Source organism: Python bivittatus, unplaced genomic scaffold, assembly GCF_059951505.1.
Source record: "Python bivittatus isolate LINGU-HERP-01145 unplaced genomic scaffold, Pbiv_v1 ctg000480_np1212, whole genome shotgun sequence".
Classification (NCBI taxonomy): Eukaryota; Metazoa; Chordata; class Lepidosauria; order Squamata; family Pythonidae; genus Python; species Python bivittatus.
In genome coordinates, this window is record NW_028277075.1 from 19,757,426 (window position 1) to 20,045,783 (window position 288,358).

Sequence of the window (288,358 nt, forward strand, 5' to 3'; positions counted from 1 at the left end):
AAAATGGTTGCGAATACTACATTAAAAAAAAAAAAAAACCTTAATGTTTTCATTCCTCATCTGAAGTACAGACACTTGAAGTAATGGAGCTGTCTCTAAATAATTATATGAATGGCAGGATCTCAACCCCAAGAAAGCTTTTTGTCTACACTGGGGATTGTGCTGTGAAAGAGTCACAACTTGCACTGTTGAAACTAAACACCAGTGATAGGTAGCTACTTTTGCTATTGAAATATGTGTCTACATATGCATACACCTTGAGACTACATTCTTGGGTTTCAAAGGCACTGTGCTTTATTCCTGTATCAAAGAAAGGGATTCTGTCATAGATTTCTTTTAGAGATTGCCATGCTGCTGTTAATGATCTAATTTAATCTGGTCTTTTATCTAGTAAACCAATCAACATTACTAAAACAGTTTTTGGAAAGTAGGAAATCCTCCAGTGAGGAGTTTGAGGTATCTTTCATTACTTCCATTTATTATGAATACACACACATTTCCATATATTCCTTGAGATTGTTTTAAACTAAAGTAGACTTGAGTTACCTGGAAACTACTCAAAAGTATTCAGCTAGCAAGCATGGGTTCCCTGTGCTTAAGATGTGAAAAGTGAATCAATCAGAGAAGGAACTGAAAGAAAAGGGGGAAAGAGGAAGCCATGTACACCACCACAGTAAGCATAAGTTATTCGTCTGGAGCAGGGAGATTTACTAAAGTTGACACAGAGTGTGTTGGCCCCAGACACACAATTGACAGACTGTCAGTTGGCTCCACAAAAGCCCTTCTGTGAATAAGGACCTCCTTCTCATGCTATCTCAGAAGATCTAACATTCTGGAGATCAACAGAAAGCCCAGGAAATTGCAAAGGGAAGTAATAGTAATTGGGAAAGATCACTTCTTTTTTGAATGAGGATCTAATAGTTGGTTCAACTTAGACCATGATACTTTTTTCATATAACAAACGTATAAAACTGAATCAAACTGAAACAACCCGTAAACTCATTCTTAAATATGAAGCTTCCCATACATTTGGGAACAGGGTGGAAACATCCGGTGCTGTTACAGAGGGAACCTGGGACCTTAGTGCTCTACAGCATGGGAGGTTAAACATCCATTCAGAGAGTAAACTTGTGATGGGGGCAGCACCTAGCATGGGCATTGAAGTTGATGTTATTCATTACTACAGCCTTTTTTATTTTTAAAAGAAAATGGGGTAACAGTATTGTAAATTAATAAAAGCTTATAGAAATGTCGCAGGCTGGATTGGTGTAGCTTACAGATGTTGTTCTATTTTACTAGTTAAAACTCCTTTTCTGTTACAAAACAGCTTGTATTCCCATTTTATTTCAGTAATCATGATGTTACAGTTTAAGTTAAAATACTTAACTTTCTCACAGTCTTTCTTTCTCACAGTCAGCAAATGCTCTCCCCCCCCCCCCCCCAATAAAGCATGTAATGATAGTTGTGGGCAACGACAGGGGGACAGGTAGAGGAATAAATGCTAGTCGTGTTCTTCACAAATGAGAAATGCACAAGGTTATCTCAAGGAAGCCCCTTAGGATGATTAAAGTCCAGAATCTGAAATTATCTAGTTTCACCACTGAAAATATCTAGTCTAAAGGATTGTTCCATCTGTACAATGGTGGCCTATTTGATATCTAAAAACAGGTAAATGACCGTCACATTCATTTAAAATGTCATTAATCTGCTTAGAGTTACTTGGATTGAGATGGGCAGCTATAGAAATCACATAAATAAATAAATAAAAATGTTGTTGTTGTTATTATTTTATTCCGCCTTTTTTAGATATAACTCAAGGCAGTGAACATACCTAATACTTCTGCCTCCTACTTTCCCCACAGCAACAACCGTGTGAGGTGGGTTGGGCTGAGAGTGACTGGCCCAAAACCCCCCAGCCAGCTTTTCATGCCTAAGGGAGGCCTAGAAGTCAGTCTCCTGGGTTCCTAGTCAGCACTTTCACCACTATACCAAACCGGCTCTCTTAAATATCTTAATCCTATGAAATCTTGAATTTAAGCAATGTTTAAATGGTAGATTATAAGGAACAGGAAGGGAAACAAATGAAAAGCAATACTGGCAAAGGAATGACAAAAACAAGATCTCAACCCCATTGGTCAAACGGAAGGTATGAGTGGGTACATGTATGTGTGTGTGCGTGTATAATATATGATATACAGTACAGATATATAATATTATACACAGATAGTGTGTATTAACATACTCTGGTACTATGGTCATTACTGAAAAAGATCTTTACATGAAAATACTACGGAATTGCCCATTATGTATTTAGGTATAGAAGAAATGGCTCTCAAAAAGCTAACTAAAAAGAAGAAAGAATGGCATGAAACAGACAATAAACATCCATCCACACACACAGACAGGGGAGGGAGCGATCATTCAGAGGAGTGTGTGATTAAAAACGGGGCATTTGCAACTAACAGAAGGGCTCATTTCTCAGGTATTTGGTTTGTTTTTGTAAATTAAATTTTAAAATATGTCAAAAATATTCAGTGTTCAGATGAAAAAAAAAGTTTTCTATAAAAGCTTTCAAGAGCTCAGTCTGTAGTTTGAATGCTTAAGCAATACATCAACACTGGCTAGCCTGCCAAAAACCACTAAAATATAAGGAAAGACAACATAAATTAGTAAATTGTCAACTCTTCTTAATATGAATTCCAAGTGTCAGACATAGTTACAATGGTAAGAATAGGTTACCTAAAAATAAATGCCAAATTCTTATCAGAAAGTGCAGAACTGTTTCCATTTAACTAAGTTTATGGAAGTAACCTCAGTCTGAGAGAGCAGGCCATTGGACACTAGAACATCTTCCACCTCTCAAAATGCCAGCATTCATCCAGAGAATGATAACATTGCAAAGTAGAAGCCTTTATTAAATTAGTGGGTTCATTTATTTGAGAGAAAAAGATGTATTCAGTCATGACATTTTGATAGATTCTGGCACACCACCGAAATAGTGGTGTGTCAGATCCTTGAGCTTGCTTCAGATCACCTCTCCCACCCAGGAGATAGTCTCCTGTGGGACCTATAAGCCAGTGTTGTCCAAACTTGGCCACTTTAAGATGAGTGGACTTCAACTCCGAGAATTGCCCAGCCAGCCATGCTGGCTGGGGAATTCTGGGAGTTGAAGTCCACTCATCTGAAAGTGGCCAAGTTTGGACAACACTGCTATAAGCCATCCAAAGCTTGGAAAGAAAGATGCTTCAGTGATATCTGGTACAGCAAATCAGATTTTGATGTGCTTCCCCAAAAATCTGGAGGGGAGGCAGGAGATAAACAAATCTTTGCTCCAAATACTATGGTGATATCTTTTATCCTATATAGGAATACCGGCTATGACGGCTTCACAGCATCATAGGCATGTGGACTTTATAGGGTTTGGTGGCACAGAAGCTACCACGGTGGCCAAATGAGCAAAACATGAAGTTAAATCCTCTTAACTTTTCTTGTTTTATTTAACCTCCTTTGTTGCAATTAGACATTTATTCTGCTGACTTATGTGTGCTTAATTAGAAGTCATTTTCACAGAGTTCCATGGGATTTACTGCCAGCTAAGCATGCACAGGAATGTAGGTTTAAATACCTTGAGAGAACACTTCAAAGTTAAAGGGAGTTTATTTGGGCCTGTTGATTATTACATTAATTCATCCCCACATAGCATTAAGATGATCTTTACTTAATTTCCCTCTCTTGAGACACTGCAAAATGAAAGGAGAGAAGAACACAGGCTGAAAAAATAAATCAAGTTACAAACTACTCTTTCCTCATGCTTGCAGTGCAACCTGGAAATCTTTGCTGCATACTGGGTAGCTCCTGATATGAACTACTATAAATTTTCCTGAGGGTTTATAAAATCAAAGAAACTGGAAAAAAACTTTCTTTGTATTATTTATTTTAAAAAGTACTGTATTTAGAACTCAAGTCATATTGTGGCATAGGTATTTACACTCCTCAGATTAAAACCTCTCTATAGATAAATTCTATTTTACTGCTTTCTATTTATTGCTTTCTATTTCTATTTCTATTTTGGGGGGGGGAGGGTCCAAAAAATTCAAAATATTTCAGATATTAAACTTTTATCACTTACTTTTTTTTAACATCACTATACACACAGCTGGTTACAAAGAAACTGAAAAAGCGGCTGGTAAACTTTTCTACAACAGGCCCCTGTAATGAAAGTTTCCTCAAAAGAAATGTTAAATTATTTCCTTCTGTTATGTAAGACTTGGATCTCTCTGTGAAGCTGTACCTACTTTTATAACACTATTGAACAAATTGCTTGTTTCTATTTAAAAACTCAGTAAGCCTGGCTGATATATTACAGGGAACATCTGTGAAAAGTTTCAAAGAGAAACATAGTGTTATGAGCTTTTCAGAAAAAATAGTTGAAAGATATATTCTTTCAACTACTTAAGGGAGTGGTAGGTAAAAGCAGTGAAATTATGCAAATCCATGTATACTTATTCAGAACTAAAATCAGTCAGACTCACTTGCATGGAAGTGTGTATAGGCTTGTAGTCTAACACAACTGTTCTTTTCTTGGACCACTGTATTGATGTTTATTATTTCTGAGCCAGTGGAACATACTAGTGTACAATAAAAAATTCTTAGAGGAGGCTGAAACTTAAATGGTAGACAACACACACAGGTTTGCAAAGAAACCCATTTTTGCCATATCCAAATTTACCTATGAACTACATACTAATACATATAATAGCAGGCCAACATTGCAATACTGGCTGACACCTTTACAAGTAAAATCACTCATATTAATTCTTTGGATGTCATGGCTTGAGGAAGTTGGAAGCAGCTTGATAGTGTCACATCTACTTCAGTGTTATGTTCCAATAGTCTCAGATGAAGAGGGGATTCTACAAACACCTCCTTGTATGGTGGATCCCTGAGATGGTGAATCCCTGAGAAATCTCTTCTGCTCAGCTATCTATCAGAAAAACGGATTCCAGCTCTGAAGGCAGGATTTCCCTGACTAACTGGCCTTACCGGCTTGAGGACTCCATAAAGGTGATACTGTACCAATAGAAGAGAACGTGTGTGGCTTAGGGCTGAACTGTGGAGCCCTTGCTCAGAGAAACCCAAGGACTCCACAGATGACACTGTATGCAAACCTTAGTCCCCTCTAGGCCTTTCTTGGATTAACAATTCTCTCTCTCACATGCCCACAACTCAGTTTGTGTAGTCTGGGGATGTAGGCAATCTTCATGTTGATTGGAGCCCACTGTCACCCCTACGAGGCAGACCAGATGAAGAAATAGACTCCATGGAAGGTTGACTACCACTTTTACTTAGACTGGCTATAGTAACATAATCTTGCAAGTCTGATTGTGCTTTCCTTCCTCCTTCTTTCATATTCATGGGAATTAGGGAGGTGTCTGAGACATTTTCGTAATCCTCCCCCATCATTTGGACTCAAGCAATATTTTCCTTTTTGTTGCTTTGGTAACAGATCTAACCTATCTCCATCAAGAATTTCCTGTTTACTCTCTACAGCCACCTCCTGCTCTTTCTTATTGTTGGAATCATAAAATGGTAGTTTCTTAACTTTAAATGGTCTCATATGACTGGTTTGGGACAAGAACAGCCTGGGTTGTTTTAAATAGCTTACAGCTGGAATGGAGAGTGGTGATCTGCAACTCTGTTTTTTAGGGGGTTGGATTAGGAGAGCAACATGATGAAGCAGTGCTTCCAGGCTGGTGGAGGAGGATTTTTGTTCCATCTCATGACCTGGGACTACAAGGATTTCATCTGGTCCTTTATGCTTTTCAACAACTAAATAAGTCAGTGGGAAAAATTATCCTCAGTATTCAAACAGCACATAATCTGACTCATTTTTATCTGTGAATCACAGGGAGCTTTGGAGACCCAGAACAATTGTCTTGAGACTATCTAGCTGAGGTTTAACCTAATATGCTGGGATAGGCAGATATACTTGCCTGCCTAATACACTTGGACATTTCTATCTTTCACCTGCATGCATGTAACAGGAAACTCTTTATAACTCACTATGCCCCCACTTCAATAGTGCACTATTGCTTAAGGATGCTGCGACAGGAGTTCATTTCACATCCTCAGAGTAATATCAGAAATCCCAGATACAACTCTTCTACCTCTGCAGTGATCTAGTCTTGAGAGAAGCAATGCTGTGATAAAAAGTAGCTATGTATTTCTGATATTTCCCTCAATGTTAGTAGAATTTTGTGCTGTCTGTATAGTCTCCAGATGCAGAGAGTTTCTCATGAAACTGTTTCTCATTATAGAAATAAGTATGCTTGTATACTGAATCCTGGATTTTCTCAAGAACATCTGTGAGCCAATGCACTCAACTTAAGTCTAACCTTCATTTCATTTTTAAATGGTAACTCGTTGGTGGACAATTTTTGGCAACAAATGTGAGATTACAACAAATAATAATCCTATATCATTCTGAGAACCATTTTACTACCCAAAAGATATGAAGCCAGAGAAAGAGTAATAAGATTAAAAAGTCTTAATTTAAGTAGTTCAGCCACAAATATAAATTTGTTATAAAAAACGACGGTGTTTAAATAAGCATTCTGAGTGTCCTAAACTGCATGGGCTGATTAGTTGGTGGGATGCAGGGAGGAGTAGATGGGCTTGCAAGGTAGTTTTTGGCTTAGAAATCCATAGAATAATGTGAACATAATCAGTCTTGCAAGATTCTGTCATTATAGCCAATCTCAATACAAGTAGTTTTAGCCTTCTTCTGGTCTGCCTAGAATGGCTGAAAGCAATCTTGCAAGTCTGATTATGCTGTACCTCCTTCTACAACTATAGTTGAGTGAATTAGGGAGGTGTCTGTCTCAGTCTCTTCCAAACATTATCTGTCTGCTGTGGTCTTAAAATATGTTTTACCCCTCATTGTTCTGGCAATGAAGCTTGAATATTTCCATCAGGTCATAACAGGCATAATACTCAAAAGCATTATGCAAAAGACTTGATTGACCAAAGCTGTGATGGGCAGTAGTGTCAGTATCTATGGGCTTGTCTGATTATACTTTTTCTGTGCTTTGTATAATGTTGCTTACTCTAAGAGAGAATAGCATAATGGATATGCATGAAACATTAAAATATATACTACTAAGCATTAGTGTTGATTATGTAACATCAAGCTGATGTCAACTGTTAGTGACCGTATAGACAGACTTTCTCCAGAATGATCTATCCTTAACCTTGGCCTTCAGATCTTTCAATAGTGCACTCATCACCACTGTAATTAAGTCTATCCATCTTGCTGTTGGTCCTCCTTTTCTTTTTCTTTTCTTTCCATCTCTCCCAGCATTATAGACTTCTCAAAAGAGCTAGGTCTTCACATAATGTGTCCAAAATACAATAATTTGAGCCTGGTCATTTGTATCTTGAGTGAAAACTCCAGATTTGTTCTGATCCATTTGTTTGCTTTCTTGGCTATCCATGGCTTTCTCAGGAATCTTTTTTAACACCAAAATTCAAAAGCATCAATACACTTTCTATCCTGCTTTTTCAAAGTCTAATTTTCACTTCCATAGAGTGTGACAGGGAAAACCATTGTCTGCATTATCCCAGTCTTTGTAGGTATAGCTACATCATGGCATCTGAATAACTTTCCAAAAGTCTTCATTGTTACCTTACTGAGTACTACTCTGCAGTATATTTATTTACTGCTAGTCCATTTATGTTGATAGTCAATCCTAAAAAACAGAAACTATCTACCACTTCAGTATCATCATTCTCAATTCTAAGGCTGGTTGCTGTATGTACTTGCCATTTCCAATGGTGTAAAGCAGGGTTGTGTGCCAGCCTCAGTCCTGTTCAATCTGTTCTCTGCTTACATGTTGTCACATGCTGTCCAGGTCTAAAGGAGGGAGTGTACATCAGGTACCGATTGGATGGGTCTCTTTTTGAATTTCACTGCTTGAACGCATGGACGAAGTGCCTCCATACAGTCATTCAAGAAACCTAAAACCCTCTTTGCTGATGACTGTGTGCTTCTGGTGCACAAAGACAGTGATCTATAGTTGATGCTGAACAAATTCTCAGATGCTGCTATGCTCTTCAGCCTATCAGCCTGAACAAGACTGAAGTACTTTATCAGCCTGTGCCAAATACTAACCCTGCAGAACCAAAAATCACTGTTGATGACACCCAGAAGACAAATGTAAACAGCTTCAAATACTTGGGAAGCATCATCTCAAGCGATGGGTCTCTTGACAAAGAAATTGACTCCAGGATCAGCAAGGCCAGCCAGGCACTGAAGTGGCTGTGTACTAGAGTTCTCAATCAATACAACATCCGTATTTCCATAAAGCTGAAAGTCTACAGAGCTGTAGACTTCTCTCTCCTATATCGATGTGAATCCTGGACTCTGTACAACTGGAGAAATTTCATATGCGTGCTCTCTGCTCCATCCTTGGCATTCGTTAGCAAGACCGTGTCTCCAACCTGGAGGTCTTAGATTGTGCAGAGTCCACCAGCACTGAGTCCCTGATTATCAGAGCCCAATGTGGTGGGTGGGACGTGTCATCAGAATGACCACCATATTCCTCGCCAGTTGCTCTATGGTGTATTGGAGTCTGGGAAGAGACCTTGAGGTCGGCTATGCAAATGCTACAAAGACACTGTGAAAGAAACCCTACAGCACTGTGACATCCAGCCAAGGGCACTAGAAGTTGTGATTGCTAACAGAACCCGCTGGTGAGCCCTGTGCTACGAAGCCTCCATCAGCTTTGAAGACAGGCACTGCCGAAAACTGATAGAAAACCATGAGCAGCATCACAGAAGAATACCCACAGTTAGTGCAACAATGGACTTCCAGTGCCTCCATTGTGCTAGACTCTGCAATTCCAGACTGGGACTGCAGAGCCACCTCCATGTTCACAGATGAACTGCACAACAGCATGACTTCTTTGAACCTGAAAGACTACCACACACTGTTGTCATTTGTCTATTTCATTAGTAACTAAAGCTATCTTGTCCCTATTTTAAGCAGTCTCCAATCTTCCCCTTCAACAAATTAATCTAACTAATGGTTTAATCTGCTTCCTGAAGGGACATATTTTCTTTTTACAAAGAGACATTACCATTATCAATTGCTTATATTGGTACATATGTGTCATGTGGTAGGAAAGACCAAACTCTTTTTACATGTCCAAGCCACATCATATTAAAGCAGGTTTTGGCAGGAGCCAAGTTTATGTGCAAAGGTCTTCCAAACAGGAGTGTAACCCAAGTATGCATGAGGAAAAGGTACTTGTAGAGCAGAAAGTTTGGTGATGCATACTTTGAAGCTGAGTTCCAAAAATTACAAAATAAGTCTTTAATTTGACAAACATTTGCAGACGTTGATTAAAAAACAAGAGAGAGAGTCTCTTTGAAACAAATACATAGAATCCTGCCCAGGATAATTCACTGTAAGTGCCAAAAGGATAATGATGGCCTAAGCCACAACTCACTTATATTTGATTCATTACATGGAAGGTGATTTTAAGAAAATACTTTATTTCATGGAATTATTAAATTTTTTTTATAATTTTCAGCCACATATTGGAAATATATTGAGCATTTGCCCTGAATTACTACAATATATAAGTAAATAAAACACTTTTTATTGGACAAGTTATCTGTGAAAGCCAGATTAAAACAATGAAGCACAATTCTGATTTTAATATGAAAAATACAAGAATTCTAGAGGATTCTGGAATTATGAACATTATTTTTGAATTCTCTGTCAGAAGCCAGGTAGGAAAAAGAAATTAATTGCTGACAAATATTCCAGGTTTAAATGTGCTTATTAATATCAGATATTAGATACAGATAAGTACAGATAACATACTTAATAATAACAAGATATTTTCTTGTTCATGATGGATATTTTCTTGTTCATGATGGAATATATGCTGAAATAATGGGTCCTTAGCTACTGGCTGAACCAACATGCTATGTGAATAATTTTGTTTCCAGGCAAGTCCACCACAGGTACCATAATTAAAGCTGGTGCTTTTTTGTCCATTTGTTCTTCAAGGTGTCCTTGGAGTCCTATAATATAAAGAAAGAGATGCAATGATACTTTCTATTCATTCAAGCTTTCAATATTTCACTATTATTAAAAAAAAATTATAAAGGAACGTATTTTCCTGAAAGAAATGAAAAATAATCTGATTAAATAATCTACTCAATATATTAACCCCCACAACAGAATTTCAAGTAATTAAGACTGCAGCTCTATGCATGAATACAATCCATCCAATACAGTGAGACCTGGTTGTGACTAAACAGGCATACGTTCAGAAAGCAGGTAAGTTAACCCATGTAATAAATGGTGACAAGATAGATGTTTATGAAGATAAGCTTAGTAGTTCAGGATATAGGAGGGTGGCTCATGCTTTTGGAAATACCTCTGGGTCTTGAGCTATTCCTAGATATTCCCAATTGTGGGGTTATTTGCTGCCTCTGAATATAAATGGTTGGGGAACAATAGGCAGGTAGGCCAGTGCTTCTCAAACTCAGCAACTTTAAGATGTGTGGACTTCAGCAACCAGGATTTCCCAGACAGTCATGCTGGCTGGGGAATTCTGGGAGCTGAAGTCCACACATCTTAAAGTTGCTGAGCTTGAGAAACTCCGAGATAGGCTATTGTCCTCTGCTCTTGCTTCTGCCCTCTGACAGGCAGAATGCAAAGAAAGAAAATGATAATCAAATTTTTGTCTTTCTGCAAGTGTTTCATATTGTCAGCTGAAGACATGGAAGACTGTAATGTCATATATGATTTGTTCACTTCAGGACTTATTAATTTGATTTCTATGGAAATGCCCTGATCAGTGATTAGAGAATGGGAGACAGCATATTTTTCAATAATTTCAGTAAAATAAAATAAACTGCAGCTAGAACTCAATTCATTTATGTCATTAATGCATAAATAATTGATTATGTGCCATCAAGTCATTGTTGACTCTTAGCGAACACACAGATAGATTTTCTCCATGATGATCTGCCCCTAACCTATTTTCAAGTCTTCCAAGGGTGTACCCATCACCACTGTAACTGAGTTAATTCACCTTGCTGCAGGTCATTATCCTCTTCTTCTCTTTACTTCCAAATGTCTTCAATAATGGCGGTCAGACTTGCAAGAGTCTGTTATTATAGTCTATCTCAATAAAGCATAGTTCTTGTCTTCCTGTGGAGGTGGTATTATTATTTATTTATCTAAGTTTATTGGCTGCCCAACTCCAGTGGACTCTGGGTGGTGAGATGATTTTCTGTCTGTCCTACCTATGTAGATATCAATCTTGCAAATCTGATTAGGCTTTGCCTACTCTCCTTCTTATAACCTGCTGCATCAGGGAGAAGCCTGCCTGAGTTTCCTACGAATACTGTCTTGCTTCTTAGGGCTTAAATAAAGTTTCAGCCCCTTTTGCCTAGGTCAGTGTTGGGGAATTCTGGGAGTTGAAGTCCACTCATCTTCAATGAGTTTGGACAACACTGGCCTAGGTGATGGTTCTTGCACATATTTCTGTCAAGGTTATTTCCCTGACTCTCTACAATAGGTCCCACAAGTGACATTATCCTTATACAGAGACCCCTGTGCCAATTCCTCTTCAGTGGTTCTGAGTCACATTGGACCATGCCTGTCTACAGCAGCCTGACACTCCTTTTTCCCCCCTAGCCATTATCCTTTGTTCTCTTTCTGTCCAATTCTTTTGTACAACTCCTTCCTGCCAACTTCAACTTTCCCCCTCTGCGTGACTGTCTCTGTGAAAAATTCTCTGCGTGACTGTCTCTGTGAAAAATTCTCATCCGATTCTCTTCTCAAACCCTAATTTGATCACCTAGAAGCGCATTTCGCATGTTTTCAAGATCATATGACAGGATGGAAGACAATGTTTCACTTGTCCATTCTGTTACAGAGACAAAGTCGAATTTTGGATGCTATAGATCAATAGCTATAGTGTTGAACAGGGATCCCAAGGTTACGGTTTTTTTGGGGGGGGGAGGGGAGGCATTATTTGGTTGTTTCTATTTATCAACTTAATATTAATTCATATGAAGCAAAAGAAAAGCTTCTGTTTGATAATATGGGAGATATGTATACGTATATCTTAACAATCTTCAGGGAGGGTGCCTAATTGATGAAGCCAAAAGAGCAATATCCACAATCAAGAGGAAGTTATTGGGGAATTCTGGAGAACCTCGTGATTTGTGAAATTTGGAAACATTTGAAGAAGAAGAAAAAAAAGAAGGCTGAGAACCTTCTTCATCTTCCTCAAACTTTCCAGTAAATAGCAAAGTAACTTTAAACTGTGTAACTATTTATTATATTTGCATTTTGCTTTTCTGCACTGAGATGTTTTGTGGGTATTGATTGAGATTACAGGTAGTCCTCATTTAGTGACCACAACTGGAACTGGCAATGTGGTCATTAAATGAAGCAGTCGCTAAGTGAAACCACAACTGTGCTTACAATCTTACTTAGCTTTCCTTTGCTTTACAGACCTGCAAAGATTTAAATGCAAGGATTGGTCACAAAGGTACTTTTTCATCACTGTCATAACTGCTAATGGTTGCTGTATGAGGCAGTTACTAAACAAGGGCTACCTGTATATCCATGGTGCGTTAGTTTTGCATCTTTACAGCAAATCCTATCGTCACCTACTCAGATGCCCCATTGAGTTCAATGGGGCTTTTTCTCAAATAAGAACTACTGTATATGCAGGAGTGGATAACCTTTTGTGGTCAAGAGGCTGCAGCAGGTGGAGCAGTGACTCTGTGTTGATAGGGCCATATCACTCATGTCCTACTTTTGGGAATTTCCTTTGTCTGTTTGAACTAAGTTAATATATTTTAGTATTTACACTACGGTATTTATTTATTTAGTTAGTTTTATATCCTGCCTTTCATTCAGGAGCTCATGGCAGTATACAGAGTGCTCCCTCCTCACATATTTCCCCATCACAACTATCCTGTGAAGAAGGTTAGGCTGAGAAAGAGAGTAGTCCAAAGTCACCTACTGTAACTGATGACAGATTTGGTCTTCCCAAGGCCAGTCCAACAGCTTAATCACTACAGCACACTGGGTTTTTATGTGTTTCCCCCATCCCAAAGGCAGAGAGGCTTCCAGGGACACAGTAACAGGACCTGAAGTGGCAAAAATGGGACTTGGGGGCCAGAGATTGACTACTTTGGGCTACATGTCACTCTCAGAGTGCTGACTAGTCTTGTAAGACTGTAAATTTAAGCAGTTTTAAGTTAAAAAGAAGACAGACAACATTCAAACATTTTCCTCTCCTGTTTTTCACAATGCTATCAAGACAGGTCTGCTTTGAAATAAGTACCACTGGATTCAAGAGGCAAAAGGATGATTTTCTCCCATTATCTATAGGTTGTGAACAATTTATGCAGACTCTTCACACTGATTTTAGCTTTGTAAATAATAGAGCAGTCAGATCATTGTCCAATGTCTTGCCATGCAGATGTCACAAGGCTAGAAAGCTGTTAACAGATGGAAATGGTTGATGGCAGAGGTGAATATTGACAAAGCTAGACCCAAGATCAATAATCACCACAGAGGTCAAAAGGACTTCATGTTCCATGTTCAAAGCAACTACTCATTTTATGTATTCCATCAATATTCTCATTAACTAAGCAGTATTGCAACGATGAGGTAACTGGAAATGTACCTGCACTTACAATCCTTATATATTTGTTAAATGATTATGAGGCAGAAAGGCCACATTTAGCAAAAATTGCCTTCATTTCAGTGAAATTCCTTGTACTTCCCCTATATATTTTCATTGGATCTTGGCCATAACTGTCAGTGGATGGGAGCTATTCACTAACATGCATTATACACATCAAATTTTCTAAAGGACTGCTATTTTGCTCCTCAAATTATTTAAGAAGGTTTCTTAAACATATAATGAAGCAAATAACAAAATCACAGCATAGAAATGGTAACACATCTTATTTTCAAAGAGAACAGCTATCAAAGAGAATGAAACATTTAAAGTGGAATTTTGTGGTAGGTAATGTGGCATTTAAATTTTAAACTTTGAACTTGTCTATTAAATCACAAAAATAGCTACACTGAGTGTTCCATACTTGAAAGGAAAATCAATGAACATATTTGACTTGATCAGATTGTTTAACTGAAGTGTGCAAAAATTATAGAAAACCTATACATACTTTAGGAATAAGGCTCTTATTTCCCAGACAGAGCAGAGAATAACAGCAACAACAACATTTTTATCCCGCTTTTTAAAATATAGACAGTATTTGGTCAGCTCAAGGCAGCAAACATATCTAATACTCCTGTCTCTTATTTTCCCCACAACCACCACCCAAGGACTAGTTGCAACAATATCCTCTTAGCTGGGGAAGAAAATATTTAATTGTTGCAGCAAGAGAGCACAATTGTTGATAGAATATGTGGGCTTTTCCCCCCACATGGTATCACTATGCTCCTTTCTCTGATATATCTTCTGCATTTAAACCAAATGTACTGTAATGTCATTTAGCACATGTTTTTAAATCCCAGAGCTAATAAAGCTTCGTTGCTGCATGCGCTTTAAAGGGAAGCTTCACAGCGGATCAAGTTCCTAACAGTCAACTAAGAGTTCCAGTCCCAAAAGAGATGCCCCTGGTGTGCTGAGCACTTAACCCTTCGACCAGTACCAACATGACTGTTCACAAATTATTGATGTTTCTAAATCCCTGGCAGATTGCAGTCAGGTCTTGTCTCCCTTGAAGCCCAAGCATATGGCCTCTAATGGGACGGATTAAAGGGGGGGGGGACCCTACAACCACGCACATATTCAGCCTTTGCCACATGAACGTAAAGCCACAGAAACAGGAGAAGGTGATTGAACTGGACTGAACACTGCTAAATACATGATTAGCCCCTTGTTATGGATCATTTCCATTGATCTATATCTGGTTTTGCAATACAGTTTAATTAAAGCTGTCTGGAACAAGCCTGTTCCCTAAATGATCAGCTACACAGTGAAAACGTGAAACCTGAGGAAGGCTTGGGGCCCTTTAAAGAAAAAAAAAATCCAAAACAAAGCACCTAACTGGCTTAGTGGTTAATAACAGTAGCAGGAAGGAGAGTATGTCCTGGAAAATTAACTATTCTTTTGCAGTATATCAGGGTCATAAAACCAGATATATCTATATCTATATCATCTTTCTTCTTTGAAATTTGTTTGGAAGTTGAGTTGTTTAAGGAAGCCAAAAGATTTATCTCTACATTAACTGTTTAAGAGTAAAAAAGGTTTTAACAGTGCAATCTTGTTAATGGTTGCCCAGAAGTATGTCCATTTGTGTTCAAACTTACTTTCAGATTTGAGGGAGTTTGCAGTGCAAAGGCAGCATGGACCAAGACTCTGCCTATATTCATGGAAGCAAGTTTATTTCTCATTCCTTTCCTTTATTTTATTCCTTTGTTTCCTTTATTTCGCTCACTCATACCATATTCCACACTATTTTTAAGGGGTCCCTTAACTGCCAAGAGATTTTCAGGAGGCTGCTGAGAGAAGCAGGACACAGGAAAATTCTGTTCTGTGAACATGAACCATTTCATTCACATCAGGGAAGTTGGGATCTCATCGAAGTCTGCACTTCACGACTACACATTAGAGAATAAGAGAAGCTGATGAAATCGACTTCATAGCTGCTCCACCTGAACTGTAGTAAGTTTACTAGCATATTATATATTGCCTTCTTCTGATTTCATTACTGTATTTTCATTTTACCTGAAGATACCTTGAGAAGATTTGCATTCTAAAAAATGGGATATAAATGAGGAAATAATAATTGTAGGTAATAGAATAGGCTGACTCTTAAGTAAAATGTTTTAGAAGCGATCCTTTCAGATACCAATGTATCATTATATTATGATGCTCAAAAGTCATAGAAATGGTGCCTCAAGGGAACAGAGCTGACCAGCTTTGAACCATACAGCCACTGCATACAGAAGGCACTGTAAATTGAAAAATAGAGAGCAGGCCTTCTTGAATTCTTTCCAATTCGTTTACCAGCCGTGATCACTGGATCTATGTGTGTGTAGCTTCTTCCCAGAGGTTAATCAGGCAGTGTCAGTGACTGCTTATGTATTGCTGTGATGGTCAGGTCCCAGACTGATAAAGTTTTACAAGAGTTTTATAAAAATCCACTTACAAGCTCCTTCATCAGTGAAGAGACCTGCTGGTTTGCTGGTTCACAGGGTGCCTCTGTGCTACATAAGTGTTTGTGGTTCTGCTCTCCCCTTGTGTTACATCTAAGTGTGTTTGAGTGTGTGGGTGCATTGGGAAGCACAAGGTAAGCTGCATACTGTCCAGGAGGTGGAAAGGGGCTTAGAATGGTGGAGTCAGCAACACAGGGGAGGAAGATCAACTGGGCCTCCATATTGCATCCTTCTGCATGTGTGGATTCTATTGTAAAACTGAAAAAAGACACAAACTCTATGATTACCTAGACTCAGCTCACTTTTAACCACTATTATCCCAATTTTTAATAAAATCTTGTTTGGCCCAGAAATGAGGGGTCTTAGAAGAGAGCTTGGAAAGCACAACAGAAGACAAATAGGAGACTTAGAATTTGAAGAATGAATTAGGATAAGAGAAGACTGTGAGGAGAGAAGGATTAGGACCTGATGGAGGCATCTCTTCTGCCATTATGAACATGTTCTACCATTAAGATCTTCAGGAGAGACCCTTCTCAAGATGCTTCTCCCTTCTGTGTCTATATGTCTAGTGGTCAGAGAGAGACTTCTCCTGTGATTTTCCCAGGCTTCAGAATGCTGTCCCTCAGAAGTTGCATCTGCCCCAACTGTCTTCTTGCTTTTAGAAAATCAGTACAGATACTTTGTTGATTTTAGTATTAAATTTAACGTAGGTTTTTAACCTTCTGATATTCTATATTTCAATCATTGTTGTCTTGGGTATCTGTGCAGAAAGGCAGGATAAAATACTGAATGAATGAATGAATGAATGAATGAATGAATGAATGAATGAACAGACATGTTGGGCAGAGGGAATAGAGATATGTGATCACAATTATGCAAGGAAGTTGGAAGAAATAATATTTGAAGTTCATAGAGAAAACAAGATGCAATTTGGAAAATGATACTACAAGTGGAGACAACTGCAACATGCCCTACTGGAGGATGCTTTTAAAAACCGTCCAGAAGTTTCAGCTGGTTCAAATTGCAGCAACCCAGATTGTCACTGGCAGTTCTATTGGGGGCATGTGACACCCATACTGCAGGTCCTGTACTGGCTGCCTGTTGGATTCTGGATGCAATTTAAAGTGTTGTTGTTAACCTATAAAGTCCTTTATGGCTAGGCACAAGGTTACCTACAGGACTGTATCTCTCCACTGGAACTGGGCTATTGCTGTTGTATTGGAATAAATAGCTGATTGTTCCCCATTTCTGGATATTAAGGAAGCTGATTGAGCATGAAACTGAGCAAACTCAGGGAGGCAGTGAAGGACAGGAAGGCCTGGCGCAATATGGTTCATGGGGTCACGAAGAGTCGGACACGACTTAACGACTGAACAACAAAAGGAAGCTGATGTCCAGTGATACTGCTTTTCAGTGGCAACCCTGGCCCTCTGGAATGGTATTCTACCTGAGATGAGATTAGCTGCTCCCTTGGCTATCTTCAGAAGAAGCTGAAGACAAATTCCAGAGGGCATTTGGGTTGCAATGCCAGATTATTTGAGTTTATATGTTTTATGTTCTTTGGTTATATTTTCAAACTTTTGTTTTCAATGTATTGTTTTATCATTTGTAAACTGTGAAGAATCTAGTTAGATCACAATGGGTGGAAATCTAATCAATCCATCAGTCAATCATGACACATAAGAGACAGTCCCTCAACCTTCTCTTTGCATTTTATACACCAATTGTTAACTTTTTCTGGAAATAAAGACAGCATCCTCTTACTCTTTGTAGGAAGAGAAACTTCATGTTCTTGCTTTTTCTGCGGAATCTGAATTCTGTTCACAGCTTTGCCTGTCTTCTATAACATCAGTAATCATTTGAAAAAAAATTGCAGAACACTTGAAAATTTCTTGGAATCTTGGTGGGTCACTTAATAAAACTATTTTTATCGCACAAATAAAAGCCTATGCATAACGTGCATAAAATCCTTACAATCAGCTGGCAAGCTCTAGCCAATAAAAACAACATATATAGGCTAGCTGAATTATGTCCAATCAAAACTGTGCATATAAGCTGGCTAATGTGAAAAAGATATACACAGAGCTGACCAAACTGCAGCCAATTCTAATAACTCAAGTGGTGAAGTAGAATGGTGCTAAGTTAGAGAAGAAAAATGTCTTTCATTTCTGTATTCAGTGTGAAGGACTATACAATGATTCCCACCCACCCCTGTTAGCATGGGCATAGTTTCAAAAACCAGAGCTGTACTGCCGAAACCAGGGGGGGGGGGGGGGGCAGCTAGGCCAGGCTGTTGAGAAATGCTCTTTGGCTGCTCCATTCTGGGGGCAACAAAGACATTCAATCATTTTATCACCATATTATAAACATTACAAGCTTGACATCAAGGTGCTGTTGGCATCTAAGCTATAACGACGGTGAACGGAAATCTCCTGGGGGGGGGGTATTGTTTTTCCTCTAGTCATCACTCATCTAATTCTGATGGAGAAATGCCCCCAGAGAAGGGCCTGCAAAGCTGATCTTAACTGGCAGGCAAGTTTCTATGGGAGGTGAACAGGAGGCAAAGGGCACTACAGCAAGCAAAGAAGAAACCAGTACATCTGGCATGATGCTTTCTGAGAGTCAAGTCATTTATTCAGGAAGTGAAAATCTCTTGAATTTCTCTTAAAGCAAAGTATATAGTTAATTATTAATATATTTTTCAAGGCCTGGGTGGGGGGGAAGGTAAAGGCACATATGTTATTTTTAGAGTTAGTTCAATTATGGGCCTGTCAGCCTTGGCAGTATATCCCTTCATCAGACCACCAAGCTAACATGTTTTTTTCTACAGCAAAGTGTGCTTAATGACCAGTTTAACAAAAGATATTTCACTGTGGGTGTTAATTAGAGCTTTGTGGACTCTATAGGATTTGTGCGCACCAAACCCTGTAATTCAAAGCAAAAGGAGTAGGAACACACCAGCCCTTCTTTCCACAAAGACTCGGTTCTGACTAAATCAGAAACAACTCAGGAACAACTCCTTCTCTTTTTTGGATATCCAAAAATCATATCATACCACTTAGGAACAGCAACCATCATTGTAGAGGATGTGTTTTCAGAGAGTTCTATACGTTGAAAGGACAAAAATAAATAAATGCTGGACTATCAGGACAGTCTGGGATAGAGTTGATGCAGAAAACTGCGGTCTCCCCATGATTCTTGTGAAAAATGTATCTCTTTAATAGGCATCCTTGTGCAGTAAATCAGATCTAAATGTCATCAAACTTATCCAAATGAAATAGGCCATAAGTGCATTATATCTGTCCTTCAATTAATGAGTGTTCACACATTTCTGTTGTGGCAAAAAAATGATCCACACGCTGCCCCCCCAAATGATGTCCTATAAATGGCATAGCAGAGACATGAACCAATGGTTTACAATGCATTCTCCTTACATGTCAACCATAATATACTTAATGAGGCATCCTCATTATCTGTTTAATTCACCTTAGACATACTGTACTGCAATTGTCCTGAATTCCACTGAACAGATTTTACTGTAATGTGCTCAAACATTATATGTTCCATCATATCCTGGTAGGTATACATTGTCACAAATGCCTCATTGTGTTGGTTTATGCCTGGAATTAATTATGCAGTGCTGCAATGCAGATTTTTTTTCCTCTAATGAACTTGTGCAAAGCCATGCTATAATTGTATCATCTTGAGCCACACAGGTAGAGGAGCCACAAACCATTGATGTGAAAGATGTCTAACTATTGACAACTGTACATAGTCCCACTCCTGGCTAGTACTGAGATCACCTAAGCACAATTTGCAAAATTTGAAAGGTGGGAAGTAACGCTTTTAGATGAGAGCTGGGAACTTTGCTAGAGCAATGTTTAGAAAGCTCCTTCTGTGCCCCCAATAAATCATTGTTTTTACTCTAAGGTAAGGCCATCAATCTGGTACCCCTCCTAAGTGTTGAATTCACTTTCTTTCCTTTTTTCCCCCAGAAATAGCTGCCACGAGACATACCGAAGCAAATATGTCCTTTAGTGGATACACATGGACTCTGCTGTAATAGTGCCTATTATGTGATATAATATCCCAGGATGGTTTTAAAAAAAAGTAATAAATTTAACATTTGCTAGGTTTCATTATACTCTTGGCCAAGTAGTTTCAAAGCTGAAAATTCCTGGCATACAGATATACAGGTATCCTACATTTACAGAGATGCTGTTAACAAGGCTAACTTAAGGCTAGTGCTGAATGTCAAGAACATCCCCCCTCCCCCAATATATGACAGGCCCCAGTTCTGCTTGCCTTTAGAAAATGGTGGCAACCTGGATTTCCCCCCAGATGTTTGGGTCCAGTTGAGTGGAATGCCTTTTTAGTTGTTTTAATTGTCTTGTTCATTTCACCATGTATTGGGTTATTTTTAATTATGTATGGCTACCTTCATGTTATCTGACCAACGGCACCATATTTTTAATTAAATATAGAAAAAAAAATCCTTACCCAATACATGGAACGAAGTTGTCCCAAGTGCAATACAGCATAATAATACTGGTCTATTTTCCAGAGTGGTTTGGATGATTATTGAGATAATATATGCAAAGTACTTTGAACATTCAAGATAATGTATGCAAAGTACTTTGAACACTCAAGAAAACACAATATAAATGCTCAGATTATTGTCTCATTCTTCTTATATATGACCCATTTTCAGAAGAAAAACAGAATTTCTGGCTCAGAGCCGTTGAGGGCAACAGCACATGACATTTGTTGCAGGTTTTTGGGTTTTTTAAATACATAAAGAGTATCAGCTGGGATGAGTGTTAGTTAAAAGGATTCCAAGATACATGGAGGACAATTTCTTACCATTTTTATGGTTATGAAGAAAATGTGTCCTCCGAAGTAAGAATTTTCTCTGAGACATGATATCCCATTTAGCTAAAGCAAATATTAACTTCAGAAAGATTTTTCTTAGAATATCAGTAGGGGAGGAAATAAATTCCCTTTTACAGCTTCTGTATCCCAGTCTACTAATTCTTCCAACAAATGATATTTTTAGAAAGTTACATATCAAAGCCCAATTGAAGGCAGTACTACAATATACATTTGATCTCACTCCAGCCTCTAGAAATACACTGTGAATGATAAAGAAGCATGGTGGGAAAGCTATTGCAATATGGAAAATTGATTAAACAGTGTTGCAAATTATTTGAAAAAGAAAAAGAAAAGAAAATGTTTTGAATGCAGGAAGGATAATAGACTGATCATACATTGGGAATGACATTATATGCCTCTAAAGATATGTAAGAATTGCAGTTTAGAGAGAAATACACAAGATCCCAGAATGGATGCCAAATTCATTTGGACATTGGTTATGGTTCTCAGACATGCCCAGTAATTACTGATAAACACTGAAGTCACTTTAATGGTACCCCTGAAAATAAGCACTACAGAGCCCATTTTGATTTCTATTTTGTTGAACACATTATGGTTTTATTCTTCTTGTTAACTTTGTGGGTTTCCAAAAAAAGATGAACCATTTCATAATGTGTTTTATTGCTCTCTAAGTCAAATGGATATTATTATTATTATTATTATTATTATTATTATTAATAATAATAATAATAATAATAATAATAATAATAAAGTGAATATCTGACTTGCCAAAAAAACTGTCATTAATCTAAATGACAACTTGTCAACAACAGTATTAGAAGCAGACTACTAGCCTTTCATATTCTGCATTTCATATTCATGATATTGCCAATGCATTATAGCAAGATTAAAACTCTAGGTTTTAAATTAAGTCTTCACCAAACCTGTAAGCCACAATCAGTGACAAAAGCAGCAATCACCACACTGAGCACAATAACTATATGATTCTTTCATTGTAGATCATTTCTATTGATCCAGTGTTGACTCCTCAGAACATTTTAATCATGACTGCCTGGAAGAGGGTAAGAGATAGCTCTGGGGTTTGCTTGTGGAATACACAGCAACCCATTTTTAGGTCACTGGTTTAATCCAATAACCAGTTTCGCAATTATTAGAAGCTGTCATTGCTGTATCTGGTGACTTATGTGAAAAAAATGAGAGAAATTTCATCCCAATCACCTGTGAGAGACGGTACACATGAGTGTATATACACAATCCCTAAATAACGTAGAAATAATTGGTATTAAAGGCATGATAAACTACTGCATCCAAATATGCTCAGCAAATATGTTTGTGGGTCAAACAGAAGATTACTAGGTAGAACAGACATCTTCTAATACAGTTGCGTCAACATCTGGCAAAGATTGAAGAAGAAATCAGATATCCCTTAGTTAAACAATCATGTTTTTGTTTGTTTTTGACAGAACATACCTAGAATGAAAAAAAAATGCCTCATAAGCTAGCCAAGAGTTAGTTATATACTCTACAAGGTGTCTGGGGAACTAGCATTGATTTCTTAAGCCACATCTTTGTAAGTTTCCAATGGGCAGTTTCCAAAGGTACAATGTGGGTAGAACATCATATTTAAATTCTGTGCAATATAGGACTCATCAGTGATAAACACCCAAAACAAAATCTCCTGGGAACACTAAAGAAATGTTTCTTTAGCAGAGTAGGAGAGTAAGTGGCAGTCAGGCAAGGAATGCAGTAATACTTGTGAGACAGATTAAGGCAAACGATTAAACAAAGAAACAGAGGCACCTGCTTAATGTTGAGTCAGATTACTGACCCATCTAACCATTACAGCTGATATTGACTGGAACCGGCTCCTTGGAGTTTTGCTAGGCATTTCTCTTGCCCTATCTGGAGATGCCAGAGGTTGTCTCCCCTCTCAGCCCTCAGGTTATTTCTGATCATATTTCATGGTTTGGCATCTGTGACACAACTTGCATAAGAATCAATAACTATTTAGCCTGATACAATCAGCTTTTTTGTTCACCATGGGAGATAGCAGTTCAGATTCCTGAAGCTTTCAACCACATTTCTGGTAAAGGCTAAAAGGGAATGTTGGCTCTAGTCAATACTGGATTTATGAAACAAAAGATGCTGAGAATGGAAACTAATATGACATTCTAATCACTTTTGGGAAGCATGCAGGCTAGTGATGAAGAGCTGACCTTTATCTTGCAAGGAAGCTTTCACCATAAATAGAAGGCCAAGATGCAAGGCAGAGTGGAACAATATTTTGATTTATTCTTGTACCTGTTTCAGGAGGTAAAAACAACAACAACCATGACCCATGACCAGAGAATCAAGTTTTAATAATGTGGCAGCACTGCTGGAGGGAAATAAAACATCCAATAAGAGATGTCAGTTTCAAAATGAAGCAAAATGCCCATTTTCCACACCAATCTGTGGTAATCACTGATATTTTAAGCCACAGGCACTAATTTGTCAATGAATATCATGATAAATGTTTCTTCCTTCAAGAATAAATCAATAAGGGCAGCAAGAGCCTATTGGAGGTTCCAAAATCTCTTCTGGGAAGATCATGAATTTCACTGGACCAATTTAAAAAAACAGAGTAATTTGTAATTTGATTAAAACCTCTTTTAGGGTGCATCAAAACTGTTAGGATTCTTAACAGACCTTAGTGGTACCAGCTTTCAGAAATGGACACATGGGAAGAAAAAAATAATTATTTTCTGACAATAAATCAAACAAGGAAATTGCTTGACATTTATTTCCTCAATATTTAATTCTATTTTACCTAAAATTACACTCTAATACTGCAGTTCTATATACATTTGCCATGAGTAAACACCTTGGAACTCAACTTTTGAAACCCTTGCAAATACAACTGAGAAATAATCCTCCTGGTCCATCCTACAGGGCTGTAGGTACTTGAGATCACAAATACAATATAGGTTAAACCTATAAATATGTTATATGAATGCTAAGTATTATTTAAAATAATTACCAAACTAAATCAGTTCAAATATTTCCTTAATGAAAATATGCTTAGTTTGGTATCCTATTGTTCAAGAACTGGAGAGAGACAAAGAAAACCATATGGCTATAATATGTAATGTTTAAACTGAATTTGTGAAGAATAAGCCTCTGTTTTAATGTCTTGTTTAAAGTTTAGCAACTAATTTAAGTAAAAGCTGTATTTCCAAATAGTTCTGAGCTCTGTGTCTTATTTCAAATTATTGCTTTCTTGTGCTATGAACTATAAAGCAAAATATTAAAGCAGTAAACTTTTTATTGAAAATACGGCGTTCAGTTATTTATTTTCTTATACTCCATTTCTCTCCAGGGAAATCTTCAAGTTTTAAATCCATTGATCCTTCATACTTTTAGTATCTGCCTTCTTCTTAGCCTCCAATATAGTTTTTTTGCCAGTCAAATACTGAAGATTTGTTTGGAAATTATAAATTGTATTGTAGGCTCATCCTTAACAAGGACCAGTATTTTATTTAAAGGAGTCCTTTCTCATCAAATGTTTTATTCTGAAGGTAAGCTAAAGATTTATAATATGCTAAACCAGGAAAAAATGCTCTAGTAATCAGCAACAATACATTTTACACTTTATCATAATAATTTTTTTCTGCCGCCAAGTCAATAAAACTTTCTCTCCTTTTTACAATGGTTTACAACTTAAATAATTTAATACAACAGTTGTTATATTTTTATTGCAGGCTTATAAAACTTGTGCTATAAGTCTCTTCCATGCAGTATATTAACCAAAAAATGACAGAGGAGCTGGGTAGCTACTGATTACTAAAACTATAATTCAGGCTAGAAGTTCTGAAGACATTATAAATGGCTTTTGCTTCACTTGCACACTCTAGATGGGTCTTCCAAATGAACTGCCTGCTCCTTGGTGTTCAGTTCACATCCATTACTTCTGTAAGTACATATTATAAACAAAAAGGTATTCATATTTCAGACAGCTCATAATGTAGCACAGTAGGCTACTCTAGTCAAGAAGAATAAAAAGGTCGGTACCAGGGACCTAGCATACAAGCCAGCAGGAACCTTTCTTGAGCAAGCCTTATTAAAACATATGGGAATTGCTTCTTAGACAAACCCTATACAAATTATACCCATAGTCAAGCACTGAGGTCCCACAGCCACCTGCAGGAGGACTATGTACCCAACCAAAGAAAGTGTTAAGATCAGAATTGTAGCTCCAGTGTTGTAAATGCAGAATGCAATCCACCTGCAAATGACCAGCCCTTCTCAAGACACCAAGATTATAATTCTATGTACCTTTATCTGGAAATAAAAACTTTTGAACTGCCTTGCAGCTGCAATGGCATCTCAAGAAAAGATGCAGTCTCTTTAAAGAGATGCAGACAGGTGCTAGGTTCATGCCCCCAATGATCTGCACCATCATTTTGAGAGGGCTACATAGCCTTATTTAGTTCTCTGTTGAGAATCAGGTTCACAGAGTAAAGGAGAGAGGCTAAATAACAATAAAGGAATAGATTCCTCTGAAACTAAATTTAAGGAGTGCAAAGATGTACCAGTAAAAAATGGCATTACTTATACACTACTTATATCTGAGAAACAAGGGCTTTGTACAGCTGCTTCTTCAAGCCCTCCAGATGTCTAACATGCCCTTCTATCATAGTGATGCTGATTCTGAATGACGGAGGACACCTGGTAATTAAATATATCTGTGTACCAAAACATCTGGAGGACACCTGGTTGGGGATGGCTATGGAAAGTATAAGTATTAAGTCACCTTCTTGATGGTAGATTCTACTGGTGGAAGATTTGTGCTGAAATTTGCCTTATGCTTTTTCAAAAGCTCATTTTTGTCCTGTCCCCAACCCCAAAATAAAGAAATCAATAGTAAATAAAATTTCTACCTTATACTCATTGTGTTTGAAAAGCTCCTTTGAATTTTTTTTGATGGCATTTTAAAGCTTATTTTATTACTGGAGATGTAAAGCATTCTATTGCTGATGTTGCCACACAGCTTTCCATTATTCTGCAGTTTCCCTGGCTGTGCAGACATCCCAATCTGGGGGAAAAAAATAGTAGGAGGCATGACTTCATCATACCAGCCCTGGGATTTAATGGGAAGTCAGGGAAGCTGCAGGCTGCTGGAGAGATAATTGTACTATTAAAAAGAAATATTCACACACATATACACCTTGGCTACTCCAATTTCACTACAACCATTTATCTTTAATTGTAAGATCTGGCAGGAAAAATGCAGACATTTTTGGCCACCTACTTGGTCTTCAGATCAGCATCTGATGGAAGTGGTGCTAACAATGACCTGTCAACGGCACCTAGTGTGTTCTTTCCATAATTGTGTATATTTAATATTTGGGTTATATGTCTTTTTTGGTCCACTTTCAAATATTGAAAGTTTGCAATAGGAACAACAGGCATGGCAAGAGGTTGTCCTGGTTTATTAAATGTACCTCCTAACAGGTGAATAAGAACTGCTATCTTTATGCAGTCTTTCTGTGGAATTTCATGGAGGGAAAAAAAAAAGAGAGAGAGATAATATTAAATGCACCAGCAAAAGGATGTGCTCCATTTGCTCTGCGATGATAATCTTTTACAAGAGAGGATTTTTATTATTAATTCTTTACCTTCTGGGGATATTATAATTTCTGAATGTAGAAATGCCTTAAGCAGAAGCAATTTGCTGAGCTAGACTGAATTTCAGAATGTTTCAAACAAGCTGATAAACAACTGCATAATTAGCTATTATTAGATTAAGACTGCACAATACATATATCCAACTGAGAAAGCCAATGGATAGGGAAATTGAGGATATTGTTTTAGTTTTTTGTTTTGTTTTTAAACAGTGTTCTAGTTTTGCTTCTTATATTTTCCTTAGAAATGTAGATTATTCTATCAGGTAAACCCTTGGGGTCTTAATCATTAAACACATGCTTCCTGTCTGAATAATGAGGAGTTTATGGGCTGAATAGAACCCATACACTAACGTTATTAGATTGCAACCCTTTTCTTTCACTTGCAATATAGATTCACTGCACAGGCATATGTGCAGACAGAGATTCTCATTACAGCCAATAGACTTTCTACCTTTTGACCTATATTTGCTTACCATCTCTTAATTTTAAGTCCTATTTCTAAAATAATTTGCTACATATTTTATTGTAATTCCGAGAAGAGGGAAAGAAAGCAAACAATTGTTAAAAATGAAATCCTAAATTTTGTTATTAAAAAAACTTGGGGCATTTTAGGCATGGTATATAATAGCATTAATTTGGTATAAGAAACTGCAGTTGAAGAATAATCAAAGTCTCTCTCCCTCTTTCAAACACAGACATTTTTCCTCTTTCTACTCTTTCCAGGTACCTCAAAAATATGGTACCTCCTGATCTTGAATACATTCCAAAGTCCACAGCCAGATGAAGTGAAACTTGCCAATGGCTTGAGAGAGCTTCTAACTTTTGAGAAATCCTGAAGAATAGGTAAAACGCCAGATGAGTGGAAGACAGTAAAAGGTTGATTCTTTATCCACTTTACTGAAAAGTAGTTAAGGGTGGATCCAGGAATTATCAAACCAGTTAATCGGACATCAATATCTGGGAAGATTCCACAGCAGATGACAAAGTGACCAATTTGTAAGGATCTTGAAAACTATGCAGTGATTAGAAAGGAATCAGTATGGATTTATTAAGAACAAATCTTATCAAATCTTATTTCATGTTTTGATTGAAAAACTTCTTTAATAAATTGAGTGTGAAAATGCTCTGGACATAAATGTATCTTGATTTAGCAAAGCATTTGATAAAGTACTGCATGATGTTCTGATTAGCAAGCTAGTTAAATATGGGCGGAATCACAGCTGCACTGTAAACTGTATTCAGAGACTGATTTTTAATTTTAATAGTTCATCAAATTAGAGTGATATATCAATTGGGGAGAGGATAAAGGGTTCAATCCTGAGACTGGCACTCTTCAAAATGTTTATTAATGATTTTGAAAAGACATGGGAGTGAATGCTTCACAAATCTACAGATTAAAATACAAGGACAGAAGCAAGATTCAAAAAAACTTGATAGGTCACAGAATTTGGTTGAAAGGAAATTTAATAGTTAGGAGGACATTTAATCAATAGAAATGAAAAAAAAATCCCTCAGAAAAAAATAAAATGCAGAAGATCAGATTAAGGGATACCTAGTTGGTGAAAAGGAACTTGGAATTGCTGAGTATAAATCAGAAGTGTGATGTCGCTGCCAAATAGCAAACACAACTTTGTTGTTGTTTAGTCGTTAAGTCGTGTCCGACTCTTCGTGACCCCATGAACCATATTGTGCCAGGCCTTCCTGTCCTTCACTGCCTCCGAGTTTGCTCAGTTTCATGCTCAAACACAACTTTAGTTTGTATTGATAGAAGTTTTCAAATCTTGAGGGGTAAGTTTTACTATATTTTGCATTGATCAAACAATTACTTTAAGTACTCTTTCCTGTACTTTGAAAAAAAAGATGCAGAGAAACAAACAGGTACAAAGAAAGGTAATGAGAATGATCAGGGAACTGGGTATATTCAGCCTTGAGAAACAATGACTGAGGAACATTAATGACAGCCATTCTGAAGTACCTGAAGGGGTATTACATACAAAGATGTTCCCTATCATCCAAGATTGCAGGATACTGACTAATAGTTTTAAGTTTCTAGAAGGCCCATTCTGATTAAAGGTTAGGGAAAAGCCTTTTGATGGTAACAGGCATTCAACAATGGTCTGAATTAGCAAAAAAAAAAAAAAAAGGTGAGTGATGCCTTCAGGCAGAAGCTGAACAGCCATCTGTCAGAGATGTTTTAAACTGGATTCTTGCATTGGGCAGTAGATTGGACTTGATGGCTTTAATGGCTCCTTTCAGTTCTAGGACTGTATGAAGTACTTCCATTGATTTTAATGTTTTTCATTGATTAAATATGGAACATACACAAATAAAACTGCAGGCTTACTAGAATCCAATCCTAACAGAATTACTCAGAAATAGATACCATTTGTGCGAGATTATTACTTTACTTTGCCATTGTAAGCATCTCTGCAGAATGGAACATTGTGATGTGAAAGGTTCTACTCACAGAATTACAATGTAAATAGACCAGCATGTCATTCAGGCAGACAAAAAGCTAACTAGATGAAATCACAGAAAGGTGAATAATGAAAGATTTCGGAAGTTTTATCTTAACTGGAAAAAGAAACTTCCTAGTTAAGCTAGAAGGCTCTTTTGTGGAAGAAATATCTTAAGTCTTGCCCCTTAGTAGTAATTTGGAGCCTTAGAGCTCTTGCAGTTATATACCACTTTTTTGTAGTTCTAGGGTTTTCCTAAGCCTATTAATAATTTTCTTCCTGTCCATGGATAATACCACTTTGGCCACAAGAATATCAGCTGTGACCTGTCAGGACCAGCTGGACACATCATCTTTCTCACAGGATTAATAAATTGATAAATTTGGTAATTCAGAAACTAAGGAGCATACTGGTTATCTGTGGACATCTATGTCTGCAAGTGTTCTGTTCTGACATTAGACCAGAGCAATTGGTCACCTGTGAGCCCATCCCAGATGGGGAGAGAATGCCATGCACACCTGAGAGAGAGAGAGAGAAGAAAAGCTTTCCATGGCATCTTACAAGCCAAAGTTGATCTGGAATAGATCATTTTTATAAGGAAATACCCCTGGAATTGGTTTTTCTATGGCAAATTTTTAGATAAAAGAACAAACAATAGAAGCACATAAAGAATACTTATTTATAGCAGTTACGGTTGACCTAGTTATGGGTCAAATGATGACATTTACATAGAATCATATAAAACTGCAAATTCAGGTTACAGGATCAGTAGGACTACTCCAAAGAAATCCCAAACGGAGTACAGTAGCACTGTATAGTACTTGGTTAAGGCAAATTTTGACTAAGTTTACCAATCAAGGGATTAAAACTTGTAGTCTTTTGAATGGGATTGTCTTGCCTTTAGAGTATTTTATGTTAAAAGGGGGAAAAATACATTAAAGCAATGTTATCACCCATCACCTGTTGCCTGAAATAGTTAAAATCACAGTGTAGAACACCGTTTCATTATAACAGACATTGCTTCAGTTATAATAATACCATCTGGCAGCCAATTAGTCCCTAATACAATTTTATTCTTCATGGAATTTTGTAAGTAGAACGTAAAACAGTCAAAATAGTTAATTGGCCTATGGGGGAAAGAGCTGCATGGCTGATCTCTTTAAGTTTGGAAAAAATGACTCTATGAAAGTAATGCAACATTTTTCATAGAGTTAGTTTTCTTACACCCAGTATAAGTTTAAATGTTTATTCTGTATATAAAATGCAAAAGGCTACCTGTAATGTGATGTGGAAAACTTAGAAAGTTTTGGACTTAAATAACCTAGGTTAATTAAAACAAAACAATAAACATTAATGTCCAAATTGATGAATAATATACCTCAATTATTATTCTGAATAATACACAGCTGTAATTCTCAGGTGGAGTCTCCAGTAGGATAGCTGCCCACCGGATCCCTGTTGAACATTAAAAGTAACATTTCCCTTGAGCCAAGCTTGATGGTCACATTCATATCATTTTCTTGACAACAGTTTGGAAGTAATTTGTTAGTTTCTTCTTCCAGGATTTTAGTTTTATTTCCCAGTGTAGTCTACAGTGCTGAGATCTTTATAGTCTCCCATCCAAGTACAACCCGGTCCTAATTACCATGTTTAGCCTTTTCAAGATCAGATAAAGTGTGTTTATTACTCAACAGAGACTAAGGATCAGTTCATGTAATGCAGCCATACTCAAAGGAATATAACACTTCAGAATGACCTAAGGGTATATGAAACGATTGCATTGTTAAATCGAAACATATTTCAGATTGATGGGATATTGTTTGGGAGTCTGAAATATAATCTTAGAGCTTCTTGAAGAAGATAAGTAAGTAACTAACCAAGCTTCCCAGGAAAGCACGCTTGGTTACCTATTCTGTTGTCTTTTCAGCATAAAGCATGATAACATAGTAACAAGAGAATAGCTAGCATTCCATCTCTTACAGTGGTCCACAGAAAGCTCAGAAATAGGAGATTAAGGCAATCCTCTTTTCCCCTTGTTGTTCCTGTGCACCTAATATGTAGAGGTGGACTACCCCCATGCCTGCAGATAGTACTGATATACCTTTCCTCTAGGAATTTGTAGTGGGCCCCTTTTAAAGCCATCTGAACTAGCAACCAATATCAGTAGGATCACCTCCATCCAGGTGTTTTGGATACCTTCGAAGAACTGAAACAGATCAGTAAGGCAGGAACTTTCTCTGAAGAATCAATGATGCTCTTTCTCAATAACACATGCTAATTTACATGGTTCACAATTTTATCCTTGATTATGGTGTCAGTTTACCTGGTACAAACTTTAACCAGGATGCCCCTGAATCTCTTTTTATAAATTAGAGTTACATTGGCTACCTTCCAGTCCTGAGGCAGAATGCCAGATTTTAAAGACAAGTTACATGTTTTTGCAAGGAAATCAACAATCACATTCCTTAGGGATCTTTAAACAGATACCATCTGGCCCAGGTGATTGTCCCCCCCCCCCATTTTTTCAATATGTTCTAGAACATTTTCTCTTGTTACATCTTTTTGCCTCAACTGCCCAGATTCCCTCCCTGAAAACACTGGTGCAGGCATCTACATTTGTCTTGTGTCCTCCAAAAGCAGGTACAAAGAGCTCATACAGTTTATCCACTATTTCCATATCCTCTTTGAATGTCCCTTTCACTCCCCCATCATCTAGTGGTCCAATAGTTTCTTTGGCTGGTTTTCTTCTAATGTAGCTAAAGACCTCTATTGTTGGCTTATATGCTTCTAGCCAGGTTCTTCAAACCCTTTTTCTTCCTTTATTACTCCCTTACTTTTGAGGGGGGGGGGCAGTCCAGTGCTTATGTTTGCTTTTGGCCTTCTCAGTTTGTCAATCCTTTTATTTCCTGAAGAAATTCTTTTGTCTTAACAGCCTCTTTGTCAGCTATGTGAGTATCATCCAGGAATGTTTCTCTCTTCTGTGCTGAGGTATACATTTTGCCTAGGCTTCCAGTGCTGTTATTTTCAAAAGCTTCCATGCAATTTGAAACAATCAGATCTTGTTAGCTTCTGTCCTCCTTGATTTTGGAAAGCTTCACTTCCTGAAGACTAGAATTTCAGTACTGGACTTCACTGGGAATGTTCCGTTTGCATATAAATTGTGTATCGCTGAACAGTGGTTACTTTTTCCTGTGAAGTCTACCATACTCACAATGCTTATGAGGTCCTGGGCATTATTCACATTGTGCCCTTCCCCAAGTGTCTTTTGCTAGCTCTACCTATTATTCTCTTGATAATGGTCATTACTGATTGTTCTGTCTCATATAAGACCCTCCTGAAAAACCTCCCTTGATCACAAATGGATGAATGTTCCTGCACTACCGGATGTCCATCTCTTGTTGGCTTTCTCCATGGGGTCACTTTAAAAGCTTCCCTGTGATTTTTCTTTTTCTTTTTTTTAATGTTAAGTGCCAGCAGCCTGGGTTCCACTGCTGTTCAAGTTCCTCCTGTACAGGCCTGGTTGGTCCCAGAATTTATCCTAATAAATCTGAACCATTCCTCCTACTATCACTGTCTCATTTATACACCGAAATCCCTGAACGCTGCCTATCTGACTATCTCTGCATGTGAACAGGTAGCATTTTTGAGAATGGTACCTTTTCATTCTCCCAGGCTTTTAAACCAGAGTTTTAATTCTCTGCACTTTTACTGCAATATGCTTCCGTTAAATCTATTTTTAAAGTTTTAGCTGTTTTAACATGATTGCTTCTTTTGAAATGATTGTTGTAGGGTGATCAGTATATTTCATAACTGTATTTTATTTTTACATATAGAAACCTCGGTATTGTACTCTACTCCAAAGATTATTATCATCAGATAATAAACTGGCTAACATAAGATAATAAAAACATAAAAACTGTTGATTAGGGTAATAATAATATCAGCTCAAATATATCATTGCAAAAATAAGGATTTTAAATCAACCCTGTGCATTGCTTTTAGACTCCAAAGACCTCTCAAGAATCAGGTCTCAGTTTCTCTGTGAAATTAGAGGAGTATTGAGGCCTTACAGATCTCCAGGGGCAGCTATGGAAAAGGCCTACTTCTGGCCCCAGCTCCCCTTAACCTGCAAGAGGGTAATAAATTAAATAATACATAAACATCTCCCTCTTGCAAGACCACAACTTCCAAGGGTGCTCTGTTGGAGTGGAGTGGAATTCAGCTGTGAATTATTTTAATTACCTCACATTTATTAAATATTTTCTGAGCAGAGAGTGCAGCTTTTAGTCCATAAGTACCTAACACTTATTTTGCAACACAGCATGCTCTGTACATGTTATATTCAGCATACCCAGGATGACAAAATCATAAAATATCTTCATAGTCTAATTTCTTGCTTTATTTACTCTTAATGGACAACTTAATGGACAATTTCGATCTAACATATTCATTAAATGCCAAAGTTAATTCTAATTTAGTTGAAGAACAACAATTCTCATTTAAAGTATTCAAGAGATGTACAATCTTAAGGAGATTGCATATTTTTACATATTACCCTTTGACAAGAGACACTAATTGAGACTTTAAAACAGTAGGTGGATCTTCCTGTGTCAAAGACATGGGAAAATAAACACAATTAAACGTAGCTATACTGAGAAAATTCAGTGCAGTTTTGTTCAAGATACAGATAAATTTGTAAGGTTGTTTGTTCTGACCAAAATAATCTGGCCTCGCTGTATCTTATTATGCAAGAGCTCCTTAAACCAGTGCTTGGTAATCTTTTTGCAACCAATGAATGGATTTAATGTTTGTTTGGAAGACTGCAGGCCACAGTGAGTGGAATAATGATGAGTGGGGATATGTTTTTGTCCCTTGGTTCTTCAGAAATGTAGTTGTATAGTAGTTGACCCTACAGTTTTCATGTGTTTCCTGCCTCAAACTAATCCAAATTTATGCCATCTGTTTTCAGCAAGGTTTGTGGGATTGTATTAATAGGCTCTTCAGCATTTATAGGGCAACCGTAGCTCAGTAGTGGAGCATAGGCTTTGCATGTAGGATATCTAGTTTCAATCCAAGCCATCTCCAGGTAGAGCTGGAAAAAGTTCTGCCTAAAACCCTAGAGTTCTTCTGTCAATCTGGGACAGCAATTCTGGTCTAAGGCAGTTTTTGGCAGTTTCTGATTTTCCTAACATAGATGAACTGGATTTTTCTGTTACGATAAACTTTCTCATTAGTTCTCATCCTAACACACTGGAAAAGAAAATCAAAATGGGACATGTTATAAATGGCCAAACATATCAAGCAAAACAAACAAACAAACAAAAAACTTTTATTATTTGTCATACTCAGCTCCAACATTTCCAAATTTGCTGGACTGACTCTCAACTCCTCTAAGCCCATCATTTTGAAGGTATACAAAGATTGAACTGTACTGGGCAAACATACACGAACTAACTAAAAGGATCACCTTCTTAAATGTATAGATGTAGTTCAACTAATACAGAAAAAAAAAAAAAAAAAAAATCAGCTGGCAAAAGTTGTACTGTTTATTTCAAATCAATATTCTGCATGCATCTCCTCTCTCTCTTTGATTCCCAGCACTTTTACCTTTCTAGCCCATCCACCTCTTTTTTCCATACTCTTTTGTAGGTATCAGGACATAATAACCCCCTTGAATTTATGTGAAAATTCTTCTTCTCCCAACTGTTCACACACAATGGTGCACGGAACTGGACAGTATACATTAGGCTCATTCCAAACTATTACTCTTCTTTCATTTTATTTTCTTTCCCACACGCTGAACATAATCTGTGCTTCTCCATACGTATTTCTTATTCCCCATGCCCTTGCCAGTCCGGATTCTCTCATGTATTTTTTGCAGCAGCCGGATGGAACCACGTCTGCTAAAAGCAGCAGCAAGACTTCGGTGAAGCTGAGTGACTGAAATGCTTGGCAAGCAGATGGCTTTGGAAAATGATTAATTTAGAAAAGCAATTGCCCTTGTGAGCTTCGTTATGCAATATATTACCAATATACAGTAAAGGGGGGATGACATTTGTGAAGCTGCATGGCAAATTTGCTCTGTGGAATTTTCTTAACTCTGTCCTCAGCTAATTTGAGCAATTAAAACATACCAGTAGAGCATTTTTAACTACTAACATGTAATTTTAAAATGAACAATTGGTTGCCATTTGATACAGATTGTCTCATCTCATCACCCACATTTCCTTTTTGTGTTCTACGTTTCACTGCATTCTCATCTCCCATTTCTACAGGCTATTAAGCAGTGGAAGGGAAGCTCAGTTTAAGCGCAAAGGTAATGAAACAGGTAAAATCATACAAAAGAAAAGTTAAATGGTTTCAGGCCCTATTGCAAACCTTGCTGTGGGGAATTTGCCACATTTCACCATTATGAGGCCAATTATGCACGTTTTACACATCTAAGGGGCACTGAGAGAAGTATCCAAAAGTTTTTTGTTTTTGTTTTTTAAATTAATTTTAAATTAAAATTTTAAATTAAGGTGTGAAGATTTCATTTGTTATAGAGACCTGCCATAATTTGATTTTTCAACATATCTTCTGTAAAGTAAGCAAGCAAGCAAACAGCTTTAAAGTTGTGCAAAATTCTGGTTTATAACCATGAGATGGACCTGGAGATTTAACTAAAAACGTACCTTTAAAATTGGGTTAAGCAACAACAATCTAGTTGCCTGCAGGCCTTATGAAAAATTAATGAAATACATGCAATTAATATCAAATAAACAGAACATGTAGCCCTTAGATAGGTATAACTGTTCAACTCTACTGGGATATCATGTTTCTTAAAGACACTCACTCTTCTGAAAATATTTCACCTCTTAAAATTGCTTGTTAAAAATTGCTTGCCTGTTCTCTTGGATTGCTTTTATTATCATGAATAAAATCATGTTATTTATTTAGATTAAAGGTTACCAAGTATGCTTATATATTGTTTCAAAAAGTTCAGTCCAACAAGATCATTTCCATTGTGATTATCACATGCATTGATTTCATGATCCTTCTCTGTCCCTGTCATTACAATGGATGAATGTAAAACCTTATGTGACATAATTCCAATATTAGATTGGCAGGCACATATGCACACATTGCAGGGATGTGTATGAAAGATGCAAGTGAAGGATCGCTTTGTAATAGATTCTGATTTCCTGTAGATATTATACATCACTCATGAACCAGATGATGTTAATATTTAACCCGCATGATCTGAGAAAAGCCTTTAAATTCTATTTACATCTAAGGGAAGATTGGTCTCCGGGAGGAGCTCCCCTACTTCAGTGATTACATATTACAAATTGTGATGGTTGAAGGATTAGATAGCATGATCTTTTGAATAAAGGAGGCCCTTATGCAATCCAAAGAATGAAGTCTCAACATAAGTCAAATTTTACAGAATATCATCTATGCAGAAGTCGTAAGTAACATCAAAAGGCTGGAATAAAAAAAAATACGGAAGGAAAAGAAAATTGACAGAGACAGGAAAAGCTTGATTATAAAGGTAAGAAAAAAGTAAAAAGGAATAAAAACCTAAAGATTGTACTAAACAGAGAAAATCATTAACAGTATCAAAAGGTGAACAAACAGTAGAGTCTGAATTGATTTTGTGTTTCACATGACCCTGAAATCAAAGATGTACAAAGACATATTAATAAGCAGAAAAATGATGTGTACTGTTAGAAAAGAGAAATATCTTGATAGTAATATAATTTTTGAATAATAATTTTGCAAATCAGTTTGATAAGGATAAGGAAATGAGCAACTTTTGGAGAGTGAGCACAGAAAGCACTATGTATGCCTGTATATGTATAGTTTGAAGTATACATTTAAGTTTGATATATATATATATATATATATATGTGTGTGTGTGTGTGTGTGTGTGTGTGTGTGTGTAGAGAGAGAGAGAGGGAGGGAGAGAGGGAGGGAGGGAGAGAGTTATAGCTGCAGATGAAAGTAGGAATCCTTTCATTGCTAAGAGTTGCATGTTACACACCAATGAATGGTGATAATGGAAGAACGAGAACCTGTGCAACATTCTGAATGAATGCAATCTAGGGGAAAAGTTATTCTTCTAAGTCAGTGTTTTTCAATCTTGGCAATTTTAAGATGTGTGGACTTCGACTCCCAGAATTCCCCTGCCAGTATGACAGAATTGGAAAACACTGTTCTAGGTAATCTGAATGGAGGGAAGGGAATGGGACAAGAGAGTCCTGAAAAAGTGATTGGTGCACTGGAGATCCTAGAGTGAGTAAGAATGGTGACTGATGAATAGGCAGTAGAAAATGATCTGTTTGTCTCAAATACATGGTTTAAGTAAAGCCTATTCATATGTACACATGGCAGAGGAGTGAATATAAATGTGAAAACATGACTGATTTCATTGTTTATGATGAAAGACTGAGAAAAGTAGTAAAGGATACCAGGGTGACAAGCCCCTAAGAGCAGCACACAACGAAGGAAGCTAGATTCACCCAGAGTCTAATCTATCAAATTAATTTCAGAAAAAAAGGATTTAGATTACTGTATTTTATTTATATATTTGTTTAAAAGACTTATATGGCTGCCCATCATAGCAATAATAAAATCAAAAACAAGAAAACTAGGCATCTGATCCACCATCTCCAATCCATAAAGTTCTTGGCTCCAATTTTACCCTGTCTCAGCCCTTGGGGGAAAACTCAGCCCTTTACAGCTTTCCAAAAGGCTAAAAGGGTGAAGCTCTACTGGATCCTGGGGAAGGGTGTTCCACAGGGCAGGGCCTCTATGGAAAAGGCATGCTTCCTTCCCACTAGATGACAGCCCCTAAGAAACAGGGCCTGCACACCCTATCTAGCCTAGTGGAGTGGGTAGCTATCCTTAGGGAGAGGCAGTCTTGCAAATGGGGCTGCCCTTGAAGAGTATCTGGAAGCTTCAGCTGGTGCAAAATGCAGTGGCGCAGGCAGTTATGTGTGCTAGAACTGCACATGTTGCACCTATGCTCTGTGAACTGCACTGGTTGCAGTTGACTTCTGGGTCCAATATAAGATGCTGGTTATAACCTTGAAAGCCCTACATGGCACGGTGCTGGGTTATCTGAGGGACTATTAAATCTACCCATCCCATCAGGTCTGGTAGGAGGGGCATGTTGCGGGTCCTGTCAGGCAAGCAGCTTTGTTTGGCAAGATCCAGGAGGAGAGCCTTTTATGCCATGGCACCCACCCTCTGGAACTTCATCCCCCCCGAAGTGAGATTGGCTTTAACCTTATTAGCCTTCCGGAGACCCTTAATACCTGGTTCTGCCATTGGGTCTGGGGATCCCATGGAAGTGTGGAGCTTGTTAAATGGTTATATTGTGTGTAAGCTCAGAATGCACTCTCCCATGTGTGTGTGTTTTGTTGTTATTGCTTTAAATGTTTTAATTGTATTTCTAATGGTTTTGCTTTAAACTATTTTGATTGTTTGGTTTTTCTTCTTTTAATTGTGTGTGCCACCCAGGGTTACAAGCATGAGATGGGTGGCAATATAAATGTAATAAATAAATAACCTGTCCCTTTCCTTGTAGGGTTTAAAAGATGACAACCAACACTTTGAATTGCAGCCAGAAAGAAAAAGGGAGCCAGTGAAGCTCATGCAGCAGTAGGATAAGATGGGCAAACTGAGGTGTGCCCAGCACTGCATGACTTGCCACATTCTGGACTAGCTGTAACTTCAAGGTGGTCTCCAAAGGCAGGCTGCATATAGATCACATTGCTATAGTCTAACCAGGAAGTGTCCAAAGTGTGAGTGATCATGGGCAAGGCCTCCCAATCCAGGAGTGGGTGTAATTGTCACACAAGACATATCTGTGTAAAGGCCCCCCTAGTCATGGCTGTCATCTGCTCCTTGAGCAGGAGCCAGAGTCCAGAAGGACCCCCAAATTGTGTATCAGCTCTGTTCTGGGAATGCTACCCCTTTGAGAGTCAAAGGTCATGCATCAACAGACCCAGGGAGACAAGAAACCCAAAGTCACACCATTTTAAAAGTATCTCCTAACAGAATGAATGCAATTTGTGTGTTAAGAAAGAGGATGTGGAAGCTGCTTGAAATAGAGTGAAAATAATTATATTATAGAGTGTTACCTGTGTGTGGAGTTATACTAATGGAGAGAATGAAAATATATGATTGGGAGAATGATGAAGGAAAAAGACCTCACAACATGGGGAATGGGAATGGTGATTTGCAAAATACTGCAGGGTGGCATATCTGTACATTTCTTCTGTATCAAGCAAACAGGTAACAACATTTCCCCTGCATCAAGAGGCAGTTAGAAGGAAGATCAGAGGGATCAAAGAGACTTTGCCTTAATGTATTTACAGATAAATCAGATGCTAAAGTACACATATCCAGTTTTCAAGATTGTATGACCCAACCTTTCCTTTTAATAAATCTGACTCATGAGACTCTCTGAAAATCTAGCTTTCTTGGTTGTAAGTGGATATTAGGGGCTTGACATAAGCTAAACCCAAATCAACTACATTATGTTTTAGTGGTATTTATTTATTTATTAAATTCATAACATGCTCCAATCTCAAAGGACTCTGGGTAGAAAACAACATATTAAATATATATTGATATGAACCTTGTCAATGTGTTTACCAGCTTCTGGCCATGCTGGGTTCCTGATCTTCCCTGAAATATTAATTCTTGACTCTTGAATTGGCTCTGGACTCTGTTTTTGACTGTTTTAGATTTCGGTGCTTGAGTTACTGATGTACTGTTACTAGCATTGATGCTCAATTGCTTACACACACGTAAGATAGAACATCTTATATATCTCTTTAGCATTTGGTAAAGACATTCATGCTTTCTATGCTAATTACTAAAACAATAACAATAACAATAATTAATAGTAGTTTGTGCATGATTCTGGAAAAGAAAAATATATTTTCTAAATGTTTGCTTTGAAAGTTAGTCATCTGGAATAATAGGCATCGTGTCAAAACAGATTCCCAGCAGACTATAATTAAGGAAATTCACATTCCATCAACAATCATGAACCCCCCCTCCCAATTATGTTAATAATTCAGGATTACACTTGCAATCAGATGCATTAATATGGTGTATTCCACAAAGACCACAAATTTAGAGTGTTTTAGAAGCAGACAGTGGGGGCTTTTGCCTAGCACTCAAACAGAGAGTCAATGCTTAAGAAAATCAGTTTTTGAAACTTAATCTGAGAAATGTTTTTCCATGAAAAAAGAATAAGGTATAAAAAAAGAGTTCTTTGGAACATGCTTAGTAAATTAAATTATTTCATGATTTTTTAAAATTAAATCTAGATACAAAACTAGCACTAATTATTAAAAGTATTATATGGGGATTCAGTGGCAAGCAAAAAATTCTAAGCCACTTTAAACATTAGCAAATTAATAAAGCAAGAATAGAAATAAGATAAATTTAAGATAACTGATCAGTTCCAAATGTTAATAGTTATTATATTACTTATAGTTCAAATACATAGTATAGATAAAAATATTTCATCAGTATTTTTATTTTTAAGAATTTGTAGTCCAATCACTCCTGAAACATCCATTATTCTCAGTTACTGGTTCTGGTGTCTGATGTGTGTGGGTGTGTTTTAAAACACTTTAAATGGCACAGGACAGCTAACTTTCCAATTCCAGTAATTATAACACAAGCATATTTCATTTAAAAGGGAAATACTAAAAAAACACTGATACACAATGATTCCATTAAGAAGCAAAGTACACTGAAATACGACATACTCACGTGTGCACACAATAGCAACTAAGGTATCAATAAAAGAAAGTCATACTTTTGTGGCACTATTTATTAGATTTCTAGTGAATGAAAGCCTCAAAGGTCCAAGAGATGTTAGCATCTCTTGCTGAGCCAACTGACTATGTTTTAGAGCCTCACCAGGTGCTCTGCCTTTGTTCATTGCAAGGCTGCCTTTCCCCACAGAAGTAACTGCTTACTTTCCTGTTGAGAGCCACTTAGATGTGTTAATCTTTGCTTGTTCAGATAAGTGTTGACAAATATACTATCTTTATCAGGACATATTTCTCCAGTGAGGGTGTCTGGAAGATTTTCAGTGCCAGAAAGACTGCTTGGAGTACTGTTTGTTTTCTTTCCAGCATTATTCTCCCTAAGCCATCATGGTCTTAAGATGGGCTATCCACAAACTATCTTCTGTGATTATGGAAATACCATCTAATACTCCACATTGACCCCTTTCAATAGCCTGTCTGTCATTAGCTTCTGATCCAATTCTATTAAGACTGATTCTGACACTAGAATCTCTCTGTGTGTCTGGAGGTCAGTGAAGTCTTGAAAGGGCAAGAACAGCCTCTAGAACCTCCCAGAACAGAATAAGGCCAGGCACCAAATTCTAACAGAAAATTAGCATAGCTAGCAGGCTGGCAAGTTCCATTATGGCAGAATATTCAAGAACCATTATCCAGGCAAAGGGGGCTGAAAGTTCTTTAAGTCCTGGAAAATAATATTTGGACACAACTCAGGCAAATGCCTCCCTAATTTTCTGGGTCAGGTCTACCTATTGGGGCTGATAGTGGATGACCAAGACCTATACTTTCTTCCCAATACTTTCCTGGGTCAGAAAAATTCTGCATGGACTAGAATTACTCCCAAGTATTCCAAGTATTGAGGTGACCTCAAGGCACTGGTTTTGTAGTTCACCAGGTTCTCTTCTATTAACCCTGGCTAATCTGGATGCTGATTAAGCATTGTTAACACATTCATATTAAATAAGAAAGAGGAAAAGAAATCCTTGACTTGTGAGTCATTAGTATCAATAGAGGCAAATATATATAATGAGTCATTAGTACTACTAATATTTTTGTGAAGACTTAAGGGGCCAAAGGCATCGCACATAAAAGATTCCATGCTATGATTTTCATAGCAGAACCTTCAGAATTTTTTGTGCCTTTTCCATATTAGAACATGGTAGCCTAGCTTGCTGATACATGTCAAAACTGACTTCAGCTCCCCCCTTTCTTTCTTTCTTTCTTTCTTTCTTTCTTTCTTTCTTTCTTTCTTTCTTTCTTTCTTTCTTTCTTTGTATCCTTTGGTCAAAGATCTGCTGAGCCACCTCAAATCCCCATTTTGGGAGAGGAGAGCCACCAAAAGTAAGAGGAGAGTAGGGCAAGTTCTGGCATAAATGTGCATTTCTTGTAATCAGAATTCTCTAATACTTTTTCTGAAAGATCCCCTCCCTCTAACTCTCAAGATTATAAGGGATATATGAACTACTAAGAGATAGTCCTTGAACATGGCCTATCATAATCATAATAATAATGTGTCCAAAATTATCAACACATTATTTACATACATTTTGGCCTGAATGCCTGAGAGACCTCCATTACTTCAGTCTCTTCTACTGACAGAAACTGTGGCAAGGCAATCTATGAAGGGGGTTTTAATGGAAATCCTTATGCAAATAATGTTACAGTGAAATTAAAATCTCATGTCATACTTTGGTGTGGAAGGGATAAAACAAGAATACTAAAGAACAGCAAGAGAGGGAACAGTAGGATTCAAAAAGTCTTGAGTAAGAATTTTTATCAACAGTCAAAATCCTTATTGCTCACTCATGTAGGCTAAATCCATTAAGAGACTGAAAGGTCCACTTTAGCAATAATAAATGTTCAGACCATTTGGGGATTTTAAAAAATGTGTTCATTTTTCAATTTCAATTATTTCAGTTTGGAAATTAAGTAAACAGATGTCTTAGAACCTATCAAGGTGGTGTTTTTTACATTGTCCAACCATTACTTAACTTTCCAGAATAATGTGAAAAAAACACAGCTGACACTAAAAATTATTGGAAAATTTATTTCAAACAATCATAGAATCCTAGAGTTGAAAGGTACCTCAGAGGTCAACTAGTCCAACTCTGTCTACTCAGTTCAGATATTGTTTTTAAGCAGAGTTAAAGATTGGAGTGAGATCTAAACCGAATCATAGTCCAAGTAGTTGCCAGCACTAAGCATGATCACCAACAGTGCACTAGAATGCCTTATGAACTTTTCTATCTATTCATTCAGTTGAGATAGCAAATGCAGAAACTTTGCTAGTGGCTGCCCTTTAATTATGGAATGTTTCTGGAACCCCTCCAAGCTATGAATTTAGTCATCTTTTTATTATGTGACATTCTCTCTATGGATAGGATTAAAGTTTTCTTGCTTCAATTTTAATTTGTTATACCACCTTATGGAATTGTTTGTTTTGCTCCTGGTAACACAGTTTGTCCCGCAGAAGATTTCACAGCAGTTCAGAGATACAAACCACATCAGAGATTAAGCAAGTATTTTATCATTGCCTCCTGTTCTATTGATTTCTGTACAAAGAATAGGATTAGTAATTTATATTTTTCTATATTTTTGTATAACGCATATGAACAAGGCTTGCCAAAGTCTTAATAGCAAGAAGGTACACATGCTGAGAAATAACCTAATTTGCCTGGATGGCATAGGGAAATAATTTTGATTTATATTAATGAACTTGTAAATGAGAATATGGAAATAAATAGTCATAATTTATGCTAAAGCCTTCTAGAGGTATTAGAGTATCGTACTAAGTATATATGTCAGCTTAATCTAATCCCCCAGCATTTAACATACCCTGTGCTTTCAACACAAAGCCTATAATGCCCTCATTTGGTAGGTGGGATTGTTACAGAGAAGTTCACCATCAGGGCCACGCTTGTTTCAATAAAACTTTACATTTTATCTTTGGCTGACAGAAGGCTATCTTTCTCATGTTTGCAGCACAAATCTTTCCCTTTTCTGACATCAGTAACATTAGCTAAAATGTAATCTGTTGCAACACAGAGAATCCATATTTTCAGTTTTTGTCTTTGTCAGTTGCAATGGGCTGTTCTGATTTACTCACTCTTGGCTCAATGAACACTGAAATCCTTTTTGACAAAAGAGGGAAAATACATGCTTTTAATTAGCAACTCATTTGAGATTTGCAACAGCATTTCTTTTTTCTTACATCCTCAATAACTTCCAGTTCTACTTAGCAAACCGTATTTTTCTCCCAGTTTATGTATGCACTGAAAAGAACAGACTGCTGGAATTAAGCATTAATCTGGTTCAAAGGACAAATGAAGACATATTTTTATATGCTCATTCCCATATTAAAACAAATCTAATGTAAATCACAGACCTTTCAATAAATGATCATCAGATATTTTACTGTAAGGAAGCTTTCAATGGATATATTTAATAAATATATTAAATATCAATTGAAATTCACATTTAAATATTTGAAATGCCATCTCTCTATTTAAGAAAATGTTTTGTTTATAACATTCATCTCACTTGCCCCATGTTTCTTCCTCTGTCTGTGGGACCAAATCAGTTGCTATAATTCCGATCAAGTATGGTGAGTTACTCAAATGCTTGTTCTTGTTTATCAGCCAGCTGAAGCTAGGTGCAAATTAGTGGCTCAGGAAGATTTACAAGATTTTGTTGTCACTATTGTTAAATTATTATGAAGCAGGAACCCTTTCTGATCTACACCAAACATCTAAAGATCTACTGGTTATGTTCTTAAGATTTTCTGAAACTACTAAATGATCAGATATTGAACAACTGATATGGATTTTTTTGTTTTGCTATGAATGGCTTTAGCTGTTGTAACATTTGACCTGCTAACTGTTAAACATATTTTTGACTCTTTTAAATCACCCTCTCTGTTAATCAAAAAAGACTAAAATATAACATGAATGCAACACAACAGAATTGTAAGATACACTCATAAAAATAAATGAGAGGGAGAACAGTAGAACAGATTATAAATCAGCTTTAACACTATTAAATGCCTGGGTAAATAAACAAGTTTTAATTTGGCACCAATACCATGGTCACATAAATGAAGGCACAATTGCTACAAAGACTTTCTTCCATGTTCCTTTCCAACAAACTGCTCAAATTCTCCTTTGAAAAAGTTAAGGCATGTACAGGTTAGGATATGGAAAGGTATTCCTTCAGGCTGGAAAAAAATAAGTAGCCAATAAATCCAATTGTCAGTGCCAATTAGAATTGTGGCAACTGCATTTGCATCCATTGAAGTTGCTGGTTATCTTCAAGGCTAGCCCCATATACAGCAGCCTACAGTACTGAAAGATGATCAAGGCATGCATCACTGTGACAGAACAATCCCTGTGCTGGAACAATCATAAAATGGTGAACCAAAAAAACTGGTTGAAGGCCCTCTGTGTTGTTTGTTTTGTTTATTTATTTAACACATTTCTACCCCTTTGCAAAGGGGGACGTGGTGGCGCAGCGGCTTAATGACGCTGAAAGTTGCCGGCCAGAAATGGTCGACGCTTCAGCGGTTCGAGTCCAGCCTTCACGTTAACAGGGTGAGCTCCTGTTTCCTCCCCAGTTCCTGTCAACCCAACAGTTCGAAAACTCACGTGAGTAGATAAATGGGGACTCTCACTCCGGTGGGAGGAAAAATGCCGGTGGCGCCTTGCAAAAGGAGTCGGGAGCAGTTGCCGGTAAGCGCGAAACTGCGCGCACCCGAAAAGGGTGCAAAGGAACGGAAACCCCGCCTCCTGTGCTCGCCAGCTCGGCTTTGCTCTAGGAAGGAGGCTCTGGCAAACCACTTCTGAAACACCTTGCCTTGAAAACTGCAAGGACTCGTCCAAGCAGTCACTGCAGAGTCGGTAACGACTGAGCGCAGATTAAAAAAAAAAAAACCCTTTGCAATAAAAAAAATGACTTTTGGTGGCTGACAGAGAATTATGTGGGCTTTAATTGACAATGCTGGATATAGAAATTCCCCCAAATTTTCTTGCTTCTAAGACTCAGATATATAAAATTAGTGGACCAAAGCTTGTAGAGCTACTGTAAACATAAATCAAATCATAAGAACTCTTGTACACCTCTTCAAAGACTCAGAAGAAGAGAATAAACAAATTTATTTATTTTTATTTATTTATATTTCAAATTTAGATACCACCCATCTCATGAAAAGTGACTCTGGGTGGTTAATGCAATCTAATGCAATCTAAAAGCACATTCTATTAATTTTTAAAACATTATTGTGCAATAAATAATGCCCTGTCAGGTATATTTTAATCCCTTCTTTCATGCACCAGCTGTGTTTTTTCCATGTCACAAGTTTATTCCATCCTGTTTTTATATTTTGAATCTATTAAGCAACTTCAACTTGAATTTCCCCTGAGTAACGCTGCAGGTTAGATATAAAAATAGGACAGCACAATATTTGAGGGGTAACATTTATGCCAGTTAATTAATATGGATAGTTGAGCTTTATATCTATCTCTTTTTCATGTTTGCACATTTGGGAGTTATCAGTGCCTGAACTATACCCACACAGTCATAACACTCTATAGACAAGAGAGTGAAAGCTGCAATTCTTTTTCTGCATAGAACTTGGGTACAAGAGGATTCCCAGAGCATATATTCAACATACAGTAGGTCTGTGCTATATTATATTCTAGATTTCCCAAGCCTGCAGTTATAGGTTCATTCAGTTCCAAAGATGCTTTCCATACAAAAGCACGTGTCCGTACAATCTATTGTAATGGATGTGTATTATATTCTGAAGTAAAGATAACTTTAAAGGACTCTGTCTACATCGGCCTGGGTACCTTCCAGTTATATGGACAACTTCCAAAATTATCAGCAATGGCCCGACTGGCTGGGAAATCTAGGAACTGAAGTCCACACATTTGAAGGATGCCCAAGTTGGGAAAGGCTGGTAAACTTTCACAAATTCTACACACAGAAGTAGGTTCTTTGGCCCACCAGAAGCTCTTTTTACTTAGTAGTATAATACACATAACATCAATTCCTATTCTTTCTATTTTTTTTTTCATTTGTCACACAAAGCCATGAAAATCAATTATTATGATCCAATGAGATGTTGCATGTGAACACATGAAACAACACACTGACATTACTGACTTGTGCTGACTTCTGGGAACTAAGCAGAACCCCCCTCTTTGCTGAAGACAAATATGCTGGAAATTATGCTTTATTTGAATCATGTCTAATTATTATATAGGTAAAATGAATTTATAGCACCTAAAGATCTTACCGAATATCTCTATTATTAACCAGAATTTGGAGTTACATAAACCCTATTTAGATATTATAAAATGAACAGCAGTAACATATTACTCCCATTAAGCACTGTCCCCATCAATTCATTTGAACCACATTCAGTGCAGATGTCTGCAAAGGAAAGCCTTCATATATACATGTGCTGGATTCCACCGAGCAAGAATCTTGTTGCATAAGGATACTGGCTCATATGGAAGTCAGTACAATATTATTGTACATGCAAAGTCTTTCCTCTGAGACATACTTATCCAGAGCATGCAGAATCTGTCAGGATGCTAACATTCTTTGAGCAACATGGATGGGAAAGTGAAGATTATTGAGACTGCTCATATGGTAAATGCTAACCTGAATAGGGCAACAATCTCAATCTTTTGACACACTACATTTTAGCAACATCTAAAAGAACCTGTTGTTACATGTGGTATTTGAAGAACTTGGAAATTAAACATTTGGCTTTTAAAGTGCAGTTTAAGTAGGATGTTTTCTCATTCCCTGACACTGAATGCAGTTCTGGAACTAAAGAAGTCTAGTTCAACATTTGAGTTTAGATTCTCTAGAGTTTAATGTTCTGTGGGAAATGACTGGGATTATTGGGAAGTCCCAGGTAGACCACACTGCCAAACAAAGGCAAAGCCACTTCATTATTTGGTGAACCTTGACATTTTTCCAGGGTACTTAAAAATACATACAACAGACTTACCTGTTTTCAGTGCTTCCCTTTCAACAATATTTGTTCGGAAGAATGTTCTAAAACTTAATGGAGTTATATCGCCATATTTTGACATCTTCTCTGCAACTTCCTTAAACATTTCCACCATACTATGCAGGACTTCATCTAAATTGATTGTAGAAGCTGATGATGAAGTCAGAGTTAAAGATATGGTAACAGCTGTAGTACATGTTGGATAGGACTGCACAGCTTCACATCTAATTTGGCAGCTCTCCAGTGATCTCATCTGTGTAAGTTTTTGTCTTTGCTGTTGTTTGTCTACTACTGCAATGACATGCCACTCAATGGAAGCAGCTCTTGGAAGAAAAGGTACCACAGCCACAACTAGTTCTCCATGTACTTCAGGCAAATCATTATTCGTGTCTTCATCTTCTGCCTGGAAATTAAGTGGACCACTCTGAATATTAGCAAACATTATTTTTTAAAGGTATATATACATATAAATGCACATATGTGTATGTATGTGTATACATGTTTTTACAGTTGATTTTTAATGGATTAATTTTAATTATTTATGGGGTATTTTTAATTGTTTATGGGTTTTTGATTTTAATTGTGAGCCGCCCAGAGTCACCCGTTGGGGGCGATGGGCAGCATACAAATTTAATAATAAATAAATAAATAGTACATACTCATATGTAGAGGAAAAAGTGATAAAGATTTAACACACAAGGACAAGCAAGCCACACATTTCATCCTATATATCAAATAACACACAATGTTACATAAAACTTTGTTTTTCAAATAGAAGTTTTTCAAGTAAAACAATTGGAATTCTCAGGTTCCTTGTTTCACACAATCTATTTCAAGCAGAAAGGGAGGCTAGTGATGTTCAAATATACATGGGAAAAACAAGGCATACAGCTAAAGAAAAACTAATATTAGAAATGGTACAAAATATTTATGAACAAGGGAATTATAGAACTGCAATATCAAAGAAAATAAAGCCAATGTAATGTTTACATGGCTAGTTCAGAGAAGATGGACATTCTGAATATCAAAATTCTATATAATATATAGAATTAATTGTATTTTTTGTTCTGTTTTTATATTGATTTTTGTATTGTTATTATTCACTTAGGTTAGATGGCCATATAAATTTCCTAAATAAATAAATGTTATACATTTTAGAATTTGTTTTAAAAATAATTTTATTAAATATTATAATTACAATAGTAAAAACTAATACAGGTGTCCCAGAGGAAGAAATGGCAGTGAGCAGACTGACTCTTTGAACCTCCCTTGATAAAGGAGAGGACCAGAGATTGCCCACACATGCTCCAGACAGTTGCTCCCTGCTCTTTGCCACAGCTGTTGGCTTCACTTTTCATGGAGCCATCTTCAGTCCACTATTCCTTCCAGATAGTCTTCAAAGGCAGCCTCATATAGAGTGCACTGCAATAGTCCAATCATTTTAGAATGTCAAACTTTATGTTAGTTTATTATAAAGCTTACACATGGGGTTGAGATTTTGGTGGGATGAAAATGTACTAATGCTTACTTGGAATATGTACAACATTTCTCTTTTACTCTTTATGTAATGTTCCAAAAAAAAACCCCTACTCCCTCAAAGTGAAACTGGAATTTTCTAAGCTCTTCCCTTTCCAAGCTATGCACAAAACTGAGTGAAGTTAGGATTTCTTTTTATTTTCTTATGATTTACTATAAAAAAAAGGAGGAAAAAGGAAGAGAAAAAAAGTAAAAAAATAAAAAAAGGAAACAACAAAAAACAATTTCATAAGGAGAAAATAATTCAGCATTATTTTTAAATGTTGTCCATGTGGAATAATATTGATCTGTCTGTTTATTACATTGATAAAGAGTTCATGAACAGAAAACTTATGAAAAGCAAGAAATGAACCACGGATCAGAGAGGACCACTTTCTAAACCCAGGCTGGGCAATGTGAGAAATGGCCTCATGCAGTTCATTACAACAAAAGGGCAAAGAATGAAACTCAGAAACTTAAAAAACTTAAATCCTGGAGCAGACATACATAGAAAACCATATTCCTAACCTTTGTAGAAGCCAATTTTCATCCTAATTAAAGTTGCTTGTATCTGAGATACAGCCCATGACTTCCCTTGAAAGTGTTGAGTTTCTAGAAAAAAGAGTGGTTGCAGTGGTCTGGGGACACATATTATAGATACAAGGCTGTAAATCTGGGATTGCAAAAATAGAATTTATGCAAGATGCTAGTGATGTAAGTTAGCCTTTTCACAGGAACAGTAGCACAGAGATATGGAAACTGTTTCTTCTTTTCAAAGCCACCAGATTCCTCTTTGAAAAATGAAAAAAGAAAAGGAGAAAAGGCGGGTGTGTGTGTGTGTTTCAGTCCTGGCCAAATGAGCCAAAGCAAAGCCTTGAGAAAAATTAAGAATTGATGACTTGGGTCCAGACCCAGAGTTCATGCCAGTAACTGTAGAAGATTTACTTGTCTTAAACCACCACCTTGAACCTCTGGTTATTTATAAGATGGTTCAGTTTACGAGGTAAAGAAAGAAGCAAAAAATATAATGGATGGGATGTGCCTGCTTCTCTCCCTCTGCAAGAATTTTTTTTGCTGAATCAACAGAGAAGTAGCTAAAAAAATAATACTCTGCTTTTTCAGGCTGATCTTATGGCATCATATCAACGTCTTATTGCTGACATAGATTCCCTGGTATATTTAAATCTAAATGCCATCAATGGAAAATTGGATTCTCTTCCACATCTTTTACTATTCCCCAAGAGGCATTCCAGTAAATAGGAAAATTAGTTGAATTCACTCCACTGAGATAAATTAAGCTGTGTCATGATATATTTTACAACTCAAATTATGCTTGTTATCCAAAACAATGCAACAAACATCTACAAATGTTACTCTTCTAAAAAAACAGCAATTTCTTTGGGCTAGCTGCTATGCATTCCAATTTCTCCAGTGGATTTAGTAGCGGTGGAGTGGCTTCCAAACTCCAGAGACGTCTGTAGAATTATACTTATATTTAATACCTGCATAATCCCATCTACGCTAATGAAAATGAGGAACAACCTGGCTTCTCTTCAAATTTCTCCTAGCCAAGTTTCCAAAGACCTGACAACTAAGCCTTTGTTAGTGCCTTCTGATGTTGGGCTCATTGCCAAGAGCAGAGCTGGAGAAAAAGATATAGATAAGAACCTGGCTGCTATCCCAGAGAGGCTGACCATGGGAAGGCAAAAACAGAATCCTCGCCAGGATGAATTAATCACCTTCCGCTCTCCTACTCTTAGAGACAGAAGTCAGGAACTCTTTTGTCTTGCTACCCAGGAATAGGTAAGTTTTTGTTTTTCAGATGTTACAGAGCTTAAGGCAGAATTTAGCTACTTACTTCCCAATGGCTTTACAACTATTGTCCAAAAGACCCAAACCTGTCTTCCAATAAGTTCAAAGGGGGACTTGTTTTAAACAGCAATCATGATGACAACACAGCTGTTCCTATCTGTGATTTATCAAGAGCAACATATCTTCCTTCCTATTGGCATGCATCTCCTTCATCCTGTCTATACCAGATGGAAGACCTCTTTAGTCCTATCACTTGCTTTCCAACACCTATCACTAAATAGCTCAGATTCTGTTACAGTGGACATCTTTGTGCAGACTTCTGCTTCTCTATCTCAGAATGCCACCCTAAAACAACAGATAAGCCCATGGACAAATAAGCCCATGGACAAAAATCATCACATGTCCTTGTTCCCCATCAGCTCAGATGTCCCGACTTCCTGGATTCAGTGCATACAAATGTTCAACTTCTGTCATATATGTTGTCTCTCTCAAATTACTATTATCCTCTACCCCTGCCATGTACCTTTTGTTTTAGAACACTGTGGAATAGTGCTCTAAACTATCCAACCCAACATTTGTAGACTATTTAGGACACTTTGCAATTTTATTTTTATAAGAGACCTGCTGTTAATGGGATTCTTTGCTTTTGAGACAATTAAGCAAAATCAACCACCACAAGTTAAGGATCCCTCTTCTACTGATTGGTATCTCAGGTCTGTATGATCCTGTAAGCTGTCTATGGTCTCAAACCAATTTTTTGATGTCCGATGGTTAATTTCCTGAAACAATCTATAAACATAGTCAGTGATACCCACAAAACAATCTCTATACAGTAATACCTCTGTTCATGAACGCTTCTGTTCACGAACAATTTGGTTCACGAACAGCAGCATTCGCAAAAGTTTGCTTACGTTCATGAACTTGCATCGGGGGACGAACATGACCCACGGCCATCTTCCCTGCTCTGACACGTGGTCGTGGCTTCCTCTAGGTGAGATCGCCTGTACTTTGTTTCATATTTTTGTGGTTAAAAAAAAAATACATATGGTTCAGAACGGATTAACCTTATTTACACTGAACCTTATGGGAAAATTTGATTAGGTTGGCGACCAATTCGGTTCACGACCACGTTTGTAGGGGTCAGAATGGATTAACCTTATTTACACTGAACCTTATGAGGAAATTTGATTCGGTTCACGACCAATTTGGTTCGCGACCAGAATTGTAGAATGAATTAAGTTCGTGAACCGAGGTACCACTGTATTTCTGTAACTCATCAGCTTTGCTCAAGAACACTTACTTTCTAATCACCTTCCTCTTTCTTACCATCCCAATAAGTGATCCAAATCTTAGTTTTATACAAAGTTTGTCTCAGAGTACAGGTAAGCCTAGCTTATAAAAATGTCCATAGCTATAACAATAATTCTTCATGTGAAACCTTCTATTTACTTAAAAAAGAGGCTACTAAAGGAGAAGAAGCAAAGTTACACACTACAGAACTGGGCCATGCTTCGCAGGCTTTGTTATGTAAAGATGGTTGCCTGTTTTGATACCTAGTCACTTAGCTCCCAGCTAGATTTAATTCTACTAGTATTAACAACTCAATTCCCAATTCCTGGGACAAACACTTCCATGACTTACTGAAGACACATCTAGGTGATGATTTGTATACTTGCTAATGTATGATCTCCTTCTTGAATGGCCCTCAGTTTCACTCCTAGGAATCCAAAAATTAGCAATTCAGTTGAAAACAGCAAAGCTCCTGGCAAAGACTTAATTTTACCAGAATTCCTAAAAACAAATCATGTTTGGTGGGCATCCGCATTAGCACTTCTTTTCACCCCTATAAATAATTCCTTGCATATCCTAAAATATTGGGTTAGTTCTATTACTGTCCCAATACAGTGGGGCAACAAAGTATTTAGTCAGCCACCAATTGTGCAAGTTCTCCCACTTAAAAAGATGAGAGAGGCCTGTAATTTTCATCATAGGTATACCTCAACTATGAGAGACAAAATGGGGGAAAAAATCCAGAAAATCACATTGTCTGATTTTTAAAGAATTTATTTGCAAATCATGGTGGAAAATAAGTATTTGGTCAATATCAAAAGTTCATCTCAATACTTTGTTATATATCCTTTGTTGGCAATGACAGAGGTCAAACATTTTCTGTAAGTCTTCACAAGGTTTTCACACACTGTTGCTGGTATTTTGGCCCATTCCTCCATGCAGATCTCCTCTAGAGCAGTGATGTTTTGGGGCTGTCGCTGGGCAACACGGACTTTCAACTCCCTCCAAAGGTTTTCCATGGGGTTGAGATCTGGAGACTGGCTAGGCCACTCCAGGACCTTGAAATGCGTCTTACGAAGCCACTCCTTCGTTGCCCGGGCGGTGTGTTTGGGATCATTGTCATGCTGAAAGACCCAGCCACGTTTCATCTTCAATGCCCTTGCTGATGGAAGGAGGTGTTCACTCAAAATCTCACGATACATGGCCCCATTCATTCTTTCCTTTACACGGATCAGTCGTCCTGGTCCCTTTGCAGAAAAACAGCCCCAAAGCATGATGTTTCCACCCCCATGCTTCACAGTAGGTATGGTGTTCTTTGGATGCAACTCAGCATTCTCTCTCCTCCAAACATGACAAGTTGAGTTTAGACCAAAACATTCTACTTTGGTTTCATCTGACCATATGACATTGTCCCAATCCTCTTCTGGATCATCCAAATGCTCTCTAGCAAACTTCAGATGGGCCCAGACATGTACTGGGTTAAGCAGGGGGACACGTCTGGCACTGCAGGATTTGAGTCCCTGGCAGCATAGTGTGTTACTGATGGTAGCCTTTGTTACTTTGGTCCCAGCTCTCTGCAGGTCATTCACTAGGTCCCCCTGTGTGGTTCTGGGATTTTTGCTCACCATTCTTGTGATCATTTTGACCCCACAGGGTGAGATCTTGCAATCTTGAGCCCCAGATTGAGGGAGATTATCAGTGGTCTTGTATGTCTTCCATTTTCTAATTATTGCTCCCACAGTTGATGTCTTCACACCAAGCTGCTTGCCTATTGCAGATTCAGTCTTCCCAGCCTGGTGCAGGTCTACAATTTTGTTTCTGGTGTCCTTCAACAGCTCTTTGGTCTTGGCCATAGTGGAGTTTGGAGTGTGACTGTTTGAGGTTGTGGACAGGTGTCTTTTATACTGATAACAAGGTCAAACAGGTGCCATTACTACAGGTAACGAGTGGAGGACAGAGAAGCCTCTTAAAGAAGTAGTTACAGGTCTGTGAGAGCCAGACATCTTGCTTGTTTGTAGGTGACCAAATACTTATTTTCCACCATGATTTGCAAATAAATTCTTTAAAAATCAGACAATGTGATTTTCTGGATTTTTTTTCTCATTTTGTCTCTCATAGTTGAGGTATACCTATGATGAAAATTACAGGCCTCTCTCATCTTTTTAAGTGGGAGAACTTGCACAATTGGTGGCTGACTAAATACTTTTTTGCCCCACTGTATATAAAAAAGTTACAAGTGTGACTGTGCTAATTATCAAGCAGTCAGTCATTTATCTCTAATAAGAAAACTATATGCTAGATTCTTTTGCTATAAATTATTGGATTAGATGCTATCAGAGATGGATTAAAAAAAAAACCAACAGTAAAACTTCTTAAAGGAATCTCAGACACAATTTCAGTGGAAAACAGCTGAATTACAGGTCATCAAGATTTTCAACAATGTCTTCTTTGCCTTAAACAGGGACATTAAAAAAAATAACTTAATATATTCATCTGCTGAGTAATTTAGGGGTGTCTTTGTAATTGTTTTATGGGTGGCAATTACTACTAAAGCACTTATCAGCATCTATACTTGCTATATTTCATTTCTGTCAACTTAATAATTTCCAGTTCATTATACATTTGCAATTCACAATCAATATTCCATAAATCTAATGAAGTAGACATCAATATGATTTGACCTAATATCAAATCATTATATTAGATAGCCCAGAGGAGATATTTCAAAACCTAGACTGTCCTAACCTAGAACCACTGAAGAATGATGCATATTTTTTTTTCTAGAATTAGATACAGGATGCCATTCTTTTCAGTGCTTTTCTCAAGAGATGAGATATACTAGGTTCATAATTAATAGTTACCTGAAAAAGTGTGTCAGGAAGTCAAACAGCTGTTTGTTTGTTTTTTTAAAGACTTGTGACCACTCACATGTTCATCTTCAGGATTTAAGAAAATAATCTCTAACAATGAACCTTCATGTAAATATACAGTACAATATCTTTCAGCTAAGTATTTTATTTCAAAATATTCCCTTCTCCTGCTTCTTGATAAACCACATAATAAGCAATGCTAGTATTAGTGACTGAAGCTTTCTTTGCCTGTCTCTCTACTGGTAACAACTTTTTATATAGCAATTTGCTTATACTGCACTTCAAAATAGTAAATACTATATGCTGGCTGAATAGAAAAATAATTACAAATTAAAATAGTAATTTTATCTGAGGTCGATAAGGCCATAACATTCTCTCTGCCTTCAGTTCATATGCTATGTTTTCATCCACTCTGTCTTGACTTCAAGAGAAAATAATGACAGGTTATGGGCACTTTATTTCAAAATTCTTTTTTTATATAATGATTTTATTAAAAATTACAATTAAAAAGATAAAAACTAATACAAACTTAAAAAAGAAAAAAAAACAGTGCAGAAAAAAATAGAAAGAAAAACAGAAAAGAAAAAATAAAAGTATAGTAAAAAGAAAAGAAACATAATGAATTCCCCCTTTATTGCAACAAGTATAAATAATTTTAGTAACTTATCACCTTCTCTTAAAATACAACAAATGACCTCTTCTTCCCATATCCCATCTCTTATCTATAAACAAATCCTTATAGCTTTATGGTGCAGTCCTGATCAGCAAAATCCATTAAGGGTTACCAGAAATAACAACATATCTATTTTAACCTTGATCAAATAAACCAACTTTATATTCCTTCCTTTTAACAATCTTGATCTTTAGTCCCTTCAAATAGTCCTAAACTTGATTTCTTTCCATTTTTCTTTGTCCCTTCTCACAAAATTCTTCAAAGCTTTAAAAAGTCTGTTTTGTAAATCCAATATAGGAAAGTTATCCAGGTCACCCTCTTGGTTTGTTATTTGTATATCCTTTTTAATTATTAAGATATCAGCCGGTTTCTTTTGTATGTCCAGTTTAGCATCTTTTTCCATACCATTCTGGTAGCATCTTTTTCCATATCATTCTGGTAGCCTGTCATTTTTAAATCAACTTTCAGATCAGTCTCAGTCTGCTCCAGTAAAACTTGTTCCTCTTCCATAACATCTTCTAAACACAGTCTATCTATAGAGGCAGACACTCTTAAAATTAACCTCCAGGCCTATTGTTCAAAAATATCCTTCAGTATGTCCAATGTTAAAATATTTTGCTTCATTCTGTATTAGTACGTCAAATTTAAGTGTTCTTCTCCTTTAATCTTTCGAATCCATCCAGACCCTTAGTCCATTTGTAACTTTCCAAAATCAAAGTTCTAATAATCCTTTTGCTGTTTATTTCAAAAGAAATAAAAATTTAAGTACTTAAACTTGTACAGGTAGTCAGTCCCCAGTTAAAGAATGAGTTCTGTCCCCAAAGTCTGTCCTTAAGTCAGATTTGTATGTAAGCTGGAACAGTATTATTGTATAATACTGTAGAAGTAGTATTGTGTAATGAACTCTAACCATTGTGTATTTAACTTGAATCAATGTGTATTTAACTTGAATTTTGCTACAATAGGTTCCTTTCTTAACTATGAATCATCTGTAAACCGGGTGTTCTTAACCTGGTGGCTACTTGTATTTAAAACTTCTTTTGCTAAGGATTGAAGGAAACCTACCCAGTGATATAAAATTTGTCCATCCAAAGGTTCCTAATAGCTGAAAAGCAGTTAACAAGCAATTTTCAAAGGTGGTTAGAAAAGTATGTGAACCCTGTGCCCATAAAGGTGCCAACCTTCATTTGGGTTAAGATGTCGATTCCTCGTCTCCCAGAGCTCCAAACCGGCTGGAGACTGCTTTCTAGCTTCACACAAAAAATGTCTCTGCTGCTTGACCCTTGTGAGCTGTTTACATGGAAAATGCACTTACATCTATGTTAACAATAGTGAAGTCTAATTCTACATCAAAACTTACAGCGCTTTCTTTAGCATGTCTGTGCTTGATATTAGAACAAAAATAGGGATAATTTGCCTCAAATTGCAGTCACTTCAGTCATAATAAAATCTCACTGAGTACTGTTTGCTTTCATTATTTTCATTAGGCAAGCTGGGGCTGTTATTAAGGTACCACCACAAACTGTTATATTAGCACTTAAAGTATAGCATAATAGTCCCCCTCCAGGAGATGAATTCTAACCTTGTCAATATAATTCTGTTTCCAATGCTACAAAACAGTTTGAAAAACTGAATACTGAAGCTTTATGGTAGAAAAAAAGTCATGCTCATTCAGGCTTAAAGGCCACTTGGTTGGCCCAAGGTGCTGAGGTAAGGTTGGAAAAAAGCTGCCTCAGATCAAGTCAAGCATTGAGACCAAACTCTCCTATTTTCTTGTACTTGTCTTAGGCTGTTAAATCAATTACTTTGTATTTCTGCCTGCCTTCAACTCCCATTTAGAATAAGGGAAAGAATAAAAGGCCAAGACAAAATTACAATTTCAAAGTTAACAAATGATCATTATTCCAAGTGAAAGACTATGCACCATGCAGCCACAGATTCACATAACCTCACATTTTAGAGGCTTCAACCTTTAAAAGATGTGTTTGTATGACGAAGCTTCCAGGATTCCGCACCCCTCCCCCTGAAACTTAGTCAGAGAAATTTTAAAAAACAGAGACCAAGAAGCCTGCTTTTCAGAAGAGAGAAATGCTTGACCATTTTGAAAGGGAAAAAGATTGTTAAAGGTTATTCATTTTTCTTTAAAGTTGAATACTTTTGCTTCAACATATGAGGGATTCAAGCCATTCCATAGGAGGATATTACTGAGAAAATGTTCAATTAATGTTACTAATGTTACTCTTGTAAGTACCAGACCTATTTGTTGTACCTGAGAATACTATTGGAAGACAGGGACATCTATCAGGAGATCTAAGATCTCCCTGGTGGCTATCTTAGAATTAGAATCTTCTCCTTTTTTCCTGTTCAAAGTATACATGATGTTACTGGATAGAGTTGCTTTCCTTGGGCTGGTATCCTTCAGGTGTGTTGAACTACACGCTCCATAAATGCAGCCACAGTTTTAATAGAGAATGCTTAAAATGCAGGAAAATGTTAGGGTTATGGTATTCAATTCAAACATGTGTCTCCTTGACACATGTGATAAGTTTCTCATATCAGTTTGTAAATGTCCATTATCAATTGATTCTTTTGAACATATAATGAAATGTCATTTTTACAGATTCCCCTGATTTTCTAATCTGATTTCCCCCCCCCCCCCCAATTACTTAGCCTTTCTACAGACATAAGTCTAAGTCACAGTGATCTGAAGGGCCAAGAAATGCTACCATTATTTCTTTTTCTTACTTGTTTCTTTGCTTCAATTACTCAGTTGGTATAGGAAGGCTTTTCAATTAATTAGCAGAAAAGCCCAAATTGCATCACCAGCTAAGACTTATTTCAACAAACAACCTCAGAATATAATAGTTAGACATGGAACTTAAAAATAAAATAAAATAAAATAAGGAAACAAGCTGGATGTTTACAAACTGAACTAAAGAAAGTTTCATGGAATACTTGTTTTTTAGGATCCGGTGCAATAAGTGCAAATCACTGTGTTTTTTTTAAAAATTGAAAACATCTGCATAAAGATAACATATAGTAATTTATAGAAAATCTGTCAAAAGTATAAAGCAAATAACAAAAATACTATCTCCATCTCTTCCATGTTATTTGTTTTGCCCTATTCAGCTGCTGAATCCAGAAGGTATCAGTGAAATCAGTTTAAAAATGCTCAGACTATTGCTTTTTAAATTTGCAATTGGAATTTGATATAAAAATAGAACTTCTGAACTCAGTTGTTCATGTTAATAACAACACGGCATCTGATTTTAAAGGCTACGAACTTCCAGAATTCTTTTGAATGGAATACGTATTGCAGACAGTATGTAACAATCATGAGATAATATTTTATGCCACTCACAGTATAAGCTTGGCAGCTGCTACTATCAGACAGATTCATCCTCTCAAGAGATTTATATGGCCCATTGATATAACTATGAAGACCCTCTGTTCTCTTGTGAGAGACCGACCTGTTCTCTATAGTTTTCCTAATGGAATTTCCATATAGTAAGTAACAAAGTTTTTGTTGGTAGACTACTTTGTTCTGAAGCTTAAACTGATGCACTCGTTTATGCAGACAGCATGAGGAAGCCTTCAAATGTATAATTTATAAGATCATTAATCCTGACAATTTCATAATCAAACCTGCCACAAAAGATGCTCAAAACTACAACTCCTTTGGGAGTGTTCTTTTTTCTTTCATGAGCCCATATATACAGCAATTCAACAATCATTTTCTTTAATTTGGAAGAAATAAAGGATCAGGAATCCCCAATTTTTTTTGGATTGCAAAAGAGACAGGAAAGCTATACAAAAATCCTGCAGTAATGGGAATAATAATTTCAAAATTAAATAGCTCTAAGTGAAATGCAATTATGCCTTTATGTCTGCCAGAAAAAAATCTCAGGACCATTTTTATAAAAAGTCTGAGAAACTTTAAATATTCCCTATACTGTCATTATAAGCAGCACCTTACAGTACAGACTTCTCCCCACTGCTAACATCAGGTTATTACTGCATACTAGAAACTTGGCGTAATAACACACACAGAACTCAGGCTGGAGCTTCTAACACATTGCTAAAGCTGCATTGCAAGGACTGCACAATAATGGAGAAAAAATAGGAATATGCATACAAGATGATCTAAATATCTTCAAACTAATCTCTATCAAAACCAACCAGACCCAGGTTAGAGCCTTTATTAGGAACTACCTTGTGGTAATACAAAGTTATTTCTTTGCTTTTATTGTATCCACCAAGTACCATCTGGTGGCTCTGTTTAATAAAACCTAATCCCTACAGGGTCAGGAAGGGCTGGAGGAGCACATGCAGTGTCACTGTGAAGATTATTCTTGACACCTGTTGAATAAAATCGCTCTTATTTGATCCAATTTGATCCATAGGACTTACTCCAGCTGGGTAAGTCCTAGGAAGTTGACTGGGGCTTGCTCCTGTGATGTTACCTGGGATGAGTTTGATCCTGTTCTGAGGAAGTGGACAGGGTCCTTGGTGCTGTGGGTGTATCCATGTGTATGAGATCCATGCCCCTCCTGGTTGGTCAAGGCCTCCAGAGAGGGTGTGTGTGGGTGGATCCATGAGGTAGTGAATGCCTCATTGAGCACTGGGGTAGTTCTCCTGGTTCTGAAAGAGGTGGTGGTCCACCCCCTCTTCAATAAACTATTACTGGGTCCTATAGATCTGGATAATTTTCAGCCTCCAATGGATTTCTGGGGAAGGTTGTTGAAAAGGCAGTTGGCCTATAGTTCCTAAGAATCCTGGAGGAAGCAGATTATCTGTACCCCTTCCAGTCAGGTTCCAGGCTAGGACACTGTACCAAAGAACTTTAGTTGTGGGTTTTTGCCCCCGGTGGATTCAGGAACCAGACATCTTTCATCTTTAATTCTGAGCAGAGTTGCACTGCCCCATTTGGACTCAGTGAACAATTTAGGAGTCTTCCTGGACTCACAGCTCCTACAGGCAGCAGCTGTGGTCAAGGGGGTCTTTGTACAACTTTGTCTTGTGTGCCAATTGCATCTGTTCCTGGACCAGGGGGCCCTGCTCATGGTCACTCACACCCTACTCACACCCTGATTGGATTATTGCAATGCACTTTACTTGGGAGACCCTTAAAGACCATCCAGAAGCTTCAACTGATCCACAATGCAGCAGTGAGAGTAGCTATGGACATTCCTTGCTATGCCTATGTGACATCACTACTTTGTGAGCTGCACTGGCTTCAAATAAACTTCTGGGTGCAATTCAAGGTGCTGATTATCCCTATAAAGCCCTACCTGGCATAGGATTGGGTTATTTGTGAGACTGTTTGCTCCCTAGGGCATCTGACCATCCCATGTGCTCCAATAGGGAGAGCTCACTCCAGAGCTCCTCATTGAGATAGTGCCACCTTATGAGATCTTGCAGACATCCCTTTTCAGTGGTGCCCCACGACTTTTGGAATAATCTCTCCTCCAGTATGGCTGGCCCCAGCCCTGTAGGCCTTTACAAAGGAAGTTAAGACCCGGCTTCTTCCCCAGACCTTTGGGTGTGGATGACTGGTTGAGTCTTAATTGGTTGAGTTGCATTAAATTTTAGTCTGGTTGTCATTTTATTGTTTTAATTGGTTTTTAATGTATTGTTTTGCTTTTGGGGGCTATATGCATTACTGAGTTTTTGTATGCCACCCAGAGTCACTATGAGTTGGATAGTGTGATGGAAGGCATGAGCGAGGAGGATCCTGGAATGGAGCTTCAAGGTTACAGGAGGGGGAGAGGCATTCCAAGCATCTCCTTAGCCCCCAGCTGGAGCGTGTGAAAGTTAAAAGAAGGGGTTCAGGGTTATAGTTGCTGTTGTTGTGGGGATTAGAGTTAGTCTGGCGAGATTCTGTCTAATAGTTGTAAGCTAATAAAGTAACTGAACTGTTCCTGGATTTGTCTCACTGCGGTTCTTGGACTGAACCTGACAGATAGCCATATAAATGTTATAAATAAATAAATGATTGATTGATTAATAGAGCTGCAACTGAATCTCAGTTTACCTTAGTTTATTCATATGCTACATATGCTACAGTTTATTCATATCCGCTACATGATATTCAAGAGGTATTTCATATTTTAAGGGATATTTTAAAGAATGCACAGTGACTTTGGACAATCTGGCTTAATAGTGAAAACTAGATCAGAATATAGATTTTGCTCCCTGTGGTTTAGCTTTATAAAATATCTCCTATGGCATAATCTGAGTTTCAGCCAATGAACACATCTCTCTATATAAAACCTTAATTAAAGTAGGGCATGTTTCTACCTCCAAAGTACTAACATGTAAAGGAATAACTGCATTATATTTTATATAATGTAAAATATTATGGAAGGGGGTTCGAAAATGTTGACATGGTGGTACAGTCAAAGCCCAGCCACCTTTTTACATGCGTTGCATACACAACACATGTAAGAAGGGATAGAGATTTGATGCTATGGCTGCCATCTTGATTCTCTTTAACACACCCCCTCTCAACACTCCTGATTATTCTCAGCCTCTTTGAAGCTCTAGTGCGTGAACACAAGCATAAGATGCCATCTTACCCATTAAGGGCTACAATCTCAATTGTTGAAAGTCCTTCATATTTAAACAACCATGTCACAAAACATTTTACATGTACTAAAAGCTAGAGAAATCATTGTGAAAGCCAAATAACCTAAAGAGTAGGCATAATTAAAATGAAACAAGTTATAGTTTATTAGCAGCAGGGAGCAGATGTGGTAAAACTCTTGCCAGCTCCCCCACATTTCTTCCCCAGCAGGAACTTTCTATCAGATCTTGAATATAATGTAAGCTGCTGTTACAGCAATTGTACCTTCTGCACTGCACTATTATACCGAGAATTCTCTTGGAGTTCCTACTTCTTTCTTTGTAATAATAATGTTTAAAATATATCCTGCAGAGGTAAATGTAAAGGCAAGTATTATATGCCAGCTAAAAACAAGATAGGAAAATATGAAATTGATCAGAAAATAATTCAATATTGAAAGGCTATTTTTTCTTGCCAAACGATAGGTTCCTATGACAAGATAAGAATAATGATTAAAGTTAAGATTCCTTGAAGTACCTTTCAAACATACATAATTCAATACATCTGTTACAATGTGAAAGAAAAGATAACTGTTTAAGGAACAAGGTCTTAAACTGATAGTAATATAAAATAGATGCAAATCAAATCTGTCACACAGAATACGCTCTCTAAAATGTTTATTCTATGTGATGCCAAAAATAAGCCCTTTTGGAAGGAGAGGTAGCTAAGCAGAGTTAAAGAGGATTTAAGGGTAGAAAAAAATCTAAATGATAAAATGTAAGTAAACTTTGTGACTTACATTGTGATTCAGAGCAGAAATTTGTTAAGAGTATCTCTGAAAGCTTCCTTTGCCTTTGAGTTCATCTAAAAAGCTGAAAGTTGGGTTTCTTTAATAATTTTTATACTGCAATTTCAAGCTTCTGATGGAAACCAAAAATGTAATTAACATGTGCTAATTGGAATGCTACTCCAGGATAAAATAGGCCATATAACGTAAGTCCCCCCCCCCCTTTTAAGATGTGTTTATGTTGTGACAAAACAATCCTCAAAGTGGCATTAATCTATACTTTGTATTATAGTATAAAGTGTCTCTTGCACACGTGGAACTTGAAAAATAAAATAAACATTGATCCAAAGAGGTTGGGGGGGGGGGGGAATTACACTTCCAATCTTCAATAGTTTTTCAAAGCCAGTATGTCTGATAAGGGGAAAATAAAACTATGTTTGGGAACTAGTATAATTAAAACCAAAGAGAAACTCACAAGAGATCATGTGCTTAACAATTATTAGAGCAGGTGATAGGTGACAGGTGGCAGGTGTGGCCAGTCATCCAACTGCACCCTTTCCTTGATCAAGGGCCTCCAGACAAGTTATGCCCTAGTCACCTCATTATTGGACTACTGCAATGCACTCTACATGAGGTTGAAGACTACCTTGAAGCTACAGCTGGTCCAAAATGCAGCAGTGCTGGCAGTAACCGCTACTTCTCGTTATGCCCATATGCCATTGCTGCTGCATGAGTAACACTGGTTAGCAGATGGCTTCCAGGTGCTGACTGTTACCCATAAAGCCTTCATGGTATAGGGCCTGGTTATCTGAGTGACCACCTGTCTCCAGTTGCTTTTGCTCATCTGATATGCTTAGACGGAGAGGGTACACTCCGGGTCTCCTCCATTAAATTTTGTTATTTTGTGGGACTGAAGAAGCATGCCTTCTCTGTAATGGCCCCTGCCCTCTGGAACAACATCCCTCCAGAGATATGCAGGGCTCCCACTCTCTAAAGGTTCTAGAAATCTCTTAACACCTGGATCTGTTCCCGGGCCTGGGGTTATTGTTTGTGGAACCCCTTTCAAGTCTTCTTTTGAATGTTATTAGCGTGGTTTTCTCTGGGCAACCATGCTCCTTCAATTATGTATTTTTAAATATTGTAAGCTGCCCAGAGTCTTTTTGGAGTTGGGCAGCCTCAAAATCCAATACATTAAATTAAATTAAGGGAAGGAATGCCAAAATTCAAGTTAAGAACAGCATGTATGTTGTTACAGTTATGTTACATTTTCAAATCCCAATTTTCCCAGATGTTGAATCACATTGCCAATTACTGTTCCCCTTCCTCAGATCACCAGCTGTGATAACTATCACAATCTTGTCTATTGCACTGAGCATGAATTGACTCATCTGGAAGAGGAAAAAGTAATATGAAATCTACAGTTAGAAGAGCGACTATAGTGGTAGATCACATACAGTTACATGTTCTAGACTCAATCCTGTCATCCTTAAGGAGTGGGAAAATTTGTTTATTCCACATGTTTAAAGGAATCATCTTAATCTGTGATCTGTGCATTAATATGTCATCAGAGTATTAGGAGTGTTTTGTTAAGATTGATAACTTATCCAAACGTTCTCTCATCTGAACATGTATTTGCAAAAACAAGTATTTTTGGGAAAATGTACATGTTAGGCAAAATCATATAGACACAAAAACACAGGTGCGCATGCTCTTAACAAAATACAGAAATTGGACAGAAAGACAATGAAGCTTGAATAAATTTGAAGTCAACGTGCAACAGAAACAGTGATTTGCTTCTCCTCCTACAACTTCAGTAAGGGAAGATGACAGGAAAAAGCCTCTGCCTGAAAGAGCATCTATAATTAAGAGCAGACAGTATTAGGTTCAATGGAAAAACAGCTTATCCTGGCATAAAGCAGCTTCTTGAACTCCACAGAGGGAAGAGCCTTGGGAGATTACATCAGCTTCTCATCGTTACCAGTTTCCTAGCGGGAAAGAATGGAAGACTTATCAGGAGAGCCAAGAATGCCTGCCTGGTCCAGTGGCTATGATCAACACCCCATGGTATCAAAGGCTGCTGAAAGAGCTAATAGGCTCAACAGTTTCCCATGTCAATCTCCAACAATTAAATGTTGGCTTCTATTGCAAGCCAACATTTTAATTGTTCAATCTTAGTATAAACAGAAATTTCCATGACCTGATGACTAACTGCCACAGTGCTAAGCTCCGTACAGTTCAGTATAAATTCTTATTAAATAGGCAACAAAGGGCTCACTTCCACCATAATTAAGCTATCTGAACATCATGGTATATTGGAGGTCTATAAAATCCCTAAATAGATAATCCTATATCTATTTACCAGTGAGTTAGCCCCAATGAACTAAAGCAGACCTACTTTTAAGGAGATGTACTATAAGCCAGGTTTATGGATAAATCCATGCACATGAGAAGATTTTAAAAAATCACAGAGATCCAACAGAATGCTATTTGGATGCCTTATAACAGCCAAAAGCATTTATTCTGCTTCATAGATGAAGAAGAAAAACACAAAGTAAAGTGATTATTCACTGCTGAGCTGGCAGGCATGTTGCTGGGTCAGTAGCTGGCACACACTGTGCTGTGTGAAAGTTGAAAGCAGCATTAAAATAGGACTAGTTCACATTCAAGTCACTTTTTGCATCCACATCTGAATGAAGGCAAAATAAAAGTATAAGAAATGCATCCAAACAAAAAAATAGAAAACATATAAAAGATTAAATAAAACACTACTTTGCTTCTCTGATTTAAATTCAATTACTTGGAAGTAAATTCTGCAAAAGTCAATGTGCCAAAAATTTAGGTAGAAGTGTTTTAGGATCAGAATGCATGTCATTTAGAAGTAATGGACACTATTATATTTAAAAATACATTTAATTAATAAAACTGTATTATAGACATAAATTTCCCCCCTTCCCCAAATGTTTTTGAACAGATATTTTGGGGGGATCTTTTCCCTTTTGGTTTTCCACAAAGCGGTTTGTCTATATAATAGTTGGGGTCAGTTGGGATATTTCTCTTGGGAAAAATGCACAGCATAAATGGATGGGAATTTCAGATGTGCTGCACAGGAATATCCTATCTCCCCTTGACAAATACTCAGCAAATGCATTCTTTGTTTCTACCTATTGATTTAGTAGCTGCAGTGCTACTATTTCCTTCTTTGAAGCCTGCGCAACAGTTCATTTCCGACAAAAGTGCATTCACGTGATGAGTGCTGTAGAAGTAGAGCAAAAACAGAGCTATGGAAATAAGAAGGAAGCATCAGCATGCTAATGGGAGCTTTAAAGATTGAAATACAACATTAAATTAAGCTAAAGTAAAGCTCCCAGACGTATTCTTATAAAATGACAGCATATTGGGCTTGAGGCTCTTTTACAGCTGTTTGTAAGGGAGGACAAGATGGTGGTTTCCTGGTAGAGAGAGATAAGGCTAGGGAATTATGGGGACTGCCAAGGATGCAGTGTGGCCTATAAGCATTGTCTTGATCCCAATGATGCCGTATGTTCTAAGAAGCCTTTCCGACTTAAAATGGGCTGAATTTAAAGGGATCTACTTTAAATAAGAGAACTATTTAGTGTTCTATGTACCTGCTCCTTTCTAAGGGAAGAGATTAAATTGGTACTTTCAAGAAAGTCAGTGATACTTTGTTTACATGCAGACTTGGAGGTACATAACAATCAGGCCTATAATGGTTAGAAAAATCATGATACTAAAATCCCTTCACGACATTTTACTGTGTAGGTGCACAATCCACTTCAGCAAAAGGGCCTCTCAGTAGTACATCAACAGTTATTCTGAAGGATAAAGAAGTGAAAGGGGCCAGGGTAAAAACGGAACTATATGCAATAATTACCACTTTTGCATCCTTTATCTGATTTATATACCACCTCAAGGTGGCGTAAATAATGATTCCTCCTCCTATTTTCCCCACAACAATCACTTTGTGAGATGGATGGGCTGAGAGAGAGGGACTGGCCCAGAGTCACCCAGCTGGCTTTTGTTCCTAAAGGATGACTAAAACCCATGGTCTTCCAGGTTCTGGCCCAGCACCTTAAGCAATGCACCATTATGACTCTGGAGCTGCTATGGGCAACCTTGGGGCTATGGGTTGTACATTCCTGTGATAATATTTTTGGATTAATCTGTGCAATATAAAAGCCAAACACTTAAGAGCAGTGTGTTCTTCACGACTATGAGTTTTTATTATCCTAATGTATTTTAAGCCATTTTTTTTATTCCTATCAGATTCTGCAAATAAGACTTTTTTTAAAAAAAATGACAATGAAATTTTAAAATAACCGAAAATCTTCAAGGGGGAGAGCTGGAAATAGGACCCATTTTAAATTAAAACAGTTCATAGCTAGATAGGAGTGGGTGGCAACACATAAGCTGAAATATCCAGGAAAAGGGGAAGACAAATATTCCTTTAGCCACTCTTTTTCTTGTTAATGCTATTTTTATATGTATTAGTCTTCCCCAGCTGATGCCATCCAATGGGCTGGGGCAACAAGTTTCACCATCCCTACATAGAACATCCCCCCCCCCGCCCCGGAGATGTATCCCTAAATATCAAACAATATAGGGCTGGGCAAAACTGATGTACATTTTTGCAAACTTTTCTATTAAGGTTACAGTTAAAGTCATGCATAATATTTTGTATTATTTTACTCTTCTCTCATACGCTATGTCCAATAATCAAATTTGCCATCTGTGCAGTTTTCTTAAAGCCACATAGCTATATTTTATTCCCAGACAATTTTTGTTTGTTTTAAAAAAGCACAATGGAATCTTCATATTCCATTGTGGGCTGCAATCAAAGGACATAATAATTCTGAAAACATATAGAGCTCAACCATCTAGGCATGACCTTTGTTAAACCATCTAGGCATGACCTTTGTTAAATATTTACATTATAATTACCTCATAAGAATGCAAAATGCTTATTTAAATTAATCTTAACTTAAGGGAAATGAAATTTGCCAGGCATAAGATGAAAGTTGCACCATTACTGTGCTGTTTTGGACATGCAGAATATTCTCCTTCAAAGGCAATCTTGCTTTAACAGGTAAAATCAATCCACTTTCACAATTTTTCAATATGCCATACAGCTGATGTGGCAGATCTGACAAAAAAATTGCTTTGAGTTGTAATTTTATAGAATTCCAAGATGGATTTTCTATGACTAGTCTATTTGACTCTTGTCATTGCTTAGTTCTACTAGTTCAAAATCTACCCTGTAGATAGCTATCCTGTCTCTTAGTGCTTCAGGTCAGAAAGTTTAAAATGGGCTAATAACCCCAATCAACAGATACACACACACACACACACACACACACACACACACACACTGATCATTTCCATGAAAACCAAGGCAATCTGGGTGAATCATGCTATGCAGTTCAGGGGCTTAGCAGGTATCCAGGTTTAGGAAAAGTGGTTTATACTGTTAGTTGGGCACAGGAATTATAAACCACTGAACTTAAAGCCAAAAGGAATTAATAATCACACTGGTTCCTCCCATTCAAAGACATAGAATTTTTGGTTAGTGAGATAACATCCACTATTGTGTTTATAAACATAGTGCCATTAACTCTGAGATAAACTAGACTAATACTAAAGCTGCCAGTATTATCAGGCAGACCACTATAAAGGCTTACAGATGAAGTTTGGCCTGGCCAATTAAGCAATACAAGTATCAGACTCCTCAAGGACAAAAGAATAGACATTTTAAAAAAGAAAACAGACCACGGGTGGCACCTAATCTGCCAATCTACTTTGAAGATACTTAAGGGTTTTGGACATATTTCCCAATTTTGTAGATTATCTCACAGGATGCCTGACAAAATAAGCTTATGGTCAAGGATGTATGAATCATGAACTTTACTTACAACAAATGTAGTCAGCTTCAACAACTTTTTTTTTCAATGTACCTTTTTTTCCTGAAAAAAGTACATTTTTGACAGAAAGGTACTACTGTCATATTTACAAAATACAGTGGAAAAGCTATCATAGCAGAGCTCCTCAATAATACGAAGAGAGTGTTCCAACCTATTTTTCATTTTGTCATGCTTTTTGTCTTCTCCCTGCCATCCATCCATCCATCCATCCATCCATCCTCTTTCTTCCTTTCTCTCTTTTTCTGGCCTTTTCCCCTCTTATCCTTTCTCCACCATTACCTATCACAAAAAGGTGTAAGTGATATAAATGGCTGTTTGATGCTTCTATCATTTTGCCCCCACCCTCCCAATTCTTGTTTGAAAGTGATGAAATGTTGACAAAAAATAACTCCCTGGCACTGAAACTGCCATTGGAAATGGTTCCAGAGAAATAATGTACAGACATGGTATTTTCTTCTCCCCTGAAGATTGTTTTAGAGTTAGGGAGGATAGGAAAATTGGATTCACACACACAATTGTTGGGGAAAGACAAGTCACTTTTATTCATTCCTCTCACCCACATTATATTCAGTTGTGAAGGAAATAGATTTCATCTCCAAAATTTATCCAAGTCCCTATATTCCTGTGTTTGGTCATATCCAATGCACTGGAAACTGGCTTTTTAATAGAGAGGTGACTGGTAAAGCAGAATACATTGTGCTTTACACCCATACTCCAACTGATACCTATAACAAACTTAGCACTAGAACAAAGAGGGGGAACCTGGGGTCCTTCAAGCATTCCTGACCACTAGTGTCCTGAGTGGGGTGGCAGGCAGTTATAGTTCAATAACTTCTGAAGGACTATGTTTCCTATTTCTCTGCTACAAGATAATTTGGTGACTTGTGCATTGTTCATTATTTGAAAAGAGCTTCCATGTCCAAACATACAGTAGTACGGCATATACAGTATAAAGAAGAAATGATGCTAAGCCTTAGGCTGTGTGATACTAAATATAACACTGATGTTTTTCATTATCTTTATCTCCTGTATTTAGTTTGTATCAATAACACGATAACATCACACTCTGAATGTACCCTTATTTCACTTCACTGGCTCTCTCTACTCATTGGCAGATGAGTAGACAATTAGTCTAAGCTAAGTGATGCTGGCCACAAATCTGTTGTGATGCTGGAAATCCTGCAGGGCGTTTTTCAAAGAGCTGTCTTTTGTGCAACATAGCTGTGTAGGGCCACTGGAGACTTGTTAATGAATTTAAAAGGAACTCTTGCAACCACTTATTATTACTTCATTATACTAGAAATATTTGGAATACTTCTAGCCATCAATAATGCCATCTGTTCCATACAAAAGATATGAATTATAGTCCACACAGTTTATTTTCTTCCTATTGATTATTTCAATGAATGAATTAGCAAAAATTATTCATAAATCTGGCTAGATTATCACTAAAATTGTCACTAAATTTGGTGACACTATATTGTCACTAAAAACATGAAAAGAATTAAAAAGCAAAGCAAAGCAAAACTCACCCACAAGATAAGATGAACTGTCTGCAAAATTTATAGAATTTGATTATTTCAACCCATATTGCAGTAGTTCTACAACTGTAATCAGACTCTGAAATGTAGAAGATTTTACAGCATACCACTTATGCTGAAAAGGATAGTGTCATCATGATTGCATTTGCAAAATAGGCTCTAACAAGCTGGAAAAAAAGGAAAAGTTTCAAGAAATAATAACTTTATCACTGCATTTTTTATCTGCTTAATTTGCGTAGTTGTTCATGGCACAGAGTCTCTGTCAAAAAATTGCTGACAGCTACAGAAAGAACACGATATATACATAGGTACAGTATTGGGCAGTTTGGTGATATACAATATGATGGCTATTCTCAAGTATTTCAAAGGTTGTCACATAAATGGATCAAATTGACTTTCTGCTGTTCCAGAAAGCAGGAATCACAGGAAAAAAGGGAATTTTAGTTAAACACTAGGAAGAATTTCCTAAGTGTGCAAGGGGTGAAACAGTCTTGGAAAGTGATGGACTTTCCTTGACTAAAAAGTAGTGAACAGAACACAGAAGTTGGTAGAGAAGACTTTGAATTTTGTCAGAGGCTGCATTACATTACTTTCTGAGGTCCCTTCCATTTTTATCATTCCATAGGTGAAAAGCTTATAATAAGAGTTTGATGTTCTGTTCTTAGGCAGAGGGATTGATTCATTATGCTATAAACTTCATTATGCTATAAACTATAGTCACAAGGGTATAACGAAATAGTAAAAATAAACTAGCATTTAGTGAGCCTAGAAACCTGCTTTCCTTCTATCTTCTCTTCAATGAATATGAATCTATACATATCTATCTGTGTTTTTTTAATTAAAAGAGTTAGCTATCTCAATTTTCTATGGGGCTATGTATACTAAGACCATATGTGAAATATATTACATACAAATCAGCAAATTGGAGTTTAGTTTTGTGAATCTATGGTACCATTTATCTGAAACTTCAAAGTTCCAATTTCTTATTAAAATCTCTACTTTAAAAAAAAAAAAACAGACATGAGTTTTCTAAATTCCACTCATATGCTTAAACTTTCTTTTCAATAGATACAGCTATCACACAGGAAAACTGGAGTATTACACACAATATTACTAAAAAGTGTCTCATTTTTTATTCTATTTATACAGTTTCTTATCAAGGAACAGCAACCAGACTCCTTTACAAACTATTGAACACACACATGTATTGAATCTTCCTAATTTCTTTCCAATTACTGATTTACATTAATAAGAAAGAATACAATTACAGGATAAAAGATTGGGAAATTTCAAGTAATGTGAAACAAATAATTTATTTCCATATAGATGTTCCCTCTCTCAACCTTGAGTAATTATAATACAGGAAATACTGGCAGAAATAAAGAGGAAAAGAATTGGCATGGAAACATCTCATTGAGAAACGTTTGGATACTATGGCAGAGCAGCGAGAATTTCTGAGCGCAAAACTGTAACAAATCAGGTCCCATTACAGCAAAAACATGGCTGTTCATGGGAGAAGGCGAAGAGGAACAAATGGCAAAATACGTGTGGTGCATGTAAATGCTGCATTTTATGCCCTTATTATAGACATCGAGACATAAGTATGTAATGGCAGCATTTGGACAATGACATCACTGGGCAGGTGTTATCATTTTGGTATCATCCCAGTTTACTGCAGATGCCACTGACTACCGTTTAAATTTAACTGGGATCTCTCGTAATCTGGATTTTTCTTTAAAGACACAGACACAATTGTGTGTTAGGGTCCAACTCTCTTCCCATTCAGACCTTGTGAGCAACTTTCTTCACACACTGTCAGCTATTCCTGGTCTTCTCAAAATTGACTGACTTCAGCTCTGGTGCTTCTCTCTGTCTCTGTACCCCCAGCTGTTTTTCTCCTGACATTCCACATGGGATTTCTTACTCTCAGCTGTTATTTAACAGGGGTGATTTTAATCTGAATCACAGTAATGGGCTGCTACATAAAATAATGTAGTCTACTGCTTTAACCATCAAAATAGGGCTTTCACTGTTTCTGCAAAGGTAGATACGATAACTTGTCAAGGTCATTTCACCTGAAGGTGAAATCCTATTTTTCTGCTTCTTCCCATTCCTCTCATTCTTTGTTCTACTATTACTGGCCTGCACCTGATCTAATATGCCAGAAGACTAGATAACTGAAATGCATTGCAGAGTGTTTCATTCTACTCTGTGCCCATAAAAAAAATAAAAAAAATACAGTAACTGGTCTCAGTCACCATTCCTTTCACTGCAATATAGATGTGACAATGATGGATTTCATCTGCATTCACTGGAAAGGAAATTTTAAAAAATTGTGCTTTTTTCCTGGAATTTTGCTCCCATGGAATGTCAAAGCATCTGATATTGTTTTTTTTTAATATAATTTTATTATGAATTTAAATTACAATAATAAAAACTAATACAAACTAAACTTAGAGAAAGAGAAGAGAATTGAAAGAAAGAATAAAAAGTGCAGAAAAAAAGAAAAAGAAGAAAAAGAGAAGAGAGAATATAATAATAAAAAAGAGAAATATATAAAGAAATGACTTCCAACCTTCATCACAAGTATAAACAAATTTAATAACTCTTCATCCCCATAAGGTTAAACAGATATGTTTTCATCCCATATCCCATCCCTTATCTATAAACAAACTGATAAAACATCAACTTTTCAATCCTGGTGTCAGCAAAAAGTCCATAAAAGCTTGCCAGAACACTGGGGAAAAAAAAAAAAAATCTTATTTTAACCTTGATCAAATAAACCAACCTTATATTCCTTCCTTTTACTTCTAACAGTCTCAATCTTTAATTCAATCAAATGTTGTAGGATTTGGTTTCTCTTCAATTCTTGTTTATCCAATTGCACAGATTACTTCAAGACTTTAACAAGCATATTTTGTAGATCCAATAAGAAAACATTTTCCAGGTCATTCTCTTGGTTCATCATTTGTATTTCCCCTTTAATTTTTAAAATTTCAGCCAGTTTCTTTTGTATATCCAATAAAGTGCCCTTTTCCGAATCCTTCTTTCTCTATCTTATCAGATGAAATTTGTTCCACATCTGTCATTCCTTCTTTTTTTTATAAGAACTTTATTATATTATATTGCAAAGTACAATTAAAATACAAAACAGAAATTACAGCAAAGAAAGAAGATAGAACTAAAAGAAAAAAAATAAAAACTAAAATAGTGAGGATAGAAAGAAAATTGAAACAGAAAGTGACTTCCGACTATCTCTAATACAGATATAAATACAAATTTAAAAAGTTAATCTCTTACCACTAATCCAAATTCACATTATTTCTATCAACACAAACCATCTAATCATTAAAGCCCACAATCAAAACCTCCTTTTTTTCCTACACAAGCATGTAATCTAAGAAGGGTTGCCACAAGGAGACAAACACATCTGTCATTTCTTCATTAACATCTTTAAGACATAGCCTATCCATAGAAGCAGACATCATTACTGACAGTGCTGATATTGTAGTTAACTTCTGGCTTCATTCTTCAAAGATCTCCTTTAATATTTCTGATGTTATAACATTTTATATCATTTTGTAAGTTCCGGTATTAATTGACATTAGGGTTGTATTTTTTTTTCTTCTCTTAAAATCTTTAGTTCCCTCTAGTGTCTAGTTTCTAAAATCATCACTTACCTTTTGTTATGACGTGCAATTGCCAGAACAACCAAAATAAGTCTGTTTTCCATGAAAAGTTGTTTATTTTTTATAGTTAATTCCAAAATCTTATAGTAAGAGTCAATATTCCAAATTTATCTGGACCCTTAATCTGTTTATAACTTTCTTATATCAAAATCTTACTTAGCTTTTTGCTGTTTATTTCAAATTCTTTAAGTTCTTAAGCTTGTAATCAATTTTTCTTTTGTTCAGAGTTGAAGATAAACTCATCCGATGAAGACTTTTCAAACCTGTCATTCCAAAGGTCTCTAATAGCTTTAGAATAGTCAATAGGCAATTTCTGAAAGTGATTAGAAAGTGAGGTTTGTGAACTTAGTGTTCTTTAAAAGGCTCTGCTAGGGTTGTGAGCAAGATGGCTGATCTCGTTGTTCCAGGCACTCAAACCTGTGGAAAACCACTGTCCTGTGGTCTCCTTGCAAGAAGCAGTCATCCAGAGCACATGTGGGCAATACCCTGTCCTCTCCTTATCTGGAGAGATTCCAAGCAACTGGTCTATTCACCGGTTCTTTGATCTTTGTCATGGTCGTTAGCGCTGCTTTTGCAGAGCCATCTTCAGTTTGCCGTACTTCCCCCGGAAGCTTCTCTGATCTCATTGTTAAATGATATTAAACTTTTGATACTGGCCTCAGCACAAACACTTTAAAATGTCATCTTCAATAGTACATCCTGTACAATTTGAGTTTATCAAGCAGCTCCAAGTATCATGCAATATTAGATTATTTGATATATTAAATATACAATCAGATGAACTGGGTTTAGCAGTGGTGGTACAGCTAGATACAGAGAAGGCCTTGAGTATGCTGTTGTTTAAATTTTTATGAGATATCTTGACTAAACATAGTTTTTCTATAATTTTTATTAATTGGATAAAAATGTGATATTCTAACCTATCAGACAAGGTTATCACCAATGGAATTATTTCTCATGAAATAATGAATTAACTTTAGATCAGCTTATTCCTAAGCAGTCTTCTTAAATCTCTGTGGTGACTCAGAAAGAATTTGATTTGTCTAAATCTGCTAAATGGCACTATATTCAATTAAAACATCTCTAGACAATACAAGTTCGACTTGACGTGTTGGCAACATCCAAAGCACCTGAATTTTCCTTCCTCAGACAGTGGATAGATGTCAATGTCTTTTATGTTTGTATTGACTTAAAACAATAAATGTAGAAGTTTTGACAAACTAAATGGGCAGAAATTTCCCTTCAGTCTTACGTTCTGCAATAATTACATAAGTCAGCCTTTGGAAGTGATTCTTTTCTCAGTAAATGTGATTGTTATTGATCATTATTAAACAGATTCCCCAGTCTTTTCAAAAGAATAAAAGCAATGTTGGTTACCCTCAACTTCCTTCATTTCTCTTTTCCTCCTTTCCTTGCAAAGCTTCTATACAAGGAGATCCTCTTGCATGATACCAACATTATCATAGGTCTTTAGTGGCAGAAGAGAATGACCCCAAATCAGGTGATGACACAAGGTTCTTTTCCTAAATTTTGGGCAATAATTCGTCATACCAAATGGCACACATATTTTAAGAGAAATATATGTTTCTGTGGCAGGGTTATGCTTAAGGTATGGTACAAATCACAGACCAGGATGCTGAATTCATCTCCTCTTATATTTACAAGAGATAGGTTTATACAGTCCTAGTGTATTGAGCCTATTATATACGCACTAATCTACCTATCTGTGGTTAGTAAGTGACAAGAATAATATTTACAATGCTGAACAAGGTTACAAATTTCCCTGTGTTCTTAATTGCCACCTAGTAGCACAGTTCTTTCTCTAGCCCACTCTTGTAGGGATTGAGAATCCTATTCTTTTTACCAAAGTTTAATGTTTTTTTAGCTTCTACTGTACTTGGCTCCATCTTTGTTTCCATCCCCCAGCTCCCCATTCTTCAGTAAGTCCTGCTTGTAGGTTGGAGTAGCCTAGTAGTTGTTTCCTTTTATCAAGTTGCTTCTCATTCTCTCAGTCCTTTTCAGTTTGTAGAAGGGAGGGGGAACAATTACTCGCTGCTGGCTGGTTGCAGCTGGTCTTCATCTCTGGAAGGCTTGAGGTTGTTACTTCTCACTTCAGCTGTGGCAGCTTCAGAGCCTCATTGTTCATTCAACCAAAATGTTTAGATTCAATTTCACCTCTTCCATGCATTACTAGCTTCTCTGTCAGCTACACTACTCTACTCAACTCCCTTTCCCTCTTCCACTGACACATTGTGCCTCCAGCATTTCTCTTTTATCTCTCTGCAGTACAGGTGTGGTCCTCTACTCTCTTAAAAGTCCCAGAAGACACAAAACCATAAGAAAGGAAAAGTCACACTAGCAGTTTCAAGTTTTTCCTTTCCACACCATACTCTGTCCCTCTTTTATTGAGGCTCCCTATACCTTCCAACCTTTTGTCCTTGTTTGACAAGGGTGCTGAGGTTCTGTACTCACTCCAAACCATGATAAAAATCCACCAGCATATTTTGCTTTCCAGCTTGATGTTGAATGTTAAACCTGTATGGTTGTAACACAAGGTACCATATTGGGTTATTATGCTTCATTTGGTGGATCCAAGTGAGTGGCTGATGTCAGTAATGACTTAGAAGGTTCATCCCCATAGATAAACTTTAAGCATTTCAATAGCTCCTTATAGTGCCAAGGCCTCTTTTTTCAAAAGCACTGCATGCTTGCTTTTATGGTGCCAGTTTCTTGGCCAAGTACAGGGCAGGATAATCATAGGCATGTCTTAGGGTTGCTCCTAGTTCCACATGAGATGCATCTATGCGTAACATGAATGGTCAATCAAAGTCAACTCTGTGTAGGATAGGTTTGCTGCACAATGCTTTCTTCAAGTCCCCAAACATTTGTTCACATAGAGGAGTTCAATGTACCTTATTGGGTTCTGTCTTCCATGTAAGGTATGTAAGAGCTTGAGTGAAATGGGAGATGAACATAAATGACTGACTGACATAAATAACAGCATACCAAACCTAAAAATGATGTGACTTGCTTTTTGGTTTTAGGTCAGTCTATTTTCTCTAGGGCTGCTAACTTTTCTATGTTTGGCTTTATCTTCCTATTTCCTACTGTGTATCCTAAATAGCTAACCTCTGTAAAGTCTAATTGGTATTCTTCTGAGCTGTAGTCAGACCTGCTTCTTTTAATCATGTTATGACTTTCTCTAAATGTTGTAAATGTTCCTCCCAGCTGTTGAGTTATATGACTATGTCATCTAAATACACTTTGCACCAACTACCTCGATCCTATTCATAAGCCTTTGGAAGGCTGCTGATGCCCCATGCATCATTTTTGTAGATTGATAAAGACCCTAACTCTGAGGGGTAGTAAATGTGTTTTTCCCCCACCCCCCTCTGGATTAATTTTCTAATGGAATCTGTCAATAACCTTTGGTCAAATCACATGCTGTAGAGAGTAAAGAGGATGACTTGGACAGAGAGAGAGGAGATTGGTTACCAAAGCAACAAGGATGGAAACATTGCTTAAACCCAAATAATGAAGAAGGTATGCACAAACATTTCAGACAGGTACCCCCCCCCCAATTCACATGAGTATAAGAAAGGGAGGAGGTAAAGCATAATCAGACTTCCAAGATTCAATTACTATAGGCAATCTTAATAAAAGTAGCCTTAGTCTTAATGTGGAGTTGATTTCTTGGTCTGATCTACATCTTGGGGCTGACAACTGTTGAAAGATACCTGACATTGCCCAGTTGGTCTATTAACTCATAAGTGAACAGCACGGGGTAACTATTAAATTTAGCTACTCTATTTACCCTACTTTCACAATATCCCAGGTCATCACAGAAACTTTTTGAAAGGGCACAGGGTATTACAAAAGGGAAGGAGAAAGATTGGTTATGATGGGGCTATGTATAACAATATGATTGCAAACTATGATTTCTGTTGGTTTTTATTTAGCTCTTCCACATTTAAAGGAGGCCACACTAATCATTTTGAAAGTGTCTCAAGCAGCAAATTTTGAACTTGAAAGAGCTCTTCTGACTGAGAGAAAGGGTGTTCCAAATTCAAAAAGGTTCAATTTCAAAATATTTTGGATAGCTCTAGTTACTCAAGTGATTCACGAAAATCTATTGACTGAATAGCTCCTCCTGAAAGGTGTTATGAATATCATACTTAATCTTAATAATTATCATCTTAATTTTATGTATTTATTAGATTTGTATCCCACCTTTCTTGTTCAGATGCTCAAGATGGCATACAGAGTGCTTCTTCGCCCTTTCTTAATATTATAAATAATTGTAAGCTTTGCTACTTTGTAATTGATTCAGAATAAAATGGAAGTTACCCCACAAAAGATGAACCCCACAGATCTGTAAAGTTAAGTGCAGAATTGATGCAGTGAAAAGCAAAGTTAACCTACCCTCCTGAAATGTAAAAAAAGAAAAAGCATATATGCACATTTAGTTCAGACACTAAATACTCTTTTAAAATGTCCACATGGAATTGGTTGCTCTTTCAGACTTCTTTAGCTTTTGCTTTATGGAATTAAGAGAAACTTGCTGATGAATGTAACATTCTGTTAGGCAGTTTGATGTTTCAGTAGTTGTTCATAGTCATGTAGGAGCCCAAACATAATAGCTGAATCAAACCTTATTCTATCAATTGTTTTGAACCTCAGCAAAACAGACTGAGAATATTCTGATTTTACTTTGAGTCATGGAAAAATGCATTTTAGAAACTGTTGTTCTGAAAGCAGTAAAAAGAACATTGATATTATACATACCTTTCTAAGTTCTTCTAACTTCCTCTGCCATACAGCTTCAGCAACAGAAATGAACTTGCTGTCAGTTATGTAACAATTTGCCATAAGTACATGATGGAGTTCCGCCTTCAGGTTCATGGCTTTCAGGACTCTTTCAACATGGTTTAAAGACATCAGGGCTTCTGCTTCTATGCCACCACTTGTAAGTTGCATAGTGCAGGGCACTAATGCAATCTGCCCAGCACAATACAGAATATCTTCAACCTAGAAGAAAGTAATGAAGAAAACCATTTTTAAAAGGGTGGAATTGTTCCATATTTGCTGTATAAGAAGTTACCATCTTTAACTTTAGTAAAAAGGGAACAAGTATACCAGTCTGAAGATAATTTCTGGCAGCGATTTAGTTGCGTTGCAAGAAAGATAACATTGCATTACTTGAAAGTTAATATGCAGATATTCACATATTCAGAACCATCCTCAGACAAATCACCAATGATCAGACCAATCTAGAAATATGTAGACTAACATAGTGTCATAATATTTCCAAGGTATCAGTATGAAGACTTGTGTCATGTTTCAAGTACATTTGTTTACAACCTGTCAACTAGGAAAGAACAAAAAGGGGGAGAGGAAGCTTTAAATGTTCTAATTTACAAGAATTCACTTTAATTTAAAGCAGAGATCATTCCCAATACTTCATGAGCCCCCAATAGCATGTTTCCCTCTATGAATAAGATAATCTTACAAATATTCTAAAGAGCCAATAAAAATTCTGCAGTTATTTATGTACACTAATATACAAAAAAAATGTATGATATACAATTAAGCATTAGCTTTAAATAAATTAATTTACATAACATTTCATGTAAATTGTTAACAGTGCATTATGCTTTTTCTTACTTTGCTATCTTATATAAAATGTTTAAGGGAGTTACAGTACATCTCATCTTTGTTCTTGAATGTCCAAGATAACGGTAGAGGCCAAGAATGTTTTCTGTCAGCTTATCATACACGCTAATGGAGCAATTTCAAGAATAAAGAGATTTGGCCTCAATCATTTATACAATGGTTACATCAAGGCTTGATTCTTTCAATGCACGTTATGTTGGCTTGTCCTTAGAGACTGTCTAGAAGCTTCTGTTTCAGAATGTGACTGACTGCCAGGATTTTGACCACAGCCACAAAAACACATTGCATTACACCATTGATTACTTGCTTTGCTGTTATCAAATTCTTTTCAGATGAATCCATGTTTCTTGTTTGGACTTGAAAACCAGATAATCTGGAGCTCCCTCTCCGTCAATCCCAAATACTGCTATGCTGTCTCGTTATGGGAGAGTGGGGAGGAGGTGCTCCTAGGAGGCTGAGGAGGGTATCTCAAGAGTATATACTCCCAGCAGAGTCAGCTTTTATTAAGCTTTGTGATTGTTTTAATATGAAACTTTCTGTTTTTAAGTCATGTTAATCATTTGAAAGCAGGATAAAAGTGTTTAAAGCTAACAAAAAGAAGCATTTTTTTTTCATTCCTGACATCTATCCACTCCATGGCTTAGAATCTTATGCGTTCTGATATGAAATATTTGAAATACATCTTCCTTAATGATTAAGGATCACCAAAAAGTTTATCACAAAAGCAAACTAATATCACAAAGGAAGTGGGTTGCCAGTCAAAAAGTTTTTTGTTCTCACTGGAAAGGGAAAGATGTGGGATTGCCATTTCCAGTAGCAGTCTCATATTGTTCATCACATCTGTAACTCATCGTAGCTCCTGCAATGCAAAAGCTGGCCCTGGGTTTGACAGCTGAATCCCTTGCAAAGATTTGCTAAATAGAATCTGTTCCAACTCCTACAGATTTTATTCTCATCAAGCCTGCTACTAAACTTCTCAAGTATAAGGGGGCTCATAGGGACAAACTCTCCTTTTCCACTGATGCAATAAGGCCCAAGATGTACTTCTAGCTATGAACAAACAACTGTATTGTTTGGCACTCAGAACCAAAACACTGTGAATAGCTCTACTTTGCTCTTTGCATTAAAACTGTAACCATATAGAACTACATATTCTACTCAGATAACTTTACATAACATTAACTACTGAACTCAGTGGGCTGGAATCTTGATGTGTGGAAGCTTGCTCAGCCTCATATATCCCAATAGCTTCCTTATGGGAGAATGCATTTTCAACTGTAAATACAGACACACCCCAATAGTACATATGTAACACAGTGCAACTCTTACAGTCATCACCCTGGCAAGGATGCTCAACCACAGTTCCCTTGCAGAAAAGTCTCAATTCTGGTCATCAGTACTGTTTTGCACATCCCTCTTATTGGCTCCTCAAGGTCAGCTCCTGATCATATGGCTCCTCCAGATCTCGGTCCACTCCCCCAACTGTTAAACATTGGGCACTAATTTATTTATTACACTTATATTCCACTGAAACCAAACAATTACTGGTGGCTTGTATGATATTAGAATATCCCCAGTGCACTTAAAAAACAGAATAATGTCATAAAAGCCCTTGATGGAAACCACAAGGAAAATAGAAAAGGAGTAAAAGAATAAAATAAGATGCAGTTCTTAAATTACAAGAATGCCCTGTCTTTAGCATTTCCCTGAGGAGTAACAGAGAGAGGGCTAGCCTGATCCCCATAGGGAGGCTGTTCCAAAGAATCGGCACTGCCACAGAGAAGCAATGTCTTCTAGCTTCAGATGCTCTTACTTCTCAGAAATGTGGGACAATAAGCAGCTTTTTTTCGTACAGGATTTAATGGGCTGGTTTGATTCCAGTTGGAGGAGGCAGTCCTGCAAGTACAGAGCTTTATAGGTCTACACCAGCACCTTAAATTGTACCCGGAAACCAACAAGCAACCAATATAGGGCACACAGAATCAGTGTTATATGCTGCCAGTGCTGGGAACCACTAAGTACACAGGTTGCTGTATTTTGGACGAGTTGTAGTTTCCAAGTAGTGTTTAAAGGCAGCCCCATGTAAAACACATTGCAGTAATCTATCTGGGAAGGAACAAGGGTGTGAGTTACTGTAGCCAAGTCCTCCTGCACTAGGTAAGGTTATACTTGATGCATCAGTCAAAGCTGGGCAAAAGCTATCTAGCCACAGCCTCACCTGCTCTTCAAGCAGAAGCCATGAGTCCAAATCATGAACAGCACACAGAGTTGAGAACCAGAGTCAAAGGAAGAATCTTGTCATTCCTTACATGGCTGGGGTGTCAGAGAAGATAGAACGGATTTTTGGAAAAGACCACATACCTATGTTTTTCAAACCCACTAACACACTGAGACAGAGGCTTGTACACCTTAAAGATCAAACACCAAAACATAAGAGCGATGTAGTATATGCAATTCAGTGCAGTGAAGAATGTTCAGAGCTCTACATTGAGGAAACCAAACAGCCTTTACACAAGAGGATGGCCCAGCACAGGAGGAGCAACAACACAGGACCAGAATCAGCAGTTTACTTTAATCTAAAAGAAAAAGGACACTCATTTGAGGACAATAATGTTCACATTTTGGATAGAGAAGATAGGTGGTTTGAGAGAGGAGTGAAGGAATCCATTTATGCCAAAGTGGAAAATCCTTCCCTCAATAGAGGTGGAGGCCTCAGACACAACTTGTTCCCCATTTTCCAGGCTGTCCTTTCAACAGTCTCCAAGAAAATTAAGAACAGTTCAAAAGTTCACCAGGAAGGCAACAATTAACATCCCGCTGGGGATGAGTGAGGGATTAGGAGTAGACATCTACATCTCAAAGATTCTACAAATCACATCTCCTATTGTCCCTCAAGGAGCCTATCATGCTAGTAAGAAACAGAGCTACCCTGAAAGACTTTTATGGGGTCCCCCTAACCAACTTTTTAGACTGAAGAAGCTGCTTGGACAAGTAGCGAAATGTCTCTACCAAAAAGAAAAGAAGTCCAGTTGCCATGACTCAACCTCGAGACAATTCCACCTGGATGACTGAGAATCTTCATAAACATAAATCATGAACCTACTCTTTTACTCATAATGCTTGCCCATCCAGAAATGACAGAGGATCTGCAATGGAAGGCATAGGCGAGGAGGAGACTGGTATGAGAGATCAAGGCTATCAGGAGGGAGGGGTGCATTCCAGAGCAAGGGGCAAGGCAAGCACTTTCTCAGCCCGCAGCAGGACTGTGAGAAGAAGAGGAGGCTGAGGCTAGCCCTTCCCTAGACTCTCATGGGGCATATCCGTTAGTAGCTTTAGGATAGGTTTAGTCTGGCAAGATTCTATCTATAGTGTGTAAGCAAATAAAGGAACTATACTGGACTGGACTGCTTCATTGTTGTTCTTGGGCTGAACCTGACAGGACCCTAATGTACAAATTGCGATGGGCCAGGACTTAGATTCTGATTCTGACTCTGAAAAAACTGCTCCAGCTGAACCAGCAGAACGTCAGCCTCAGGAGACACCAAGCCAGGAATCACCTGAGACTGATCAAATACAGGCACCATCAGAACAGCTGGACCAGTCAGATACAGGTAGTTGTCACTTAACAACTGTTCATTTAACGATGGTCTGGAGTTATGACAGCTTTGGGAAAAGTGCTTTATGAGTCCTGAGAACACATGATCATGATTTGTGACCTATTTTACAATGGTTGTTAAGTGAATCACCACAGTCATTAAGTAAATCACATAGTCATTAAGCAAAACACATGGTCGTTAAGCAAATTCTGGCAAAAATGTCCATTGGGGAAGCTGGATTCACTTAATGACCATGTGATTTGCTCAACAACCACAGTGATTCACTTAACAACTGTCATAAAAAAGGTAACGAAATCAGCTCCAATTTGCTTAACGACCAAATTGCTTAGCGACCTAAATTCCTGTCCCTATTGTGGTCGGATAGCGAGGGCCACCTGTAATGAGATATGGCCTCCAAGTCCTCAGACTCAGCGAATGGAGCAGAGAACAGAGCAAAGACACTCAGTGAGGCTCCTTGCCAAGCAAAGGAGTAATTATCTTGATTGAAGATAGCTGGCTCCAGCCTGAGACAATCCTGACCTGTGTTTCTCCATTGGAAACAACTGTCTGATCTCCTGCTCTGGAGTGTCAATCCTGTGAATTCTGCTTGTGAACCCTGAAACTCAGACCTTTGGACTAGCTGACAAACCTGACATGGCTCTCTGAACTTTGACTGGATTTTGACTTCTCTTCTGCACATTCTTCTTGAAAGTGAAACTACCTAGGTAAGCTTTCTTTCCCAGAGATTCTGTTTTGATATGTTCCTTTCCTTGTCTGCCAGTTATCTACTCAGCCTTGAGTAAATTGCTATTCTCACCTAGCAACCGTGTATGAGAGTTTGAAACCTGAAACAGGACACAAATAGCCACTCTACCTTACTAGGATTCAACTTCAACCTTTTCAAGTTTTCTTCCATCCAGAACTTTACAACATCCATGTACCGGGACAGGAGATTGACGGCATCTCCCCAACAGCCAAAGGTGGCAAAATAAAGTTGGCTATCATCAGCATACTAATATTACATCTCAAAATATCAGATGAACTCTCCCAATAGTCTCATATAGATGTTGAAGAGCAAGGGAGAGAGGAGTGATACCTGGAGCACCCCCAGGTATCAGGGGTTACCAGGCCTCTCTCTCCCCTTGAAATCACCCACTGTGGAAGGAACAGAACCACTGCAAGAAAATGCCTTCTTAACCCAGCCTCCATAAGCAGGCCAGTAAGATACATGGTTGATGGCATCAAAAGCTGCTATGAAACCCAGTAAGACCAGGAAGGGTGCATTTTCTCCACCCAGGTCCCAACAGAACTCATCCAAGGGAGCAACCATGCCATCTCTGACCCATACTTGGGCCTGAACCTAGTCTGAAAAGGGCCAAAATAATCTGCTTTATTTAGGATGCTGCAAAGTTGGTCTGACTCAACAACTTTCTCCCAAAAATGGATGTTGGAGAGATGATAGAAATGAAAACCCCTGAATGTATGGATGGCCTATTCAGAAGTCACACCTTGACCTCTGTGACAGTGCCTCGATGTAACTGTGGAATTAATTGATGAAACGACGATCAATTTCTGAGACTGATTTTTTATATTTGTTACATTTTTTGCCAGAGTTTCTCTTGAAATGTAGAATCAAAGTCTGCCTGAAAGTAAAACAGAGGGCTCTGTCTAGGAGATTATAGTATTTCTCTGCTAAATGGTACAGAATTATATACTGGTTCATTGTAGACTGCCCAAACTTGAAACCAGCCTGCTCAGGCACTATGATACTCTCAGAGTACAACCACCCCAAAGGTTTATGACATAAAAGCCTGGAATATAGTTAGCTAATTAGTGAAAAAAAGACTGGTTGGGCAATAATTAGTGGGGTTGCACCTCTTTCCTTTTTTATAAATGGGGAGAGTAATGGAATTAAGCCATTCTATGGGTACATTCAAAATTATTTATTGTGCTGAAAAGAGGAGCTGACACCGATGCTCACCATGCTGGTTTTAGTTTTAAAAATTCAAGTGGGATTAAATATTTGTCAGGAGCTTTATTAGTTTTTTGTTGGACAATTCACTTTGGAATCTCAGAAGGAGATACTGGCAGCCACTTGGAGGGGGGTCATCTAACGACTGAATATGGGGGATACTGTCTTACAGACTTTGGAAGTGCCTGCCCGGATATCAAGAAGAATTAAAGTGTTAAGGTTACGCCTGTGTAATATTTCTGTCTCACTTGTCTTCTTTTTATCTCCCCATGTTGTATTCCTAAGCTAATCACTTTCTTTTCTTCTTCCTAGCCATCTCCACCAAGTTTGTTTTTTCTGGGTTAAGCTGTCTGCCTCAACCAGTGTCCCTAGGTCTTTGTTCTTGCCCTGAGGTCTGTGTGTCCTTGTACCCACCACTCCATGCTTTTTATATCTTTTCCAAATTCTAAGTTTCCTTTCTCTGTCTCACTTTCCTCTCTTCTCTCTACTTTCCTCCTTCTCTCCAAAGGACCCACATTCTTTCCTTCCAGGCTCCACTTTGTCTACTAAGCATTCCCTTTTTGCATCCTGTAATCCAAATGCCTTATTTCCCTATGTTTACCCTACTGTTTTCACTAGCTTCACTCATTTCTCCAACTTTACTGCAGCCCTCCCCCCATCTACAACTGTTATATTCTGCTCTGCCTTATAGTTCAAGGTGATAATGTCATATAATGTCAGAAATAGACAATTATAATAAAAATATTTTTAAAAACTACATAAAATATTATTCTTCAAACATTAGGCTGCTAATCATAAATCATTAGCACCAGTCATGGTGTAAAACTATTAAATTAAAAAGATTCAAATTTGAAAGTCAAAAGGTAAAAAGCTTCTGAAAAAATGGTCTTCACTATTTGGTAGAAGGACTTTAATGGTTAGAATTAATGCTTTGAATTATATCCTAATACAGATTAGTTTAGCATAAATTCTCTTCTGGGAAATTATTTGCAGAACATTATGTTTATGTAAAAAAAAAACAACCAACCCTGATGTCCTCAAAGATATGACAATCAAACCATGTGAACACCCATATGCAACTCCAAATCTGTCCTTATAAAATTGCCTGCAATTCACAGAACACTCACACATGTAACTATTGGAAGAGTATGTTAAACTATTTGGCAATCAAAATTTATGATTAGCAGCTGAAGAGGGGGAGGAAGAAATGAAGAAAATATAATAGATCAACAGACATTCATCAACTGTATTTTTAAATTGTTTAAGACGTCTAAAATATTGCTTTGCCATGCTATATATAACCAAAAAATTGGAAGAAAAAGAATGCAATTAATATTTTTGTTTAAAAGAACAAATGGTTTTTGTAAGGGAAGAAAAAGATGTGTGCTATTTAAAAATATGTGCCACTGAACAAGGGAGTCCAGCCAGCTATCAAGTGCCATATTGACAAGATGAGCAACAAATTCAAAAAGAAATTATTCAGAAGGGTGATATTTTATTTTTTATAGGTTTATCCAAAGTTAAACTTGTAGTCAAGGCAAAGCCCTAGTGTAAGTCATTTACTTTATTTCACTAAAAATAACTTCCTGTTTGACCTCAATTTTGCATGCACATCGACCCCCACCCCATACATTAATTATCGGATAGGAAGAGCTGTTCAACCAGTTCATTTCCCTTATTCTTGAACAGATTGTTTGAGACATAATATGAATACTAATTACTGATAAAATAACTGTCAGTATTTTGAAATATGTACCAGATAACACTGCATTGAAAGTCTCCTGGATACTTCTCGTAAAATTAACCCATGTAGTCATTGTATTTTAAAAGTTCAAAAAAGATCTTGGATCACTTTGAAGAAAACTACTCAGGCTTTAGACTCAAATTCTGTGCTAGCTGTTCTCAGCCTATATCTTCAAATGTTATAAAAAAGCACTGGAATAGATAACAGAAAACACATAACTGAGCTAGGTGTTTGTTTATACTTATATAGAAGAGTTAATGACAATCACATATAATACTTTGCAGGACTGTTCAAATGGTTTGTAACACCGAATGAGAAAATTAACATTTGGTAACAACACCCTTTTTACAGAGAAGCCATTTAGAGAATCGATGCATTTCTCTTCTTTCAATTGTATACTAATCACAAATCAGCCATCATCTAGATATAAACAAAGGCTCTAGGCATGATGTTTCTAAAATCTATGTAATATTCATCTTTCCTCCAATGGGTTCTGATTGATCCATATGATGCAAGCCCACCCCCTTTATCCTCATAACCTTTACATTAGATTAATTTGATTAAGCAGATGGCTGCATTAACTTCATTTGATCAGGTTAGTCCTTGAGCAAGGATTTAATCTGTGTTTCTACAGTTCTAGTCTGATGCTTTTAACTGCTATACAGCCATGGTATATGCAACTGAAATCTGCCTGGAATAGTTAACAGGAGTTTATCCATTCCAAACATGTTCCTTCAGATAATCATTTCAACATGAGAACAAACTTAGGGATCAGAAGGGGACACTGCCAAGGCCTTCAAGAATTCTTTCTCCCATTTTTCCAGGCTGGACCTAATACAACTTCTAGTGATGAAAAGACAGACAGGAATCCTGGTTAGTGCACTCACTATCATACTATCCAAGAAGAGCCCTATCTGAGCTGAAGTACTCTTGGAAATGGAGATCCATCTGATTTGCCTCAGGTAGCATCAAATTTTATGTTGAAGCTAGCAGAACACACTGGGTTGAAGTTGCTGTGGTTGAGGTCTTAGTGGCTTAGCGAGTCTGCCACTGTGTTCTGGACTGCTTGGATATACTGCCATACAGACATTTTTCTTAGCCCAGCTGCCTTAATTGCTGCCTCCATTTCTCCGGATGTAAGCTTTGGCAGTGGTGTCTGTTAGGAGGAGGATGTGATGGTGACGGAGACTGCTTAGAATTAGTTGTACTGTGCATATTTCCAGGTGGTTTATATTGCCTTAGGATTCCCTTTTTGTCCAGATTCCTTGTGCTACTTTGTCTAAGTAGTGTTTCCCCCATGTATTCAGGCTGACATCTGTGGTGAACTGGACCTGGTAAGATGGCCACACATCCCTGGCCTTGGATAGGGCTTCCAAGAGCCATCATTTGAAGGAGCTTCTCACCTGCACTGGATCAATAGGCTTCTGGAATCTGAATTATTAATTTCTGGCAAAGGAAAACATCCAGTGCAGGGAACAGGAGTAGAATTTCACCTTTGGTACTGAATTTATGCAAGGGAACATCTGGTCCTGGAGGCAGCTGAGGATCATAAGGTCCAGGCATCTGGTCTGAAGCATGGACACAATTAGCTGCTGGATGGTATTCTTTCCTTTTCAGGGAGATCAGACCGATGATGCCCAGCTTCCCTATATCAGCATCACATTTTAGCCATGCACATATTGCCAGAATTGACAGTCCACTACTTCCATGATAGGAGTAAAGCTAAAAGACCCCACTTCCATCACAGGAGTGGGCTCCTGATGTTTAACAATAATATGATAAAGCAATCAGAAGCATGTGTGAGTTTTGTCACTGAAACACTGCATCATAGGGAAATTGGAAGCATGGCAAAAGTGAAGGGTTGCTTTAAATTTCCATTTGATTCCTATTCAACACACTTTCAAACTTTTGCATGCTACGTTTATTAGGAAGAGGCCATGCCCTTATTACGCATTAATATAGCTGCCAAGTTTGGCTTTTTATTCTCAGCCTATGGTTGGAAGTAGTGTTTTCTGCTTTTTTTTTTTTTTCTGTTCCAGTGGAACTCTTCCAGGCAAGCTTTCTTTCACACATTCAGCTACCAAATAGCTAAAAACAACCATTTTGACCTCTCAGCATGGTAACATTCCTTAAATTGCAACTAATTCCTGGGAGGAATATTGAACATTACTAATATTACATTAGCAACATCAGCCTCCTGTACTATCCCTAACCCCCAAATCTCAACCCAATATTGAATATATGTACTCAACCCAGAGCTCAAGAGGAGGGGAAAAGGACTATTTGCTACCATCTTGCATCAGTGACTGAGAATAGGAGAAGAAATCAAGATTCTTCCTTCTTTCTTTCTTTGCTATAGCACAGTGCAAGGAACTGTTTTCACCCAGTCAGAGTGCTCGTTCAGGCTTCATGACAATAAATCTCTCTTTAGGAATACAAACTCCTGAACTTAACACTGGAATATTCGAGGGTAATTCTCAGATGAGTTGCTTTTACTGAAGATAGTATTAGTAATTATCATTGTTTTTTGGTATGTACTTCTATCTAAGTGCAGTATAAGACCTATTTTTCTTTACAACAACCCTGTGAGCTGGGTTGGGCTAAGAGTCAGTGATTGGACCTGTCACCTGGTGAGAGGATTGACTCAACCTAGACTCAACCTGTAGTCAAACAGCTTAACTATTATACTACACTGGCTCTCAGATGTGAGAGAAACTCTTATAACAATGAAGATCAGCCAAAGCAGAATTTAGGAATTCAGATATATTTTGACACCAGCTCAAGGGTGTATCTTTCCTGCCCTTACATAGTAATGGACATTTTGCTGCCCATTTCTCAGCCCTGAATTTTGGGGATACCTGCACAGTTTTTTCATAACTATGCTACTTGGTCAGATTTTTTCAGCCCTCACAGTACCCAGATCAAGAGCAGGACAGTGGCAATCAAAAGTAATGGCTAGTTTCTAAGTTTAATAGACTGTTAAGATAGGCCAGTTCTTCCATGGAAAGCAGAATTTCAAATGATTTTAAGAAAACTCAACTATTACACTACATAGGAAAAAAAGAGAAGACAACAATTTCATGCTCAAAATAACATTTAGAACTTCCTAGCTACCTTTACAGAATATGGGTCATGTAAAAATAATTAATAAATTCTGATTAGTAGATGCATTAATCTCTTCTACAGTCCATGGAAGGAAACAAATTATCTGATATTCAGTTATTCAGTACTTCATGTCCAAAAAACTGACATATGCTTAGTGTATAATTTTTTGCATTGTATACCTGGAATTTGTTTACACAAAACAAGTTACACTTTTTTATTATAAAGAAATTGCTGTTTCAGTAATTTTGGTTACAGCTGGTAATCTCACATTTCCTGCTTCTTGATGAAACAACGATGGATCCATAATTCAAGTTAATCCCATATAGAAGGTCAGTGCCAACCTCAAAATACTGCTTTAGAAATCATGAAGAATAATTATATGATTAAAGGGCAGGAATGTATATATGGACTGACAGAACTGATCAGACTTGTTTGGAAGAATCTTTTTTGCCTTTCATACTAGAAGATTCAAGCCTGCAGACTTATTAATTTTATTAATTTATTTATTGGATATGTATGCAGGTATGTACGTAAGTAATACTGTTTATTAAGTGAATCCATTACCTGGGGTCAGTATTTATGAACAGTGCTCTGTGACCTCCTTTGTTAATATACAGTCTTCCTCCTTCCTTCCACCACAATCCAACAATGTTCATATCTGTTCTTTATTGCAAGTCTGATCATACAAGCATTATTTTTAGCTTATTATTTACAATGTGTCAGTAAAAGTAAAGGTTTTCTGTAGAATTGTTTAGCAATATCATGATCTGGACTTATCTAAAAGGGTCCAAGACTACCTAAGTGACAATAAGAAAAAAAATTTGATAAGATATTCATATGATTGCAAAATGGATATGATATTTTGAGAATCACCAGGGGCTCACCATTATCAGCCTATAAAACCATGGAATTCTCTTTAGAAACATTTTAAAATGACAATGCAAGTTATTTGCTCAGGAGTAGTAAATTCACCTGTTTCTAAAAAAAGAGCCAATACACAATAAACTTAGAGTCTTTGTTCTAAATGGATTGATATCTGAATGATTGCTGCCCTCTAAGAGGTTAGTTCACTAAGATTCAGTAGCACCCATTCTTGCTCCCCCAAGTCAAATAAGCCACCATTTGTTCAATCAAGGTAAATAAGCACATCTGACAATGTGTTAATTGGCTGCCTCTGGTCAGCCATGTGCACCTCTGACCTTATTGAAGGTTTAAATCAATTTAAACTTCAGGCAATAAAGACTTTTGCTGATTAAGTTAGAGAAAAATTATCTTTTCTAAACGGATTACAGTTTTAATGTGATGAATCTTTAATTTAATATATGGTAATTCTTTCTTCTTATGTCCCTTGTTTTTAGCTAATGATAATAAAATTGCATTTGGCAACATTAATCTTTTTTCTAGAGCAAACCAAGTTTTCAGAAACTTTTCCCTGAAACAACTAATGTATGTAAAATAATTTATAAATTATACAAATGCATTTTACCTTACTGCTCTACTTTGTTCAGGCAGATTTAGAGACTCTTGAAATATGCAGTTTTTTTCCCCCCTTAAAATATTGGAGATGAATAGTAGCATTGCAGAGGATCAAACTAATGACAATAGGTACAACAACCAGTCTTAGAACTGACAATGAAGATACTGAAGTGGTAGATAGCTTCTGGTTTTTAGGATAAACCATCAACAGTAAAGGAATCAGCAGTCAAAAAATATGCTGCAGATTAGCACTTGGTAGAGCAGCCATGAAGGCCTTGGAAAAGATGTTCAGATGTTGTGATGTATCTATACCTACAAAGATCAGAATAGTGTGAATAATGACATTCCCTGTAACACTCTATGGAAGCAAAAGTTGGATTTTGAATCAGCAGGATAGGAAGAGCAATAATGCTTTTGAACTTTGGTTTTGGAGAAGACTCCTGACAATACCATGGACAGCCAAAAAAAATCAGACAAATGGACCATCAAACAAATCCAGAGTTCTCACTTAAGGCACAAATGACCAGGTTCAAATGATCCTACTTTGGGCACATTATTCCAAGACCTAGCTCTCCAGAGAAGGCTCTAATGTTGGCAAAGAAGGAAAGAAAAAGAAAAGGATGACCAGCAGCAAGGCAGATGGATTCAGTTACAGAGGGAATGGGTACACATTGGAAGACCTAAAGGATCAAGTTAGGGACAGATCATCATGGAGAAAATCTATGTGGTCGCTAAAAATGGACACTGACTTGATGGCAGAAATCAATCAAGCAGTAGCACTTTTTTTTATGCTGCAAAATGATTACATCAATCCCATATTAGGAAAATAAAAATATTTCTAGCTTTGGCTGGTGTGGGTCTTCCGGGCTGTGTGGCCATGTTCTGGAAGTTTCAGGGTCACATCATCCTGGGCACAGAGAGAAGTGCTCCTGTCTGTGCTCCTGCCCTCTGAAGATGCCGGTCACAGATGCTGGCGAAACGTTAGGAAACAAAACTTCCAGAACACGGCCACACAGCCCAGAAGACCCACACCAGTCATCGTATTACGGCTGTGAAAGCCTTTGGCAATACATTTCTAGCTTTCTTTTGTAAAGTCAACTAAAAAAATAAGACATTTTCTGTTAAATATTTTTATTCATAATTTAACGGTAAGTCAGTAACATCCAGTAATCCTAAAATCAAAAATTCGAATTTTCTTCCTATCCAAACCTAATCAAGCATCAGTAAGTAAGGGGCATTATTATAGGCCTGTAAAACCCATATAAGCTAGGGTTGGGCAGATTCTTGGAAGAGGTGCTTCATTCACAACCAAAGTGCCCCTTTGCATCCACTACATAAAGCTGTGAAACAATCAGTCAGTAATTCAGTGCATGCGTGCCCAGGAGTCTAGACATTTCAAGGTCATTCAAGTTGGGAATAGCTGTCCAAGTCTATAATTAGCTCAATTTGCTGATTTTTTCCCCAAATTCAAATGTATGACTGTCTTCTGTAGGATACTTACTTTCTTTCTCCTAATATTTCAGAGTGATTATGAATCTTGCATAACTGAATCACTGGACCCTTATGCCAATCACAGACCAAACAGTAAGGAAAGATATGTAATCCCTCTAAGCCTCTTCTTCGGTCTTTCCCTTGACCTCTAAAATCATTCTTTGCCATCACATCTCTTATTCCAAATCCTGCTAAATGAATCAAGTTTTTCACAGTGGCTAAAAGAATTTAGAACAATATAGCAATAGAAAGCATTTAAGAAAATGCTTTTGATAAAGTATTTGATAAAGTAGACCATAGCCTATTTCCTGGTAAGATAGAACGATATGGGATAGACAGTACCACTACCAGATGGATTTGCAGTTGGCTGACCAACCCATTCAGTGAGTGGTCCTTAATGGAACTATATGTATGTGGAGGGAAGTATGCAGTGGGGTACCTCAGGGTTTTGTCTTGGACCCAGTGATCTTCAACATCTTCATAAATCAGCTAAATGAGGGGATTGAAGGGGCTGCTCATCAAATTTGCAGATGACACAAAGCTGGGGGGAATTGCTAACACTTTGAAAGATAAAAATTCAGAAGGATCTTGACAGACTTCAGCATTGGGCCCTATCCAACAAGATGCATTTCAGCAGAGAAATAAGTAAGGCCCTGCACTTAGGCAGGAAAAACCAAATGCACAGGTATAGGATAGGCAGCACCTGGCTCAACAGTAGTGCCTATGAGAGGGATCAAGGTGTCCTGGTGGACCACTGCTTAAGTATGAGTCAGCAGTGTGCTGCAACTGCCAAAAAAGCCAACGGAGTCCTGGGCTGCATCAACAGAGGGACAGTATCAAGATCAAGGGAAGTGATAGTACCACTCTACACTGTGTGCTGGTAAGCCCACATTTGGAATACTGCGTCCAGTTCTGGTCACCACAATACAAAAAAGATGCTGAGGCCCTAGAAAGAGTGCAGAGAACAGCAACAAAGATGATAAGGAGTCTGGAGGCTAAATCCTGTGAAGAATGGCTAAAGGAACTAGGTATGTTTAGCTTAATGTAGAGAAGACTAAGGGGAGACATGATAGCAGTCTTCCAATACTTGAAGGGCTGCCACAGGGAAGAGGGTGTCAATTTATTCTCCATAGCACCTGAGGGTAGGACAAGAAGCAATGGGTGGAAGCTCGTCAGAGGGAGATCCAACCTGGAAATAAGGAGGAATTTCCTGATAGTGAGATCTATTAAGCAGTGGGATACCTTGCCTTCCAGAGTTGTGGGTGCTCCATTGCTGGAGATTTCAAGAAAAGATTGGACAACTGTTTGTCTGAGATGGTATGAGGACTCCTGCCTTGGGCAGGGAGTTGGACTAGAGAACCTCTGAGGTCCCTTCCAACCATATGATTCTATGAAATACATCAAAGTCAATTCTACATATCTCTGGTTTATCAAAAGCCTGAGAAATTTTTTAAAAGCCTTCCATGGCAGAGGCAATAACTCCAATAAGGCTGTCTTAATATCATTCTTTGAAGGCACTCTGAAAAAAAATCTGAGAAGCAACTGAGGTTATAAACAGGTTAATGTAAAGGTGTCATTGCATCTAGAACCATTTGTTAACTTTACTAACACTAGTATTATTGTCAACTTCATAGTAAAGACATTAACAAAATAATGTATATATTTATGCTTGGTGTCTAGTCCATCTAGAATCCTGGTGAGTACATGGTCTAGTCCCTGCAGTTTTCTTGGCAACAATTTCAGAAGCATTTTTTTTGCTTTCTTTCTAGGGCTGAGAGAGAGTGAATGGCCCAAAGTCACCCAGTTAGCTTTGTGCCTAAGGCAGGACTAGACTTCACAGTCTCCTCTAACCATTGCATCAAACTGGGTATCTATATTAATGTACGTTTTGCCCATTTTCTTTTTTCTTTTATCACTTTTTGAATTTCTTATATTAAAATATAACAACATTATTAAACTAATCTTTTTGCACAGATATAGCAAAAGAAAACCTGTATAAGTGAACAGATAATTATTTTTTACATGGTTCCTAAGTTCACACAGGGATCTTCTAAATCTGTTCTGAAGATTTAAATACAAAAAAATGCACATAACAGAACTCTGGTGTTATTTGTTTTTCTGGAAGAAACAATATGGAATGGAGAAGTATACAACAAATGGGGCATTTGGTTCTCTGTCAGCTCTTTCACTATTATGAATTGCTCTCCCCTACCATTTTCTTTCTTTACTACCACTGGGAACTTCCTTGAATGGAACATATTTTTAATGGGAGGAACATCCAGCCAGGATGAGGTTAAACAATCTCCACCCATTTCTGCTTCTCTATTCAAAGCTACTTGATATAAAAGTGTTTTTAATTTTAAAAAAATTGTCAAGGTTCTATTACATATATTTGCTTGCATAATATCATAGTTGTTTGGCTACAGTGTACTGAAACTCCTATTTCACTGTCAAATCACAGAAATGTTACAACATGTAATATGACAAAAAGACCTCATGTTGTTCCCCATTTGAAATTAAATTAAGATTACTCTATAAATTAAATGATGAAAATAGTCCTATTCAAGTCAGAGAGACCTGCCTCAGAGGAGCCTAAGGATTCCTCTATAATTATCTTAGACTTAGTACAGAATCAAGTAAAACAGAAATACAAGTCATCTGAAGATCGAAAGCATAGGGATTTCTGTGTTTGTGTGCACGTGTATATCAAAGCCACTAAGAGATAAAGAACTTAGTCTGCTATACTCAGAGCCAGCCCTACATATTAAGATAAATCTTTGGCACCAAAGAACTGGGAAAAAACATAGAAGCTTCTCTGTTTAGATACATTCATTGAAGAAAATAATTTAAATCAGTATTAATATAAAAAAAAATTTAAACTAGCCAGGAAAATGCAAGAAGTTTAAATAAAAAAATCCCACTACATTAACTTGGGAGAGGATGCCATAGGGATTGATGCTAAGTCTTATTTTACTTAACATCTTCATAAATGCAATGCAAGACAGGATTAGCAGCATACTAATGAAATCCACAGCACACCCTAAGTTATAGGGTCTTATTAATATAAATGAGAATAGATAAATAATACCAAAAGCTCCACACAGGTTAGAACGACCAGGTAGAAACAGAAATGAGATTTGACAGGTGAATGGAAAGAAATCCTGCAGCATATATTCCATGAAATGTCCAAAATATATTGAAGGAGAAGAAAGCAATAGGATGGCACAATTACTTACTACAGTGAACTGTTTGTTTTATATCTTATGACAACAAAGTAAACAGCTAAGATGTACTAGATTATTGACTACAGTCCTGGAGACCTCAGAAACAGAATAATTTTGGAGAAGATTAATTGCAGAGGGAAAAGGCAGCATTTGAATGTGTAGTGACTGAGAGGGGTTTTAAGAGAAAGCTAATGGCAAAGAGAAAGTGATAATGGCAATCATATTTTGAGGATGAAAAAGAAACCTCTGAGACAAAGAGAAGTAGCAAAGTCTTTAGGACAAGTCATTATTTACTGAACACTTGTTTTCTAACAGAAGAATACAGATGACTTGGGTCTTTGCCCTAAGGAAATGCATATCATACGGAGTGTATATACAGCAGACCTTGTGCGACTTCTGCCAGAATGAGTGATAGTTCATTTTAAGATAGATAAATGATTTCTTGCAAATCCCAAAGTATTAGAAAACATAAAATTGGGAAGCTTGCATCCTTTACTGGACCAATTTGTATTGATACAAGAATATACAAACTGCTTAGATTTTACATAAGGAAAATAAAAGCATATTTATCTGCAGATTAATAGGAAAAGATTTAGAAAGCAACATTTTTTTCCCAATAAATTTAAACATCTTTGTATATCACTAGACCTTTTTGTGTAGCATTATATTATTTAGTGTAGACATTACATTTGCAAAGTATTCAATTTTTGATGCTTTCTGCTTTATAGTCCTCCTTCTGAATTGCTGCAGGAAATCCAAAAACCAAACCAAACCAAAAACCAAACACCAGAACTTTTAATAATAAAAACAGTGCCTGTGTTATTGGAGCCCATTGGAGTTGAGCGGCTAATAAATTCAAAAAGTCTCATCTAACATGTAGTGAAGATTACAATCCTCTTCATTCATTTCATATGAGCAAGGGTAAACTATGTAGAAAGGACAATAAAAGCTGTCCTAAACCCACATTCACATGGACATGAGGCAGGGCAACATTCATCCACAGGTGAACACGGATGAAGTGTCTAGGTTTCCACAATTTAGGAAAGTCTATTCATGCAGTGGTCTACAAAGTAGGCGTGTCTAATTCAGATGCCTATTTTGAGTGGAAGGCAGACATGGAGAACTCTGCATCATCTGGGATAGGAACTTGGGAATGAACCTGCAACCTCTAACTACATTTCGTTCTTCATGCACATAACATATAAAAGAAGGCTTCTCTTAACACCCACTGCAACTTGAAAACTTTCATTTTTCCAAAGTTTCCAGCAATCTCAATTACAGAAAGATGCCCAGGGTGGGGAATTCCTTTGGGAAAAAACAGTGAAACCAATGCAGACCACTCGTTCAGCAACCGTTTGAATTTGGACAGTAGTTGAACAAGTGGTACTTACGACTGGTCCTCAAAGTTCCAGCCGCCGCAGCGTCCTTGCAAGCGACTGCAATCCGGGCACTCAGCATCCAGCTCATGATTATGTTATGGCAATCTGCAGTCATGCATTCACCATTTGCGACCTTCTTTGCCAGCTTCCCACAAGCAAAGTCAATGGGGAAGCCAGCAAGAGGTCACAAATGGTGACCACGTGACGTCCATCTTAACAACCTGTGGTGATTCACTTAATGACAACTGGGAAGTGCCAGAATTGCTGTTGCTAAGTGACACAGTCACATGACGTTGCACTTTGCGACTGTGTCACTTACCGATGGAAATTCCCATCCCAATTGCTGTAATTAACCAAGGACCACCTGTACTACTAGCATCCTTTCCTGTTCAGCTGTTCCATCATCTCTAATTCTTCTTCATCTGTGTACTTAAATTTCATTCATATAACAATTTTGATGCAGTAAAGTTGACATGGTCTGTCATATAGCAAGACTGCTACTTGATGTGTCTGCATGCTTACTGTGCTTGTATGCTTTGATTGCATGTATAATTTAAGAATCTCCAAAATAGTTTTTGATGAAAAACAAATACTGGAAATTTATATCCTTTCCCCTATTATGTTGTTACGTTGAAGGAAGCTATGGAAAATCTAAACAAGGAGTTCATCATCTTTTCATACCAAGAACAAAGGAAGAAATATATAATTGATCAAGGCAGGAAAAAATGCTATATTATTTTTATACTGAATAATATACTCTCTGAAGAGAGGCCTATCTACCTAACCATGATTTCTGTCAGCCTTTCTCATTGATATATCTCATTTTTATAATCTCATGAAAGGGTAGCACTTAAACAGAAAAAAACAGCTTCTAAGAGCACATCCAATTCTTGAAACATATACTAAGCTACTACTTCAGTACTGTTATAATAAAATGTCCAGGGACAGTTGACCAAAAATTTCTATATTCAAGTTTCCATTGACACTTCCATTCAAGGCTGTGACTTGCTAAAAAATTGGCATTCAAAGAGACTGGAGGTTGAAGTTGTAAAATATATTTGGTTTGATACAGAATATATTACTCTCAGCCAATTGCTTTAGATACAGTATATTACAAACAGGGAACCAAGTGACATTTTAGCATGTTCTTTTAGCACCAGTTATATTTTTCCCCTTACTTTTTAAATTAAATATGTTATTGTTCACTGTATACCATTTCAAGATTTCTAATAGGAGAAAACAGTACGTAACTATATTATATTATATAATAGAGCAATACAACTACTTTTTTGTGCAAGGATAATGACAATATCAGTCTCAAAGAGGAAATATAACATTGTATAATCATGGATATGTTTAGGTGGTGAATGCTATCCTTATTCTGCATATCCATAAAATCTACTTCAGGAATAATTCAAATTAATATCATTGTAAGCTAAGTTAATATACAGAGCTATATTAGAAGCAAACTTGGATTTTGATAAAAGTGTTTGGTAATAATATATCATTAACAAAACTTTGAAGATTCATACCACCTAGAAATCTGGCTTCCTCTATACTCTGTAAAGTGGTAAATCCCCTTTAGGATATATCAGTTGAATTTGATTCTTGGTGACCATATGGACAATTCCATGCAGTCTTCTTGGCAGGATTAATAGTTATTTTAGGATTTATTTATTTTTATTTCCTAGTCTAGCCAAAAGCCCTGAATCCCCATCAAACTACTAACCAGGGGCATTTCTGCTAAGCTTCCATGATCAGCCAAAGTCATATAGTTGCTGTCATCTGCATCCCTGTGGAAGTATGAGCATGACAGTGATCATACTGTCTCAGTTTAAAGAAGTGCAATAGTTCTTTTCTTAGTGAAAGGTGGAGGAGGGGGCAGATTGTTTAAGCAGAAAATATTGTGAACAAATGAAAGTAGTGTTCCTACTTTATGCTTACCATTAAAATTAGCTCAGGAACTACCCATAAAACTATGGAAAGAATCTACTTCCTGCTAGGACAGAGCATTGAGGCAAGAACATGTTTACTGTGTTGGACAATAAAGAGACAACAATCAGTTATTGCAATAAACCACTTCAGGACCTTATTTACTTATTTTGAGGAGAGGAATTTATATTTCTCTCCTCAAAATATATTATATTTCTCAGGTGAGAGGGAGGTACCTGAGGCTTACATAAGGCTTTCAGGACCAATTTCTTCACAGCAAATGGCAAAGAGATACATTTTACTGCAATCCATTAAAATATAGCTTTATCTCTTCTGTCCTCTGCAAGAGTAAGTGGTTGGGACTGACCTTAGAACAGACTGCAGAGATTTTAATACCAAAGTGTCAGACAACATACTGGAAAAATAAGACATCAGCTTCTGACACCTTAAACTCTAAACACCTTTATTACAGAGCACATCACTATATATCTACAGTATATGTTACAAATTTAACAAACATATACCTGTTTATAAAGTGGCGCAACTTACTTGGTACTTTTTCCCTTGACAGAGTAATATGATTATCCTTCTTGAATCTGAGGGAAAAATGCTTTAAGTAACATTTCTTCAATACAATCTATCTGTTCTGAGAACTCTAAAAATCTGGCTTTCTGCAAAGTGCTCTAAAAAGTTAGTTTTATTGTACAGGTAGTCCCCGGGTTAAGAACACCTGGTTTACGGATGATCCCTAGTTAAGAATGGAGCCTACTCTAGCAAAATTCAAGTTAAATATACAATGATTCAAGTTAAATGGTTCGAGTTCATTACACAATACTACTCATACAGTATTATATAATAATATTGTTCTGGGTTACGTACAAATTCAACTTAAGGACAGACCTTGGGAATGGAACTCATTCTTAAACTGGGGACTACCTGTATTTGAAAAACAAACTAGGTAAATTATTTCAAGTTTCTTGCTTTCCTTCATTTTGACAGAGTATTTTACTTTTGTATTTTTCAAGAGAGCAGGTTATCTTTTTTTACCCATAAACTTTCTCTTTATGGATATCACCATAAAAAGACCTGAAAAGTTTTAGATCCTAAAAATAGAATCAGTTTCCCATAGTATTTATGGAGTCTTTTTTCTCTTAATGTGAGAATGAGGACCCATATGTGCCATCATAAAACACACTGATCAGGGGGAAAGTCCATATGAACTCAGAGGAACTTCTTTGCTATTAAACATGCACTGCCTGTGTTGATGCTTTTGTTAAAAATGGCTAAGTACAATGATACATCAAGAAGTATAAAATTCTGACACTTGCTAGGTCTGTAGGTTTTTACATTATACTACCTTCTATTAAATGTGTGAATGAACATTTCCTACGGTACATGATTCTATAGCATTAAGCACACATCACAGACTACAGTCAACAGTTGTATTGGCCCAATTTTCCCTGTACAGCCATACACATTAGGGAAGGCACGCAGAGCACGGCTTTTGGAATTTTCTTTTCTGTAACAAAACAATGCATTGTGTCTGTCTATACGTATACGAGCACTGGTTGCAGATGTTCTGCACTGGATCAAATGACCCGGAAAAGGGGAGGGGCTTAGAATGAAGCAGTCAGCAGAATTCTAACTGCCTGTTCCCTAGGAATGCACTGGAGAAATGTTTGCTGTAGCATTTTTCTTTGAAGCCCCACAACAGATCCAGCCCATTTTTGCATTTAATATGGTCGCACTATGTTCAGTTTCTGGAGAGCTGTCCTACTAATGGAGAGCCCATTTAGGTAATCATTTTTCCAGCATTCCATTGGGTTGGGAAGAAAAAGGAGGAAGGAGGAAAGAAAATGTGGCTAGCAGAGAAATGCAGAGTCTAGAGCACTGTTTTTCAAACTTGGCAACTTTAAGACATGTGGACTTCAACTCCCAGAATTCCTCAGCCAGCATGAGAAAAAAATGGACGAACAGAGAGAGACCCATCTGAGCCCATTTAGGTAATATTTCTTCCAGCATTCCATTGGGTTAGAAAGAAAAAGGAGGTAGGAGGAAAGAAAATGGGGTTAGAAGAGAATTCAGAGTCTAGATGGCCATAATGACATGCTAAGTAGAAATTAAATCTAATGATTTAAGTATAAAAAAACCAGAAACCTAATTTTTCACAGAATTACAAATGTTATTCAGTAGCAAAACATTGTGATTTATATTATGACCTACTCATTCTAATTCTATAACTCAATTGCTAAACATATTCAAAGGAAGAGGCTTGACTGATTTCTTCATTTAACTATAGTATAAAGTTTCTTTATAGGCAATTTATTAGGAGCTGAGTGAGTAAATGCTGTTGACATGAAATGTAGTATATAAAACACTGGCATGTAACATATTTATGTCAATAATTCAGAAACTTCCTGGAAAATAGTGAGTTAACCTGTGTACTCCATATATTTTTAAAAGGTGGACATAAATCTGCTCTGGGGAACTGGTTTGATACTTCTTTGAAGGTCTTCAAAACACCTGGTAATATGTTATTCACTAAAAAATATTCCCACAATTCTCCCATCTCCCATCATTCCTTGCCTTGAGATTCAACTGTCAACTTTGATGTGTCTTTTAGAACTAGCCCTCCAAGCCTGAAAAACCATGATTACCTACCACAGAAGAGAACTCTGCTTTGAAACTATCTAATAATCCAGAAGATCATTTACCTGCAAGCATTATTTGGCAAAACTAATGGCAGATCATCAAATGGGAGCATCTAAAGGCTGAGGCAGCAAAACATCAACAACAAATTGTCATTGGCATTACATTTATGAACCTTCAAACAGCATCAGATCTTTTCCATGGGAAACCAGATCAGGTCAGACTGGAGCTGAATATTTCTTAACAAGCTAACCATCAAAAGAACTTACGTTTTGAATAAAAAAGCTATCATTTATTGATTTGAATATCAAAGGAATACATTGCAAACTCCCAGTCTAGGAAAAAAATTCCTAAGCTACACCAGACAGGTGTTTAATAATCTATTATTAAGGCACTATTTTAGGTTACTCAGAATTATTAAAAAATAGCTGTAACTGTGAAGCTGCAAATGGGACTGCACAAAGAAATGAATGCTATTAACATACTATTAACAATTCAAAAGAATGAGTTGACATACCAATCAAACTTGTTAATTGACTGTCAATGGCCTGTCCCTGAATATACAACATGACTGCATTATATATTTCAAATGCTGACAGGAAGACAGTTTCATTTGCATTAACTTCATAAACTGATCAACAACCAAACTGCCACATACATTTATAATGGGAAGCTGAATCATTTCAATATTCATGGAGCTCTGTAATTGTAAATTAGGTACTGAGAAATAATATAATACTGTACATTCTTTAAAATATCCTAAATTTTTCTGACCTAGTTCCTTTGTTATTCTAAAAAGAGCAGGGGGAAACGTTGGGTATCTTAGAAATCATTATTACTTTAATTTTTGGCCTTATGCAAAATTTATTTGCTATCTAATTTGCAGCCAAGGTTTCCATTCTTGCTTATCTAAACTACAAAGGATCAAACAAGGTGGTATAAATTTTTCTGGCCTTAGTTCCTGTAAACATTATTAAAAATAAGCCAAAATGGAAAATAGGCTAGTTCATGTTTCTTATGTTTTAATAATCAAACACATACTTCTGACAAACAAATAGAGATAAGATGGGATACATTTACACAAAAAAGTTTAAAAATGCATGCTATTGCTTACCCTTCAAAATATTTGAGGCATTTGAAGCAATTGTCTTGAAAAATCTACAGAACAGCTAATATAATCAGCACAAGAAGTATCTGCTGATACGATTCATGCATGGCAGGATCAGTAGAGGCATCAAAGCCCAGCTTTTCCTTAAAGACAACAGTATAACAATGGTGTGTCTACCATTCGGAATAACCATTCAGTATGGATGATGAATGAGAGATCTATCATCCAACTATTACTCTCAACAGACTAATCAACATGGCCAGCAGTGATGAATGCTGGGGACTACAGTTCCACAATATCCAGACATTACAAGCAGCTAATATTAACCAAAAACAACCTTTAGCCATGGAGTATGGACAAGTTGTGGGAATACAGGTTAACAAGAATTTAAATCAGAATATTCTTTAAATGGCTGAATTAATTATCACTGTATCTCAGTGCATGGTGTATGTGTGTATTTAAATTAGGAAATTGGGAATTTTCCTTAAATTCTGACAAACAGCTTTAATAAGAGACACCTTGACTTATAATAAAATGTTAACATTTAAAATCTTAAGTCTTCTTTCTTTCAACCTACTAATCCAAGAACCAATTCTGAAGCTTTAACATAACTATAAGTTCAATCTAATTCTGGACAGTGGCATAGCTGAACTAATACCACTCTGCTATCTGTAATAGAAATGTAATACTAACACAGAGAAGTAATCACTTTTATTGTTGTCAATTAATATGTAGAGTGAAAAACACTGACAAACATTATAAGTCCTTTGCAAAAATCCAATCAGAAAAAAATTATTGGGATGACGGCGATTCAAAATCATCTTGAAAAATCATTTTGCGACAATTACATGATAGAAATCAGAGAATCTCATTCTTAATAGCTTCTCAGTAGATGGCATGTCATGTGAAGGCCACCAGCCATCTCTCAGAGAAACACTGAGATTCTAGCTGTTGTATATGTGTGAATTGTAAAGCCCAATTCAGATGAGAGTAAAAATTCATCCTGATTTTATTTACATAAAAACAAAACTGTAGACCATGCTAGAGTACCAGTGTCTTTGTATACCTTTCAATTTTGCTGTAGATAATTAAAATCCTATACTCAAATAATCCAACCTATCATGTCAATTGGCTGTTAGAAAAGAGCACTGACTAACGAAGGAGAGGGTCCTTCAATCTGTTTGGGTCCGTTTGGAAAGTTCCATTACTAGAAAATGATTACCGGAAAAAGGAGATCAATTTTGTTGCTCCATAGGTCTCAGCAGTGGTGTCCATTTCTTTTCTTCCCCTCTAGCTAGTTTTTAGCAGGGCACCTTGTTCCCAGATATTCAAATGAAAGAAGAAACCACTCCATGCAGCTAAATAGGGTAAAAACTCTGCCTGCCCCAAAATGCTTTGGTGGGAGGTTTCCTTTTTCCTTCTCTGTTTGTCTTCTTAGCAAAAGAACTGATAAAAGTCACTCTGTCATCTGAAGTCTCTTGCTAATCTTACAAGCAACAATAGTAACTCCCAGTCAAATGCTACTGGGCACCATAGCATTAAAAAAAGCACTGTATAAATATCAAGGGTATACTGGAACTAAAGATGAGTACTTTAAAAAAAACAACACCACCATTTTAACAAGAGAAATTTAAGCACTTTCCATTTAATTGCTCAGTTTTGATTCAATGATTCATGTCATCTTACTTAATAAAGTACCACCACTTGTTTAGCTTGTTATCACATGGCACTTTCATATTACAGATACCCTAATTTATTTCAAAATATTTTTTTAAAAATGGTTAATTTTGTTTTTTGTAGAAAATTATTATATAAGTATTTGTTATCAGAGGTGTTGATGGATGTGACCATTTTGTAGTTATGCACAATAGGCTTTCATTTTAGTGCCATCTACTGTCTGTAATAGTCTCTTCCTGAAGTTCATGAGGTATCTTTTGTTACATCTTTTAAGCTTCATTTCAACCTGACCATCTTTGTATAAATGTTGGCTAAATGTCTGATTTAGTTTTCTTTCTCCTTTCCTCCCTCATGTTCTTGTTTGTTTTATATTACACTTTGAATTTATGCAGGAAACAGTATAAATATATATTTAACAACAACAAGAAGTACATCAAGTGACTAGTTTCTGTGCTTAATTATAGCAATACTGAATTATAGTGATACTGAAATACAGGCCTCACTTTCACCTGATCTGTGTGTATACACAGACAGAACGGGGGAGATGTGCCTACGTCTCAGTACAACAATTGTTGCAACTGTGCCACAAATCCATTTCAGATGGCCAAATTCATAGCTGTTATTCCAGGTATACTTAACAACTATCTTGAATATATGAACAACATTATTATATCAATGGTAAGGAACCTCCTCCCTGAATACAAAGTCGAGATGCTGATTTGAACAGTGGACTTCATAGCTAACTCTTTTTAATTAACTCTATTGAAAATAATAACAATTACGTATAATAAAATACACTTGATGAACTTTCATTCTTGGAAGAGAGAGAGAGAGAGAGATATCACATCAGTAGCATCAACTATAGCATCTCTAGCATCAACTCGTATGGACTAAGATTAGGTTATTATGGAGATAATCAGATGAGAGAGGCCTAAGCACATTGCTTTGAGGTCAAGGATTAATGTAACAAATAAATAAATAATCTGCACAATTATTCTACATTTGTTTTTAATTCAGAGAGTGTCTTAAATATGTTGCATTTTTATATAGTATCTCAATGGAGCATAGAAATTATTAAAGGGGATTTGGACTTTGCAACATACACTGCTCTGTGTTTCCCAATGTACACATATACATAAACATATGGGCATTGCTGGTAAGGAATTGGTAAGAAATCTAGAAGCCCAGCTCTCTATTCTTTCCCTACCTTGTTTAAAATTTAACTTAATGATGTGCGTAATATGTTGTAAGTAAATTTCAAAGGGCCAGAAAAAGTGTATATGTATATTTGTGTGCATGTGTGCATACAAAAATAGACTGGCATACAATATGTTCTCATATCCACAGAATTTAAAAAAAAAAAAAGCAAACAAAACTGAGTCTTGGAATTCTTGTTAACTTTCCCTTGTAAATGACACTTTTCAAAATTTCCCTAAGAAGGTTACAGGATTCTTTAGGCTTCAGCTACTAGAGAAACAAATTATTCCTTTATCCTTGGTTCAGAAAAAAGTGTTGTTGAATGTTAGAGCATAAAAGAATTATATAGCACTGTATGGTATCAATTTTTAAAAATAACACAGCTTCATTAGATTGCAGCCACATGAACACATATTATCTGCTATTAAATTTCTTTCATTTTAAGTATTTTGATGAAGCTGTAGTTAATATACATATCATTTGCATATATTGCAAAACATGAGATTCTATGCTAATATGTTTATTAGAGAATGAAGATAAATTGATTTAAAATAATTATCCACAGGATCTTGACAGAAACATTAAAAAAAAAACTTTATTTAGTTATTCAGATAATTTCAGTGCCCAGAAAATTTGAGACAGAATACCAGCTTTTTAATGATCCAAAACCATTACCTGGTACTTAATGTAACTACATATTTTAACAATTACAGAAAACGAAGCAAAACTGTTTGAATGAGAAAATCCAACAGGAAAAATGGATAGAACTTCATTAAAAGTTATAACTTGATAGTTATATAAAATAACACAGTTCAGGCACCAATTATGAATAAACATAGAAATTTCATTGCTACTAATTTTCTTGATCAAATTTTGGCTGATTCAAAAATCAATTTTGGGACAAATAAACATCCAGTTGTATGGTTTCATGAAAACCATGGCTTCTGTGGGAATCATTGATGAATATTTTGTCTTTATAACAGAACGGAGTTCATACCCCCAAACCTGACATTCACTAAGTTGGCTTTAAAGAAAAAAATGCTGCATGCAAACACCTTCAATATAAGAGTTTATTTTAAATAGAAAAATGTATGATGAAACTAGCAATATCATTGTGCTGGGGCTAAGGCTAATATAAATATCGGAACTTGCACAGGATTGTCTTGTTTTAATTTTGCATGATTTCCTTTCTCAGTAACAAATGTATAGGCACTTAATTCTAATACTTGCAGTTCTTCAGATCTGGAAATTCCAACCAATTCTTTCATTATTATTTTTTTTTAATCCTAGGGAAGTACTTTTTTCTGGATTTTGGAAGGAAGGAAGGAAAAGAAAAAAGAAAAAGAAAAGAAACTGAAGCCGTTTCACTTCCGTCAAACATGAATGGCCGTCTTTCAGCAGTTATTAAAACATAAAGAGATGTTCTGACAGAAATTGTTGCATTAGAGAAATGGCAAGTCAGAACATGGTCTGAAAATGGGTATGGAGAAAGAACTGTGAAATGTTCACACCAGACAACATAAAGCACCCCCTTCTTTTTCAAAAGGAAGACATGACTGCCAAATCAGAAAAAGAAAAAAAAAGTTTACACCAAATAAAACACATTATATACTTCTCTCTTTCTATCCGTGTACATTTTTCACCCAGCAACCAAGTTCAATCTATCATCTCAGAGCACATGCAGTTGTCAGAGTTCAATTTGGCACAACTAAAATTTGTTTCTTTACTGAGAATATATGAAACAAAGAGAAAAACCCAACTGGCAAGAAATAAAGCTTTCTTCTGAGTGTCAGAAAATAATTGATACTGATAAACCATATTAAATTAAAGATCCCCAAAATAACTTCAGAAACAGATTCCAGTGCTACATTCTGGACATCTACGCTGTTGTCATACATTCTAATAGCAAAAGTATTAACATCCTGAATGTGGGAGAAGTTTTTATAACAACCAGATTGAATTAAGGTAGAGGAGTTTCAAGGAGCTGTACTTCTTGTGCATTCAATACAATACCTGATTAATATGAAACTAAGTGAATTTGAGCATATTCTGTCAGCAATATGTGACATGCATGAACGTTATGAGGTCAGCAAATTTTGCCCACGAAGTGTAATATGCCTATGCTGATTTACAGAAAATGTATCAGTATATTTTGACATACAGATAGTCTTTGCTTAACGACCATTCGTTCAGCAACCATTCAAAGTTATGACAGCACTAAATGAATGGTACTTACGCCAGTACTCAAAGTTACGGTCGTTGGAGTGCCCCTGCAGTCAAGTGATAAAACATCAGGTGCTTGGCAGCCCACTGGCATTTCTGACCACAGGATATGCTTCAACGACCCCCACCTGGTTATCTCCTCCCCATCTCTGCCCTTTGGGTCTCCTGAGCAACACTGCCCCCAGCTGATCTTTGCTGTCTTCTTGCTCCCGCTGCTGATGAAGTGTGCCCAGCCTGGCCCTTTGCGAGGCAGCTGCTGGACACACAAGGCCTTCTTCTCAAGGTTGCATGTGGCAGTTTCCTCATGAAACCTCAGGAAGAAGGCCTTGCATGGCCAGCAGCTACCTCATGAAGGGCCAGGCCAGGTGTGCCTTGTCAGCAGCAGGAGGAAAAAGATGGCAAAGGTCAGCTAGGGGTCGGAGAACATGATGGCGAGGGCAGCTGTGGCTTCATGCTATGGTGCTGGGCTGGGTGGCTGGGGCTTTGCACTGTGGTGCACTGCCAGGCTGGGGTGGCTGGGTCTTCATGCTGGGCTACTAGGATTGGTGTGGCTGGGTCTTCTTGGACTTAGGACCTCCTTGCAACTTCCTACTGGCTTCCTCATTGACTTTGCTTGTTGGAAACCGGCAAGAAGACATGAGGAGCTCCTCGTTTACCGACCCACAATTCTCACTTAATGATGACGACAGGGACTGCTGAGATTGCCATCGCTAAAAGATGTGGTCACACTTTATGACACTGCTTAGTGATGGACATTCCAGTCCCAATTACCGACATTAACAGAGGATTACCTGTATATGACGTCTAAATTAGTCTTTCCCAGTCCAGCACCATGCAAATTTGGGAGAGTGGGAGGTGTGGCAATTCTCACAATGTCCAGTTGATATGCCTGGTGGGAATTCCATAAGCTTTAGTCCTAATACATTCTGCAAGAACAGACTATAGCAGATCTGTTTTTTATTTTTAGAGCAAATTCTGCTGTATGATTTTATTACATGTTTGCAAACTGTTTCTTAAACCTTAATGTACTAAAATCATTTTGAGGATTTCCTTCATTTTAAACTAAAGCTTGAAGAAACACATTTACAAGGCAATAAAGACTCTTGAAGCAACTTAGAGATTTACACATTTATTACCATAAACATTGGGGGACCCTGAAAAACTGTAGTGCACAAAAACTTGTGCGGTCATGTTGCTTTTGTTCCCACAGACTAACATGGTGGCTACCCAAATCACACTAGCGCCAGTGCATTTGCGAGTCTGGGAGGCCTTAGCATGCTTAGGGTAGCCACCATGTTAGTCTAGATGGGTTGTGGAAGACTGATTGGGGGAAGTTATTGGGTTTGCATGTATGGAGCACCAACATGAGTACCTGTGCCATATTACAGAGTCCCTGTTGTATGATTAATGTGTGGTCATGGTAAGGGAGGCAGATATGCCTAGTTGTGGTGGATTAAGAGAGGTATGATGGGAAAAACTAGGCTTGTCATTCCAAGGAAAGAGAAACTGTCAGTTTGGTGGCTTCTGGTCGAACAATCTTATTCCTGGGTTGGGGAAGAAGAATTGTTGGTGACCTTGACCTCAGCTTTTGATGGTAAACACCAGGTCTGCTTCTAATATGACCCTGTTCATCTGCAGTCTGATAGTGAATGAGCACGCAGACCAGGTGTTTACTACCAAAACTTAGTTGGGTGAGGGCAGAGATGTTGCCATTTCAGAGATCTGCCCTAGGTTTCAAATCCCATCAGCTTTTATACCAGGGCCAGATGGGGAAGGTGGTACTAATCTTTAAAGGCATTTCTGCTCCTCAGATAGTAGGGTGTAAATGCCTGTATGTTAAATTGGACATTTGGGCCTGCTGCTGATATACCAGCTGCCTGGGAAGATCCCTCAAGATTCCCTGATCTGGTTTTGAGATTAGTGTTGGAGTCCCCTTACTTTCTGGTGTTGGATGAGTTCAACTTCCATGTTTTTGAGCAAATTCAAGTAGAGCTTGCAAGTCCATGGCTTATAAGATGACCATGGGCTTGCCCCCAAGTAAACTATGAATGTTGCCAACTATTTATTAGTTGAATTTTTTAGTCTTGTTTTGTGATTTTTAAACTACTGTTTAAGCTTAAGATTATTTAAGCTACTTGGAATTTTAATAATTATTTTGATTTGACTATTGTTTGTACTGTGGATGTTGTAGCATAATCTGATGAGAATGTAAACTGCTGAGAATCTTTTGATTGAGGGAAGAAATCAAATAAATATAATTTAATTTGAACTACAATACTTTAATGCTGAAATCTCTATTGCTGATTCTGAAATGCTCCTTGGTTCAATTATTAATTAATTAGGATAAATAATCTAGTTTTCAAAATGCCCACAATATCCTGTGATATTATAACAGGATGACTTAACCAAAATCAGTTTATAATTGATTTAAAATCTATTAATGGTTTTTGAGCTTGTAAAAACTACCAGCTTGCTTTTATAATGACAATGAGAACTAAGTCATTAATATATTTGCTAATCAATCATTTCTGCAGGGTTGCTAGTTTTAGTCTATATATTTATATAGCTGTTCTGTGGATATTAAAAAAGTGATACTTTCATTTCCTTTTCATACTGGAAAAAAGTTCGTAAATGTATAGTATGCATGCAATATATGTCCACTTAAAAACAAGCTCTAGTGAATCCAACAGAACTTACTCCAAGGTAATTAAGTACTAGTTTGCAATGTTAATTTCACTCATTGATGCACCATGAGTAACATACATTCATTTTTTTTTCTTTTCCAGTTTAAATCTGACAAGCCAAGAAGCTTTAAACATTATACCAATTGCCTTATTTCAGCTGAAGGATGACTATTTTAAATGAACAAAAATGAAAAAGAAAAGGATTGGCAGAACAATACTAAACTGTCCAATTGCAATCTGAAATGAGGTAGGGTGTAGTGGGACTTTCACTTAGTACCAGGCATTATCTGCTCTGGAAATTGCAGGTTCATCTGAAGAAGGATCCATGGCTGTAAAACTACGGACAGTAGTGGGATAGAAAGCCATGAAATACCATATTTCAGAGGCGAAGTAGGGATAAAACAAAGGCTCCTTGTGTCCAAGGTCTCTTTTTCTATTGAGAGGTTAGAGTTGATTAAACCAAAAGGAGTGTTATGAAAGGTAATATGTCTCTACAGCACTCATCTCCTGGGTGGCACAGCCGCATGGCTTTAGTAATAGTTTGCCAGTTGACCCATGTCCCTTGTATTTTGAAGAAACAATCAATCAAAGGGATTGTGATATTGTTTAGATTGATTCCCCACTAATACTGAACCTGGAAATGTGGTATTTGCTAAGGAACTTCCTTTTTCAAATTTTCTCAGAGAACTACTAATTATTGATTATGTGCAACAAAGCAGGACTTGGGGTGGGGGTAGAGAAAACTGAAATTTGAACTCAGGTAAGCCTAGGATATTGTAATACCAAATTGTGAAAGAAAAATATATGCTACTTTTTCCTGGGAAATGGGTGGATAATGTATTTCAAAATAATGATGACACTTTGAGGGTAATAGAAATCTAAAAACATAGTCCAATGTACATTAACTAGTAAGGAACAAATTTGACATCTAATAACTTAAAGTAAAAGGTTTATTCTGCCTGGTTGAATGCTGAATTGTTTCTCTATAGTTTGATGTCTAGTTTTATCATAATGTTCAACAGGTCTAATAAGCCCCATCTGCAAAACAATATCTCTATTATTATTAGTGCTTACCACTACATATCTCATAGGAGAGATTATGTGCCATCAAGTCGGTGTTGACTCTTCACGACCACATAGATAGATTTTCTGTATGATGATCTGTCCCTAAGCTGGTCTTTCAGATCTTCCAATGGTGCACTCATAGCCACCATAACTGAGTCCATCTGCCTTTGCTGGTTGTCCTCTTCTTCTCTTTCCTTCCACCTTTCCAAGCATTAGAACCTTTTCCAGAGAGCTGGGTCTTCGCATAATGTGTCCTAAGTAGGATAATTTGAGCCTGGCCATTTGTGCCTTGAGTGAGAACTCTGGGTTGATTTGTTTGATGATCCATTGGTTTGCTTTCTTGGCTGTCCATGGTATTCTCAGGAGTCTTCTCCGACACCAAAGTTCAAAAGTGTCAATATTCTTCCTATCCTGTTTCTTCAAAGTCCAACTTTCACTTCCATAAAGTGTCACAGGGAATACCATGGCCTGCAAAATTCTGATCTTTGTAGGTATAGACACATCACAGCATTTGAACATCTTATCCAAGGCCATAATGTCTGCTCTACCAAGTGCTAGTCTGTGGTGTATTTCTTGGCTGCTTGTTCCTTTACTTTTGATGGTTGATCCTAAAAGGCAGAAGCTATCTACCACTTCAAAATCTTCATTATCAATTCTAAGGCTGGTTGTTGTTTTCATTGGTTTGGTCTTCTTCATATTTAATTCTAGACCCATTTTTTCACTATGCTCCTTGGCTTTCATTACCAGACCTTGCAGATCCTTTGCATTTTCAGCTATTAGTGTAGTGTCACATAGGAGAGAACAGTTTTATTATAAGGAACAAACATAACTCTACTCATTTTTTCCAAAGGAGAAAAGCTCCAGCAGCTAAAAACACAATTGTCACCAAAGGCTGAAATGAAACATGCAAAATTAAAGATTCACAACATCAGTCTTTGATACAACAAGAAGTGCTCTCTGTAGTGGTTTTAATACATTTTAAAACATCCATATCCCCGAGATATCTCTGATAGTTTGGGGCAAAATAAACAGGGATCTCTTCATAATTATTTTACAAACCCTTAATTATCTGTTTCCAAGCTTTTAACTAGAATTATGTTGCTTAGAACCTAAAAGAATTTCAAGGAGGTTTAAAAGCTTTGTTTACTTTGTAACTTGACTTGACTGAACCAAGTAGAAATCCCCAAAGGAGAACTTTCTGTTGAAGAAGTTGGAGGAGCAGGATTCTTAGCAAATCCAATATACACAATGATCAAGTGAAGCTGAAAACATAATGAAAACTTTAACCATGTTTATTCCTACACTACTGAAAAATACTCAAACATCCTTAATATGGAGTTTAACATGTCATTCTCAAAGGAAAGGACATGAAGCAGGAAGGTCAGTTCATGTTTTCAGAAGACTTTGGTTCAGAAATATGGCATAGATACAGTAACTACACAGATTCCATAATCACTATTACATACAAAACATAATCTTGGTCAGCAAATAAATCACTAAATAATAATAGGCCAGGCTGCAAAAGATTATCAGATGATCTGTCTATGCTGATGAGCTTCATGCTATACTTGGATTTGGTTAAGTTTCCTCACTGTCTTTTTTAATCATTTGGATCTGTCTACCTTCAATATTTTTGAGTCTTTGAAATCAATAACTATTATGAGAAACCTTGACTGGTCTTAGATGAGATAATTGAAGATTTAGCCGTTTTTCCCATAATTCTACTTTAGATGTAACTGAAGACCTTAATATGCATGTGCTTTTAAAAAAATGCTTCTATTCTGTGAAATATTCATTATAAAGCATTTTGAGGATCATCAACCTACAGAAGAACTAGTGAGATTTCTTAAGTCAGTTCAGTGACATGTAAAACTAAATTTCTAACACAAAAAAGTAATATGGAATTGGTTACATTAATTTATCAATTTAAAAGAACTGAAAAGGATCCTACTGTATATCTCATTTCAAGGAGTATGGACACTATTCCATTTATCCCTCACTTTCATAGATGCTCTAATGGTAGATAAGAATTGCATTTTTCTTTTAAGCTGCTGGGAGTGGTGGAGAATAATTGCTTGGATGTGTTATGGAGCTTGGTTTATAATATAGTCACACTTTATGAATGCTGAAATAGTTTATTCTGAACTCAGTAATTATGAAATTTCCATTCATACTAAGCCCCCTTCCCAAACAGGATTTGAGAAAATGCCCAGCTCAGAATATCCAATTTATCTGTCATCCCCTGACATTCACATGCTTGACTTTACTTTCTTTCTCAAATGTTGGACCATCCCACCTAAAGGATCTTGTTCCACAATGATACTTTTTTTGTTACCAGAACTTTCAAGATATAGGTACCTCCATTACCATATTCTTAGGTAATCTAAAATAACTATCTAATTTTAAGGATAATTTATTAGTAGGGTGGAGGAATCTCTATTTTCCTTTTAGCTAAATCCAGAGATGTGGTTGACAGGTATTTCAGAATGCTAGACATGTTTAGATTTCTATCTTTTAAAACGATTTCTACTGATGCTATAAGCAAGCATTTTAATTGCTCTGTTATTGTGCATTTATTTTAATCTTAACTATAAGCACACTTTTCAGTGCCAATTGCTGTAAAAGACTAAAAAGAAGGCTCAGAAGAAGCAAGAAGCACTATAGGTCAAACTAACGAGGTTAGAAGAGACATACAGGACCACAAATGGGAAGAAGAAAAGAAAAAGAAAACTTGCATGAGATAGAGATTTCCCAACTGTAGTACTTAACACTTAAAATCTAGATTTCTCTAGACAAAATGCAAATTATTTATACAGCTTGTTTGTTTTCTGCCATCTCTTCTGCAACACCTAGGAATATCTCGTAACCTTGAGTGAAATTAGGTGAGAGTACCATGAGAAATATTACAAAATAATAATGGGGAGTGAACAAGTAACCTTAAAATGAATGATGGACCAAAACTGTGCTGAAGTGCACCCCTGAATAAAGCTGCCATAATTACAAGAAATTAAATATCAACTTTTTCTTTTCTTTTACTTTATACTTTATTTTTAGGAGATTACTAAACATCAACTTTTTCTTCCTTGCCAACTAGTTGCCTAACGTTAGATGATACAATATTGTTTGGACAAAGCATGCTTTCAAGAAAAGCCTAAGCATGTTATGAAATAGAACACTTGCATCTTTGCATACTGAACAATTAGACATCCAGCTATATGAAAAGTAGGAAGAGAGACCTTCTACATCATCTTAACTTTACTATTTATGTAACTATTCCTGAAATCTCACTGGCAGTAAATTGTGGATAACTAATTATTTCACCATCAAACCTCCTCTGCTCTTTTGAGCTCACTGGTTTAGATATACGTCCAACTAAACTGGTTAAAAGCAGAATGAAGTTTACAAAGAAAGGTCACGCTGTACTGAAACTGGACTACAGGATTTTTCTTCTTAACTGATTTTATTTAACATTTAAGACAATCAAAACTCCTACTTTATTGCTATATTAACAGGCATGCCATTCAAGGCAAATGCAGGTATAAAAAAGAAAGCAAAAACAAATGGAATAAATCCAGGTTAACCACTTTCCCAAGGTCTATTCAGTACATTTATATAAAACATGGAAATAGCCGCAACAGCCGCAATCTTATTTCTATTTCATCTATAAATCAAAATCATCACTATCTAAAGCAACATGGTAATAAGGATTATCATTTGAGCACACATAAAAGGAAAAAAAAAAACCACAGGGTTTTATAGTCTTTTAGCTGATAAAAAAAGAGGTTGGGATAACTAATAAAGTAGGTTTAAGGTATTTAAGATAATCAAAGACATGGTACTTGATTATCCCCCACCACAATTAGCAATCCTTGCCACTGGGATTCTGTTCCTGGAAAACTTTTACTTTATAAACATAGAGCTCTTATTACGCTGATCAAATTCATGAGATTTCAAACTCCAGCATTTAGAACATGTAAATCATGCTTGCTTGGAACAGCGAAGTGCATGTGGTTCTGATATGCAAGATACTATTCTTCTACTTCCTTATAAAACAAACAACACCTCTGTCTGAGAACAGAGACTATGATTTAGAAAAGCAAATCTGTCTATCATGCCACTTTTGACTTGCCTCTTCTGGCAGGAGGCCCATGGAACCTGCTGTACCAAACACTTGGTCAATCACATCATCGCCTGGACAGATCCATCTGTAAGAACACAAGTGGCTGCTTTTCTGCTCTCTCTTCTGCAACACCTAGGAAAATCTCACAGAAAAGTTGTGGAGCCTGGTATGAAGAAGAAGTAGACTAGGCACTTTTTCAATAAAACTATTCTGGCAAAGAAAGATTTCCTTCATGCTCAGACTAAAACAGGGCATCTTTCTTGGAAACAGATCTAATAAGATGAAACTCACTCAGCCTGCAAAAAGAAATGTAAGGTTGTGCAGTTTTACTACAAGTACACTGTACTGTTTCCACAGCAAGACACATGTGGGTCCACCTGACTGGTTAGTTTCCATTTGGAGTATGCAGATACCTTCCCTGTATATGTACAGCAAATGAAGTGAAACTCTTAACATGTTAGAATGTCGTGAGTTTTGTCCTTTTTATTTTGGCCAAGATCCAATTTATGCATTATGGTAAATGTGTTAATAATGTTATTTGTTATATTATTAATAATAATGTTTTTAAATGTTAAAATAGCAGTCACAGGATAAGCACAGAGTGCTCAGATATGGAAAATGTAAACCTTTTTCAAAGTTTCATTCTCCCCACTTTCAATAACCCTCTTTCCGAAGCTGCTGTTTGTCCCGAGAAAGGAACATCTTCCTTTGTGCCAAATGAAGCTTCCCTCCAAAAAATAATTTTTAAAATACAAATGCACGCATATACAAATGCACACACACACCTTGTCACAGTAGGCACGAAGGTGTGATGGGAAGACAGAGAACACAGTAGAAGAACTCTAGTTAAGCATCTGGCCATAAGAAATCACAGCTTGAAGAATTCAATTGTGAAATATAAATCGGGGAGGGGGGAGGAACTTTCAGAAGTATTCAGAAACTGTCAAACACACAGATGTAAAGTTTTAGCAAAAGCGCAAGCAGATGTAGTATCTTTTACTCAAAAATACAAGTGTTTTTAGTCTCAGTTAATGCAGTTCTAATCAAGTAAAGAAAGATAATTATCCTGAGTTAAGATACAAAATGAAACAAATCCTTCATGGAAACATTAACAATTCAGTTATCCAAAATATAGTAATGTGATTATAACACGGAAGCAAATTTATTTTGGTGTCAGACTGAGGTAATCAAAATACAATGATTTTCATTCAGAGATTTATAGGCCACGTCATTGAACCAAAGTCCATCTGTAATTTTGGCTATGATGAGCAAATTCAGTTATAGAGAATCCTGATATAAAAATTTTCCCTATAGAAGGAAACTGATAGCTATTGGATTTAAGTCTCTGTGGACTTTTTGGATTATTTTCCTGGAATATTCTTGAGTTTTCATTGGAATAAATAAATTTTTGTGACATAAATAGCATTTTTATTATGCAACAGTTGCATAATCATTTAATTCCTCAATACCTCTACATTGCATATTTATATTATACCAATTTTATGAAGCAGAATGACGGGGAAATCCATAATTCTTGTTATTTTTCTCTGCTGAAAGTCCAGTGTCCCACTTCTGCAGGGAAAACTATATTTTAGAATAAAATAAAATAGAATAAAATGGCAAAACAATGGTGAAATTCGACAGTTACATAAATGCACTTCAGTTCTTCATTACTGATCAGCCTGGTAACACAGCATTCCTTAACTTAAAGTACCTCAACCTCCTCCTACAACTTCAGTGTGAGAAAGCAGCATTGGAATGTGAACAGATCAGAGTTTGCATTTTTTGTCAACATTATTAAAAAAAAAAAAACTCTAAAAATTCAACAGGTCTTAAAAACTAAATTCCATGTGAAAAAATTGTCCATATTATTCTAAGGGAAGGAAAAATCTGTGTCATACTTAATTTAAAATAAACTATTTTGAGGCACACAGCACACTGCTAGTGTGTGTGTGTCTGTGTATGAATGATTAAAAATAGAAGATGGGTTATTACTTAATTAAAAGTTTCACATAGATGTTAAAACATGTGCTCTAGAGTGTTACTAAATATACACATTCTTAAACACAATTCCATAAATTTCATCCCCAAACCTACACAGATTTTTCTTCCAACACAGCTGAAAAAAATGTACTGTTGGTAAAGATACAATCAATTAAAATTTTATAAAATGTACTAAGGCTACTATTCTGCAAAACTAAAAACTAGTTTCTTATACTGTAGGGGTCAGCATAATTAAACTATGTCTTTGTTACAAAAACAGTCTTAACAAACTTTACAAAGTTCTTCTTGATTTACTCTTAATGGCACAGCATTATTAGTTCCACGTGTATCATGTTTTCAGATCAAGAGTGTAGAAAGATTTATTCATCCTGAGTTATGTCCTAAATTAAGCTAGTTTTTAACTAGTCTGGATTCTTACAATTAAAGCCATAAAAAAGACAGGACAATCAGTCTTTTCAATGGAAGTTGAATGCAGAAATCCAATAGTTAAGAAATTCATCTTTTAAAAAACAGTCTCCCTATTAGCCTTTTTATGTCTATATTAGCCCCTCAAATTACAAAGGCTCACCTGTCAGAAATGATCAGTATTAGTGAACCACCAAAATTAATGTTTTGTCTGAAGAGCATGAAGACAGATAAATAAAGGAAACATCCTGAAAAATCCACCAGCATTGAACTCTGACTATTAGTTACAATGCTGTTGGAAAGTAGAAACTTCTAATACAATATCATCATTTTTAGGTGGTCTGCAATGAATGGTAGTTAATTGATGACACTGGATCTTTTCTTCCTCCTACACAACTGTAAGGAACTGTTTCCTTTGCTGTGTGAATTCTACATGCCTATTTCCAGAAATGCCGCAGCAGATAAATAACACTGTCATGTCTGTCTTGTCATGTCAACTACATGCTGATGATCCTTTCTGATCTGCAGTTTGGAAACACTATCAAGGTCAGGAGCAATCACTTAGAAAACTCCTTGTGACACGCGTGTATTTAGTAATTTCTGCAGCAAGTGGAAACAAATAACATTGCAAAATAAATGAAAGGCTTCTTTCATACAGGTTAAAGCCACAATTCTCAGTAAAAGGGCACATTTCACAAGGAAGGGACATTTAAGGTCTCCACTGAAGTGCAAGGGTTTTATGAGCCTATATTAATTACAAACACTCTAACTAAAATTGCTTTCTAACACCTCTGTTCTGATTTATCATCTCGAAGCCAAGCCTTACTATACGTTGGGCAAATGGCCACCTCTTTCAATTCCTCTGACCTACACTTGTGTGTGTGCGTGTGAGAGAGAGAGAGAGAGAAAAGGGGGGGGGGAATGGTTATGAGGCATTTACAACTGATGCACATATCACAAAATTATTTCTGCCAAGCTTGCTCCATGACCTGCCCGTGGGACATGACGTGTTCTGAGATGCATTGCTCTATCAAACTGAATCTTTCCAGGACAATGCAAATTATGACAAATTCCATCATCCTGCATTATGCACTTCATGCTAATCTTCCTAATGCAAGAGAATAGGGAGGGTTTGCTCTTCTGCTGAAGGGCATGTTGTCTGATTGAATGATGTTGAAAGAATGTTCACAATCCCCCACCCCACACACACAATCTTATCACAGCTGTAGCTACCTCTGCTTACAACTACCATGCTATTTTTTCTGCTGTAGACTTTCCGTTCAACATTAATTGGCAATCTGTGTGGATCTACTTTTTAAAAATATAACAATCATTTAAAAAAAAAGAGAGAGAGTTCAGAATAAATAGTAACCTTATACAAATGCTGTCCACTGCATCAGCCTGCTGACTTTTCCTAAGCTTGAAACACGGGTATGCAGACCTCTATGCAGTTAAAACATCTCTTACTGCAGCTTTTGAAGAAATCATTTCAGTGATAGAATTTTGGCAATTTCCAGCCTCCAGCACTTTTGACTTTTGAATGTTTTGCCACAGAGTCAAAAGAAACAGTCAACTTGTAAAGCTTTCTTGAAAGTTTTCAGGGAAGATAACTCTTGGACAATACCTCAATGAATCAGAAGGTGGCAGTGTTACTGCACAAAAGAAATGTGTCAGATTTGATATTCTAACTTTATGTTCAGAAACATTTTAGAGATAAGCGTATTTTATTCTGTGCCATTATTTACTTATAACATTAAAACTTAAACATGAAACCATTTGCAGCAGTAACCATGATTATGGTGTTACTGGTTGAAAGGCTAGTTGTTGGACTGTTCTTGTCCAGTTTACACTAAAAGGAATTTTGCACAGAAGAACATCGGTGTATCTTTTGAAATCGTATTAATCAGCAGGACTGCCGTGCCTTGCATTCTTTGAAACCATCTGAAATAAGAAAGAGGAAGACCTTGGGCCTGGAAGACTGACATAGTGTAGTATTTGTGAGAAGATTTTAAAAACTTGCATATATTTCACTTAGCTATACTGTAAAAGAAGCTATCCGAGCAGCTTTGATGATTAGAAATGTTACTCTGGTGGCAAAAGCCTCATTTTTTAAGGAAAAAAAAATTTGGTGGCCGAAACAGCACCACCATCACAGTCATAAAGAAGTGGATTTTGCAACATTACTTCATCTTTTTAATTGTCAATCTTATTTCAAAACATTTCTATTTTCTAGGAATCTATGGATGTCAGACACATATTAATGCAAAGATACAGAACCCCTCAGGATTTCTGTCCTAAGGAAATAAATATTTTCATCTACTAACCAGTGCAACTGATGCTCTAAGCCTGCTCTTAGCGCTATAGTTTTATTTTCTTGGCAACTGCTATTTCAAAGCAGAACACAAAGACGTTTTTGAAAGAGGAAACATACTTCATTGTTTTCTAGGTGAGCATTTTCCCCCCTTTTTTCCCAGAAAATACCAGATCAAACATGGGCAACTTCTTCTTTAGCAGTTGCATGGCAGGCTTGAAAAGAAATCTCACATAGATGGTTTGATGTGTTACTGTGCCTTTATACGTGCCTAATAAATACAGAGCAGTCATTCACACTAGAGTATTAGTAAGAAGAGATGAAAAGATATTTAGCTTTGTATTCAATTCCCGGTGAGGCTCAAAGCCTCAAAGGTAAACGACGATGTGAGCACCCTTTTAGAAAAGAATTGGGTACCCTCTGCACACGCTGCTGCTTGTTGACATGAACCGGGGCAGGCAGACACCAATAATACATGAAGTGTGGTTCAGAGGCAATTAGCATCAGTTGTCAAGGCCAGGCCATTAATGAAAGAACATGTCAGAGGAGCTGGAGACTTCAATGGTTGAGGGCAAGAAGGCGATTTAGTGTGACAGATCGAGTCCTTCCAATGTCCTCAGTGGTACATGCTAATACCAGCCTTAACAACCTTTTTGTGGCAGTGTATAATGTGACTAACATGGACTTTGATTCAGCAAAATGACTGCTGCCACTGCTAGTCTGTCTCATTCCAACAACAGTAAATGCACTGCTTCAAATAATTACCTACTTCCTTCGCTGTCCCCCCCCCCCCCCTCCACTTTTCTTGTCTAATGCAGTGGGCTTTTATGCATGCCATACAGTTCATCGCTGGAAGGTCACAACACTTATCCTGCTGTTTGCTATTTGTTTATGTAGTGTTCATTCCATTTATAAATCCCTGAAATAATGAATACCTCCCTACCACTAACTCCTGAGTAAAATGAAATTAAGAGCCCAGCACCAATGGCTACATACAAAGCCAAATATAGGAAGTCAATGCAAGAAACACTGTTCCTGTGTGCAAATTCCATGGGATGCAGAACAAAACATTAGGAAACACTGCTGGTCACTGGCCAAGTATTCGGTGATTCCAGGGAATTAAAGGCAGGAGGGGAAAAATATTTTAAAGGGGAATGTCTGATTCCTACCTCAGTAGTATTTTACATTCTTACTTAACATAATCAACATTGAAACATTTGTAAAGAGATTTGCATTTGTGAAAAATATTTGATAAAAGTGTTTGAAAATACCGTAAGGACCTCCAGTTTTTAAAAAAGATACTATGAAAAGTTTATTGTGCTGGATAATTAAATGCAACTGAAACATTTCTGGTTAACATCATACTAGCAGCCTCGTTGCTCTATAGAGTTTCAGGGTATATGGTTACAAATATGAGGGACTATTCAGTGCCCAAATATGTCTCACTTATGCCTTCTTGCTTAGCTTATCTCAAATCTTAATTACTTACAATACACTGTAAGGCAGGAGGTAGGTGATGAAGAAACATATGTGACATATGAACTCTGTTTATTGAAATGGCCATTCAATAGCAGGAACGCATTCAGAATAGAGGGAGAGGGAGAGGGGGAGAGAGAGAGAAGACAAGAATACTGCTAGATATTTTATTCTGTTCTTACTCTTTCTTTTTTCATACACTCAGTCAGATGATGTGGATCCACGCCTATCGCTTTTACTACTTAGCAATGCCTGGAGTGACCATTCTAGAGGCAATGCTTAGTTATGACTGACAGGAAAGGCTTTTTCTGCTGCAATGGATTTGTTCCCCTCTGGATATTGTCACAATGCCCTGCCTTCTTCAATTCTACCGCCTCCCCCCACCATGTAATTTTTTCCCCTTCCTTTAAAAAAATGTGTACTCGGGGAAGTTTTCTGATTATCAGCTTATGGACCAAATCAAAATGTCATATGAAACTGTTTCGAGTTGGAGGTAAGTGATGTTAACTTACCTAAAGCTCAAAATACATCTTTTGGATAGGCTACTGTACGCAATGAAATGAATGCCGACATCTTAAAAAGACCTGTCTTACCTAAAAAGGTGAACCTAATCCATAATAGCCATCAAAAAAGTGAAGCATTAACTGCTAGAATTTTCATATTCACTTCACTGAGGAACAAGTTTGCATTATCTTGAACTCTCATATGGTACAAGTAGAATATCCTAGAGCAAATGACATCATATTGACTAATAGGCAGATCAAGCAAAATGATAACCCATAAACTGATTTCTACTTTGTTTGGGGAAAGTAAGTCCCCTACTTCAACTCCATAAGTATATAGATTTGTAAATGAAACAAAAAGGTGGCTATGTAGGTGGGCCAATAATTTTAAGCTGTCTGCAGAATTAACAGAATGGAAAGTAGAAAAGAAAAGAAGAAAGAAGCATTTAGCAACTTTTGCAGGAGTAGGCCATGATCATCCATCTGGTTTCCTGGATATCTGAAAAGAATGCACAAGTTCTGGAAAGAACAACATCCAGAATTGGAAATAACAGAACAGAGGCTAGCAGATCAATGTTGATTTATAATATGAAATAAAGTATTCACAGAAGTAGAATTGGAAGAGTTGCAAAGATCTACCCAGGGCAAAGAAACCAAAGCCTTGCCAGACGTAGCTCAGACAGTAGAGTCTTCTCCTCAGAAAGAACAAAGCCCTCTAACTAAAACAAGAGGAATTGAAACAAAGAATAACTGAGCATCTAGAACAGCGCAAAAACAACGGAATAAGGTTGCCTGCATTGAAGCTTGTTACAATGAAACAGCACAAGTATTAAAAGATGCCAATACTGTAATATCAAATATAAGCACCAGCTCACTGCAAGAAACAAACCAACTAATGTACAACATAGCTGGAATTATAACTGAAGACCTTGGATACAAAATAAACAAACAAGAAAAAAAGCCAAACAGTGCACCACCAAAATGGAAGATCAGGTTGGAAAATACGATCAGCATGGTAAGATCAGATGCAAGCAAGCTAGAACAGATGATACAAAAGAAGCTGAAGAACAAGACCAAAGAATACCTGATCAAGAAACATCACCTAGAAACAAGGAAGATCAAGGAAGTATTGGAAATAATAAAGCAGCAAACAATAGCCATAGCCAAGAAGATCAGCAGATATGAAGCTCGAATTGCACATTACAGGCAGAACCTCCAATTTCAGTTGAATCACAAATTTTCTACAAATCCATCAATGGAGATACTGCAATGAATAAGTCAACATTGACAAAAAAAGAAACAGTGCAGTTCTGGGTGTAATGATAGGACAATCCAAAGAAATACAACAAGAATGAAGCTTGGATAAAAGAGGTGGATAAGAATAAAAAAGAAGCTGAAATATGATGTAATAACATCAGAAATCGTGGAGAAAAGGGAAAGGAAGATCAAGAACTGATTAGTATCAGGTGAAGATGAGCTGCATGGTTTTTGGTAGAAACATCTGACTGGTCTGCACCCACTCATTGCAAAGCAGTTTAACAACATATTGCAAGGAGATGAAAATTGGTTAACATCTGGCAAAACTTACCTAATAATGAAAGATCCAACAAAAGGGGCAGCATCAGGCAACTACAGGTCAATTACTTGTTTACCAACAACTTTCAAATTGCTAACTAGTGTTATAGCTGATGCAGTCCAACAGCATTTGAAAACAAGCTCTTTCCACCTGAGCAGAAAGGAAATTGCTCAAACAGCAGAGGAACAAAAGATCAGCTCCTAACTGACAACATGATTTTAGAAAACTGCAAGAGAAGGAAGACCAACTTGAATGTAGTTTGAATTGATTGCAAGAAGGCATTTGACTCCCTGCCACATGACTGGATAATCAAGTGCCTAGAAATCACAGGAATCAGTAGAAATATTTGTGCAAAAATCTATGGCACAATGAGACACAATTGCTGGTCAATGGTGATAGACTGGGAGAGGTTAATATCAAGAGAGAAGCTTTCAAGGAGATTCACTATCACCACCAATGTTTGTCATTGTATTGATTCCTCTGTCAACAATATTGAAGTCAGGCCATGGCTATCAAACATCAAAAACATCTGCCAGGCTATCCCACCTCCTTTACATGGACAATCTGAAGTTGTCTGGAAAAAACACCATCTGAAATAGAATCACTGCTCAACACTGTCCACGTATACGGCCAAGATATTGCAATGGAGTTTGGACTGGACAAATGTGCCACCCTTACCATCAATAGGAGAAAAATAGTGAAAACTGAAGGAATCAAGATGCCCTATGGAAATAACACCAAGAATCTGGATGAAGAAGATCACTACAAATACCTGGGCATCCTTCAGGCTGACAACATCAAGCACATTGAAGTCAAGAATAAAATTAGTAATTAATACATCATAAGAGTAAAGAAGATCTTAAAGTCCAAACTCAGTGGAGGAAATACCATCAAGGCGATTAACACCTGGGCAATTCCAGTCATTAGATACACAGCTGGAACAGTGGACTGGACTCAAGCAGAACTAAAAGCCCTAGATAGGAAGATCAGAAAAATAATGACAATGAATCATGCCCTTCATTCACACAGCAATGTTGACAGACTCTACTTACATAGGTGGGCATGGAATGTTACAAGTACACCAGACAGTTGAAGAAAAAAAAGGGGGGGCATTGGAAGAATATCTGAAGGACACTGAAGAAGATGCGCTGAAACTAGTACATGATGAAGGCTTACTGAATACTGAAGAGACCAACCTGGCTTACAAGAAAGACCAAATGAAAAATAGAAAAGAGACATGGCATGGCAAAGGATTGCCTGGCCAGTACAGAAAAAAACTACCAGGCAAAGCAGATAACAAGACCTGGCAATGGCTAAGAGCAGGAAAGTTGAAGAATGATACAGAGTGGCTAATTCTGGCTGTACAAGACAAAGCCTTAAGAACAAATTCATACAAGCCAGAATTGAGAAGACAGCAACAGACAGCAAATGCCACCTCTGCAAAGAAGCTGAAGAAACAGTGGACCACCTAATTAGTTGCTGCAAGGAGATTGCAAAGGCTGAATACAAACAATGGAATGACAAAGTAGCAACAATGGTGTATTGCAACATTTTCAAGAAATACCATTTGCTTGCAAGTAAGAACCGGTGGGACCACAAAACAGACAAAGGAATACAAAATAAAGAAGCTAAAGTCTCTGGGACTTTAAAATCAAACAGACAAGGACCTGCCACATAACACCCCAGACTTAACAACTGTTGATAAGAAAGACAAAAAAGTCTAGATAGTGGACACTGCAATAGCTGGTTAGACAGCAGAATAGAAGAGAGAGAACTGGAGAAAATAACAAAATACAAAGACCTGAAAATAGAAGTAGAACAACTGTGGCAAAAGAAAGCAAAGATAGTACCGATAGTAATAGGTCCCTTGGGTACAATCTCAAAACATCTGGAGCATCACTTGAACACCTTCGGCATTGACAAAATCACCATCAGTCAATTGCAAAAGACAGCTTTACTTGGAACAGTTTACATCGTGCCATGATACTTTTAACACCATCAAACAATATCATCTGCCTATCCCAGGTCCTTGGGAAGGACTCAATAGGTGGATAAAAATGCCAAATCCAGTCTAAACTTCTGGCTGACTATACAAACCACCATAATAATAACCATCAAGTTGACCATCAAGTTGAGAAGGTTTTGGAAAATCAGCAGGTTAAGATCTTATGGGACTTAAAGATCCAAACAGACAGGCATCTTGTTTATAAAATGCCCTGATACAACGGTCATTGAAAAGAAGAAAGTCTGGTTCATTGATGTTGCTTTACTGGGTAATGCTAGGATTCAGGAAAAGCAAATGGAAAAAAATCACGAAATACCGGGACTTGCAGATCGAAGTTGAATGCTTATGGAAAAAGAAATCTGCTGTTATACCAATCGTAATTGGAGGCCTTGGAGCAATACCTAAAGGACTCCCTCGATATTTCGACATTTTGAATTTACTGGACCTAAGCACCTTAATTTTACGAAAAAATGTACCCTGCTTAGAACTACCTATATTCTCAGATGCTACCTTAATAATTCTTATGTCCTTGGTTAGGACTCAAATTTTTAAGTTTCTAACTGTAGATGATGATGATGATGATGACGACGACTCTTTCTTCTTCTTCTTCTTCTTCTTCTTCTTCTTCTTCTTCTTCTTCTTCTTCTCCTCCTCCTCCTCCTCCTCCTCCATCATCATCATCATCATCATCATCCATCATCATCATCATCATCATCATCATCATCATCCATCATCATCATCATCATCATCATCATCATCATCATCATCATCCTATCCCAGGTCCTTGGGAAGGACTTGATAGGTGGATAAAAATGTCAAATACAGACTAAACATCTGGCTGACTGTGTAATCAACCACAATTTACTAAATCTATATGCCACCCAACTCCCAGCAAAAAGATAATGGAAGATGATATTTTATGGTAAATTTTACTTGTTCTTGTATTTGGGGAATTTGTTCCTATTTAACATGGGTCAAGCCACTTCTCAGTTTGATATTCTGCATGCTTACATGCAGCTTCATTATCCACATCATATATGTGCAATGTAAGAAAATCCCTCCTTGCTGCATTTATACAGAACTTGCCAACTTAGATTGTACATAGCTATCTCAAGTCCTGTGCTATTTCTGTTTGATACAAAATATTCCCAGAAAACATAAGCAATATTATTCATTATAATAGTGACATAGGTACAATTATTTACTCTTGTAACTGCATAGTTACTAAAATGTATTCTGCCTCAAGAAAGTCAGGCTTAAAATAGAGCTTCTTCATTTATTAATTCATGCTTTAATGATACACTGCCATGCAGATATGGCAATAAATATAATCAAAAGTCTTGGGCTAAAATACCCTTGAATATCTAGATGGCAGCCACAATTCATAGAAAGCCTCCTATTTGACTAAATGTGCATGTTACTTTAGAAACAGTTGTTTCTAATGAGACATCTTTCCTTGTAATTATCTTTTCCCACAAAAATGAGCTTTCTTTAATAATAAATGAGTACCTTTTTCAACGGTAGTACATAACTGACTTAAAAAAAAATAGAAATAACACCCTCTTTAGCATTTGAGAATGAAAAGAAATAAAGAAAAAATATATTCATTAGTTTGGACTCTGAAGAAGCAGGATAGAAAAAGTATTGATGTTTTTGAACTTTGATGCTGAAGAAGACTCCTGAGAATGCTATTGATAGCCAAGAAAACAAACAAACAGATCTTCAAAAAAAAATCAAGGCCCTAATGACCAGGCCAAAATTATCATATTTTGAACACATTATTCAAGACCCAGCTGTAGAGACTAAGGAAGATGACTTTTAAGGAAATATACAAAAAGTGTTATCTAGGCAAAAAGGACTGAAATATTTTTTTATGCCCTGAGAAATGAGATAATGTTTGCAAGCCACTCAAGCAGGCACCTCTCTGATTCACTGGATTATAAGAAGGAGGAGGAGGTACAGTACAATCAGACTTGCAAGATTCTCTTATTATAGACAATCTCCAAAAAGGTAGTTTTAGGCTTCTTGTGGAGTTTGATTCCTGGTTTGGTCTACCTAGTAGAGCTGATGCTGCCTCCCTTGAGAAGTCCATGTTCTTGGAAAGGTGGAAGGAAAGACAAGAGAATGATAAGCCACAAGGTGGGTGGACTCCATTACAATGGCGATGGATACACTGTTGGAAGATGGGAAGGGTGAGGCTGGGACAGATCATCCTGGAAAAGGTCTATCTATCTGGTTGCTAAGAGGTGACACTTGATTGATGGGACATAATCAAATAATAATCAAATATCTGTTTCTAACAGACACATAACCCATCATGTCAACTAAACTCATTTTTAAAAAAACACAGCATCATATATAATGTACAGCCTCCCTTATGCTATTGGAGTTGGAACAATCATGGCAACCAAAAAGGCTTGGCAACTTTTAACTGTACCTGGATTTCAAATCTCTGAATTCCCAGCAAGCTGGGAGAGTACAAGTAGTCCTGGAGTTATGACCACTCATTCAGGGACCATTCAAAATTACGATGGCACTGAATGATGGGGACATACGACTGGCCCACAAAGTTGCAGCCACTGCAGTGTCCCCATGATCATGTGATCACCATTTGCAACCTTTGCTGCCAGCTTCCCACAAGCAAAGTCAATGGAGAAGCCAATAGGGAAGATCACAAGTTGCTCCCATAAGTCAATCTCACGGCTTTTTCTCCTGAGGAGCCCCACTACCTCTCACCTGCACTCTGTACTGTGCACCTGCCCGCGGCACCCCCGCACCCATGCTCCATACTGTGCAACAGCCCACGGCCCCCGCCAGCCCACCCACACTCCCCAGACCCCACCTGCACTCCCTATAATAAAAAATAATAAATTATTCGAAACCCCATTTCTCTACCATTTAGTTTAAAAAAATTCTAATTCAAAGGTTGACCTCCCAAGAAAAGAAAACTTCATTGCTGTATATTAAGTGTAGATTAATTACACTTAATATCTTAGACTTCACATTATACGCTCTTGTAAACGTCAGCTCTTCAGACACTTAACCCTTATTCAAGATTAATTTACTTGGCAGACAGCTCACAAACACAACTGGGCAAAAATAGTCTTGTTATTGCAGACATGAAAGAAATCATATATATATATACACAAGATTTATCCACTGCAGTATATAGAAATCAAAGCCCTAATAAAGGTATAAATTCTAATTGCATTTTTTGGGATCAGTTTTTCCACTGGAGTGATTTTCCAGCATTTTTGCAACCACATGGAAATACTCAAAGCCATTCCTCCACTACCTGTCTGGCTGAAACTAGTTTCAAAATGTAATTTGGATTATCAAAAAATAAGTTAGTAAGGCCAACCTAGAATCTGACTTGAGTTATGATTTCAGTTAAACACTGAACACCTTTATAATAGTACTGCATATGATAATATGAATCTATTTCTTTACCTTTTCTCCAACACATGGGGATTATACTAAAATTTTGTTTCCTTGGTGTTAAGTACCATCTATAAAATACTTCCACTGAGTTTTCTCTAATTTGTATTGAAATCAGTTTCAGTGGTTCTCTGTGCCAAACAGATACCATAAAATCAAAAGTAATGGAGTTTCTATATCTGATTCCACATTGCTTTTAACCCATTCAGAAATGGGTCTTTGCTTCTAATAGAATGTTGTAAATTTTTGAAATTCCCCCTTTGTCCCTATTAGCTTAATTTCAAATTCAGTCATGGCTTTAGTTGCTGGTGTTCTAACTTCTGAACTGGCAAACTAAAGCCACATTAACAGCCCTAGGGATTTCAACCCAAATTGTAGTGATGATAACACAAGACTAGCTCATATGTTTTAATGTTCCAACCTCTGACTTGCATTTCCAGTAACAAGACAACCTTGCCATTTACCCTTATTAGTCTCTGAGATGTTCAGATACCTTAACTAAAAAGGTTCTAGTATATTAATGTTAAGATCAGAAGAAATTAGTTTTCACCTTTTCACTAGTTTGGGTTAGGAGTCGTAAATGATTCCTCCAAACTTCCAATTGTAGAATTTCAGAAGCACCAATAAAATTGGGACCAAACAGTCTTAAAATAAAAGTGCATAAGCTAAATAAACTTCCAAGAAACATTATTTTGTAAGTGAACCCAGATATAAATTATAGAAAATTTTTAAAATCAGCTTCAAAATATGTTGATCCAAAGTAATAATATTAAGAGAGGTCTAGTTTGGTCCCTAAAATAGGTTTCCCAGCTCATTTTAACTTGAAGTTATCCTATATTGTAAACTTTTCATGGGTTGAAATTAACATCTACAATATGCAGTTTTCCATATGTATCTTAATGGCAATGTTAGATTTATACTCAAATGTACATGGCTGTTAATACTTGCAAGAATTTCAGTAGGATCAGGTAAGAAATTTAGGATTTCACATTAGGCCTAAAGAGAAGCAACCTACTGAATGGTGTTTCTGGCAGTTTTATGGTTTAGCATCACCAAGGACCGTAAGTTCTTCACCAATGCAATAAGACACAATTAGGGCAGAATGCAGAAAGAGATATAACATCTCAGTGAAAGCAATGCAATACAGATAAATGTAATTTGCATCCAGGTTATTTCTATATGTGCATGTATTCTCCACATAGAATTCAGAACACAAAGTAAGAAGAGGATTTGGTTTACTCTCAATAATGTCACCACACAGCAAAGCCTGACCAGGTATATGGCACTCCAATGCGTTGTCATTCATATTCACTATCTGATCAATTGGAAAAAAAAAATCAAATCAAAAGAAGAACTGGTGGCAGAGGGATATAGTTGTCAATGGTTTTCTTATTTACAGTTATTGGAAACATTTAAAATTGACAAGAGTTTATGATTTTGAACACTGTAAGACTGAGTTTGAAATGGAACTATGTACAAATGATGAACATGTAATTGCTAAAATGTATAAATTTTTATTGACATTTGAAACAGAAGAACAAGTAAAAGAATGTATGATAAAGTGGGCTAAAATAATATAGAACAATGGGAAAATATGTAGTTGAAAGGACTGAAATTTACACTATGTTATAATCTTAAAGAGATTTTTATAAAATGATGTACCATTGGTATATACCACCAGAGAAATTGTCCAGAATGTATAAAGGCACTTCAAATTTATGTTGGAAATGTGAAAACAAGAAGGGACATTTTATCATGTTTGGTGGATGTGTAAAAAAGCTAGAAAATTTTGGATTCAAATACATACAAAGATTCAGAGGATTTTAAAGATTAATATACAATTGAAACCAGAGGTTTTTTTGGGGGGGATTGATGGACAAACGGTTGGAAAAAAGTCATGGAACTTTGGTTTTATAACTGCAGTGAGATTATTGTATGCACAAAGATGGAAAGATTTGGCACTACCCACTATGGAGGAATGGTTGATGAAGATATGGAATAGGCTGAGATAGCAAGTTGACTTCTTTGATCAGAGAAAAGACAATATCTATGTTTATTGCTGACTGGAAACCCCTTATGGACTTTTTGTGTAAAACAGAAAAAAAAAATGAACTTATGATTTATGGTTTTGATGAGTAGACAGGATAGATTATAGAAAGAAGAGAGTCATGTTGTAATCATAGAGAGAGAGGTAAATTTATAATTGTACTTACAACTGCTGTAAGGATGATCGGAAGCTACTTCTTTGTATCTTTTTTCTTTCTTTTCTATTTGTCTATTACTTTTTTTCCCCTTTCTTGCACTTTTAGCTTTCTCTTTGATTTCTTTCTTTTTCTTTTTTTCCCTTACTTTATATTAGTTTGTATTAGTTTTTATATTCCATTTTAATTTTTTAAAATAAATTTATATATAAAAAAAGGAAAAAAAAATTTCCACCCCATCCCCCACCCTTGCAAATTATGAAAGAGAAGCAGGACAAGCTTTTGCTAGGCATGAAAAAGATATAAAATTGCATGTACAGATTTAAAAGCTTCTTATATCTCATGACATCTCACTTTTCTCTGCCAAATAAAGCTCAGGCAAGAATTGTAATTGATGAATAGCCAAGAGCAAAACAACGTATTAGTATGGTTAGCCATATATTTACACATGGGTAGAAATAGTTTTCTTGCTCATCTATAGATGTTTACAAGTGATATTCTGTCATATGTGCATGCATGAAGGTCTGAGTATGTATAATATGAAAATTACTGCAATCCATCCAAACCAAAAGAAACAGGTTAAAAACATTATAAAATATATATATTCAATGATGTTTGCTTTCTGTTGTTCTAAAATATGCTGTTTCCCAAGTAGCCAATTTTTCATAAGCCCAATTACTTGCAATCTTTTTCTCCCACTATCAAGAATATCATTTGTTTCTTTATTGTAGTAGATAAAACATCCTTTCATTGTTTCAGATCACAAGCTGTGCAGATACTACCCACTGTTCTTGCCTCCAGCACTTCACATTATTGGTGTATTATTTCATGCATGCCCTACTCTTTTATCAATTGCTTTTGAAGTAATGTTAATAGACTAGAAAATTGAGACATTTATGAAGTATAGGCAGTGTTTATGAAAAAATCCATAAAATATGACACAGGCAAGACAAGATAAAAGCAGCATTTTAATAGATTATGGCAAAGAGATCCTGTCACAAGTTGACAACTGACTCCTCCGAGATCGCTAATTTTTATGGGATTAATTTTGTGGTATTAAAAAAGAAGCTAAATGTCCTAATTAACCTGTAAATAGCACATACACCAAATTAAACCTTGTGGCCTCTCGTTAGATTTTTTGGCTTCAGTACCTTATGCAGAATTACTGCAAATGGATATAACACAGTATTGGAGGGAAGCATTCTGCATGGAGTTAACTAAAAATCTCATCCAAATTATACTTTAAATACATTCACACTAGTATGTAAGTGGTGAAAGTTTCCAAAGTGCAGTTACATGTTCTGCTTGTCAAATTAATGTGAATGGGCTCTTAAATGGCTCATTAAGTGGCCAACAGTACAGAGGAATTAAATGAAAATCCCATAATTAGGCTGAATTCTACCACTTTGCACCAAAACCCCTGTACCTATTGCCAGCGTTTGAAAGAGCACCGTGCCACACTTTGACGGCTAAAACACCAACTCAGGTTCAGCTACAGTCTGGTAAATTATGAAGCATGAACCACAGAATCTATTTCTAGCAGCTGAGACAGAAATATGTTGGTGGTGTTGGTAGGAATTGTATTTTTGGTTCTAGCAAGGTACTAAGTGAATTTAGTGTCAAGGTTTCATCCTTATGTGACAGAATTTTAGCAACCTGTTCAAGTGACAGGGGCCCATATTCTGCTCTCTCCTCTCCACACACTTGTATAAAGGAGAAGCATAAGTGCCAAACCAAAACTTGATTTTCATTATACTGGGGACCATTTTTTAGATAAATCTTTATTTTGAACTAATAACTTCAACTTATTATTAACAAGAGAAAAAACTGCATATGAAAAGAGATTAGTTTGTGCACGTTCATTGCCTCAAACTGTAGAGGAGGAAAAACACACATTTATTTTCTGCTGAGAGGCTAAAGTGCTATTGAACAGAATTTTCTATCAAATGTGTAATAGTAAAGATTTTTTTCCCAGTTTTTTTTCTTGAATTGCACACCAAAAATGAATTTTATGTACTAATCACATATTATCTAATAACACTTTTAGATGTTGACCTAGATTATAATTTTAATCCTGTCTGTATTCTAATCTGTCAATATTTTACAGACACGTTGATTTATAGTGATATATAGACATACACATTGTCTGTCGGACACAAAAGTGTATGCTAACAAAGAGTCTCAGCAAGTAAATAAATGGAGTATTCGCTCTAACAAACCAAATTTCTTTTGTCTTATACAATGTGTTATATCATATTCACTATTATAGTCTAAGGCTCTGGGACAACGGCACATGTGGTTTGAAAAGATGGCATCTCCTCTTTCATTTTATATGAATTATAATAAGCATACTGCTTCCCTTTGGGAGTCAGAAAGCAATTTTTTGTACATTGCAAATTGTAGCATTTACAAATTCTCTCTGCTATTTTAGTGTCAGTATTCAATTTTGGCCTAAGAATAATATTCAAGTATAATGCCTGCTAAAGAAAGGTATTTTCTGCTTGGTTGCCTTTAAAAACTGTCCATACTCCATATATATTTTGAAGTCAGCTTTCTTACACCTCCAGCTAAAAACATCCACACATTTTTTTTAAAAAATCACATTTTTTTGACAATATCCAAAAAGGAAAATGGAAAAACCAAGATACTACAATTAGAAATGAATTTATGAACAGTTTAAGATCCGTGAAACTTCACTGACAATATGCACAGTATTTATCACAGGTCTGCTTCATTTTAAGCTGCCGAATATTCATACTATGAATTTACTCTGGTATAGCAAATAGCTTTTGGGGGCAAGAGCTAACAATGACACCACCTTCCACCACAGACAGAGACTTAATACAGGACTACTTATCTGTTCCCACTTAATATAATGAATGTATCTGTTAATGATAAGTAAGTAAAGTACTTTATTATAGACTTAGGCCGAAATACACCAAAGACACTAATTATAAAAGTAAATAAAGTGCCATAAAGTTTTCAGTGTTATAATTCTATATTCAGAAACATTCAGAAATAGCTGTTATTCTGAAGATGGGACACTAAAATTAATGTCCATCAACACTGTAAAGTTATGCTGGTATTTGCAATAATTTTAATGGGTTGAAAGCAGCTTTTGAGATGAGGAAAGTAAATATCTCTCAACTGCTGAAAACAGTCAACTGCTCTAGATGGCTTATAAACAGAATTATGTATAACATTTTACAATAAAACATCATAACATAAAATCAAATATTTAAAAAATTCATATAAGCAGCTATAAATTAGGATGTACATAAGGAGAAAAAAAAAGCTTTAGAAGAGGTTAAATAAAATTCTGAGTGTTTTTGCAGTTAGAGAAACATTTGTCACTCAGGTTTCTATTCATGTTTTTGTGATTATTCAGAATGCACAAGCATTAAAAGCCATTCTACTGTGTTTTCTCTAGAACTCTGCCTTGCTCTTTAATCTCTTGTATGGCTCCTCAAATTCAATTTTATTCCTGCTCTCGCAGAAATGAGAACATACAAGTTCTGTTTCAGTTAAGTTCTCATTCCAAAATCTTGAGTAAGTTTCCAAACCTACTGCATTTTATCTCCCACCGACTTAATGCAGTTGTGTTCTTACCCCTCATTAGTTGTTTGTTACTGTGTAATTAGGATTGATAATGAAGCTCAAGCTCAGATACTTTGGTCACCTAATGCAAAGAGAGGACTCTTTGGAAAAGACCCTGATGCTGGGAAAGATTGAAGGCAAAAGATTGAAGGCAGAGGATGAGATGGTTAGATAGCATCACTGAAGCAATGAGGATGAAACTGAGCAAACTCAGGGAGGCAGTGAAGGCCTGGAAGGCCTGGTGCGATATGGTTCATGGGGTCACGAAGAGTCAGACACGACTTAATGACTGAACAAGAACAACAACTGTGTAATTCTGGGAACACAGTGCAAGCTACTCAGCCACCAATACTTTTCATGGTTCTGGATAACATTAAAAATATTCTCTACCTCTTGGCCACCTAACCTATGATAATCCTATTCCTTTCTCTCTTATATATGTTGTTTTCACTATTTAATACTACCTCTTTTATCAGCTTATTCAGTCTAACTACAAAATTATCCATTATGCACAAACTTGTTTTATAAAAGGTCACAAAGGATCTAATAATATTAGATTATAATTAATGCCACTCACAGTCATGTATGTGAGATGAGCAGCTATGCAAATTTGCCAAATAAATATACATAAATAAAAAATAATTGACATTCAAGAATAAAATTACATCTGCAGTGGTAGCCTCACTAAATGTGGAAAAGGCCTTTGATATGGTTCAGTGGAAATTTTAAAAACATGTTTTGTTTATATATATATTTCCTCTTTTCTTGATTAATTGGATTGACTAATTGTATCAATGTATGGTAAACATCTTATTGGTATTGTCCTCCTGATAATTAATATCTTATTGATACTATGTTTTATTATTAATTTCTTTGTACGAAATGTATTGATGTTGTACAATTTGATAATTTATCAAATCATTCAGTTCACTGGAATAAAGCTCATATACTTTCTATAGGCTTTAATGTTTCTATGGAAATTGGTAAAAACTGGGTTTTTATTTGTTGTTGAATTCTTGTAAATATTTGGAAATAATTATTCCAAGAAAATTTTCTTCCATAGTTGAGAATATATGTAGTTCAGAGTTCAACTGTTGGATTCTTGGTGTTTTTCTGAGCATGGTGTTTTCTCGCAGATATTTCATTACCAGACTAGGTAATATCATCAGTGTTGTTGTGTATTTGTGAATGTAAAACTTCAGATATTTACATTCACAAATACAGAATGTACATTCTGCATTTGTGAATGTAAATATCTGAAGTTTTAAAAAATATAGGGCTCAAAACCCAATTGAATTTATGGGGAAAGATAAATTTGGTAAAATATTACTTCAAGATTGATATATGTATTAGAAGTATACCTATATTATTACCTTTAAGTTATTTTAAGCAGATAGCTAAGATGCTAAAACATTTTCAATGAAGGACAAAGCTGTAAATTTTCTTTATCAAAATTATTGTCTTTTATATGATAACAGGATTTTCAATTTTCCCATCTTTCAACTTTATCTCTGGGAATATTACTTTAATTTCAATTCCTCTATATATTTTGGATAATTATAATATTTTATAAGCAAATAAAGAATATCAAATGGATATTATTTGCAATCACTCTGGAATAAAGATAAATATCCCACATTAACAAAACAATGGCTGAGAGTCTTCAAGAATATTAAATACGTTTCTTATGATCTTAAGATGAGACTAATGTAGATGAGACTATATCATGTTTTTCATGCTTACTGGACACTCCAGAGAATGTTTACAATGGACTGTTAATCTATGTTAAAAATGTAAAATGGGTGAGTTACTCATATGATATAGCTGTGTGACACTATTGCCCATTTTTGGTTTAAAATGCATGTGTTATGAAGATCAATATGTTTAAAGGATGTGAATGCCCTCTTGAATTATATGCCAAAAACTTGGAACTTATCACTATATCAAGCATTATAGATTTATGGAATTCATGTGTGTGCGTGTGTCACAAAAATATTACTCTTGTTGGAAAGGCAGTGCAACTCCACTTTTACAATCTTGGATTGACAGTGTGTGCTAACCTTCCGTTTATGAACTGGTTATCTATCGATATAATGAAGGCACAATCAATATTATTTCTCGTTGTCAATGTTTGTTTATTTATTTATTTGTCTTTTTTCTGGGCCGCCTGGCTCCCAAATGACTCTGGGCAGCTTCACAAACTAAAAGCCCAATAAAATGTAATGATAGTTTTAAAAATTGGGCTGTTTTTTTTTAATACGTAATATACTTTCTATTGTTCCCCTTTTAATTTTTTTATGCTTGTTTTTGTGTTTTCTCTCTGTGTGTTTTTTTTTCTTACTTTATTCCTTTTTAACTTTCTAATCCAGCGGAATAGTGGAAGGATACCATAAAGTATTCTGACTCCATCTGAATACATCTGAGATTAATTTGGTGTGTGTGTGGGGTGGGGGAAACCTGCTAAAAAAAGATTTCCACAACTTGGGGTTCTGGAGAAAAAAAATCGAGAAAATAATTCCCAATGGATTCCTATGAAAAAAGCCATTGGCTAGCTGCTCAGAATGTTGCTGACTGGTGACTTCCGGTGAGTAATGGCCATGTGCTAGGCTCTCCATTTCAAGCAGAGAGTCGTCTTCACAGACTTTTTTAGGCTCAGGCAGGCTCCTGGAGCCTGAAGAATTCTCCGGATCCAAGGAGAATCCTAGAAATTGTTTCATGTGACCTCCAGACATCCTTTCACAGCCAGAAGACCTCGAAATGGAGACTTTCAGGATCAACTGGTGAGTGATCAGCTGGGAGGTGGGGTTACCAGCAAGTTCCAAGCTGTGAAGAAGCCGGGGGCGGGGGGGATGGACACTTGCGGTGACCTTCCCATTTCCAAAATCACCTTTTTGTTTTGTTTTGTTTTTTACTTCTATAGGGTTAAAGAGAGGCTTTCTTTAGTTACAGTGTATTTTTTCCTGTTGGCTACTATAGGTGCTTCATGGAAAGATTAACATTCTTTTTTTTATTAGGATAAATAGTTTTGCATACTCAGCAAAAAAGGCAAAGGCTTGGACTTTTTATTAATTTTTAAAAAACAAGAGTAAAGGATTTTTATTTTTTTTTGGTGAATCTGAGCTTGGGTTTCTGATATTGGAATGTGGATATGGGAACTGTGTGAATTCTGTTTTGTTTTCTTACTTAATTGGTCCTGATTGGAGAGGAATTTTAAGCAAGATAAAGAGACTTTCTCCCTTTCACTATTTACTTTGGATAGAATGTAATTTGTATTTTTGACACTAGAGAGCACTATTGACCGTGGCTATTAAGAGAGCAAACTGCAGGGATGAGTGTTTCAAGATTATGTTTCAAAACTTTGCAGAAAAAATGATTCAGTCACTGGAGGATAAATTTGCTAATTTGAACATGAAAATCGATGCTAAATTAAATGAGCCTGCTATTGATATGAGACAAGTTCAACACAAGTTGGATATTTTGGAGAATGATGTGGATAATAAAGATATGGAAGAAGAAAGGGAGATGGATATCTTACTGGATCTTAAAGAAAAAGAATCTTATTTTGGACTTACAGTTACTTTGGAACAGCCTAATGATGATATTGCTTTGGATTTACAAAAATAATGTTTTAAATCACTGAGAGACAAAGAGAACTTATTGAAATGGTTCCTGAAAGAAGAAGATAAGGAGAAAATAAAACAGATTCAACTTGTGGGGCACTGTTTGCTAGGTTTAAAGAACAAACTCTCTAAAAGTAAACAGAACTCGGATCAATCTAATGGTAACACTATTCTGGACCTACAAAAAGAAGGTCTTAAACCACTAAAAGATAAAGATAATGTACTGAAGTTGCTCCTGAAAGAAGACAAGGAGAAAATAATAAAGACTCAATATGTGAAGTACTATCTGTTAGGATGAAACAATGAACCTTTTAAAAGTAAACAGAAAGTGTATAAAGTAAATCTGTTTGACTATGGTTAAAACATAGGCTGTGGTTTCTGATAGATTAATGGTAATTTTTTGGGAGCAGAACAGTATGACAATGTTATTAAGATTACTGTTGCTTAATAGTAGTAAAAATGAATATAGGTTGTGACTTCTGATAGTTATTAGAGGGGTTTCTTGTTGATTAGGACTGAATGGGGAAGTTACTAGGACTATATAAGGGAATGTTGGGAAAATATGAGTGATATGAAAGTGCTTTCTATTATTTTGGGGAATGGATGATGGTATATGATGATACTAATGAGATTTTTATACGCACATACTGTAGATGACAAAAACACACAGATATTTAGGACTGGACATTAATGATAGTGGCAAGAGACAGTGACATAATGTACTGAAATTTAAAAAGGCGGGGTTTAGCCTTGCTTCTGTTTGGAAATTGCTTTTGTTTTTCTTTTTTTCATTTTACTTGGGATTGTAAAATGCCATGTTGACTTGGGGTTTTGATAATTATTAGATTTTAGGATTAGAGAAGTATTTTGTATTAGTTATATTTTTAGAGTAAAAGATGTATATATTCTATATTTGTATCTGCAACAAAGAAAGTCGGAAGTCACCTATTCTTTCCTTCTCTTCTCTTTTTATTTTTCTTTTCTGAACTTTCTTTCTCTTTGTTTTTTCTGTTTCCTTGTATTTTATTCTTTATTGAAAATTAATCAAGTTTCTTTAAAAAAAAGAAAGAATGTTGCTAACTGGCCTAATTGAAGCCCTCCTCCCATTTCCTTCCCAGTCAGATAATTCAGAGTAAAGCTATTATTCAGGGACTAGAAAGAATTCTAGTAGCCATGCTTTGCATATCTTCCCTACCTTTTTTATATATTAAATCTATCTATCTATCTAGAAAAACAAGCTACAAGAAATTCCAAATACCCTGACATAAATATTATAATGATGTTTACACTAATAAATGTGGTTATCTATATGGGTTTTTAAATTTTTTTTAATAGTATGTTTCACTCCAACTGGATTCACTTAGCCAGCTATTTCTTTGGTTACTGAGCTAATTTACCCAAGAACTGTACATAAAAAGAGGCATTCATTCATTCATTCATTCATTCATTCATTCATTCATTCATTCATTCATTCAGTCCAGTATCCTCCAGGCAGATCATAAACATTTTTAAAAATGTATTTTCTGAAGACATGATTAGAATGATTTTTACATATTAATCCATATACATACCCCTACTGCGCTTAGCCTAAGTAGAGGTGAATCCCAATTTAGCCCTACTGTGGGAGTAATTTCTAAGAGCACAGATTTAAAATAATTTAGAATAATTATTTCCACAGTTTGTTTTGTGCACAAAATATACATTTTATGTCATAACCTACTCCATATTAGAGAATCTTTCTCTTGCTTTCCCAATTGCTTTGTAAACTTAAGCATTTATATGTTTTCATATGCTGAATATTAAAATAGGGAAAGGTGTACGACAAGGCTGTATACTGTCACCCTGCTTATTTAACCTATATGCAGAGTACATCATGAGAAATGCCAGGCTGGAAGAATCACAAGCCGGAATTAAGATTGTAGGGAGAATCATCAACAACCTCAGATATGCAGACGATACCACCCTAATGGCAGAAAGTGAAGAAGAACTAAAGAGCCTCTTGATGAGGGTGAAAGAGGAGAGTGCGAAAGCTGGCTTGAAATTCAACATTAAAAAAACTAAGATCATGGCATCTGGACCCATCAATTCCTGGCAAATAGAAGGGGTAGAAATGGAAGCAGTAACAGACTTCATTTATTTGGGCTCCAAGATCACCACAGACGGAGACTGCAGCCATGAAATTAAAAGACACTTGCTCCTTGGGAGGAAAGCCATGGCAAGCCTAGATAGCATATTAAAAAGTAGAGACGTCACCTTGCCGACAAAGATCCGCATAGTCAAAGCTATGGTTTTTCCAGTAGTAATGTATGGCTGTGAGAGCTGGACCATAAAGAAGGCGGAGCGCCGAAGAATTGATGCCTTTGAACTGTGGTGCTGGAGAAGACTCTTGAGAGTCCCCTGGACTGCTAGGAGGTCAAACCAGTCAATCTTAAAGGAAATCAACCCTGATTGCTCATTGGAAGGATCGATAATGAAGCTCAAGCTCAGATACTTTGGTCACCTAATGCGAAGAGAGATCTCTTTGGAGAAGACCCTGATGCTGGGAAAAATTGAAGGCAAAAGGAGAAGAGGATGGCAGAGGATGAGATGGTTAGATAGCATCACTGAAGCAATGAGCATGAAACTGAGCCAACTCAGGGAGGCAGTGAAGGACCGGAAGGCCTGGCGCAATATGGTTCATGGGGTCACAAAGAGTCAGACACGACTTAACAAGTAAACAACAACAACAAATATGCTGAATGTTACATTACCAAATGCCTTCTTCCATCTTGCTCTGCTTTAAGCTATAAAGTTTATGTTGTCTTCAAAGGAAAGTAACATAAACAGCCAATATTAATTTATGTTTAAAATGGATGGCCTAATATTACAATATGCAGATTCAAGGAGCTTCCTGAATGGGGAAATATTGCATAGAATTTATATCCAATAAAGAACTGAAGACTTCTTACCTGTATGCACTGACTATAAGGACCAATATTGGCAGGAGCCCAATGAGAAATGCTCTGTACATGCATCACCTTCTTCTGGGAACAAGGTTCATCAGAGATCATCTTATCATACTTTAGTGCAAGGCAGTCCATCTGAAATAGCAGGTCTTCCGTCAAGGGAGTTTCTACACAAACCCTGACATAACAAAATAAAAATGTATTGACAGCATTTTAATGACTTTACAGAGTTCTGGTTGCTTATGCTATTAATATTCCTAGCATTGATACCAACAGGGCGGGGGTGGGGGACTGAGAATGAACAAGAATTCTTGAGACCTCAGCAAGGAGTCTCACTTGGTCCTCGCTACTTTCCCAGTTTCCCTTCAATCTAATCTCTGCTATTACCGAGAGAAAGAACAGACAAATGGAGAATGTTGTACCTTTGCCTTGCTTTTGGTACTATGGTTAGCTTAGGAAAAAACAAATGAACAGGCAGGGACAATAAAATACAGCAGAGCTAGGAGGTTGTAGCAGATCACAAATAGGGATGGTAGACTTGGTAGATATCAAATGTTGACAAGTGCTGATGCTAACTGGTTCAGACATTAACTTCTCTCCACATCCAAGTACCTTTGTGTAGCAAAACTCACAATGGGTTGGATCTAGATTTATTCCTTCCATTTATAGAAGCAGATGGGATTCAGCCAAAGTTCCTTATTGGGTGAGAGTCACAATGTCTCTAATTTCTTCTTCCTCTGCAGCCCTCAGTTCTGCTTTCCCTGATATTCCTGAGAATCCCCTAATTTTCTAGAGAAGCTTTTCATGGAGCACAGAGAGCCACAAAAAGAATAGGGGATTTGGCAAAAGCTGCCTACAGAACATCCAATTTGTAACGTTGGTCCGTGTAATTCTGGAGCTTATTTATTATGAACCTAGTGTTTGCCATTATTCCCAGAGTCCTTTTCAATATGCTGTGTTTTTTTAAGTCTTTCATAGTTAGATAAGGCCTTGCTAAACTCCACCAACTGAACGCTTTTCTCTTTGTCTTGCATCCTTTATAATATGTCTCAGTTGAGAAACAGTATTTTAGGAAGGCCAGAATGAGGATCCAAAGAAAGTCCTTCTCAACTGTTCTTTCACAATACAACACCAAGTCTATCAGGTCATATTGAAATGTATGCTTTTTATAGGTTTAAGCTCTATAAATGGAGGTTTAAAGCTTAACTTCATATTTTTCTGGCTTCTTCTCAGCCAATTATACATTAGGATAACACATGGATTTTGTATAAATTATGGGGCATGATATTAATAAGAAGCATGGATATTTATCTCAAAGAAATCTACAATGCAATGAGTTTCACAAAGATCCAATTACTAGAAAAGCTATTACTAAGTAAAGGGAAATATATCTTACTAAATGGAATAAGTAATAAAGCCCTCATCTGGAAAAAAACATCCCAAAGAGCTTCCTTCTTAAAAAAGATTTTATGTAGCATTAAAAATATTTTAATTGTACAGTCCTTATTTCATTATCTTTATATATTAAAATGCTTATTAAGAAGGCAGAAATGAAATATATTTGAAGATGGTTTTAAATTAAGAGAAATAAGAGCACTGCTGTGCTGAATTCCCTGTTAAAGTTCAAGATTGCAAGTTCAGTAGAATGGTATGCCTAAGAGTATTTTCCAAACCATATAAAAAGTATATTGGCTTTGAGGGGAAAAAAAAATCTAATGCATGTTAGGGAGATAGTATTATTTTCTAGCTAAAAGTTTACAAAACAGAGTGCAATATTTGATTTTAAGAGTCCTTCAGACACAAAATAGAAAAAGAAGAAACAGAAGGAAAAGAGAAGTAGGGAGGAAAAATTAGGCTAGTATTTAAATTATAGATCTTAGAAGGAATGGAAAATATAAACTAAAACCACTCCATAATGGCCACAAACTACTTCTATATTCTAAGACTGTTAGCTACTACAGACACAGCTTAAAATACTAGCAACTCCCCCCCCCCCCCCAATCCTTATATCCTAGTTTTTAAGCAATCTTTCCTGAGGAAAACATCTTGAATCTTCGAAGGGTTGAACACCAATTTGTAAACCCTGAGTTAGCTTAATCAAGGTATTGTGTTAAAACAGCTCTAGAAAAAGTAGTAAGAAATTTATTCTAAGGGTGATCTCCAAAATATTGTAATGATATAAATTAAGTCATTTGTTATTTTAATTGCATCATTTTCAAGGTTTTCTATTCTGTGTTTTTTAAGTTGTTGTAAACTGTCTTGAGTATTTCCAAAAAAAGAAATGCAGGGTATAAATTGTATAAAGTAAATAACAATACATTTAAACAGAACAGAACATTGTACAGGGCTCTTGCTGTACAGCAAAGCTAAAAAAGTGTGTAAAAGCTATTTGTTAATAGCACTGCATAAAGAACTGCAGGGGAAGAGTGGAGCCTTTCTCGTGCAATGAAGAGCATTCTTGTACTAATAAAATGTACTCTGCTTTTTCCTAATCACAGAAAGTGATATAACATTAAAGGAGCTGATGTTCAAAAGAAAGCGCCTCACTGCACATTCATTCTTTAAGAGAACACATTTTTTTAGCATCCATGTTTGCTTACCAAAGATCAAGGAAAGGTACAGATAGATGAGTTTGTTCAATTTGTTAATGAAATGATCCCATTGTAACAGAATTATCTGATAGTGGCAGGTTATAAGAGTAGTCTATTACAACGGAAACCTTTCAATCTTAATAAAATCAGGGAGGGACAAAGAGGGAGTACTTTCAGAGATAGCTAAGGATTGGCAGAGAACAAAATGGTTTCCAAGTTGGCCTCTATCATTCACACACAGACTCAGTTGTCCCATTGATAGTGTTATTATTTAGAACTGTAATCTTTCACTGAGTATTAGCTTTCTCTTTTGCTCTTAATTTTCAATCTGCATACCCTATGTTCTCACCTGTAATTAAATAAGCCTACTTTATTATTTTTGCAAATTCTGTGCTTGATTCTTATCATGTCAGTCTCTTCCATGCTGCCTTGCTTACTGTATTTGAAGGGACAAAAAATAAGGGAGCTTATACCCAAGTTAGAATGCAAAAGGAGTAGGAACAGAAAAATTCATAGGGAGGAGATGACAGACCATTTTGCCTGAATTTTTTAGCACAAGTTACTGTTAGATCCCACATGTTCACTAGCTAACTGATAATTATTTCAGAATTATGCTTCTATGAAGTAGGACAATTGGTTTGGGGAACATAATTCAATGGTGAAGAGCATGGACTCATTATGAACCAAGATACTACATTAAGAGACATGTATGATGAATGTAGAATAAGAGCATTAGGCTCAGCGCCTAAAAAGTGTTGTGTTTTTTTTTTAATTAGATATTCATATGCACTTCTGATGCAGTTGTTACAATAGAGAATAAAAGATCATGCCTTTGAAGAGAGATATACACAGAGGTGAAAGGAAGCCCAATCCAAACAGAGAGAAACCAAGTCTGAGGAAAAGTCATAAATAAAGCATTAGTAGCAATGAAGTATATTCCAGTGTACCATAAATATAAGGCAGCAGTAGTATGAACCTACCTCGCTGGAGGACACAAATCAAATGCTGTCATATAGACTGAATTTATCACAGCAAAATCGGTCATGCTCTTCATATACAGATGGACCAAAATAATATCTGTCAATGCCAATCCTTTTAAATTCATATGAGCTGCATGTGGAAAAATAATGCAGCTGTTAAAGACAGGAAATATTAGATTTGTACTAAATGATACCAAGAATATTTTTTTTGCAAAGCACTCCCCTTGCACCAAAGCATAACTGAACCTGAGGAACTTAGACAAATAGAAACTATTCTGGTCAGTATAAAAATTCAGTGCCAATTCCTGATATGGGTAGATACATTGAGTTTACTTCCTAAAGCATCTTGATTTTGTTTGATCTTGTACAGTAAATTAGTAAGAAGGAAGAGATGTTAAATTAAAGTGCAGCTGCCTCAAAGCAGGTGAAGCTATCGGTCATACCCAATTGTACTTTATGTAATATACAAACTACTAAGCACTTACTAAGAAGTCATCAAGTTACCATATAATTTTAATATCTGATTTTGTATCATTAGATATATCTTCTAAAGTTGTTTGTTGCTGAAGGTCAACTACAAGTCAAAATACCTATTTTCTCACATGGCAACATTTCTTTCTCTCCTGATTAAGGCTTTAAATCTTGTGGAATATTTTGTTAATTAAATAGACTTTGGAACAATTATCTTTTAAATTAAACTTTCCCTCAAAAAGTACTTCAGAAAGTTGCGGGGGGGGGGGGGCGGTGGTTGGCTATAATAATAATAATATGCTGGATGCAATGATTCCATCAGTAGAATTCCACTCATGGGTGAGGTATTCCCACCATTTTCCATTGGATGAGAGAGGCCTTACTGGCTGACTACTCTTCACCCATCAACCTTTCTAAAAATTATTCCAGAAGACTGAGAAATCCTCCACAAAATATGCCATGTTTTGTTGGGGATTTCTGAAAAGACAGAATCAGCAGAAATCATCCTCCTTCTGTTAATGTAGATATTCATCAGACTGAAGGCTCTTCAATCTTGAAGGCAGTTCTTCAAGGATTAATGAAGGATTAAGGCCCATTATTTCTCAGTCAGGAACTTGAATATTCAAGAGCTGTATGTTCATCATAAAGACCGATCAGAAAATATGACTATTTTACCTAGCTCACGGCAGAGAATTGGAGAGAAAGTTGCTTGCTTCTGTCTACTTGACAGATTACTTCTTTGAATGTTGGAAGAACTTTATGAATAAACGTGCTTTAAAAACTAGAAGGCAGACTAGCAGGGAACAAGTTACAACCTAAAAGTCTTGTGGTCTTATGTTTTGCAGTTCATTAACTGATTTCCATTTTACAAAGCTTTTTCAAAGGCCATTAAAACAATTAACCTTGCAACAAGGCTTTTGTTACCTCCATCTTCATAACACAGTATGTAGCAAAACAGGAATAAAGACAGCCAGCCAATCTGACTTTTGTAAGGAAAGGTTTTAATACATACTTGAAGAGTTTCAACCAAGTTTGGCAAAGAAACCTGGGGTGATACTTTTAGATTGTTAGGACCATAACTCATTTCTTTTTGAGAAGGCAAAATAAATATCCACAGGAAATGCAAGTATTCCCTGAGATCAAAATGCACTAGTTCACCAGAAATGGGAAAGAATACTTTAAATGTAATTCATCTGCCAAAGCCACCAGGCTTCTTAGCCTCCAGTCAAAAATACAATGACTGTTTTGGTTTAATTCTAATAAAAAAAGAAAAAAATCAGGCAATGATGTCTATTATTTGGACTGGCTAGGGTCATGAAAATATTACAAAAATCAAGTAAGTATTTGAGAGCTCCAGTTTTTCAATTTACATATTATGCCCAAAAGATTTATGCAGAACATTGCTGCCTTTACCTACAAGCCTGATTACAACCTCCGTGCTGATTTCTAGGCTGTTAGGAACTAGCTTAAGGGCCCTTTAGGAAGCCTGCTGCCTTTTTGCTTTGCAAAATTGCTCATGCTTCCTTATCATTCTGTATTCAGTCATGAACTCAGCTGCACAAGCCAAATGTTAAGATTTTATGAGCCAATACATCAAAAGTATGCATGAACAAGAATACCAGCCTGCCCACTGCAGCCTCTGAGAGCAATTTCCATTTTTATGAATGAAAAAGATTCCTGCATAAACATTTATTTATTTAAAAGTGCAAAAATGTGGAGGGATTCAGAAGAAAATAGAAGCATTTTGTTTTATATGTCAATATCTTGTAAGGGTTTGATAGTAAGAAATCCAGCTACCACAATTCCCAAGACATCAATTCTTTCCTTGCATTAAGTACATAAATGAGATTTAGAGCTACTGACCTAATCCTAGATGCCAAAATCAACCACAGCAACAGCTTTCTAGAGAACTTAATTTAAAATTATGATAAAGGCAGTTTAGCTAACAGAAAGCGAACACAATGGGGAATGCATACACAAAAAGATAAAAGGAATGAAAACAAACTCAGCTGCCTTGTATAACCAGCACAAGGGAGAACATAAAGGAATTCAGTCTAATTACAAAGGTAAAAATGGATGGGTTTAGACTGCAAATTTCTGTGGCCAAATGTAGCAATTTTTGTATCATAATCTTCCAAGCTACCGCCCTACGATGGACAATCTAAGCATACTCCACCAATTGTTCTTGGCACTTGGTAGAGCATTAAAAATTAAAGTCTGCACTCTTATGCTCAGAATAGGAAAGGACAGGGCTGAGCGCTGCCCAGGAAGCCAACTGCCCATGGTGGCTGCCTAAATTCTCAAAAGAAACAAGATGCTCTCCACCAGCTGGGGAGCAACATGAGGAAAGGGAAATTGCCTGGTGATATTTCAACTCATAGCAAGTCACATAATTTATTCTCCAGAGCATTTTAGCCTTCTTTACTTCATGCAAACTAAAAATAATTAGTGCTTTTAAAATTGCACTAAACACATTTAATTGATTAAAGGACACTAATTACTGATTATAAATTGAGTCCTAATTAAAACATATCTCTTCTACATCTTATACTACATTTTAAAATGCCCAATAAACCACCTTGGAGCGAGGAAAGGACATCGTTTGCCAATTCTTGTATGCTTTTTCCTTCTGATGGATGAAAGTAAGCAATGACGCCTGTTATCCACTGGTAACCCTTCGGAGACTTCGCAGACAATTCAAGTGCCTTACCTATAAAGATTGAAAAACAAAGAGGGCAAAATGAGAGAGCCAGTTTGGTGTAGCGGTAAAGGCACCAGGCTAGAAACCAGGAGACGGTGAGTTCTAGTCCCACCTTAGGCACAAAGCCAGCTGGGAGACCTTGGGCCAGTCACTCTCTCTCAGCCCCATGAAGAAGAAGGCAATGTCAAACCACTTCCAAAATATTGCTAAGAAAACTGCAAGAACTTGTCCCGGCAGTTGCCAGGAGTTAACACTGACTCGAAGGCACGCATGCACGATGTCGTTTTCCTCTTAGTTTTACCTACGAAAAAACTTAAATGTCTGTTCTATGAATTATAATCTCCTAAAAGAAAAAGATCATTCTATAATATGCAACAATGTATAAAACAAACTGGCAAATTTATGGCTGAACTTAAAAGTCCATTAGAAGGAATTAATGCCCTCCAATATACCTATATTTATTGCAAGGATTCTGATTTATAAACACATTATTTTCTTTTTCTTTTCCAAATCAAAAGGATTGTACAAATCATAAATATCGGATCTAGGCTTCTATTTGATGAGTGGGTATATCCCTAAATGATCTCAATATGCTCTCACAAAAAACAAACACAGAGTGAAGGCCATTTCTATTTCTCTTGTCCCTTCCAGACCCTCACTGCAACCTCCCCAGCTATTCTAGAGAGCCTATAAATCCTCCAGAAAACAGTCCAGAAAGATAATGTCCTTCCCATTGAGCTAATAAAAATGTTCCACTAACAGGAGGAGATTTTCTCTTCACAATAGAATTTGTTGGATCTCACCATTATTTTATAACTTTGTCACTTCTTGAACAATACTATTATATTAATTACATGGTATATATCTCCATGTCCCAATGCAACAACTTGATGTAATGGGTAAATGCAGCCTTGGACACTGAAGGATACATAAAATGGGAAGTGATTTTATGAAGCAAAAGAAATGCTCCAGTTATGGATTTGGATTCAGTTATGCCCTAATTTGAATGGAAAAGGTTTCTATTTGTTCCGAGTAGGTCCGATTGCCTTCTTCATCTCCGATATTATTCTATTCAGACTGGGATAACCTAACCCTGACTAACAGATTTGGGGGGGGGGGAGAGAGAAGTAATAAGGAAGGCTCACCTAAAGCTGATTTGATCCCATCCACAGTGTAAGTGCATTGTGCTTACACGTTGCTTCAAACTATGATATATGCTGATCATATTAATGAGTGGAAATTTGCATGATTAATATAAACTGGTAGTTCAAGGAAGTGAAAATATTGTTTAAATTATAGAACATAGATTATGATATGCCAAGAAGAGCTTTGCATAATTCTACTGACTACATGTTACCTATTTTGGCATGGATGGATGGATGGATGGATGGATGGATGGATGGATGGAAGGAAGGAAGGAAGGAAGGAAGGAAGGAAGGAAGGAAGGAAGGAAATTTCTCTTCTTTGCAGTTCTTCATTTAAATGAATGGGAATTTTAAGAAAGAACAGCATGAATTTTTTTGGAATGTGATTCACACAGATATATACCACCACTTTACAGTTCAAATTTAAGGAGGCATGATCCACATCAATCAGAAGATCAATAATGGAATACTGTAACTTTTTAATTCTAATGGGAATATATGTATACATTTTCTATCCATATCTTTAGTCAATGGGGAGAATAGTGAACATATCTTTGAAGTAAGCAACTTACTTACTTACTTACTTACTTACTTACTTACTCATTCATTCATTCATTCATTCATTCATTCATTCATTCATTCATTCATTTGATTTAGGCACCACCCAACTTCTGGAACACCATAAGAATGGGAGACACACAGATCTCAGGGGAACCTCATACTCTAATTAAATCAGGAAGGAAGGAAGGAAGAAAAGATAATAAACATAAAGAGAGATCTACTACAAATCCCATCTAAGGGATGAGCTATGTTTCAAATACAAAGTTATTGAGAATATTAAATATTGAATGTTATGTTGGCATTGTTAAAAATAGTAAAATTTTCCTCTCCATTGGCTTATCTTAAGAAAATCATACAATCAAAAATCAGAAAATTGTTTCCAAATGTCCACGGTGATTGAGGCAAGCAGAAAACTCACTTTCTTGTGCAAAGTTTGGCCTTAAAAACTGCCAAGTAATGCAAGGGGTTTCCTTTTGCTCATCTGATGGTGGCCAGGCACTGCCTTCAATTTGTTTTGCATCACAAGAACATTTTCCAAGCTGAATTGGAAACTCATCCCCAAACTGCACCTGATTAAAAGAAATATTGCAACATGGGTTACCAGCAAATTCTAATTCTTGGACAAGAAGCTCATCTGTAATCAAAGAGGGTAGGCCCCTGTTGTTTTAGCAAGAAAGCAAGAAGTTACTACTTATTACTGAGAATGTGTTTCCAAGCAGAGTACCTGCATACTTTCTGGGAGATCAATGCGACTTACAAACATAAAACTGAATTGCAACCTAAGTGAACAGCACTATGTAATGATTTAATTTACTTAGTACAATTAAAAGGGAATCATTATATAGATAAAACAATGCAAATCAATAGTACGCATGGGAACATTCATCATGTTAATGGTAATGGAGACAAGAAAGTGCTTTAAATGCAACCTTAAACTTTCAACAATGCATATCTATTTAACTTAAAAAAAAACAAACGAAAATTGTTTTCAAAGTGAATTAAAAAGGTCCTGCCACTGTCTGCTGCCCTCTTCTGGTGTGGATCAGATATTTCTCTCTCCATCTTTCTGGTAGGAAAGCATTTTTAGTTTATTACTAGTACTACAGTATTAGTATTTCACTCACAAAAAACATTTAACATAATTCACAGCATTAGTAGACAAAAGACAGATCACTGGAAGATCACTGGAAAGCTTCTGGTGAGCTATGTATTGTCTGCCACAGGGCATTTCCTTTGGAAAGTATATTGATCTTGACGAATCCTTGTCTGATCGAAAAAACACAGATTAACCTTTTTTTGGACAAAAGACAGCTCGAGCACACACTTTACTTTGAAATTATATGTAGTTCACAGAAGTTCTGTATGAAAAATGTGGTGGATATTAGCATTTTCTCAAACAGATATTCAAGGTCCACAATACCATATCTTTTTACATATGAAAAAAAAATATATTTTTTTCAAAATCAGTTATCTGATCCTAAAATTAGGATCCTAAGAAAAGCACTTATGAATACTTTTAACCATTAGGCATTGAATATTGGGCATTATCTCAAGCTCTTGTGAATTTAGGTTAATCTGTGATTATTAAAGCAACTTATACTAACTATTGTACTAGGTTAGAGAAAGCCTTTTTGGGGTGTGAATGGATGTATGGAATAAAATGGGATGAAACAAGGCCAGAGGAAAGACTGAAAGAATGCAAAAACATGGGCTATAGGCAACAAAGAAGGGAGAGAAGAACCTAATGGTCCGGAATATACCTGCAAAAGTAATGGACAGCTTGTGGGCAAGAAAAGGGAGCCAATCAGAAACAAAGCAACTTGCATGATATAGCACTGTCTCCTCATGACAGATACCAGCCAATGGAATGGGCCAGGTAACAGGACCAGATGAGGGAATGTAAACAAAGGCATTATCAGTACAGTTGTATGAAAAGGCAACAGAAAACGATTAATAATAATAACTTGTAGAAGCTATGCAGGTATGACTTTCAGATAGACAGACAGACATACACATGCGCATATACACTCATGCTAGAGAGTTATGTGATTCTTATTAGTTTAGGCCTCATGGCTATATGACTGTTTTTGTCCATATTGGGACTCTTCAGGTATAGGTATCCTCCATCTATGCCTGAAGAGTCCTAATAAGGTTGAAAACAGTCATGTTGTGCCTCCTACTGGTCAGTAGTTAATTTAACATCTAATAATTACTTGCCCCAGACAATCCAAGCAGTTAGTAAGGGCAGAACAAGTTATCCTAGGCATGTAATTAGATCATTTCTTTCCATGCATGAAAATATATAAAAAGGACAGAGAAATAACAAATATTTAGGAGCTTTCCAAACCAAGGGAGAAGAAACTCCCATATGGGGCAGGTTTACATCAACCCATGTTCTCTATTATGCATCACATCTCTTTGAGTTAGCTACTAAAATTTGGTGATATACGTATGAATGATTGACTGAATTAATGAACTTATTATTTAAATTTAAACTTTGCTAATGCTCCAGATTTTGTACCATCTGACTCACTTACGTTCTTTACATATGTATTTATCGTCCATAAGTGTTGTATCATACTTGGATGTTGGTCTGATATGTGGGGCAATTTTCTTCTCTCCTGATCCCTTAGAGCAGACTGGATTTTTGAGGACAAAAAGAAATAAATAAAGTTTCAAGCTTTCCTAAGGTTTACAATAGTTCTGGTACTAGAATATACATCTGTGTTTGCTTGCAAGTGATCCTCATTCTCACACTTGTTCTATCTACACAGAATGATAGATCTTCATTCCAAAGAATAAGATGCATGCATCCCATTCACTCTTATGCACTTCTTTCTATTTGTGTGATGTCTAAGCAAACTGGAGGTGCTGGTTCCTTATGTCCTTTATAAGGTTACAACTATCTGGGTTATAAACAGCATTTGTTAGCTGGGGGGAGGGGCAAAGAAAAGGGGGGTCAGGTGGCATAGTAGCATGGGTTTATGCTTTAAGCTTAAGTTTCTTGAGACCTAGGTCTATTTAGTGGTAATTTAGAGCCTGACCTGGAGGGTGGGTGAATGATAGAACACTCTAGGTCCTTTGACTCAGATAACAGATACTTTGGTAATAATAATAATACATTAAATTTATATGGCACCCAACTCCCAGTGATTCTTTGTTAAAAACATTTAAAACCAAGGAAACAACATAAAACATAAATAAAAAAGGTGACAGAGATGACAACCCCAGATGGGAAGAAAAAGAAGAAAAGGGGGATTCATTCACTCTTCCCAAAGGCCTGGGAGAAGACCCAGGTCTTCAGGACCCTTTGAAACACTAGTAGGGTAGGGGCCATTTAACTCTTGGGGCAAACTTCATTCCAGAAGCCAGACACTGCTACAGAGAAGGCGTGCTCCCACAGTCCCAAAAGATGGCATTATTTAATAGAAGAAACCCAGAGCATGCCAACCCTGCCAGATCAAATCAGCCAGGCAGATACGATGGGAGATAAGTGGCTCTCAACTAACCAGGCCCTATGCCATGTAGGGGTTAATACCTAATCTGGCCCTGCACCAGTTCTTGCTAAATCCACATAAAATGTCAACAACAACAACAACAAAAGACATATACTACTGCTTATTTTTACCCTGGATAAATAGACCAGTTAACTAGCAACTGGATTATGGAACTTTGGACAAGTTTCTCTTCTTTGAATCCCTTCTCATCACCTAGCCATTCCAACTTAACTATGCTTAGGAGAAATACTGGAAATATGTTTATCTCCATCACTGATAATTCTAAACAAGTTTCTTTTTTAACCACTCCTATATTAAGATGTCCAGTTCAGTCAGTGTTTCGATATCCATTAAGCACAATTACTTTGTAGTTATCTTAGACTGGAGAGGCCAGAAAAACTCTTCAGCTTCACCTCTTCCATGTTGAATCAACCTGTCCTTTATGCTCTGCATAGAGTTTCTCAGTAGTCCCTATGTTAGGGTGATGAGGGGAATGGTGACCTGGGAGCAATCTTTTTGAGCAATGGCTCCTATTATCTGGAATAGTCTCCCCCAGAGACCAAATTGAAGCCGACCCTGACATATACCAGAAACTGATAAAACAGAATTGTTTTGGAGAACCTTGGGGTAATAAGGGAATGGGCATCTGTGCCAGACTGGCTAGGCTGTCATTTTTATTAGGAGTTTTAATATATTTTACTTATTCTGTTTTATTCAGGTTTTATGTTCTATTTTGTTAAACACTGGGAGCCTAGTATATAATTACAGCAGTAGGCAAATCAGTAAATAAAAAAATAAATTCATATTCCTGAAGCTAGCATCCCATTTTTTTTTTTTAAATTGGGATTAAGAGAAAATCAATCACTCTGAAGAAGGTCAATACATTCACCCATTAGCTCTGTAACTTGGTCAGTTGTTCACATTCAACTGAATAACCGTTGTTTTATCTTGACATCACACTAGCTATGAGATATTCAATTGGCTGGGATGAAATTACTAGTAAGAAGCAGTTAAAGTGTGTGCAACCATTCTTGGGTACATTTGCTATAGCCAGTATGGTGTAGTGAAGTGTTTCTCAACTTTGGCAACTTTAAGATGTGTGGACTTTAAATCCCAGAATTCCCCAACCAGCCAGAAACACTGGTATAGTGGCTACACTGTTGGACTAGGACTGGGAAAACATAAATCTAGAAAGTATGAGTTTTAGTAGAGCCATATATGTTTCATAATATCATCATACAAGCTAATATAACTACAGTGGTACCTCGGGATACGAATGCCTCTACTAATGAACTTTTCGGGTTACGACCAGCTCCGGCCGCAAAAATTTACCTCGATGTGCGAACTCCGCCTCGGGGTACGGTCATTTTTCCGCCCTGACATGTGGTCCGCGGCCGTTTTCCCGCCGCACCGCGCCCGGCCGTTCTCCCGCCCTGCCGTGCCGCGCCCGGCGTTCTCCCGCCCCGCCCGTTCTCCCGCCTCGCCCCGCCACGCTGTGCCCGGCCGCTCTCCCGCTGCGCCGCACCGCACCCGGCCGCTCTCCTGCCGCGCCATGCTGCGCCCGGCCGTTCTCCCACCCCTGACGCGTGGTCTGCGGATGCCAGAAGCCAGAACGGATTAACGGTAATTACACTGAACCTTATGGGAAAATTTGCTTTGGGGTGCAACCAAATTCGGAGGGCGGAATGGATTAACCGGATTTACATTGAATCCTATGGGGAAATTTGCGTCGGGTTACGACCAACTCGGGATATGCCCAGAGTCACGGAACGCATTAAGTTCGTATCCCGAGGTACCACTGTATATGGGTTTTGGCCTAAGGCTGAGAAAATGGCAGTGTTTCTTTCATAAGGAGTTAAACAGCAACTTGCCCCACTAATACTGGAAGTCTACTGAAAAAGCATAAGCTTTAGAATTTCTTTTACAGAAAGCATACAGCTGTGTACATACTAAAATTTTTAAGCTCACTAATGAAGCTAATTTAATTCTCCTTTTGAGATCTATACCATATAATGTATAGGACACTCACTAAAAAAAACTATTTTGTTTTCAAATAAAATCTCTATAGTTTTATTCATACAGAACCAACTGAAAAAAATAACTCCCTGATAATATTCAGGCACCTTGGATTTTTTCTTCTTAGATTCTACAACATATCTAGGAAGCATTTTGACTTTAGGGCTTATGCTGTTTTATTTGCTGATAGGACAGAAGACACATCTGTGCAGAGGCAATCCCCAACTTTCTACACTTCTCACCGCATACAGAGATTCCTACTTTACCCGTCCAACCTCTACACACACCTCTTGACCTAACTCTGACACATACTTCAAAATGTCTGTGAAGGAGGAGAACATCTGATTTCCTTTTCTTCCAGGAATCCTACTTTGGATCAGTAAAGCACTGAGAGAAGCAGCGGGAGGGGAAGCTATAAAACGATTATGATTTGCCACTTATTTCTCCTCTTTAACCAGAAACGCAGAGGTAAACTGAGAGAGCTCTCTTAATTTTCAGGCCTGTTCCATCAAAACAGAAAAAGTTGCTCAACATGTAATCAGGCATGGTTTCAAGACAGGTCAGAATTGAGCCCCTGTAAACTTGCTACGTCTCAAATTTCAAGCATGCTTCAAAAAGAGCAAGCATAATTAGCAGCCTCTGTGTCTGTTTAAAATTTTCATTTCTCAGCACAAGAAACTTGCTCTTATAAACAACTAAAAGTGACAGCAATTCTCAAACTGGAATAGAGCATGAAACTCTAAAATTGGAAGGAAAAGGCTCTGCTAATCTCTTCTTGCTTTTTGCTGTGATCATCTTTCTCATCTGAACAATGTTTTGCAGGAGACTACATGCAGCTTGTATCGTGAGTGCATTCATACATAGGGTTGGAAAGACCCTTCCCTTATGAACAGTGAATAGGTAACATCTGTACCTATACATTGCCATTCATAGAAAGAAAGAAATGGAAGGGGAACTATTGAATATGTGAAGCTGAATTTCTTAAATAGGAGAAATAGTGGATATATCTGTACCCTTGCCCCACAAAAATTTATGATGTTGTTGATATATATTTTAAAGACAGTAAAAAAATAATAATTACACATTATTGAAAGATAAAAGACCCAACTGGCACACAAACATGCCTTCGTCTACAAACATTTCAACAAAAATGGATTTCATATGCAAATGGAAATGGAAACATGCAACATGTCAACATTTCAGTGGTGATAAATAGCTTCTAAACAGTGCTACTTTTCTGTACTGCCCAGCAACTCCCAAGGACAATTACTGAATCCAAAATGGAAAGGGATTATGACTCAGTAGTCTTTTAAACTACCTTCTAAAAATAGAAACAAATCTTTCTTCCTTTCTTTTACGTTTTACAAAATAGCGTTTAAATGTTTTTAAGCTACTTTAATCCTATGGAGATTAACAGAAGATTTTATGCTCTAAGAAGCTGGATAGGAATTATTTGTTTTAAAAAGCAATGAATAAAATCTTACCTGTCAGATTCTGATCCTCTCATACATAAGATTTGATCTTGTTTGCTAGACACATTTTCTCATTTTACCATTAAATTAATCAGTGACTTTATTTATATGAAATATTTGCTTTGTCCCTTATATAGGAATAAATGTGGCTAAATAACAGTCCTCACTTCCAACCTGAAAAATGTAAGCAGGGCAATTCTGTACACACACACAACATGCCCTGATAATCCATCTGCTCATTTCTCTTACAGTATGAATGAAACATCAGAACTACTTTCTTAATGACCCAAATTTTGAGCTCTAGTTCTCCGTGCTTCACCACAGACTTTATATTTTGGAGCATAACCAAGTGAGTTAAAGATGAAAGATTTGTGAGCTGTGTGTGTGTGTGTGTGTGTGTGTGTGGTGTGTGGAGAGAACTATTCAAATAGACCAAAAATTAGCATAGAAAGTTTGATTTACTACTTGGGCATTTTTGGGGGCCTGTTTATTCAACTTAAGGAGGGAGGTACTGTATAAGTGCTTCAATCTAAAGCCAAAAGGGTGCTTCAGTGTTTGTGCACATGCACGCTTCATCTGTTGGCCCCTCCTGTGTCTCTTCCTAGGGTCTCACAGAAGGTGAATGATCTGTGGGAAATACATGTTAGAGTGAAGGAGGGGCAACCAAGATGAAGCGAGGTGCTTTGGAGCAAGCATGAATGTGCTATCAGTGCCTCCTTAACTCAAATGTCTAGTTTACTCAGCTCGTGTGGCTACCATGCAAGCTCAGGAAAGACAAATCTTCTTTAAGGAGATGCTGACAGATATGCCATAGGCACCCACACCTGTTCTGAAATAGCTTGGATCTAAAGTGCTGCACTTTGTATCCCTAAACTATATAATTCAGTCTATTTGGTCTAGATCAGGTCTGTGCAATTTGTAGAGGGGTAAGGGCCACGCTAATTAAAAATGATTGCAGGCCACAAAGAATAGCTAGTGCACCAATCAGCTGTTTGGTACACAGCGGTGTAGTGGCAGCAGTGATGGAACTGGTGGTGTTGATGAGACCTGGAGGCACTAAAGGAGCTTGGCAGCCCATCTTTCAGGATGGCAGTAGCAGATCCTTCTTGGTGGCGGTGACGTTTGACAACAGAGGATATACTGAGTTTTTTTTAAAAATGCCAGCAAGCTGCACAAGGCTGCTTGATGGCCAAATGGGGCCCACGGCTGTATGCTGTGCAGGCCTGGTCTGAATGCTCTTGCTGTTTCTGAAGATCCACAGTGGTTGGCGATTTGGGAAGAAGTAACTGTGGCTCCTAACCCAAGTAACCATTTTTAAATGCACTGATGAAATCAATTTTACTTTTAGGCTTCCTCTGGCACAATAAGTTAAAATGCCTTCTTCAGTAATCCGGTGGAGGGTCACTTTGGAGAACATGAAATTAGTTTCCTATGATCTTCAAATGAGGCTAATACATCAAAACATTTTACTTCATGTATATTAGACACCTTAGTAAATGTTTAATAAGGGAAGGTTACAATCATCTTGCTGCTGGGGGTGCAACTCAGGAGTTGAAACATTTAACTCAGATGGTTTGGACCTACAGTATGTTAAATATGCAAATCATCTTCTTGGCTATATTTCTAGGCTTTGGAATCTATTAAGATAGAAAGAAGTGAGGATTTTTCAGGAACTGCAGTTAGTGAAAAGAATGATCATACATCACCGGAAGGAGAATTATACACCTGATTTGGAGCAATGAATTGTGAATAACAAAGAAAGAAATATACTGTAGTCTGGTGGAAGGGCAGGAAGAGATAAGGAAGAAAGCAATATAGTTTTTGGGGGAGTGGGAGTGGCAGAACATAATTTTGCAGGTCTTCCCTCCCTCTTTTTTTTATATTATCATGAATTTTGAGGTTATATTATATTGTTAATATTGTTATATGAATCTATACTTTTCTTCTATTAATTAGTCTAAACTAATAGACTGCTTAAAAATAGCATACAAAGAATTACTTTATCACTGTGTTCATTATGCAACTCTCTGATTTTCTGAAGTCACTCGGGGAAGCAATCTCCTAGGTGAAACTAATGTAAAAACAGCAAGCATTAGAGGAAAATAATTGCTACAAACTGCTCTAGAAAACAAAAAGAATAATCACAACTGTGGAGTCCTTGGTGCTCTCTGAGCTTGGTTGTTCGCTTGCAGACGTTTCATTACCCAGCTAGGTAACATCATCAGTGCTAGTTGGGTAATGAAATGTCTGCAAGCAAACAACCAAGCTCAGAGAGCACCAAGGGCTCCACAGTTCAACCATGAACTACATATATTCTCTTCTATTGGAATCACAACATTTTTTGAACATTTTTCAAATGGTGTGTGTGTGTGGGGGGGGTATCCTACCAAAACCTGAAGACTGGATTCAGACTGGTTGACAGTATAACCAGTCCCACCCACCCTCCCCCCAGATTAAAAGAAAAGTTATATTAAAAATAACTACAATGTTAAGGCAAAAACAGGCAAGCTTGTTCTCATTCTATTTAAGTATTTCTTTAAAAAAAAAACTTGGTTTTTCCTTATTTTTTGTATCAAAATTAAGCATTTTCAGTATGAACATTATACTAATATTCTTTCAGCACTAACAGCTTCTTCCCAAGAAAGAAAAGGAGAATCCATCTGTGATTAAGGCCTACAGAGATATCAGCATCATAAGGTGTGAAAAGCAGCAATGACATAATACAAAATGATTATGAGTCAAAAGCTTCCTAAATGCAAAATTCATGTCACTTTCAAACAGTGGATTTTGGTATGGCTTTTTCCCAACTAATACAACAGAACTTTTTGAAAAACAAACCTTAGTTCAACACATGATGAAAATACAATTTATTTATATCAAAATGATCCGCAGATAATTTTTCATTACCAAATGATACAGCAGAAAACAGAAATGCATATTAAAAATAATCAGATAGGTGGAATTTATTTTTAGTGACATAAAGCTGCAAAACTCCTTTCCTACAGAAATCCACTCAGAGCAGCTTCTAAAGAGGTAATAATATTATCATGGATCAGAGCTACTTTTTGTTTTATTAGAGCTCAATCTTAGTCTGTCTTTCAAAATGTCCTATAGGCCTTGACCTTATATAAAAAAACAGCTCCCCTGTCAGAAGAGAGATCCCATAGAAAAGCATATTTTTAGATACAATTTCTAAATATGATCTTTTCCCCTTTCTTTAGCTCTTTAGCCCATACATATAGATAAAAAGCAGAATTGTTTTTCCTTTCTTTGTTACTCCCCTCCATATCAAAACATCATTTTTTTCATCCTTTCTCCCTAATCAAAATGAATTTTGCCTCATTTGTGTTCCAGCAACTTGGTTTCTGTTTCATGTTATGATTATGCAGCAACAATTGTAAGGTCCATCAGAAGTTATACGCTTATTAGACAACAATGAAGCTTTGATGGAGTGGACTTCTTCCAAACTGGTGAGCATGTCAGGAGGAAAAAGAGGTAAAGCAGTTTCTTGGTGTTGGCAAAATCCTAGGTTCATCATGCAACTCATTTTATCTTGAGTTATGCCAATTTCTACTTGTTGCAATAAACGTTTAACCATGAGTCAAACTCAGTGGGGTCCAAAAATATTCCATTTTACATAGCAATCAGCCATAAGGGTTTGTGTGTTACTCACATACACATACAGCTTTTTCACTTAATCTGATGGGACTTCAAAGTATTTAATGAGGCTGGATATTAACTCAGTGGGTTGTTTAGTGAAAATAGAACTGAGCATGCTTAGCCTTCAGAAGCAGTAACAGAAAACATTGGTATAGTAACATCCTTCATATATACGAAGAACAAATATTTATTTTCAATTACACCTGAAGGCATGGTTAATTCTAACAGGTTGAAGTTACAGGAGGGTATTATTTGACAGAACATTTGGAGAAACTTCTTAATGGTAAAAGGAGATTAACAGCATAACTAATTGGAATCAGACATAACTTTGTCCCTGCTAGAAGTCTTCCTGCAGAGATTGGAGAGCTGTTAGGGATGATCTAAATCAGGATTTCTTACGTTAAGGACTGGGTTGGACTAAATGGACTACAATACCTTCACTACTGAATTATTTTATTTATTTATTTTTATTTATTTATTTAGTCAATTTATATAGCCACCCATCTCAGCAAATGACTCTGGGTGGCAAACAACATTTTAAATCAAATAAAAACAATAAAAACTATTACAATTGTGACTACAAAAATTAAAATACATAGCAGCTGAAAAAAATATAGCAGTTACTTCACACACTCAGGACCCCAGGCCTGGGCACAAAGCCAGGTCTTTAGGGCCTTACAAGAACCCTAAATCTCCAGAGGAGAATATTCCAGAGGGTGGGCTTCAGCAGAAAAGGCTTGCCTTCTGGGCCCCACCAGCCAACATTCCTGGAGCATGCCCCTCCTGTCAGACTGGATAGGACAGACAGAAACAACTGGGGAGAGATAGTCCCTTAAGTCAGTCAGTCCCAAGTCATGAAGGGCTTTAAAGGTGATAAGCAGCACTTGAATTGCACCCAGAACAACTGGCAGCCAATGCACCTCACAAATATTGGTGTTACATGTGCCAAATAGTTTGAATCATTTACTACTCATGCAGCCATATTCTGTACCAACTGAAGCTTCCAAATGCTGGGCAGCCCCATATACAGCACATTGAATTGTCCAGATGGGAGGTCATGAGGGCATGAGTGATTGTAAGGCTTCCCTGTCCAGGAACACACACAACTGGTATGCAAAGACCCTCCCAGCCATGGCTGCCACCTGCTCATTGTGCAGGAGCTGAGTCCAAGAGGACTCCAAAATTGCGTCCAAGTCTGAGGCAATGCCACGTCATCCAGAACCAAAGATGGAAGATCCCCGGCATCAGAAGGTCCAAAAGCCAAAAACCACTAAGTCTTGCTTGGGTTAAGCCTATTGCACCCCATCCAAGCCCCCAAAGCCTCTAGCACATTGACAGTATCACTCATGCAGCCTGGTGTGGAGATGTAAAGCCAGGTATCATCAGCATTCTGGTGGTAACTCACCCCAAATTGTCAGATGATCTCCCCCAGCCGCTTCAGGTAGATCAGTGTTTTTCAACCTTGGCAACTTTAAGATATGTGGACTTCAACTCCCAGAATTCCTTAGCCTGTCATGCTGGCTAGGAAATTCTGGGAGTTGAAGTCCACATATCTTAAAGTTGCCACGGTTGAGAAACACTGATGCAGATGTTAAAGAAGGGAGAGAGAACCAAGCTCTGTGGCACCATACAAAATAAAGGCTCCAGGCTGAACCTCTTCCCCCATCAACAACGACTGGCACCGGACCCGGAGGAAGAACGACAACCAGCACAACACAGTGATGAATAATATTATTAAAGATGTATAAGAAATATAGAAAAAAGTATGATATTCAATAACCATACTTTTAAGAAGTTTTTTATACATATAAAATCTGTAGGTAAAATCATCTTTTTATGTTATAATGAAAAAGGCAAGAGGAATCTTTCCAATTGTTATGCAAAAATGCATCTTGAAGTCCTAAGATAATGTATTAAACCATAACAGGGAATCAAATGTTATTCTCCCTGAGGCACAAGGGCTCATTGTGCTGCCAGAACCAATCTAAAACAAATTTCCAATGAGCCTTTGTAGTTAAACATGAAGAGATTTATCTAAAGAAAATGCAATACTGAACAGCAGAAGAGAGCACAGGTGTATTATTAAACTAATGCAGGCTAGCCAGAATTGTCAAATGATTATAAAATATTCAATTGAGAGAATATAAAATTAACACCTGTGAAACATAACTAAGAAAGATGACATGTACACTGAACTCAACATGACTGAGTTCAACACCGAACTCAACATGCAATACACTCAACAAGTACCATTCTTGTTTAATCTGGACCACTCAGACAGGATTTCTATTACAATTATCATGAATTATAAGTAGGGATTCAAGTGAACTGTTTTCTATGCTATCTACTTTTTTATATGCTCAGCCTTACTTGTAATACCTCTCTACCCTAACTGTGATTGAGTTTCAAGATTTTAAAAAACAATTACCCATAAGCTGGATAGATCTCTGATATTATTTTTAAAATTGTATAATGTGAGATTTACTTATTATCACCATGACAAACATCTTTTGATACAAATAAAATATTCTATGTGCATAAAATACAAACTCACATTATCCTTCTTCAACATCCAGAAAAATGGAAGAAGGAATACTATAATACTTAATTATAAATCTAAATCAGTGTTTCTCAACCTTGGCAACTTTAAGATGTGTTGAATTAAACTCCCAGAATCCCCCAGCCAGCACTGAGCCCAAATTACTAATTCTACTCTCCTGCAGAAAGAGAATCAATCCAGGCTGCAGAAATAATTGCAAAGCATCTTGAAGTGCCATATATATCCAGAAGATAAATGTTCACTGGGAGAAGCAGCAACATGTTCCAGATTTGGGCTGGGACAGATATGGCATTTACAAAAAAACTCTCACCCTAAACCTCTCATTTCTAAAAGTTATAAGATGCTACATAGGAAAGCACAGACAGAACAGGTGAACATTTTCTCCTTTCTCTTTCTGTCCTCTCCTTCTTCTCCTCCTCTTCCCTTTGAACTAGTATTAGCTAAAATGCCTTTCATTCATGCAATCATTCTTGCTATGTAAGCCAATGATTGTATATCACAAGAATCCAGAGTTTACCCCTCAGGGTATATGCAATGTACAAGCAGTTTTTAAAAAAAATTTTAAGTATAATACTCTGATGTTACAGAGGATGTTGCAGGCACATGTGTAAACAGGTGCATTTCCATTATTTCTACTATGTGTACATCTGCCTTAAAAACAAGCATCAGAAATCACTGTGTATATTTGTCAGGCATGAAGCTGACATTAAAAAAAAAAAAAAAAGACCTACCAATTTTCTCCTTGCTTTCCCATGTGCAGTTTTGACAAGAAGCTATGAAAACAGTTCTCAAGCCATAAGACTTGGTGGCAATCAACCATATTTTGCAAATTCCAGACTTTATGTGAGCTGGTAACTTGACAAGAATAATTAAATGGCTAAGGCTGCACTCCTATTGTAACTGAAGAGTGAGTTAGGAATGATTGACAGCAGTGGAGTGGAATGGTTAGTAGAGTCCGGGTGAGTGACAAGTGAAGAATGTCAGTGGAGAAATGATAGATAAGGGATGGAGAGACACAAACATGTTGGGGAGAAGAAAAAGAGAAAGAGAGAAGGCATAGGTAAAAGACTAACAATTAGATTAGACTATTATTTGTTATTTACATGACCTTATTTATTTGACACGGGTAAACATATTTGTGCATTTTAACAGTCATGAATGTGTTTTTGTCTTGGAGAATTCTAAGTATGCACATCTCATTGTACATGCTATGTGTGTATATTTTTACACAAGAGGGAGGGAGGGAGGGGGAGGGGGAGAGACAGACAGACAGACAGACACCTAGCACCCTCAGAATTTGGTAATGGCAGATTCCTTGTGACTAAGCCTCGTGATTTATCCAGTGACTTCAGGGGAAGTAGGATTTTAGGATTCTTAGAATATCACACTTACTTAGATATAAATCCTACTGAAGTTAGTGTGGCTTATTCCTGTAAATTAAACCATAAATAATAAATTATTCTATTAGGGCAACACAAATTACAAATGCTAAATTGATAGCATCTTGCTCCATTTGGCTTGGAAGCTAAGTAGACGTAGGCCTGATTAGAAGTTGGATAGGAGACTCCCAGAGAATGCCAAGCCTGAAGGTCAGGCTGGAAACTCAGAGCATTCTTGGGAAAAGAACAGACCAACAGCAAACTAGTGGGGTCACGAAAACCATATACAGTACTGTGCAAAAGTTTTAGGTAGGTGTGAAAAAATGTTGTAAAGTAAGAATGCTTTCAAAAATATATATTGTAATTGTTTATGTTTATCAATTTACAAAATGCAAAGTGAGAGAACAGAAGAGAAATCCAAATCAAATCAATATTTGGTGCGACCACCCTTTGCCTTCAAAACAGTATAAATTCTTCTAGGTACACTTGCACACAGTTTTTGAAGGAACTCAGCAGGTAGGTTGTTCCAAACATCTTGGAGAACTAACCACAGATCTCCTTGGATGTAGGCTGCCTCAAATCCTTCTGTCCCTTCACGTAATCCCAGACAGACTCGATGATGTTGAGATCAGGGCTCTGTGGGGGCCAAACCATCACTTCCAGGACTCCTTGTTCTTCTTTACACTGAAGATAGTTCTTAATGACATTGGCTGTATGTTTGGGGTCGCTGTACTGCTGCAGAATAAATTTGGGGCCAATCACATGCCTCCCTGATGGTATGGCATAATGGAGAAGTATCTGCCTGTATTTCTCAGCACTGAGGATACCACTGATCCTGACCAAATCTCCAACTCCATTTGCAGAAATGCAGCCCCAAACTTGCAAGGAACCTCCACCATGCTTCACTGTTGCCTGCAGACACTCATTATCGTACTGCTCTCCAGCCCTTCGGCAAACACACTGCCTCCTGCTATAGCCAAATATTTCAAATTTGGACTCATCAATCCAGAGCACCTGCTGCCATTTTTCTGCACCCCAGTTCCTATGTTTTTGTGCATAGTTGAGTCTCTTAGCCTTGTTTCCATGTCAGAGGTATGGCTTTTTGGCTGCAATTCTTCCATGAAGACCGCTTCTGGCCAGACTTCTCCAGACAGTAGACAGGTGTGCCTGGGTCCCACTGGTTTCCACCAGTTCTGTGCTGATGGCACTGCTGGACATCTTCCAATGTTGAAGGGAAGTAAACATGATATGTCTTTCATCTGCTGCATTAAGTTTCCTTGGCCAACCACTGTGTCTACAGTCTTCAACGTTGCCTGTTTCTTTGTGCTTCTTCAAAAGAGCTTGAAGAGCACATCCTGAAAGCCCAGTCTGCTTTGAAATTGTTGCCTGGGAGAGACCTTGCTGATGCAGTATAACTACCTTGTGTCTTTTGCTGTGCTCAGTCTTGCCATGGTGTATGACCTGTGAAATGAAACTGTCTTCCACAACCTCACCTTAGTAGCAGAGTTTGGCTGTTCCTCACCCAGTTTTAAGCCTCCTACTCAGCTGTTTCTGTTTCAGTTACTGACTGTGTTTCAACCTACATATGAAATTGATGAGCATTAGTACCTGCTAATCATACAGCTGACTCTAATCCTACAAGATCCCTGACTTTGTGCAAATGTACAAAGTGTGCAAGTGTAAGAATCAGTGCCGGTTTGAAGCCAAAGGGTAGTCACACCAAATATTGATTTGATTTAGATTTCCCTTCTGTTCGCTCATTTTGCATTTTGTAAATTGATAAACATAAAGAATTACAATATATATGTTTGAAAGCATTCTTACTTTACAGTATGTTTTCACACCTGCCTAAAACTTTTGCACAGTACTGCATATTATGTCTATGAGTTCACCAGGATCTGAGCTTTTAAATCTATACAGACTGTAATGTTCACATTTTGGGATATATGCATATGTGTATGTGCATACAGACACACAGATACAACACGTATACAAATATAATACCTATGAGTATTCCCTAATGCTCTGGAATGTTAAGAATTCCATTAAGCACAGTAAATATACTGTTAGGCTTTAAGATTCTATTTTTCCCCTTTTATTACAGGATTAAATAGTTAAGCAGTTCTTAACATCTGCCTTAAACTGGTGCACAATTAAGTCTGTTTAAATTCCAATGAGTGAACTGTCTTAAACATGCTTAACCATGTTCTTAGCTTGAAAGCATGGAATATTTTACATAAAACGAGTTAATGCATTTTAATAAGTTAAAAAAACTTTTACACTGCCCACTCCTGTTTTAGAAGAATAGAGAGAGAAAAAAGTCAAGACAAAATGTGCATCTTGTCAACCTGAACAACTCTTTGGTCTTAAGTGATCAAACTTTTAAATGGGGGGGGGGAGATCATTTTAATCTTTAAAAAGTGGGGTCTTGAGTTACAATTTACTGAATTTATATAGAATAAATAATATAGGACTCATTCATAACATGACAGAAAATAAATTAATCTGAAAATTGTAATAGCTTTTGCCATGATTCCATCAAAGCACAAAATAAACAATTTTCCTCCTTAATTCTACAAGACATTAACTGTATATACCAAAATCTACACCGGAATTCCATAATGCTGGCTCTTTAAGAATGTGACAGCTTTGTCTACAATGAATTTGAAATATGATTTGCTATAAAACGGCTTGAAACTGTGGGGCTTTAACAAAATCTTAAATATCTACTAAGAAGAGGGAAAGAGCTTCTGAATAGATAAAAGTAAAATCTTGATTCTTATATAAAATATTATGCATTTTAATAAGATTTTTGCCTGATTTATGTAAAGCTTTGTGTTTTTCATTTTCCCTAGCCTGTCACATTGTAGTGATGTATGGAGCATTTTAGCATCAAGTTTGCCATGAGCAATAAAGCCAGTGCCCCTAAGAAATATTAATATATTTCCACTTTTTTATCCCCTCTCCAGGAGTGTTCTTATTCAGCTTATTTGGTTTCACTTCACATAGTCGGCTAGCATAATTTTTAGTCTCACAGTAATATTTTAAGGCTTTGCAGAGCTAAAAAAAAATCCTTGTCAAACAAGATACTGTATGTACTAAAAGGGCATATTTGAAAATGAGGAACATGGTCTTGGGACAAAGAAAATATTTCTATGAAGAAACTGAATTTTAAAGAAGATGCTAGAGGCAAACACAAAGAAAAGTTCCAGTAATAACCATTTTTTCTGGTTCAGACTGCTCCATAAAGTTTTGTGGCTCACACCAGAAAGGTTTTTAATCAAGAGTTACTCATGGAAAGTCAGAGACAATGAAAGTTTGGGGATCAGTGGGCACATCTGGAGTTTTCTACAAACACAGAATGGTTGATATGCTGGTCATAGCCAATCACAAAACCTCACTTAGTAGAAGGCAACAGGGTGAGTTAGCTCCTTATAACCCTCGCCTCTAAGCTCTCAGGATGCTTTTTACCACCTTCGCATTTTTTTCCCTAGGCAGATGTATCATTATGTATCTTTTCTTTTTCTTCTTTCTTTTTTCCTGCACTTTTTATTCTTTCTTTCCAATCTCTTCTCTTTTTCTAAGCTTAGATTGTAATTGGTTTTTACTATTGTAATTAAAATTCTTAATAACAATTATATTTAAAAAAATAAATAATGCATTTTGATGGAATAGACTTCTCTTAGTTCCAGCATTCTTATATATCCAATGCTGGATACCTTAACTGGATTGCTGGGCCACCTCAGCATCACAGATGGTATCTTGATCATTCATTCAAATCTAGTAGTTATCCTTTTTTGTGACTGTTCCATGAGAATTTTATCAAACTGATGTTTTCAAGAATTCTCTTATCCCTTCAAAACTTGACATGGAACATCTCATATCTTGATACAATATTGCACATGCAGACTTTTCAGATTTCCTCTCCAGTTTTGCCAACTATCCTATAATGAGTGCTTTATAAAGGAGGACCCGGAGGAGTATGTGGCAGCCCTACAATTGTCTTCCAAGGGGCACTGTGTCAAGGCTAGCTGAGGTAGCTGCACCTCTAGCTGAGTTAGCCACAGTTTGAACGAGAGTCAGCATAGGAGTTTAAGTCCCTTCATCAGCTGCCTCCTTGTTTTGATGTGGATTTTGGTGGTTACACTTTCTGTTAAGAGGAGGATGTGCTGGCCTTTAACAGAATCTGCTTCTGTCCAGACTCCCTAGGCTTCTTAGCCTAGATAGTGTCCTCCCACCCCAAGGAGTTGCTACTGTCTGTGATGAGCTGGTCTTGGAGGAGGGCCACATGGCCTTAATTTTGCATAAGGCATCTTATAGCCATCAGCTGAGGGAACACTTCACTTTCACCTTCACTGGGGTCATCTGGTGTCTCTTGGATTTTTGGGCTACACAGGTTCTCTGGGTAGGATGGTCTCCTGTAAATCAAGAAAAACCAGGGCATTTTGTTCTGGAGACATTCTATGATGGATCTCAGAGTTTTCATCTGGAACCTGTGGTATCAGATGTATCAGCTTACTCACTTCAGGTCCAAGGTGGTGTCCTATTCCTTATTCCTCTTGGGAACAATAAAGAAAAGGGAAAACAACCCTGAGAATCTCTTGCCTCAGAGGAACTCATGACCTTTTTTTGGCCTTTAGGACCATGTGATATTTGGTTGTCTTGCTTGACTTGGGGAATGAGGTAAAGTAAACTCAGGAGGGAAGACTGGTGAATTCCTCCTGATCATCAAAATATTCACTGTGTTACACTATAAAAACAGTACTAGTAGCATATTCATGTATTAACTCAGAAAGTGCTACTAAGTAGAATATGTTAAAAAAAAAACAACTGAAGAAACACTCCCATTTACCAAAAATGAAGACAATCCTAAATTATCAATCAGTTCCAAGTCAGCAGAAAACTATACTAGCATTTATTTATTTACTTACATGCTGCCCTCTTGAACAACTCTAGGCTTATAATGTGTGTGTGTGTGCGTGTGTGTATACACATATACATACATCTTTGAAATGAACATCACAGTAATATCTTAGTATGCTGCCCCTATTGCTGATTCCTATCCTGCCTCTACTGAGTCTGTTCCAAGTCATGCTGAATGGCACTGTCCTAATTATCCATATACAGCCCATAATAAACCAAATGAATGATTGCTGACCCTGGTTTTGCTGCCTTCCTTCTTCAGTGCTTCACTAGCTGGTGGTGAAAAATCATAGCACCACATCAGAAATGGGGTGGGCCTAACTGCAGGTCTCTGTGCATTATCTCTACTCCTTTCCATGACCCTCCTTTCTACATCCCATTCTGCATCGTTTGAATTGAATAACTTAAAAAGCAAACACATACAAATTACAGTTACAAAAGACACTGATTACAACCAGTGCTTTTATTTAGGATTTATTTCTCTTTCCTTTCTTTTCTTTATACAGACAGCAAATGCTGACTTCTATAATCACCCCTATTCTTGTCAGCCCTACTGGCTGGACCAGACCAGGAAATCAACTCCACAGGAAGGCTAAAACTACTTTTATTGAGATTGGCTGTAATAACAGAATCTTGCAAGTCTGATTATGCTGTACCTCCTCCTCCTTCTCATAGTTCCGTGAATTAGGGAAGCATCTTTCTGAACCACTTCCAAATGGTTCTAGATGTTCTGGACTTAAGAAATGCTTCAACCGCTTTTGCCTAGGCAATGGCTCCTGCATAACTGTGTCAAGGACCTCTTCCGTACTCTCTATAGTTCTGTTAGGAGAGATTGGTGAATTGATCCTGTCATTTCACTATTATGCTACTTCAGACTTGCACTAAAACTATGATCAAATCACATTCTTTTTCTAATGAACAAATACTGACTAAAATTAATTTATTCCCAACTGTCTCTACCAACCGTGTTTCTCTCACCCAAACATGCAAGTACACATATGCGCACATGCACACACACAGAGTTACAATCCAACATTCTCAAATGATACTTCTGCTTCAAAGACATTCATGTTCAGCAGGAATTTCTGCAATCACTTGTACCTCCAATATATTTTTGTTTCCAGATCTCTTCTCGGTAAATGTAAAACAACACTCCCTCAGTCCAATTCATAACTAATTATTTGGAGGAAAAAAACCCTCATTTTCCTACCAGTAAATATGGCATCTTTCCTGAGATTCTAAATGACAATGTGAATAAAAATAAAGTTAACTGGAATGCTGGACTTGCCTTATCTTCTAAATGCAACTTTAACAGGCGGAGATAAGCCACAGGGGCAAATGCATCGGCTGAATGTACAACCACTTCTGATGAATCCCTGTAACACAGAATTTAAAAAGTGTACTGGAAAAAATAGCATTTTATTTTCATATTCAGTTTTGAAAGCACTCTACAAAAAAAGAAGAAAAAAGTATGCAGAACTATGTACAGTAGATGTATAGTATGACAACTATATTACCACTTATGGCACTTAAATCAGTCTGAATCTGTGGTTGTTTTTTATAAGGAACAGCTGCAGATAACTACAATCTTTGCTCCAGGAATGTGAATGGGATTCAATTTAATTTACTTAATACAACTGAGGACAGATTGAATTTCTGTTGGGAATACAAAGGAAATGGGGGTGGGGACGTGAGATCTGGAGTCCAAAGGAAAGGTATTGGGAATCACCACAAAGAACCATGTCTTTATGGAAGCTATCTGCTTTACCTGAGAAGGCAGCTCATACCCACTAGAAGTTCTCACTGAAGAACTGTAGCACTACACGCTAAATGGAATCCTTGAAAAACAAATAGATCACATCCTTTATTCATTTAGAATAAAATAGGAGTGAAGCTGAGCTCACAGAGTTTGTACTCAAGTACTGATTCAAAGGAATTTCTGGGCAGGATATTAAAATAATTTTGTACAAAAGATCTGGGAAATTTGAAGATAATCATAATGTAGCTAAGGGTAAGACTTAGGGAATTAACATATTTTAAGGCTCAACTTTCCCTAACTTGGTGACCTACAGATGAGCTGGACCATACATTTCATAATCCCCAAACCTTGTTGCTTACAACTGTACTAGCTGGCATTATAATTATAATCCAACACATCTGGAGGTCATCAGATTGGAGAAGGTTGCTGGTCCATTGCATTCTATGTTCTTCAAAGTATGATTTATTTATATATATATATTCTTTCTGGGAATATATACTTGACACATTCATCCAACAACATTTCCTACATTTATTTGGAAGATAATTTTCATCTTGAACTTCTCTAACTCAGATAATTTTGTCAAAGTGTATCTACCTGGGGTTACTCCCAAGTGAGATATTTGAGGTCTGTAAACAAATTATCATTCTTCACTGCAGTTATTGATCTGAACATGGGATAAAGCAGACACACTGTAAATTCAGATGAAATAGATTTCATCAAAATATCTTCCTGAATACATGCAGGCTAAATTCTTTACCATAATTATAATGACAAATCTACATAGGTATAAGAAATTCCCCCATACATCTACACATACATTTTAAGAATGCATGGCAAAGAAATAACCTACTCAGGGCAAGCTGGACAGGTTCAAAACATTAGCCTTCAAAAACATCCTTTAATGATTCAAACAAAATGTTTAGCATTATCATTCTAAGTTGCTAATGTTAAAACGGAAAAAAGGGGGAGGGAGGGAGATTGAGGGAGAGAAAAGGGAAACAGAGTTAATGGAACCTACAGGCTACTGATGTGGCAGTTTATCAAATGTAGCTGTAATGAAAGATAAATATTACTGGCAATTCGCACTTCATGAAAGGATAAAAGTGTCAGTGTGTAGGTACCAGTTTTACTGCAGGCCATAATCAGCAAGTAAACGAAAGTGCAAATGTCTAAAAAGTTTATAGCTTTCTATGAAGGCCCCGTCTTGTCAGGCATTGATTTAGGTTAGTGGAGGACTTTGCCAGTGTTAAACAAAGTGGGTGTTTGTGAACTTAGAGGACATGTTCTTCTGCTGCCAAGAAAAGTGGCCTAAAGCTAAACATTAGTACATTCCCAGTGCTAACATTTAAAGAAAAGAGAAGACATGGGTCCTTACACAACTATTTTCTTCTTAAACAGAGGACAATCCAATGTGAATGTTTCATATTCTCCCCCTTCTCCACAAATATGGACTCCATACTTCTGAGAAAGCTGGAAAATCGACAAAATGCTATCAGGGATGTTACAGAGAGTACTTATAAATTGAGTTTAAATTAACTCACAACACAGCAAAGAAAACACAATACAATTTAAAAAGACAAAACCAACAAAAATAAATATAATATGGACAAAGTAAAGAACAAGATGGCAAGTGCAGCCAACAACACAAACAACTACAGCCAACAGCACAAAGAAGATATATCGACCAAGCTTGCAAGGGGCTCTAACCACCCTAAGGCAAGGCCTGGGAGAACAGCCAGGTCTATAAGGCCCTCTGGAAGTGCTGTCGTGGGTGGTGGGAGCCCTCCAGATTTCAGGAGGAACTTCATTCCAGAGGCAGGGGTTGTGAAAAATAAAGTGAGAAATATGCAAGAAATGGGCAGTATTCAAAGCTATGTTATATGCTAACAGCAGATCAAGGTTTGTACAGGTCAAATCTACACATCTTTATGTGAAAGTAATGTAAGTCCTTCTGTGTTAAGTGAAACTTACTCCCAGATAAAGTGTAAGGTGGCAACTTATGTTGTTCCTAAGACAGGCTGCTGATTCTATTTTCAGTTCAATCCTCATCTAGGTATGATAAATGTTTTCAGTTAAAGAGTAGCAAAGAGTGGGGTTCAAGATGCTGTACTTATTTTTTTAGAGCTACATCAGGTAAGGAAGTTGAGTGAGAGGTCTCAAGATGGCAGAAAACTATAGCAAATGTGGCAGCCCTATTTATTCACTTTCAAGGTTTGTTGATGCAAGTACCATGTCTCAATTGCAGGTCTTTAGAACTCTTGATCTTTACAGTACTACCAGCAGGCTACTGCCATCAGCTTGTCCAAATCCTTATTCAACACACAGTTCAGTTACATCACTTCAAGTACAGTTATATACCAATGCAAGATTGAGGGTTTATTATGGGTACAGAACCTTGGGTTTTCATATAGTTGTCTGAGGCTGCTAGTATCAAGAATGTCTCTCTAAGCTGAAACATACCTGTGATTTTCCCTCTGGATTGAACACACAGCTGTGCCCTTCTGCCACTCTATTCTTGCTGTATTAATGCTAAAATACAATGTTATGTTACTGATGCCAGTGTTTTTTTTGTTTTGTTTTTGCGTTCATGAATTTATTTTATAACAGAAACAAACCAGCACTGTGTGACTAATCAAAAAGCAAACAAACTCACAATCTCAATAAATTGTATTATTGTGGGGAAAGATGATATATATAACTCTCCAGGTACACTAGACCAGGTAGAACAGAGATACAAAATTGAGGAAAAAACCCCACATAATGTTCAGATTATAATTATTGCAGAAAATATAAACAGTAATCCCCGAGTTTGTTTATGGTTCATCTATAATATAGACAAGGGAAACTAGCTAATTTGAGCTGTTTGATATACATTTCTATCAAATCTAATCTTTTATAGCCTTCAGAGGATTCTTGACACTGCTAGCATCAACAAAGGACTAGCTGACTGATGTGGGATAAAAATATTAAATTATTAAAGGAGAGCTAATACAGATGGCCAATGGAAAGCCGCCACAGTGGATTATTTATTGGGTTCTTGGTTGTCTCTGAGTCTGGCTTTCTTCTTGCAGATATTTAATTGCAGACTAGGTAACGTCATCACCAGATGTTATGTTAAGAAACCCACATTTTGGATGTGATTCAAGGCCATATATGCTCCATAAATAGGGTTTATTTTTAGTTTGTCAGAGTGCCAAGCTTCTACAGTGCCAAGCTTGCATTCTTAGCCTTAGTTTGATCTAAAATCTAGCTGACATTGAACTGAATTTACCTATGTCCTGTGAAATTAATTAATTTTCATTCATGTCTTCTGGCAGCCAGTTGATGCTTATGGATGCATTCTGCCAATCTTTTATCTGCTTGTCTTACTGGTTCTCTCAGTCATTACACGGTATGTTGTAACTGACTTCCAGATTAATAATAGTTCCTACTTGAAATATTTCATAGGTCTGGCTTTTCTGCATGTTGGAATCTGATTTTTCAGCACTCGTCCGCTGGTTCCTAGCTCAGCGTGACAACTTAGCCAAGAGAGAACTAAAGCCTCCTTAGACTTTTTGTTTATTTATTCAACTTGTAGGACAAATGACTCTGGGTGGCGAACAATCTTAAAGTAAATTAAAAAACAAACTGCTTTCATAAATACAAAAATTAAAATACACAGTAGCCAAGGAGGATGTCACAATCAATAGTTGTCAACACAACCAGAAGATGGGACCTTTCACACACTTGAGGCCCCGGGCCCAGGCACAGATAGTTACTATTTTCAATGTCTTTTTAAAGGACAGCAGGGTGCTTCCTTTTTTTATAGTAGGTCATTATTATACATCTACCTAAGAAGCCTGCCCTGCACCCCTCAGAGATAGGAAATTATAGGCCAGTCTCCTGTCTCCTATTGTTAGGTAAGGTGACTGACAGAGTAGTGAATTTTAAATTGTACAAAGTCCTGGTGAAAAGTAGATTATCCTTACCCATTTTCAAACTCGAGACTGAAAGATCATGGATGATGTGGCACTGCTGGACACCAGTATAACATGACATTTAATTGCAAGAAAAAATACACCCAAACATAATTCTTGTATTTCTTTTTAATCAAACAGGTTGATTAAATGAAGGAATATTTAAGAAGGTTCTTTTCCTTTCTTTCTTTTTTAATATTTTATTTTGGGAAAATATATATAGCTCAAAGGAAGATATCTGTCAGATAATTAAATCATGTCTGTTTACCCATTTTGGATGACAAATTGAAATATGTATATATTTTCAAATAAAGATCAAATTATCTTTTCAGGACCTGTGTTATCAGACATTTTCCTTTTAATGAGTAAATATCTCTTTGTCTAAAAATAACCAACATTCACTTAAGCTTTCACTTCCAAAGCTTACACTGCTGGCATAAAAGATAGCTCCACCTGTCAGAAGCTGCTGTAAGTTTCTTGTAGGACAAATCCATCAAGAATAATTAATGCTGATGCAGCAAGAATGGGCAACTTACAAAGCAGTTAGTCAAAACAACTTATTCTTCCTCCTTCCAAAATTACTGCTGGAAAACTGCTGGAAATGGAAACCAGGCCAGGCATAAGTGGCTACAAAATGTAGCTTTATTTGGAACAAAATATATGATTGTTCTTCCTCACTGAAACATCCACTAAGCACTTCCCAATAAGAAGAAACAATATTTACAAGTCTCCTAAAATTATTTGTTCTAATAACGCCTCTTTGATGCCACAAATCCTTCCTGGACATCAAGTTCAAACACTTTAGAGTTCCCACTGGTGTGATAACTGTTTGGGCTGGAATATCTCAGCTTCCTGTTGCTGCAAGCTCTTCCCAATTAAATGCAGGCAACACACCCGTATAATAAGATGCACATGCACTTAATAAGGTAGGGTGAGTGAAGTATTTGAGTTCCAGACAAATCTCCAGTAACTGATCAGGAAAGGAATCTAGGCACTTCTGACCTCTAAGAGAGGCTGATTGTGCTTCTTCCACAAGAAATACATTCTTCAAGTTTTTAGTAAAGATAATCAACTACAGTTAACATACTAACCACAGTTTAAGATTCTGACAACACACAAACTTGTAGTCACTCTAGAACAAAAACAAAAGCTTCCAATCTCCTTTTGGACATTCAGTCAGCCTTGTCAAGATAAAGAATGGGGAGGGTGGGTGGGTGTGGGTGTAGATATAGATATAGATATATAGAATCTACCCATTATAACTACGGCACAATTACTTGTTCAAGAATCCTTTTTTTTTAATTGTTTTGTGTGAATGCACCTATATCTTAAGAACATTCGTGTGCTCTGGCTATCATTAGAAGAATCTCAGACCAAGTAAGTCTTTTTGTCTGCTTATTAATGGTCAGGCAGATAAATAATCTGTTATGGACAAAGTTGAGAAACTACAATATGGATTCAAAAGAAATATATGGCATTTATATAAATGTAGATTATATGCGTTTCCAGTTGCTCATATTTTAGTTGTGGGCTACTGAATTGCAAATGTGGGGCTCAGGTTTCTAGTCAACACACCTACAGCTATGGGCTGTAACAGTATGACAGTATAACTGTATTAAGTAGGTTGATAAACTCATCTTCCTACTCCTCCAGTGTGGCCACAACGAATCTGAAAGTTTTTGCCTCTGCTTTTTTTTTAAGCATTTTTGTTTTGTCTGAACCCAACAAATTATGATCTGATCTATAGTTTGTCTGAAATAATTCAATTTCAGATCATAGGTTATAAAGTTAACATGATTCAAATAAACAACAGCTAAGATCAATTTGAGTGCTGTGGCATGAAGTAAAAAATGACACAAAAGCTTCCAATCTCTTTTGTATAACCACAATGGAGGAAAAAAGAAAAAACAGAGAGAATATATACCTGCAGTTGAAATATAACTCACTCTAGGTACAAATAGTAACGGTTTATCATGCCATACATACAGTATGTGGCCACTAGGAGTCAAAAATGACTTGATGGTACCTAATCAATCAACCAATCAATGACATACAAACTGGTAATCTGGGAGGTAACAAAAGACTAGAGGGTTTACATCTGTCAAGCTATTTAAGACACTTGTTAAGCAGAAGACAATGAGGGTCTATATAGATACTGTAAATACTGGTTAAGCATGGTTATAGCAACTTTCCTCAGGGGAAGGGCAGCTGTAAACTACAGCTGAAGCTCCAAAACTCATATTTCCCAGTGTTGGCAATTTGCAGATGGACATACTTCAGAATTCTCAGCCACAGCAATTCTGGCTAAGGAATTCTGGGAGTTGAAGTCCACACATCTGGAAAGTGACAAATTTGGGAAACACTGTTCTAAACAATGCAGTACAGTAGTTTAACCTTGTGAAAGCTGACCTCAGAAATCTCTAATTTTACATCTCAAAGGCTGTAGATGGCCTTTAGATATAATGTTGTCATCTAGAATTTTCTAGATTCAAGTTGGCAAAAATCTGAAGACAGGAATATGCAAGTTTATATATAATTATTTGTGTTAGATTGTTTTAACTAAAAAGGGGACTAAGGTATTAGGGCAACTACAGCTTGCTTAAGAATAAGAACTTTATAAAGTGACAAATGTCTAAAAGAGCATTTCTGAAGTTGGCCAATTTCCTTCTGATACTGCTATCTGTCTCCCCCTCACAATCTCTCTCTCACACACACACAAACCACCCCCTGACAGAATTCAAAGGAAATATTTTTAGAACTGTAGCCTCTACTTTCTCTGCAGCTGGCGTTTATGCTTCAGTTTCACTAAGTTATAAAGTTAGCTAAATATCTAGTAAAATATTTATGTATGCTGACATTTACTGGAAAACACAAACCCAACTAAAACGAGCATTTATTGAGCAACATTCTTTTATACTGCTGTAGTTTTCGGCTACAACTGTCATGGTTCAACCATGACAAAATGCATGAAAAACTATCTCATTTGAGGGGGAAAAACATTACATTACAAGGTTGTAAGAATAGGTGACTTTAAAAGTTCACATAGATCTGATCTCAGCTTTCATGTCTTTGCATACGTATATATGTTTGTGTTTGTGAAGATAGTGCAACAGCTTTCTGTAATGTATGTGATAAAACTGCTCCAGTGACAAATCACTGAAAAGGGATTAATATAATTATAACATATAATCAAAGGTCACAAATGCTAATATAGGTTGTCCTTGTTTAGCAACTGCCTCGTTTAGCGACCATTTACAGTTACGACTGTGATAAAAAAGTATCTTTACAACCAATCCTCGCACTTATAACCTTCGTATGTCTATAAAGCAAAGGAAAGCTAAAGTAAGATCACAAGCACAGTCACAGTTTCACTTAGCAACCACTTTGCTTAACAATCAAGTTGGGATAACAACCAAGACCCAATTGTGGTTGCTAAATGAGGATTACCTTTACAGGAAGAAAAAAAGGGTGCTTTCTGATGAAACCCCCAAATACATAAAAAAACTAAACTGGAAATGACAACTAAAAGTATCTCTCTCTAGCAACTGCTTAGACTTTTCAAGCAAATTTCTAAAGAAAAGTTAATTCCAAAGCTAATATTATCAAAGCACTCCTTAATCATAGAGATGTGAAAATGTAGGAAAAGAAAAAATCAAGAAAACTTCTGAGACAATACTTTCCCCCCTTTAAAAAAAATATATATTTTACATTTTTTGGGCTTCCCTCCACCCAAAATATTTAGGAAACATTTTCTAATGTTTTAGTGATTAAAATATGAAAGAAACTGGCCTATGCAGGGAAAACACACCAAATCAAAAAGTAAATGAACACATAAAAGGGTAAAGAAGTTTGTCTCAATACAAGGAAATCTTCAGTTTTCAGAAATCTATAATAATAAAATATTAAAGGCTCAGAAGAAGTAGAATCAACTCATAGCAGTAATATGTCAGATTCAAGAAATGAGACTTATTAGAGAATATTTCATGTAGCAAAGTTTGTATTCTGAACTTTGCTGCTCCTCCTCATTCCTGAAAAGTAGTGCTTTTTGTATTTGTTTGATACATTGGAAGATCAAATCCAGAATACATGACATTCTTTGTTTTCTCACAATGTTAAGCCTGGGGAAAAAAGTTACAGCTGCTTTAAGATCATATTAAATTTAATGGGGTAACTCCATAAAGCCCAAGAATCTTTTTCCAGGCTTATGCAAAAGCTGTACAGAAATAATGTTTCAATGGATAAAGCAGGCTGCATTTGAATGAGGTCTGAGACATTTCTTCCAAATCATTCCAGAAGCATGTGGAGCCCTAGTATTTTCTCATTAAAAGGTTATGTAAAAATTTCTCTCAAGTCCAACTTGATTCTTGGTGATTCCTTCCAATTCATGCATTCCTTTTAGATTTTTTTTCCCATCATAAAGAAAAAAAGTAAGCTGCATCAAAACATTCTCACATTAAGGATATGAAAGCAAGGGGCTGCCCTCATGCTACACCTTACTAATTAAAGCTTCATTAACTTCAGTGGGTCTATTTTGAGCACGATTCCTGGAGAAAATCTATGTGATTGCTAAGAGGTGACATTGACTTGATGGCACATAATCAATCAATTTTTAGTATGATATCCAAACTTTATTTTTAATCAACTGTTCTCAAAGAAATAGGACACATATGTTTTGTTGATTAGGAAAACTATACATATGGATTATATAAAGTATTTATTTTCAGTTTACTAAATTATGTTCTAATGTTTTCTTTTTAAACTTACATGCTTTAAGAACTAAGTGTGACTAGTTTTATCCACAGGAAATTTATTATTTTGAAGTACCATATATTTAATGTATACTTTCAATAATACTTACTTCCAAAAGATAAGGTTCCATTTCATCCAATGTTTTTCCTAGATGTTTATCTGGATCTAAACCTGCCAAAAGATGTTAAAATGTATTTTAGAGAACAAAGTACTGCTTGAATGTCACAGATTACTCTTTCTTTTTTATCATTTTTAAAAGAAACTATTTTAAAAAAGAAAAGAAAACCAATTCCTGTTTATCAAAAATAACACTGGGGGAAACATAGTTGTCCTTAGCCAGAACTTACTCTCTTATTTTCTTTGAACTGCTGATTTTTATCTTGAGCAAAAATAAGTTCATTTCCTTTGCCCTGTACACCAAGTGGAAAGTATATTGTTTTAGTGCTTGCTTTCAAATAAATGTTATAAAATAGAAAGCAAATCATAATGTACGTATGATAATGAAACACTCAACTGAACTTGACAACTCTGTAACATGTATTAAAGGTATCACCCTACATAGTTTTCCATATTCTATTATGCTAAGTTGGATCATTGGTTTATATAAACTTACTATTATGACTAAAGCTACTTTTCTTCTCAGCCTAGCCATTTCTTGAACAATCTCTTAGGCCCAAGCTAAATATAATGCTATTTGTGTGGATGAAATTCATATGCATATTTTTTGTCACATAAATACTGTAACAGCATCAGAAAATCTTGATCAGACTCTAGACTATGAAAGACTTCTCATTGTCATGGGAGAAATATTAAAATTCACCTCTCTAAACCTATTTGCTTTCAAGGGTAGCCTCTATTGATACTTCTACAAGTTTCTCATAAAAAGCAAACAGAAATATATGTACCATTTCTACTGTTACAAAATTGCTCATTGTGCCTATAGGATTTATACTGCAATACATTCCAGATGAATTCTGGGCTTCCAGATGTGTTGGACTTCAACTGCCATTAATCAACTTGGCTGGGGCCAATGAGAAATGGAGTCCAGTATCTTTTGGGAAGTCATAGGTTTCCAATCCCAATTATAAAGTTGCAGACTAAACCTACACTTGACTTTCACACGGAGTTGAAGCATCTGCTCACCTCTTCTGCAATGAATGTTCCAAAGCCCATCTTTCTTATTCAGCATTTATTTCTTCTAATGGCAAAATGCCAAATATTTCTTGAGCACATATAAGTAGAGTACAGAATCAAAGTTCCTTTTGTTTTTGTTGCCACTTTCTGGTACTTAGCGACAGTCTGTTCCACCTTCCTTTATCTTTTCTGGTTCTTTGATATACTTCAAGGATATCCTCTCATTTTTTTCCCCCTCAGTGGGATTAATTTTAGATTAAAAAGGATGATGTATTTTTACCTCTCTCTTCTAAAACAATGTATTGGGAGATGATATTATTTGCAGAGTAAAGTCTACAAACAACACATAGCTCTATTATTGGATACTGATTCTGTCCTTTAAATGATAATTATTCAAGCATAAAATTTAATTTTGTTCATTTTGCCCAACTGTTTGGAAACAAGTGTTTCCAAAAAGAACTATGAACAATTATTGACCATTGATTAAATGCTGACAAGTATTCCCTTAATCAGGATCTTAATTCATATATTTACACCACAAAGGAAAAAAAAGTGCAAAAGATCATAATATAATACTAAACCAAGATCACATTGCATTTTCCAAATGTGAAATCACTAGGGATGGGGAAAAGACAACCTGGATGGGTGGATAAACCTACAACAAGCCCAGGCTGTAGAAAACTCCATGCAGAATTAAGAAATTAATTAGGAGGAAGAATCATAATTTGCTGTGCTGACATCTATTTTACTTGACTTGCATGTATCTTGAAGAAGCAATTATGATTCAATTAAAATATTCAGTTTTATTACTTTAGTGACTGACCTTGAAGTTAATGCCTATTTTATTTAATTGCATCATCTATGAATAAATGTTAACCCTAGCATGTTATGCCCCATTATTTTTAGTGCATTTTTCAACTCTCTGACTGAATTATATCAGTCAATTAATATCTACTGTCAAGAAAGCAACCAACGCTTTATTTCTTAGAGAGTACTCTAGCAAATGATAGGAAAAGCATCTTGAGAGGCTTGGAAATACCATTTCATAATGCCAAGTAAAACGAACTGGACTAACTTCACAACTTCTATGCTCTGGAGTTTTACTGCAAAATCAGTATGTGCAGGAACAAGTTGCATAACAAGTCTAAAAATCATTTTTATATTTGTATAGTACAGTCTAAAAAATCCTAGATTCTGATGTTTTAATTGGAACTGTATTGCTACCTGCTGGCAGCATCATTGATAAAGAATATTTCACTGTTCTCCATGACAAAAAATATCAGTAAGTTCATACATATTTTAGTAATACTGTTGAAATTGTATATGTGTCTAGATATTTTGGATGCTATGGACAAACACATGAGAAATAGAGAAAGAATTATACAATCAACTACAAGTATACCATTGCATAATCATAAAATTAAGCATGTTAAAAATATTTTATAGTAAACAAAATTATTTGTGTTATATTTTTGTGTTTATATTTTTCTTTCAAGGAGCTTGCATCCATGGTACAGCACACACAGAGAAATAACATACTTTTTTCCCTTCATTAATTGTTTTAAAAGTTATAAATTATCTTGAGATGAAGGCCAGACATAAAATATTTGTATGTCCATATGGCACCAGATACAGCAATATACCCCACATCTAACTATGACAACATTCCAGCTTAACTAAGGTGGAGTGAGTAGAGGAAGAGACTGGAGACCCAAGCTTGTCTAACAGTGGGAGATTGTCTTATGTTCTATATCAAAAATTTCCATAGATCTTAGACTACAGTTAATTCAACAAAAAGTATTTTGCAATTATTGCTCCCCATTGTATATGAATGGGAGGAGAAAAGGGATGAGCAAACATTGTTTCATTGGAGATACAATGAGAAGTATGCTTTAAGCATATTCTGTGATGTCCTAAAACTGCTGCATTCTTGCAGGAAGTCATTGCATACACTAGCTTGACTTTGAGACAGATTTTAATATTTTCAGATGTTTACATTCTACCTAGTGCATAGAAATTGGTGGATGGACAATAGAAATGACTTCTCTGTGCCTCTCTTATTGCTAATAGACTTGTTCATCAATATTCTAAGATAAAAGTATGGCCCCAGTTATTCAATGGACTGAAGACCTGGCATTACTTGTGACTTATGAACAAGCTACTTTCAAATATAGCCCATGTATGTATGATTACGAGAAATGATCATTTTATTTTTTTAATTTATATTTCAAATTTGTCACCACCCATCTCGCTGCAGAGGGACTCATCCTTTACTAAAACCTTTGCATAAAGGTGTGTGTGTGTGTATTCATTCAAAATTTGTCTATAAATACACAGTTTTCCTTTCACCTTATCTGTTTTTTCTCTTTAATTAAATAAAGGCAACTCTCCAAACTTAGATTAAATTAAATTGATCACATCAAAGTTGAGCCATTTAACACAAGCTTCAGCTCCTTAATGGAAGCATTAAGAGAATTTGTATTTTAGAAATCTCAGTCCTAAGGATCTAGCTGCTTCATGAAAGCAAGTCCTGAAAAGTTTACAAGTGTACTTTATTCCATGGCTAGAATCAAATGTAAATTGGACTCATTATAGCAAAATAAAGCTATGGACAGTGGTTCCAATCCTACATACATTATTTGGAGATCTCAAGAACCCAAAAGAGAGAAAGAAGTAACCCAAAAGAAAGTAAGATTTTCTTACAAAAGAAGATCACAATTATGATTCCTCTGGAAGATATTCTCTCTTCATATATCAGATATATCAGATATTCCCTCTTCGTCATTATTTTATTCCAATGGAGGTTGCAAAATACTCTCATATGCAGAGACAGGCACAGAGACAACAAGGTGTCAATATTCTCCTACAGTACTCTTGAAGGTTGAATAATCTCAGCGAAAGCCAAGGACCCTGGACATTTTTCCAACCTTGTGATATTTATGCTCAGGGAAGGAGGCAACAAGAGCTATGCAAGTATGAATTTGCTCTGAATGCCAAGTCCAACTGCAGTAATTGCAGATGACAAGCAACAGCTCACCTGAGTAAAGGAAAATCTATTCTAGAAGTGACTGAATTATTTCGCATTCAAACCATTTTTGCAGTACTTGTAAACTATGCAATGCTTGTTTCATCTCCTATCACTGATTAGGAAGAATGTATAATTCTGAGGACTGAAATTTTGCAGAATTTTGCATTAGCTACCAAGAAGCATCTTGAGAAACAGTTGCTGGCTACTTGATAATCTTGTTTTAAGTGGCAAATACTGTTCTCTGACCAAATTCCCTATATAGTAGATATTCATAATGAATACACATATTGTAGGTCTGGTTTCATTTTTCTATTTAGAACTAGTATAAAAATGAATTATTGCCTTAAGTTGAACCGCTAAGTAACTTTGAAGAGGAACTGCAGGTAAAAAAAGAACTATCATGATTGTTTCTATACTATAAAGGGCAAAAATCAGTTTCATTAGGAGATCTTGGTCCTGTGTAGGTGGTGAACAACAAAAAAAGCAGAGATTTTTAAAAAAATTATCTAATGATAGGTTGTGAAAACACCATGGAGAATTGTGTGGGTGGATGATAAGCTGGTATGACAGATAGAAGGATTGTGACAGAAGGCATCAAAAAGTCGTGATATTTCAGGCTGCAGAGAATATCCTTAGAGGATGCAAGAGGAAAGAAACATTTGAAAATCACTTAAGCTGAAGATACTTGCCATTTAAAACAGTAATACAATTTGGTAGATTATCAGGATTTTACTAGGCCAAGTATTTGCATCAAAATTGAGTAGGATGGATCCTAAAATTGCATGGACCACTATGTTACTAATGCAGAAATGGAAGACTGTTGCTTTTGATTACTTCTCAGAGAAAAAAATCTGTGATGGAGGCAGCTTCGAGGTAGTCATACTTCAGTATCTGAATAGATGGGTAGGAAATAAAATTGTCCAATCAATTGATAAATTGGGGCACACCATCAGCAAGTTCTGAATTTTTAAACTCACTAAACAGTTATTTGCAGACTACAGTATGTTTCTATCACTCTCAAGCTTCAATTTTGTCCCTTCATCATGATCTTCATAATGTTTTATTGTCTAAAGTCAAGCATTCTTTAAACCAATACAGATGGATGGATGGATGGATGGACGGACGGACGGATGGATGGATGGACGGATAGATAGATAGACAGACAGGGAGGGGAGGGGAGGGGAGGGGAGGGAAAGGAAGAATACTTTTTGTAAAAGACTGCACCAGTATAGAAGCAGCTAAGGCTCTTGTTACCTTTTAACATCAAATAATTCATATACTGATTTTTCCCTCTTTGCTTTTTTTAAACATTTCTCAAGACTTTTTGTTTTTCTTACCTTAGAACACAAAGCTTAACTCATTCTGCACTTCAGCCTTTCTACAATTCCAGCTTATTTCTGTGTACTCTTCCTTAGTGACATGCCCTCATTCCATCCCTTATATTTGTTCTTTTTGTTGTCATTTTTGGATCTTTCCAAGCTTTTTGTAAAGACACGTTGGCTTCTTTTGCTGTTCTCCATTTCTTTTTCCTTATTGAAATCACCTGGAGTTCTGCTACTATATGAAGCAGAAAGCTACCATCCAGACAGAAGTTTGCTTCAAGGACATTTGTCTCCCAAAAATGTTGCTGTAACTGTAGCTCCCCATCACTACAACTTCACATTTCTTTGAGAGATCTGTAAGTTCCTTTTGGAAAACATCAACCACATCTTATGGACTGGGCAGGTGATAACAGACACCAACAACAGTACTAATATTATTCATTACTTTTTCAATCCTTAAGTTTTCTATAACATCACCAAAGTCCCTTGGATTTCAGAACAGGTATGACTTTTTTGTAACATAATACAACTCTTCCTCCCTTTCTCTTGCTTCTATTCCTTTTGAAAATTTATATCCTTTGACTGCTGTTTTCCAAACAAGGGAGTTACCCTACCCTGTACTAATAGCCAACTTATTTTTATTTATTTTCCCTATCCATACTGTACAGACAAAGGCCATAAACTTTACGAGTTAATATTCTTTCTGATTTTTCATTAAAATATAGGCCTCACTTCCTCTTCCTTCTATAGCACCTGAGTCATTTTGACCAAATGCATTTTTACCAGTCCTTGTGAAGAGCAATCCATATCATTCCCGTAATTCATCATTCAGGTAACATTTTCCCAGAAATCAAATGTGTGTTTTTGACACAATGCGCCAATATATTATTTCCTTTTCCAGTCCTTTCCTATGGACTCAAGAGATGGATGAGACTACCAGACGTCCAGGTTGTTGAGTATCCTTCCTATATCTCCATGCTGATATGGCTATAATTGCTCTTGGCAGTATCATTTGTCCCCACATGGATGAGCACAAAGAGATAATTGTCAGTGGATTTGCTATATCTTAGAAGTTGTTCTTTCACATCCTAATCCATACTTCAGGAAGGCAGCAGACTTCATGAGCCAATGGGTCCAGCCAGCATGTTTGTTTCTCTTCCTCATAACAATGAGTTGCTAATTACCACAAATCTTCCCCCCCCCTTCTTGAAAAGAGCAGCTGCATTCCTTCTGTTCTTCAGAGATCTATATTCCTGCCTCCTGATTAGCAGTACTGCTTTTTCTACCATTGAAGGTTCAGAGCCTTTTTCTCCTATGAGGATATCCAAGCTTATTCTGAGTTCTAGTATTGTAGAATACCTTTCACAATTCTTGCTCCTCTTGTCACTGTCACCCACTGGTCTAGCTCTTTGGCTAATTCTCTTTCTTTGATTGCTTTTTCTGATTCACTTCCTCTATCAGTCCTTTAGTTGAACGAATTCATTTCCCTCCTCTTTTATGAGCTAAAGTATCTCTACTCTCTCCTCCAATACTTCCACTCTTTCTTTGAGCATTACTTCAAAGCACTGACTTGCTACTAATATATGTCAGGTAGTTTTCAGGCACAAACACACAAGCATTACAAGTAATGATAACAGTCATGCTCTTTTATTTTCGCTTCTGTTTCTCAAGGCACCCCAAATAAAAAGTTTTTATTCTTGCTCCTTTTTGAGGCTCACAGGTTAGTTGAGATCTTACTGTCCACTTAAATTGAAAATTCTTTAGGACTCCCTCTTGTGCAGGAATCCCCCACTAAGGCATACTAACAGATGGCCATCCAGGCTTTGTTTAAACATCTCCAGCAAAAGAGAATCTATCCTCATGAGGCAGTTTGTTCTATAGTTGAATAGCTTTTACTGTAAATATTTTTTTTCAGATAGCCAAATTAAATATATTTCCTTATAATTTATACCTACTGTATTTATTCTTATCCTATCTTTTGAAACAACTCTGAAAAATTTTGCCTGTCTTCTATACTACATAACAGACCTTCAGAAACGTGAAGATACGTAACTATCATGATCCACTTGGGTCTGTCAATATCCTTCCTAAAATGTGATGCCAAGAACTGGATGCAGTACTCTAGATACACTCCAACTAATGTAGAATACAGAGGAGCAATGAATTCATTCAAAGTTGATATTATACTTCTGTTGACACAGCCTAGGCCTACACTTGGGTTGTTCTTTTTTTGTTGGTTCTTGAAGCTGCATCATAATCTTGGCTAATGTTCAATTTGTGATCCATTAAGACATCCACAAAATGTTCACATGCATTGCTGCCAGTATGGTTCTCATCATCCTATACTCATGGCTTCATTTTTTCCTACATGACTTTCTAATCATTGGAAGGAAAAAGAATCCTATGCAAATGTAGGACTTTGCATGAGTTTCTGCTGAAATACCGTTTGCTGGTCTCTGCCTAATGTCTCAGCTTGTCAAGCTCCTGCTGGATCTTGGTACTCTCCTCTAAAGCGTTTGCTATTCCTTATTTTTCTGTGGTCTGCAAATTTGATTTTCATATTCTTTTAACCCTTCATCCAAGTCATTTACAAATATGTTGAATAGCACAGGGCTTAGACGGAGACCTGTGAGGTGCCACTCAACACTTCCTTACAGGAAGTTATATTTTCTGAATTCCAACCTATTCTTGCCTTTGCATTAAGGTGCTGCCTCTTCTAATAGATTTCTTTACTATATTGCTAACAGTCTGCCAGTTCATCTTACTTTTGGGGAGTTCCAAAAAAACAGCAGTTCCCTGAATCCTTCAGTGAAGTGGACTTCCATACTATACAGAGGAAAAAGAGGTTACAGCAGGATTATTAAGGAAAAGTATGGAGGAAACCACTGCCCTCTTCAGAAAGTCACCATCAGCAGATATTAATTTGTAAGTGCCAACTGAAAAGAGTGTTCTGAAATTAATGTGTATTTACTTGTATAATTATATGTTGCCTATAATCTTACACCTTTCTACCAATGTCATTAAACTAATGGAAAACAGAGCTATAGGAGCACGCCAGGGTTGATAAATGTCAAGCTCAAGTTACATATTCACTGATTCTTTTCACATCAGCGCAACACGCCATCTAATGTGTATTACTACTCAGCCTTTTAAATGCGTTATTCCAAACACATTTACTGCAATTTAGCTTAAAAGCAGCTTTGATTATTCATCTAAAAGTAAAATGGTAACCCATACCTTAACTTCTCTGCCATTCGATACGTTAAACAGCCATAATTCCTTAAACCTCCTTTAATAAAGCACACTGTTATTAAAGCACTGCGGTGTGCCCTCTGGAGCAAAGAAGCTCCATTAAATTTGCTTATGTCTAATTATTCCTACCCTAGGCAGGTGAGAAATTTAGTCTGATAAGATCTTTCTTTCTACCTGTAGCCAAAAAAGAAAAAAGAGGCAGCTGTTTTCTATCTAATTACTATCTAAAACTATTTATGGTATTTGTGCTCTGAAGAAAAATGCCACAGAGGGTTCTTTGTGTATCAGTAAGCACATTCTAACTTGTTCCAGGCTGATGAGATACAAAGACAAGTTTATCTTACTTAAGGGATGACACAGGTCGCTGGCAAAATCACCCCTGCAGTCATTTCCTCTGTCACTCAGAATTTACCCATTTCTTCCCCCCTTTTTTTTTTTTGAAAGGATTTTGGATTGTATACAGAGACATAACTTACTTTTATAGAAATTGGGCTCAATCATAAGCCCATTCTAGATACATTAATAGCCAGGCCAACACTAAAAACCCAACTGATCATCATGGAGCACAATTTGGAGGAGAAAAATTAATTAATTTAAATATAATTTCTTTTAAAATATTTTTAAGACACTCTTTCCTGAGTGGACCAGTGTGTACAATCAGAACTGTCATACAGTGCTAAATACAAGAGAAACAATAAAATAATGAAGCAAGTTTTAGAAGGTAATAAGAATGCAACAGCATAATCTAAATGTTTTCTCTTTGCACCAAAGGCTGCCAATTCAGAACTAGTTGCACTTTCACAGAATATTTCCAAAAGGGGTACCAAAATAGGCACAGACATATTCCTAATTTTGGGAAAAAATACATAGAAGTTGGGCATGGAAACGAAAAGGCAAAAACATTGTTCCCTTGTACCTGACGTAATGTGATCCCACCCAGCCATGCATATTAACATTCTGCCAGCTCTGTCCTTTACTTGAGGCTTTCAGCTCATTTTCAAGGGCCAAATTACACTTGAGCATAGAGCAGCAGTAGCTGTTTATGCAGCAAAAGCTTTATAAATTTATGAATGAAGGCTGCAAGTCTCAAAAGGAGATTCAGGAGCATCACAAAATATGCAGCTGATCTCCCATAGAAGTTGCAACCCTTCCACAGCCGTTTCTGGAACATAAGAAACACCTATTCACAAGGTTGCCACCATCTTGTGACTCTGGTTAACTAACCAACCATAATCTGGTTATGCTTTGCAACCATATACCTAGTTGTATAATGACTCTATTCCAAGATACTTTAAAATAAAATATTTTCTGTTTCTGGACCCCAAGCTATTGTTACTTGCTTGCCCTCTTCAAAGATAGTAGATTTATTATTAAATAAAAAGCTAGAAGTTTGCTGTAGAAACTGACATAGATAAGTTTTAACAGGATACCAAATCCTGCCAACTAAATGAATTATCTTGTAATTTGTGATCAAAGACAGATTTTAAAAATTATTTCTCATCCTTTGTATAAATGTTAAGAAAACACTAAATGAAGTTGGGATGATCTTATTTTACTGTTCTTATCAGAAGTGATATAAAATAAAATGATTCTGGTGAAACATCACACCTGAAGAATTAATATTTCTCCTACCAATGTTACTCCCAATAAATGAATTCCCATTTTAAACAAGGCAAATTCTTATAAAAACAGTTCACCTCATAGTTGACTATATGATTTAATTCACACCAAGATTATACTGTGCACTTTATCAGAAATTTATTTTTAGCCACTCATGTAGAACAGCTTCTTTCCTATTATACTGGCCATTCTTTGGTCTAATGGGCCACAAACCCCCACTGACCCAAAAGGAAAATCATCTTTTTATCAAATTTTACACCCAAGATCTCATCTAACACTTTTATGTGAAATACTACAGAGAGGACTGTAATTCTGAAATGATGTATTGGCCTATTAATGTATTTCTCATCAGTTTGTGTAGTTAGAGAACCACATACCATTCAGTAAGTCTGAATTTATAATACTCTGCTCGGACAGATCTTAGTGGCCAAAGTATTTTCTGTAGTAGGTCAGTTCAATGTGAAAATCACAATTTTGCCAATGAAAGTCAATGTGTTGATTCTGAACTCCACTGAAATTCTCTTCTTCTACACACACATACAATTATCTTTTAAACTGCAAGAGTTTTGCTCAATTATCTGGAGCAAAACCCAACTGTCCTTAAAAAATTTCCCAAGTGGTAAACTAACTTTGCTGAATGCTACAATGGAGCCATGCACATGAGCAAAGTAACAGAACAACATGTACAACTAAATCTGGACAGCACAGAGTAGCTTGAATACACAAAGGACAAACTAGGACAGTAATAAGTATCTTTTCTTTCTAATTTAGGAACAGATTATCTTAAGACTGAACAGGAAAATACCTCTTTTGTCTTGCAAAGTCATTTACTGATTGCTGCTAGTAAAGTTTTTACTTAACTCTTTACATTAGAAGTTCCTATAATTTATTGTAATAATGGTCCAATTTCTAGCATTTGCATAACTCTTACAAGCAAACTGAAAATGGTTACTTTATAAATGAACATCTCTTGAAAAAACATTCTCCCCGTGCAAATGTAATGAGGAAAGTTAAAATGATTATACACTTTTTTCCACTATCTGGCATTAAAAATATTTATTGACTAGATCCATTAATTGTTTAGACATAACACTGTGCAACTGAAATTCCATTCCTCATATTTATATTCCATACTTCACTTTCTCCTGGTGCAGTTTTCTGCCCTTGAGTACATTTTAATTACAAAACAGATTAATACATTCCTGTGGCTATTTTATGGTATTGATTGCTTATTGACAAAGTAGATGCACCACAGTTACTAGAGATAGTTTGAATTCTTACCGAAAGCTGCTACTTTTATTATTATAGCTTGAACTTTCAAGGATATAATTTCTTTCAGCAGTGTGTCTTGATTCTGACGCCACAGGTATGCTAGAGGCTGCAGAGCAAGCCTTTTACAACTGTTTTCAGAAAGAAAAGATGGATGTGTTAGTACAACTAAACACAGATCATTTAACTTTCTAAGCAACTTTATTTAATTTATCAAATTACAATAGGTATAATTAGTAAGGATGAAGACAAACTGGGCTAAATGTAACAGTAAATCCATACATTTCCACTTGCAATGAAATTTCCCGCTCTACACCTCCTACCCAATCTGTTGCTCAAGCCCCAGTCTGTTCTGGAGTATCTCCAAACTTGCATAGCAGATGTAGAGGGCAACCATATAGATATTAAGAATCTCCTCTTGCATCCACAAATGGAATGGCATTATGGGATCCCATTTAAATAGTGACTATCCAGTGACAGCACGCATCACCAATGCTTTAAGGTCATTATAGCTCTTCACTTAAATAAATTTTCACTGGCTTTTTCAGTCCCCTCCCCCTTCCTTCTATCAGGGGCATCAGTATGAGATTAACAGAAAGACACTGCCTTCCCTTCCTGTTGAAAGAAAGAAAAACACAAACTAAAACCCAGCACCTGGTATTCAATTTGGAGAGGCCAAGACCATGTGAGATATATTACCAGGCATAAACTGGCACCAAATCAGCCTGTTTAAAATATTAGCTTATTAAAATTGAAAACAGCAAAAAAGAAAAGAGACAGAGAGACAGAGAGAAAAAAAAAAGAAGAGGAAGAGAGGAGATGATGTTGGTGGCGATGAAGCAGCAGGAGCAACATGAATGGATTGTGAGAGTGGGAACACTAATTGAAAGAACAAGCAGAAGCAAAGGCAAACTCAGACAAAACAAATACTGAGTTTCAGTGGAAAATAACTGTGAAAGGAGTCAGACAAAGCTTTGAACACGTGCACTTTAAAACGAAATGACACATTCAATCTGATACTTCTGCACCTAGAAATCTGGTTGTAATTCTTTCCTTCTTAAAAGATAGACTTTATCCTTTCTCTTCCCTGTAGCCCCATATTTCACTAGACTGACAAAGAAAAAAAAGCCTCCAGCAAGCTCCTTCCTTGCTAGCTAACCTCAGTGGGGTGAGGGGAAATGTATTTATTTAAGAATTTAGCCAAATCTCCCTCTGGGAATTTTTTTCTAAAGGTAAAGATACTGGGTAAATGTATGTGCATTCTGACTGACAGGAACCTCTGGAGGTTTACTTGACTAGGAATGCTCATTACATATTTGATTAATTCAAGCCATGCTACCTCAGTAATATGTAATAAGGTAACTACCTGGAATTTGGAGTGTCAATGGCTAGCCATTGATTGGATTTTTTTTTTTAATCAACTTTATTTGCTACATTGTGTGTTGTCCTGAAAGAGCAGGTATACAATAGTATTCTAAGGCAAGCAGAAAGATCAGTTTGCACCATTCCAAAACATTGGTTAGCTACATACTCAGCTATGTTTTCATGATAAAATACAGCCTCTGTAGTTCATCTGAACAATAGAATTATACATTTTATCTTCCATTATACTACTCCATCACCTTCATTTTTCACAACCTTCAAGTCTCCTAAGATGACATAGACTAGGTTTTTTACATACATCCAGAACATCCACACAATGCACCAGACGAGTGATATTATTTTTGGACATATCCTCTATACAAGTACTATTGGTAGACTCTCTTTTTTGAGTCAGCAAAATATATGGACAAACCAGAATACCAAAGAAATATCAGAATGTCATGCAATTAGTTCCCAAATTTCCAAAGCAAAAGAAAAAAAGAAAAAAAACATTGTAGCATGTCAGTACTATGTCAAGGTAAGTTTCATATGTTCTTTCCAAATAATAAAAAGTTTCTCCAAATAAATATTTATCAAGTAATTCACATATATTCAAAGTATCACTGAACAGAAAGTATCATTTGGGACCACATAGCAACATTATTTGCACAGGTTTAACTTGAACATCTAAGGGTTGAATGAATGAAACGTAATGCCTCCAATGTTATAAGTTGCTAACAAATGGCAGTAGAAGCCCTGTGTTTAGCATTTGTTCTTTCATTTCTATTGGTGGAAAGTTGCTGTAAGAAAAGGTTATATTGCTACTGTTTGTGAAATGGAAGCCTGCAGTAAATACCCACCAGTGTGCTTTAAGCAACATAGTGTACTATGATTGAAGTTTTGACTACCTAAGGAGTATCTCCAACTCATCACTGAATGCAGGTTGTTTATGGTGATGACTATGTTGGTGTGAGTATTGTGCACTGCTGGGCCAAAAAAATGCAAAGATGGTGAACCAGGAAGAGCTGATCAAGAATGAAGAAGGTAACCTGTGACAGCAACAGAACAGTTTCACATGAGAAAGGTTGATGAACTGAATAAGGACAATTGACAGACCACTCAAAAGGAAATTGCTGTGAACTGTTCTTCAGTATTGGAAGTTTTGTGCAAGATGGGTTCCACATAAGCTGACAGCATGACTGAAAGCTTCAAGAGTTGAAATTTGCAGCAATTGTTGTCATACTACAAGAATGAATTTTTTCACAGCATCATGATAGCTGATGAAACATGGGCTCATCATTGTGAGACAGAAATGTAGTCCATGGAATATAATCACAAAACTGCAAAACAAAGTAAATTCAAAACTGAGGCTTTGACTGGAAAACTCATGGTATAGATGATGTTATTTACATGGATGTTATTAAACCAGGCACCACTATCAATTCAGAGTGTTACATTACAACACTTGAAACTTTGAAACAATGATTAAGCAGAGTTTGGAATCAGAAGAAGGAAATTTTGCTGCAACATGACAATGCTAGGCTTTATACTTTACAAGCCACCCAAGTGGCAATTGCAAAGACGTGTGTAGCAAATGGTAGTGATTATGTGAAGACGTAAATACAGATAACAATAGATCTCATTTCCAGGATTATTTTCCTGTTTCTTTTTATTAAAATACCCCTATTTAAATTAAAGTTATGGAGATGGGGGCAATAGTTTTCATTCAACCCTTATATGTTTAGATAATTCACTGCAAGGCTGAACAGGAAAAGATGGGTTTTAGTTCATGAAATCTATATAGTTAGAAGACAAAACTACATTTAAGACATTCAAGACTCTGTTTCTAAGAGTTCAGTCTTTTTTATTTTATCCATTGTAAATTTGATTTTATCCATTGTACACCCCTACAATTATATATTTAGCATCATACAAATATTGAATGAAATGTATAATGAAACTTTATACTCTGCTACCTTAGTTGATAGGCATGCTTTTCAGTTAGAAGCAATCACATTTCTGATCTAGCCCACACCACTGAAATCTATAGCTGTGTTGCCATGTACGACATGTTCACCTTACACTGCAAGCAATGTCTCATTTTACTTACACATTTTCCACACGGACTCGTTGATAATCTGAAAGAATGGCCCCTACTGAAACAGCTTCCACATTTTCTTTATCCTGAAAAATATGTATGTGTATAGACAAATTTAAAATAAATCTGCAGGAGTAATAGTAATTTCTTCACTACATAAATTAGTAGTCCATTAACAGGAGCTGCATTTAATTTCATTCAGGTGGTTTATAGTGTGTTTAGATTTATACAAACATATTTTAATTTCTTGGGAATTGGTTACTATTTTATATATTTAAATTGCAGTTTTATCATGTTACATACCATAGGGAATAATTTGAGGATTACAGTATACCCACTGGAAATTCTATTTTATATAAGCAACATACTGCAAATTGAGATCATTTTTAAACATCTTTCAATAGGCTACTGTAAATTTAAAAGCTTCAAAACTTTTGCTATATATAATCTAACATGCAAAATACCTGAATTGATATTATTTTATTTATAATTTATATAGCTGTTACAAAGGGGCTCAGCAAATGGCACTGTATAATTGTAGTTTGTGTCTTGATTAAAGTCTTCATTTTGTTCCTATAAGGAACCTCAAGCAAATGTTTCTAAACAGGTGGTCCTTGCTTAATGACCACTCATTCAGCAACTGTTCAAACTTATGATAGTGCTGAACAAGTGGTACTTACAACCAGTCCTTGTACTTACAGCCGTTGCAGTGTCCCGCAGTCATACAATTGCGATTTGCGACCTTCCCTGCTAGCTTCTGACAAGCAAAGTCAACAGGGAAGCCAGCAGAAATCATGGTCATGTGAGGTCCTCGCTTAACGAAAGCAACCGGGATTGCTGGAACTGCCATCAATAAGTGGCATGGTCATGTAGTTTTTTGACTTATGACCGTGTCCCTTAACAATGGAGTTTCTGGTCCCAGTTAGCATTGTTAAGCAAGGACTACCTGTAATGAGAAGTGAGCCTCAAACAGATACAGAATATCTTCCACTGCTTATTTCTAAAAAAAGCTACTTGCAGTTAATTCTTTCTTTTTTGAGCTACAGAAACAAGTGTACGATGGCTATTGCCATATGTTTTGGAAATATCTCTTCATCTCCATTATTATTGTGACATGTGAACTCATGTGAGTTCACAAAACTGTGCAAAAAATGATGTACCAGAATTACTGTACATCTTTAATGCAAAAGAAATTTTAAATTTCTACAATTAATCCTTCCATATGCCTTCTATCAGCACCAGGACTAGTATCATCAAGGAATGAGGTTCATTTCCCATTCAGAAAGGTAGCAACATTGGTACTCAGAGCTTAGAAAACAACATCAGTAAGTTGAGCAACCAGTACATGCAGTCATTGATAAAACAGAATAATAGGGGATTTAGGAGGGACCAACAGATATAATTCACCCAATATATAGTCAATCTATGGAACTTGCAGCCACAAAACAGTGGTAATTATCAGCAGGTTTAAAAGTGGATTATACACATTCAGAGAGATTATGCTATTAACGGCTATTAATCATACTGGTACCTGGGGAACTGCTCTATCTTAGGTATGAGATTCCCATAAGTATCTATTATAACATTTTAAGAGCAGAATGCAGGACTACATGGGTATATTAACTGATTCACCAGGATTTTCATATTATTACATTTCAACTATATAAAAACCAATTAGTATAGGTATTACTGGAGATGAGTATGCTTTTCTTTAAGTAACATTGTGGGTTGGATCTGCATTTACTATTCTACAAAAAAATTGATTTTTCCTATTAACAAAACAGACTGCTGCTCTCCACTGAGGAAGCAGGTAAATTTCACCAATCCCTTGTTTCCTCTGTACCCCAAGCCCCATTTTTCATACAGTTCCAGAACAGATTTCTGGCAGGGGGGCTAGAGCATGATCAAGGTTTGCCTTCCTGTTTTCTACTTGTAAGACTATAAGAACCTTACCAATCTAAACCTGATCAAATCAGTGGATCACTTTGAAAACCACCCAGTCACTTCCTGGTGAGATGGGTGGTATCCAAATTTGAAATATAAATAAATAAAAATAAAATAAAATAAAATAAAATAAAAATAAATCATTGTTTGATTTTTCACACATCACTCTCCGTCCTAAAAAGTCTGCGGCAGAAGACAATGAAAATGTTCCATTTTGAACAGCCACTTCATATAAATGATCTGTGTTATGTACATATATATAATTAGTCATTTGCTTCAATGCATGGGTGACCCTTAAGTTTCTTAAAAGAGAGGTGTTAATACTGTTTCTGTTTTTATTTTTCAGTACAGACACTTCAAGACAAAGATATGGCACACTTACCTTAACTTATAATAAAAAGCATAGTTGCAGGAGCTAAATCATGTACACTAACAAAGTGCAGAATGATGACCTAGTCTTGCTCAAGTACTGCTGCAGACAACGGTTCCAACAGAACAGTTATTTTGTCTTTGCAGCTTCTATATTACAAGATATAGATAGCATTCCATGTCAGAGAAACGTCTTGGTCCTGAGAGAGAAGGTCTCACATTGGAGGAAAATAGGACTCACACCTGAGACAGATAAGGAATCTTGTGGGAAAAAAGCAACAAACAAATGTAGCTGTCAGAAGCTATGAAAATGCAACTCACACGGTCCTTTGTCAAGCTATGAAACAACTGAAATATTAGGGGATGTGGTGCAAGGCACAAGGGAGCATGCATAATTATGAATGATTTCCTTAGAGAAGTGGAGCCACTTGCTACAGTCAAACAGTTTTCTAATTAAAAGCAAATTTAAGGGAACAGCGTCTCTGAGAATATAAATATTAGGGATGTACTCTTCTGGCTATCCCAGTAGAAATGTCTTCAGTACATATCTTCACATGCTCAGCTGTGAGATGGCTTTTGAAGCAGTTATGCAAAGCCTCTGAGAGGCCATTCTATCTTAGCAATTTAAGAAACAGTTTGAAGGGGGACTTTGGTCCATCATGAAGCACCCTTCTATATGGTTCATGCCACTCTAATCAATGCTAGTTTTTCTCATTGTTAAGATACTGTATGTATTATATGACATGTCCTATATTGTGATGAACTGTAATGGACTCCATGGTCCATATAAATCTATGACCACCACCATGAGATATGCTATTCATTCTATTAAAAAAAAAATAGAAGAAATCATTCCATTAACATAGTTGTCATAAAAGAGTTTTATCTCATGGTATGGAGGCAGAACACCATACAGATATTTAGACTGACAAGAACTATTGATGAAAGTCATTAATCACATCAAACACAACGAATGCAGAATAGTACATTTGATGTATTGAAAAATTGGAGGGTGAGTTAAGGCACTGAAACCTGCAACACGTGGAAGAAAAAAGTGCCAAAAAAGGGAATGACAACTAAACAGAATCTGAGTGCAACATCTGTTGATTATTGTAGGTTTCAAAAGCACAGGAGTAACATTTAGTAATAAACCTATCCTTATTCTTCTATCTACAATGGAAGCAAGGAGGTATTCACTTTACTATGCAATCCAATAAAGTATTGCTGCTTAAATTATTTTAATCTGATTTTATTATCTTGTACACTTTTTTGGTAAGTACCATGAAGGAATAAATTCACAAGTTCTGAACTTTCTTTATATCCCACTTTCCTAAGACAGGATAAACAAGAAGGGCAAAGGGAGAACTCTGTCTCTTCAAATGTACATTAATGAAAGATGAAATTCTCATTAACCAAGAACAAAAAGCCTCCAGCTATATTGACTTCAGAGAAAGTCTGTGGTGTGTGCAGCAATGAGAGGGACTGCTTCAGGTGCCCTAGAACTTTACTTAACAAGGGCCCTTGCCTTCTAGCCTTAGTAAGAAAGAAAATGCTTAGAGTGCAGGACAATTCTCAAGTCACCGGAAGACTCAGGTATCAAGAAGCCTGTCCCTAGAGGGGAAAGAAAAAGCAAGAAGAAATGTAGGAAGGACCCACAAGAAAGCAAAAGAGCATTTTGCTATAGGGAGACTTGGCTTTTGAAGAGGCAGAAATGGAGATTAAGAACGGCAGCACAATCAAATGGGCTTTGACAAATGCAACATAATGAGCCACCAAAGTTCTCGTGTTATTTGTGTCATGCAGACAACAGTGTTTTGATGGAGAATTCACTAATAGGAAACTTCCAAAGCATCTTTCTTTAACTATCGAAATAAACAAGAAATAAATCATACTTCCTGTTCTATAGAGAGATGTAATATACAGCATCTATACTAATATTCTGCACCTTCAACAGCACAAATCATACTAATTCTTAAGCATAGAACAACAATCTCCTTTCAAACTGGGTTCTGAAAAATGTGGCACAATCGGTGGATTTCTTGAATTTTGCTTCTTCCAAAAGCGTTCAGAGTTTTCATTTTCATTTTCATTTTGTTTTGTTTTTTTGTTTAACACTATTTTTATGCTACTCCAGTTAAACAACTCTGGACAGTACACAAAGAACAAACCAGAACAGAACATTTCTACAGTTTAAAAACACTACAGGAGAAATTATAATTATAAATACGGCTGCTGATCAATTGTGCTAGGATCTAAAGGCCCATCGAAATAGAATGATTTCAGGGTCTTCCTAAATGACAGGATTGTAATGGCCAATCATACTTCTGGGGGCAACGTGATTCACTGTGTTGGAGTTTTTGCCACAAAGACTAGCATTTGGTTCCCAAACCTTCTCACTTCAGTTAGGGGTGGGACCTTTATACCCTCTGCAGATATTTGAACCAGATGGACAGCATGATGCTTGGTAGGCAGTCCTTGATATATTCAGTGCCACATCGTATATAGCTTTATAAGAACCAACTGACATGTTGAATTGGACCTACAAGCCTCCAATTGCAGTGCAGCAACCTCAAGATGGGGATAACTGCATATAATAGGTTTCCTTAACTGGAAGTCTGGCTGCTTCATTTTGCACCAGCTGTGGCTTCCAAACTATACTCTAAAAATACATGGCACTTTGCTGATCTTTACTGATGTCAAAAAACTAATCTGGACAGACATGGTTAGTCAGACTTGGATGGGAGTTCAACAAGGACTACTACACTGGAAAGTTAAAAAAAAAAAGGAAGTCAGCAAGGGTAAATTACTTCCTTTTGTTGCCAAGAAATCTTTATAGATGTGTCCATGAAGTCACTGGAGTCAAGTGTGACTTGAAAGAGTTTGTATTTTTATTCTCCATCCCTGGTAAGCCTCTCCTTCCCAACTTTGCTTATAAGATGTCAATATTCTTCCAAGCACAGACATTTCCTTTTATCATGATCCTTCAGTTTTACACACAAAGGTTATTCTTTTGTATATATTAATGTAGATCTTTGCAGATGGCTGCAGAAGCCTTCTGTTACTAATGCGCTTCTGAGCCCAAAGGTTTGGGCACTACCTATAAAGCCTTTTATGGCATGACAGTAGATTACAACAGACCACCTTCTTGTTCTTAAGCAGGAATTTGAAACTAGGTTCCAACTCTCATTAAAAGGCAACTTAACTATAGTTTTAACTATAGTTTTAAGAATGTTACTGAGAAATATGCCTGAATAGAGCTAATTCCACCACCATATTAATGCTATCAGGTGGGTAAATTTGTGGCAAAAGAATTGCCACCACTAAAGTTATGGTTAGATCCATTCCACTTAGAGAAGAAAATATGGGCAGCTTTATATCTTTTTGCATCTCTCTACCTCAATCAGTTCTAAAGTTGTGCTTACTTCCAACAGAAAACAAACAACTTCTCCCTCATCAAAGTCTACCCAACATATTATTTTAACATTGGCTTTTCACTAGAATATGATCCCCAGAACCACAGAAATGTATTCTAAAATTAATTATCTGTTCAAAATAATATATATATATTTACTCACATGAACTCTGCTCATTTAAATAAAACTTTAATTGTCCTGTTAATCAGGAACAGTTTTACTTAAAACATATTAAAGAGGAAATAGGAGGGACAAAAACTCTATATAGACACTTTAAGGATTCTTCTATTTTTTTAAAAAAAGTAACAACATGTATTATCAAAATACTATGTGCTACACAATTGACTTGTGAATTAAAAACAGTATAACTACTTGTGGTTTTTTATCCTCTTGTTACACAATTCTTTGAGTTCAGCAAGAAGAAAATTAGTGACAAAGCTTTCCATTTAATTAGTATATTACATGCACCGTAATTATTAGTGGGAAATGTTATATTAATGAAAGTGAAAGTTAGCAGTAAATTACCTTGTAGTTTTTGTCAATTTCCCAAGCTACTGCTCCTTAAGATAACCCCTCTCCCTAAAGTCCTTCTGGTAGTTTTTTTTTTTTCTTTGCCTGATAAACATGATGATTAAACAGCACACAGTGCAAACCTTTGATACTTTTTAAATTAAATCCATGGCCAGCCTAAGGGCTGTGTTGATTTCAACTAAATGTGTCAGTTAATCAGATAAAAAAATTATCAGTAACTCAAAGAAACAGCAGCCTAAGGCTTCATCAGAGCTAAGGAAAGCTGAACCAAATAAGATATTCAGACAATATCACATTATGAGTAAAGGTTACTGATAAGCATAAAGCCAAACAGAGCTGCTCATCACCTTAATAATATCTATCTTTGGAGAACCATTACGTACAAAAATCAAATTATCACGTTTAAAAAAGCAATTAGAAAAATGGGTTACTAGGCCAATACACCATTAAACTGAACATGCATTAGGAAGAGCCTATGATTATACTTGCAAACATCCATGCTCCTTTAAAGAAAGACCAACAACAAATTACATTTTACAGACAATAATAATATTAATATGAAATAATAATATGAATTCACACTTGAATCAAGTTTTCAATTAGGCAAGTATTATTGTGCCAAAAAATAAATAAATAAAACCAACCCTGATTCAGATATTTACTTTTAAAATTTCACCTAGATAAAAGTGAATGCTATTTAATCAGGTTATCCGTCTCCATCATCTTTCTCATCAAGTAACATTACTACAGCCCTGGAAGATGTTACAGGATTTCTGCCATCCTGTAGGAAGAATGGTGCTTTTCACAACTCCAACCAAAAACGATCTTGTAATAACTGGAAATTGTGGACCTGGGGCAGCAGAGAATAGGGTAAAAACAGTAAAACTAAGTGACAGTCCCAGGCCAGAAGCTTAACCACAATGTCCCAATGGCAGTCTACCCCCATGGCTCTCCTCAATGCCTCAAGTCTTCAAAATGTGCAAGTAGGTCATTGCTGGGTTCAAACACTGCACTAAACCATAATGTAATTTGCTTGAATTTGGTGTGGCATTAACTGGGAACCCAGCCAATTAAGGCACCAAAAGTCTCTTTGCTGACTTTGCTGCTGTGGAGTAAATGGTTAGCCTTTAGGAGAGTACAGAACAGCTTCCACCTATATATCACTATCCAGAGGGCTAACAGGGAAGGTAACCTTCTAAGATCTATTGTCCTTGAGCTCTGGTGAGTATTAAGCTGGGAAGACTATTATAAAAAGAGGATATGGTATCTATTTATATAACATACATCTTTTTTTTTTTTTTTGCTCCTGGGAGCACTACTCCGGAGTCATCAAAAGATCCTGAAGTTATAGCAAGTGCTATGATCCTGGGCTAACTGCAAAAATAAACATCAAACTTTCATTTGCAGTTGTTTTCTACTTCCCAAATATTCATTTGGAATAAATGGAAGTCATTTGGTGTGCAAAACACCTTCACCCATTTATCATTTCAGCAAATTAATCAAGCAATGGGGGGAATCATGCTTTTTTTTTTCTTTTTAGTTAAACAACTGTAAATCAGATACTTAGATCCAGATCAACCATTTGCCCATCAACCACCTTATGGGTACAATCTGACATGACCAGAAGTCTTCTGCATTGATAGCAAAGATTCTGCAATTTCTTTCTGCAATATTCCATAGCATTCCTCTATTTGAAGCAGCAAGTTTCCAGGTGAAAAAGAGGGAGGAGTTATAAAAGGCTACTCTCCCCATGGTATTTTCAATCCTGATCTTAGTGAGAGCTTAAATTAGATATATAAACCTAAAAATGTGATTACACAGTAGATTTTATACAGGGCAAATGTTAAGTTCAGTCAGTGCTTAAGTAACTGAGCCACAACTATAGGAGTCAATGATGAATATAATATAAAGGAAAAAAAAATAGTCCTAAATCATTCACCGAGCATGAAAGTACATCAATAATTCTACCATAGACTAAACAAAAGCAGAGGTTTTCAGTCTGTAGCCTTTTTTTTACTGTTTTTCTAGCTTCAGACAGGAAATAGGCCTTTTAAATATATAGAGTTCATTAAAGGGGCCCATTAAACGTCCCAAAAAAGTTTTTGCATTCAGAGTGCAGTTACGAACCAAAATTTTAATGGCCATGTCCAGAACATAGTTGTCTGTATATTTAAATCTGATCCTTTAAAGAAAATAACATGACATCATCAAGGCAATTATTAAAAACCTTACTTTATCAAATCTTTACTAAGCTTCAGGCACACATCAATAGTGGAAAAATACCCATTTAGGGACTGGAACGTTTCATATTTAAAAATTAAGTTGAGACTGCTGCAGTAACAAAGTACATAAACTTCTTATAAATTTAAGGTCTTTCCTGTTCCCATCATTTCAAATATGAACACCTTCAATCATTTCTCCATTGGAGGAAGCACTCTGATGACACTCAAAAATGCTTGGCTGTATATGAGGCTCCTTGGATGCCAAGTTCCATATTCCATAGTACAAAAATCTTACAAAACATGTATTTCAGTTTTCATATCATTAAAGATTATAAAGCAATTACTTTCAGCTGAAAGGAACCAATTACTAATGAGTCACTCAAATGATCATTAACAAAGGATTTTGCAAATTGCAATTTTAATAGTATTTGAGTAAAAATCTCTGAAGAGAAAATGAAATAAAGAAATGAAATTAACTGTGATAAATCAAAAGAAATTACAGTTTAACAATGACTTGTCATTTATTTACTATAACAAAATAAATGCATAGGGAGATTTTACAAAAATACAAAGGGAATTTTTGGTAAATGTGAGCTATTGGCCACAACTGTGAAACAGCTTATTTGCAAATAGTGACATACACTTTAATATATTCCATTTAAAAAAGAAGTGACTTGAAGATCATGGCTAGTGCTGCTTAGAATTCAAAATCTGGATTCAAGTCAGGTTACAAACAGATAGCAATACTTACAGAGTTAATAAAATGCTTAGATCTATATTTTTTCATTTTTTCAAGAAACCATAGATCTAAGCCTTTTGCTATGTTAAAAATAGCAAATATTTGCTATTCTATTGCTAATAATACAATCATAGCATAGTTGATGAATAACATAAATATATCATTAGGTCTTGATCCAAAGCAGAGTTAAAATTCTGGGTCTTTCCTGTCCTTCCTTTCTCATTCCTGTGTGTGGGGGTGATGTTGGGACCTAGAAATTGTAAAGCAAGGTGTCCATTAAGCCATGGGAAAGGTGGGAAAAAGAAGCATCAGATTTAAATTACAAAGGGTTATGAAGGGACTTCACTCTCATTTTGACCAAGGACCACGCAACTGTTTTTAGTTGTTTCAACTAGGGTGCAAATCTAACAGGTGAGAATTATGGAGTTGTAAGGAGCCATGTAGGCCATGGAATCCGGCCCCCTTGCTCAATGCAGGAATCCAACTGAAAGTATTCCAGACAGATGGCTGTCTAGCTTCTGCTAGATATAACACACTAGCGTAACGCACATGGTTTCATCACCTAGCTAAATAATAAATGCAATTTTATTTCTATTCCACAAATCTTTAAAATACCAAGAAAAGGATATTGCAAAAGATAGGAGATAATATTGAAGGGAATCTTAATTTCAAGCTTGATGACCGCATCTCCCAAAGAATAATGCAGACTAAATTTAATGAAGCATTATGCAAAGAATTCAATCAGAATACTGTGTGTCAGGTTTCTTTGTTGTGTGATACTGACAATAACACATCAAACTGCAGATAGGCACTCCATGAGCTGACATCAAGGAGAGCGTGTTACAGGATTGATTCATTGTATAACGATGGAAACAAGGACACAATTACCTTAGAGAGGGAAAGCTTTTCTTAATATTCTTTTTTGTCTGCGCATTAATTTTTATTGGGAAGAAGTTAAGAAAAAATTATTTGGGGGATTGGGATTGATAAGGAATTTAAGAAGATTGAAAACTGATATGTTATTCTGTTTTCCCCATTTGAAAATCATGGAGACCATAAAACTATTTTGTTGATTGACTTTACCCAAAATGATATTAGTAGTGACAAACATACTGGAGGCAATATGGCAAAAATCTTTTTAAAGTTTCAGCTGCACTTTAGAGAAGACCCAGACAAAAAACATTTTCAAATGGCAGAAATAAAATAAAGATTGCATACCTAGGGAATGGAGAAAGTTAAAAATGCGTTTTGTTACCTCCTAATAAGAGATAAAAAGCAAAACCACAAGCATTCACTCCATTCTTCATTAACCCATGCACAAGTCCTATAGTAATCAGCATCAGCAATTCCTTCAGTTTTCCTCTAGTTCACATGATCTCTTCACCTGGCTGCTACCTCCTATAAATACATGGAAGTCCCTGTCTGAGCCATTGGAAGCAGGGTGACTCACTGTGACAATCGAATTTGTGCATGAATAGTTTCTTTTATTGACAATTTTCAAAAGCCTTCCCAGGTTTGAATGTCTTAAAATTCACCGAACAGGGACCAAACGTCCATGGCTTATATTATACAGTATATCATCAATAACACACCATGCTGTACTGCCATAAAATAACGTAATTGAACCTATGTCACCATTTCCATTACACAGCAGTACTTTCTGAAATTCTATCTTTAGTTTACTAAGACTTTTTTTCCCACTGCAGTGCTCAAATTCTTCCTCTTTCCTCCCTCATAAATCCCAAAATATCTTGTAAAACATGAGTATAACTTAAGATGATGATGATGAATAATTATTTTAAACCAAACACAGACTGTTCAAGGCTAAAAAAGATGTTATCTAATGTCTACCATGTGCAGGTTGAATAACATAATGTTTATTTTCAATGCTTCCATGTTTTCTATCATATTTTTAAAAAAATTCAGTTCCACAAAAATGCATTCTTTATAGTTAGTTTCTGATTTTAAGTGTTTACATTTAGAGGGATAGTGACTTTTATAGCTTTTCATATTTTGGAGGTCATACAGACACACACACTCCATACTATATTAATATTTTAATTAATTTACTAGTAATTCAGAGAATAGATCAGAAATATAATAAACAACTGTAACCAAATCAACTGCAATCAGGTGACACAATGTAGACTGAAACAATGGTTTTGAATGGGCATTCTCATTGCAAAGAAATTTTATTAGGCTTAGAGAATGGCCCAATCAAAAATGACCATCCCTTCTGTCTTTATTGCACAATACAGTTGATCTGAAGCATTGGGGTCCACACATGTCCCATATGCAAATGAGTATCCAGAAGCACATTTTTATCTAAATTTCACATATACTTCCTGATCAAGCACCAAAATCCAGATTGAGTAGCTGCTTCTGCAAATGTTATCTTTCAAAATCCTAAAACTGTGTTATTGCCAAAAACCAAAAACCAAAAACCACTGTATTCTTTCCCACTTATTACAAAACAACAACAGGGGAGGGGAAGAAAATGTGCTAATAGGTCTCAATTAATTTGCTAAATTTATATATACATCAGCATTAGCTACAAGGCTGTCTTTTTAATGGCTCATCATACATCATCAGAAATTACTTCCTTCATATATATCAGGGGTTACCATATCTAGCTGAGTTTATTGCACTAAGCCATAATGAGTGTGATTCTTACCTAATCCAATAGATAAACTTAGCTACTATGGTTAATAACTTATGTTTTATGACTTAATGCGATGTAAACCCCAGGCAACTGTGGCTAACAGAATTATTAACAAAATCACAGCTTAGTCCAATGCATTGAATCTTACCTAGAAAGTCATAGACAATGGTTAATGTACCACTGCAGTTGAGCAGAAATCTCCAAAATGGAAGACAGGTTGAAGAGATAGCAAAGCTCCTTGTGCCATTTGCATTCCATAGAGCAATCTCTTTCTGACTGGGTAGAACCTCAGACATGGTTTGACAAATATAGAATAAAAAACAAGGCATCTCCTCACCTGGCATTTGGCCATTTCATTTGTCACTTAAAATAGTGGAAGAAGGTACAGTGCATACCACAAAGAAGTAAATTCCATTAATGCCTCACATAACAGCTTGGCATTATGCTTGAACTTTGTTATGCACTGCATAAGCACATTTGCACACAGGCACACACATGGACTATAACCCCAAGAACTTGTACTACAGTGGGGCAAAAAAGTATTTAGTCAGCCACCAATTGTGCAAGTTCTCCCACTTAAAAAGATGAGAGAGGCCTGTAATTTTCATCATAGGTATACTTCAACTATGAGAGACAAAATGGGGAAAAAATTCCAGAAAATCACATTGTCTGATTTTTAAAGAATTTATTTGCAAATCATGGTGGAAAATAAGTATTTGGTCACCTACAAACAAGCAAGATGTCTGGCTCTCACAGACCTGTAACTACTTCTTTAAGAGGCTCCTCTGTCCTCCACTCGTTACCTGTAGTAATGGCACCTGTTTGACCTTGTTATCAATATAAAAGACACCTGTCCACAACCTCAAACAGTCACACTCCAAACTCCACTATGGCCAAGACCAAAGAGCTGTTGAAGGACACCAGAAACAAAATTGTAGACCTGCACCAAGCTGGGAAGACTGAATCTGGAATAGGCAAGCAGCTTGGGGTGAAGAAAGCAACTGTGGGAGCAATAATTAGAAAATGGAAGACATACAAGACCACTGATAATCTCCCTCAATCTGGGGCTCAAGATTGCAAGATCTCACCCCATGGGGTCAAAATGATCACAAGAATGGTGAGCAAAAATCCCAGAACCACATGGGGGGACCTAGTGAATAACCTGCAGAGAGCTGGGACCAAAGTAACAAAGGCTACCATCAGTAACACACTATGCTGCCAGGGACTCAAATCCTGCAGTGCCAGATGTGTCCCCCTGCTTAAGCCAGTACATGTCTGGGCCCGTCTGAAGTTTGCTAGAGAGCATTTGGATGACCCAGAAGAGGATTGGGAGAATGTCATATGGTCAGATGAAACCAAAGTAGACCGTTTTGGTCTAAACTCAACTCGTCGTGTTTGGAGGAGAGAGAATGCTGAGTTGCATCCAAAGAACACCATACCTACTGTGAAGCATGGGGGTGGAAACATCATGCTTTGGGGCTGTTTTTCTGCAAAGGGACCAGGACGACTGATCCGTGTAAAGGAAAGAATGAATGGGGCCATGTATCATGAGATTTTGAGTGAACACCTCCTTCCATCAGCAAGGGCATTGAAGATGAAACGTGGCTGGGTCTTTCAGCATGACAATGATCCCAAACACACCGCCCGGGCAACGAAGGAGTGGCCTAGCCAGTCTCCAGATCTCAACCCCATGGAAAACCTTTGGAGGGAGTTGAAAGTCTGTGTTGCCCAGCGACAGCCCCAAAACATCACTGCTCTAGAGGAGATCTGCATGGAGGAATGGGCCAAAATACAAGCAACAGTGTGTGAAAACCTTGTGAAGACTTACAGAAAACTTATTTTCCACCATGATTTGCAAATAAATTCTTTAAAAATCAGACAATGTGATTTTCTGGATTTTTTCCCCCATTTTGTCTCTCATAGTTGAGGTATACCTATGATGAAAATTACAGGCCTCTCTCATCTTTTTAAGTGGGAGAACTTGCACAATTGGTGGCTGACTAAATACTTTTTTGCCCCACTGTAAATTTAAAAGCATCACAACAGACACACTCCTTCAGTAATACAGTGATTGCTTTCAGAAGCGCAATTACTTTTTCAACAAACTGATATCAACATTAACACTCTGCTTTGCTTTGGCATCAAAGGAGCAAGATTCAGTTGATGACAAGTATTTGCCTGAAAATTCTGTTTGAGATAGTTACATAACTTATGTCTGTATCTTGCCTGCAATAAGTTATCAATAATAAAAACAACACTGTTGTGACCAGTGTAGGTCCTGATTTCTCGGAAGGTGGCAATCCCTGTTCTGCATTATCTTTTCTCACACATCTTACTAAACAGCAGCAGTGACTTTACAGCCTTATATCTAGGAAAGCCTGCATCAAGACAGATACCATGCAAACAAGCAAAACAGAATGGACATCTCTTGCAGCCAGGGGCCATATTTACATTCTTAGGGGAGATCAAGAACCACAATGGGTGAGTAATGATTTAAAGTAGGTAGCTTCATGTCCCACACATGGGAAGAGCTAGGATTTTGTTTTCCTTGAGTTCCTTTCTTCTTTACTTTTAAAATTGTATTAAGGGTAATTTAAGGCTTACAATGCAGTTTTTTTCTGTCCCCCCCCCCCCAAAATGGTGGGAAAGAGTTTTGGCAGTTATCATTATGAAGCTTTGGGGCTACAAAATTCAAGGGTCACATGAAGCCCTGGATACTCAAGATGCCCATCCCACTGTAAAATCTTAAGGCATGATACTTTTTTTTTTTTAAATGTATGAACTCCTTGACACATTTTTTCACAATGCAGTTAATTCACTGGAAATGCACTTGGCTTAAATTTAGGAAACATCTCCTCTCATTTTTTCCCTCAAAGAGTACTTAATCAACTGTAAATACATTTGGACAGAACCCAGTTTTCTTAGGGTTTGCATTGCTGATCTAAACAAATGCTTTATGCAAATTATTTAATATACCATATTTTTCTCAGTGTTAATTATACCACACCCACATTTTAGTGCAACATGTATATGTATAAAAGAAGATGAGTCTCCTGGCAAATGTTGCTCTGAAAGCATTTATTGATTCTTTCCCTGAAACATAATTCACTATTCTGTAAAGCAGTACTTTGGGGAATGATGATGCAGGCAATGAATAAGTCACTCTGGCAATTGGGTAATAAATAACAACTGACCCATTTTCCCTACAATACCTCTCTCATCCCCATCAGTGTAACATGAAGAACTGACAAACCAGATACTCTCAGAATCAGAATATATTTAATACAGAGTAAAATTAGAAGCAAGTTGAAATAAGGTTGACAGCAACTAAGAGAGGGGAGTGGATATTTAATATTTCATTAAGACAAACTGGAACTTTTTCCCTCTGCTTGTGATCTGCATCGCTGATAGTTTTGGAATTTGTGAATTAGGAAGATAATACAAATATTTAAGAATATTTTTTCTTACCTAGGACAATCCATCTTTTGTTTCCACTTCATTTGTTTCTGCTGTTTAAAAAACAGTTAAATTCCCATCTTTTATAGAACATAAAATTAAGGAAGCTGTCAACAGAGGAAATCTAAACAGTTTTCACAGAAACAGTTATCAAAGAAGAAGGTACATCTATAAATTGAACAATACTTCACAGATTTTAAGCTATACTAAAACATTATAAACTTTCAAGCTACACAGGATTAACCAATTCTGCCTCTCTATATAATTTTTCTTCATTAAAGAGAAACTTCAAGAAATAAGTGGGAAGACAGAGTTGATCACATACTGCTGACCCCAAAAAAATGCAAGGCAAAGGGCTATGAAGCTATACTTTGAAAAACATCACAAGAAGAGAGATCCAAACAAATAGACCAGAATAATCTGTTTAAGATTAAATAAAAGATTAGAGCATTATACTTCAGGAAGTGGACTACAGTGCCAGATTCAACCACTTGGCTCGTTGAATCTCAAAGTAACTTCCATTATTTATGATACAATGAATACACAGAGAGTAAGATAGATAGGCTTAACAGAGATATGCCAGAACCACTACCTAGGCATTTTTTAAACAAGAAGATAGTATTTGGAAGTGGCTGAAGCAGACACCTCCCTAATTCACTGAAGAATAAGGAGGAGGAGGTACAGTACAATCAAACTTTCAAGATTCTATTATTATAGCCAGTCTCAAGGAAAATAGTTTTAGTCTTCCAGTGGAGTTGTTTTCCTGCTGGTCTACCTAGTGGGGCTTGATACTATGCAAGGAGAGTTGGGAGTCTCCATGACCAAACCAAATCTAGGATGTCAGACTCAAATGTCCAATCTGCCTCAGTAAATACTTATAGCCTGCCTATATAATATGCTAAGCTTATTTCTGAGCCAGAAACCATGGATTACAAGACATAATAACTGAGGTCACAAAACACACTGAAGACAATATCAAACATCGCAATATGAACCAAATATGAACTCAAAAGACAGCACTATAAACAGCTTTAGCTAGCTCCAAGAACTCAGTCAAAATGAACCCTTCTAAAAAATAATGAATCTTCAAAATTTACTTTGCCCATTTCTTGAGGTTCATATGATTACTCTGGATTTAGTGACTTATGGGAAAGTTGGCTCCATTCATAACCAATCAAAAGCAGAAATTATTCAGCCACTGTTAAGGGTGGAAAAAAATAAGTAATTTGGCAAACAGAACGTTCATCTCACAACAAGCACAAAGCTGGAAATACTGTGTATGTTCCAAAGAAGGGAGGAATAAACAAGCATTTCCTTCTAAAGGCCAAAGCAGGACAATTCTGACCAGCCCCATCCTGCCTCTGAACTACTGAAAGATCCAGTAGTCCAAACCCCTCTGCATCTTCAAAATCTCTCTCTATTTCCTTTGGCGAAACAGTCTGGAAGAGCCAATGTGTGCAAAAAGAAAAATTGAATTGCTTATATGAAATAGTCAATAATTCCATTCTGCAGGCAAATACAAAGGGAAAGCATGCTGCCTGTTCCAGGTGGAAAAAGCCTACAATTGAGAAGATGGAAGCTTCTCAGCATTTTTATTTTCCATTTTTAATGACTCACAGGAAAGAGAATCTATTTGTATCTTTCAGATTTGGCAAACTATAAAATAGTCAGGGACAATTGGATACCTTGTCTGAAAACTCCAAGAATGGAAAAGCAACAGAATGGATAGGATTTCCTATGAAATATCCCTGTTACTGGAAAATGATGGGAACTGTAGTCCAATACACATGAAAATACAGTTTGGGAAATACTGCCCTAAAGCATAAAGAATAAAAATAGATTGTTTCTTTATATGAACCATTCTGAGACTTTTTAAAGGCTACATAAACACAATTTAATGGTAAGGATTTGACTACTGTGTTGAAAAGAAGTGTACACCAGTCTACAAAATTAAAATATACACTGAATAAACTGGTTTCTTCATGGCATATTTCTTTCAGTTATAAATAACAAGAATTTCCTTTCATAACTTAAGATGAAAATCAAAGAAGGTTGTTTAGTGGAGGGTTTTTGGGGGGGGTGGATGAGGTGCTATAAAATTATCATTGACATTTTAATTAAAAGAAAGAAATGTATGGAAGATAAACAGGGCACTTCCCGTAACATTCTGCAGTGGGTGCTCTGTCATTCTTTGAAAAATCTTACTAAATTACCCAAGCACTCACTAGGCAGAACAGCTATAATTCACTGTTCCCTGTAATGTAGCCTATATCTATCATTATTTTAATTAAACTGAATCTTAATTCATTATCTTCACTTCAATATACCTTGTTATTTTTATCACCATGATAGCATATTATCTTAGCTATCAGAGCTTTAAAATAATTTTTTTTTTTTTTGGTAAAATAGGTCATCAATATTTGAATTGTTTGTGAAAAATTCAGCTATAATTTATTTAAACACTTTTCCTTGGAAACAAGAACTGTAATAGCACACACTTTTCTAACAAGTTACATCATCCACAGTCTTAAAACCTAAATTATACAAGTCTCTTATTATTTAATGCGGAGATACACATTCAGAGGCTTAGAGCCATATGCACCCCATCCTAAAACCCTTGGATGTGGTCCCAGAGACTTCCAAAAGTTGTTAGTGAATTCTACTTTTTAATATGACAGAAAACAGAAATAATTAAATGCATGATTGTACATTTATCATATCAATTATATTTACTTTTACTTAAATTTTCAATGAAATGAAATTTCATTGAAATGAAATGTTCATTTTTGTCCTCACCCCACACTACTCCAAAACCAATGTCCTTGCCCCAGAGGTGGGGAGAGTTATGACTTGCAGAATACCTATCCTGATTTCAGAAATCTTTTTTCCTCTTTGGCAAGTTTGTATTACTTCTACAGCAGTTAATTAGAAATAGTTATCCCATACACAATATCTGAATTTGTTGGTGTGCACCACTGTATTTCCCAAGGAAACTCTTGCCATGTGCTTAGGAGAGATTATTACTCTCTCAGATATTTTGCCTCTCATATAGTTTTCTTATCCTTTTATTTATTGCAAGCAATCCATGTTGTCTTCCATAAATAATAAATATTAGAATTAAACTTTTGAGTTGTTGTTTTTTTAATGCCAAATAACCATCCAGTTTGTAGAAAATCTGCTTCTTAATGACTTTCTAAATTGGGGAAATTATTTGCAACTTATCAACCCCATTTTTTTCCAACACTGTTATACTGAATTTTGTGCATGTTATACTGAATTCTGCACATAAAGAACACAATAGATATTAAATTTTAATTAGAGCTTATTCATTACTGTTTTTATCAACTGGAATCTCTGAATCATACTGCAATCCAGATAGCTGGCAGCACCTAGCTGACTGTGATGGACCATAAAAAGCTAAACAGAGTTGGACTTGATTTCAGAAATTGGAAAACGCACACATACACATGCACACAGAAGGCAAAGGCAAACAACTTTCATACTAGGTCAAAGACACATCCATGAAGTCATCAGGAATTGACATTATATTGTGATTTGTGACTTTTATCCATAATACCATCTGACAATTTCTACTGGCTCACTTTTTATCTTTGAAAACTTCAATGATGCAGAATTTCAAATTGACAAAAATTTAAAGCAATTACTTATATTTTCCATTATGAAATAAATGTAACTTTAGAATTACTTTCCCTATACCTCCAGTAATTCTTTATATATATACAAAAATATGCAAGAATGTTTAAAAAAACAACAACTAAGAACTTAAGACTCAGAATCCCTAAAGAAATACATGCTGGCCTCTACTTCTAGCAATTCTGGCAAACAGTTGACACAGAGTGGTTTACACACTTAATTAGGATTACTTTGGGCCCTTTTGTGCATGGGAACAGTTGTCAAACAAAGCCCTCAGAAGGCCATATCAATCATTAAGTAATCAGAATTTTTATTAAGTACCATAAAATGGCACTGAAATATATATTTGTGTGCAATGTAATTACACAAAATGTCCATGTAACACACACTTTCATTGAGGAAAGCTATTTTGACAACCTATGTATCAATTCTGGAGAATTTTTTGAAGGTCCAGCTAAAAGGACAAAATAAACCTGCAGAGTCTATCAAAAACATTTCATGAGTTATGAGCTGCACAGTTAACAAGTTATTAAGTTATTTTTGGATTTATATCTGAACTTTCCTTCAGGAATTTCTCCATTTCTCCCCACAAGAACCCTATGGGATATGTTGGGCTAAGAGATCATTACTGGCTCAAAACCATGCAGTGAATTTTCATGGCAGAGGGTGAACATGAATGTGAGTCTTCCCAGGCCTAGGTCCACCATCTTAAATCACTACACCACACTGACTCTTTACATAAATGTACACATAATTTATGTCTTAAATTACATGGTCAACCCTAAACTTAAAAAGTACAAAGAAAACTACTAGAAAAAGGCCATTGTTCAAAGATTCTATTAGCCTCAAAGAGCTAGAAAATATGTCTCATAAAATGAGTAATATATTACTCTGATATATTAAGAAGCATACAACAAATGCAAAGTAAAGTAATTCAATTATTACCTTCTGGAATGCATTTAAATCAAAATTTATTTAAGAAAAAAAAGCTTCCAAATATTTTAAGAATAATCTAACATCCTGCTTTCAACCCCCCATCCTAAGAATATTTAAATTCTCCTGTCACAAGAAACTGCATACACACAACCTACAGAGGGCACTGTTGTATCAGTTTTAGAACATTTTTGGGGGCTGCACTGGTCTGCAAAAAGGAGCTGTCAAAAATATCCAATTCGCAGTATATGAAAGATGCAAATGTAGTAAGCCTATCCCATTTGTAACCCCCGCCAAAAAAAAAAAAAACTAAGATTTTCTAAAGATAGCTGGACTTGAGGGAAAAATATAAACTTTGCAACAGCCTGTTGGACTGAATATATACTACTACAGTATATATAAGTAGAATTTTCCCTGGTAGTTTGTCCATTGAAAGAAGATAATTTAATCAGAGCACCCCACTCTTCACAAATCAATTTCACCACAACCCCACGTTGTGATCAGCAGAAATAACATGCATGAGCAGATTCAATTCTATCACTAGGAGCAGGACATTAACACTATACACTTTTTGTTTAAAAGGCTAATTCAGTCCCTCCACCTTTTAAGTATTAAACAACAATAAGACATTATTAATAGAATTATAGATACAATGTAGCCCAATTTAAGTTTTCAAAAAAGAATTTGTAACATAAATATTATTGTCCATCTCCATGTTAAAAAACAGACGCTATGGATTTTCTTTATTAAAATATACATTACAATGAAGAGTTAATAAATGGCTTCTTATTTTATGTACTAGTACATTTAGTACCAAGATACCATATTTTTTATTACAAAATACCATATTTTTGATTACAAAAACAGGAAATCATACTTGATATCTATACAAAATCTTTTATTTTCCTCTGATGTTTTATCAAAATAGCAGCAATACTCAGAGACTGTTTTCTTTTCTCCATATGAACCTTTTGTCTGTAGCATGCTTAAATTAATACTTAAGTTTCATTTATTTCAACAGGATTTAAGCATGTGTAATTGTTTTCTGCAATGCAATACTACAAGTTGATTCAGGACTAAATTAAAAAAAAACAGTATTTTTCATTCACATATTTCTGTTGTTTAATAAGAATACCATATACATATATAATCTGAAAATTCCTTTAGCTACTCCCTCCCTATAAAAAGATTACTGTTTTCAGTCCCTTTGTTGACAGTATTGCTTTCAAGACTTGCTAATTCCAAAACTCATTCACACAATTCAGCACCTTAAGTCTGTTCAGTAGACCTATACACAGTTCAGTCCCAAAATGCAAGCTATATTTCTTGATCAAATGTAAAGGGTTTCCAAATGTATTATATATATGTATGTATGTATGTATGTATGTATGCCCTTATGACTTAATTGCAATTACTTCTCAAATACACATTTTACTGAAACCAAATCCATGCATGTGTCAGAGTAAATCCAAGAAAAATGTTTTGATAAGTGACTTTAAATTGCTCTGAACTCTTTAACATAAATTCCCATTAATTGCAAATGTGAATGCTATAAAAGTTATTAAAACAAATTACAGATTTCATTTTTCCAAAAGATTTTTAACATGATCCATTAGCAGTTATGTAGCAATAGAAGATTTTAAGTGATAATTAGAAATCCAGTTGCTGCTAGAGAAGTATGGACCATTGTTTATCCATATACAAGCACTTCACTTAAAATGGTAATACTGTACTCTTAAAAGAATATTAAAGCAAAATGATTAGCAAATATTACAATTAATTAATGCTCACTTTGCATTTAGAAAGATGACATGATCTTCTTAGGAATAAATATATTGTTTCTTTCTGAAGTCATGCCAAACCTGAACTAGGTAAAGTTTAGATTTAATGACTAATAAACAGACTTTAAAGGCAAAATAAAAAGAAACCCAGGGACTGATCAGCTTCCAATTAGTGAAGCTTAACTTTTAAACAGGAAGAAGTTTGAAAAGAATGAGTACAATTGGAAACCCATACTTCACATTGTGCAATATCCCTGATAAAAGGAGGAAACGTATGTTTATCAATGTGCAGCAAGAGCACAGTTCATTTGACGTCCTGCAAACAATGCCTAGTTGCCCATTTCCGAATACATGTGAGAATCTTACAGATCCAGAACGCCACATTCATCAAGCAAGGCCATATTAGAATATCCTGGCAGTGGGAAATTAAGAAAACCTGGCAATCAGAGGCTGAGGACTGATTAAGGAAAGAAACCAAGGTTTCCTCGCCGTCTTTCACCACCAGTTTTGCTTTCTCTGCTTATTCAGAAGTAATGCAACAGGTTGCAATCCCACATACCCAACCGGGACAAATCCACAGAAAGTACTTATATAAAATGTCATATTTCTCACCCTTTTGCAGGGGGGGGGAACCAGTCATACTACAGGGGCATCCAGATGTTTATTAATGACATTAGAAAGACAAATGCAACACTTGGAAAAGTCTTCCCCTGAAAACTGATTCCAATTCAATGTATTTTCAAGTAATATTAACTGCATTAACTATAACATTTTTGGAAATGAAGCGGAGCCACTTAACTTAAAAACTGCATCCAGCCAAGAATACAGCAACCATCCCTTCAGCTTCCATCAATTCCCTCCCAGACTCAATCTCCCCTTCTCCTGCCCCAATTTTTATTACTGCTTCTGGTTTCTTAGTCCCAGATACAACTAACTTTAGGTGAGTCTGTTGGGTCAGCCCAAAGCATTCAAACAAGGTGCTTTGCAACATGTAAGAGCAAAGTATCTCTTCAAATCATTAAAACAATGACATCTCTTTAGAGCAGTGTTTCTCAACCTTGGCAACTTTAAGATGTGTGGACTTCAACTCCCAGAATGTTGGCTGGGGAATTCTGGGATTTGAACTCCACACATCTTAAAGTTGCCAAGGTTGAGAAACACTGCTTTACACATTTGCACAGCTGCTTCAAAAGCTGTTTATGGCTGTCTCCTTATTCATATGCTTGCCCGGCCACTTTATCAAAGGCAGCTGGAGAAAGTTGTTTTCAAGGTCTACTTCTTCCATCTTAAGAGAGAACTTATCTCTGAGGATTGCTTTTCTGAAAGGCCCCCCAAATCCCAGATCCATCACTAAATGAATTTTACATCTCAATGCATTGGCATATAGGGTGATAAAAAACAACTAATACACCAGTTTGTATTAGCTGAACCTAAATTCAATGCTGTGGCTAGTTTCAGTATTCTCATCTGTACACATTATCATTATCATCCTCATCACCACTATTGTCCACTACAGAAATAGGCGACAAGGCTCTAGTCTACACTCTCATCAACCCCAAACAATATGATAAATTACAAAGGACTGTGGGTGCAGTAGTCTCACACATCTGAAGGATACCACCAGGTTCCCCACCCCTGTTCTAGTATTACAAAGGTGTTGTTACAGATCACTGAAAAGTTATATGAGGAATAATTCCAGTGCTCTTATTCATATTATACAGAAAATGGTGAAATGAGTTTCAAGTTCTGTTTGGAAAGGGAAAAAAACCCTCTGCAAAATATATACTTTGTGGCTTATTTATTAAGTTGCCTGTGAGGGTTGTTATACAATATAATTGATATACACAGCAATTTAATCTCTAAGATCCCTTACCATGCAGACCATTTCCTGAATCCAAAGATTGGGTTATTTATTCTGCAAAATGTCTTGATTATTTTGTATCAGTCTCAGCTGAGTAATAACAAACTCATCAAGTGATCCAGTATTTACAGTTCGTATATCCACCTTTCCACTAAAAATAATGCTGAGTAGATAGTTAAAAATAAATTCCTCAATCTGACTCCATCCAAATGGGTTGGACTTCAACCCCCACAACTTCTGGTCAGGACCAGCTGGGAATGGCTATTCCAAGCAAGGCCTTTATCCAAAGGATCTATCTACTTGCTAAAAATCTGTAAATATCTCCACAAATTACAGTCACACTGAACATAAAGAATGAATGGAGATATAAAAGAACTCAAAAAATTATTACTATTCAGTAGAAGTTCATTATAATAATGAGAGACTAAGGAGAAAAATAATTCTACCAGCAATGTAAATGTGACAAGTAGAAAATGTTGTGAATGGATCTATAGTTGAGAAAACATTTTTAAAATGTTATGTTCTATATTTTAAGAGATAATATACTTATAATAATATGTAAGCAGATAGACAATGGGTAACCATGTAGGATATTAGCACACACATACTGTCTCTATGTATGACTATTGCTCCATGTAATTGAGCAAAGGAATAAACTGTGTTTCACATTAATACAAGTATCATCTCCCTTTAGTCTCTACTACAGTTAAAAATGTAAGTTATGAAACTGTGTTCCTCTTCAAAACACATCATCACTCAACAATTAATACATCCTTAAGAAACGTGTTTCATTAGACTTCCACACTTCAGACCTTAGCAACAAACTTGGACCTATTTTAGGAACTGTAGAATCAATGGCACAGATCACTAATTTAAAACATTTGTTCCTGGTCTACTACAGAACTGAAGATGTCATCCTTATAATACAGTACCGAACTGCCTTAAGTATTATATCTAAAACAAATTAGGAGATCAGATTAACAGCTTATCCATTAGGTAAGCATGGTACCAGCATATTATCTTGGATGTGTATGCCACTATAATAGTACCTACTGTACTATCTAGCATTGTTTAATCTAATAGGATGAAGTAAATCACCTACCTATTAAAACAACACTAACAATCATAATATATACACTGCATTTTGGGATACATAACAAGGCAATTGTTATTGATGATCACATGCTATGTTTTGGGAAAAGTGGAAGGAAATTTAAAGTGCACAAAACTCAGGCATGTATTTTCTTCTAACTATATGCTCAGTATCTATAATATACGCAAATTGTGAGGATGTGCATTGCCTCAGTACACTATCTCAGTGCCATTTAACTGAGGGCCAAACATGCTTTTGAATTTTGTTATTCCTAGCGTTTGTCCCACTTGGTTGCAGGGTCACCTTGTTCTGCACTGTGCTTCAGTTCACAGAGTAAAGATATCACGGCAAGATATGATGACAAGTTTAGTTTTTCATCTGGATTGTCACAGAGCCTAATACTGATTCGGGCTGAGAGAAAGTGAAGGGCCCAAAGTAACCCAGCTGTCTTCCATGCCTCAAGTCCCCTGCTCCTAGTCTCAAACCCTAACCATTACACCACACTGTCTCTGTTCTTAAATATGGCAGGCAGGCAGCCAGGCAAGCACAAACAAACTAAATCAGGAACCTAGTGTGAGGAGATAAGTATTTTATTCCTTTGCCATTAGCTAGATGTCCCATACCTCCTATGAATGTCCATATACGTTTGTCTAAAGCTCCCATTCTTCCTCCAGCTCGATCCCCAAGCAAATGAGAGTAGGTAAGAGTTTTTGCAGTTGGGCTACTCAACATCTGGAAACCTTTCCCAAATAATCTCATCCACCACCACCTTTACTGTATTTTTCACCACCAAGTAAAAATCCTAGACATTTCAGTATGTTTTACAACAGAGTTTAGTATTTTATGGCTTTGGAGAATTTACTGACTTTACAGATGCTGTTTCTGGCTTTTATTATTGTTATTGTGCCTAAAATAGTTCTACTCCACGCTGGAACTTTTAGTGAACACTGATTTAGACTTTATTTAAATAAATTACTGTTTTAAACTTTGCAAAGTTCTTTTAACAAATGAAAAAAAAAATCAACTGGCAAGATGCCTTATTCTGATTTACAGCCAGATTTTCTTTAGTAACTTCTCATATCTGATTATTATATGCAGGACAAGAATAGTATAAGTCAAAAGGACTACTCTTGGTACTTTATAAGAATTCAAAGACAGAAACAACCTTGTTTCAGCTCCTGCTAAATGTCTAAAAGAATTAGACATTTCAAGCTACAATAATTGCAAAATTATGACACACTGCAATAATTATTTCCCAGATTTGAATACACCAAGAAATTATTGCTTCAGCCTGATTTCTGCAATTTGTTGGTATCTTCCAGATGTGTATAACATCACTTCTCATAATTCCTAGCCAGCAGAGCCAAAACTAACTCAGATCAGTGCACCGAAGAAAAGAGGAGCAAGTTTAGCACTTGTTTCTACCTTGCTAGCAAGCCAAAAAAACATCCTCAGCAAGAAGTTTTTATAAAAATTATCAAAGCATTGCTATTTTAAAACACTACATTACCTTTTCTTTTAATTAAACCTTTGAAGTAACCTATGTTAGTAGCTTAATGTTGTATTACTATTAATAAAGATACTTATGCTTCATTCCAACATGGGAAAAACACATGGAGGATACCTGTGTGACTAAACACTTGGAGGAAAAGCCTAATGACTAACAGTGAAACTAACTGAAAAAGTTTGTACATCACTGTATATCATAATATGGTTTTGTTTGGCAATGATGTAGTGTGAATGTATGGGTTAACAGATGTGAACCCAGCCAACTGTGTATTGTTTAGCAAACTGTGGTTAAAAAACATCATTTTGCACAATGTGTGAACCCAGCAATTGTGTCAGATGGCTGAGCTTCATTAAAGGTTTTTAACCAAATGCTGGAAGGCTATTTCTCAGAGAACAGTGCAGGAGGCCATTTTAATATACTATACTCACATCTAGGTCATCAATTCTTAAGTGCAAGTAGCTGCCTGTGACAAAAACAAGGATCAAGGCCTTTCTTTCTTTTTTTCTTTCCCTAACAAATTAAAAATCCCAAACTCTTATTCTTGTTCTTATAAAGTACCCAATAATGTATTGATGTATGCAAGGTTTCGAGTGCAATTTTAGAAGTGCTTTAAATGAATTCATTTGTGAAAGCATGGTTATTGAATGTCTTTCATAAATGCAATTGATTCCATATATTTATAACTTGAATTTTATTCCAGTGAAATTAATATCTACTTAGAAAAAACACCTCACTTATTTAGTCCAAGACAACTTGATAACATCTCTTTCAACTATAGTTATAAATATCATGCACAAACTTCCAAAGCAGAAGTTGTCAAGATTTAACATTAGCATTAATTTATGTCATAACTGACTGTTATTCTCCAGATAATAGCAACGTATTCAGTCCTTGCTGTCTGGAAGAAAATGAAAAGAAATTTCGTCCTACTATTAATCATTTAATTTAATTGATCAATAATACATTTCCTTTCCTCCCCTTATTACTTCATCCTAAAATCATCTTCTGGCATGGAAAAAGTTAGAACAATTCACTAAGAACCACATTGTATATTATAGCCAAGTCCAATGGTACTGCAAATTTTTAAACCCTAACCTTTAAATAATAAACCAGCACCACTGCATTAAGTCAATGACAAGCAAACTTTTCAGGAGAGGGCTGACACTATAACGGCACTGGGGCCAATTTCAAATAAAATACTTCTTAAAAGCTAAAATCATGCAGGTCTTCATTCCACAAGCACGGAGATTCTGCAAGATTTCAGGGTTGGGGGGTTAATTTACTTACTTTTGGATTCTGTCACACCATTAAAAGTAGGTGACTTGATGTCCTATCTGGTGCCAACTCCTGTCTCATTATTATTGCAACTTCCCAATCCCTTTGGTAATGAAAAGTCTAAGCTATTCTCCATCAAGAATCTTAAAATACAATGTTTTCAAAGAGGACTGAAAGTTGCATCCTTCTAGCCACAGTTTCCAGAGCTTTTACATTCAGGTAAAATCTTTCTACACCGTCTCCCTGAGTGACAGAAACAATTTTTTTCTCTTATGCATAGAAACTGCCTTACAACAATGTTTCACTATTGTTCGATGTGAGCTGATAAGAACACACCCACCTCTTGCATATTACATAAAAATGTATTAACTTTTTTTCCCATGAAGTTTCTCCATTACTTATCTGCCTATTAAGGGCCCCCTGGTAAATTCCAAGGTAAGTAATTACCTGGAACAATTTTGAAACCATTGCCTTAGAGCAAAGCAAACTTGTTCTCAATGTAGTACTAATTGAAAGCTCTTTTTCAGAACTTCCATGGAACCAACAGCATTAAGGCCAGTACATCTATACTTATTATGCATTTTGCTGCTGTTTTTGTTTTGCAAACAGAAATTGTACACTTAATTTAGCAAGCAGCCATGAAAGTCATTCAGAATAAACAGGGAGAAAATAAAGATGCCCAAGCTTGTTCCATCTATGAGTTTGCTTCCACTGCACATATAAGGTACCACCTAGCACAAAGCCTTTTGTTTTATGTGTAACGTTTACCTACTGCCTCATTACCGCAGAAGGTTAAATGCCTGTACCGCATTCACAGGGTGCTCACAACTTCCAACACATTATCTCAGTCAGTCCCCTACAGTAATTACGTGTGATGACAGAGCTAACAGTTCTGCACCAAACCAGAAGGAAACAAAAAATCATCCATGAGCATAAGCTATAGCCACAGGTATCCAGGTCAGAAAAGTTTAAATCTGGAGTGAACAACCTTTGGGTGGCCTCATTTTTCCACCTAGATTTCTGTTCAAAGTTATGGTCCATTTCCTTCAATCAGTGTGCATGCTAAAAATATTCCGCTGAGACCCATAACTGATCTCTCTGTAGTTGGGTGCAGGTTAAACACACCATTGTTCTAAAAAGGAAATCCAAGTTTAGAAACAACATAAGGATTATTATATTCTGAGTGATTGTTGAAAATCTTCTAAGTATAATTTCTCTAATAGAACAACAACAATAAGCATCCTATTTGAAATTCATCAGCCAACCTTCAGACCAATAGTCACTATTGTCTCAACTATTCCAGGAGGTATAGTTTTATGAGAAATCAGCCATAAATACAGAATCTCAAAATCTAAGCAATATAAACATAAAACAATCTGTTTTATATAGACAACAGTAACACTTATCAAGCTTCCTGGTTTGAATAATGATTATGATTATGAACTACTTCTTTAAGATGGTAAAGAGATATAATATTACACATTTTGTTCCATTTTTATCAGCATTTTCATGTTGTTAAAAATCTATGTAGCTGGTACAGAATAGTTATGTCCAGTCAACTGCATCAGTCCAACAATTTGTTATACACAGGGAAGCTTGGATGCTTAAATGGAATATTCTATTTATACTGAATCCCTAAATCAATTCGGAAAGAGCCAAATGGAAGAAACTAACATGTGTAGAGAGACATTCTTTCTAATTAAGAAAGAGGGAATAACATTCTTTTCAGAATTCTTAGAAGATACTGGATCTTTGAATTACAATAGCTCATTCTGCATGCAATACTAAATGATAATTTAAAGCTTCTTGACTTATCCTCCCAACCATACTACCAAAGGGGAGCATGATACCAAGTGATTCACTACTGCTCATTCTCATACCAATAAACCATGGTTTACATTGTAGCAACCAAATCAGTTATGTCTTCTTGCTTTCTAAAAATGCTATCCTGGTAATTCAGTATATCATCAATAACAAAACTCCAATCTGTGATGATGCTCCAAGTAAATAACACAATATAAATAATGAATTCTGTCCTCTTTGATTTTCCTTTAAAATTCACGGGCTTGTAACACAGAAAATACTGTAAGTACACAAACAAAAGATACAAAACATAAATTGGGAACAAAAAAAAAGAATATAAACAGTATAAAACCTGGAAGATATTGAATCACCATACCATTCAAATGTATTTCTTAGCATAAATCAGTTTTTACAGCTATAATAGGATCTTTAACCTGAAGCAGGAAGCAACAATAAAGTCCAGAATAAGCTATAAATTAAGGCCACTTCTTCCAAGTTTATTCTCTATGGGAAAAGGATATACAGCAAAAATATGGATGAGTACAAGAGAATAGGCGACTATAGGCTTGAGGTCTACAGCTTTAATCCTTACATTTAAGAGATGAAATTGCCATATAAAATACCTTGACAAGTTTTAGAAGCTGATAAAGATCTTCAACCTCATCACCCTCACATTTTGTGTAGGTGCTGCCTGTGTTAACGCTGGTACCCTTAATCGTGTGACGATAAAGAGGCAAACCCATTGCTTCAGCATATAATTCTACAGCATGATGACCCACTGTTTGATACATGTAACTGTCCAGTTCATCGATTCCTTCTGAAAGGCAAACAAGGCATTACTATATTATCAAATGCACACAGTCAAGAACATTACAGGTAGTCCTCGAGTTACAACCATTCATTCAGCGACCATTCAAAGTTATGATGGTGCTGAAAAAGTGGACTTATGACTGGTCCCTGAAGTTACAGTCATTGCAGTGCCCCCACGGTCATGTGATCGCAATCTGGGTGCTTGGTAACTTGTTTGCACAAGTGGTTGCCAAGCACCCCACAATCACGTGATCACCATTTGCAGCCTTCCCTGCCGGATTGCCACAAGCAAAGTCAATGAAGAAGCCAGCAGGGGAGGTTGCAAAATGCTCAAGTAAGTCTCCCCCACCCACCGCTTTATCCCTTTCGCTGGCACCCATGCACTGCGTCCTCCTTCCATTTTTGCTTGCTCACATACATCATGCCCTACTTCCCTCCTTTGCTCACTCACACGCACCAGCACCCTCCTGCCCCATTCGCTCGCTTGCATGTGTGCACTGCACCCTCCTTTTCTCACTCACTCACATGCACCAGCACCCTCCTTCCCCTTTGCTTGCTCATATGCATTGTGCTCCCTTCGCACTGCACTGCAGCTCTGGGGCTTTGCAGAAGGAAGGTTTTGCAGGAGGAAGAGGAGGAACTGCTAGCAGCTTCCAATGTGAGCTGCAGAGTGTGTGCCGGAAGCACGCCTGGAGAGTCCTTCAGCACCCAGAAGCGCCCCTGGAGTGCTCCTTCAACATTGGAATTGCCCCAGAGAGTCCTTGGGAGGATGGAGGGGTGCAGTGCATGTGTGCGTGCAAGCGGAAGTTGCAGTGTATGCAAGCAAATGGGAAAGGAGACCACTGGTGCATGCAAGTGAGCGAAGGGGGAAGGAGGGCACGGCATGCGAAGGAGGGTGTGGTACATGTGAGTGAACGAAGGAGGGTGCAGTGTGTGTGAGTGATGAAGGGGGAAGGAGGGTGCTGGTGTGTGTGAGTGAGTGGAGGGAAGAAGGGCACAGTGCATGTGTGCAAGTGAGCAAAGGGGGAAGAAGGGCAAGGGTGAGCGAGCAAGTAAGCAAAGAGGAAAGGAGGCCAAGAAGCCCCTAAACCATAGCATGGCAAGCAGCCCCAGAGCCACGTAGTTCTGGGGCTGCTTGCCGCCCCACAAGGCAGGGTGCAGGGCAGCCAAAAGGGCAGAGATGGTGGGGAGATAGGCAGGTGGGGGGAGTTGGAGGCAGTCCCTTACCTTACTGAGGCTCCAGACTGGGAGGGGCCAAGCCCAGAATGGCTTGGATTGGGGTTGGTCCTTGGCTAACAACCAGTGGAATTCGTTTAACAACAGCACTGGGGAGTGCTGGGATTGTTGTCGCTAAGCGAAGTGGTCACATGTCCCGCTTTATGACCACATCACTTAGCAATGGAAATTCCAGTCCCAACTGTGGTCATAAGTTGAGGACTACCTATATCCCAATACATTTAAACCTCCATTTACAGCACTTCAAAACAATAAAAATAAAGAGAGCAAAAAATAACATCTCTTTTATCCCCAATTTCATTTCAATTACTCCCAAACGCAAAATACAGAATAATGCTGAAAACATCCCAAATATCTTAAAAACTAATAAACTTTATCAAATACACTTACTGCTTCCCTGGGCATGGAGATTATTTTTAACAAGCATCAAACAAAAATTCAGTCTCATGTAACGAGTTTGCCCAGGATATCATCATTCATTCATTTCTTCCTTCCTTCCTTCTAGAAAATCATTGGCCTTTTTAAAAGTCATAATGGTGTATGTGCAGAAACACTCATAAGGTTAAAAAAATATTGTAATAAAAAATCCTAGAGGTTAGCAGTCTCTGCCTCCTGCTGCCCTCATCCACTGAGCAGGACTCCCTGCCACAAAGGCCTTCAGAACCAAAGCCTGTGATAAAGACCAGCAAGTTATCACTTGCACTACAGCTGGCCATAATAAGAATCATGAAACACTAAGAACTGCCCTTGAAGTTTTATTCCTCTTTGCCATGCCTTCTTGGTTGTAAGCTAAAAGCTAGCAACTATCATTTCTATTATTCTGAAAGCCTTTTTCTGATTCCTTATGGCTGAAAGATATAAATGGTTTTAAGATTTAAATAATACTAAATAAACGAACTATTATAACAAGTAATCATGAGGCACATCCTAAACTGGGAGAAGACAACCTTGTGGTACTTTATAAACTATGGATTGGAATGAGTTTCCTTTGCACTACCACTAGTCCAACAACTGTATTCAGCCCACTTTAGACTTTTGGTGATAGAGGGTAGAAGATTAAGGAGAAAGAGGATAATCAATAAAGTTTTCAACAGAGGGAAGGACCCTTTGCATCCACAGTAAAATTACCATGGATCCAAGCCACTAAACATAAATGTTAATATTTCCATTTAATTAACCACATTCTTCATCTCTTCTCTGTGTGTAAATCTCAGTATCTGCAATACATTTTGGTAAGAGCTAAATGCTTCTCTGCATAAACATGTATAGATATACTTTACCAGTCTAAATATTATGATTAGATTTACAGCCCATCTCAAGGAGCTGGCCCAAAGTCACCCAGCCAGCTTTCATGTCCAAGGGAGGACTAGAACTCACAGTCTCCCAGTTTCTAATCTAGCACCTTAACTGTTACACAAAACTGGTTCTAAATTGTTAAAAATGTATTATCAGTTTGGAGGGATACATTCAGGTCTTACAAACTTAATCAAGTTGCCTGAAGTGGAAGCACAAAATAATCTTAAACAATTGCAATGTATGCTGACTTTTATTTCAAAAGATCAGAAAAAAATACCCTCTAAGTGAACTCCTAATTTAATATTTATGTAATTTACTGCAACTTTCAATGCAGTAATAAATCAAAGTTTATGACATCTCATGCACAATAACCCTTAAAATAATCATGTAGCCTTAAATGGCAACACTGAATGTTTCTGGTGAAGATTAATGTTTAAAACAAACGTAACACACAGGACCGCAATACATTATCCCAGCTTATTATCTTCTATAAACAACTTAGTGGGGAACATGAATGTTACCCAGAGCAAATCTTTCCACAAAAACCTTACCTTTTCACCTCAAAGTAAGTTCTGTGTACACATACTCCCAAGCAAATGTAGAATTTGAAATACTTTTTACAGTAGGTAGTTATGAGCTACATAGACATAATCTGACTTACTATAAAGTAATTTCCTGTGCTCCTATGAAACACTCCTAGCAAGTCCATTTTTGTTTGACAAATAAAATGATAAAATATTGGCTCTAGATGGAGAGTTCGGAGGCTGTTATATGGGAAATGGGGAATCCTTACCTTTGTTCTCAGTAGGCCTTAAATTGGCCAAGGCAACAATCTGATGGCCGGCAGCAAGACAACACATCATATTGTAAGTGCTGTCTTTTCCACCACTAGAAGGGAAAAAAAGGCTGTATTATTTGATAATTAAACTTTTCAGAAAGAACTCTCTTGAAATAATATTTACATTTACCTTAAAATGGCAATGAAACTGTTTACACGTCAAAAAAATCAGTGTTTTTCAATATCTGAAATATCAGTATGTTTTTAGTTTTTTTTTTCAGTTGAGTCACTATGTTTATGCATGTTTTTTAGTTGGGTCACCTATACCTTAAATTCAAATCAATTAGGTAACTGATACTTGGAGCCGTAGCTTCATTTTCTTTAATCTCACCAAAGGTTTCTTATCTACATCATTATTTTTCACATATAAGTGGGAAATGAAAGTATTGTTTGCACAAGAAAGTACCACGGGACAATGTCTTAAAGAACAACTTCTGACTTTCTAATACTCTTATCTAGGCCAAATCAGGATGCTTTCATAACTGTCTTAGCCTGCAGAACAAATTTTACATCTACCTAGCACAATGTGATATGAGGCTGGCAATTGCTAGTGTTAACAAACAATATACTACAATATGTAAGATTAGGTGTGGTAAAGAGTGAAATTCATTTTATAATCTTGATCTGTATTAAAAAATGCAGCACCATTCTGCTTGAATGCAAATATTAAAAACAGATGCACAGCAAGAAAAAAATTTCCACAACTAAAGCATCAAGCTTTAAAAGAGTTATTGTTAAACCTTCAATGTCAGTGACTTTTCACAGGCTCAAATTTAAATGCAAATTAATGTTGTGTGGGCGCAAGACAGCCATCAGAAGCAATTTAGCTACCAAGGATATCAGACAGAATGAAAGGCACTATATTCCAGAGTATTTGTGATGCACAAACGTTCGATTCTTCACAATTTTCCTCATTTTGAAAAATGCTCAAATTGCTAGTACTTCTCAGAGCACAATATGACTGCCCTTTAAAAAAAAGTAAGCACACCTAAACTTGAAAAGTAAAACAAGGAAACTATACAGTTATAACTAAATTATTTTTGTCCCACTAAATTCTATAGAATACGCCAGATTAACCAACATACAGCAACTCAGAGAGTTGTGAACAGAACTCTACATTAATCCAAATGTAACATTGGATAAATAATTTGTTACATTTGAGGTAGTACCAGCAGGCTTAAATAAAATGATATTCTGTTACTATCTTCTATTGTACACTGTCCACATATATCTCAAATGTCTCCAAAGGGTCCCCGAAATCCAAAGCGTATTTGCAGAGGAGACAGATGCAGAGTATATGAAGGTATCTGTGCAGTTGGTGGATGCCATTCCATCAATAAAGAGATGCCACCGGACATCACTGAGTGCATCTAGGGAAGATACCATAGGTTGAACTATTCCTATTCACGTTTTTGGAGGACAGCCTTCCTCAGCTCTCAAGGAGATTAGACACAGAGACAAACTAGTATCTATTAACCACCATTAGCCAGTCCCAGACTAAAGCTAGGCAGTAAAAAAGGATATTTGCCACCCCATTCCACAGTGTGGTTGTCTTCGGTGTCAAAAGGATTGCCCTAACATTCTAATACCTTCTTGGAAAGAGTGTGATCAGTCCATCTACATACTAAAACCCATTTGCCCAATAAATGCATAGAACATTTTCAAAAGAGGGGGGAGAGGGAAACCTCTTCAAGACAGGAGTACAACCCAAACTTTGCTCAGTCCAGAAACCCTAACTATAATAAGCTTTACTTGTCCCAATTTTATTTATTTAACATAATTCAGAACATAACTAACTGGGTAATTAAACATTACTTTCTAAGGAGCAGAGTGACTTCAAGAAATAATATTCTTTGCATCTTAAAAAACCTATAGTCCTTCCAAAGATCCATTGTCCGTAGAATACTTCAATGACCTAGTAATTGGCCATGTGCTTGGGGTTTGTTATTGCAAATGATTTGTTGTTTGTATGTAATTACATATTACTTAGAAGAACTGTCATTTAGATTACAGCTCTGAGCTTGATACCAGACATTAAGATACCTATGGAGAAATTCAACAAGTGGAAAGAAGACATATAAAATAAAATTGCTAGTAAAAATCTTAATACTAATTGATTGGTCTGCAAACTACAAAACAGACCTTGCAATAGGATATGCCAAGTAACGCCCACACACTTTTATCAATCTCTTTTTTTTAATTATTATATTATTAATAGAATAATTTGGAAAGAAAGTCACAATAATTTGGAAGGTAAGTCACAATCACATTTACAAGTGGCCATTCCATTCAACCCATAAATGCGTGCAAGCCACACAAAACTGTTCTTTAATTGCCAACTGGTGGAGCCACCCCATCAAAACTGTAGCAAAGGGAGATGGGAAATGCTAAAAAATACCTAGTTCTAGCGAGCTGTCCTCCCATAAGATTATTTATTTGAGCAGGCTGTTTTGAGAGTTATTTAATCTCAAGAATGGTTGCTGAACTTATAATGGCATTTTCCTTTTAATATAATTCATCATTAACCTTTGCCTATGATTCACTACAGTCTTTAGAGAATAGACTTCCAAATGATTTGTAGCAATTCAAAACATTTTCAAACTCTATATTGTTTAACTACAGCAAATCAAATCTAATTGTGCTTCCAAAGTGGAAAATGTTTAAAATTAAGAATACAGTATTTCTATTACCAAAATAATTTAGTATGTGCCAAGCACGTATGTTAAGACTCCCTGTTCTTTAATTATAAGCCTATGTTCATATCACATACTGAACCACAAACTAGCCAGCTACATTTTAGCCTGGAATGTTGAGCAAACTCAACCCATGCAGTTAGTTCATGGCTGAATATGTCATGCAGTTTATTGGACTAACTGAATATGCCATGTTTAAATTCACCAAGGAATGCACCATGTAAATGTAACTTGAGTATACGACTCTTGAGTACCATCCCAGATATTATTCTGAAGAGTTTATTTCAGTTTAGACCTAACAGTACTACTGTAGTATACCAAATAGCTATCAACAGAGAACTGTTATGAACAGATACTCATAAAAAGAAGAATCTTAAGACCTCCAAAAGGTCACCATGCAGGCATTCCCTATACATATACCCTGAAGTTGTAGTCCAAGAGTAGGACAAATAGTGCCTTTTAAATGTTTGGTTGTAGTACAACTCGTACTTTGCAATGCTTCCCAAGTGTGATGGGACTGGATATCCATAACTTCAGAAGAGTACTTTATCCTAGATTAAAAGGCAAGCAAAACCAAGCCTGGATTTCGCTGACTACACGAGAAAGAAAGAAAGAAAGAAAGAAAGAAAGAAAGAAAGAAAGAAAGAAAGAAAGAAAGAAAGAAAGAAAGAAAAAGAAAGAAAAAGAAAGAAAAAGAAAGAAAGAAAGAAAGAAAGAAAGAAAGAAAGAAAGAAAGAAAGAAAGAAAGAAAGAAAGAAAGAAAGAAAGAAAGAAAGAAAGAAAGAAAGAAAGAAAGAATAATCGTGAGCTGTCTGCCAGTTGCATCGTTTGCTCCCATCGTAAGGGAGTCCAGCACTTCGTACAAATCGTGAACTGCAAATATTATTCCGCTCAGGACAGCTTCCCAGCGCCAAGGAATTATTTTACCTGATTAAAGCCACTACTTTCATCCTGGATAGGTGGAGAGAAACAATCAGAAAAAGCCCAGGCTAAGCCAGAACCATCAGCCACGCGCACCTATAACCACTCCAACCCACGTGCGCCTCTGCGGCTGATGCTGTTTGAGGTTCCTTCCTTTCCCAGAAAGTCCCACCTCTGGAGTCTGTCTCCGAAAGTGCCTGAACGACAAACGGCAGCCTGACTAAAAAGCTAGCGCGGCATCAGCACTGTGCTTTCTGCCGAAGGCTTGTTCGTCGAAATCCTTGGATCACGAACGCGGATGCAAAATGCGGAGTGAGTTTAACAGCGCTTTAGGGGGTGGAAAAAGAGATAAAATATAGGCATCATGTTAGATAGCTAGGAAATGGCAATACGGGGGCTTTGCGTTGAGGGCAAAGCTGAATGTTAGTGTAGGTATTTGTTGTTTAGTTAGTTCCTGGATTAAAGTAGGCTTGCGCTATAAAACTTCAGAAGTGTGTTTTACTTCTTTTTCCAGTGTATTTAATACATTTTAATTTGTGAAAGACTTTATTCTGTAAAATTGCCTTTAATGCTAAGCCAGGGCCCGGATTCAGAGAGGGCTTATGGTTTTTTCCCCCCTGTGATCGTTGAATGGCCAGTCTGCGGACGCGGGTCGGAGAACATTAAAATCAGAGTTAGTTGGAATACTAGTACCTCTCCTCTTTTTTATTATTAACAAACCAGTGAGAAGTTGCATTGGAATTGCATAAAAGGACTTGGAACTCTGTATTTCTGTTACCAACAGGGTAATTCAGAACTGCACCAAATGGGTGTGGAAGAAAATCCAGGAGAAGAAAGGTCGAAAATGGACTGGAAGCAACTCGAAACTGCAGAGAAAGACCATTCAGAATGAAATCCTCCAACGCATTGCTATGCGAGAGGCAGTCGGGCAGGCGCCACATGGGGCTGACTGTTCTATTTTAAGTCCCCTCCTTTTCCTTCTAATCAAGTGACCCAGCTCAGATTATCCTACTTACACATGATGGAGGGTGGACAGTCTCTCCTATTCAAGCCAGAGTTCTCACTCGAGGCACAAGTGACCTAGCTCAAAGTATACTACTTCAGACACATTACGCGAAGACCCAGCTCTCTGGAGAAAGCTCTAAAGCTGGGAAAGGTGGAACGAAAGAGAAAAGGTCGACCAGCAGCAAGGTGGATAAACTCAGGTACAACGGCAATGAGTGCACATTGGAAGGCCTGAAAGGCCACTTTAGGAACAGATCGTCACACAGAAAATCTATCTGTGGTTGTGAAGAGTTGACAACAACTTGGTGGCCTGTAATCAATCATTCAGTATGTCCTATGGTATACTATACACAGAGATACAACAAGGGGAGATCAGCAACCTACCCATGGCACAGCACATGCGCCTGTGCTAATTAAAAGCGCTCTCTCTCACTCTCTCTCTCTCTCTCTTTCACACACACACACAGACATTTCAGCCCCACTAGGTAGGCCAGACCAGGAAATCAACTCCACGGGAAGACTAAGACTATTTTGGGGGGGATTGGCTATAATAACAGAATCCTGCAAGGCTGATTGTACTGTACCTCCTCCCCTTCTTATACAGGTAGTCCCCAGTTTAAAAACATTCCCAAGGTCTATTCTTAAGTGGAATTTGTATGTAAGTCCAGAGTTGCTTTTTAACGAGATGGGCGGTGACAAATTGGATATATAAAATAAAATAAAATAAATAAATAAATAAAGCCAGAACAGTATTATAGTATGCTGTATAAGTAGTGTTGTGCAATGAACTCAAACCATTGTGTATTTAATTCAAATCATTGTATATTTAACTCAAATGTTGCTACAATAGGCTCCATTCTTAAGTATGGGTCATCTGTAACTCGGGAGTTCTTAACCCAGGGGATTACCTGTACTCCAGTGAATCAAGTCGCTTCCAAATATCTTATTTTGCTGGACTTAAAGATATTTCAGCCCCTTTTGCCTAGATAATGGTTCCTGCATATCTCCGACAAGGTCATCTTACTTATTCTCTATAGGACAACACATATGAACCTGGTCTGAGTAGACACATACACAAAAGCAACACAGATGCATCTACCTTGATTAGACACATACAAGAAATGTGTATCTACATACCACAATTAGTTCCTGGGGAGAAAACGCATATACACATATACCATAACTCATTACTTTGGTACATAGAAGAAAATACAGATGCCTCTATGGCCCCTGCCATAGAGGTTAGAAAAAATTCCAAGAGTCATACTCTCTACACTTTCCCTACCTTGTTTTTAATAAATTAATCCTATGTAAAAGCACTGAAATCTAAAAATATATGTTTGGATTAAATCCCACAATGCATTATTTTTATTGCTGATGGTATTCTAGGGACAGTTCCCATTTATCAATCATCTCGAATCTGAGGTTTGCTAATGTTGGATCATATCTTTGATTATTCCTAATGCAGGTGGCAGAGATCAGGCTGGAGAAGGCTTGCCATATCTATTTACACAAGCATTTTCTGAAAGTATAGGGATAGAAGCTTTGCTATAATTTCTAATTAGTACTGCAATGTTAAAAATGATGTGCTACTAGGGGCATCTGCATGGAGAGTCAAAAATGTAAAAATGGCAACTGCTCAATTTAACATCCCATTTACCTTTTTATTTGTTCCCTCCTCTCCCCCCAACACCACTGGGTGCTATCGTTGTAAACAATGGTAGAAAAAATCATTTATATCAGAAAACCAGGTAGGGAATGCTGCTTGTATTTTACACTTTCTAATCTGAATTGGCTTCTCTAAAAAAAAATATGTTAGAATTACTCTATAAGGAGGAAGATAATTGTTTAATGGTCCAAGATACTTCACTGTCAGATCAGATCCAGTATAGGATGGCATGTAAGATTCTTACTGGGGAAACATGTTCAAATCCTACTCTGCTGTTAAGCTCACACTGGTTGTGTTGACACTTAATGTAGTTTATTTGGCAGTCCATGAATAAAACATGATTTATTTTAGCACAGTAAGCCAAAGTTTGAAACAGTGTTTTAATTTTGGCTTACTGACTGCTGCTGTGGCTTCACATGATATGCAGATGGGAATACATGATATATTTGTAATTATTGCTTTGTAGTAGCTTTCAGATATTATTTGAATATCCGTATAAGAACAGTGGCGTTGTGGCATTGACTTTTTCAGCCTACACATATTCCTTATAATGTGCTAAAAAAATGCTGCATATCTCGATATGTAAAGTGGTGTTTTTTTTAATTGCATACCCAAAATAGAGTAGTTGATAAATATTGCAACTCCTCTCCCTTGTTTCATTTTACGGGGTATTTACTCTAAAAGGAGCTAATAACTGTGTAGGAAAATGTAATCTAAAAGTACACACTTACTGGGCAGAATATGTTCCAGATAAGTGAGTATAGGATTGTGTGCATTTATTTAATTAAATTAACATGTGAATCCAACAAATAAACAGGAGAGAAACAATATAATACGTATTAAAATATTTTTCCAGCACTTCTGAGATAAAAATCTAGATTACTTGAGAGAAGAACAATGACTATTCCTTCTAGAATGATTTGGAAGGCAAACCTTCTAGATCATTCTAGAAGTGAAACATCACACCTGACAAGGCATTCTTCTTTTGTAGCCACCTAGCTGATGGTATTAGTCAAAAGCACTCAAAACATGGCCTCCAAAGATCACCAAAATGTCTAGACAGGTGCATAATGAGACATTCCTTTAGAACAGTATTTCTCAGCCTTGGAACTACCAATTGTATAGACTTCAACTTCCAGAATGTTGCAACCACCATCCATTTCTGAGAATTCTGAGAGTAGAAATCCATCTGTCTAAAAGTTGCCAAGGTTGCCTCAATTCATTTTGGGTTGTAATTTTATTAGTGGAATATGACTTTTACCAGAGATTACACTGGGTCCTTAGTGCAACAAACCTATATTCAGATCATAGTACTTGAATAGAAAATGATCTTCTAGTTTCTCTCTTTCCCTCTCTATGTATGTATGTATATGTATACTTTTAAAAATAACAAATATTCAGGATTTTTCTCATCATTCTTAGGACTCCTGCAAATAAAGTAAATGATCCAAACTGAATTACTTGTGCTATTGCTATGAAAAGTAGCACTGTAGGTCAGTTTTTAATTAAAGCACTAAGTCCACTGGATATATAGGGTTCAGATATAAAACACTTAGTAAAGTCTACTGGTCTGGGAATAATCACCCAATCAGGAACACCATAAAATAGTAATACTCATTTTTAAAGCACTTAAATGCAAATAGAATAATTATTCAAGTGAAGTCATTCAATTATTTGGGAACATGCATGAATGGTTCAGATTTGACATAGTAGAGATCTAACAACACAGGTATAGTTCTGTTCATAATTGTCTATGTCCAGAGAATAATATTTAACACAACTATAATAGCGTGGGAAGATTATGATGAGAAACTTGTAAGTAAAATACTTGTGACCCACTTTTTGGTTATTCTAAAAAAAGGATTTATGATACAGGTTTGCACAAATATGTTACATTTGTAACATATTCTTCATTACCATCATCATTTTCAACAAACTGAGTGCTGTTTCCTTAGAAGTTGTGCTATTAATATTATTACCCAAAATAGTACCTCATTTAGCCAGCTATTTTCTGTTTTTTAGTTTGGTTACATTCTAATATGCATCTTTTTCAGATTTATTTTTAGCTGTAATGCACTTACCATTTTCAGCCTTTTAATAGCACAGTAGAAACATAAGGCATGAAACTTAGGGTTGATTTACCATTTATCCTTATAAATAGATGTTAAAAAATGTGGCAACAGCAGAATAAATGGAAGGAATAATATAGAAATAATGGGCTAATTCCCATTAAACCAAGGGCTACATCAGCCCTTTTTTCTAGCTCCAGAGTACCCTAAAATTATACTGTAGAAATTCAACAGTAAACCCTGAATTACAATGACAAAATTTCCCATTGATTTTCTGTGGGGAATGAAAGGAAATAAACGCAACAAGCTAGATTTAATGTTCCTATTAATGTTAAAAATACCCCCTGAAATCTCATTAATAAATGTTCCGCTCCTTCCCATTCCAGTAACATTGCTATATTACTGCTGCTTTCACCTGTGGCCCTCCCGGATACATTTTTTAAAAATGCTTTTCAAGCCACAAGAATTTTATTCATCCTTGTCCTAAAACCTAAGTCTGGTATAATAATGGACATACTTATGAGCATGTATGACTAATGAATTGGCTAACTGGGCTGCAGTCAAGCTTAGTAGGTCATTTAAATATGCCCCTGTGGCTTTCTTTGACTAGAAGAAACTATAGCTCCATCCTCCACTTTCTTCTGAGCAGGCATCTGATTATTTGGCTTGTTAGTTTCACCTCTTTAAAAGTGGTAGCAACAGATATGGCAGGCACATTCACCGCTAGGTTTATGCCAGTGTTGTCCAAACTTGGCCACTTTAAGATGAGTGGACTTGCTGGCTAGGGAATTCTGGGAGTTGAAGTCCACTCATCTTAAAGTGGCCAAGTTTGCACAACACTGGTTTATGCCCTCCCAGTAATAATTTAGTATGATAAATGTGGAGTTCATTTTTGCAAGTGCAAAGATGAAACCTCTGTTTATAGATTACTTATCACACTGTCAAAAATCCATTGTCATTTGGATCTCAATGAAAAGATACTTAGGGTGTACTGGAGGGTTAACTAGTTCCTGCTGAATTAGTTTAGAATTCTGTTTCTAATCTGTGCCCTCAGATGTTCAGGGTGAAGACAATTTTAGGATATTCATGGAAGAGCCCAATTCTGCAACTACAGCAAGAATATTGCAGCAAAATTAATACAAGAAAAATATTGTGTGCCACAACAAGGTAAAACTAGATACAGATGAAAATGTTCAGACACTAGAGAGCCAGTTTTTACAAAATAAACCAAAGCAAGGCATGATTTGTTAGAACAGTGTTTGCCACATGAACAGCTGCCCAATGCGAACTACAAGGATGTTATACAAAACTGCATAATTTGCATAATCTGTTTGTTGATGTCATAATGCATGTGATGTCACTTAACTCCTCCTTGTCCCCCTGTGATAACTATAGTGTGTGGTGTTTTCTGCCACAAAGCTCTTGGGTTCTCAGGAAGTTAATTTCTGCTGGTGAGATTGGAGAGTCTAGATCACAATCCAAAGAGTTATGTATGGTTTTGCTAGTCCCCTCTTCCCATAACAATTCCTTATGTTCCCTTCAACATTGTCTCTAAAGATCGAAGAACTATGTTGAGTGAACTTCAATACGGCAAAAGTAACATAGCTAGAATGGGAAGTCTATAGTTTCCACTGAGTACAGGAAAGGTATCATTTAATAATTAAGGAGAGAGGGAACAAAACTTTTATCTGCTATATTGTGGTTTATTGGATGTTGTCTATAGTTTTACTTGATTAGGATACTTGTATGAGAAGCAGTATATCAAATCTTAAAAGTTGTAACTATCACTTAAACTCGCATTTGTTCAAGAGTTACTATGAAAATGAAAAGTGAAAGATACAGATGCTGAATCAACAACAAAGAATCCTGTGGAATCTAGATGAACAAATTAAGCTGTGATTTATGATGTACTTGAGAGAAAGAGAAACATGTACATACATACATATATTGTGGGTATGTTTTGGACAGTCTGATTTCATATGTATATAATAATTAGCTTGTGTATATGTGTATACTAAAAGCCAGAACAAAATTATGAATATTACATTTAGTGTCAAGCTACACAGTGTTTTTGCTAAGTTGAGAACAGCTACTTTCCATGTCTATATTGGGAATAATGATCTCTTCAAGTTTCCAAAATATGGAAAATAATCAACTGCTAGTGAAATAGCTATGTGTACACACCTATAGAGGCAAATTTTTGAGGTAAGCCTAGCTGGAATCCTTCAATGGGGTCCATAGTCATCAGAGAATACATGTATGAGTTGAATGAAGTTCAGTAATGTATCTGTAGACAGATGTTTAAGGTCTAAAAGCACAAGTAAACTTTATTAAGGAAAGTATACGTTATGATAGAATAAGGAAGTATAGTGTTCTTCCTGTAGGAAGCAGACTGAAGGGAAGAGGCTAAGAATATCAGTCTTCCATCAGGTGAAAGCAGAACAGAAACAAAAAGAAATTGTCTGTTGGATGTTATCCCTACTCCTAATACCCCTAGAGGTCAATACCATTTAAAATACCACAATGCTTCTGCAGCTGCATCTCCAACAGTGGAGGCAATTTAAGAATGCCCTCAGAAAACTCACATTAAACTTTCTGGAGGATATACTGTAGATGCTTCAACTTTTAGAAATGGGGTGCTTTCTTCATGTCAAAGCATTTTGTCAAGGACCCCTATAAATGCTTTGTACAGCCTCCATTTGCAGGGAGATGAGCGGGGATAAGTCCATGTATTAATTAATTAATCAAATAAATAAATAAATAAATAAAGTGTATTTTGCCTATACAGACAAGGCAAAGAGAGAAAGACAAGGAGAGAAAAGCAATCATTCATGTTATAGAAAAAAAATTATTTTTGTATAATATGCCAATGCCTTAGCACATGGACTAAACAATTCTAACTTACAGACAGATGGGGAGAGAGTGTGAGGAACTAATGATTGCCAAGCAAGGAAGCAGACGGATTCTGTATGAAAAAGGTAGGGTAAGGACTGCGATAGTGGTAGCTGGTGAAAATTATGGAAATGAAGTAGATGGAAATTTTTAAAAAAGACCATGGGGGGATATAAATATGTGCTGCAAAGAGAGGTGACTAGCTATAGAAAAATATCACTTTGTACATATTATTATCCAGTTTTTCAGTTTCTGTAAAAAGTTTAAATGGACCAGAAAACTTCAAACCTATTAGATACCTCCACAGCGATACTGTACAGAGTCAACACCTTTTCTAAGACACCTTGTAATAAGAAGCCTAAATAAAGGAATAGCCTGTACTGGAAACCCCAATTCTGTAGACATTTGATTTAAAAATAGATTTTCAAATGGCTAAATACCGTACTCATACCGAAAACATACTAAATACATTTTACTCAAAATCTTAGGTTCTAAATTTTCTGCTTTTCTAAATCATTATAGTCATTGCACAAAGCTAATAGCTCCAATGATACACATACTTCCAACCATATCCTGAAGGGGAAATAAATGAGCTGGCACCTAAAGCTTCACCATATGTAGAACCAGGCTTTGGGTTCAGTGGATTTAATAGTGAATAAATATTTAACTCTCTGCATAAAAACAGATTTCCTTGGGTCAACAAACTATCAGATGGCTTAAAGAAACACCAAGCGGACTCTGATCTTAGAAATGGGGTTTAGGTACCAGAATACAGTGGGTATTATGTTATGCAAGGATCACAAGGATAGTTTTAAAGTCAATGCAAACTGTTCTATAAGCAAGAGATATCTGGATCTAAGTTAGAGAATTTAGACAAAGGAGACAAAGGATACTATCTGTTTAGGATGTAATCAACAAACAAAAAATGGCTTTGTCTATTAAAAGTAAATTATAGGAAGGTTCTGGACTAATTGATTGTTCTTCAGTATGTTGAATAAAAGAGACACTGTAAAAGACAAAGGGGTTGGGGAACCTGTGACCCTATAAATATGACTGAACTTCAGCTCCTGAACCACCCTGCCAGTGGGGAGCTATAACTAATTCAAGAACATCTGAAGAACTATAATTCTGAGTTCAAGCTTCTGGTATAACTGGGGTTTTTTTCCTAGAACAAAAATGGATGGTTGAGCCAATAAGTCTGGGCAAATGTAAAACATAATGACAAGTGAGGCAAGAGCTGCCATGTCTGAATTCCCCTGGGAATGGGAAATAGTGAGATCAAAGTGAAATTAAATTTAGAAAGTACAAGCAATGGCAATCATGTTATTAATAGTGACAATTCACAGAAGAATTGTTGCTAATACTTAGTTCAAGTCACTGGTAATAGAACTGAAACTCTTGAAGAATTGTAATTCAGAAGTAATAAACATAGACTCATGATACTCAATAAATCTTCCATTGGAAACTACCTTAGTTAATAGATAATTAATCATCCAGTATATGTATTCAGCTCAACTGTGATTGAATTGTACTGTGATTTAACTTACAAGAAACATGGTAGGCAGTAATTTCTAAAGCATAACAGCTTGAGAAGTTAGCATGATGGAAATTGGTTTTAATCATTGGGCATGGATGGGAAAAAAACCCCACATGGTGATTCTTTCACTTGAGATATAGACATTTGAATTAGCCTTTAATCACTACAAAATGATGAGTAGGTTTATTGATTCTCTCTTCCCTAATTTGTCAATATACTTTTGTTGTTGTTGTTGCAAATTCTGTTATTTATGGATCCAGAAAGTTTTTCAAAAATTACCAACACCCACTAATTCTGCTGTCCTAAACTTTACCTAATTATTTGAGTCTTTTCCAGCTTAAAACAAACAAAAAGCCTGTTGTTGTTCTTGCACAGGTTTGGGTTGGAGACAAAGAGCATTATTGTTGCCAAGAATTATTGAGCGGAACAATATATGGCATGCCAGCTGAATGGACAACGTGAAGCAAAGACAAAGTGGTCAGGATATTGACTGTTGAGGCATCTGGGAGGAATTCGGAGAAGGCATCTTTTGAAAATAACTCTGATATGTCAGCTCTCTTGTCAACATCAAGCTTTAATCAGTTCAGTCTTTTCTCTTGCTAGGTCTTCCACCTTGTAATTGAGCCTGACATATACAATTCATTCTTCCCGCTGGCACTGGATATATAGCTCCTGTCATGGTCAATTATTAGGTGATAGGGCTGGAAACCACTGGGACTGTGGCTTAAAAGCATCTTGTATAGACAACCCAAATGAAAGAAAAGCTTTAATTTGCCTGGAGAACATAAAGTAAATTTCTCTCTCAAAAATACTTTTAGCTGTAGTAGAATCATTCCATTAAATACAAAGGAAACAGAAAGGAAAGTAATTTTTCTTTAAACCAGCTTGCCAAAGAAGTATAAGAGAAGTTGTACTTCAAGCAGAAGTAGGATGAAAGTCTTCCTGGGATGTACCACTTCTGACTGCAAGTGGAGGTTAACATGTTAAATAAGCCCCCCACAGAAACATCCATATCCTTCAATATAGAGACCTAGCCTGTTGGACCTACTGTTTTCATTAGGTGGAGCTTTTACATACAAATTCATTTACCTTGCTTGAAACATTGGAGTTGTGTGGCTAATAAATTCAAATAAATAAATAATAAACAGTACACTGTGTAGATATTGAACTTCAGTCACAAAGTAGTAAAATGTTAACTAATATTATCCACAACATTTATTTTTTCTATTAAGTGCTGAAATAATTCAAATAGAATTTATGAACATATATTGGCATATCACCTATAAGGTGGGAGGGATCATGTAGAAGATTATGGCTGATCTTCCAACAACTAAGCAGTATCAGATCTGGTTAGTACTTGGGCTGGAAACCCCAAGGCTGCAGGCTAGACTGGGAAGTTGGGGGGAAAAAAATCCGGAAAAAGACAATAGCAGATTTCCTAACCTCTTGAATAAAACTAACTCAGGGAAGTCTCCATCTTTTTATTTACCTATCTTTTTCCAGAGATAACTTTAGACTGCATATACTCTTACTCTGAACTTGCCATATGACACAAGACCATTAACACCTCTTTATATATGGATCATTTTCAAATAGTCATGCCATTTTGAATGGGCAGTGACTAACAGCATCTACTGTGTTGCATCTGGATAGTGACAACTAGCAATTCCATCATTATTCCTAATCAAACAATGCTACTCAAAATGTATGGATGATTGCCAGATGAAACAGTGTATTGACACTCAGTTACTCACAGCAATTGTGTTTCCTGCCGATGCATCTAACGTGGGGTCGACCTGAGCATAGATGCCTTTCCAGAAAAAAAATTCCCATGATTATAATTCAGCATTTGTCCATTAAACTAGTAATGAAGAAAACAAAGCAACTTGGTATCCAAGTGTAAGTGATCTACGTTGACTCTTACTTTGTACCTTGATATTGTATTTTCTGTAGAGCAGAGTGGTTCAGGATCATTAATGATAAAATGCCTGAATTCCTAAATGTCTATTATGGCTACACAAATTAGGTCTTTACTGGACACTTAATTGTTCTTCTCCAGGCTTTTTCATTTAGTTCTTCTGATACATATCCTTTTGCACAGAATCAGTGCAACCAAAAGCTGCTTAATAATTGCACTTCATGCAGGGGGCAGGGCACTAATGATGTTACCTAGTTGAGTAATGAAATATCTGCAACCAAACAAGCTCAGAGAGCACCAAGAACTCCAGAGGACAGGAAGTTAATACCTTGTCTTGTATACAGTATCTTCAAAACAAAGATACATTATAGGTAATTGCTGTCCATATCCTGCAATTCTTCCCCAGACGAGCAAACAGCCATTTCATGGCATTCAGGTCTATGAGACACCTTAGTCCTTCAACGAGATGTCATTTTAGAGCAAGAAATGATATTTTAAAACATGTTCTTTATATTTGGTTAAAAAACCTCTTTATACTAATCATGTTTTAGAAATTATTGATTGGCAGATGGGGAATAAAATCTTCAAAGGCAAAAAATAACTGAAAGAGTATAAAAACAAAGCTTGCATTAGGAAGAGAATTGTGATGCTACAAACTGGAAACAAATCTCAAAATCTTGGCAGAATACTGAATCTCTTAAATAAAGTATAAAGTATTTCTCTAATGCAGGGATGGTGGGAAAGAGGACAGAATAATGAAAACATATTAAAGCTTTGATTCAAATCCAAACCAAATACAAATGAAAGATGGCAAGTATTTGGACCATAAATCACATGTTACTCACATAGTTGTGAGGCCAACATGAGTTCTGAAAATTCTTTTAATTACATGGGATACATGCAGCCAATGCTATCTCTCTTTTTTCCCACTTGGGGAATTGTAACACGCACAGCCCAACACCAAAGTTTTGTTTCTTCAACATCTTTCAATGGGCAGCCAGAATTAAAAACACTGAATATGCAAATTCTAGTACATTTGAACTTCCATTGTATCAATGAGAGGAAGATTTGACGTCACTTTATCCTTTTTGACCAATAGCACTCTGTATTTCCTGCAAGAAATTTGAGTGATGCAAATGACCTTCTTTTTACAGCATGTTTTTATTAAATAGTTTATTATTTTGGCAGACTAATAAAGATTTTGGTATTTGCTTTTATTTGCAATAATATTACTACCACATAAAAAAAGGATTTTATGTGCTTTTTGAGGAACAAGGAGGATAAAAGTGTTGATGGATAGCACAACAGAGGCACCAGCAATGAGCTGGAAATGAGACACATAAATATGAAAACCGAGCTAAGAAAACAGAAGGGCACCCTTGGCCTTTCTTAAAAGAACATGTGCATACCATGGCTTATTCACACTCTTAACAGAAATGCCTTTTGCTTCAAGGCTTTTGGGAATGTGTGCAAAGTTGGAATCACCACACACATTCCTAGCTCCTTGGCATCTTTCTTATAATTAATAAACTATGAAAATGTCTTGGAAATGTGAAGAGAACATTTTTAATCGGATTTATTTTATATTTTATTTTACTTCCTTTTATATTAATAATGGTATCTGTTTCATTTGGGATGCTATTTATATTATATTATATTATATTATATTATATTATATTATATTATATTATATTATATTATAATATGGCCTGTCCTAACAGTCAGGTACTGGTTTAAGTAGGAACAGGTCTCTGAAGTTGGTTAATCTTCAGCATATTAATTGCTTTACATGATACTTCAAAAACTTTGTTGCAGCCATGCTAATAGTGGCTTCTGAAAAAGGATATAAAATACTTTGGTAGTGGGGTGTAAGAGACTGAAAGAAAATGAATGAGCAAAAGTTTGAACCTACTTATTTTTAAGGACGAGAAATAAGTCCATTGATCCCAGTATGGCTGAGCTATACAGTATCTACCTGGAACATTTTTACTTGAGACTTTGTATTCTCTCACATTGTTAATACCTGTTCATGCAAAAGAACATTTGTACAGCAAAGATTCTAGTCTACCATGGGTTCTGAAGAGGCAAATTTTGAATTTGGGGTAACCAAAGATTAAGTAAATGGAGCCATGTTACATGGCATTGGTGGATGGGGCTAGAATTTTATGTGGCTTTGGAGAAGTTGAACGGCTTTTCTTTTAGTAGTATAAGTATGCTCAAAAACTTCATTTTTTCCTTTCCTTTGCTTTTCAGCTGAAAAATGGCATGAAATCACACCTCTATGAATTACCACTGACATTTTGGGCAGATAAACTCAAAGGCTTGGAGGAGGGTACAAAAAAAAGGAAGATTGTGGGGTTTGTACAGTCCACATTGTAGATTATCTACACCCATACATGCACCCAAGTCGTAATCAAAAAGAAATCAGCCTTATGTATGAAAATAATGTTAGCTGGATGTATTTATTATATTTCTAATTTGCCCAATAATTAAAACTTTCAGTAATGAACACATACAGATTAAAACTCTGCTTTCAACATTTCCATTAGGAAAGATGGAGCCATGTGGCTAACTGTCATACCTGCTACAATTTTTCCAGTGAAAGGAATACATATTTAAGCAAACAATTATTAGTGTTCTTCTTACGTTCCTTCTTTCAGGCATCAGCAATTTCCATCTCCGTTACCAATGCTGCACTAGCTTTTATGAAAGTGATATTACACACGCATCGGAAATTGATTCAGAAGGAATCTGCTTGCTTTAATGTTATTCCCATGTACCAAGTTTGCTTCACAGGGGGCTGCTTTTGTCAGAGCTATCTAAAAGGCAATCAGAAGGCACAATTTACAAAATCTAAAGCTGATAAAAGAGTGCATTTAACAATTAGTGATATGCCAGCCTTAAAATAATGATGTTCCCCCTCCCACCCCATTTTTGCTCTGTGCCAATGACTCCTCCACTGCCAGTAATAGTTATATCTTTCCTGGGATGGTTTCCAACCATCGTGGCATCTAATGGGTAACAGGCTATATTTTTACAGTTGGAGGTGAAATTCAAAGTTGCACTCTACAGAAGCGTTGAATTTGCAACACTGAATGTTGCCTAGCAATAAGAGATGAAATGCTAATGCTGACTTGAACCATAAAAGGAGACTTTTGCATTAACACCAGCACTGTACCTTGGTTTTTCTTGAAATAAATGGGAAATACAGAATAAGCATCCATGAAAATAACAATGCAATTAAACAGTAGAATCAGCTTTTGTACGGGAGCACCTGTAGTTATGAAGAGATCTCCATATGGATTTTGTAAAGTACTCCCACTTTAATTCAAATAATCTTTATTGTAATTAATTTGCTATCTCAGGTACTCATCTCTGAAATTTTCTGTACAAAATGCCTCCCTTTTCTATGCAAACTTTCTTCCATTCCTTCTTGTCTCTTCATAGGAAGTTAACGAAGGATGAATATTTTTCATCAGCATGCAATCACATTGTAAGTTCCTAAGTTGTGCCACAAGCCCCCGAAAGCTTGCTTTGTCTAAATTTTCAAAATCCATGTTTATATGCAGAAAGGTAAGATACGTACAGTGCAGGCAATTTGACTTCCAGCCAATTGTCATTCTGCATATGACAAGGTCTGTTATGTATTGCAGGAACCACATTTATATGCTCATACATTAGCAGATGCAGCTATGGAAGGACCACAGCAGTGCATTTTGTTCTTCTTTCATAGAGGCGTGTTGGTACAAACAAACATTTTCCACCTGTTCCAACAGCCTGGCATATTATTTTCTTGATATGTGATGATACAATACCTCTCAGGTTTGCTAAGTAGCAAAGGGAAATGTAAGCAAAAGAAAAGGGTTGCCACTTTCACAGTTTTGTGTGTGAGTGTGTTTAGGTTCTGCTTCTCTGAGAACTGCAAGAATGGTAGCCATATTTTATAGTATTTCTTTGGCCTCTGCCATCTGGTGTAGGTTAGTTTTTCCACTGCCAGTATTTCCCTAGAGCCTCAGCTACACAATTTTTTTATTCCCCAGTAAATATCTGGACCAGATAAAGCAAGCTTTAAAAATGTATTAAGGAAGTAGTTATTACTAATGATGCCATCATTAAATACCTAGACAAATGACTGATAACTGATGGCGATGGCATATTTTTACACAGATTTCAGATGTGACATTGTTAAACTTTATTTTCATTTTCTTTTTGTGGGTCCCTATTCCTTCCAGCACACTGATCCATTTAAAGTTGTTAACTTAAGTTATCTTTAATCATTACTGCACTACCTTTATAGGACCACAGCTTGTGCTCAGATAAAATGAGCAGTATAGGTCAAGAGACCATCTCACAACCCAACAGAATCCTAATCCTCCCAAGAATACAAATGTTCTTTTCTAAGCAAGGAGTGGCTTATTTTAAATGCAGTGCAAATGCTTACGGAGATTAACCTCAGTATCGCCACAGGAATGTTTCTTTTTATACAACTGAAATCTTTCCAACAGAGTGTATATGATGCTGAAGTCCATGTGGCTGCCACCCTGTTGGTGTTCTGAAATGCTGCTAAGACCTGGTTGTTCTCCCAGGTCTTGGAGTGAGAAGGATGGGGCCCCTTGGGGTGTGTTTATTATTTTTGTTTTCTGTTTGTATATTGTGTCCAGATCCCATCTTGGTTTTTGCTCATATTGGTATTTATGTTATTATTTGTGAATCACCCATAGTCAGTTGGAGTTGGGCAGTGTCCAAACTGAAATAAATAAATAACCACTTTGGAAAAGCAAGTGTTGAACTATATACAGTAACCTACAAGGTCCAATCATCTCTGAAAACTGTGAGGGACAATTTGAAATTCTTGAACCATCATTGGAAATGCCACAGTGAGTCACCCAAGTGAATGATATCTTTCACTTTGTCCAAGTTAATTTTATTCATTTCTTTATCAATTTTTTTAAAACTGCCCAATAGCCAAAGTGGGTTTTTGTTTCACACTGTATTTTTGTCTGTTTTAAAAAAGGGTTTTAGCTATCTTGAGCATTCATTTGAATAGAAAGGTAAGATAAACATGATTTGCATTTTGTATCTTTATGTTCTACCACAAATTTCTTAAGATGTGTCTTCCACAATGTGTTAGATTGCTATTATTGCTAGCTTGGAATTCTGGGAGATATAGGCTTGCAGAAATCTATTATTATCCAGCATATACTGTATATCTGAAACTCACTGTCAGGAAAATATACTTGTAGCACAATCGTATACATATCTGTTGAAAAATTAATCACCAGCCTTCACTTAACTGTTTTAAGTCCTTTCAGTCAGAAAGCATTATGTTCCTTACACACTGTTAAAAATATAACCATTTTAGCTAATTCCAGCAAACTTATTATCTTCTAAAGAATTAGGTATAATGCTAATAAATACATATGTACAAAACACTTAATTCACTAAATGAAACCTGTATGTGGGTGTGTATGTAAAAATTACATTATCAGTTATTCTTATGGTTAAATTAAGCATATATGTATTTATATATGTATAAACAATATGCATCAGTAAAGTTGTGCATTCAGAACACTTTCATAGTGCAGTATCTATTAAGAACCATTCCTACTTTCCATTTATTCACTCCTACGCTCCTTTGCAAAACAAAGAAAAAAGGAAACATGAAAGAGGGATATGTGTGCAATTGTACTGCAGAATGAAAGCCATACAATGGAAATCAGCATAAGAAAGACACTAAGTAGAAGGCTGAAATTTGGTGCACTGAAAAGCTGCACTTCTACATATCAAAGATGGACAACCTGAGCCCACAACCTTGCAAATTTGAGGCAACACGATTTTTACTTGTGTGTGTGTGTGTGCGTGCGTGTTTAAAGCAATAAAATGTACACAACAAGTATCTCGTAGGCGTAACAAACCTATTTTACTTTAAAAAGAAACTCAAGAAGGCAAAAAGTTGAAAAACCCTGCTTTGTTCTTTCTGTGATATCAGGGTTACATTGCAGTGCCATCTGCAGCCCTTGGAAACCAGAATAATAACTTTTAGAAAGAGTGGCTCCTGCTGCAAAAATTGCTCCCTTGATATATGCTTCATTATTTCCTACGCATGTACAGGGGAACCATGTTACATATATGAAGCATGTTTATATTTTACAGTAAAAATCCAGGGCACATTTTTTTCTTCATAATATAGAACAAAATCCTAACAGAGTAAGCAGAATCATCTATGGGTTGAAATGTTGTCTTGTGTAAGTTTGTTTTCGTCAGTTTTTAGGATGTGGCTAAGTCAGGCTTCTAGCAGCAGCCAAGAATATATAACATAAAACTCCTGCTGACTACCATGGGAAGTTTTGCTTAAAGGAATTGTGCATAGCTGGCCAAATTCTGAGTAACAGTTTCCCAATGAAAAGCTGAAAGCTTTATTCTACATTTGTTTGACTGAAAATATTTTATCTCACTTTGAAGTAAAATGATTGGGAAGCATTTCATGCTATTTGCAGGGAGTTGGAACCTCTTGTTTGGAATGATATTACAGCAATTGGTTTCCTTCCTGGAACTAGGTCATATTTTTTTGGCCTTGATAGAACTGGCACACTATTACCAGAACCTATGTGCCAACTTGAAGTGTATTTTCAGTAGCAGAGTTATCAGTGTAGAATATGAGGCCCCAGGAAATTATGTATTTGATAAACATATATAAGCATCTCATTCTATATTTTTTTAAAAGTGCAGAGTGACCTGTAGGATCAATTTGAGGACATACAGTAGATGCTGACATGTAACTTTGGACCATACCATCACATTATCGTGATCAAAATTACTTTCCAACATCTGTACCCCTAAATGGATGGCATGCATTTGTGCCTATTTAGAATGAAATGCCTCTTTGTGGCTCTCACCCACAAATCCTTGGAAACTAATGGCAAAAGTTCAGAATAAAAAATGAGATCAGTCCTTGATACCTCTGAAGCAGTGTCTTTTCATTAAACTATGTCCCAGGAAAGTGTCAGTTCCTTCTGACTCTGAGGGAGGCCTTCAGATACTTTCAGAATTTTGATAACTGCCCCAACAAAGTGATTTTCACTCAAGCACGAGTTCTCTTTGTCAACAGGAGGTGAAAGGAGCAGTGATACAAGAATTCCAGCAAGTGAATTATTTTTTCCCAGTTTGCAATCAATATATTGATGTGTACATTAAGGCAGAGATCATACTTGTGAGAATGAAAATACTTGTGAACTTCTTGAATGCACCTAAGCACCCACCGCATGACACAGAAGGATGGCGTGTTGCCTTGCTCCAGCAGAGGTCTTCTTATTTTTCTATTGCAACTTTCTGTATGAGAAATTCCCAGACTGACTTCAGAAGTAACTCTACAGAAAGAGCAATAGGAAAATGATTCTAAGCTAGGAGAAGCCTTATTTGTCACACATTCTTCTGCAGTTGTGAAAAGCATGGTAAAAAGGAATAGTGTTTATAATCTCTGTAGATATATTTTCCTTCTTCTTCTCTAATACTATAACCATTCCATGTGTTGTTTCTAAAAACATATGCATACTTGGTAACTCAGGAAACAATTAAAATGATAGCTCTCTAGGATCCAAGTATCATTCCAGCCCTGCTTTTCTACCCATATTGTGAAGCAAAGCTTTCAGGTTTCTTGGCTTTGTTTCTTTCCTCCAATTCTATGATTTTCCTGCTAGTATTTCAGAATGAAAATCCCCAGGTGCCCATCCACTCCTTGAAATTCAGATACCAGATGGTGCCAATAACTGAGTTATTTCTCCTCCCAATCAAATAAAGCAGACAGGTGGACTGTTACTGGTTTGGGTTCCTGAATCTCACAGTATCAAAGAAGCCTAAGTTAGTGACAAGTTCCTGGCAATGATAAATAACATTTAGAAATGACAGAGATGCTGTTTTAAGAACCTGAGTATTTCTACTCGGAAGCAGTTGCTTTTCATGTTCAATGCACTGTGTTTACTCTAAACTGCAAAGGCTATAGAAAACAGTAAAATAGGTTAGCAAAATATGTCTAGTTAGACATATTTAAATATTAAAATCTGTTTTACTATACTAATATTTTTTAGAAGCTGACCTAGAACCTAATCTGGTTTGGTGAGAATTTCTGTGATATATGACAAAGGTGAGCAGGTTTTAGGATTTCAGAATTTTTTATTATTGTTGTTGGTTGCACAGTCAGCCAGTTGTTTAGACTGGATCTGGCATTTTCTTCCACCTATTGAGCCCTTCCCAAGGGCCTGGGATTGGCAGATGTTGTTGTTTGATGGTGTTAAAGTTATCATTGCAGGATATAAGCTGTTCCAAGTAAAGCTGCCTTTTGCAATTAACTGATGGTGATTTTGTCAATGCCGATCGTCTTCAAGTGGTGCTCCAGATGTTTTGGGATTGCACCCAAGGTGCCTATTACTATCAGCACTATCTTTGCTTTCTTTTGCCACAGTCGTTCTATTTCTATTTGCAGGTCTTTGTAATTTGTGATTTTCTTCAGTTCTTTCTCTTCTCTTCTCCTGTCTCCAAATTTTGCTATTATTATTATTGTTGGTCGCACAGTCAGCCAGTTGTTTAGACTGGATTTGGCATTTTTATCCACCTATTGAGTTCTTCCCAAGGAATTACTACTACTACTACTACTACTACTACTACTACTACTACTATTTTATTAGAACCCCAAAATTCAATGAAGGGATTAGGAGCAAAAGACATTCATCAGAATTAAAATGGTCTCACACCATTTCCATATAAAAATGCAGGTTATTCCCTGGCATGCCTCTCCTGGAAGACCCTTTGGAGGAGAAGATCAAACCCAGGAGGCACCTGCAAAATGACGGTGTTGTGGAACTTTTGCCAAAGACAGGAGCACAAACCTGAGGAGAAGAACCATGTTTATTGCAATGATCATTGGGTGCCTGCTTTCAAGAAAGAGGGATCCTGAACAATAGAAAAGCATAGAATTTGTACACTTTTTGAGATTGAGAGGTGGGAAATCTGAAGGATCTGATTCGAGGATAGGTTTGGATAGGTGTTAAATGGAGGTTTTTCTATTGTGAGCTAAGAACCAGGGCACACACTCAAGCAGACAGGTGATGACCCTCCCATTGTTTCAGTATGATAAAGGGCTATTTTTGGCAGTGGAACATGATCACTCTTGGGTCATGCAGTAGCTTGGAGCTGATCCTGTTTTGCATGAGCAAAGAATGGCAGAAGGAAGTGGAGAAAAGAGATTGGAGGAGAGGCAAGGGGAAGGGGAGTAAAGAGTTTGCTGCAGGAGAGGCAAGGGGGAGGGGGGAGAGTTTCCACCTTTATTTTATTATTTTTCCATCACAATGTTTTCTATTGGAAAAGCATGTGAGGCTCACCAGTGCTGCAGAGAATCTAGCAGCTTATCTTGATGGACCAGATGAGCTCTGTCCCTGATCCTAAAGAAAGAAGTCTCATGAGACTGTAAGCTGGGAGACAGAGCGCATGAGCACAATAGAAGACTCTGCTATAGCTTCATAGGCTATTAACAGCTGGGAATGAGATGGAAGGTGCCTTGGCTGACTTTCCATTGCCTGATATGGCCAAGAACAGAAGTCTTGTCCCTGTTGCCCAGCTCTATTGCCTTGTCATAAACTTGGGTTCTTGAACCATCTTACCTCAGACCAATCTGTGTAGTCCCTTTGGCTTAATCCATCAGACTTATTTTGTTTTCCCAGCTCTCTCTGTCTTGCTCTAGAAACAAATCTCTTTTCATAAGGTGTTGATCCTGGTCATATTTTTTAAAGGGGTTAGGAAATGAAACAGCACTCCCCTGCCATACCATTTGGTTAATTTCAATAGTGTAATTTGAAATTGTGAGATGATTGCTATTGTTAAATAATTAGGAGTGAGAAATCTTTCCATTTCTACTAGAAATTACCTATAAATCTAGCAGGTTCTGATCTACCCAAGGTATAAAGTATTTGACTTTGAGCAAACAATGGTCCTTGGATGATTTCTGAATCAGTGACTATAGCTTATTCAAATGTTCTTTACCTCACCTGAATGGGGAGAGTTGGGATATTCTCCATGGCTTCATTGTTTCTGTTATACCTCTCTAACCTGGGAGCACCACCTTTATTTTGTTAGAAAAAATTTGGTGCAGTATTTCTTTATTTGCTGTATTTAAATGCTGCCACCCTCCCTAATGATATGATACATGGTGGTTTACAGCGTAACAACAAAGCAAAACCAATCCAAAATAAATAAATAAATAAATAAACAAACAAACAATGTTGCAAAAAATAAATATATTGTTGTTGTAGATGTGCCTGTGATGAGCCTACTGTCTGCCATAGTGTCTTTCAGCCTGTTCACACATCCCTGTATCCATGCAGATACTCAAACAACATAGCTGGAAATTGTCATGCTAATAAGGAACTGAGAGTAGAGGTTACCTTAGATTACCAAAGGAAAGCTTACACAGCAGAAGGAGGATCTGCAGGTGGGCTGATGTAAGTATCAGATGCCACACTGGTACTAGAGGTAGAGTGTCACCATGAGGAGGATCAGGCTGTCTGTTAATAGTGCTGTAAAGGCTAATATGGATTAGCCAGTTCCAAATGCTGTTGGAGATAGATTATTAGTCTGTAGGTTTATATCCACACTAAGGTTGGCTTGTAAACCTAAAATGGACTGAGCACTTTACATTAATAAAAATTTATGAAATGCTGGGCAAGCCACCAAAGTCATTGTGGGACTGGCCAACATTATACATTAAATGAATGAATAACTAAATAAAATGGAAGATTTACTGAAGTGTTCAAGGGCATGACCAAGTGAAGAAAGTGTGAAAGGGCAACAGTGTTTTGGAACAATCATCTGTATGACCTTAGGGCAGAGGCTGAAGATAGATGGAAGAAAGATCAAATGTTTATCTGACATTGTATCACCAGCCAATCACCTGTCAGCTCTACAGTCTGACAGTGGATGGTAAAATGCCAATTAATTTTGTAAGTCCTTAAACCTAGAGTGGTAAAAATGAGTAAGGCTAGCAATAAGTAGGTAGGGAATGCACATATGTTAGGAAGACTTATTAAGGCTCATATCCTATGGTGTTAAGATTTGCTTTCTTAAAATGCTTTTGAAAACAAATACAAATCTAGAAGAAAAAAAAATAGGTAAAGTACAAAAGTCTTTACTACTCTACACTTAGCTTCAAAAAAGGGCATAAAAGAATGCAAACTAATTAGCAATGCAGAAACTGGAAAATAAAATAAAAATACTTGTTCCCTCTGATAAGACTTGGCTGATATACAAATTTCTTCTTTTGGTCTCTTTTTCTGAACAAAAAACCTAGAACATCTATGATTCTGCCTATTTCAATCAGATCTTGGATCCTGTGTCTGTGTGTCTCTGGTAACAGCATCTGCCTGTTTTCAGACATACACAATACAGCAGGCCCCCAGCCAGACATAGAATACACATCTGCACAAGGGAGAGATACTGTGTGTCATGTACAGTGTGTCAGCCCTCCCAGGTAGACCAGACAGGAAACACAACCAGATGAGCTGCTTCTACTTTACTGATAGGCTACATTAACAGAATCTTGCAGGTCTGAAAGTACAAATCTCCTGCCATCCCTATTCACTGCCTGATCAGTTAGGGCAGATTCTTTCTAAGTTTCTTTCTCTGTCCATTACTCAGTTGGGGGCTCCTCCCCCTTTTATCAGATCATTCCCTAGGCAGCATCTCTTCCCCCTGTCTTCCAAGGTCGTTCTCACATTCCATTACACAGTGTCAGGTGACCCCAGGCCCTCCTTCTGCTGGAAAATGCAAACCTTTGGTCTTTCTAAAACAGTGGGCAGGCACTGCTGGACTGAGGTTTTATTTATTTATTTGTCTAATTTATATAGCCGCCCATCTCACAAAGCCAATGACTCTGGGCGGCGCACAACAGAACTAAAACAATAAAAACCTAAAACCATTATTGTTATTATTAAAACATTTAAAACTATAAAAACAGAGCTAATTTAAAAAAATAGATGGGGAGATGTTAATAATAATGGAGCCACCTCACAAGTTTAGCCATCTCCTGAGGCCCCCAGGCCTGCTGACATAACCAGGTCTTGAGGGGCCTTCAGAAGTGATGAGGCCAACCTCACCTCAGGGGGGAGAAGATTCCACAATGTGGGTGCCACAACAGAAAAGGCCTGCCATCTAGGGCGTGCCAAATGTAGCTCCCTAGATGACAGAACCCATAGCACGCCCTCTCTGCTGGATCTGGTGGGACGGGCAGATGAAATCGTGGAGAGGTGGCCCCTCAAATAGCCCAGTTCCATGCCATAAAGGGCTTGAAAGGTCAACACCAGCACTTTGAAATGGACCCAGAAACAAACTGGTAACCAATGCAGCTCACGAAGCAAAGATGTAACGTGTGTTTTACCAGAAACAAACATAACTGCTCATGCCATTGCATTTTGCACCAGCTGAAGTTTCCGGATACTCTTCAAGGGCAGCTCCATGTAGAGCGCATTGCAGTAGTTCAACTGGGAGGTCGGGACAGAATGGGACTATCTCTAGACAGCCTCTGATTCAAGTTTGGCACCCCAGGTAAAAGGAAGCAAAAGATCTATGGGAATTCTATTTCTGTAATATGTTCTAGCCAGGAGTCTGTGTGCTAGATTCTTGATTTATGTTTCTGTGTTGCATTAAAATGTAAATATTTTTTATTTCTCTGTACAAGTTAAGCAATTGTATGTAACTCCAGCATTTATGTATCTTGAGGTGATGTCTGAAAATATCTTTTTTTCCCCTCCTCTAGAATATTTTTGAAATCTATAATAATTTGAACACTTAACTTGTCATCTCTAATATTCTGGACAGAGAGCACTTGCTTTGTTTGTGGCAAACCAGCCCCATCTTGTGGTCTACCCAGAAGGCTGTATTTCCTTTGGGAATTTTTCTGTGGTTTAGATGTTGCCTTTTCTTTTTTCTTTTTAAATAAAGTTTGAGTTTCTTTATGTGAGATTGTTCTGTCTGTCAAAAAGAAGGGCAAGGCTGAATCTTCCAGCCACATACCTCTGTGCTACATAGTCAAGAGGATACACAACTGAAATTATTCTTATTTATTTATGTATTTATTTATTGCTTGCTTACATTTTGAGGTTTTCATAGTCAAAGGTCAGCACAGAATGTGAGAGCCCTATATCTTTCATACACAGGAGTTGGGGGTACCAGGTAAGGAGCCCCCTAGAAGATACATGGTAGCAGCAGGACCTTGCTTTGCCACTACCCCAAAGCAAGATTAGGGACCAGAATATGAAGAGCCAGAGGGCTTCTGGGAGAGAAGGTTTGAGCCCACCAGCTTTTTACCTTTCAGGCACAGCTATCCATTACAATGATTAAAATATGGTTATCATTCCCATCATTGGGAATGACATCCCAAATGCCCTTTGTCTTAACCATTAACAGCTATCATAGCCTTCCTAAATATCAGGAGATATTGATCTCTGAGAGAAGACTATACCAGAGGGTTGGTGCCACTGTTGAAGAGCACTAGTTTCTAGCTCTCCCCCAAATTTGTCTAGGAGGAAATTCTCAACATTTTGATATATAATACACATCTTCACTGCTGATTTCTTTACCATTGATAATCAGTCCTAAAAGACAGAAGCTCTCTACCATCTCAGTCTCTGTATATATTGTCATTAGTTAAGTCTTCTTTATATTTAATCATAGTTCTGTTTTTTACTTGATCCATGATTTTCATTACTAGAATTTGCAGATCATTTGCATTTTCAACTATCAGAGTAATGTCATCAGTATAGCATATACAGTATAATAACATGGTCATCTTTTTCTTATCCAGCTTCCTTCAATAAATATTCAGTATATAGTTTGAATAAATAAGGAGAGAGTATATACCCTTTTCTCACTCCTTTGCCAATGTGGAGTCTGTTTTGCCACATCCAGACTGTCACTTCCTCATCTGTGTATTGGTTTCCCAAGGACATTCCACAGCCTGACAGGGTCAATACAATCGAAGGCTTTCTATAATCAATGAAGCAGATATTGACTTCTTTGGGGGTATTCTTTGGCTTTCTCAATTATTCAGCATGCGTCAACAATAATGTCTCCTGCTGTCTGGCATCTCTCTTTCCATGTACAGCTCTAATCTGCCTTGAATGATCCCCAAGCATTATTTTGCTAGCATGTGAAATTAAGTTCCTTCCTGACATCTTTGCCTTATTGGCTTTGGTTTCTCTTCTTGGCAATTTCCACTGTCTGTTCTGACATCCAATTTGCTTTCTTCTGTTTCTTGGTCTTTGGCAGTCTCTTTTCATATTCATCCTTAACAACGCCTTTGATTTCATTCCACAGTTCTTCTGGTTCTCTATCCATGAGATTCAGGACTTCAAAGTGATTCCTTGATATTTCCTTAAAAATGGTGCGTAGATACAGCGTACTTAAGATCATGTCATGGAAATTGGTTAGCTTTCCTCTTCTGATTTAGCTTGACTGACCCTGGTCATGTCTTTGCTTATAACTAAGCTCTTCAACCTCCTTGTATGAGTGATGTAGTTAATATGACTTCTATGTGCTCCACTTGGTGATGTTCACATTTATAGGTGGTGTTTTGGTTATTTGATTACTGTTTTATCAATGAAGAAATAATTAGATTGCCAAAAAGTGGCAAGTCCTTCTCTTGCCTCATTTCTGTTTCCCAGGCTGTACAGTCCAGTTACATTTTTCTCCTTACTTTTTCCAGCTTTAACATTCCAGCCTCTGACCGCCAGCAGTACATCTTGCTTGCATCTTTTATCAATTTCAGATTGAACTTAACCATAACATTCATCAACCTCCTCTTCTATATCAATGGTTAGAACATAAACTATGTATTTATTTTTTATATTGTGTATTTTATGTATAGTTTTATTGTAAGCTGCCTAGAGTCCCATAAAAGTGAGATGGGCAGCTATATAAATTGAATGAATGAATGAATAAATAAATAAATAAATCTGGATAACCATCATATTAAAGAGTTGTCCATGAAGTGAAATTGATATTATTCAGTCATTGACTGCATTGTACCCAAGTACTGTCTATTCTTCTTATCAAAGCAATGCTGTTCCTTTTTTCTTTTTCAGGTTCTGAGTAGTAAACGGTATAATCTTCTAACTGAAGTGTCCAATTCTAGCTCATTCCAATTCACTGTTGCCTAAGATGTCAGTGTGTAGTCAGTTCATTTCATCTTTCAAAGGGTTGAGCTTTACTGTGTTCATGCTTCTTACATTCCATGTTCTCACTGTAACTCTGTCTTTGCAGTTTTAGATTTTCTTTTCCCATTTGGCAACATTGGCAATTAGAGGTCTGGAAGGTTTTAATCTAGAGGCATCATAAACACCATTAGTACTCCAAAAAATCATCAGTTTTTCTTCAATAGCATTTTGAATGCCATCTGACTTGAGGGGCCTATCATCGAGCACTTTATCTCGTCTATCTATGTGAAAGACAGGAGTGGTTTATCATTGCCTCCTCCTGAAAAGTATGAAATGATGCCTTTCCTGTTGTCACTATAATGTGACATCCACCTCTAGCATCTTCCTATATCACTGTTGCCCAATATAGGTGCTTGCTTGTTTAGCTGGGCTGCTGGGATGACCTTCATGCCTACATTCTCATGCCTGCTGGAAGTATATACCCTTGGTATGTCTCTAGTTCTTGATAGCTCTGTAGTTAAGAAAGCTTGGCATGAGAAGCCACAATGGCATAGCTCATTTCTAGTTTTCTAGAAAGAAGAAAAATTATCTAGAAGGATCAAGAAGGCCATGGAATCTTTGGAAAAGTGGAGCATGTGTCAGAATTAAAGCCAGTATATATAGGCCCTAGATTTTAGCAGGATCACCCCAATTTCTAAATGGGAGTGCTCTCTTTGAAACACAGCAAGGTTGGAAGAGAACTCTTAGGAATCTGGACTGGATGGTATCTAAATTCTTTCTTATCAAATGCACATATTGAAGAAGCATATAACATATGGGAGATGAATTTGGCTTTGAAGAGTTTATTGCAGCAGCTATGTTCTTGCCTCCTTTAATGTAAAAGATTAAAATGTGGCCCAGTATGGCATAGTATGACCTTGGGCTATATATACATTGAACTCTTATATCAATTACTGCATAAAGCTAACAGAACTACATTGGAAAATTATTGATTATGAAATGGTATAAATTTGGGAAATAATCTTTCTAGCAAAGTTAGCTCTCTGGCTATTCAAATCTTTTTCAACACCGGATTGGACACCCAGTCTTTCTTGGGAAAGTAAAGGAATGGGTCTGACCTAACTGATCAATTAATTCCCTAGCTCAGATAAATCTGTGAGGGGAAATTCCTTTCCAACCCACGCTGGCAATCTGCTTATATTCTCAGCCTGATGATTGACATTCCTTTGAACCCAGAGAAGCACATATGCAAGTGTTTTTCCTACATACAAATTATTTAAAAAAAAAATTTTTTTGAGAAGTTAAATCTCTGTGAGTTCAGGGTACACTTTGATATGCCAGAGGAAACTGAGAGTCAGTTTGTGAAGGAAGGAGAAGAAGAAAAAGGATTGGAAATGAGATAATAAAAAGGCCTAAATGGGAGGAAGAAATACAAATTAAGACAGAAAATTGCAAATGGCTTGTGAAATAATACAAATTATGAAAATAGCATAGGGAAGAAAAGAGAAAAACAAAGAATGAGTGGAAGGAAAGAGAAAATAGGGAATAAGTGGCCAATGGACTGCTTGGAAAGGAAAAATAGAGAAGTAAGTGGAATTATGTCATTTTTATATTGTATGGTAAATTATAATTTATGTTGTGGTAATAAGGGAGAAGAATCTGTCAGGAACCTGTGGCCTAGTAAACCAAATTGTTTCTAGTCACTGACTGTATCTCAGAGGTAGTATTGCTAGTGTGCTGACCTAGTGGGAAGAGATAAATAATAAGGTCACGTGGATTGGTATATCTAAAATATTCCAACATCACACTGTAATTTTCACTGTGTCTGCCTTTTTCTTTGCCTTTGTAATATAGTGGGCCAAAGGCATATAAGCTCTGGTTCTGCTTTTGCTCAGGGCTGTTCAGCAAAGCGCAAAGCTTTGCTGGGAGCCCAGTATACTGTATTATTGATTACATACAAATAAAAATATGTTGTATCTTCGAAGTGATTTGGTTGCTTTAGGTGAGCCAGGTTTTGGCCACAACAAAGTACAGGGCATTTCCAGATTCCTTTTTGATCCTACCTATTAAGATCTTGTCGTTTTGTTAAAAGTTTCTTCTATGTTGCCCCCAGAAATTTTTTAAAAACTCCATGCATACTTCTCTCCCCTATACTTTATCCTGACAGCGCTGTGGCTGTTAGGCTCAAGATTGGCTTGACCCAAGTTTAAGTCCAACTCATCCATGGAAGCTCACCGGGTGAGTTTTGGCCAATCACTTTCTGTCAGCCCAACCTACCTCTTCGGGTTGAGAGAGTACTACCTATGCTGCTTTGAGCTCTTACAGGAGAGGCAGGGTATACATCTAACACATAAACATATAGTAAAGGCTGGTTTTCTCAGCAAAGAAATGTGGATATTCAATTTTGCATAAGAAAAGAAGTGATATAATGGCTCAATTGCATGTTTTCCACAAAGGGAAGGACTTCACTTATGCCCAAATGGATCTAGAGCATACACACACCATTTTCAAGGGAATATAAGGAATTGGTTTGAAATCCTGAACCTCACAGATAGGGAACCAGAAAGACTGTGGAATGAAATCAAAGTAGTTGTTAAGGATGAATGTGAAAAGAGACTGCCAAAGACCAAGAAACAGAAGAAAGCAAATTTGATGTCAGAACAGATGGTGGAAATTGCCAAGAGAAAAGAAGCCGAAGCCAAGGAGGCAAAGATCTCAGGAAGGAAACATGCTAGCAAAATAATGCTTAGGATCATTCAATGCAGATTAGAGCTGTACAAAAAAAGGGAGATAGCAGATGTTTAAGGTGATTTTAGAAAAGGCCGAGGACAAAGAAACATCATTGCTGATACTTGCTGCATAATTGAGAAAGCCAAAGAATGCCAAAAGTAATCACGTTTTGCTTCATTGATTTGTGTCTTTGATTGTGTTGGCCATGTCAGGCTGTGGACTGTTCTTGAGAAAATGGGAGTCCAAAAGCATCTCATTGACCTCATGTAAAACCCTGTACCTGTCTCATGGACATGGGACAGGAAGTGACAGTTTGGACACGGTAAAAAAGGCTGGCTCCAGGTTGGCAAAGGAGTGAGGCAATATCATATACTCTCTCCTTAATTATTCAAAGTATATCCTGAATATATATTGAGGGAAGGTGCATTGGAAGAAAATGTGTATAGTTTTAAAACTAGAGGAAGAAACATCAGTAACTTGAGCTCTGCTGATGGCAGTACCATGATAGCTGACATGCAAGTGATTTGCAATCTCTAATAGTTAAAATCAAGGAACACTGTGGAAAAAATCAAGAGGAAGATTAAAGATAAAGATAAAAGATCAAGCTATGAACAACAGGTACAGCAACCAGCCTTAGAATTGTCAGTGAAGATACTGAGATGGTAGATAAATTATCAATAGGAAAGGAACCAGCAGTCAAGAAATATGGTGCAGACTAGCACTTGATAGGTAGTAATGAAAGCCTTGGAAAAGACATTCAGATGCTCTGATGTGTTGATATCTATCAGAATCATGCAGACATTGGTTTTCCCTGTAATACTTCATGCTAGTAAAAGTAGAGCTTTGAAGAAGCAGGATAGAAACATTATTGATGGTTTGAATATTCCATGTTGGAAAAGACTTCTGAGAATACCATGGGCAGTCATGAAAACAAACAAATGGATCATTAAACAAATCAACCCAGAGTTCTCACTCAAGGCACAAATGACCAGGCTCACATTATGCATAGACCTAGCTCTCTAGTAAAGTCTATAATGCTGAGAAAAGTGAAGGAAAGAGAAGAGGACAACCAGCAGCAATGTGAATGGACTCAACTACAGTCGCAATGGGTGCACCCTTGGAAGACCTGAAGGGCCAGGTTGGGGACAGAAAATACTGGAGAAAGTGAATTTATGTGGTTGATAAGAGTTGATATCAATCTATGACACACAGTCAAACAATATAATATTTTGCATACATTCAATATTTTCTATCTTGTTTGGTGCCATTGCTTCTTCAGCAGCATTTGCTTTCTTCATCCAGGATTAATCACATGGCTTCTCCCATCCAAACAGGAATCAGGTGGTGAATGAGATTATGGTAGTCGATGCTACATACAAAAGCATTACTGAAGACATTTTAGAGTACTGCAATTCTTCTTGGATTCTGCCTAGACATAGCTCATGTAATGACAACGATAATCAGTCTGATCTAAGTATATAATGATGCCATTGAGGGCAAATGAATTTGACAGAGAGACAGAACAAAAAAGGCCAATATAATGGAATATGTGCTATTTTTCACACTGCGTTGAAAAATTGCCTAAACATTGTATGTGTGTTTCAACTCTGCCAGAAATGTTGATGGAAAACCGAATAGTTTTGGATAATGAACAAATCTGCAATCAAGAAGCAGTCTGCAACATATGAGCAAACTGACAGGAAGATATAGGTGTGGCTAGACACCTTTGGCATGGGAAAGGGGCACTCTTAGATAACAGTGCAGGTTGGAAATAAATTCACAGTGGTGCATCTATTAGTTCTATACTCCATGTATTTTACTCTGTCTAATTAAAATCTACAAGACTTCAAAATATTTAATTTTTGTTGCCTATGGCCCCAGTGTTTTGCATACTTTGAAAATTTGAATTAAAAGTAAAACTGAAAAATGTACGAAAGCCATATCCTGAACATGAACAAACATTGCATCTATTAGTCTGTTAATGCCTTAAAAAAAATTAAAACTATTTAACACAAATCATCTTAATGTCAACAACCCATCATGGATAAACTATTTAATTAACAGAAGCCATCCTAGTATTTGGGAATTGAGTCTTGGCTCAGTTGTTGGAGCAGAAGGGCAATCCTTGATATGCAATAAAAAAACCCAGCTTTTCTTTTTAAAAACACAGTATGAAACAGAGTTTGATCAGTTTTAAATTAACCCTTCTTCAACTTGAAAGTTTTCTTAGGATTTTCTAAGGATTTTCTCACATTTTGAGTTGGTGCATAGTGCACTTTCTCAGCCAACTATAGTGACTTCAAAGGAGATTACTGTAAAATTAAACTGTCCATTATTATGACATATAACTATAGTCTTGAGAGGTGAAATTTAATAGGCAGGGGAAATTATATGGAAAGTGGTATTCTCCCATACATCCTGGACCTAAACTGCTTAGGACTGCAAAAGTTATAACTAGCACTTTATATTCACCAAGAAATAAACTGGCAACCAGTACAATGTATTTAGCATAGGCGTAATGTGCTTTCTTGGGGTTCTGCCTGAGACCACCATGGCTGCCCAGTTCTGCACCCACTGAAATTTCCAGACAAGACAAAAAGGCAGCCTTATATAGAGGGCATTTATACGCTCGAACCTGGAAATAAACTCATTTTTTTGCAGTCTGTTCCGGGGTGTTTGCAGACTTTGGTAAAAAAAAAAAAGTCATGATGGTGGCCATGACAATCTGATTAAAGCTCTGCCTGTTGTTTTATCCATGTTGCACCCCATCATATTCTTTGACTATTGCTTTCTTCCAGGAAAGGATACTATTGGAGTACCCTATAAAACAGAGAAAAGGTGCTTCAGGCTATGAGAAAAATTAACTTCTTTATTGTTGTGAAAATACGGAAGCTAAAAAATGAAGCTGAAGCATTGATTAGATCCACAATCACTTAGTTTCATCAATATTGCACATAAAGAGAATGGTCACAAATGGATTAAGAATTAAACATTAAAAATAGGTCCTATGCTACAGATTCTTGATTACAGTGGTGATGGGTGCAGCTTTGGAAGACCTGAAGAGCCAGCTTGGGGACAGATCATCCTGGACAAGGTCTATCTGTGGGGCCCATAATCAATGTTACAAGTTACAGTTTAAAAAGATGGGTTTTGGGTCTTAAATTATATAATAACATTATATTTCTACGCATTCATAGATGTGGCAATGAGTCTACCATAAGCTACATATATGTCTGTAAACATGTAGAATTATTTTAATGAAGATGGCAATAGCTGTAGCTGGATGTTTTTCAAAACAATTTTTCAAAAATCCCAAACGCACTTGGATGTTGCTGAAAGGTTGGTTCCCAGCTGATTGCATCTATCTGGATTACAACTGGCATATTAGCTTATCAGCCTACCACACTAGGCTCATATACCTTGAGAATCCTTGTAAACAACTGTCTGCTGAAAAAATACTATTATGATTAGAGACAATATAAATTCAGATGCCTCATTCATATCTATAACATTAGAAATAATATGTTATATGTTCAGTTCTACTTTTGACTCAGCTTAGTAAATTGGAATCTTAGTCTCAAACCTTGCAAAATTTAAAGTTTCGTCAAATTGGTTTCCAACTTAGCAAGTTCCAGAATAACCAACTGGCATCATCATTGAGAATTCCCACCATTTGGAATTCAGGAGTTGAGATTCCAACAGGTTGGAATGTGATCATCTGGGAAAAGCTGTTCACCATGACTTTGGGTATGTGCATGCACACATTACCAAGAGTCTGAAGAGGATCATGGGTATGGCAAATTTTTGAACTGGACATTAGTCAAAAAACTCAAATCATTTTCTAACAGCCTTAGTTGTAATAATAAATAAAGAACCCCTAGTGCAACATAGTACTCAAAATTTAGAGTAGACACAAAAAGGGAGTAATATTTCCCTCCTTCACTTTATGTGACATAAAATAGCACCTACATATACTGGATTTCATGTTAACCCAATTAGCTTGTAGATTGTGACAAGTTAAATTGATTGATTAACAGTTGCCCACCACTGTGAAACATTTGAACCTTAATTTGATAATATGAATTGTACTGGACTGAGATCTCTGGAAAGGGTCCCCCCCAGTGAAATACACTTAAGAAGAATCCATCCGTGTCTTTCATTAATTGATATTGCTGTAGGTTGCTCACAAATGTTACTCCATTTCTCCAATGAGTCATTTAAATTTAAATTTTCCTCCCACTTGGTTGCAATCTTTCCCTGTAGACCATTATGTTTACCCACTAGGAACTTATATAAATTAGAGTCTCCTTTGTAACTGGCTACATAATCATTAACTGACATTAGAATAGGTTGTATTTTAGTACTTCAAGGAACCTATATTGTATGGTCTCCCTGAGAATCTGCTAATACCTTTGAAACTTAGAACACAACAGACCTAACCCTGTCACATTAGAGGAATATTTTATTATTAAACTAACCATGAAGCATATTATTTTTTATTTCTTCAATCAAATGAAAATATATTAAAAGCTGTCATTGGTTCATCAGAACAAAACATCCAAAATTCACAGTTTGCTAGGACCAACCCACATGCCACAAAAGAGCATGCAAGCTTTTTGGTTCAATGGAATTCTTCAGCAGAATTATTATCTCCCATGATTTTAATCATGGAGTAAGAATACATGATCAAGGGGAAACATCAGGGTCATCAGGGAATTCTGTTCTGATGCAAATTGCAAGTTGGTAAACAGCCAAAACTACAACATAATTCAAATTTCTCCTCATCATGGGGTCTTATGCAAACCTCTCTCAATCTCATATTCTGTGTGGGAGATAGGGAGAATTTAAAGCAGTGTTTTTCAAACTTGGCAACTTTAAGATGTGTGGACCAACTCCTAGAATTCTGGGAATGCTGGCTGGGGAATTCTGGGAGCTGAAGTCTGCACATCTTAAACTTGCCAAGTTTGAAAAACACTGATTTAAAGCATCTGATAGGATGTTGTAAAAATTACTAGATATATGCAAACTCTTGAAAATACAGCATAAAATTTATCAATGTGGATTTGGAGTTATTTTTTAAAATTATTTCTAGCCTTTTTCTCAGGCTAGCAACCTTTATCTGGGGGAGTAGCCAAATGGGTCTGATTATGTTAATCTTACAGGCTTTTTAAATAAACCTTTGGGGCTGAATTTTAGGTACTTAACCCAAAAGCCACTTATAAGAGCAGAAAATCATGCTTTTGAACTTGTTAAACGAAGAAGATGATGATGATAATGATGATAATGTGTATACAAACAAAACTTAAAATATTACATCTACAGATAGAAATTAAAGTAACAGAGGGTAATTTGGGTTGAAATATCTAGTTCATTTGTGTAATTGAACTGTATGGCTGCAGTATTGTATCCTAGGCATAAGCCCTACAGAACTCTTTACTTCTAAGCAGAGCTGGCCAGTTGCCTCAGGTGGAAGATGTGAGGTATTGAAATAGGCAGCAGTGGGAAAACTTTGGCTGTTTCTCTGTTTTGAAGGACTGAATTGTGAATTCCAGGCAGCTTTCCATTGCCAGTTGGCTTTTGTTAGGGCCACCAGATTTGGGCTGCAAAAATCTGGATGGCCACTAAATGGCAGCAAACTGAGAGAGAAAGAACAGTAACCTTTACAGCCATAGAGTGATTGTCCTGATTTTTTGCAGCCTGCTTCTGGAGGTCCCAGCTTCTGCAGTTAGAACAGGAAAGACACCACATTGTCCTTCAATTCAAACAATAAAAATTGCAGAGCTGCCCTGCTTCTGAATAGGCTGGTGGAGGACTGCTCTTTAAAGTCCTCAGGATTTTCTATGCGTTGCTTTCTAAATTCACTGCTGCAAAAATGTCTATAATGAACTGTATACATTTAATTGTATCTGCATTTTTTTCTCCCTAGTTACATTAAACTAGACCTCACCAGCGTGCAATTAAAGGACTTTCCCCCTCATACTCAATTAATCTGCCTTATCATATTTATGTTGAATCTCATCTCTCACTGAGGGATTTTCTGAACAATTAACAAAAACAGATTTTCTCGTAACAACATGATATGCATGCTAGCTTGGAGCCAGCAATGTGATATCCTCTCCCCATGTATTTGTTATTGTTTTTCCCCCCCAAGGGGAGCATAGACTTGTATCAGCATATATCCTTGTTTTATTTGTTTCTTAATAAACAAGAATAAAAATGCAAAGAAGATGTGGTTTGCCATCCTGAAAGGAAGAATACACTGCCTGCAATGAATAAAAATAAAGATAAAAACCTTAATGAATTGGTAAGCTCATTCTGTGCTTGACACTTCGACAAGTGAATGGGAATACATTAAAAATTATTTTTAAAAAATAAAGTAAATCTTTTACCTGAATTCACAAAGTGATGGCATGGCTTGCAGTACTGGTATTTTCAGTTGAGTTACCAGAGTTATGCTGGCAATATTCATTGGTGTCCTTGACACATGACATATATTTAACTCCCTTTCACACAGAGCACTTATATTGCAAATTATATGCTGGCTGAGGTGTTTTCTGAGAAATATTGGTTCGCAGACAACACAGAGTAATGACAATGGGTTTAGTTTAGAAAGTATTTTAATGAATCTTCCATCTTTGGAAAGTGGATTATCCTCCACAATGGTAAAGACAAATGTAATTTCACCAATTTTTAGGAGGATTGGTGTTCTTGCATATAGGTCAACTGAGAACCTCTTTTTGCTGATCTATACATTTTGTGAGTAGTATTCTGTTCAAGTATTCTTCAATTTTTGCTGAATCAGACCCCTGTTTGTTGTATAAATTCAAATACTAATTAACAAATTGCTGCATCATATCCTTCATTACAGAAACATATTTAGTTCCATCCCAACTTAAAATAATAATTATTATTTTGTTCTGTTCCTTCCGTAACTGGTAAGCTAATACTTTATCTGTTTTATTGCCTTTTTCAAAGTATTTCTACCTAGTAAAGTTCAATTTTTAATATGTTTCATTTACTTCCATTAAGTCAAGCTGGTTCTGTATTACTTTTATCTTTTGTTCTAAGTCCTAGAGCAAACGACAGAAGAATAATATTATGCTAGTCTACTCTTACTGAGGAATTTGTATATAAAAAGTTCCTCATTCAATTTGAAAAATATTCGTCATCACAAGGAAATAGCCTTATAAAATAAGGAGACAAATTTAGGACCTAGAGGAATGAACTAAATTAGATTTTTGATTGAGATGTATACAGTATAATCAGTTACTGATAAACCAAGAAGCATTTGGCTTTTTTCCACCACAGAAAGTGTACCTAGAATTCCTTCCTTCCTTCCTTCCTTCCTTCCTTCCTTCCTTCCTTCCTTCCTTCCTTCCTTCCTTCCTTCCTTCCTTCCTCCCTCCCTCCCTCCCTCCATCCATCTTTGCTTGTTTCTTCTCAAAAAAACTTTCAGATTAGATGGTAGATATCTAAATTAATAAATAAAACAATCTAATGCTCAGAGTATTATATAATTGAACTGTTTCCAGTGACTTCTGCCCCAGCAAGAAGTTTTCCAGCTGTGAATTAATTAATATCACCATAATTCTGTGTGTTTACCATCCTTTAAAAAGATTAGTTACTTCTTTACAAAATAAAAGGTAAGGAAGTGATCATTCAGTATGGGGATAATGGAGATGTGCAAACATAAATTCTTTTCAATTGTCTCCCTAACGTTTATTGATTAATTGGACGTGGGAAAAAGATCATACATGCTGATTAATCAGACTGTACAAACTCCAGTTAAAACTGAGGTTTTTCAGTTTAAAATCCTGTTTTCTGGAGCAAATGGAATAATCCTTCGATTTTAGTCTCTTCTGGTATATTTCCAACAATTTGGAAGTGAATTAGTATGTAATTTGCATCCAACCCTCAGCCAAAGGGATGTGGTTTATTATAATACATAGTTCTCCTAATTATTGAAAAGCCCAAGAAAACGAGGCACAGTGTGCATCTGTTATTGCTTGACCACACTGCCAAACATGATTTGGCAAGCACAGAAATGTACATTGAACAGACCCTACAGTCTAATTTGCATTTGGTTTGTAGTAATTATGGGGAAGTTATAACTAAACTAGCCTGTCCTCTGTTATTAGCTCACATCATTTCTTTTTTAAGTGCAAACTCAAAACAACAATAAAACAAAACAAATGCCATGCATTCGGAAAGGCATCCATTAAATTGTTCAATGCAATGTCATTATTGCTGTAGTATTATTTACTTCTGCTTACATGGCTCAACCCTTTAAAAAGAATATGTCTCCTAATTTAGGAATATTCTTTATCTTGCTTTGAAAAGAAGTCACCGACATTTTCATCACCCAAACTGTAACCTCTTGAAATTAAGCATGCTATGAATGGTTGTTAAAAGTTAGCTGTATTTATTACTGTCGTTTATAAGATGAGGAATTATTTATACCTGGCTTCTGACCCTAGGAAAAGCATTTTGATCATGAGTTCTGCAAAGACAGTTAACCACTAGGCAAACACCATGTGATTAGAAGCAGGAGTCTGGTAGCACCTTTTCTAACTAACAAATTTCATTAAAAGCCATAAGATTTTGTAAGCTCCATCCCATTTCATTAAATGCATAGAATTTTAGACTGATGTAGGATCTAGCCTCTCTATGCATCTGATGGTGAGATGGAGCTCACAAAAGCTTATGCCTTTTAATAAAATTTGTTAGTAGGAAAAGGTGATACTGAACTCCTAATTCTTTACTTCCATAGACTAACATGGTTCTTCTCCTATAGGGTCAGATGAGAGCAACGCCAAAGGTACAATGCAGGATCCTGCAAGTATTTTGTCCATATTTATTTTCTTGTAATAAGTATGGAAACAGCATTATCAAATTATTGGTTAACATAGGTGCCTAGTATTTAAGTCGCTGAAGCTGATCACTTATTTCAATTTCCTTTTATACACAGCTTTGAAAGACCAGCACAACAGAAGGGGGAATATAAAACTAAAGTTTCTGTAAATTAAGCATAGAACTAACCCATTTCATTTCGATGTGGTCAGGTCACTGTGCCATTCAAAATACATTAAAAAAGAAAAGAAAAGAAAGAAATTGTATGCTATCCTTCAAAACCAAGATTTACCCATTTATAATACATTAAGATTACAGGTAAACTTTTTGAATAATAATTTAAGCACACTATAAAGTAAACATGAAAGCAGTTGCAAGAGTGATTAAAAATCCTCTGCAGGATATAAAGAGACAAGTCTCCCTTGAGTTGAGCTCAGCATCTGATGATCCATCCATGTCATTTTTTTTTTTTTGGCAACAATATATTATTAGCAATCAGGTATTCCCCATGTGACACCTATGCATTTAATTCCTCTTTCCTAAGTAAACTATTTTGTATCTGTTTCTCTTAAATTTCCTTCATTTACATTTCTCTGATCTATCAAGATGACTTTGAACTGTATTTTTTTGTCATCTGCAAATTTGAAAAGCATTCCACCTACCTTTTCATCCAAATTATTAATCAAAATATTGAAGAATAGAAGGCCCATGACTGAACCTTGTGACACACCAGAATAATATCTTTATTATAATGTACTATAATATACTATATTTTTATAGTATACATCCAGTATAATCAGGAACCATTGATGGCCACTCTTTCAATTTTATTTTTGAGACAACTGTATGTATATAAGTAGCTAATTAGAATCTCATGAGAACTTTTTCAGATGCTTTATTGAAATCAAGATATATTATTACTATGGCATTCTCTCAGTCTATCGAGGAACTAACTCTGAAATATGGCTACTTTGGTTTAACTTCTTCCTGACTAATCTATCCTGACTTCTGATAAGCCACAATGTTTTAAATGTGGCTACAGATATATCTTTCTACTTTAGAATCTTCCTAGATATCAATGCCAGATGGATGGGAATGTCATTCCCCAGATCCCCTCTTTTCCTCCTTTTGAAGATATGAATGATGTACTAAATTATAGCTGCATTAGAACGTTCAGGCATCCTCCTTCATCAGATCCAATTCATTTTAAAAGGACATAATCCATAACTCCCTGCTAAGTTATGCCTTAGATCTTTGCAGCTTTCTAAATTTGTCTATTATGGTTTGTAAACAATTGTGTCTGCTTGCTAGTGAAATTGATGAGATTTTTCCTTTCTGTGCCATTTTCAATCTGCTCTCAAGGTCTGGGGTACCCTGCAACGTATGTACAGGGAGTAAAGGAGAATTCTGAGGAGGAGAGCAAAGGACATTCCCTTAATATGAGCAGAAGTCCTCTCAATGTGACAATGACAATAGCCCTATGTGTCCAACTGCAACTCTGACAATGTTGAAAAACAATGCATATTTTTCAATTTATACACACTGTAAAGACATTAATAGAAATGCGAATAAGCCTGGGAGCAAATTGGTTAAATGAAAATCCTACTAATTATTTGTGTGTCTATGCTTCAAGGTCAAATTGAAAAAGGTAGCTGATGGACACAATAATAAGAGATGGTGTCATCTTTGTTTCTTACAAAACTAACAGTAAGGCTGAAGGCTTTTTTGTAAGTCTTTATACAGAGTGTCATAGCTCCAGAGTTGTAGGATGATTGCAATTTACCATTATAGTCTTTATAGAAGTAGGTAATGGAGAGAGTTAGAAGTGTTTTCTCCTCATTTGTTGAAATTCTGCATGCGTGAGTTCCTTATATTTAACCAAAACCTGGTGAAAGATCATCTTATCAGTCAGAATATACAATTCCTCATTGCCTTTCCAGATAACATTATTTTAAGTAGAGTTCTCCAATTGATTTTAAGATGATTCCCGTGTTCCTAAAGATGAGGTATTTCTAACAAGCCTTAATATGTTTGCATTAATGTGTCAGTTTGGCATTTTAATGCAAGATACTTGGAGAAGATTGTCTAAATAAGAGCTGGCAATTTGGGGGGATGTTGCAATTTTGAAAGCATGTCTTGAATGCCCTGACAAAATGGTTGCCATTACAGAGATGTCTTAGCACAATGCATACATTTATAGGAAGCCAAACTGGTGAGGTAGCCTGTCTGACCAAATAACGTGTAATGGGTGATTTGTTAAACAAGTTGAAGAAGGAAAGTGCGTTCCAGTTGGTTCTGCTAAAAATAATGATGATGACTGATATCAGTGATGTTACCTTTCTGGAATGTTTGGCTAAGAGGATCTTATTGAGGCATCATTTTATACAGGATTCTTACCTTGTCTGTCTGGTTCCCAGAAGCTGGTGTTGTGTCACTATTATTCAGCATCTTTTGTATCTGCCTCTGAGATCAAGTTCCTATTTCCTGAGTTGATGATCTTGCCAAAACTTTATGTATTATCTCTGAAAAATTCTCAGTTGGCTAGAGGAGAACAAATCTTGTCCTTATCTTTAAAAAAGGACAAGGGTAAACTTTGGCCTTAGCTTAAAAAAAATGAAGGGGGGAATAGGATCCACAGAATTATATACAAATCAGCCTGACATTGATATCTGGGAAAATTATAGAGCAGATCATAAAGAGATTAATCTGTAAGGACTTTGAAAATTACTCAAAGTCAGTATGGATGGCTGCTTCTAGCTCTCTAATTATATGATTACATACTGCCCACAGAGAAGGTACTTCTGTACACAGAACAGCAATACAAATTGTACACCTGTGTATTTTGGTGCTCAAGCACATGGAAGGCAAACATTGAAAAATGTAAGTATATATTTGGAGCTTATTTTATGCAGCTCACAGTCCTCAGGGCCAGAGCAATATTATGTTTTGAATTTTCCCTTCTGCTTAAATAATCACAGCTTGACATTAGCTAATCTCCATGTTCATCTGTTTACAAACTGGAAAGAAGACTAAGGATACTTCAGCCTGCAATCTCTTTCACCTCTTTCTACCTCCTCAAAGCTGATAGCTAATCATCCTCATTTCAGTTTGGCTGGGAATGCTGACAGCACACATCTGATCAGAGTTCTCTCCAGCTAACCAATAGGAGAATACAGAAAACACGATTTAATCACTGGCCCTGCTCCTGCTATTACCTTCTCACCCTCCACTACACATAATTTTGTATCCTACTAGATAACCCGTGATGTATTGGGTCATCCTTTCAGAGATATTTTCTTACCTAAAGAGAAACTGAATGACCACGAGCGGGCAAAAAAAGCAGTGGGAGTGGGAGCAACTTCTGACTTCCTGCCAGCTTCCCCGTTGACTTTGCTTGTGGGAAGCTGGCAGAGCTTCCTCCTCCTCCTCCTCCTCAGCTGACCTGTGGAACTGCCTGTCACTTTGCTGGGGGGAGGGGAAACAAAGGGAGCTGTGGACCACAAGGAAAACTGCACCCCCACTACCCAGCCTGGGCCCTGGAAGCCTTAGCCACTCCAGCCTGGCCCAGCCGTGGGGCGCAAAGCCATAGGGTCTGGGAAGCCCCAGCAAGCATGGTACGAAGTTGCAGTGTCCAGGAAGCCCCAGCAGCACGGTGTGAAGCTGCCCCAGCCTGGCCCAGCTGCAGTCACCCTTGGCACCCTGCACTCTGAGGCCCCAAAGATGGTTCCAAAGTAGCCCAATATTCTTGTGCAAAGGTACCCTAAGTGATCACAACATTAATTTGGACTAATTTTACTAATGATTTTAGCAAAATGTATTTCCATAGGATTCAACTGCAGAGCTATGTCACACAATTCTGTGTTCATGTGTTTAAAGTCCAGAAATCTGAGAGTCAAATTGATCTGAACTGAAATTGGATTTAGTCTGAATATTTATTTGTTTCAGGCATCTTCTTTCTTCCCATTTCTCAGTCTGATACCTGGCATATTACCTATTTTATATGACATCGTTGGTGATTTCATTGTCATTCCTTATGTTATTACTTCCAGACTTTGATGCAGCTCAGCTCCTTAAATTCTAATACATACTGGATAGAAAATGTAAAATATGATTTGGAATGCATTGCAGATGATTCAAAGTTAATCCACAATTCTATCTGCGTGAGTCATAAGAGAACTGAGACCCAAGAGTCAGAAAATGGTTGACAATTTCCCTGAGGAAAGCAGAAGATTTTCCTCATGATATCCAAATGGAAATGTTCATATCAGTGTCTAATATCAACAACACGATATCCAGACTGAACAGATAGCTAGAAGGCAGAAAGAAAGACTTTTTGTACACACATGTATTCTTTACTACAGTGTTTCATGAACTTTAAAGGCCTTTAAAGTTTCATTTAACTTCTTTAAATTCATGCTGGCACATGTTGACACTTAAGGGAAAAAAATCTTCACTCTGTACTAGGTGTTCTCAGATGGATAAATGCAAAATTTTAATGACAAGGCTTCAGGAATTTCACAATATGGGAGCAGGAATGTTTGAAATCATTACAGCTGCATTCAGTGACTTAGCACCAAGCATCTTAGCATCTATATCATTCCAGATGTTGCTGGATTGAAACTGCCCTCATCCCTAAGCATTGGTAATGCTGGCTGGAGCTGATGAAAGTCCATATGTTGCCCATCTCTGCTTGGACTAATGAGCTACATCTGTCCAATTCTCCTCTGTTGCCACACAGGAGAAAATGTTTTGCTAAAGTTTACCAATACAAACAATATAAAGTTTACCAATGCAAACATGCAGTGCAAAATCATGGATATTCTGAGGCCGTGTAAAGGGTGACTATTATTTTTCCATCCGCTATCCTTCGAAAAGCAATTGAGTAGGAGTAGCAGTGCCATATTTCCACATAACCTATAACAGGGGAATATGTTGCCCTCCGGAGGTTGTTGAACTAAACTTCCAGCAACCCTAGTCAATGTTGAGGGGAGCTGGGAGTTGTAGTTGTAGTGGTTTCATACAGCTTGCCTATCCTTGTTAACAGTGCTCCACTTTCAGCACTGGAGCAAACATGTGAGGCATGGAATTTATAATCACATTAAAACTGGTCATCTGAATGATTCCTACATCAAAGTGACTTCCCTAGGGCTATCTAGTCAGTATACGGTTGGTCCAGCATCTGCAGGAATGCCTTCTTCAGGGTAATGATCAACTAAACCACAAGATATGAAATGCTGTGGTTTCATTATTGTTGCTCTTGAACAACTATATAATCAGAATATTTCTATGGGAAAAAAGTGCCCAACATTGTGGTGATTGTTCATCATAGATTTATTCTATGCATCCGAGGCCAAACCTAGTACTGTTGGTGAGATATAATTTCCTTTTTGCTGTTTGAATATGTTATAGAAATAAGAGAAGATTTGTAAGCATTAATGATGTGATGCCTTTCCCCAGCAGTAGGTGCTGCCTTCTTTCTTCCTTACCGGGCCTTCTTTATCTCCAGCACTCGACAAAATCTGTTTAATGCTGAATAATCTGCAGAAGAGTCTCCAGATTATCTGACAAAGAGGATCTCAGTGTAAGAAACAGCTCCCAGCTTGTCTATTGGTTCTGACATCCATGGTAGCCGCACAACCATCCTCTGCATATCCCCCCCCCCTTTAAAGGTCTCCCCATCACTGTTATTGGCCTCACAGATGATGTGGTATGACACTCCATAAACAATGAGCTGGGCCTTTTCTAGGCTGCTTTGCTTTTTTTGGCTTGAAACTGCCACCGAATGTCAAAGCAATTTGGCTCTCATTAGAACAGCTTTATATGTGCAAATGTATTTTTATCTGGTTGCCACTTTTTGCTTTGTCTTTCCTTTTTCTCCTGCACCACTCTGTTTTCTTTGTTCTCTCCACCACCGCCCTCCGGTTTTTCTCTAATCAAACTACGATTTTTGTTCTCCTCCACAACTGCGATAACATCAGCAGCAGGATAAGTATTCTTTTTTTTTTAGAAGAAACAGCAAACAGTGTCTGCTTCAAAATCTGCCTGTTACAGTAGGAATCAAACAAAGAGGAAAGGTCATCTTGGTTGGTTAGTTAGTTAGTTAGTTAGTCAGTCAGTCAGTCAGTTAGTTTTTTATTTATTTCATATATGCCACCCCAATCAAAACAGACTTTTGGCAATGCTTGGGAAAAAAACAAAATAATCCCAAACACATTTAATGAAACCACAGTAATAATGACAATAAGAAAGCTGGTTTGGTGTAGTGGTTAAAGGCACCAGGCTGGAAGCTGGGAGACCATGAGTTGTTAGTCCTGCCTTAGACACAGTAAACAGATGGGTGACTTTGGGCTAGTCATTCTCTTAGCCATAAGAAGAAGGCAATGGCAAACCACTTCTGAAAAAAAGAACTGCCCGGAGTTGCTATGAAGTTGGGAAGCCTTGAAATTGAAAAACCATGCTGCTGCTAATGTTGCTTATAATCACACTACAGGCCAAAGGCCCATTGAATTATGGGAACCAGGCACAACTTCAGGGTAGCCTGTTCTAAAGCATAGGGTCTACTGTGGAAAAGAACTGCTTTTTGGGTTTTACCTGCTCTCTTATCTGACTTGGGGTAGAAGTTTCAGCAGACCCCTTCTAGATATTCAGATCAGATGGGCAGAATCATATATGGCAAGGCAGTCTCCACGCCAGCTCCATATAGAAGTTAAATACCATAGAGGAGGGATCAATCTCTGGGTCTCTCAGGGGGAGCATGACCTCATCAAAAGCAACACCCACAACTGATGTTACTGGATGCCCTATGTGTTTATTGATAAACAGCAACTGCACCTTGCCTGGATTTGGTATCAGCTTGTTTCTCTACCCTGACAGCCTCCAGAAACTGGTTCAAGAATTATATGGCTGGCGATCTACTACTGAGTATCATGAGTACATTGATGATACCTCACCCAAACCAATGGTTGATCACCTCTCCCAGCAGCTCCATATACCATAGAGGAAGGGACCAATCCCTATGGCACCCCGCATTGAAACTGTCAGGTTCGGTCAGCACGGGGCTTCGGGGAAGCTCGTAGCCAGCGAACTCCACCGGCGGTAGCTAGCGAGGAAAAGAGGAACTGAAAGCGCCGCTAATTAACGGGCCACCTGCGCCCAGCCAAACAGGAAAACCGCAGCGGAAGCGTTTAACTATAAACTGATAACGGCGCGAGCCAACAATGAACGGGGCCGCAGGCAGCGAAACAAGATCGCGCGCAGCACAGAACCCTCGGGCTTGCACGTAACGGGGAGGGACCAACCCAAGCCGGGGGGGGACTGCCCATCAAGGACAATGGACCCTGACCGAACCTGCCATCATGGACAATCAAGGGGGATTATTGGGGGGGCCAATAATCCGCAGCAGCAACGTGATCGCGGGGCGGAAAAAAGCGCGGGAAGGGGGGAATATAACAAGTGATGCAACTGTACCAAGCCAGTCCTGGCTTTGCTTGTGACTACTACGTTACGCATGAGTAAACCTTCTTTGTGAACCACACGTGTCACGAGAGCTTCTCTGTCGAACGGGGCAAACCTCACATAAAGCCAGGACTCACATTGAGTGCTACCCGGTACACACCGAGGAGCGCTCACCTTTCTTTCCCTGCAGCCAGGACCGGAGAGGAGTTGATTAACGGCACCAGGAGATGGCAAGCGATGGGGAAACCGCGTGCCAGCTGGGCTACCAGGAGCCCAGATCCGAAGGCGTGATGGCGGGACCAGTCCGGGGCGAATGGCGCACGGACACAGCCAAGAGGGCGCCAGAGGACGGGTGGTCGTTCGGCGGGGGCAGGAGCCCCAACGGGTCGCCAGCATGGGGGGTCGCGACGAGTAGTGACTCGGAACCCGAGGCCCGAGAGCTTGAGGAACGATTCACCCGACTGGAGGCCAAGATCGAGCAGCGGATGGATGCTGTCCAAGTGATGTTGCAGACCATCTTCCGGTGGGGCAAGGCCCCAGGGGCAGAGTCGCAGGCGAAGAAGGAATCGGGCAATAACGGCAGCAGTGAGGATATGACCTCAAGAAACTGCACGGAGCCTAGACCAGAGGTTGCGCAGATGACTCCAGTCCCTAGCGTGAGGAAGAGGGGACCCACAACCACGGCCAGTTCGCGGGGCGCCAAGCGGGCGCTCAGCAGCGGGACGGAGCCAGAGGGCTTGGCGGGACGTGCGGTTCCCGGGAGCAGCGGCGCAGGGTCCGGGAGCCAGGAGCCGGAGGAGAGGCTGGACGGGCTGGAGGGCGACCTCCAGCAGCAGACGACAGCTGTACCGGGCATGCGGGAGGCATGGAGTGGTGGACCCCAGGGCCCCGGCTGGGGCAGCCGCAGAGGGCGGCGTGGAGACCAGGCTAGCAGAAGTGGTCAGCCTGACGGGGAGCGCGAAGGGGGGTCGGCGGCCAGCAGAAGCGCCCCGATTCAGGAGCTCAAGGAGCGAGCTCTCGGGGCGCCCCAAGCCACTAACCTATCTCCCTGTGCAGGACAGGCTCCACTCAGAGATCCAGGGGGGAGCACCCAGTAGGGACGACCTGGAGGCTCTAGTGAAGTGGAGCTGGCTGGTGGAGACGGGGGGGGGATGCCGGAGACCCAGGGAAGCGAGAGGCGCGAGCCCCGATACCAGCCACAGCGGACCAAAGTGAGGCGGCACCGGAGGCGAGGCGCAGGAACCGACGGCAGAGGATCGAGGTTGGAAACGCCCGGCAGACTGCAGGGACCTGCTACCGGTGTGGAGGCAAGGGGCATCGGATGGTGCAGTGCCCCTCGAGGCAGGGGGTCTTGGCGAGCTGCACAAAGGACGGGGGCCGGCGATTCCCGGCTATAAGGGACCCCGACCGATCCTGGGAGGAGACAGCAGCTAGTGGAGTGGTGTGCAGCGGAGCCGGCTGGCTCACGAGGAAGCCCGGCTCTGCGAGGAGGGGAGAGCGAGCCAGCGGGAGGCGATGGCCGGCGACGCTGAGGCGCACCCCAGAGCAGCCAACGGAGTGGCAGCATGAGGAAGGGCGGGACAGAAGAAGCTACTCGCCCATGAGGATCAGGGTCCACCTCAAGGGGGTGAGATCAGAAGCAGAGGCGAAAGTCGATGCCTTGCTGGATTCGGGATGCACCCACTGCCTGATCCACCCGGTACTGGCATCTGCGCTGGGGCTCAGCGTGAGGAGACTCAGGAAGCCCCTCGCACTCAGCCAGTTGGATGGATCGACGGCAGGGGGGGAACCGGCGCAGTATCGCACTGAGCCGGTCGGTTTGACAGTGGGGACAAGCTGGGAGGAGCTAGGCTTAGTAGTTGCCCCGGGGGCCGGCCATGCACTAGTGCTGGGGCTGGCATGGCTTACGCGCCAGAACCCGCACATCGATTGGGTGGCCAAGACGGTGCGGTTCGGCGGCACCACCGAGCAGACGGGGTCGAGCTGCGGACGTGGCACGAGAACAGGGGGCCCCACAGAACCCGGCAAGGTGGCGGCTGGGCGACGGCGAGCCGAGGGCCGGCGAGCTGCGGCAGCGGCGGCAATAGAGCCCGGAAAACCAACTGCACACGCGGAGAGGGCGGCGCCGAGGGAGACCGTCAGAGGAGCCGAGGCGGCAAGCGCACGAGAGAGCGTGGCAGCAGAGACGGTGCGATTTGACGGCACCACCGGGGAAGCCAGGTCGAGCCGCAGAGGCGGCGCGGGAGCTGAGGACCCCACGGAGCTAGGCGAGGTGGCGACTGCGCGACGGAGAGCCGAGGGCCGGCAAGCCGCAGCAGCGACAGCAGCGGGGCCCGGGCGACCAACCGCCCGTCAGGCGAATACGAGGACGGCGCCGAGGGCGACCAACAACCGAGAGGGGTCAGAGACCGCCGAGGTGGCGGTGGCATCGACGACGAAGGGCCCCGCAGCAACGCAGGGGTCGGCTACAGCAGAGACGGTGGCAGCGGGACCCGAGGGCCCCATGGCAAAGCAGGCGGCGATCACACTGGCATCAAGAGCGGGGGCAGGAGCGGTGCCGGGAGCCGACTGGTCCGCGCCAAGCGTGAGTGAAGCAACCGGCGATAGACCGGGACCTGGCCGCGGCCAGGGGAACCTGGAAGGTTGTAGGACACTGAGGGAGCCGCCGCTCGAATCCAGGGACCCAACAAGGACGACCCAGCTGGAGGCGAAAGGCGGAGCCCAACCCCCAAGGGAGAAGCAGGGGAAGGGAGCCGAGCCGGAGCTGAGGCGGCGCTGTGCAGAGGCGAGCGAGGGAGACCCCTGGTTAGTAAACAACAAGGACTCCCTGACAAAACAAGGGACCTGCTGGGAGCACAAGGGGAGGCTCTACGTTCCAGAAGCTTGCCGGGTGGATGTGCTCCGGAGAGGGCACACCGAGGACACTACGGGACACTGTGGGTTTGTTAGGACTTTCCACCTCCTGCGTGAACAGTTCTGGTGGCCGGTCTCTCCGGAGGGATACGAGGGAGTACGTGGCCAGCTGCTCGACATGCGCAGCGGCGAAGGAAGGGAAGGAGGGGAAGGAGAACCTTCGGGGACCCATCCTATAAGTGACTTAGCCAAGGAAAGGCACACCGTTATGGCAGATGGGGGGGCAACACCCTAGTAGCCCAATTAAGAGGGGGACTTGTCTTCAGGGGGGCGGTATGTCAGGTTCGGTCAGCACGGGGCTTCGGGGAAGCTCGTAGCCAGCGAACTCCACCGGCGGTAGCTAGCGAGGAAAAGAGGAACTGAAAGCGCCGCTAATTAACGGGCCACCTGCGCCCAGCCAAACAGGAAAACCGCAGCGGAAGCGTTTAACTATAAACTGATAACGGCGCGAGCCAACAATGAACGGGGCCGCAGGCAGCGAAACAAGATCGCGCGCAGCACAGAACCCTCGGGCTTGCACGTAACGGGGAGGGACCAACCCAAGCCGGGGGGGGGACTGCCCATCAAGGACAATGGACCCTGACCGAACCTGCCATCATGGACAATCAAGGGGGATTATTGGGGGGGCCAATAATCCGCAGCAGCAACGTGATCGCGGGGCGGAAAAAAGCGCGGGAAGGGGGGAATATAACAAGTGATGCAACTGTACCAAGCCAGTCCTGGCTTTGCTTGTGACTACTACGTTACGCATGAGTAAACCTTCTTTGTGAACCACACGTGTCACGAGAGCTTCTCTGTCGAACGGGGCAAACCTCACAGAAACAACCGCAGGATCACCTGCTCTTCCTATATGACTGTTGACTGGAAATCATCTACTCACATAAAGCAGAACCACCATAGAGTAGTGCCTCCTACTCTCAACCCTTGCAGGCACTCTGGTAAGATACCATGGTTTATAGCATCAAATGCTGCCAAAAGATTTAACAGGATAAAAATGGCTGCACTCCCCCCACCTTGTCCAGATCCCAATGAAGGTCATCCACCAAATTGACTAATGTTGTTTTGGTCCCATGACTGAGCCTGAACTGTGAATTTCCTCTAGGATTCTTTGCAGTTGATTTTTCAACAACCTTCCCTAAAAAGGGAACATTGGAAACAGGAATAAAGTAGTCAAATACAGCCAGGTTGAGATACGGTTTATTTAAGAGAGCATACTGCTACCTCTTTCAGGGCATTAACAGAGAGACATTAATAATCTCCCAAACCCAGCTGCATACCTGTATCACCTGGCCATCCAAAAGAGCCAGAAGAGACATGGAACTAACCTTCAGGTGGCAGAGCTTATGCTATAGAGAACCCTACCCACATCCTCAGGTTCCACAAGTTCAGAAGAATCCTAGTTTGCAAGGTAAGTTGTCACTCCTGGCTTTGTGCAACTAGTGTCTAAACCAGTGCAAATATAAGTGACTTATCTAAATCCACAAGCTCATCTGGACAGGCTGTAGGCATGTAACCCCACCCTTACCTCCTCAGTAGGATCTGGGTCTCCTATACAAAGCCACTGGTCAGACATCCATAGACATAATAAGAATGAAGAATGGGCATTTCATTGCTTTTATTTCTACCAAGGAGGCTTTAACATGAGCATGTACCAGTGCTGAGTTGCATTTTTGCATTCTTAGCTGCATTCTTGGAACTGGACAGCTGATGAATTCCCTCATCTTTTATGTATCTGGTAATTAAGACTGAGTGAAGTTGTTCTCTTTAATATGGTCCTGTGAGGTATTCACTGTGCAGCAGTCCAAGGTAGTACATTCCCAGCATAGGCATTCCAGTTATGGAATTTCCTTCCTGTCCACTTAAGCTGGCATCAAGTTTGGCTAACTTTTGGTGTTAAAGTTAAAGACTTACTTGTGGGCTAAAACCTTCGGCCAAACTCATGCTGCTCTGCTATTGAGAGTCTTTCTGTGATTGTTTCCAAGGTCCTCCTTTATGGTTTTATTGGTTGTTTTTATGCCACTTTATGATTATTTGTAATGAAAAACAATACAAATTCCTACATAAGTAAATCAGTAAACAGTTACATGTTATTTGTGTCACTAAGGAAGGAATAATGTAGCTCCTTTGCTATGTAAGGACAGCAAATACAGAATCCTCCTTTAAAAAATTGGGATGGAAATTAAAGGAAAATGAACATATATTCCTTCCAAGCTGAGTCACAGATCTAAGGTGAGATGATAGAAAAGTTTTCCAAGAGATGGAAATGACATATTACATAAGATGCAGACTTTCTGTAACACAGAGAACTTAAGCAAATAAAAGCTATTTAAAATTCAAATGTGCATAAGATGTAATAATTCTGTTGCCTGTGAAGCATCAAAGAGAATAGTCTCTTGAATCCAGGACTGGAACATTAAATCACTGATACAGAATATAGATATCCAAAAACATCACAGGCATAAGCTACTTGCTTTCAGTAGATGATGTAAGCTAAGGGTTTTCCAGTAGTGTAACATGTCTCTTTCTTGCCATTCTTGTTTTGAGCAGGATAGAAATGTAGAAACCTTGTACAACATACCAATGGATTTCTTGCCTGCCTAAAATGTTGTGTTAGCATAGCAGGAAAGAGTAATTAATATAAGCAGCTTCATGGTATTAAAACATGCAATAGGAAATGCAAGATATGGGTTTGAGTTCTAGTCCCAGGTAATTTCAGGATGATATCCACAGATATATCACACTATACCGACAGTCCTTGGTTAACAACAGTAATTAGGACTGAATTTCCATCGCTAAGCGATGTGGTCATAATCCGCGATGTCACATGACCACATCACTCAGCAACGGCAATCCAGACATTCCCCATTGCGATAGTTAAGCGAGGATCATGGATCATTAAGTGAGTCCCAGGTAGCTTGCAAGCAGGCCAGCAGGCAGGTAAGGCACAGTGTACAGCATGAGCATGGTGGGGCTGGGGGTGGCTGCTGCCGGGTGGGGGAAGGTGCGTGAGTGGCTCATGAGGTGTGGCATGAGTGCAGTGGGGCCAGGGGTGGCTTCTGCCAGGCAGGGAAAGGTGCGAGTGATTTAACAGAGTGACTTGTGACTTTCCCTGCCAGCTTCCCCATTGCCTTTGCCTTTGCCTTTGGAAAGATTGCAAATGGCAATCACGTGACCATGGGACACTGCAACTGTCATAAGTGCGAGCCAGTTGCCAAGCACCCAGATCGCAATCACATGACCATGGGGGTGCTGTGATGGCTGGAACTTTGAGGACTGGTTGTCTCTTTTTCAGTGGCATCATAACTTCTTGAATTATGACTACCTATATCATCAAAATTTTACAATGAGAATGAGAGATATGTCAAAGCACTTTCCTAATTGAAAAGCTGATACTGATGAACAACTAATAGCAACACACCTTCAGTGCTGAGTAAATACACTGTAGTTCACAAGTTGCACCAAGTCATATTGTAATTTGTTCTGCTTTGGATTAGCAGGAAGTGTGAATCCAGTCATGAGATTTGTAAAGCACAATTTATAATTTACCATTATTGTTTAGTCAGAAACCATGGTTAAAACAAAGCTTAGTGTGTGCGAAGCTGAATTGCTGGTGTGGATTTTTTTTTATCTTTTCCACTCAGGTCTGTTGTATGTTCTCTGATTGCCAAATGCCCAGCAGCTACAAAAAGCAAAAAAAACGAGTGTTCCTTTTCAGTAGATGGTAGCATCTGACTGTCCCTGTCTGGATGATGAAGCTAAGCAGGGTTAGGTCTGATTAGTACAAGGATGGGAGACCACCAAAAATTCCAGGGCTGTAATTAAAAAAAAAAAAAAATCCTGGAAAAAGGCAATGCCAAACCACTTTTATATTGTTGCTAAGTCATCCCAGATGTCAAGCTCAACTTGAGGGCACCTTTACTGAAGTCATGTGCATCAGATAGCAGTATAAATTTAATACATGCTGAGCTTACTTCAACTGCAGACTGGGAACTCAAGGAGGTTAGAGTTGTAGTCAACTGATGAGATCTTCATCTTGATATAGAGTGACCACCTGTAGGGCAGGGGATGACACTGGCTTCTTCCCACTGTATACTTGCTCTATCACATATCTCTAATGAACCCTTATATACCCTAGTATGTATGTAATTACTTTGTTATCAGTATGCAAACCCTCCACAAATCTTAGAGTCCTGGATTTAAAGCATACAGGACATCTATAGGCATGTTACAGATATGCAATGAAACACTTCCAGCTGCGGCCAAGAGGATGATCCTCTCTAGTTACGCTTCTTGAATGAACAGAACCCCCTCCTCAAATATCTAAGAGAAGATAGATAAATAGATCAAAAGCTAGTATGCTAAAAAAACAAAAACAAGGCAAAACAGCAAGCCAAATTAATAGCTAAGAATGTAAAATTAAAAGATTACAAGACATTCTAAAGGAACAGCAAAATGCCTTCATGTGCTGGACTCATAAATGTAATTAGGTAGCATGTACTGTAAGTGAAATATAATGATTGGCACATGGCTACAACTTTTTATGGGAGGGGGTCACCATCTGTTTCCTGACTGTGTCAGCAAATCCTTTTCTTTATACGATCATTAAAATACACCATAGTTTAAAAGAAATGAAGTGTCAATTATGCAACACATTTTAGCAAAGCTGATAAGTGCACAGAAGTTGAAACTGCAAATGTCCCTGAATTCTGCTTAAATTCCTTCTCCATGTAGATGGTATTAAGGGAGCACAACTGGAAATATTGAATGTATTTTTGGAAAAGCAGGAATCTTTTCTCCTAGAATATTTTCACAACATTGGTGGAAAGTGTGTTATGGAGATTGAATGGCTTTTTTCTACCCCTACTGTTGGATCTCTTTTTTGGGTACTAGGACAGGTTGAACCTTCTATACCTGGGGTCATGGGAACTGCGTGCATCCTATGAGTGAAACTCCTCTTCTAAAGATGATCTGTAAACTCATCTCTGAAATCATGGAAGAGGAGAAAAGTGTATCTGAAATGACAGAGACTATATTCATAAATGAATATACGTATTTTAATTGATTGTCTCAGTAACTCCCTTCATATATTATAAATATTGGCAAACTTTGGGGGTAATTTTTTTTTTTCTGAAGGATATAGGACTACAATTTAGGGTCCAGTCATACACAGTCTCTGGGAATAAAACCCATTGAATTCACTGGGATTTACTTCTAAGTGAATATGCATAGGATTTGTTGACCAAAAGTAAAAACCTTTAAATCACTACACATGCTGTCTTCTCCATCCATCCATCCAATCATCCTGCCTTTCAGCTGAACTAAGGACTTAGGATGATGAAGATATAAAAAAAGAGGTACAGATTCTGAGATTCCAGGACTGCAGGCTCTACATATACACTAGTTTTGTCACCTAAATTGTTATCAAATTGTAATTTTTATGTGACAGAAGGGACAAACTGTTGATCGAAGAATAATAAATTAACTATATTTAATTTTAATTATATATAAATGATTATATATAAAATTAACTTTAATTATATATAAATGAAATGAATTTCAATTTAGTTTTCTATTGTCCTGCACAGTGCAGGAAGTGTGGTAGTCATGGGACAAGCCATGCTTGGGGAGAGAAGGGTGAAGGAAGAAAAAAAAAAATTCAAATTGGCTGGTGCAGTTCCTTCCAATATCTCTCCTAGGCTAGCCTACTATTTCTCTCCCTCTGAATTCATGCCAGGCTGTGAAATATCTTTTGGTTGGCATCTGTGCCAGCAGAAGAGCTGGGTATGTGGGAAGGCTTTGCTTTGTTTTGTTTGTCCTCCAAGTTTAGTGCATAGTGTGGACCTCTTACAAAGAAGCATGTGACTCGCACTTTGGGAACTAGATAAAACAAGCTAATCAGTTAGGTGGCTGATTTTGGAAATAAGCAATGTTGATCTTAAGTTGGCACTTTGATGGGAAACCTCCAGGAAAGTCCATGGCTGCAGGCTAGACTGCAAAGTCAGGGAAGCATCCCATTCTCATCCAATGAGAGTCCTCTTTTTGATCATGTCAAGAGATCTGTGTATATCAAAGTCACCTGAGTGAAAGTTTACTCGAGGTGACCTTATTTACTTAAATAAAACAAAATCAGTTGGAGCACACAGCATGACAGGAACCAGGGGAGGTGTTGGCACCTAGCCTACAGGCAGAGAAATAAAATTTAGCAACTCAGGAGGGGATGTTTGGATCTTGGTCATCCAGAAGGTATCTAGAACACAATTCACCAGGGCATCCACAAAGATTCCTAGCCAGAGACAATATGTTGTTATGATTATTCTGATTCAATAAAAGATACAATAATGCAAGAAGTGGCACCTGAGCCACAAGGACAAGTTTAGTTCTACTAATTTTCAAAGGTATATGAATGTATTAG

At 37.1% G+C, this 288,358-nt stretch overlaps 1 protein-coding gene across 2 annotated transcripts; it reads right to left on the minus strand.

Annotated features, from left to right (window-relative positions):
• Window positions 1-9,431: 9,431 nt before the first annotated feature.
• DPH6 (diphthamine biosynthesis 6) lies at window positions 9,432-233,859 on the minus strand. 2 transcript variants are annotated; one of them, XM_025165623.2, is made up of 15 exons: window positions 233,718-233,859; window positions 230,053-230,147; window positions 226,541-226,734; window positions 196,684-196,757; window positions 193,224-193,342; window positions 181,696-181,757; window positions 174,257-174,351; window positions 172,408-172,495; window positions 152,031-152,181; window positions 149,784-149,915; window positions 146,735-146,864; window positions 143,167-143,341; window positions 79,553-79,795; window positions 48,087-48,492; window positions 9,433-10,092 (listed from the first exon to the last, which is right to left on the minus strand). In XM_025165623.2, the coding sequence occupies exons 1-15, from the start codon at window positions 233,738-233,740 to the stop codon at window positions 9,974-9,976; spliced, it is 2,106 nt and encodes a 701-aa protein (XP_025021391.1). In that variant the 5' UTR covers window positions 233,741-233,859; the 3' UTR covers window positions 9,433-9,973. The 2 variants fall into 2 exon arrangements, with proteins under 2 accessions (XP_025021392.1, XP_025021391.1); XM_025165624.2 differs by lacking the exons at window positions 172,408-172,495; window positions 174,257-174,351 and having other exon boundaries at window positions 9,432-10,092.
• Between the last annotated feature and the right edge of the window lie 54,499 nt (window positions 233,860-288,358).

Excerpts from the sequence above, each read along its gene's own strand:
- DPH6 (XM_025165623.2), bottom strand. The coding sequence starts at position 233,740 with ATGAAAGTAGTGGCTTTAATCAG. Across the intron at positions 152,182-172,407 it reads AGTTGCATTTAGAAGATAAG|GTGCAGTTTGGGGATGAGTT; the intron begins GCAAGTCCAGCA and ends TCTTTTAATCAG. Across the intron at positions 79,796-143,166 it reads CTTATAGTCAGTGCATACAG|GTTGAAGATATTCTGTATTG; the intron begins GTAAGAAGTCTT and ends ACTTTCTTCTAG.